This window comes from Lepidochelys kempii, chromosome 1, assembly GCF_965140265.1.
Source record: "Lepidochelys kempii isolate rLepKem1 chromosome 1, rLepKem1.hap2, whole genome shotgun sequence".
Taxonomy (NCBI): Eukaryota; Metazoa; Chordata; order Testudines; family Cheloniidae; genus Lepidochelys; species Lepidochelys kempii.
The window spans coordinates 261,802,556-262,090,913 of record NC_133256.1 but is presented as its reverse complement, the minus strand read 5'-3'; the positions used below and the strand labels follow the sequence as shown (position 1 = coordinate 262,090,913).

The window sequence follows — 288,358 nt, the reverse complement described above, 5'->3', positions numbered from 1 at the left end:
TTCCCTGGTCCTTCTCGCATGAACAGAGAGCAACAATACCCAAAGTCCAAAGGTGCAAACAATTTGATGTTTATTGGGGTGAACTTCCAGCAAGCATGATTCCAGTTTCCTTCCTTAGTATCCTCCTTCCCAGCTCTGACACCACAGAGCCTTACACCTGTGCCCCTGTTCCCATTCCTGCCCTTAGCCAAACATTATTCCAACTTCCTTACTTCCATTCCCTGTTCCCATTTCCCCCTTTAGCAAAACATGATTCCAATTTTCTTACCCCCATTCCCTGTTCCCATCTCCCACACCCACCCACTCCCTCCCACCCACACCCACTCACTTCCTCATTGACTACAGATTATATAGTAAAACTTGAGTTCTGCTTAGCTATACCTTAACCAATCATTTTCCTGAAATTTAACTAACTAATCCTAATATATTGTAACATGATTATTTAACCAATTATATCCCACCACCTTAATTAGTTTACACCCAGCAAAATTAATTATACAGCAGACAGGAACAATCACAGAACCAGACAGAGATTATACAGACAAACAATAGCAAAGTGGGAACTATAATGACAAGACAATACAGAAGTGAGGATTTCACATCCCAGCTATTGATAAGTGAGTTCTTGCCAGACAGGATGCTATCAAACTAAGTTTCCTTTTACATTTTCTAGGCACTTCCCTTTCTCTGGAGGTGATAGGAATACAATCCTGTCCTGATAGTGCCTAACAGCCCAATAGCACCTTATTTCAATGTGACTAGTTTGGAATGTGAGGATGTGACTGTTCGCTTCCTAGCTTATGGCTGCCTCTGCTGCTTAGCCAAAGGCCTTATCCTAAGAACAGGGCCTCAGACTGTCACAGTAAGAGAAGGCCCTTACACCAGCAGACAGTGATTTTGAGTCTTTCTTTTATACCTCTAGAACTAGCCAAGTGATAAGAATACACCTAAATTCTTAAAGTACAGGCCTTTGCAGACAGGCCTGAATATCTTTATCCTAACACAGGTGCCCCATCACACACAAATTTTCTTTTTGTCTTCTAAGCAAAATTATGTAACTTTGAGAAATATTTTGCCATCTTTGTCTGGAAAAGGAAAAGACTAAAGTAAAATAAAACTTCCCAGCAAAAGAGAATGGGGGAATATAGTGCTGCCTGATATTATGGCTGTGTGATTTAAGAAATCTATATTAAAAATATTAAGAGGAAATTCATGTTTAAGCATTCAAAAGTCAGAAAATGCTAAAGCTAAAATTATGCACAATCTTAATTCTGCCCTTTGTGCATGTATATTGGAATATAAATTTTAATTATGTGATCTTGTGCTATTCATTCAATAATCCAACATGATAGAATACGTTTTCTAATGTTTTATGCGCATATTCAGCATCTTAAGTAACTTTTAATACATCCGTTTTATTGCCATAGTAATTTAATATGTCATTGGTCTTTTATATTAATAGAAAAGTGAAATGTGACTGGATCACAACCTCAAACAGTGATCCCCAAACTGTGGGGCACAACCCTGTAGGGAAGCAGGGAGGAACATTGGGGGGGCACACTGGGGCCAGGGCCAGCCCCCATGGGGGGCGGGGGGGGCAGGGAGGGAATACCAAACAGTCCCACTCTGTCCCCAAACCAGCTCCAGCTCCCAGCCGCAATTCCACTCCACCCCCAGCCCAGCTCCGCCTCTAGCCCCAGTGCATCCCCTATTCCTAGTTCTGCCCCCCAGCTCCGCCTTCAGCCTGAGCTGCTCTGCTGAGGAAGCCTTGGCTGTGTAGTAATGGAGGAGGGCACAGACAGATTCCATTACTGGTAAGGGGAGGCATGACAGGAAAAGTCTGGGCACCACTGACCTAGAAGTACCTACATGGATAGATTATTTCTGATCAGAGGGCTCTTTAGTCTAGCAGACAAAAGACATAACAAGATCTGATGACTGGAAGATGAAACTAGACAAATTCAAACTGGAAACAAAATACTAGAAGTCATGGGTGGCAGGTGAACCGCTGCTTTGGGGAGGCTAGCCTGCTGGCCCCACTCCTTCTGCCCAAAGCCCCAGCCCCCACAGGCTGGAGCCCTTAAGCTCCCCGTAAAAGGAAAATCCCTAGGGGCCCCCCGACCGGAGAAGCCCCGGCCCTCCCGCCCCAGCCACATTGGGGCAAGCCACTGCCATCGGCCCCCCGATTCACACTGCCCCACAGCACCAGACCGAGCCGCCAGCCCTTCCCGAGCGCCGGTCCAGCCACAGCGCAGGGCCCCCCCCCCCCAATCCCCCCCCAGATTCAGGCTGGGCTGAGCCACCGGCAGCCTCCCTGAATGTCAGCTTCTCCCGCCTCTGAAGACCCCGCTCCCCACGCCGAGGTGCCAGCCCCAGCACCACCCAACCGAGCCTCCTCAGTCCACCAGCTGCTGGCTCTCTGCGTCACTCCTCGCTCCCCCGTCCCGAGGAGGAGGGACGCAGAAGGCAGGGGGGACCTTCAGTGGTGGGGGGGTGGAATGGAGGAGGCAGTGAGGATCTCGGGGAAAGGAAAGGGTGCCACCCCGGCCCAGTTGTCCAGCGGCAGGTCAGCCACTATGCCCTTCCCTGGCCTATTATACCTGCTGCCCATGCTAACAGTGCTGGTAATTAATCACTGGAACAACTTACCTAGGCACATGGTAAAATCTCCTTCAGTTGAAGTCTTCAACTTCAGTTGATGACTTTTTGAAATACATGGTCTACTTCAATCAAAAGTTGTTTGCCTTGATACAGAAATTACCGTGTGAAAGTCTATGGCCTGTGTTATACAGAAGGTCAGACTACATGATCACAGTGTTCTGGCCTTAAAAATCTATCAGTATAAATACTATTCTCTGAATTGTGTATGTTAATTTCTTAATTTAATAATTCTATCAGTACACATGTATTTTGCTTTTTTTTTTTTTTTTTTTGCAATCAGGAGCACAGCCTTCTTTACTTGCAATTTAGGGAATGAAGCAGTTAACTGTTAAGCTAATTTAGCTGCATATATAGATAGTGAGAATTTGCTGGGGTATGTAGGCTATTACACTGTTATATAGAATGGCTAAATTTTCAGAAGTTTTGTGGCACTAATTTCTGCAATAATACGTACAAGTGGCATTTAAATGTAATGAGCATTTTTCAAAAGTGCACAATTAGCGCTTAAGTGTGTTGTGCCAAGCCAAAATTGCACCAAGCAGGAGAACACCTGGCCTGGAAAATACACCTGCTGTGATATTTCCGAAGGGGATTATGGGTGCATCAGATGCACCTGCAGCCCCAACAGTTTGTGTTAATCAGTAATCCTTCCTACACAAGCTGCCCTTCTTTGACTTATAAGACCAATTACATTACATGAAGTGTAGCTGCTGTTGGACCTATTGAGGGGCTTCTGCATTGTAGGATATCTACTTATGCAGGAATTTACTGACTATTTGGCTGGCCTGCCTGCTGCTTCTTGAGACACTTATTTCTCCTCTCAGCTGTTGAGCACAGAATAGAGGCATTTTCCTTCTCTCTCTTTCCCAGAGCACCCCATATCTTGCACTGTACTCAGACTCATTGACATTTCCCTCCTTCCTTTTCATTGTGAAAAGAATTGCTCCTTGTTCAATCCAAGTATAGCCCAGCGCTCCATATTAGGTTAAGGTGGGGAGCCTCCTATACCTTCCTGGCCTTTCTTCTCTATATTAGAGTCCCTAATATTACATGCTTTACACAATCTCATTTTCCCGGGGGTGTTTTTGAAAATGACACTGCTGCCATCAGATGTGCATGGAAGAAACAGCTGCACAGTCCTCACTACCTTAGCTTTTGTACCTACCCGTGTTTTCAGAAGGGCACAACTCCTTATTTGCAAATATTTGCAACTTTATTTTTAATTATGGGGATGCTCATGCACAAGCAGAATCTAGTCTCTGTACATGACTAAATAAACTCTTATGTTTTCCCTCATGTTCCAGATGCAAAAGTGAACCTTAGCCCTTGTGCTCCTTATTGGCTTTACCCTTGATTATATGGGCAAAAGGAATTTTAAAAGATGTGCTATGAAACAATAAGGTATAAAGTGGCCATATTGGGGGGTCAGAATGTGACCCTAGGTCTGCTGGCCACAGACACATTATTCTTCCTGAGTCTGTTTCAAAAGAAAGTTGGGAACCAACTTTTCAACAAACTTTATTCCCTTTGGATGCTCAAATCTTGAATCCTGATGATTCTATTATACTGTATTGCCAACCCCAACTCTTCAAAAATCATAATTCAGGCCCCAAAACAATAATCATAATGGCTAAAAAAATGGATTTTTTTAAAATTAATGTTTGATTCTCTTTCTTTGCCTTCTGCTTCCTGAGCTGTAGGGTGAACTCACTTCACATTTTCAAGCTTTTTCTCTGTAACAATGAGGGCTCAAAACTTACTTTTTTTAAATGAAAATTGAAATTCTCCTGCAATCTCTCTATTCTGACAGCTGAAACACCAAATATCATGAGACTTGTGATAAAATCTCAGGAATCAGCAACACTAATTACACCATCAGCTATTGTTCTTTACATTTTGTAGTTAATCTTTCAGGAATAACAACCTCCTTTCTATATCATGTATTTCTTCTAATTTTTAGTTTTTATGAATTGATCATATTACTGACAAGTACAATGGACCTTATTCACCATCTGTGACTCCAGTTTTATTTTGATGTAACTCTGTTGGAATCAGTGGAGTTACAGAAGCATAAAACTGGAGTAATGCAGTAATGAATCAGACCCTATACATATACTAAACACACATGATTCTCAGAGACAAAGAATACATTCCATAACAGACATCTGTTAACAGTACACTAGTTGGTTTAATTTCTTTAAATGATTTCATAAGAAAAACAAGTTTTATATTGTATGTTCCATGAATACACTCTATCTGCTGGATAATAAACATGGGCAAGGAGCAAATGAGGAAATAGCAATATAAAGACTGTATATTAGCCCCAAAATTATATTTTAATGTAACATTTATCTAGCCCTAGCTGTGCACAGGGTGCGGCCAGCAAAGACACTTCACTGCACCAAGCAGTTTAAAGTCTAGGTAGATATTTGTTCATACATACAAGAGAAGGAATGGAAAAATGACACAATCAAGAGACTTAACTAGTGATATTTCTTTACTAACCCTTGTATCGGAGTTCCTACACACATCTTGTTTCCCTGGTGTGTTTTGCTTAATTATCTTGGAGGGAAGGGTGAGTGCTTATAGACCTCATTGAAGAAGTATGTGTTGAGGAGCAATTTAAAGAAGAGCAGGGTAGCGATACCGAAAAGTGGCAGGAAGCGAGGCTTCAGGAGTAGGATGGCTGCATAGAAGAAGGTGTGAGAAGGAAAAACTATATAATGTTCATACTTCTCATCAAAAATGGGGAGCGGGAGGAATCCATCTTGCTTCATTGTGTCATTCAGATCAGCATAACCAAATATTAAGCTACCAAAAGGAAGGACGGTAGAGTTCACCACGACAGAAGGAAGGATGGTGTAGAAGCTTGCGTGCTAGTGGCGCGGTTGAGCACTCTGGGTTCAGTTCCCTGCTCCACCACAACTCTGTGAGTTGGGCAAATCAATTAGTCCCTCAGTTCCATCTGTAAAATGGAAATACCACCTACCTCACAGGGTTGTTATGAGAATAGATATACTAAAGATTGTGAGGCTCTCAGATGCTATGTGGAAGGGGGGACCATTTGACTGAGATACCTTCTTTGAGAGCTAGAATGAATGAACACAAGAATTTTGAAAAGATTGTCTTTCTTCTAGAGCTGTAAAATAACCGCAGTTAACTCAAGTGATTAATGCAAACTAACTAGATTAAAAAAAATTAGTTGTGAATGGTGATCGAAGCATGCATATGAATGTTTAGCATATCTGGCACATAAATACCTTGCAACGCCAGCTACAATAGTGCCATGCGAACATCTGTTCTCACTTTCAGGTGACATTGTAAATAAGAAGAGGGCAGTATTATCTTCTGTAAATGTAAACAAACGTGTTTGTCTTAGGGATTGGCTGAACAAAAAGTAGGACTGAGTGGACTTGTAAGCTCTAAAGTTTTACAGTGTTTTATTTTTGAGTGCAGTTATGTAAAAAAAATAATTCTACATTTGTAAGTTGCACCTTCATGATAAAGAGATTGCACTACAGTAGTTGCATAGGTGAATTGAAAAATACTATTTATTTTGTTTATCCTTTTTACAATGCAAATATTTGTAATCAAATATAATAACATAAAGTGAGCACTGTACACTTCTGTGTTATAATTGAAATCAATATATTTGTAAATGTAGAAAACATTCAAAATATTTAAATAAGTAGTATTCTATTATTGTTTAAACAGTTAAATTAAAACTGTTATTAATCATAATTAATTTTTTATTCGTTTGACAGCCCTTCTTTCCTTCTGTGTAGATCAGTCACTCATTGCTGTAGTGTGTCTTTTCCAGAAGTTATTGTATGTGATTTTTGCACCAGGTGGTGCTAATGCATCCAGCTTTCCCTTTTGAAAGAAGATGAATGTGTAAAGCACAAGCATGCATCTCGGCTGCTTGTCATTCTTCTCTAGGAATTGAAGGAATGGGAAAGTGACAAGATCACTTGAGAATTGTGGAATCAACAAGACATCCTTAGGTATTCAGGTACCATGATGAGGGGCACATTAGAGGAACATCACTGCTAAACCTTTTGATCCTGGCACTTTTCCATTCCTTCTCTTCCTACAGAACAGTGACAGCCCTGCACAGTTGTACCTTCCACATACATTTCTTGTGTTGACTACACTAGCAGAATAAAGCAGCAGAATAATAAGTTCAGTCACACTTCAGTTGAATTTTTGGAAGACCTGTTTTTGTGTAATGTTCTGGGGAAACGTTCTCAGTTTGCCTCCCACCAGTACCAATGAAAAAGGGATAGCACTACACTGAAACTCAGGTCTGCAGCCTTCTTCAGGACCTGCTTGAGAATTCATGGACTCTCTCTTCCTCTTAATAGTGGCTGGCAGAATAGAGGGTGCAAGATGGGAGAATCCATTTTCAATATAAATATTTTGATTGGCATGAAAAGGCAGGCAGGTTTTATACAAAATATCATGGACACTTTATCTATCAGGGATATGAGTGTCTTTAAAACACAATTTTTTACAGAAAACTGAAAACAGAAACCATTTTTTGACCTTGAGATACATTCTGGTATATTGACAAGCATCTATATTGTTGTATCTTGCCTACAAAAGACAGCCCCCCAGTTAATGGCAGGCAAAAGAAACTGAAAAAACCCCTCAAGTTTATAATAACAAAGCACCATGAGATTAAATCCCACACGAGAATTTTTTTTCCACTTTTGCTTTGGAGGCTAAGAACCCATACAAACAGGAAACAGTATCTGTCCTGTGAATTAAAACACTGAATACAAGTATTGTAATACAAGTAGAACTTCATTATACAGAAAAACTGTTGTCACAATTTAAAAATACTGCAGTTACTCTGCACCAAATTGAGACTTGGCTAAGCAGGTGTAATTCCACTGACATGAATAACACAAGTAGGTGCAACAGCAGGGGCTTAGTTCTTAGCTGCATCAAGCTCATGAAAAGGAGTCAAAAATTAAAGCAAAGATGGCTGTAAAGCACCTTCTATGCTTCCCAGGATCCTAGGTTGGCCTGGGGGGCTGAACTGGTCCCCAACACAAGTTAGAACAGCCACAGGGCAATGGAAATTGGTAGGGTTTCCCTTGACTTCTCTAGTCACAGAGTACACAGTAGAGCTCTCTCCACCCCAGTCCACTGTTAGGCCATCGCCAGCTTGGTTGCTTTGTTCTCCTCCCTGACATTCTGCTGATAGTCTTGCTGATACACTCGCTACAAATTGCTAAGAACAGCTAGTCTGACTTTTACTGTAGATTTTATTATTTTAGTATTACAAACCTCAGCATTTGAAAAGCATATATCAGACACCACCCCTTCCCCATCCCCATCCATAAGATTGACTTAAAGATCAGGAGATGCTTTTAAACTCAGTCGGTAGTCTGCCTGCTGATATTTCAGCCTTGAGCAGGAAGTGCCCAGCACTACCGTGTGATATCATTTAACGTTCGCATTGAACCTTAAACACACAAAGATGGTGGCTTCCTCTTGGCTGCTCTAAAGAGAACTTTGTTTACTCTCTCCTAGCCCCTGGGGTGCAGTGATTCCATTCTCTCCCTCTTCACTTTTCACTCCCTCCTGCTGCTCCTCATACGCTGTTGCCCCACTGTTCTTCAGTGCTCACTATAGCTCTTTGTTACACACCTTTCTCCTTACATTCACCTGCTCTCTGTATCTTCTCTTCCTTTCCCCCTCAGTCCCTTTTTCTGCTGCCACTCCTGCACTCCTACATTTCCCTGCCCCCCAGCCTGTCTTCTGGATCCTGAATATTCTGCTTCGTGATAAGGGCCACAGATGGGTCACAATGGGTTATTGCAGCTTGAGGGCAGAACTAGCCCTGTCAGTCACTGGCTGCAGGGCAATGCCCAATCCCCTGAAGTTCCCTTCAGTTTGACATGCCCCCCTGCCCGCTGGTGGCTGGCAGCTGAGACAGGCCTCCCGGCTGCAGGGCTTTTTGCAGGGAAATTCCAAACAGTCCCTAACCATGGGGATCAATAATGTGTCCATCTGATTCCCAACCATGTCCCAGTGCTGTGTTTGCCCTTGGGGGAGCTTGTCGCCTCAGCTCCACTTCTCCTTCTGAGGCATTTGCGGCAGCTGGTGCCCCTGCAGGCTTCAGGGAGTGAGCGAGATTGAGAAAGCTGAGGCACAAAGAAGGTCCTCAAAAAGAAAAGGAGGACTTGTGGCACCTTAGAGACTAACCAATTTATTTGAGCATAAGCTTTCATGAGCTACAGCTCACTTCATCGGGTCCTGTGTTTCCTGCTTCCGTGCCTTATCGAGCAGAGTGCAGTTCTCCCCATCACAGCCCAGGCTGGGTGGTGTTTTCTCCACTCCCTCTCCCAGCATGCACCAGGCAGAATAGGAAAAAAATGGCTCCAGGAAAGCAGCTCCCTCTCCCTCATCTCTACGAGGGGAGTGACCCCAGAAGGGCAGCGCTCCAGATAGATCACACCTAGTCCCTGTAGCCTGCATCAGTTTCTGACAGCAGAGCTCAGCTTCGTCCTCTGCCTCCACCTCCCCTCAGACCACAGATGGAGGTTACTGGGCAAAGCAAAGACACTGCCAGTGATGGAAAATGTGGTAAGGGGCCTCTGAGCACTGCTCTCTCCCCCTGCTGCCACCTTTGTGGAATCATAGAAATGTAGGGCTAGAAAGGATCTCAAGAGGTCATCCAGTCCAGCGCCCTGTGCTGAGGCAGAACCAACTACACCTAGACTACCCCTGACAGGTGTCTGTCCAACCTGTTCTTAAAAGCCTCCAAAGATGGGGATTTCTCAACATCCCTTGGAAGCCTGTTCCAGTGCTTAACTACCCTTAGAGTTAGAAAGCTTTTCCTAATATTTAACATAAATCTCCCTTGCTGCAGACTAAGACTGTTACTTCTTGTCCTTCCTTCAGTGGACACAGAGAACAACTGATCACTGTCCTCTTTATGGCAGCCCTTAACATATTGGAAGACTGTTAGAGCCCCCCCCCCCCCCCGCCACCAGTCTTCTTTCCTCAAGGCTAAACATGCCCAGTTTAAAAAAAAAAAAAGATAACAACTCACTCTCCCATCCCAGAATCTTTACTCAGCTCCCAGGCGGAGACCTCCAGAGGAAGAACAAATCACGCAACAGAAAGAAGTAGAGCTTCTACTGAGCCCATTCTTGAGCCCCCAGCTAGCTCCTTCCTTGAGAGACCTAGAAGGGGCCCACAAGGGGGAGGGGAGACAAGTAATCCCAGTCTCTCTGAGGATAGGGCAGTGTGTACTTGAAAATAATTTGCATCAAGCTCTGAGATCAATTTTGCATCTTCCTCCTTCCCTCCCCCAAAGCAGAATTAGGGGGAGAAACTGCCAAAGGGGAAATAAATGAATAAATAAAATCAGCACTGTTTCCCCTGCTCACTTTCACAGAGTGCAGCAGGGCAGTTCAATTTGGAAAAGGTCAAACCACATACGTGCTAATTCCTATAGGCATTCATGCACCTGCGCACACACAAAGGGAATTCTTCCTCTTAGGGGAGGAAGGCTACCTGTCTAAATTAAGAGTTAGAGGATCAAATAGTAAGCTATGCCAAAAAGATAAAAACAAGTAAAACCCAGGAGGATAAACTCTTTCAGGCAGCGTGCAATAGTGTATTGTAAAACTATGCTTAGGAAGTTTGCAGCTGCCCTAGATAAGATACAGCTATATATCCCCCCTGTGCACCCTGATAAAATGTAATAAAGGAATGGAGATTTCCTGCCACTCCTAAAAGGCGGGGACAGTATCAGGCTGTCATCACCGGCAGTCACCAAGACCTACCTATTGGGCTGTCATTTTTCCCAGCTGCTGCTGGGGTCACCACACCCTAATGCCCAGGTTATTGTTCCCAGCTTCTGTTGCAGATTGCTATGCCTCACCACCACCTCTTTCCTCCAGCAGATACCTATAAAGTGATGAGAAGAGCAGCAACCCAGATGTGGAAGAACGGACAGACAGTAATGGGCCTCTTGGCCCACCATTTTTTCATTCTAGCCCCTCCGCGCAATTCCCTACCTCCATATTCCAAGGCCATAAGATTCCTCAGCATGCACCAATGCAAATTCAGCCTAGTGTCACTACCAAAGGTAGATATAGCTATTTCCCTTGTGGTCAGAGATTCAGTTTTTCTAACTGGGAAATATTTTTTGCGTGAAAGAGTGGCCTCACTATACAGGCCCTTCACAAGCAGCCAAATCCACTCAACAATCACCTCAGCAAATAATTGTACATGAAAACTTTCAGGTGGCATTAGGCCAACAAAAATAAATAAATATGGAGTATCATATGTATCCCAAGCGTCTTTGTATGACATCATAAACAATGCTAATATAGTTGAACAGTATGGCAGGTATAGTCCGTCTTAACCTAAAATTCTGATAGCCTAAGGGCTTCTCCCTGAAAAATATACAGGGATACAAATCTCTTTCATGCAGGTATATGGAGTTTTGGTCCTTGAGATCAGATGCTCAAAGAAATCAGTTCCCAGCTATGCTAGTGATACCAGAAGAAACTTGATGGGAAGCTGAAGCTAGTCAGAGTCACTGAAAAAGTCGACTTGTAAACCTGGCTCCTGTCAGGCACTAAAGGAAGAAAAGAGGTCATATGGCAAGTTGAAGAAGTTTGTACGAGCAGAAAACCCCTCCTTCCAAGTAGGAGCTAGAACAAGGGCAGGGTACTGAGACAAGCTCAAAAGCTGCCCCCTATCACCTCAGATCTAGACTCCCAACCAGCCCTAGCTGGAGCCCTGGCTCTTCCCTTTTGGTAGCAAAAGGGCTACTTACAGCTTTGATCAAATTAGGTCACTGGACATTGTCCAGAGGGGATACCCTATGGAGCTGTGAAAGAATTACATAAACAGCTCTGTCTGATTCCTAGTCTCAGCAACTTGTGGAAATACCACAACATAAATGAAATAATCCATCTATTTCAGACTAGAGTACTACAACCCATTCCCCAACCTATTTCTAGCCTCATAAATCTGGGACAAACAGAGCAGGACCCTGTCTGAAACCTCTAACTAAATAGGTTCCTTAAGGAGACTTGTCTTCAAAGCATTCCATTTTACTATCCTTAGACAATGTATTTAAGTTCTGCAGATGGTTGACAGCCTCTCTTTTTACAACTTTGATAATTACAATTTGATTTGCGTGTGCTCCCCAGGTCTCTCTCTCTCTCTCTCTCGGATCCTGGTAGCAATAATATTGGCTTTGGAAAACAGGGAAATTACTTTTTTATATCTTTGCAGGCTATTTTTCTGATGGGGGTAAGAGAGAAAGCTGAAGCAAACATAGAGTGATATGGGTTCCTAAAGAATCTTGGCCTGAGCTGAGGATGAATGCTATTAGGTACAAGGTCTCATCTCACAAGTATATTAATGGAAGATGAAGATGGTCATGATAGAAAAATCATGTCACTGGGGAATTCTGATCTCCTACAGAGGCATGCTTCAATGTTACAGAATTCATAGGATACTGATCCAGGAATTCCACATATTCCCTCCATATCTCGCCCTATCTCATCCATCATCAGAGATCTAACTTCAGTTGTATATTCTTTGCTCCCATAGCTAATGAATGGAGAGAATCCGATCTGTTGATTTATTTATTTGGTTGGTTGGTTTTCTTTATTGAAGGGGTCTTTCTGATTCAATTCAGGGAATGGTTATCAGAAAGAGAAAGCACAGCATCCATCAGCTGGAACACAATGATTCACTGAGGTCTCAGAGCACTGTTCCATCCATTGATGATAGACCTAGTCTGGCCATGACAACTAATGTCTGATGGGGTTTTCATAAATAACTAGAAATAACATGATCATCCCCACAACAGAGAGAAATTCTGCTGTCATAGGCAGAGCAAAGTTTTCTATATCTGTAGGCACTGCCCATTATGGGAGAGATGAACACCAAGACTGACATGGCAAAAGTCGGATTAACAGAGTGGCTCCTGCACCCAGAAATATACCCTCCTTCATCATAAGTCAGTTTGGTGATCTGGTGATCGACCTCTTTGCACCTGGAGACAGTAGATATGGTTCCCCCTGGCCTCTCCATGTATCAAGACTCAGAATGTGAGGAGGTAAATTGCTGGCAAAGCTGCACAATGTCATAGATTTTAAGGTCAGAAGGGTCCATCATGATCATCTAGTCTGACCTTCTGCACATTGCAGGCCACAGAACCTCGCCCACCCACTCCTTTAATAGACCCCTAACCTCTGGCTGAGTTACTGAAGTCTTTAAATCATGATTTAAAGACTTCAGCTTACAGAGAATCCATCATTTACACTAGTTTAAACTTGCAAGTGATCCATGCCCCATGCTGCTGAGGAAGGCAAAAACCCCCCAGGGTCTTTGTCAATCTGACCCTGAGGGAAATTCCTTCCCAACCCCAAATATGGTGATCAGTTAGACAATGAGAATGTGGGCAAGACCCGCCAGCCAGACACCTGGGAAAGAATTCTCTGTAGTAACGAAGAGCCCTCCCTATCTAGTGTCTTATCACCAATCATTGGAGGTATTTGCTGGTAGCAAATACTTGTTATATGTCTTCCCACCTTTTCCACTCCTCCCCAAGACAATCCAAAATATAGGAAGAAGAGATCAGCAATGAAATGAAATCAGAAATGATGTAAAGCAGTGATACTGTATATGCCTTTCTGGTCAAAGAGATTGTGGCTCTCAGGCTTAATTAATCTAGCATTGGATTTTTGCATATCTGTATCCCACTTCTCACTACTGCAAAACCAGTCCTCCATACCACACCAGACAGGTTTTAAAAGAATAGTTGGAAGAAGTAATTGTTGCTCTCAGACCCTAAAAAAAATAAGTCTACAAATAGAACAAAAGTCAACAAGTGGTACAAAGTTTATAGTCTAACTCAGGGGTTCTCAAACTTCATTGCACTGTGACCCCCTTCTGACAATACACGACCCTAGGAGGGGGGAACTGTGACAGGTTCGGTCACAGAGACCCCCTTGGGACTGTCACCTGATGTGCTGAAATTACCTATGAGCTAGTTTTCCCTGCCAGGTTGGGACTCCAGAACCCTACCATTTTGAGCCAGACACACTAGCCTGCTGCAACACAGACTCAGGGTCTGGGCCATGCCCCCAAAGCTGAAGACTTTAACCAAAAACAGCTCAGTAGGTTACCTCTCCAGCACCCAGACACCCAGTTCCCAATGGGATCCAAACCCCAAATAAATCCGTTTTATTCTGTATAAAGCTTATACAGGGTAAACTCATAAATTGTTTGCTCTCTATAACACTGATAGAGAGATATGCACAGCAATTTGCTCCCCCAGGTATTAATCACTTACTCTGGGTTTATTAATAAACAAAAGTGATTTTATTAAGTATAAAAAGTAGGGTTTAAGTGGTTTCAAGTAATAACAGACAGAACAAAGTAAGTCACAAAGCAAAATAAAACAAAAACATGCAAGTCTAAGCCTAATACATTAAGAAAATGATTACAGGTAAAATCTCTACCTCAGAGATGTTCCAATAAGCTTTTTTCACAGACTAGACTCCTTCCTAGTCTGAGCCCAATCCTTTCCCCTGATACAGTCCTTGTTAGTTCCAGCAGACATCTCACATGATAAGCAGGGGCTTTCTCATGACTGGCAGCCTCTTTTATCCTGCTCCAGCCCCTTTTATAGCTTTGGCACAAGGCGGGAGTCTTTTGTCTCTCTGGGTCCCCACCCCTCCTTCTAAATGTAAAAGTACCAGATTTAAGATGAATTTCATTTTCAGGTGACATGGTCACATGTCGCTGTAAGACCCCTAGTCTCCATTCCCCATGGGCTGGCCCACATATACACAGGAAGGCTTTCAAGTAACTAAGGCCATTTACAACTGATTGTTTCTGGAGCACCCTTAATGGCCTCCACTTAATATGTTTACATCAGTGATACAAGTTTATATCTTATTTTCCTAACTCCACATATAGAAATAATACATGCAAACAAACAGGATGAACACACTTAGTAGATTACAAGCTTTCTAATGACACCATACGAGGGGTATTTAGCGTAAAGCATATCCCAGTTATGTCATATTCATAAGCATATTTCCATAAAGCATATGGAGTGCAATGTCACCGGAATGAACTCTGAGCCCGCCTGATTACTGCAGCCCCGGGGGGGTGGGGGGGAAGGCAAAGCCCGAGCCCCACCACCTCAGGCAGGGGGACCAAAGCCAAAGCCCAAGGGCTTCAGCCCCAGGAAGGGGGCCTCTAATCTGAGTCCTGACACCCAGGGCTGAAGCCCTTGGGCTTCAGCTTTGGCCCCAGGTGACGGGGCTCAGGCTTCAGCTTCAGCCCTGGGCCCCAGCAAGTTTAAGCCAGCCCTGGTAATCCCATTAAAATGAGGTAGCAACCGACTTTGGGATCCCGACCCACAGTTTAAGAACCACTAACCCTATGTTAAACAAGTGAAACATAGCCCATGAGTTCTTCCATGTGGGCTTTATTGTGGGTGTATGACTGTCCAAGCAAAAAGGTCAAGTCTTTGTAGTATATTGTTCTCAATATGTTCAAGAAAAGGAAGTTTTGTACAAATCCCACAATTAAATGCTTACTTAAGGCTTTGACCTTGTTCCAACCCTGCAGGGTCATAGATCACAACTTTGGAACTTCATTCTGGTCCTTATAACTCTACCCTCATTGAACCCCTGGAGGAGTTGTACAATCATTAGAGTAAACCCCCTGATGGGTACTTTATCCAATCAGAGGAGCATCTTATTTGACGTTTGGAGCTTTCCCTAATGAGACCCAGCATTATACTTCTAAGTCAGACCGGTAGTCCTCACAACTCTCATAGCATTCATTTCCTAAGTAAATTCAATAAATATTCCTCCTTTGGTTAAGCATTAAAGCCCAGTCCTTTAAAAACAGTCTCAGGGATGAGAAGTCATGTCCCCTGTACTGAGGTGTCTTAGACAGCCACATGGCAATCAACACACAAACTCAACTAAATTCTATATAGTGGTCATCCAATCTTAGCCAACCCCCACTTTTTTTTCCAGAAGTCTTCTCTATATCTTAGTGCCCACCAAAAGGTGGAAGATATGTGTGATGGGTTGGGACGAGCCCCCCCACCACCACCATCCGGGATGCCACCTGATACGCTGGGGATCCCACTGCATCCACCTGTTCCACCAGCCTGGGTTTCCTCACCCTGTTCCACTGTGCCAGGCCCTCGAGACTTCTCCAGCACACACACACACAGGTAGGGACACACCCAGCTGCCAATGGACACAGAGACACTGAGATCCACTCCGTGTGGGAGGAATAAGCTCGGAGACTGCCCAGCACTCATGTGCACACCTCCTTTGGGGTATAAACCCAAAATAATATTGTCTTGCACTGTATAGAAAGATCTGCACAGCGCAAGCTCATAAAAATTCACCCTTTCCCTCAATGTGGAGACAGATATGCATAGCTTCTCCCCCCCCACTCCTTGCTCCCCACATTCCCTTAGCCTCCTCTCTGCCTCCACACATTCCCCTGTCCTTCCTAATCCGTCTCTTGACCTCCCACATTGTCCTGCTGCTTCCCAGGTCCCCTTATTGCAGCCCACATTCCCCTGTCCTCTCACGGTTTCCAGTTTCCCAGAGCCCAACAAGTGCCCATCTTCCTTAGGAGCACACTGGTTTTAGTCCAGTGGAAATAGTGACCATTTACATTTGGTGAGACTCACTTCCACCTGCAAGGGCTGTAGGGGAAGGCTGTCATTATACTCAAGGACAGCTTGGTTTCAGTTTTACTGAGACAAATGGCAGAGGGTGGCCATTTCATTTAAAGGCAAAAGTCCATAAGAATTCTGCCAGACATGAGGAAATAATAAAAAGCAGTTAAGAATATAACTATGTACAATTCATGATGATACCACCTGTGATTTTCAAGGTGGTTCTCAGCAGTAGATAGCTAATCCTATTGACAAGCTCATACAAAAATCTTGTGTTGATTTGTGACCCACACGTCATCAGTGGATTCCTGTATGAATGTCTTGTATGCTTTATAATCTTGTTGGGTCCTCTCTGATACCTACTTTATCTCTCCTGAAATATAACTATATGATGCAGGATCAAGGAGCCTTCATCTCTGTGTGAATCCAATCAAGATTCAAGTGCCATTCCTCGTGGTTTCTTCCCTGCAAATGGGAGTTCACTGGATTGTCTGTGTCTTCTCCCATGCTGCTAACCTTAAAAGGTGGCAGAGTAGGCAGCAACAAGAGGGAAATCCCTTCGGAATTAGGACTGCACACAGCAGCAAGAAAAAGAGCAATTACCCATCTATCCAGACCATCTCTCAGGCCTTTTCTACACTAAAGGACTTTTCTCAGAACACAATATATTATGTTTCAGTTGGTGCAAGACAAGCACTTGTGTCTCCACTAATCATATTACATCATTCTAAGAACATGTGCCTTTTTACCTTGAGCCCACAGATGTACTCTCCTAAATTGACTGAGCTGCAATGCGCACTGGGTATGTATCCCACAGTTCCTAGAACAGCTCTCCAGCCTACTACACTCTGAAAGGTTTTCAGTGAGCATTGCATGATACCTCCAGAAGCCCAGGCAAATTGTGGGAGAAAGGGGTTCAAACTCATACTGTCCCCCGCCCAAACACCTGATATTCCCTTGTGGATTTATCCCAGAATCCCTTTGGTACAGTCTTTCTCAAACCTCCAAAAGGTGTGTGTGGAACTCCCTGTCCTCCTTACACAGGTTCATTTCACAGAGCCGTAACTAGGCATTTTAGCAGCTGGGGCGACCAAGAATATTTGCGCCCCTCTACCTTTTTTTTTCATCATTTTTCTGCCCTATTTTTCCATCCCTGCAGCTTTGCACCTGAGCGGCTGCTCCCCACCCCAGTTACGGCCCTGTCATTTAATGCAGCATGTCATTTGCCATATGGACTGCTTGTCCTCTTGCCTATAACTTTCCTTCCTCTCTTTGGTCTTTTATTTCTGTAACCTCCACTTGGATTTTGCTAGATCCTGGAACTCTGGGCTGAGCCACTTGGGGGTCCTACCCAAGCAACTACAACAATAATAGCTACCAGAGGTTGGGGTGGAGAGAGAATGGACTAGAAATTCCTGATGAGGCTCATACGGAGGCTTTTGCATGTGGGTGATATGGAGAAGCAGTTTGTTGGATCAGTGATGAGCCAGGGCTGCTCCGCCCCCTCAGTGTGCAGGGAAAGCTCACTAAGAGACTGGTTTTAGTTTCCATTTTGAGGTTTGGGAGCTGTGGGAAGAGAATCAGAACAGCTCAGGGAGTCTCTGATTAACTCCCAATCCCCACAAAGGGAATCTATGAGCAGCTGTGGGATCTAGTGCATGGGTCAGACACTTCCATCCCTGTGGAGAGCAGCATAGCAGGGATCTGACACAGCACCAGCTACCAAGAGCCAACTGAGCCCTACACTGGACTCCAGACCAGGGAGCCAGAAGAGGACGCTGCCCCACCCCGGGGTGAAGAAGACATTATAAGAGGACTCTTTCTTTTGTTTAAGCTTCCTGACATTCACATCACTGCAGTGTTTGTCTCTGGACTCATCCTTAGGGTACCACCTGCCTGGGAAGGTGCCAGAAAAGGCCCTGAGGGCTGAGAAGAGTGAGTGTTGGGAGGTGAAAATTGTGTTGATTTGTTTATATGTTAGTACTTACTAGTTAACCCAAACCCAAGCCTTCCCTAGATCCTATTTTCCTGTTCCTAGTAAAGTCCACCTTTGTTATATTGTGCATCACTCTTTTGATGGGGTTTGTATTGATGTACTTTATTGTTTGTTGTGTACCGGGTTTTATACATTTTCCCAAGGGACAGCACCCCTTGTGTCTCAGGCACAGTGAGGAGTCACCTTGGGTGGAGGCACCAGGTGTCACAGAAAAGAACCCAGGACCCATCTTATGTGAGAAGAGGAAAGAAGCCCCTCCAAGTAGCAAGCACCAAGGAGGAGGCTTGAGCCAAACCGTGAAAGAGGAGCTACATTTCTTCTTGAATCTATAGGCTCTCTCAGATTCTTCTTTGGATCATCCTTGCTCTTTTTCTGTTTGGTCTGTATGTTGAGCAACATATTTACTAGTAACGTGGACCTTTGTCACCTGCTTGCATGCCTTCTTTTGGAAGGAGATGATGCAGCTAGATGTCATAGTGCAGACACACCCCAGGCTAAGCAAAGCAAAAGGATTTGTTAAAAGTATCAATTTTCATATTTTGAATTCTACAGCTGCTATTATAGCCTTTTGTCCAGAGTGATATATTAGACACAGTGACTTTTGGTACTCTGCAGGGGGCTGCTGCTCAGCGTTTGTCCATTTCAGGGAACCAAAGGGTAGAGAGCTGCTTGGAAATATTTTGATGAAACAGAGTTTTGTCAGAAAATGCCAGCTTTGTTGTACCTGAAATGTCTCACAAAAGCAAGCCAGGTTTGATGAACTTTCATTGAATCACAGGCATGGTTCTAATGGCACACAGGTCCCATGCTAGCCCTGCAGCAATCTCACCATGCAGACTGTCCTGGGTCAGCTGACTCAACATGGTCCCAATTCCCAAACCAGCCTAAGAGTCTGGAAGCCCTGGTGTGTGTCCCTGGCCCTGGGGCCCAGATAGTGAGACTGCCCCAGAATCACTGACCCTGGGAGCCCCAGAGCCTAATACTGACTAATACACCCTAGCATAATCAGAACAAATTTAGGGCACATCTACACTACAAAATTAAGTCAACCTAAGTTAAGTTGACGTACAACCACTGCAGTGATTGAATCAGTTTTACAATTATACATCCCGGGCTCCTTGTGTTGGCAGTGTGCATCCTCACAAGGAGCGCTTGCACTGATTTAACTGCCAGTGTGGGGCATTATGGGATGGTTTCTGAAAGGCAGCAACAATTGACATAAGCAACGCAGCGTCGACACAGACAATGTGTCGACTTAAATACATCAATTTAACTACTATGCGTCTCACAGAGTAGAGTTATTAAGTCAGTGTAGTGGGCAAGTTATATCAGTGGGAACTATATTTTAGTGTAGATGCTTACAGTGTTAAGGTTGACGTAAGACGTGGATTTAACTCTGTAGTGTAGACCAGGCCTAATATGAGGAGTCCGACTTTTTGAATATTAAATCTTGCAGAATATCCCTTTCAGGGAGAGAAAGGAATTGTTCCAGGGTGGCAAACCTGCAAAATATCCTGTAACATTTTTTTCCGAAGTGGTTGCCTTGGACCTGCTCAGCAATTTGAAGGACTTTATTTGTTGGCTACCATTGGGGTTGTGAGAAATATGATTTGCAGGAGAAGTTAATAGAAATAATAGAGAATGATGATTTTTGTGAAATTGTTTGTTCACAATTGGGCTAAACTCGTTAAAAAAATAAACATTGTGCTAGGCACCTTGCTGAGCTGCCATTCCATCAGGTTGTCACAACTCCAACCGTTAAACTTATAAATGAATTGCCTTGCAGGGGCTTGCATGCTGTTTGAAATGCATGGCATAGAAACTTTAACTCACACTCATGCTGCTGTTATCTTGCATTAAAACGAAAGACATATTATATTATGCAGTGATTGCCTTTGCATGTTTTGTAGATGCTGCTAGACAGCACCAGGGCCAGCACTTGTAATATAACAGTAAGTTTGGACATGGTTCATATATGCCAGTGGTTCATATTTTATTTTAAAATTCTCCTATTTGTTTAAAATGGACTGTGGTGGGGCGGTGCCAGATTGGGCTACAGCAGGTCAGAGCGGCTGCGCAGACAGGCAGCCAATCAGAGAGGGCCTGCAGGGAGCTAGTCAGGGCTGAGCAAGAGGCAGCCAATCAGGGCCAGGCTAGGCCCTATATAAAGGCTGCCCAGGTGAGAGGCAGTCAGTCTCTCTCAGGCCTTCAGAGGGTGAAAGTCTGTCTGTTGTGTGAGGAGACGGGCAGGGCAGGGCAGGGCAGGGCAGGGCAGGGCAGGGCAGGGCAGGGGGAGCCCTGGGGGAGCAGAAGGGAACTCCAGCCCAGTACCTGACAGGCTGCAGGCCCTGAGGAAAGGGCCTAGCCAGTGCAAAGGGGAAATGGTCCAGGGAGAGAGATGGACAAAGGGAGAGAAGGAGGGCAGGCAGGAAGGCTGCCACCAAAGGGTCCCTGGTTTGGGACCCAGAGTAGAGGGAGGGCTTGGTATTTACACCTGGCTGTTAGGCATGGCCATCACGACCAGACCCCTGCCAGACCCCTGCACCAGACCCCTGCCAAAAGGGGTTAGACTTTGGGGTGTGGTTGGTCATTGCAGCTGGGGCAAAGAGAAGAACTGCTGATCACACACACACACACCTGAAGAGGATGAGGACAGACTAAAGGGCACTGCTGGAGGGCAGTGACCAGAAGTGGACGTTGCCGAGCAGGGAGCAACACGGGTCCGGACGCCAACAGATAGCTAGAGACGGACGGGACACCACTGGCAGAGGGCACTCTGCAACAGACAGCTAATTCCCAGATGTGCCAGCAGGAGGCACAATGGTGGTGAGTCCCAACCCCGTCACATGGACCCACTCTTTTTGTTTATAAAACTTTGTTACATTTTTCTCCAGTTTTTTTCCAGAACATAATTGAACACTTTATTCAAATTTTGTTGCCCAAAAAAAGTTATGCAAATGAAAAGTTTTGATAACCATTTTTCAATAATCAATTTATTTTCAATACAAATACCTTAAGGCACAATTTTTTGCAAAAATAATTAATTAATTTTTTTACAATGTCAACTTTTTTTTGCAAAGAAATTAATTGTTGAAAAAAGGCCATTTTTAATCTTTTTTTTTTAATTCAAAATGTATTGACTAGCTCTGTGTGTGATGTCTACAATATCCTTCCTCACACTACTCTTGGTTTGGGTCAAGTTATATGATGATGCTGTGCATGCCAAGACATTCTCTTCTGCCTTGACTGGGAACAGGGGCCCATGAATTAAATGCTCAGAGGAAAGGTAGGGAGAAGGGGAGTAGGAATAATTGGGAAACTGAAATGCGGTAGTTTGCAGAGCTATAGTATTACATTTGCCACAGAGCTGTAGGAAGGGAGATGGTAGGGTGAAGGTGGCTGGCAATGGTAAACCAGGAAGAGAAGTGGACACTTTTGCTTTCATATGAAGCTACATCTGCCCTTTATAAGCACTAATGGTGGTAGCCTACACCGTGAGAATCTGGAAGTCTCTTCCCCAAACCTGTAAAAAGTGCTACAATAGCTACATTTTGCAATAAAAAGGGAAGTGGTTCCACAGTCCCCCAGATCTTACCATATGCCTTGGCCATTATTGTCGCTGATGTCTCTGCACTCAAGATTGGCCCAAACAGGTTTTCCAAACCTGCAGGTACCCAGCATGTATCCTTCCCCTGATCCTCATGATTGGAAGAGTCCACTTTCGCCTTCACCCACCCACTTTTGCCTTCATCCAGCAGTAGTCTGGTTTGGAGAGATCTTATGAAAAGAAAGATTTGATTTGCAGAGCACATTTTAAGAGATTCAGCGGGTGATGAATGTTTAGACACTGGAAGGGAAAAGTTGATGGCAGAAGAATACAACACAGAAAAAAGATGATCTTGGTTGAAAGATGTTGTATCCTGGGAGGACCAAAAGGATCCACAAAGATTAGCAGAGGATTGTACAGAATAGGCTACCCTGGTTGCAAATCTCCAATAATGGAGATGCCACGTAAGAAGAAGACTGAATAATCATTCAATATCTTGTCTACTCATCATAAAATAAACAGTTGTGCACACCAGATCCAAATATATTGTTAGCCTTTCTAGTCAGTTTGGGGCTATGTCGGTTGTTCCAGTTGGGAAAAGAAGTTGAAGATGTAGTTTGGTACCATTTATGCAGGCTTGTTTATTTACAAAGATAGTATAAAATCCTGTTTTCCTGAACACAGGAGGAACCAAACAATAAGAGAGTTTACTTGCTTACAGCCCCAAACCTCTTTAACCAGTTTGTCCACATCCAGAAGACTCCTTTCTTGGCTTCTCCCACAGTCGGAACCTCACACCATGCTTGTCCAAGCTATATCTGTCTCTGTGCTCTCTTGCTCTCTTCTGTGTGCATACAAGTGTAATCTTTGGATGGGCTAGAGTTCACTTCATTGCCCTTGTCCATTGCCTAAATAAACCCCAACTCCCACAGAAAAGCAATTGGAAACCCAGAATTCAGTCTCTAAGGATTTTCAGTAAGGATTGCACAGTGTCAACCTCACCACATCAAGTCCCAAAAGGAATTAATGTAATAAAGTAACAACTTTATAAAATCTTATGCTAAAGAAACAAATAATAATTTAACTTTTACAACATAACATGGCTATTTTATAATCCACATACATTATCTTCACAGTTATACATAAACCTAAATAAAGAACACAAATGAAATCTAAACAGGTCAGTCGTTACAGAAACACAGTGAGAAAACTGAGTTCCCAAAAGCTTAGCTTCAGTTCACCTGAGTCTCAGTTAGTCTTTGATCACCATATTTATACAGTCTGCTGAATCAAAACCAGCTTTCCTCCACTTTCTCCGCTGAAATCACTGTTAGCCAGTCAGCTACAGATTAACAGTCAGATTACAGTCAGCTACAGATTAGTCAGATTATCCAACCATTCAGATAAGTATTTAGATTTTTTTTAAATATGTTACAAGAAAATACAAAGCTGAGAATAGCAAAATATATGACTCTTTCCCCATTATCACATTTAAAGAAAAGTTGGTGAATTACACTAGATGAGACAGTTTAACTAAAACAGCTTGGCTAAAATCAAACAGCATTAAAAGTATACAATTACAATAGAAGAAATTATTTTTCCCTCCCAATTTCCCCTTGCTATAATTAGCATTGCTCATGCTTCCCTGCTGGAAAGTTAACAATACTACTAACCTGCGGCAAAATGCTTCAGTGAGGGAAAAGCAGCCTACTTTCTGCTCCTGGCCTAGGGTGATCCAGTGTCCAGTTTTTGACTGGAACACATGGTCAAAAAGGGACCTTGACAGCTCTGGTCAGCACTGCTGACCAGGCTGTTAAAAGTCCGATAGGTGGTGCTGTGGCGCTAAGACAAGCTAGTCCCCACCTGTCCTGGCACCACACTGCACCCAGAAGCAGCCAGCAGGTCCAGCTCCTAGGCGGGGAGGCCACAAGGCTCTGTGTGCTGCCCCCGCCCTGAGCATCAGAGTCGGAATAGGGGCAGGGAGGGGGCAGAGTTGGGGCAGGGACTTTGGGGAAGGGGTTGGAATGGGGGCAGGGGGAAGAGTGGGGTCGAGCACCCACCAGCACCAGTAGAAGTCAGCGCCTATGGGTAAGGGAACAGGCAAAAGACGGGAGCTGGGTAGTACAGTGGGCTATTTAACTGTTAAACTTTGAAATAGACAACAGATACAAATTCTTGCCTAGGTCATAAGTCAAATGAGCTTGGAATGTCTTTCTTCTAGTCCTCATTAATAATTTTCACCTTAAAAACCATCTCATAATTTGGCAAAACTAGCAGCATTTGTCCATGAAAAGTACATGGCTGGAATATCAAGATCATGGATGTCAGGACTGTGGTGCGCTGACAGAGCTCTGTAGAACTCCGGCCTTGAATAGCAAGTGTTCCCCAGATAACAGCTGAGGTACTGTACTGAGAGCTGGGTAGGGCTGCCCAGGAATGGAATACCATCGCGCTCTACAGGTTATGAGTGCAGTGCACAGCTAAGGATGGGCAGAAACCAGAAATAAAATAGCAGGGGGTGCTGCAGGTCAGGAAGTGGGACTGAGCTGAATTGCCAGAATTGGAGTAAGTGGGAAGAATTGGAATAGTAGGAGATACTGCAGGTCAGGAATAAAGGGCAGTGTCAGAGCTGGGCTAGGAATCTCTCAAACTATCTGCCCAGCCAGGGTGGAAGGGAGCCTCTCTGGGGACACAGCCTCTCTCATACATGAGCACTAAATTCATTCTGAAATTATTAAAAACGTATGTATTATTTATACGACTCACTAAAGCATAAAGTAAAAGTTGGCAGTTCTGCAGCATCTTATGTCACATGGTGGGTGATCACTCTCCTGGGTAGCTCAATACCAAGTTTGCCAAACTGGCTCTACATGACTTTATCCAGTATTCCCCCAACCGACTCTCAGCCTCTTAAAACAATGAATATATCCACCTCTCGCCTCTGCTATATCTGGCATCACTCCAGTGTGTTGTGCTTGACTGAAACAGAACACTCCAGTTACAATTTTCCCCTGGCTGGTTTTCTGAGGTATGGTAAGTTTTATGTTTCTAGTTCAGGATTCCGGAAGGGAATTTTAAATAGTTAATATTTAATTAACCTGTGGCATGCACAGACAACACACGCACATATGGAAACACAAACAGACAAATTTACATATGCTCAGGAACATATACAGAGCTACATGTGCACAGACACCGATACAAAACTCAGCGAGATGCGCCCACATGTACACACAAAAGTCCATAAACCATTTTTGTTTGCGGAGAAAATAGCTGCTTTTGACCAGCAGAGGGAGACAAATGAAAATATCAAAGACCTAGACGGGTCGTGCTTCGCCCTAACTGCAGCACAATGTTTCATATTCTTCATGCAGGATCTTTTCAGGCCCTTTTCAGATCACTCAGACAGGAGATGCCAGATACAAAGCAATGTGTATCCAGTTGCAACATAACATGTTCTTCTAATTCCCCACATTTCTGAGGTTTTTGTTTCTTTCCCTACTCCCTGTAGTTACAAGCAAATATCCCAGTCCTTCCCTAGTTTATATCAGAGGAGATCTGACCACAGAGTGAGAAAGATTTTCTGTCTACACTACAGTTTATATCAGCATAATTTATGTCACGACATAAATTACACCCACATAAGCATTGGTGTGGACAGCACTATGTTGGCGGGAGAGCTTCTCCCGCTGACATAGCTACTGTCATTTGCAGGGCCTGGAGTGGTTAAGCTGATGGGAAAGCCCTCTCCCGTCAGCTTAGACCAGCTACGTTAGAGAGCTTACAGCAGTGCAGTGGTACCTCTGTAAACTCTCTAATGTAGCTGTGTCCTTAGAGATTGGGCTCTAAGTAGGGTGACCATCTGTCCCGTTTTTAAAGGGACAGTACCATTTTTTGGGACTTTTTCTTATATAGGCGCCTGTTACCCCCCACCCCCGTCCCATTTTTTCACAGTTGCTATCTGGTAACCCTAGCTCTAAGAATCTGAGCCAGACCAGCCAATATTTTGAAAGCTATAAATAGGAAAGTGGTGAGACTGTGAAAATGGGAGAAATTAGAGACACACTTTTTTAACTCCACTGAAAAACATTAGAGTGGGAAAACTTTATGCTGGGGGAAGGGAAATATTTTGACTAAAAAGGGACTGTCCCCCGCAGAGACAGTTGGCTTATATAAGCCCTGTTGTGAAGTTAAAGTGACACATTTCTCCTTATCTTACTAAATCATCTCTGTTTAAGGGTTGAGCCAGACCTATCTAGTTTGCAGAGGAGCACTGTACTCCTCCCATTTTATAAAATGGCTCTAACATACTCCTAAAACAGATGCTAGTAAAATTAGTTTGATTCCCTCTCCCCACAATTAAATAAAACTGTCTAAGTCCATAACTTTGTTCAACTGAATTCATGCATTCAAGGCCAAATTTTGCCTTTGTACATGTCCACTGCTCCCCTGTGGTTGGTGGGAGTGAAATCTGCACATGAATTCACTAGACTTCATGAATTCACAGAAGTTTTCTGACCGAAGTTTGGTCAGAAAATGCTGGTCTGTCAAAACTGAAATGTCTCACAAAAACAGTTTGGATTTGACAAACTTTTGTCAAATCACAAGCAGGGTCCACAGTTCTGGAGCAACCCCACCATGCAGACTACCAAGTCCAGAGCAGCCCTGCCATGCCAATTTCCTGGGTCTGCAAATCCAGAGTTCTAGGGTCTATGGGTCCAGATGGTCCCAGCATGCTAGGGCTTCCACACTGCCTGCCTTGGAGCTGGAAGTCTAAAAGGCCTCTGTGCCCTGACTCTGTGGCAGGGAGCCTGGAAGCCCTGAGAATCCCTGCTGTGGAGCTAAAAGAAACTGAAAAAATTGTTTTTGTTCCAATTCAAAACAAAAACAAAATTTGAAATATCAAAACATCCTGCAAAGCAGAAACTGTGTTTTGGCTAGCTCTAGTATTCACACTCTGAGGTCAGGGGGACTAGCTCATGCATGCCCATTCACACCCCTGAGGCTGGTGGGAGTGGCACACGCAAGTTTACTCGCACCTCTTTCCCTGCTAAGATCAGGGGAGTGCTGCACCTACATGTATTTACCACGGTCAGTGGGGGTGGTCCATGTTCTCACACCCTTCTCCCACTCAGAGGATGTGAGAGTGCCATGCACACACACATGCTCCATTTTTAAGATCTGTGGACGTCAGATATGGGTGCATATTCCCCTGAAGTTGGTAATTGTGACACACAAGCCTCCCGCTAAAGTTAGTGGAAATAGTATAGCTTCATTGAGGACTAAGGCATATTTAGCGCCACACCCCACCACAGCCACAGTAACTCTGTCTTGGCAGCTAGCCATAATCCCAACAATCTGGCAGCCCACAGGGTCCCACTGGGCTAGTTGCAGTGTTTCCTCTTTTCTCTGGATGCTGCTGCTGCAGGAGCAGGTCTGCAGAGTGAAGTCCATCCTCCAACCTCCCCAAAGCAGCAGTTTCTGTGGGGCTGCAGCCCCCCAAATATATACTCCCCATCCCCATCTCCCCACTCAGTACACTAAGCTCTCTGCAGGTGCTTTCCCCATATATCTCTTTTTTGGCCATGACAAGGGGAGGGCTACAAGAGGGGGGTGCACTGTATCACTTGTGATTGGGGGGGGGTACAGAAAAGATGTGGGGATACAGAGGGGGCAGGATGCACTGTGTCTCTGTGATTATGAGGGTACAGGGTGGGGAAGAATGCACTCTGTGTGATTGGGGAGTACTGGGGTGGGGGGCAGGGTGCAAAGTTTCTGTCATGGGGGAAGGAGGCAGGGTACTGTGATTGGTGAATACTGGGAAGCAGGGTGTGTGCTGTGTGTCTCTATGGTTGGGGGACAGGGGCGCTGTGTGTCCGTGGTTTGAGGTACAAGTGGCAGGGAGTACTGTGTCTGGTTGGGGGGTACAGGGAGCAGAGTACAGTGTATGTCTCTGGTTGCAGAGTGCAGGGGCACAGGGTGCAGTGGGTCTGTGGTTTAGGACAAGGGATGGGGCACTGTGTGCCTCTGTGATAGAGGGCAGGTATGTTGTGTGTCTGTAGTTGAGGGCAGAGTGCAGTGACTGTCTCTGGTTGGGAGGGACAGGGTGCACTGCGTAGTTGGGAAGTATAGAGGGAAGAGGGCGCTGTGTGTCTCTGTGGTGGGGATACAGGGGCGCTGTGTGTCTTGGGGGTACAGGGGTGCTGTCTCTGTAGGGGTGTACAGAGGCACTGTGTGTCTCTGTGGGGGAGTACAGGGGCACCATATGTCTCTGTAGGGGTGTACAGGGGTGCTGTGTGTATCTTGGGGTTCCAGGGGCTCTGTGTGTCTCTGTGGGGGAGTACAGGGGCACCATATGTCTCTGTAGGGGTGTACAGGGGTGCTGTGTGTATCTTGGGGTTCCAGGGGCTCTGTGTGTCTCTGTAGGGGTACAGGGGTGCTGTGTGTGTATCTGGGGGGTAGAGGGGTGCTGTGTATTGGGGCTACAGGGGTGCTGTGTGTGTATCTGGGGAGGGGTACAGGGGTGCTGTGTATTGGGGCTACAGGGGTGCTGTGTGTGTATCTGGGGAGGGGTACAGGGGTGCTGTGTATCGGGGTTACAGGGGCGCTGTGTGTGTATCTGGGGAGGGGTACGGGGTGCTGTGTATCAGGGGTGCTGTGTGTGTATCTGGGGAGGGGTACAGGGGTGCTGTGTATCGGGGTTACGGGGCGCTGTGTGTGTACCTGGGGAGGGGTACGGGGTGCTGTGTATCGGGGTTACGGGGCGCTGTGTGTGTACCTGGGGAGGGGTACAGGGTTGCTGTGTATCGGGGTTACGGGGCGCTGTGTGTGTACCTGGGGAGGGGTACGGGGTGCTGTGTATCGGGGTTACAGGGGCGCTGTGTGTGTACCTGGGGAGGGGTACGGGGTGCTGTGTATCGGGGTTACAGGGGCGCTGTGTGTGTACCTGGGGAGGGGTACGGGGTGCTGTGTATCGGGGTTACAGGGGCGCTGTGTGTGTACCTGGGGAGGGGTACGGGGTGCTGTGTATCGGGGTTACAGGGGCGCTGTGAGTGTACCTGGGGAGGGGTACGGGGTGCTGTGTATCGGGGTTACAGGGGCGCTGTGTGTGTACCTGGGGAGGGGTACGGGGTGCTGTGTATCGGGGTTACAGGGGCGCTGTGTGTGTACCTGGGGAGGGGTACGGGGTGCTGTGTATCGGGGTTACAGGGGCGCTGTGTGTGTACCTGGGGAGGGGTACGGGGTGCTGTGTATCGGGGTTACAGGGGCGCTGTGTGTGTACCTGGGGAGGGGTACGGGGTGCTGTGTATCGGGGTTACAGGGGCGCTGTGTGTGTACCTGGGGAGGGGTACAGGGGTGCTGTGTATCGGGGTTACAGGGGCGCTGTGTGTGTACCTGGGGAGGGGTACAGGGGTGCTGTGTATCGGGGTTACAGGGGCGCTGTGTGTGTACCTGGGGAGGGGTACGGGGTGCTGTGTATCGGGGTTACAGGGGCGCTGTGTGTGTACCTGGGGAGGGGTACGGGGTGCTGTGTATCGGGGTTACAGGGGCGCTGTGTGTGTACCTGGGGAGGGGTACGGGGTGCTGTGTATCGGGGTTACAGGGGCGCTGTGTGTGTACCTGGGGAGGGGTACGGGGTGCTGTGTATCGGGGTTACAGGGGCGCTGTGTGTGTACCTGGGGAGGGGTACGGGGTGCTGTGTATCGGGGTTACAGGGGCGCTGTGAGTGTACCTGGGGAGGGGTACGGGGTGCTGTGTATCGGGGTTACAGGGGCGCTGTGAGTGTACCTGGGGAGGGGTACGGGGTGCTGTGTATCGGGGTTACAGGGGCGCTGTGAGTGTACCTGGGGAGGGGTACGGGGTGCTGTGTATCGGGGTTACAGGGGCGCTGTGAGTGTACCTGGGGAGGGGTACGGGGTGCTGTGTATCGGGGTTACAGGGGCGCTGTGAGTGTACCTGGGGAGGGGTACGGGGTGCTGTGTATCGGGGTTACAGGGGCGCTGTGAGTGTACCTGGGGAGGGGTACAGGGGTGCTGTGTATCGGGGTTACAGGGGCGCTGTGAGTGTACCTGGGGAGGGGTACAGGGTGCTGTGTATCGGGGTTACAGGGGCGCTGTGAGTGTATCTGGGGAGGGGTACGGGGTGCTGTGTATCGGGGTTACAGGGGCGCTGTGAGTGTATCTGGGGAGGGGTACGGGGTGCTGTGTATCGGGGTTACAGGGGCGCTGTGTGTGTATCTGGGGAGGGGTACGGGGTGCTGTGTATCAGGGGTGCTGTGTGTGTACCTGGGGAGGGGTACAGGGGTGCTGTGTATCGGGGTTACAGGGGTGCTGTGAGTGTATCTGGGGAGGGGTACAGGGGTGCTGTGTATTGGGGTTACAGGGGCGCTGTGTGTGTATCTGGGGAGGGGTACGGGGTGCTGTGTATCAGGGGTGCTGTGAGTGTATCTGGGGAGGGGTACGGGGTGCTGTGTATCGGGGTTACAGGGGCGCTGTGTGTGTATCTGGGGAGGGGTACGGGGTGCTGTGTATCAGGGGTGCTGTGTGTGTACCTGGGGAGGGGTACAGGGGTGCTGTGTATCGGGGTTACAGGGGTGCTGTGAGTGTATCTGGGGAGGGGTACAGGGGTGCTGTGTATTGGGGTTACAGGGGCGCTGTGTGTGTATCTGGGGAGGGGTACGGGGTGCTGTGTATCAGGGGTGCTGTGTGTGTACCTGGGGAGGGGTACAGGGGTGCTGTGTATCGGGGTTACAGGGGTGCTGTGAGTGTATCTGGGGAGGGGTACAGGGGTGCTGTGTATTGGGGTTACAGGGGCGCTGTGTGTGTATCTGGGGAGGGGTACGGGGTGCTGTGTATCAGGGGTGCTGTGAGTGTATCTGGGGAGGGGTACGGGGTGCTGTGTATCGGGGTTACAGGGGCGCTGTGAGTGTATCTGGGGAGGGGTACGGGGTGCTGTGTATCGGGGTTACAGGGGTGCTGTGAGTGTATCTGGGGAAGGGTACGGGGTGCTGTGTATCGGGGTTACAGGGGCGCTGTGAGTGTACCTGGGGAGGGGTACGGGGTGCTGTGTATCGGGGTTACAGGGGCGCTGTGAGTGTATCTGGGGAGGGGTACGGGGTGCTGTGTATCGGGGTTACAGGGGCGCTGTGAGTGTATCTGGGGAGGGGTACGGGGTGCTGTGTATCGGGGTTACAGGGGCGCTGTGAGTGTATCTGGGGAGGGGTACGGGGTGCTGTGTATCGGGGTTACAGGGGCGCTGTGTGTGTATCTGGGGAGGGGTACGGGGTGCTGTGTATCGGGGTTACAGGGGCGCTGTGTGTGTATCTGGGGAGGGGTACGGGGTGCTGTGTATCGGGGTTACAGGGGCGCTGTGAGTGTACCTGGGGAGGGGTACGGGGTGCTGTGTATCGGGGTTACAGGGGCGCTGTGAGTGTATCTGGGGAGGGGTACGGGGTGCTGTGTATCGGGGTTACAGGGGCGCTGTGAGTGTATCTGGGGAGGGGTACGGGGTGCTGTGTATCGGGGTTACAGGGGCGCTGTGAGTGTACCTGGGGAGGGGTACGGGGTGCTGTTTATCGGGGTTACAGGGGCGCTGTGAGTGTATCTGGGGAGGGGTACGGGGTGCTGTGTATCGGGGTTACAGGGGCGCTGTGAGTGTACCTGGGGAGGGGTACGGGGTGCTGTGTATCGGGGTTACAGGGGTGCTGTGAGTGTATCTGGGGAGGGGTACGGGGTGCTGTGTATCGGGGTTACAGGGGCGCTGTGAGTGTATCTGGGGAAGGGTACGGGGTGCTGTGTATCGGGGTTACAGGGGCGCTGTGAGTGTACCTGGGGAGGGGTACGGGGTGCTGTGTATCGGGGTTACAGGGGCGCTGTGAGTGTATCTGGGGAGGGGTACGGGGTGCTGTGTATCGGGGTTACAGGGGCGCTGTGAGTGTATCTGGGGAGGGGTACGGGGTGCTGTGTATCGGGGTTACAGGGGCGCTGTGAGTGTACCTGGGGAGGGGTACGGGGTGCTGTTTATCGGGGTTACAGGGGCGCTGTGAGTGTATCTGGGGAGGGGTACGGGGTGCTGTGTATCGGGGTTACAGGGGCGCTGTGAGTGTACCTGGGGAGGGGTACGGGGTGCTGTGTATCGGGGTTACAGGGGCGCTGTGAGTGTACCTGGGGAGGGGTACGGGGTGCTGTGTATCTGGGGAGGGGTACGGGGTGCTGTGTATCGGGGTTACAGGGGCGCTGTGAGTGTATCTGGGGAAGGGTACGGGGTGCTGTGTATCGGGGTTACAGGGGCTCTGTGTATCTGGAGGGGCACAGGAGGTTCAGGGGCTGCTGTTTGGGGGGGACGGGACGAGGCTCTATCATGAGGTGAGAGGGGACAGCCTGGGACTCCTGGGAGGCGGGGGCGGGGCTGGCTCCTCGGCCCATGAATCCGGCCTGGGCCAGCCTGAGCCGGTCTGGACTGGTTTGTTGAGCTGGCTGAGACAGCAGCTGCTGCTGAGGTGGCGACTGCCGCACCGGGGCTGGCTGGAAGCGCCGCACTGGATTCCAAGCAGAGGTCCTGGACCTGGAGCCTGCCTGCGTTTTGGCAGCCGAGGCAAAACCCGGAGCCGCGGTCAATCGCCGCAGAGCAGCATGGAATCTGCGAAGCCGGCCGCTCCCTGGAGCGGGGCGGTAGATCCGCCTTCAGTCAGAAATCCGGTCCGGGTGTTGTGTCCCGCCGCCTCCTACTGGAACTGGTTTGGGGAAAGGAGGCCTCAGGCGTCGCGTTTCAGGGAGAGCAGCTGGTGTTCTGCTGCAGTGTGGGGGGAGGGGAGTCCCGTTCCCGCCCCCCCCCATGGGTGTGGGGGGGAGGGCAGGCAGGGAGGCCTGGCCTCTGGCTCTGCACATGATAGCATCATGCAGGAACACCATAAACACAGCTGTGTACATACTCCGCCCTTTGCAGCCCTTACACGGTGCACACGGCACTGATGACAGCCATCTATACCACGTGCAGTCAGGACGTGCTACCCCATGGGTGTAGTTACATGCCACACATGCAAACCCCACACAATGTACAAAGCCTCGTGTGCACACGCGATACACGCACATATGCTGCGCACAATACCCTGCTCAGCGAGCAATGTGCACTTGCCAGTATATTTCAACAGCTGGAAGCTATTAAGTTTAAAGACATTGGGAGGTGTATGCCTCTGTCTGTGTGGTGTAACAGGGTGGAAATGTTACTGTTCATTCACTAAGCAAAGAGATTTGTTCTTTTCTGTAATCTTTTGTGTGTATGTTTGTTTTTTGTCTTACATTGCACGTTAGAAAAGTGATTATAATTAGAGTCTATTAGCCACACTTCTGTTTTCTTTGCACTATGAAAGATTATTGTAAATGTAAACATTAAATTTGATGTATCATAGAATAATATAAAATAAGAAGAGAAAAGTCATCTGAATCCATTCCTCTAAGAAATGCAAGTGTCTTCACTGAAATAAAGGCTCTGGTTTTGGTGATGGTTTGTTTTTTGGTTTGCTTTTGTGTTTTGTTGAGATGCCAATATAATCTCTCTTCCAAAGTGCCTGGCACTATCATCTAGGAATTAAAATAAATGACGTGTGCGTTAATGCTCCTCTTATTCTCCTTTGCAGAGGATTCCATATGCTGATAGACCTCATCAGTTAGTAAATGTTTCCTGATTCATTGCATTACTTTTGTTATATTTTCTGGACAAACCCAGAACTGACTATAACCTGGAAAAATAATACAATTTTAGCAGTTAGTATATTTGTTTGCCTATATATTATTTGCATGGAGATCAATAATATCTTTGCAACATTACAGTCATATATTTACACTAAAGTCTTGGATTCTGACCGAACAAAAATGATATTGCCAATGATGTACAACAAAGCCTGCATCACAGAAAAGTCTAGGAAACTGAACAGTTCTAGATATGCAGAAATTGTAGTATACAATATCTGTACGTACACAATATCTGTGATCTGTACATATACTTTCTCCGGGTTTGAATGTTTGAAGTAATCAATGTGATAAATTAACTCCTTGCTTAACGTTGTAGTTATATACCTGAAAAATGCTACTTTAAGCAAAACGATGTTCAGTGAATCCAATTTCCCCATGAGAATTAATGTAAATGGGCGGGGTTAAGTTCTAGGGAAATTTTTTTCACAAAGACATTATATAAATATACACTAAGTTTTAAATAATTTTAAACAATACTGTACTCACCAATGATGATTTTTAAGCTTAGGTGAGGCAGGATCAGGGTGTAGGGGCTTGCCCTGCTCCACCTGGCCCTCCTGCCAGAATTAGGATGTAAGGGCTTGCCCCACTCCATCCGCCTGGTACTCCTGCCGGGGAGTAGGGTCAGGGTGCGGCGGCTGAAGCAATAGGCCAAGCACCCGCACCCTGACCCCACTTCCCGGCAGGAGTGCCAGGCAGGCAGAGTGGGGGAGCCAAACAACCTTATAATGGAACATTGCACAACTTTAAACGAGTATGGTCTCTAATAGATCAGCAACCTAATAACGAAACAATGTTAACCGGGACAACTTTAAGTGAGGAGTTACCGTATTATGTGCAATTATGAGGGGGTAGCCATGTTAGTCTATATCCATAAAAACAACAAGGAGTCTGGTGGCACCTTAAGACTAACAGATTTATTTGGGCATAAGTTTTCGTGGTTAAAAACCACTTCTTCAGATGCATGCTTGCATGCTTTGGTGGTTTTTAACCACAAAAGCTTATGCCCAAACAAATCTGTTAGTCTTTAAGGTGCCACCGGACTCCTTGTTGTTTGTATTATGTGCCTTAATCTCATTTACATCGATGCATCCGATGAAGTGAGCTGTAGCTCATGAAAGCTTATGCTCAAATAAATTTGTTAGTCTCTAAGGTGCCACAAGTACTCCTTTTCTTTTTGCGGATACAGACTAACATGGCTGCTGCTCTGAAATTTACATCAAGGTCATTTATACCCTCTGAAAGTATAAAGGTGTCTCAGAGTGATGTAAAGTGACCCTTGGTGTAAATGAGAATAAAGCCTGACATCTTTTTATACATTGTTCCATATTTTTTTTCCATTTTTGTTTCTGAGCAGATGTGACTTCTGTTACTGATGTTCTTTTGTTCCTCTTATTGTATCAGGCTGGAAAAGGAACATAAACTCCCCAGCAACATTTCAGCCTGATAGCTAATTCACTCATCTCATAGTAATGCTGAGCTGCAGGAGAACAGTCTTTCTTTCTCTTTATTATGTTATCTGTCCCCTTTTTTCCTTTAATCTCTCCATCTGTCTTTGATCTCTTCCAGCCTGTCTTTAATCTCTGTTTCTTTCATTTCATTACCTCCCCTCCCCCCTGATAACACAGATAGGCTGAGGACACACCCCATCAATCACTCAATGGCTTGGTTATTTTGTTCCCCTACCCTCTAGGGGGTATGAGTGTGCCTATAGAAGGTTGTTTTGGGAAATTTCAAACCATCCTACTACCACCAGTGCAGCTCAATGAGTGGGAGCAGTGGTGAGTGCTAGTTGAGGCAGGGCATTTTGTTGCTGTGTTGTCTAATGGTATGTCTGGATCCTGTGCCACTATAGCCTCCTAATGTAGATGCAACCTACACAGAAAGGAGGAGTGTTTTTGTTGGTGTAGGAATACCACCTTTCCAAACATTAGTTATGTTGACAGAAGCCCTCTTCTGTCAACATAGCTGCATTTACATTGGGCGTTTTATTGGCGTAACTGTGTCTGTCAGGAGAGTGTTTTTTTCCTCACCCCTGACTAGGGTTTCCAAATCTATTTGGACGAATTCCTGGAGATTTCATCACATGACATAATCTTTAAGTAAAAGATTAATCTTTAATTCCTGGAGATTCCTGGACAATCCTGGAGGGTTGGCAACCCTACTAGCTATGCCAACATAACTTTTATGTGTAGACCAAGTCTAATCCTGCATAGAGCAGGTCCCAACAGAACAGTGATTAAAAATTCCAGAGACTGTCTGAAACATGTCTACAATAGTGCTACCATAGGTGGAACATCCCTAGTAATAGTACAATGGTGGACATTTCTTTCTTTTTTATCTAGTGTAGACAAGCCCTAGGGAAGGGAACACAATCAGTGCATATACTGTCTTGTTCTCCACAAATTCAAGGAACCAGACATTCCTGGGCATGAAAAAATAGACTTTTGTAGTCATCAAAACTAGATGAAGGCTGTTGGAGGTCCTAAGCACACCATGACATGGGGTCCCCTGTGTTTTTCATCACACACACACAGACACATACTATTATGGCCATGCTTGCCACTTGGAATGGCAGTGGTGGTCAACAATGGCACAGGGCCCACTTCATTCCCCAGAGTAGGTGCAAAGCCCCCTATCCCTCCCTAGCAGCATGGATGGCCACTTCCTCCCTCCCCCAAGAGACAAGGAGGCTCCTTAGTACTCCAGCATCTGGGGTACATTTGCTTGGTTATGTGGGCCAGTTTTGCTGTACTCTTCTGCTGTACTCTGTCTTCTGATGGGTGGTGCTGACAGGGAATGAGAACAGTGAATCTTGGCACTAACACCTCATTGAGATCCATAGGACAGTTCAGCCTTCCCCGAGCTATTATTTCAAGCTCTCTGCAGACTCATGCAGACAACTCTGCAGCAGTTACACTTGGTTAATGTTTTGAAGCTTTTCTTTACAGCCATGAAGGCTAGGAACTTACAGTTTGTCTACATGGCAAGTTACTATGTGGCAAGCCAGGGTTTGAAGCTACAGCAAACCATCTGGCCGTGCAATAAAGTCTTCACTCTAGGGCTTTTAGTGGGCTGTAGCAGTGTCCACACAGAACATTACTGTGCAGCAAGTTGATGTGTGGCAGAGTCACACCCTGGCTTGCAGCACAGTAACTTGCCATTTTAACAAGCCTTTTGCTTTCATTTGTTTTCTAAATGTTAGATTCTGGTGTAATCACCTGACTCCAGGAACCAGGGCCCTAAGCGTGAGCATGCAGCACTTATGCCTTCATCTTGTCCTGGTAGTTATATAGTTTGGAAAGCTTGTGAGGAACACAGATGAATTAGATCCATGAAAGCCTCTAGTCCTGAATCAAGAGCCCCAGTTTCCCTGGTGCAAGGCAGAGTTTCCAGAGCTGAGGCTCACACCACACAGCTCTAAGAAATCAGTAAACATAAAATGGAAAGAGTTAGGAAGATCAAGAAATTTACTTGGGAATAAACAGAAGTTATAAGACTTACCAGAAAAAATGTATTAAATGGTGTGGTTCTGCCCAATTTGTTACGGGAGGGGGAGGACCATCTCTGCCTCCTTTATCTTATGATTATGATGCCTTGATGAAATATTTATTATAACTGATAAAGTCAACATTCCTGGTAGATATGACCAATGTACAAGAACTGGATATGGAGAGAATTCTGTGGATACAGAGAGAATTCTACTATGCACAAGCACCTCAAGGGATTTAGATAACCTTCTGGTAAAGCATGGGTCATTCAAAGCCCGGGGTGTGTGTGTGTGTGTGTACACTGCTTCAATCATAGTTTACTTCGTCTTGGATTTGTTAGATTTGAAGGAGATCACCACATTTTTACAAGAAAAACAAGTTCTTAAAATCAAAACTAGCATCTCCCTCTTGCCTTGAGCCTCTTCTTCCACACACCCCTTTCCAGAATGTATTTTTTGTAATATTTGGGGGGGAGGGGGAAGGGGAGGAAAGTTGGTGATGTTGTTGTGTTTTTGTTGAGAACAGATATAAATAGCTCAATTTTCACACATACTGTGGAAAAAATAGTATCTTGTGGGTATTGCCACAGCTGTAAACTATAAGCCTTTGATATCATAAATGTGAGATGACTTGTTTTTATTAGCATGAGAACAGGCGGTTAACTGACTTGCTGAAGGTCACATTGTAAGTCATTGCCATTCTTAGTCAGGAGGAGAACACTGATCGCTTGACTCCTAACCACCAGACCATGGTGCTTTTCTAAGATTACAATATATTTTGCATTTTAAGATCAAACTAAAAGTCCATTCTTTTTTCACTTATCTGCAAAGACTAAAGAGTTTAGGATTTCATATCTCCCTAGCCAGAATTGAGAATACTACAAGCACCTGAATCAATGACTCAGTCAAATATTCTGACTGTGCCTCTAGTGTTATCAGCTGTTACCTAGGAAACAAAGAGCCTTGAATCTGGGTCCTGACAGGTAAATGAAAGAGCAGTATTGTCCTTTTAACATGCACATGTATTTGTAATTTTCAAGTATGTGTAAACATTCTGTAAATGACAGGTTTCAGAGTAACAGCCCTGTTAGTCTGTATTCGCAAAAAGAAAAGGAGTACTTGTGGCACCTTAGAGACTAACCAATTTATTTGAGCATAAGCTGTCGTGAGCTACAGCTCACTTCATCGGATGCATACGGTGGAAAGTGTAGAAGATCTTATTATATACACATAAAGCATGAAAAAATACCTCCTCCTACCCCACTCTCCTGCTGGTAATAGCTTATCTAAAGTGACCACTCTCCTTACAATGTGTATGATAATCAAGGTGGGCCATTTCCAGCACAAATCCAGGTTTTCTCACCACCACCCCACACACAAACTCACTCTCCTGCTGGAGTGAGAGGAGGAGGAGAGGAGAGTGAGTTTGTGGTGTGGGGTGGTGGTGGTGAGAAAACCTGGATTTGTGCTGGAAATGGCCCACCTTGAGAGGCTCGTTCGCCTGCACATCCACCAATGTGATATATGCCATCATGTGCCAGCAATGCCCCTCTGCCATTTACAGTGGTCAAACTGGACAGTCTCTGCGTAAAAGAATAAATGGACACAAATCAGATGTCAAGAATTATAACATTCATAAACCAGTCAGAGAACACTTCAATCTCTCTGGTCACGCAATCACAGACATGAAGGTCGCTATCTTACAACAAAAAAACTTCAAATCCAGACTCCAGCAAGAAACTGCTGAATTGGAATTCATTTACAAATTGGATACTATTAATTTAGGCTTAAATAGAGACTGGGAGTGGCTAAGTCATTATGCAAGGTAGCCTATTTCCCCTTGTTTTTTCCTACCCCCCGCAGACGTTCTGGTTAAACTTGGATTTAAACTTGGAGAGTGGTCAGTTTGGATGAGCTATGGCCAGCAGGAGAGTGAGTTTGTGTGTGTGTGTGTGTGTGTGTTCCGGGGGGGGAGGGGTGAGAAAGCCTGGATTTGTGCTGGAAATGGCCCACCTTGATTACCATGCACATTGTAGGGAGAGTGGTCACTTTGGATGAGCTATTACCAGCAGGAGAGTGAGTTTGTGTGTGTATGGGGGTGAGGGGGTGAGAGAACCTGGATTTGTGCAGGAAATGGCCCACCTTGATTATCATACACATTGTGAAGAGAGTGGTCACTTTGGATGGGCTATTACCAGCAGGAGAGTGAGTTGGGGGGGGGGAGGGTGAGAAAACCTGGATTTGTGCTGGAAATGGCCCATCTTGATTATCATACACATTGTAAGGAGAGTGGTCACTTTAGATAAGCTATTACCAGCAGGACAGTGGGGTGGGAGGAGGTATTGTTTCATGGTCTCTGTGTGTATATAATGTCTTCTGCAGTTTCCACGGTATGCATCCGATGAAGTGAGCTGTAGCTCACGAAAGCTCATGCTCAAATAAATTGGTTAGTCTCTAAGGTGCCACAAGTACTCTTTTTCTTTTTGCGAATACAGACTAACATGGCTGTTACTCTGAAACCTGTCATTGTAAGGAGAGTGGTCACTTTAGATAAGCTATTACCAGCAGGAGAGTGAGTTTGTGTGGGGGGGGGGGAGAAAACCTGGATTTGTGCTGGAAATGGCCCAACTTGATTATCATCCACATTGTAAGGACAGTGATCACTTTAGATAAGCTATTACCAGCAGGAGAGTGGGGTGGGAGGAGGTATTTTTTCATGCTTTATGTGAAAATAATAAGATCTTCTACACTTTCCACAGTATGCATCCGATGAAGTGAGCTGTAGCTCACGACAGCTTATGCTCAAATAAATTGGTTAGTCTCTAAGGTGCCACAAGTACTCCTTTTCTTTATTCTGTAAATGATTTATTTAGGGTCTTTAACACCCACAAAGGAGCTTGCCACCACATTTAATATCCTCAAGTCATTTCATGTTTTTGAGATATAAAACTGAGGCCCTACCAACTCATTGATTGTTAAACATTTTTTGCGGCATTCCCTCTTCCCCCGGAAAGAATAGGGGTGTAAACCTAGTGTCTTGGCCAGAATCTTATTTGGGCAATAATATTTGGTTAACCTCAGATTCCTTCTGCCTAAACTAATATGTCCTAAACTGTTTTGTAGTGTTACCATGCAGAACTAAACAGTTTGTATTCTGCCCCAGAAGTGGCTGCATTATAATGGTGCATGAATAGACTCAGCTGGATACAAGAGAGTGACCCGTCCTCTCCCCCAAAATTCAGATAGTAGGGCTAGCTGTAGGATTTGTGGGGTTTTGTGCAAAGTAATGTGCAGATTTCCATTCATTTCCCTCCATGGAAGAATTTCCTCCCTCAGTTGCCTCCCATTTGCCTTCTTTGCAAAACTTTGGTGACCATCTCTCCACCATGCCAGATTATCTGGGAATTCAAAAGGTACTCAGCTCCTGAACCTGACAAAGTGTTCATTCTGACAGGAAGACTTTCAAAAATGCCAGTTTCTCTTTAAGTTTAGGGCCAAGGACAAATGATCCTGTTGTCCTGCCTGTGGGGACAACCTGTCTGATATGTCTGTCTGATATGGGCCTGGAGTTTTTCTCCCAACCATGCTGTTTGTAAGGGCTGGATTTCACTTGTACTTCGATGTTGACCAAAGAGCTCCCCAGAGATTCAGGTGAATATATAGGGCAGAGATTCATTTACAAGCCACACACCTACCTCACTCCGTGACTCCTTCACATCTGGCTCAAAATGCACCCTAATGATAAAGAAAAGTTTCGGATTATGGTATAACATAACAAAAAGTGTTCCATATGTAAAACACAGCATGTGATGGGATATCAAACTGTGACACTGGGGAATCTGTAGAATTTATGAATTTGCATTGATAATGTGAAGTTGTCATTAAACTGCTGTATCATCCAATGCCCCTATGGCTGTGTATCCACCTTGGGCTGACAGGAGCTGTATCACCTACAGACCAGACTAAGAACAATGGAGAGCACTTAATGTTAAAGACTGCACTCTGGCCAATCAATAGAGATGCAGAGAAGATTGGCTTTAGCTGGGCTGGAGCTGGGAAAAGTCACTTGCTCCAGCTTGTCTATAGGGAGCTGTGGGTTTCCAGAGTGGAACGTTAGCAGCGGCAGAACAAAGACACCAAGATGGTGGTGCCAGCCTTTAAAAAGGGCTCACAGCAAAGACTGGGGGGAGACACATACAAAGTTTTGGGCAGGAGAGAAGAAGAGTCCAAGAAGGTAGCTGGGATGAGAAGGCGCCATATGTCAGAACACAAGTCAGGCACTGCTGCAGAAGAACCCTGACCCCAGCCTAAACAATGCTCTGGAGTGGTGAGGAAACAGGGGCAGGGAAATGCATGTAGGGGTTTTTTTTTGTTTGTTTATTTTTTTTATACATCTATGTGGTTCTCCTGAAATTAAGGGCTAGTCTACACTGGCAATACTAAACCACCTCCACAAAGGGCGTAGCTCCCAGTGCTGGGGGCGCAGCTGGTGTACTGTCTACACCGGCACTGTACAGTGCTGAAACTTGCTGCGCTCAGGGGGGTGGTTTTTCACACCCCTGAGCAAGAAAGTTGCAGCACTGTAAATTGCCAGTGTAGACAAGCCCTAAGTAAAGACCAATGGTTGTAGAATTCTATGCAGTCCGTCTGTGTTATGTGTTACCTCTTCAAGGGGCACCTGAATAGTGTAAAATGTGGACTCTATGGTTGGAATTCTGGGAGCGCATGTGGTTAAGCTACAGTGGGAGTCTGAGGAGTCACCACAGGCTCTAGGGGCTGGGTAGTGGGCCATGGGGTCACAGTTGCCAGGATGGGGTGCTAGATAAAGTGTCTGCACCTCACAGTCCTAGAAAGGCCAAGACAGCAGCAGTGCCTGGACATTATTCAGACTCTGGAGGTGTAAAACACATGGGATCTAGTGGCTGGCTCCCCTCACAGCAGTCTGGGGAGTGGCTGAGAGGGTGCATTCAACTGAATCTGTGATCTTTTTTCTTTTTTTTTTTTTTTCTGACTTGTGTGTGTGGGGAGGGGGTGTTAATAGGTTGCTGTGGGCCCCTTCGTGTGGCCCGTGAAGAAGGTGTCAGGCTTCAAGGGAGGTGTAGTTGTGAAGCTCTGCAAGCTGCCAGGAACAGAGGCCTACCAGTCTTGTGGAAAGGTAGGCCTGGCAGGAAATGATGGCTTTGTTTGGCTTCCAATGACTGACTTAGGCTTGCATGAGCCCAAGTATGGCAGAGAAGTGTTTGCTTTCTTGGTACACTGCAGAGCCCAAGAGGGGTGAAGAGTCTGCTGAGGACTGAGCCCGGAAGGACAGAGAGTTTGTTTCTTTGTGTTTGTTTTGGACTTTGCATGCCCCAGGAGGGGTGGAACTTTTCAATGACCTAGCCAGAGGGCTAAGTCAGTGATTCTCAACCGGGGTACATATACCTCTTGGGGTACACAGAGGTGTTCCAGTGGATACACCAACTCATCTAGATATTTGCCTAGTTTTACAACAGGCTACATAAAAAGCACTAGTGTAGTCAGTACAAACTACAATTTCATGCAGACGATGACTTTATACTGCTCTATAGACTATATACTGAAATGTAAGTACAATGTTTATATTCCAATCTATTTTATAATTCTATGGTAAAAATGAGAAAGTCAGCAACTTTTCAGGAGTAGTGTGGCTGTGGCACTTTTGTATTTTTATGCCTGATCTTGTAAGCAAGTAGTTTTTTAAGTGAGGTGAAACTTGGGGTACGCAAGACAAATCAGACTCCTGAAAGGGATACAATAGTTTGGAAAGCCACTGGGCTAAGTCACCTCCTCCTGGAAGGTGTTGCAGCCTGGGTTGATCAGTTAAAGATGAGAAGGGAAATAGAGGCAGAGCCATTGCCACACTGTGCCATGTCATAAGGAAATGACCAGGGAGTGCCTGGTTAGAAGGTACAGTCGAGGTCATTATAATAATTTTGGAACCAGGGGTCAGCTGTCTGTATATTAACACACACACAATTGTGAAGCAGCTAGGGCATACCTACCCCAAATCCTCAAAAGCAAGAAAATAAGTTAAGCCACCAAATGGTACATATATACCCAGCATTCCACCACAGGCACACATCTTACCATTACCTCAGCTATTATGCACCTGAACCATGACCCTGTTCCTTTTTCACCCTTGTGCACACACCTGTTTACCAATGTATTCTCCCCCACCCCCCAAAAAACCCTTAATAGTTATTGTGGATGTTTTGGTATAGGGGTGGGCTATGTTCAGAGAGGGTTGTGTGCAGAAGGGTGGTTAAATGGGGTAATGAAAGAGAGGAGAAGCAATACAGTCTTCAGACTTTCAAGGTAAAAAGTCCCTTTTGGGCTGAGACACTTAAGCTGTGAATGATTTTTTGCGAAAGTTACAAAACAATGAAAACTAAAAGTTTCAACTGAATGCATCTGTCAAAAACTGCAGCTCCACTCTACAGTCTGTAGAGCACTTAAGGAACCTTTGGGGGTGAAAGGAGCTTCATAAATATAAGATATTATATATTCTGAAGAACTGGCGTTATAAATTCAGCAACACAAATAAATTATAGATGGAACTAGTAGCACCACTTATTTGTAAGGTTGCCTGAAACGTCTCATGATAAGACCCTATTTTCTGTTGTTTATAATGGCCAAATTTTAAACATTTGGACTTAAATTTTTCATGCCAAGTGTCTGCCTCATGCTGAATTTTTTGGAAAACTTCAGCCAAAACCATTAAGCCATTTCTGAGAAAGAGGCCAGGCAAAAATACGTTTTGTTCATGTTAAAAAATCCTGGCAGCTTTTTCTTTGTGAAGTGTCAGCACCCTCGTGGTCTGGAGCCACGACTTGACATTTTGCAGGGGAAGTGGCCTTTGTATCAGGTATATGCCTTTTGCCATCCCTGTGAAAATCTGTTAAAGTTGCTCAATAGAAATTTGCTAGAGCTTTGCAGCTAAAAATTCTGAAGATTCTGTCCACATGCTGTTCAGCCTGGGGCTGAACAACAGACATGCCAAACCTGTGGAAAAAAACCACAGAAATTGGGCTTGTGTTTGGCTTAATTGGCTTGTGAGTTGCTTGTTGGCTAGTTTTTGGCTTGTAGCTTGTTTGGCTTGTAGCTTGTTGCTTCTTTCTTTGATTGGCTCCCGGCAAGGGGGGAGAGAGTCAGGGGTGCACAGCGGGCCCACCACAGTCCTAGACTGCACCCTGGGGGGATCTAGCCACATAGAGTGTTGGGATTCTTAGGGATTGGCTTGTTTTGGCCTTGTTTTGAAATAGGATTAGCTTGATTTTTGGCTTATTGTGAAAGTTGGGGTGCTTATTTACCACGTGAAAGTTGGCAACTGTGCTGAGCAGAACTTTCCCTGCAATTGCAGCTCTGGGCTGGGCCAGGGCCAGGCACCAAATCTGAAACCTGGGAGGCTGTCTCTCCTGTTCTTTCAAAGACCCTCCCCACTAGCACTGAGAGCACGTAGGAGGAACCTGCTGATTCAGATGCAGAGGGGACAGGATCTGGACGTAGGGGTGAGCGAACACAGTACTGGAAGTGGGAAGAAGAGGGGGACTGGGAGTTGGTGTGCAGGAACTTGGAACTGGCTAGATATGGAGACTGGGTCTCTAGGAAGGAAAATGGGGTGGAGAGAATTTGGAAGTGGCTGGGCAAGGATACTCGGAGTGGGGGGTATGGATGAGGAGGGGTCAAGATTGGAGGGAACAGGCAGAAGAGTCTGTGCCCACTAGAGAATGCTCCGTTCCAGAGCCTGGAATGGAACCCATGATATCTGAGTCTCAACCATTTCTCTGCGGTCAACAAATATCTGTGAAATCCACTGGTGAAGTAGTGCTGGTCTACAAAGAGGATGACAACCTACTATTGTCAGTAAGAGTACAATTTAGTCTTGGGTGTTTTTGGTAAAAGTCATGGACAGGTCACGGGCAATAAACCAAAATTCACAGCCTGTGACTTGTCTGTAACTTTTACTATATACCCCTGACTAAATCTTAGCTTGGGAGGGCGGTGGGGGGACACTGCTCTCTGGGCAAGGCCGGGGGGATGCTGCTCTGGGGTGGAGGGGAGGCTGGGGGCTAGTAGCACGAGCTGCTGGGAGCCACTGAGCAGCAGGTGCTCCTGGGACCGCCCACCAGCTGCTGCAACCCACCTGCCGCTGCTCCGGCCACTGCCAGGACTGCTGCTCAGGTGGTCCTGGGGCCAACCGCACAGGCGGTTGCTTGGGCAGTCCCTGGGACTGCTTCTTGAGCAGTCCTTGGAGCCATCTGCCCAGGGCTGCCCGAGCAGCGACTGGTGCGGCTGGCCCTGGGGCTGCTCCAGCAGCACCTGTGCACCTGGCTGTGAGGCCGCCCAGCGTCTGGCTACAGAGCCGCTCCAGCAGCAGCTGGTGTGGCTGTCCATGGTGCCAGCTGCTTGGGCAGCCCTGGGTTCAGCCACACCGGTCGCTGCAGAAGTCATGTAGGTTGTGGAAAGCCACGGAGTCCGTGACTTCCACAACCTCCGTGACAGACACGGAGCCGTAATTATCATGTATTCCTTTAGCTCAAGTGGCAGAGATCTGTGCAGTAGATCTAATGATCCAACCCTGATGACTTATGTGGATGTCAACATGATGCTGGAGGATTTCATGAGTAAGGCAGTTGAATGCTGCCCTGGAGAACTGGATTCTATCCCTGCCTCTATCACAGAGTTCCTGTGTGATAGTGGACAAGTCACTTAAACACAATTTGTGACTACCTCTGAAAAATTTTATGTTCCCATTTCTGAATGCCTGACTTGAGAATCTGGGGTTTTATTTGTAGAAATAATGAGTACTCCCAGTTACATTTAAAGTCAACGGGAGCTGTGCTTTGAACATATAAAGGGATATATAATGCTAAATATGCTAAAACGTCCAAGGTGTCCGAAATTGGTCCAACCTAGAATTAGTGGAGGGATACTCTTCCCTTTAATTTCGCTCTACCTCAGCTCCTCATCAGTAAAATGGGGATAACATCCCTTTCATCTCACAGGGGGTTTGTGAAGATAAAAGAACTAATGGCTGTGAAGCACTCAGACACTATAGTGATGAGTGCCATAGAACAGACCATTAAGTAACTAATAAATCTGTCTGCAGAGTAGAGTTTGAATAGTGTGCAGTAAATAAGGGCTGGAGCCACACATTGAGAACAATGAGAATAAAAGGAAATATTGAATAGCTGCTCATTAAGTGAGCGCTGTCCATTCTGGGCAGTGAATGTGGCAGGGGTACTGCAGGATGTGATCATGTAATTACTGTACCATAACGGAAAAGCCCAAAGGGGCCAAATTAAGGTTGCACAGGCAACCTTCATTCTGGCACTTCCTAACTTATAAGTTTTTGGCTCTGTGACTTTATCATTATTGATGTAGTTTTTCTTGTGTAATAGTTATATTAGTGTGCCTGGACATCTTCAGTTACTCAAAATATAATACAAGAACAGACATGACACCATGAATTAGCCAGTTGTGTTTTTCTTTCTGTTGCATGTGTCTGCAGAGCTGCCATTAAATCCATAGGAGTTGCATGTATGGAAATGACAGTCTGGTTAGACCTCTGAAAACCCATAAGTTTCATGAAACATTCTAGCTTTAAAGGCCACATGCCACTTGTGACCGCTTTTCACACAGCTGCTGCAGAGGTAAAAAGGAACTCTTGCCCACCTTCCATGAGGAACTCTGGCCTTGGGCCCTGGGAAAAGAAGCTGGAATCCAACCCTTGAACCTTGCTCACTCCTTTCCAAGATTGCTTGCTTCACTTTCTCCCAGGCTAAAATGCAGTCAATTGAAGAGTTAACACAGTCCTTTGGGTTCTCCCACTTGGGATGTGTCCTTAGTTGACCTTCTAACCAAACAAAATCATCCCTCCTTTGAGGTGCTATCTAAATAAACACAAAATCCCCAAATAAACAAACTTTCCCTTCCCAGGATTTATTCTTTCCAGTTGTCTGGATCCATGCAGGTCCTGTAAACTGCCTTAAATCCACTCTGTTACCCCACCTTTTATTTACCTGATTTGATAGGTACTTGTTGGGTATATGTCTGATTACTGCTGGTCTTGTAATACTACTGATTAAATCAGATCTGGTGTTGAAAGGGATAGCCTTTCCTATCTAGATTCAGTTACCTACGGAAACTGAGAATTCTTTTAACTTTGAAATCCATGTTCTAAGTGACAAACTGTGCTGAGTCTTGAGTTACATGCTGGAAGCATGTCATTATAGTTGGAGGATCTTTCCCTTTATCTCTGTTTACACCGCTGGGATTTTTTTTCAGATTCTTTATTAATCTGAGCTGTTTCTGTCGGCTTGTGTGATAATTGATTATGAACAAGTCTTCTGAATAACTTTGTTAGTGTTTGGTCCAGCTTGTGAATTTAGGGTTAATCATAGAATATTAGGGTTGGAAGAGACCTCAGGAGGTCATCTAGTCCAATCCCCTGCTCAAAGCAGGACCAACACCAACTGAATCATCCCAGCCAAAGCTTTGTCAAGCTGGGCCTTAAAAATCTCTAAGGACGGAGATTCCACCACCTCCCTAGGTAACCCATTCCAGTGCTTCACCACCCTTCTAGTGAAATAGTGTTTGCTAATATCCAACCTAGACCTCCCCCTCTGCAATTTGAGACCATTGCTTCTTGTTCTGTTATCTGCCACCACTGAGAACAGCCTAGCTCCATCCTCTTTGGAACCCCCTTCAGATAGTTGAAGGCAGGTATCAAATCCCCCCTCACCTCTCTTCTGCAAACTAAATAAGCCTAGTTCCCTCAGCCTCTCCTCATAAGTCATGTGCCCCAGCCCCCTAATCATTTTGGTTGCCCTCTGCTGCACTCTTTCCAATTTGTCCACATCCTTTCTGTAGTGGGGGGCCCAAAACTGGACATAGTACTCTAGATGTGGCCTCACCAGTGCCAAATAGAGGGGAGTGATCACTTCTCTCGAACTGCTGGCAATGCTCCTACTAATACAGCCCAATATGCCTTTGGCCTTCTTGGCAACGAGGACACACTGCTGACACATATCCAGCTTCTCGTCCACTGTAATCCCCAGGTCCTTTTCTGCAGAACTGCTGCTTAGCCAGTCGGTCCCCAGCCTTTAGCAGTGTCTGGGATTCTTCCGTACTAGGTGCAGGACTCTGCACTAGTCCTTGTTGAACCTCATCAGATTTCTTTTGGCCCAATCCTCTAATTTGTCTAGGTCACTCTGGACCCTATCCCTACCCTCCCGGGTATCTACCTCTCCTCCAGCTTAGTGTCATCTGCGAACTTGCTGAGGATGCAATCCATCCCATCATCCAGATCATTAATGAAGATATAGAACAAAACCGGCCTCAGGACCGACCCCTGGGACACTCCGCTTGATACCGACTGCCAACTAGACATCAAGCCATTGCTCACTACCTGTTGAGCCCGACAATCTAGTCAGCTTTCTGTCCGCCTTATAGTCCATTCATCCAATCCATACTTTTTTAACTTGCTGGCAAAAAATGCAAAGGAATGTGTGTCCTTTCATTTATTTTGCTTGTCATGTACACAATATATAGTTGTCCTCAATTAGGACACTGCAGCCCAGCTGCTAGCTGTTCACCACTTGCTCAGAATAATTTCTCCCACTCTTCCACTTCCTTTTTTAATCTTTTAGAAGCGTCAGGAAACCTCCTCAGTTCTCCTGTGCACAAAACTCTGACAGTTTCTTTGTTACTAGGATTTAGAAAATGTTTTGTGAAGTCTTCCCTTGGCTTTTTAGTCTTCAGGAGTAGCAGTCCAGCAGGCCTGGTATCTTTAGAGAAGGAAAAATGACTTACCTGTAATTCTGCATTTGATTGGGTTTCTACTCCACTCCCTGCGCAGCTGGGTGGTGGAAATTTCTCATTGATTTATTTTATTTTATGGGCAATGTATCATGTACATATATAATATCTTCAGGGAACTCTACTTCCCACTTATTGGGAATGGAAGGATAATGTTATAGAGCAGTGGTTCTCAAACTTCATTGCACCATGGCCCCCTTCTGACAACAAAAATTCCTACATGACCTCAGGAGGGGGGACTGAAGCCTGAGCAGAGGCAGGGGGCCCAAAGCTGAAGCCCAAGGGCTTTAGCCTCGGGTAGGGGGCCTGTAACCTGAGCGCCCCCACCTAGGGCTGAAGCCAAATCCAGAGCCCTGCAGCTCCAGTTGGGCTTGGGCTTCAGCCCCACGCCCTCGCAAGTTTAACGCCAGCCCTGGCGACTGACCCCATTAAAATGGGGTTGCAACCCACTTTGGGTCCCACCCACAGTTTGAGAACCGCTGTTCTAGAGGGCCTTAAAGCCCAGGGCTTGGTCTGCTCACAAGACAAAATTACTAGTGCTCCAAAGAGTCCAAAACCTTTGAGAGTGAGTGAGATTGTTGCCTGTTTTGTATTCCTGAGCTACTTGCACCACAGCAAAAATCCAGTCAAATAATATCCTAGGAAAAGTAAACCTAGTACTACTGAAAATGCTTCCCCTCCCCTGGTAGCAAAATTATTTCCTGCTTTTTAGTTTAAACCTTACCAAAAAAAAAAAAAATCCTCCAGCTGAGACTAAACAGGGGAAATGTCAGCCAACAGGCAAATGTTTGAGGACGTTATGTCTGTTAAAACATAACTATAATTGAAATTGTTTTGCAATCTAACTACTAGGCATTCCCAAGTATGGGCTATAATACCGATAATCATTGTTTGTCAGAGCTGGGAAGGGGGACACTAAGGAAGGAAACTGGAATCATGCTTGCTGGAAGTTCACCCCAATAAACATCGAATTGTTTGCACCTTTGGACTTCGGGTATTGTTGCTCTCTGTTCATGTGAGAAGGACCAGGGAAGTAAGTGGGTGAAGGAATAAGCCCCCTAACATCTTGGTGCCGGTGACTCGGATGCATCGCATTGGATAGGTGAGTGGCAGCCTGTAAGTCCCCCTCCCCAACAGTCCGCGCAGCTGCTTGGAGGGGGTATCACGAACTCTCGTGATGGTAGTTGCGGGTTCTGGCAAGCCAGGGTAAAGGATTTTTTGGATAAATGGATAAGGGAGGACCAGGGCCCATACCAGGTACAGGGATCAACCTGGGATAAGATTAAAAAGGAAATGGAGGAAGTGTTAGGGGACCCAGAGGTATGGGGGGTGGCTGAGGAGCCCACCCTCCTTGGTATATGGGTAGGGGAAGAAGGTCCCTGCCCATGGGGACTGAATGCCTCCCAGGGAAAAGAGGCACTTCAGTCTGCTTGAGAGGTTTGAAGTAAGGGCAGCATTATGGGAAGCTGCCAGTAATCTTTCAAGTTTGGTGCTGCTTCAGCAAGGGCTGCTGAAGGGTTGTAAATTAGTTAGGGGTAGTGAAAGATGATTTGGCACAAAAGGGTTTAAGGTCAAAAGCAGAGTTAACAGACCACCTTTAGAGACTGGATCTGAGACTTGGTCCTGGGGGAGTGGAGGAAAAAAAAAAAAAAGTTTCAAAGTGCAACCTGCCTTTCCACACTCTTTTGTTTTTCTGAAGTTTTAATGGAGGGTACTTTGGATACTTATGTGAGATGTCAAGAAGGAAGTTTTTGTTTAATGATAAAACCCAGTTATATACATGTAACTGTATGTGCAACTCTGTGCAGTCACATTGGATGGAAGCTTGGTAATTAAATTATCCAAGTGGGTCAGGTAGAGTGGCTACTACCACCACTACGCTTCTGTCCCCAGAAGCCTTTATAGCTATTCTGAGGGAAAATGGGCCCTTTTCCCACAGAAATGGTCTATAAGGGACTGCTGCAGGCAGCAGGCAGAGAGAGAATCCGAGCAAAATTATTTGACTATTGGGTAATGTAATCAAAATCACTAAAGGATGGAAGAGGTTTCTTTTGGAACTTAACTTGGCTGCCCCTAGTTGTGTCTAGTTGTACAAGATGGAAGTGTAATCGGGGTACAGTTGTGTAAAAAAGAGTAATCACAGTGCAAGGGATGTTAGGCAAAACAGAATTTTGTGTGTGTGTGCACAGGTAAAAGAAAAGGAAAAGGGGAGGAATGATGGGAACACTGAGCCTTGGGATGGCTCTGGGGGATCAGATTGTTGCTTTGGTGGGTTCTGCATGAAAACTCTGTAGACATGGGGGAGGCAGTTATACCTTGTGTAAAATTAATTTGGCTAATATGATGTTATGGAGGTTAAACTATATGGAAGGAATTTGCATTTTCCCAGGACATGTGCAGTGTATATTGGAAAAGGAGTAAAAGAAATGCAAATAAAACATGGTACTTCATTAAAATCCTAATAGGGCTCCAAAAGGAGCCACAATAGGTTGTGCTTTCTTTTTCAGATCGCTGTGTTTTGGAGCAGGAGATGAAAGTGGAAAGTGATCAGAACTCTGGTGGAAGTAAAATGCTTCCCTTTAAGACAGTGTCTGAGCTGCTAACAGCTTTGGATCCAAAAGCAAGCTAGTAAGCCTCTGTGTGTAAATGCAAATTACCTAGCTGATGGGCACGAAGGAGCTGCAAATAATGAATACATCCAGTCAGCAAACAAGCTACTAGAAGACTCAGATTATGGCCCTTCAGGAAAGGGAGGTGAAAAAAACAAGTCAAGCCTGAAAATAAGGGGGACAGGTTAACCTTAAGGGGTTTGTGTGTGTGTGTGTGTACAGTGCTAAAATCTGAAGCTGTGTCTCAGCTATTACCTGAGAATAAACTTAAAGCTTGGTACAGCAGAGAAACTATTGCAAACTTGGTCTGTTGTACAAGAGGGGAAACTGAGGTACACCATCTCATGAATTTCATAAATGACCAGTGAGTGAGGTAATTCACTAGCCTGACTATAGAACAAAATAAGGACAGTCTGGAGGTAATTCTTCTGTTTTTCCTGCAAGTAGCAAGGACATTTGTAAAAGAAAGTGGTATTATTATTAAGCAATAATCTGTCCCCACCATGGGGAAGGAAATTGTTTCTTTTATTTTTCAGACACTCTACAAGCAAGCTGGCGCCAGCGGGAAAAATAACCCAGAATACCATGGATCTATGTTTTGTGTTGTTTGTCTGTGGTGTTTGTCTTGTTGCTAGCATTGTTGTGTTTTAATGAACAGAAAACCTCATGATGTGGGTGGGGGATGGCTTCCAAAGGCTGGCCTTGGGGGGGAAGATGTGTATGGGAATGCAAATTCTCAACTAGGAGGCCAGCACCTGTGTAATAGCTACCGTGGTACCTGGAAATGGAATGGCAACTAAGGTGGCCCCCACAAGCCCTATGGAAATAATGAAAAGGGGAGGAGCTCACTGGGAATTAATGGAGGTGTGTGTAAAATAGTGTAAATCAATAGAAGATGTTTGGATGTGCCCCTCTCCTATGACTATAGAGGAGCAGGATCAATGGCCTATGCAAGGGGTGGACAATTGGATGTACTGTGTATAAGGTGTTTTGCTGGGAATGTACATATTACTGGGGGCACAATTACACCAGCCCATAACCAAACTACACCCATCTACATGCTGCTATATGGACTTTGGTGCACAAATGGATCTGTGAATCTTATTGCTGTGAATAAGCCAGGGCTTACTGCCTGATTCCATACCAAGTGGTCAAGCTGGTTTGGACAATATCCCATTTCTCTGTGAACATTCAATGGACTTGTGATATGGACAAAAACATACAAAACTTGAAGGAGCAGCTTGTTGCAACTGCCAGCAACTGGACACAAGATCGTGACCCCATCGAAGGAGGAGAGGCAGTATTTTGGGGGTGTCTCGGATGTTGGACCATACTGCAGTGGTCAGGACTCGGTGTTGCTGTGGATTTTGTATTGTTAACTGTACTTGTGTTACGTTGCATAGGGAGATAACCTATTAGGAATGTAATAAGCCCTCCAAACCCTGCAGTGTACTAGACAACCCGGACCCAACCTTCTCAGGCCCACTCTAATGGGAAGTCTGGAACACTAATTGGAATAGGTGTGGTATGCCCGTATGAGAGAAGGTGCAGGGCACTATACTACACAAGGGGCAGTGGGACAAATGGAATATCGACACCTTCCACCTTGATGCCTGGCCCTATCAGGAAATGTGTCGCCATATGTCCTATGCTTTTCCAGGGATACCTGGGCAGGAGGATCCCAAAAGAAAAAGAAAAAAAAGGGGTGGAGTGTTAGGATATAGATATTCAGGCCTGTCTGCAAAGGCCTGTACTCTAAGAATTTAGGTGTATTCTTATCACTTGGCTAGTGATAGAGGTATAAAAGAAAGAATCAAAATCACTGTCTGCTGGTGTAAGGGCCTTCTCTTACTGTGATAGTCTGAGGCCCTGTTCTTAGGCTAAGGCCTTTGGCTAAGCAGCAGAGGCAGCCATAAGCTGGGAAGCGAACGGTCACATCCTCACATTCCAAACTAGTCACATTGAAATAAGGTGCTATTGGGCTGTTAGGCACTATCAGGACAGGATTGTATTCCTATCACCTCCAGAGAAAGGGAAGTGCCTAGAAAATGTAAAAGGAAACTTAGTTTGATAGCATCCTGTCTGGCAAGAACTCACTTATCAATAGCTGGGATGTGAAATCCTCACTTCTGTATTGTTTTGTCATTATAGTTCCCACTTTGCTGTTGTTTGTCTGTATAATCTCTGTCTGGTTCTGTGATTGTTCCTGTCTGCTGTATAATTAATTTTGCTAGGTGTAAACTAATTGAGGTGGTGGGATATAATTGGTTACATAATCATGTTACAATATGTTAGGATTGGTTAGTTAAATTTCAGGAAAATGATTGGTTAAGGTATAGCTAAGCAGAACTCAAGTTTTACTATATAATCTGTAGTCAATGAGGAAGTGATGGGGGTGTGGGTGGGTGTGTGAGATGGGAACAGGGAAGGGGGGTAAGAAAATTGGAATCATGTTTTGCTAAAGGGGGAGATGGGAACAGGGAATGGGGGTAAGAAAATTGGAATCATGTTTTGCTAAAGGGGGAAATGGGAACAGGGAATGGGAGTAAGGAAGTTGGAATCATGCTTGGCTAAGGGCAGGAATCGGAACAGGGACACAGGTGTAAGGCTCTGTGGTGTCAGAGCTGGGAAGGAGGATACTAAGGAAGGAAACTGGAATCATGCTTGCTGGAAGTTCACCCCAATAAACATCGAATTGTTTGCACCTTTGGACTTCGGGTATTGTTGCTCTCTGTTCATGTGAGAAGGACCAGGGAAGTAAGTGGGTGAAGGAATAAGCCCCCTAACAATCATAATTTATAAATAAAGGGGCTTTCCAGAAAGCATATGGACTAAGGGTGTGGCTTCTTCAGAAGCCCTGAGCAACCAAAACTCCCATTCACTTCAATTGGAGTTGTGGTCACTCCTTATCTTTGAAAATTGGGAATTAAGGAACTGTGAGGAAGTGACTTATGAGGAAGAACTAAACATATGCGACCTGAAGAAGGTCGCAGTTCAACAAGGTACTTAAGCACTTGCATAATTTTAAACATATGAGTAATCCCATTGGTTTCAATGGGACTTTCAATTGCCTGCAATTATGCACAGGTTTAAGTACTTTGCTGAACTGGAGCCTAACTAGCAAGTATGATATGATGACAATCTACAAATATTTCAACTACCTTTAAGGTCCTGGAAGGGGAGAAGAGAGCAGAAAAATAGAAATGCTCACCCCTTTTAGAGAACAAGGAGGCAGTTACAGGAGTCAGGGAGCCATGAGGGTGAGGCATTGTAGGGGTCTGACAGGTAAGGGAGCAGAGATGGGAGGAAGCAGATGTGGAGGAAACAGAAAGAAAGGAAGAGAATGGAGTAGTAGTGGAAAGCCTGAGAGGAAAGGGGATGGGAGCAGAGATGAGGGTGAGAAACAGAGTGACTAAGGTTGATGGATGGAGAAGAAGAAGAAAAAGGGGGAAGGAGAATGGATGGAGGGCATGAGAGGAAGAAGGGGAATGAATAGGCAGAGAGACTTGGGGGGGAAGGAGGAAAAGAGATGTTAATCTAAAGAAATATGAATTGAGAGGCTGAGAAAAAGAGATGGGCAGACACTAAACTCTTTGAATGAAAGAAGAGAGGGCAAATCACAAATCTGGATGATACAGAGTAAGCTGAACTTTTAGGGTCTGATCCTGCAAAGATTTACTTACATGCTTAATTTTAAATACTTGAGTGGTCCCAATGAGCTAAATTGGACTGCTCATGCACATCAAGTTAATCATATATGTTAGTGTTTACAGGACTGGGCCGTATGCTGTTCTATAAAATTCACAATAACATACAACATGTTTTTTATATATTATATAATCAGTATATATAGGGAACATTATTAGGTATCCTATACATCCCAACTGTAATGTCGATACATCTATCACTCACTCCAAGATTCCAAAAATCCCTCAGAGACCAGTGCAATTCAGTGGAGTTAAAAGGTGTATTTCTATTTTTGTCCTCAAATTTCCTTATCAATTAATATCAATTGTTACTTGGTACAGTCATGAACAGGAGCTGGGCAGGGTAGCTCAGAATTCACATGTGGATGAAAAAATAATGTGCTTTAGTGTGTTATATTTTTGCAACGTGAGTTATTGAGTAAGATATTAAAATTTATACGTACAGTTTTGAGAGAAAGCTATGTGACAAATGAATCATGTGGCTCACTTAGACTCTGTAAGTTACTGTTTTCACTACAGGGGCAGAGTTAAGGTTGGTTGCGTGATGTTCATGGAGAATTTTTCTGATTAATGGTGTGCATATGCTGGGCTGTTAGGGTTGGTGTTGGTATTGTTTTTGTAACTTTAGCTTGTGATTTCCATAATTTTTAATGTTCAGGTTTTTTCCCCAGATGTGTTCAGGTACATCTCTTGAATTGCACTAAGAAACCTTCAACATAACTTTAAAAAGTTTTTCCGTTTGGCCTCTCTAACTTATTCCTGGCAACTGGCCCTGCACAGAGGTGCCTTTATGCCAACTTTCCAGCCCACAGTCCCACAATTTGTGCTGTATGCTCCTTGGGCAGTAAGTGGAGTACATATGTCTTTAAAAGCCATCCATTTACTAAGACCTGGTCTACACTAGGCAATTAGGTCAGTATAATTAGGTTACTCAGGGATTTGAAAAATCCACACCCTGAGCAAGGCAGTTAAACCAACCTAGACCCTGGTGTAGACAGTGCTAGGTCAATGGGAGAATTCTCCCATCAGCCTAACTACCACCTCTCGGGAAGGTGGGTTACATACGCTGACAGGAGAACTCCTCCTGTCAGTGTAAGATAGCATCTTCACTGAAGCATTTTAAGTGTAGACCGGCCCTAAGCCTGGTTATTTCTTATTTCTCTCTTAAAAAAACAAAACAAAAACCCCACTGGCTTTACAAAGTACCCTGTGTAGACCAGACTATTCCAGTGTCAATATAGGTATTTAAAAGCGTGTCTTATGTTGAGAAAACAAATGCTGAAAAATCATGAGACGCTGCAGCAGAATTTTAAATCTTGCTAATTTCTGATTAATGTGTGTGTGGAATTGTAACATACCCTAAAGCGGGGGGTTCTCAGACTTCATTGCACTGTGACCCCCTTCTGACAACAACAACAATTACTACATGACCCCAGGAGGGGGGATGGAAACCTGAGCCCACCCAAGCCCCATTGCCCCTAGCGGGAGGGCCAAATCCAAAGCCGCTAGGGCCAAAACTGAAGCCCAAGGGCATCTGCCCCCGGTGGGGGGGCCTGTAACCTGAGCACCACCACCCAGGGCTGAAGCCCTTGGGCTTTGGCTTTGGCCCTGGGCAGTGAGGGTTGGGCTTTGGTCTCAGCCCCCAGCAAGTCTAATTCCAGCCACAGCGACCCCATTAAAACAGGGCTATGACCCACTTTGGGGTCACAACCCCCAGTTTGAGAACCGCTGTCTTAGAGTTTTGAAGTTACAACATTTTCAGGAAAAAGTCTCCTAATTTACACTGCACACAGAAATTTTCAAACAAACTGTACACTTACTTCAGAAGTTAAAGAAGCAGGAGGGGTCAAAAGCCTTACAAGGGAACTCTCAATGCAGCATTTACTATGAAGTCACTATCTTACACCTCCAAAATATGTGTGTATTTCCATTTACACTTACATTTTGCTTTTGCAAAAAATTAATTCCCTCTAGTAATCATCCCTGGAACTCACATTTTTGAATAGCTTACTTTTGCACAACAATAGGGCTCTAAGGATGTTCCAGGCTGTCTCTAACATGAAAATCCTGCCACTGGCCCCTTCCAATGCTGACTACCCTTCCCCTCCCCCCACAGCTCATATTTTTCTTGCAGGCTGTAATCTGTTAAAAGTGCATTATTAGCTGAGAGGAAAGTGGAGACATAGCTACTAACTGCCCAGGAGCCCCAGGGTTGAACTATGTTTCATTCTAATGGCAAAATAAGCTTGCTAGAGTCTAACTGCAATATGGATACAGTAACTCTCAAGTGAAAACATCACATGCGTGTGCACAAATACATTTCTGAATCTAACCTTTTGATCTTTGATTTCCAAGCGGCTGCATGTCCATTGTCAGAAAGCTGAATAAGTCTGTCACAGCAATTTATCTATTGCAGCGGCTCTCAAACTGTGGGTCGGGACCCCAAAGTGCGTCATGACCCCGTTTTAATGGGGTCGCCAGGGCTGGTGTTAGACTTGCTGGGGCCTGGGGCTGAAGCAAAGTCCAAGCTCCACCGCCCAGGGTGGAAGCTGAAACCAGAGGCTCAGACTTCAGCTTCAGCCCTGGGCAGTGGGGCTCAGGTTACAGCCCCACTGCCTAAGGCTAATGCCCTCAAGATTTGCCCCTTCGTCCACAGGGTGGTGGGGCTCAGGCTTCAGCCCCGCTGCCCGGCATGGTGGGGCTCAGGCTTCAGTCCCCCTTCCCAGGGTCGTGCAGTAATTTTTGCTGTCAGAAGGGGGTTGCGCTGCAATGAAGTTTGAGAAACCCTGATCTATTGCCATGTGTTCATGTGACCTAGTCATCGGGCCAAATTCAGCTTGTTTTACTCCTATGACTTAAAAAGAACTACTCAGGTGTGGTAGGCAAGCAGTACTGGACCAATAAGAACAAGGTTTGTAAGAGGATAGTGAGGTTACACCACCTTTCTTTGTGCACAGTCAGTAACTTTTGTGTCAGGCCTTGTTGTCTACAGTAGAAAAGGTTTGCCAGTATGGCTACACTGGCAAACTCTAGAGTGGAGATGCAGCTTATACCATCAAAACAGTGCTTTTGCTTGTAGAGCTTATACCTCAACAAAATGAGCTGTACCCAAAAGCACTTTTTTGCCAGTTTAACTGCATCTGCATTAGGGCTTTTGTGATGTGGAAACTTCCTTCTAGGAAAATACCCACCTGCTCACTTCGTACAGGCCACCCAAAAGCTACCAACGAGATGGGAATGACTTCCAATCTGTTCTCAGACTAGTAGTGACTGAAACTGCTGGATGAAGGGCTCCATATACCATTCCTTCTGTCTTATTTTTCTAATGTAAATGTGTGTCTTGCATCTAGAGCCCTAGCTCCTTCCCCTCCGTTTTTCAAGCAGAGTATGGAAACCCACGGTCTCACTTCTGTTGTCCATACTTTTCATCCTGTTTGGTGAGTTGGTTTCCTCCTCCCGCCATATGCTCTCTCTTCACTGTTCCTCACTCCCCACTTCCTAACTGCTGTACTTCCTTCCACTTTCTCCCCTCTGCTTGCTGCTACAATGATAGCATTAAACAAACAAACAAACAAAAACTGAGCAAATTTGACAACAGTTACAACTGTCACACGAGGGACCTCTTGATGCCAACTGGCAGAGGGCACAGGGGATGCATAGGGTTTTACAGCGATCCTCTGTGTCAGGTGTATGCATATTAGTTCTTCAAAGGGTGGCATGTAGCCCGCTGGTTGGTCATTATAATAATAATGTATGTTCAAGTACTATTTAAGGAGCTATGTATTTATACTGGAAATTATGATCTTAAAGCCTTTGGAACTGAGGTAAGTAACCAGAAGGTGATATGCCAGGCAGGTTACTTTCACACAGGGGGTAACAGACTCTTACATATATATCCCTGTCTGGGTATTGTGCATTGTCCACTTCACAATGTGGGTCTATTTGCATTCTGAGCCACAAGCTAATCAAGAGAGCAAAATCGACAAGAAATGGCAAAATCTACAGGAAGGAACAAACAGCAGGAGAGCGTCCAGTTTTGACTAAAGATCAAAGAACTGTTTCGATATATCTGGGATTGCAAAAGAACGCCCAGGATGCTTTTACTTAGGAGACCACCTGGCAGCGTGTTTTGTCTCATGAAGGAGGGATCACAGCCAGGCCTAGATGTAAAATGCTGTAAAGATCTTTGGATGAGCAATACTTAGATTTGGGGGTACCTTGTTAATTAAGTCTAGGCTCTAGAATGACTGTTACGATTTTATTTTCTATGAAACCATTTGTTTCCAGTACTTCCATTTGAATCTCTTTGTTAAGCAAACTTTTGCTTGTTTTCACTATAAACATATCTAAGTGCTGTGTGTTGAACTGCATGGTGATCTGAGGTGGAACTTTTAAGCTGGTGTGAACTGCTGCTTTGGGAGCAGTGAATCCGTGAATACGGTGACTGTCCAGTGAACCCAGGGCTGGATGCTCCAGGGAGACACTCAGAGGACTCATGGATTGCAGTGTGCTTATTGCTAACTCACAGAGGGAGAGCAGCATCTGCGTAAGCTGAGAAGAGAGTGCTTGTGTTGCTTGTGGCCATAGCTACGTGATGTCAACCACCTGCAGTTAGCCTTGCCTAGCTCCATCATAGTGAAAACTACAGAGTTTTGTGTCTGCTAGCATTGAACAGTGAGATAGCTAATGAAAGAAAAGGAACTGCGGTTGTGTTTGGGAAAAGCTGTGTGTGTCACTGACAGGCTGCTACTTGCTGTTCCTGGGATCTGTTTTTTTTTTCTCTTCTTAAACATCATTCTTGGATGATGAATCAGGGTTGAAAACAAAGCTGCCCTTTCTGTCTGTCCCTGCACATATTTTTTTTTTCCCCCTTGTGCAGGAGCCAGAAAGCACAGGGGTCTGGGTTGGGTCAGGTGGGAAACAAGCAGATCCTCTTGGGCTTGGTGCAGGTTGGGTCTGCTCCTTCTGTAGCGGCAGCTGGGTGCCCCGCTCCTGCTGGCTGCTGCCTCCTCGCTGCACTCTGTGTGTGCTGCGGCATAAGGGTGCTGAGGAATCACAGTGCCCGTACACGGTGCAGCAGGGGTCAGCGGACGGCAGGAGCAGGCCACTGGCGTGGATGGTCGCTGCACTGACCCATGGGTAGGAGGAAGTAGTGACTCAGGTTCAGGGAAAGAATCAGGGTCGGGTCAGAAAACAACTTGACGCTCTCAGGCTCAGTCCAGGTCAGGCCTAAAAATTAGGCCTGAGCAGACCTCTAGTGGGGGAGAGTCACATAAACAAGGGAAACAGTTAAAATCATGGGCGTCAGGTACCATAGGCTGTGCCTCCTCAAACAGCCAGGCGTGGCCCTGCCCACACTCCGCCCCCAGACCTCCCCCTCCTGCTTCCTGCCCACTCTGCGTGCAGCAGTGTGGCTCCAGTCCTCCTGTGCGGTGGCCCTGGCACAGATTGGGGCTGCGTGCCACCCATCCTCCTGGCACTCTGGAGCTGGGGAGGCTGTGACCGGACTGCCCCCCCTCCCAGCACTCCAGAGCCGGTGGGGGGCTAGCCTGGGGCAGGGGGCGGTGGCTGCGGCAGGAGGAGCTCCGGCAAGGGTGGTGCACAGAAGGGGTGGGGCTGAGGCCTAGCCTCCCCCAGCCTGCACTTATGCGCCGTCCATGGTTAAAATGACTGTACACAAAATATAGATAAATTCACAAATATCAAATATTGGCTTTCCCCCCTCTACTCTTTCTGATTTATTACTTGTAACGCCTAATTGTGGTGACTTCCTGCCTAATCTTAGTGGCTCCTTGGACCTTCCTACATCAGGGGAATATTCAAAAAATGTCCCACTCTTGCTAACCGTGATTCAGCTCCACTGGTGTTAGCAACTATATCTGCAGTAGGCCGGCAGCCAAAGTGGTCCATCTTCACCAGAAATACCAGCACTGATTGAGATGAATCAGCACTAACAACGGTGGGAAATTTTTGAAAACTCTCCCGGGTGCTCATAGGGACATAACCTCATTCCCTCCGCGCGCATGCACCCCACCTCAACCAAAACATAAAATCCTCCCCGAAGTAGTATGGAAATATTACCTCTCCACAATTAACCGCATGGAAGTGGGATGTTTAAGGTGAAAGTGTCATTTTTCACTCTGGAGAGTCTATGGCTCCATCCCCCCTGCAGTCGGAAGTGTGACTGCAGCTCAGGTAGGCTGCCAGCTAGCGCAGTTAAAAATGGTAGTGAAGAGACGGCACCACAGGCTTCAGCACAGACTATAGGAGCCTGCCCAGGACCCTGGTTCTATTCTCATGTTCCTAGCCCACATGGGGGTCCATCCCATTGTGTGTTCACTGCTATTTTTGGCTGCGCTAGCTAGATTAAAGCTAGCATGGTATGCCTTCCCAAGCTGCAATCACACCTTCTGTGGCGGTGTAGGCATAGCCTAGGTCTCTGTCACATTTTCAGCAGGCTGTGTGTGTGGAAAAGAAGGCAGTGAGGCTGAGAGGAAGAGCAAATGAGAGACTCTCCTCCTGCTACTTCCTGAACTGAAGTTACTATTTTGCACTTGTGATGTCATAACCTGTTCCGAAATGCAAACTTGCAACTTAATTGTAAGAGCCAGCAGGACGTAAAGACTAAACTGTTGGGAGGAGAGCAAGTCTTAGGTTTAAATCTGCTATTTTAGCATTTATAATTTTGCCACAAAGAATGTGAAGGGGTAGGAAAAGGGGGATGATGACAGAGATGAATGGATGTAGATTCCCGTGTGATATGAACAGTATGTTTTCCTTTCTTTTTCCAGTATTAAAAGTTCATCTCCGTTAAAAATACCAGAGTTATCAATAGCACATGATTGTCCCAAGGGAGCCTGAGTCACGTCCAGAGGTTAGGGACTGTCCCTTCTAATACAGTTGCAGATTTTGCCTCTCCCCCATGTGGGATAGGATTGTTTGCTGTGGGTTGTGGGAATGGAAGGGACAGGAGTCTGAAGGGGGGAAATATAGAAAACACAGGCGGAATGAGCTCTGCACTGCAGAGAGATGGCTCCAGCTTCAGGGGAACTTTGAGGAACGTTGTCAAGCTGAGCTCTTTTGAGCCATGGCCAATTTGGTTCCCTCCTGTCAGTCAGCCCTGCCAACCAGAGTGTCAGCCTCTGAGTTCCCTCCTTCTCTTCCCTTTCCCCACTCCCTGCCCCTAGGGTTGAGCTGCACAGGAAGAGCAGTCTGAAGGGGAACAGCTTGCATTCCATTGTTGTGCAGGGAAGGGTTTCCTTCTGGTTCTTGCACAATACAATTTAACATTCTACTTAATTACTTTAACACAGTCCTTAAAGAAGTGGATTATACACAACTGTGTGATAGCTCTGAACCAGTGGCGTATTAACGCCTAGGCCAACAAATTTGCAGGGCGGCAAATTTATAATAGCAGCCAGAAGCTGCTTCCCCCGGTGCCAGTTCACGCCCTCCACCCCAACTCCAGCCCTTCCCCATTCCCATTCCCCGCCCCCTCCCTGCCCCTATTGGTCCCCTTCCCCAAATCCCTGCCCCAGCCCCGCCTCCTCTCCTGAGCACGCCGCGTTCCCCCCTGCTTCACGAAGCTGTTTCGCGCACAAGCACTGGCAGGGAGCGGGGAGAAGCAGGACCCGGCGGCGTGCTAAGGGGAGGAGGCGGAGCGGAGGTGAGCTGGGGGGGGCAATTATTTCAGGGCCTAGGGGCAGCAAAATCATTAATCCGCCACTGCTCTGAACTGCTCGACACTGTTTCTCCCTTTAGGTTTTTGACACCGAGGCTGGCTCACACAAGTGCTGCTGAATTTCCAGCAGAAGGGGGGTCTCAAACTCAGGAGGGAGTGGAGCATGTTGAAATTCTAGTCTGATGTTTACTTCTCTTGCTCCCGTGCTGCAACAAGATGAGCGGCTTTCTCCTGACTAAAGAGCTCTGTGTGATAACTTGAGCCTCCCAGGGAATCTTTCCTTTTACCCTAGACCTGGCTGGAGTTGTTTCCCCTTTGATTTGACAAGAAACCTCTATCCACTACTCCTATAGCTCCCTTCACAAATATAATCACCAGTCCCGGTGTGTAAACACTCCCTATCCTCCAAACTGAATTACGACTGAATTTCCCCCATCCAGTTCCCTGCAGCAGGCACAGAAAAACAGTTTGGGGCGGATGAAGATCAGAAGGCTTGCCCATTGAAGCTTGAAGTATGCATTGGGGAATCAATTGACTGGCTTTTCCAAAGGCTCCAGGTTTGCTTAGCGTAGCCAGTGTAATTCCATCATAAACACAAGGCATAAAACAAATGATCTATCCTGAAAATCTGCCAACCAAGATCTTGGATCCTAGGAGTTATTTTTTGAAAATATTTTAAGATGACTGGATGGCTTTGTGACAGAGGCAACGCATGGGGGAGGGGGGATGCAGGGTCATGTGCCCCCCAGATTTGCTGCTTGGCTTGCACTGAGCATGCTCACACAGACTGAGCATGCTCAGTAACACCGCTGAAGCCGGCTGCCCTCACTCTGCCCTCCCCCCCCTTATCGGCAGGCACAGGTAGTCTCTGATTTGTGGGTGGTGTGAATGAGATATAGAGCCTTTTATATCTAGGGGCATGTCTACACTTGCAAAGTTACAGCGCCGGCAGTTACCGCGCCGCTCAGGGAGCGCAGAAGGGAAACCGCTGTTGTGTGTTCACACTGACAGCTGCCTGCGCAATAGCGTGTTCACACTTGCAGCACTTTCAGAGCTATTCAGAGCGGTGCACTCTGGGCAGCTATCTGACAGAGCACCTCTTTCACTTTTGCCGCTAAGGCTGTGGGAAGGCGGGGGGGCATCCTGCGTCCAGTCCCAATGCCCCGTGATGCATTGCTTCGCATCCCAGCAATCCCTGTGTTTCCGTCCACATTTGGCGCCATCTTTCAACAGCTTGTGTACTGTGCATCCTGCCTCTTTCTGGCTGCAGGAACGGATCCCGAGCTGCTGACCAGTATGCTGCTCGCTCTGACCAACACGTCACGAGTGGCAGTAGAGTTATTCCTTAAACTACAAAGGCAAGAGGAGTGCGACATTGATCTCGCCACGTAGTAGCTACGACACGAGATTGCCTGTGGCATTCACGGAGGTGCTGACCACAGTGGAACACCACTTTTGGGCTCGGGAAACAAGTACTGAGTGATGGGATCACATCGTCATGCACATCTGGGATAACAAGCAGTGGCTGCAGAACTTTCTCATGAAGAAAGCCACATTCATGGGATTGTGTGGTGAGCTCGCCCCAGCCCTATGCCGCAAGGACACAAGAATGAGAGCTGCCCTTTCACTGGAGAAGCGCGTGACGATTGCACTGTGGAAGCTGGCTACTCCAGACTACCGATCGCTAACCAGTCGCTAACCACTTCAGAGTGGGAAAGTCGACCGTTGGAGTCCTGTTGATGGAAGTGCGCAGGGCCATTAATCGCATCCTGCTCTGAAAGACTGTGACTCTGGGCAACGTGCATGACATTGTGGATGGCTTTGCACAAATGGGCTTCCCTAACTGCGGAGGGGAGATTGTCTTTATTGAATTTAATCCTGTTGATTTCAGAACAATTCTCTGATTTGTCAAGGTCATTTTGAATTTTAATCCTTGCCTCCAAACTACTTGCAACCCTCCCAGCTTGGTGTCCTCTGCAAATTTTATAAGAATACTCTCCACTCCATTATCCAAGTCATTAATGACATTATTGAATAGTACCAGATCCAGGATTGATGCCTGAGGGGCCCTAGTAGATATGCCCTCCCAGTTTGACATGAAATCATTGGAAACTACCCTTTGAATAAGGTATTTCAACCAGTTGTGCACCCACTTTATAGTAATGTCATCTAGATCACATTTCCCTATTTTGCTTATATATAACTTAGGCTTGAATAGAGACTGGGAGTGGTTAAGTCATTATGCAAGGTAACCTATTTCCCCTTGTTTTTTCCTACCCCCCCCCCCCACTGTTCCTCAGACGTTCTTGTTAAACCCTGGATTTGTGCTGGAAATGGCCCAACTTGATCATCATACACATTGTAAGGAGAGTGATCACTTTAGATAAGCTATTACCAGCAGGAAAGTGGGGTGGGGGGAGAGAAAACCTTTTGAAGTGATAAACACCCATTTTTTCATGGTCTGTGTGTATGAAACATCCTCACTGCATTTTCCACTTTATGCATCCGATGAAGTGAGCTGTAGCTCACGAAAGCTTATGCTCAAATAAATTGGTTAGTCTCTAAGGTGCCACAAGTACTCCTTTTCTAGTTTGCTTATGACACTGTCATGTGGGACTGTGTCAAAAGGCATACTAAAATCAAGATATATCATGTTTACTGCTTTCCCCCCCTATTTACTAGGCTAATAATCCTGTCAAAGAAGAAAATTAGGTTTCTCATGATTTGTTCTTCACAAATCCATGCTGGCTATTCCTTATAACCTTCAAGATCTCATGAATTTTGCACAAGGGTAGAGGTGTTAAACTCTGTGTCCCAGCCAAATTTCAATTACAGTATTTACATTCTGTCTACCTCTATCTAAAATCCCCCGTCCTTTCAACTGAATACATTTTTTATTATTTGCCCTATATTTTTGTATGATTGCTGTGCACTATTCAAGTACTGTTTCTCCTCAGAAATGGCTCGATTTCATAACCGGTATTCCCTTTATATAGACTATATGTCTTCAAGTACTTTGTCTTTCAGGTGCGAAATGTGTTATAGAAATGTCATACACTATCAGAGGAGTAGAATAATGGCTAAGGGAACATATTGGCTTTTGGGGGAGTGGGCAGTAGGTCTCCCATACAAGTGTCAACCTAGCCTTCTGCTGCTTAATTTGATGTCACCCCATCTCCTGAAAATAATATGGATACAGGTGTGAAGAATACACCATACTCTTCTTCTGAGATCTTGGTAACCCAGCTCATAGAAGTCATCTTCCAAACTTTTAGATGCCCCTGAAAACAGCAACACTGTTTGTCTCTATATCGTGAGGGCAGTTTATCTGAAGGACAGGCAACTTCTGTCCTTTGTGAAGCATCTAGGTTCCACAAGCCAGTCTCCTTTCAGTTTCTGGTTTTTTGTTCATGCATGGCTTGTGGCTTTTTTAAATGACAAGTAAAGGGAGGTAGTGTGGTCTAGTGGCTTGAGTAAAGGATTTTGCTGGATGGCGAGACTCCTGCATTCTGTTCCTGATTCTGTAAATGATTTGCTGTATGACCTTGGACAAGCCACTTCATCTCTTTTTATCACTGACCTATGTGTAAGATTAGTATAATACTTACCTGCTGCAGCGGCATATTGCATAGTATAATGTCTATAAAATGAAGTGGGTTTTTTACGCACGAAAGCTTATGCCCAAATAAATCTGTTAGTCTTTAAGGTGCCACCGGACTCCTTGTTGTTTTTGTGGATACAGACTAACACGGCTACCCCCATTATAAAATGCTTTGAGGTCTTTGGATGAGAGGTGCTATTATAAGTTCAAAGTGCTCATATTATAGATTCGTGTATACAGTAATGAATCAGGCCCTCCCATGTAATAATGATCATAATATATTACATGCATATGACATCTTTCATTCAGAAGGGAGAAAAGTACTATACAAAAATGTGTGTGCGTGGGGGTACGGGGTACAGTTTTAAGGTTGAAAGTTTACATACACAAGTCATTAAATTAAAAAAGTTAAGATTTCCACAGCAATGTAAACTCAATTATATTGCATCTAATGAAGCCATTAATACACGCATATAATAATAGTACAGTAAATCAGAAATACTGCTACGCCCTACTGTGCTCCGATACCTCACTGATGGGTGCGTTTGTAGATGGATTAACATGGCTGCATTGCATGTAGCTCATATCAACACCAGCGCATGCACTGGGAAGTTGGTGACCTGACCGTGCCCCTTAGTCTATAGGTCAATTCATCTTGAGGCAATGTCTGCACAGTAACTGGTGAACCCCTCCCTATGCTCTTGCACAGTAGGTTGATGTCCCACCATGCTCTTGTTTGGAAATGCTAGTGGGAAAAGAACCTTTTATACTACCATCTTCCCCACAAATGCAACAGTGTAATACAGGGCAGTATTTAGCCATCAGTTTTTGCATTAATATTTTCCATTTAAAGAAAGAGAAAGTAGGGGGAACATGATGTTAATTCATTCTGTGCTGGCAGATGGGATTTGCACACAAGCAGAATTGTAGTTGTAAACACATCCTCAATGGGAAATGCACATCCTGACTCCTTTAACGGTACATTTCTATTTTTATCCTAAAGTTGTGCAGAAGCAGAACTGCAGTTAAATAATTGTTTTTTCTTTGTCTATTTATTTTCAGTTCCACTTTAGCATTGCAATCGGGCAAAATCACTATCCCGCACCACCCGTGTCCCCGGAGATGAGACTCTTTCCTCTTCCCAGGCCCCCACAATCCTCCATTGCCTCCAAAGCTATGTTGGCTAGGGGAAGGGATGGGTAAACATTGTTCAAGGCAGAGTCAGCCACAGATTGAAGCAGGCAGGATGCAGGAGCAGCTGTAGAAGTAGTTTCAACATGGACACTGATGACATCATCAGACTTTTTACTCTGAACATTCTCTCCTCTTCTGTGCTGATTGGCTGCTTGCTCTTCCCCCTCTGTCTTCTCACGTCAGTCTTGCTCCACCTGTCCTTCATGCTCCGGTCCATTCTTTCCTCTTCCATCCCCCTTACCTCTCTTCCTTTGATTTTCATGTCACTAATCCCTTCCTGTCTTCCTGTCTGTCATGCCCTTGCCCTATAATGCATGTAATATATATATAATGTAAAAGTAAAAAAACACACCCAAAATTTTAAAAACAAAGGGAGAGCTAAAGTGTGGAATTACTCTACTTCTGCTTGCATGTTATGTCCTTTCCCTTCCAACTTTGTGTATATCTTGTTTATTTAGGCTATGTCTACACCAGCATGCAAGCTTGGTTACTAGACAGTGTACATGCTCACATATGTTCCACTTATGTTGCCTTTGACACATGTATAACACTGTGTACACGTGTATACCCATGTCCACGCTGCTGCTGCTGCTGTTATATGAGGTTAGCTCTACCCTCTCAGAGGCAGTATCCCAGGGTTCTGTGCATCACAGGGAGACATTCTAGGAATTACTTTTGTGTGTGTCGTCGGTACTCTGACAATGGCAGTTCCTGCTCATGTCTCCTTCTTGCTTAGCTGGGTGGAACAAGCGGAGCAACTGGATGATAATGTGGTTCTGCTTCTGCTTATTACAGGACAAATGTTTATGCAATGGAGTAAGCAATTGGTGAGATGCAGGATGGAATTTGGGCAGAACTTTCTGACACGCCAAAGACAGCTGACCTTGAGGAGGAATGACAATCCATTTGGGTCCCCTGGAACAGATATGGTGAATATTGATATTGCCACAGTATGCCCTCGCGTGGACTGTCACTTCTGGTTCAGGAAAACCAGATGTGGTGGGATCACATAATTTTGGAAATATGGGATGACCAGCAATGGCTTCAGAACTTCCAAGTGAGGAAACAGACTTCCTTGGAGCCATGTGACGAGCTTGTGCCCCCAGCACCAGAACACTTGATTCAGGGAAGCCATACCAGTGGAGAAGTGGGTGGCTATTGCTCTGTGAAAGTTGGCAACACCAAACTGTTATAGGTTAATTGCAAACTACTTTGAGGTTGGAAAGTCCATTGTTGGGGTCAATGTTGTGCAGGTTTGTGAGGCACTGTGATCTACCCCAGGGATGGTTACTGTAAACAAAGTTCTGGAAATAAAAGCTCGATTTCAGAGGATGGAGTTTCTGAACTGTGCAGGGGCCGTTGACGGCACACACATCCCAATACTTTGCCATCCAAAAGGGGTGAGTGAATATGTGAGCTGAAAAGGTTCACTGGTTCTTCAAGGTTTGGTGGACCACAGGGGCAGATTCCTAAATACCAATGTGGGAAACACTGGAAAGGTTTGTGATGCCAGGGTGCTGAGGAGAACAGGATTGTATTTGAAGGGGGAAGAAGGAACTTTATTCTCTAGAACTGATATGGTTCTCTTTGGTTTGGCTGTGCCAACTTTTATTTTATACTTGTTCCTAACTTGGAAACCATACCCTGACATCAGTGACCCTGGAAAAAGGGAATCCAATCACAAACTCAGAAACTGCAGAATGTGGAGTACATGTTTGTTGAAATCTTGTTGGTGTTGCCTGTGCACCCATCTGGATGCCAATGTGGCCAATGCCATGTGCATAATAATCTGCTGCACACGCCGTAACTTTTGTGAATGTAATGGGGAGTGCTTCCAACTCCAGTGGGCACAGGACAAGTCTGATTGCAGTATGCATCCGATGAAGTAAGCTGTAGCTCACGAAAGCTTATGCTCAAATAAATTGGTTAGTCTCTAAGGTGCCACAAGTACTCCTTTTCTTTTTGCGAATACAGACTAACACGGCTGTTACTGTGAAACAAGTCTGATTTACAAACTCTGTACAGGCAGCTGTATTGCACCCACATGTGCACTGGTCCTGGTTCCCAGTGGGAAAGGGAAATCAGGGATGCCAGGTGTGCACACATGTTGGCACAGCAGGGGAACAAAGGTGACATCTACCTATGCTGAGGGACAACGTCACACCCTGCACAGCTGCTAGAAAAGCATGCAAGGGAATATTGGCACATACTTGTGGGGCTGCATAGTTTTTTGGAGTGCTTTCCCCCCTGTAGCCAGTCATTAGCCTTTAATTCCTGTGACTATTCACCCATTACAGGCAATTGTAACAGGGCATCTCCACTGGGTTATCACATTTGGGTTGGTTTTCTGCTGTGGAGGGTGGGGGCTGAGTTGTAATGCAGTCATTGTGGGATGCTTTTGTCTTAAATGTTAACAGGTTTTTAAACAAACCTTTACTGGGAGCACTCAATCTGTCTTAATTACCTTATCAACATTGTTGTTGTTCTTTGTTTCATCTATTCTTTTTCCCCCCACTGTTCATTGTTGGCAGTCCTAACTACACTTAGCAGTTGTTATGGAGCGGTAATCTCTAATAAGGTTGAAACCCGTCAAGATTTGGAGGGGACATTCAATCAGTGGTTTGTGACAGAGGCCTGTATTGTTCCTTTAATTGTGCTACATTTTTCTGTATGTAAACTAAACCATAAAAACACTTATCTGCCCATTTTCTGTGTTGTGAGGTTGGTGCTTTTAGAACTACCAGTGCTTTCTGTAAGCTCCTAACAGTACTTTCCCCAACCTTCCCATGCATCCTTGGGACTTCAGATGTTTCTTAACCTGCAAGACTCTGTGTGTGTGTGGTGGTGGGGGGGGGGGGGGGGGAAGGAATGGACAGAAAAGTGTTTGAAACATAGTGGCACCAGACAATTATACCATTGCAGTTTATGTGCTGTGAATTATGGGGCCCAATTCTGAACCTGAAAACATCAGACCTTCATCATACTTAGGAAAGAGGGTCCACACACAAGTCAAGGAAACTATAAAATGTATTAAAAGTATTGGAACAAATACCTGAAATATTTTTAAAAGGAAATATAAACCAACAGAACATAATGGCACTAAATCTATGAATAATGGCCAAATGTTAATGTCTGAACCCATCCCCTTGCCCTCCCCTTCCTCCCAACAAGGGGGGGAATGATGGGAGGGAATTGTTCTTGGGGACAAACAGGGATGTTTCCTGTGCGGGGTTTGGGAGGCAGACACTTGGTGGGCTTCATGGATTCCCCCAGGATCAACATTTCCCTCCTGGATGTTCGTGGATGTTCCCCGGTGAGGAGTTTTGGGTTCCTGTGGAAGATGTGGTCCCAGGAATCCTGCAGGCTCCTCATGGTCACTTGGCATGTTGGGTCGTCCCCTTCTGCAGCATCCTGGAAGGGGAGGTGGTAGCCATTCATAGTTATGCAGTAGCCACAGCAGCAGGGGGACCCTGAACTTGTTCTGTCACTAGTTTTGTGTGCCTCTCCATTATGGCATGCTCCTGTACCCTGTGGTGTGCTTCCAGCTCCATAAACCAATTCATCAGTTTCTCTTCCTGCTGAAGAGCCAGCTCCTTCTGTGCCCTGAGGAACGCAAATTGCTCCTGGTTCCTCCTGTCCATCCCTTTTGAGCAGCTCTTCCAGGGTCCTTCACCACCAGCTTCTACTGTCTCTGGGATGCTACTCCTGCCCTCCTGGTGGAATGTTTTCCCTCTTGGGAGCTGAAAGTCTTGCCAATTCAAAGACTATAGTAGAATTATATATTTTTTCCTTTGGAAGAAGCCAAGAAATCCACCCACATAACATAATTTTGCTGTAGAAGGCCACAGTATTGATACTTCTCAGCATTCCAGGAATGTGATTGTATAACTGTCTTTGCTCCTCAGACAACTTTTGCAGCCCCTGAGGAAAGAGCAGAGGCCACTAATGGTAAGATACATGTACTAATGTTTTCTAAAATTAACATGTTCATAGTGTCTCGGGAGTTGTGGGTGGCAGTTTCTTCCAGGGACTGTTACCATTTGCAATTTTTTCTTTAAAGATAGGAGAACATCACAGTTTTCAAGGTACCAGAATGAAAAAGAGAAGTGGCTTTCTAGTCCGGTGGCAGAGATCTAGCAATGTATGCCAACAGGGTTGCCAGATGTCTGGTTTTCAACCAGAATGCCTGATTGAAAAGGGACCCCGGCTGCTCCAGTCAGCACAGCTGACCGGGCCGCTAAAAGTCTGGTGGGCTGCAGCGACCAGCTCTGCACAGCTCCCAGAAGCAGCCAGGGGGGCTCTGCACACTGCCTCCACCCAAAGCGCCGGCTCTGCAGCTCCCATTGGCCAAAAACTGCAGCCAGTGGGAGCTGCAGGGGCAGCACCTGCGGACAGGGCCAAGCTGCTGCCTAGGAGCCACACCTCATTTTGAACCTCTGACCACAACTCCCAACCCTGTTTTTCGTTAGCTATCCCCCCTATTCATTTGGTTCCTGGGTCCAGTGGTCCCTCCTGATAGACTGGGGGAGGGGCCTTTAGAAGTGGGCAGACTTGCGCCCGCCCACCTCCCAGGATTTCCAATAAGGCCTAGGAGCCAGAGGGACAAGCTGGCCACTTCCCGAGAAGTAAGGGCTACTTGGAGCCTGCACCCCTCACCTCCTCCTGCGCCCCAACCCCCTGCCCCAGCCCTGAGCCCCCTCCTGCACTCCGAACCCCTCGAGCCCAGTCCAGAGTCCCCTCCTGCACCCCAAACCCCTCATCCCCGGCCGCACCCTAGCGCCTGCACCCCCAGCTGGAGCCCACACCCCCTAACGCTCTGGGCTGGGGCAGTGGCTCCTCCCACACCCTGAACCCCTCATTACTGGCCCCACCCCAGGCCACACCCTCAGCCCAGAGCCCATACCCCCTCCCACATCCAAACCCCCTGCCACAGGCTGGAGCCCCCTCCCACAGTCTGAACCCTTCGGCCCCAGCCCGGAGTCCCCTCCTGCCCCCCAATTCCCTGCCCCAGCCCAGTGAAAATGAGCGAGTGAACGAGGGTGGGGGAGAGCGAGCGACAGAGTGGGGGAGGGGATGGAGTGAGTCGGGGGTGGGGCCTCGGGGAAGGGACAGGGCAGGGGTGGGGTAAGGGTGTTCAGTTTTCTGCAGTCAGAAAGTTGGCAACCCTATATACCAGAGAGATGCTTCTGCTAATGGTCCCCCTTCTGCATATTGTTGAATGGAGGGGTTTGGTCAGCCATGAAAAAGCAGATTTGTACTACCGTTGAACCTCAAGACCCAGCTGGACTTTCTACTACACCAGAAATTTACTGAAATATGCTTACAGGACTTGGAGATTTGACTATATTCTCAGCTAGCATACTGAGTTTCCATGCAATGGGAGATGCAAACCACAAAAACTGTACACACACACACGCCCCCACCTCTCCCGCCTCCCCCAAACACAAATGGCATCACCAGAAAATCCTGCCCCTGTGGCTGCCTAACAATGAAGAAACAGACAGGGAAAGAAAGAGACAAACCACAACTTGATTTTGTTCTCTGAAGTTTCAGATCAGCACCACAAGCGCCTGGCCTCACTACTACAAAGGGACATTGCACTGTGTTTATGGAACCGCCAGACCAGATCCTTCTCCCATCCCTGTTTCCCCTAACGTGCAGTATGCCTCAGTGTGGGAACAGGCCAGACAACAGGGTCAGGAACTGTAACAATTGTGTAAGCTTCCAAGGGAGAAAGGAGATTGTCATGACTAACTTTTCCTCAGCCAACCAAAGTGTTCCCTTCCCCTTCTCAGACGTAACCTCCCCTGCACCTCAACCCCTCCTCTCTCCTTCCATACAGTTCCCATTGTAAGGAGGCAGTAGGAATGGGGCAAGTGGGAGAAACATTGAAACAGTGAAATCTTCCAAAGAACAAAAGACATCTACTATTACTAACTTTAGACAATCAACTATAAGTTTTCTAAAATTGTCCCATCCTCAGCCAGGACCTTCCTAAACCTGGCCACATCATTCCTCTGCTGCATATAGCCCTGGAACCATTGCTGCCTGTTTGCTGGCCAAGAAATGCACAGACACAGGAGCATAATGATTGTTCCTTAATAATCTGTTTTATAGTTTCTGACAAATGCATAAGAGTGGTTCATGGGAAATCAATTAAACCACTGATTTATAGCCATGTCTTGCTTGGGGACCATTTTAGGGTGGAGTGGAGGCTGGACTTAAAATCAGGAATGTAGCATCAGAACAAGATGGGATATTGGCAGGAAGGGTGGGAATCCATTGCAACTTACCAGCTTGGTTCTGGTTCTTGCCGTGACTCGGTTTCTTCCTCAGGTTTGTTGTTGTGGGATAGGGGAATCTTCCTCAACTGGAGTCCCCAGATAGTGGTGCAGAATCACATGATCCTCATCCTCTGGATCTTCTGGGCCATCCTCCATGGTCTCTGCTGTCTCCTCAGTCTGGCCCTCAATGTCATTGCCATGATGGACAATAAGGCCGGCAGGGTTGAGGAGGGGGTCACGAGCCATTTCAGGCTCTGTACTGGGAGCCATTGAGACCACCTGCTCCAGCGTGTCGTCAAATGGGCATGTGCAACACACCCTCCCAGTGTGGCTGTTCAAGTCCTTTGTCCTTCTGTACAGGAGCCTCAAGTGCTTGATGCATTTCTGGCACTGGGACAGAGTCTGCTCAGTGCCCACCTGCTCCAATCTGTGATATTTCCTGGTAGAAGCTGATGTTCCTGGCGACCCGGGCGAAGTCATGGAGGACAGTGTACTCTGACCACACGTTGATCAGCACCTGATTGTGGTCAGTGGGCCAAGCAGCTACTCTCAGAGCAGGATGTATGTTCTCTTGTACTGATCAAAGGAATGGAGTGGAAGACTGATGTGGTCACTGCAGCTCACTACTACTGGTGGCAACGGGCTGGGGACAGGGACCTTTATAGATCGGGTAAGGGTCAGACAGAAAAGGGTTCAGTGCATTGTGGGAATGGGGGAGGAGGACTATTGAAATTCAAGACCTGGTACTTGCCCCTTGCCTCCATCCCCATTGCACACTGGCAGGGGTACAGGGCCATGCCACAGCCTGAGGCATGTACTTACCTATAGCTCTTAGGAACTCTAGCTTACTTGCCCTATACTTATCTTCAGACACATACTGCTGGGGTTTAGAGGGGGACAGTAAGGGAGTTTGGCACAACCACATGTGAGGACATGTGTAGAGTCACTAGTGTAGATGTGCCCTTAAACCAGGGGTTCTCAAACTGGGGGTCATGAGGTTCTTACATGGGGGGTCACAACCTGTCATCCTCTGCCCCAAACCCCACTTTGTCTCCAGCATTTATAGTGGTGTTAAATATATAAACAAGTGTTTTTAATTTATAAGGGGGTCACACTCAGAGGCTTGCTATGTGAAAGGGGTCACCAGTACAATAGTTTGAGAACCACTGCCTTAGACTGTGTGCAGTGTGGGGTAGGGACTGTCTTTAACTCTGTTGGTTCACTCCCTAGCACAATGGGACACCAATCTTAGTGGGGACCTTTTGGGAACTGCCATCATACAAAAAATAATCACAATAATAGATTTGTTGAAATAACATATTGAATATTTACCAATGAGAAACATTAACCTTTTTTTTTTTAAACTAGTTGCAAGCAACTGAAAATAGAGGCTAGAATGAAGCTGCCGTCTGAATCTTCAAGGGTGTCATGCAAAGAGGAAAAAAAGCTTGTACCCTTTTTTGTACATAAAAAACTTCTAACAGTGCTTCTCATTTTAAGTATAGAGAATATCAGTTGATGTCTTAATACAATGACTAATCACAGTGTAGTTTCTACAATGACTAATCACAGTGTAGTTTCATTCCAGTTACAGTGTAATTACACTGTGGTTGTGCTTTCTGATACTTAATTGCCAATAATTCATGTATCCAGAAGATGAACGAATTACATGGTTGAATTCATTATTACCCATCTGGAACTATTAGAATTCAGGTATATTTACTACATTGAATTTACACTGTAATTATTCCCATTCACATAGTGAACCTTCTGATCATCTGAATTAGTGGTAATTAAGGTATCAAAAAGCATAACAGTGTAACTATACTGTAATTACATAAAATTAGTCAGTTTAGAAAGTTTTTAACCAAATATCAAACCAGTAGCATCTTTGTAAGTGCAACCAATGTATAAAAAAGACTTGAGAGTTAGGGTGTTTGGATTTTTTAATTTTTGTTCCCCTCCTTATTGCCTTTTATTCCACCTCCCAGCTTGTTTATTTATATTAGAAGTCAGGTTTTGTATAGCCTGCATTTTCCTAGAGGATGTTTGTGGCCAACTGAATAACTTGTACACCTGACAAACACTGAGGAGAAAAGATCTTCTTGTGAAAAATTAATCTGCCCCTTCAGATGGAGGGTTGAGAAGGATGAAATTCTAGTCCTCTAGTGTCCAAGGACAATTTCAGTAGAAACTGGGAAAACAAACCTTTTTATTTCGGATGCTATAAAAAAGAGGGAGGGAAAAACACCTTTTTCTGAGAGGATAACAGTATTTTCAGGACTTTTTTATATCTTTATAAAAGAGCACAAATTGTATTTTTTTCCTTTACAGTTCACTTTTACTAACTGCTATTCTTATATTAATCATGTCACTCATCACTGAAATGCAGTTAACTCTAGAGTGGAATGTGACAGCTGTTTAACAGTATACCACAATACTTCATGACAGTTAAGACCAGGAAGTGTACTGTACCCAACTGAAGTCGCAAGAGGAATGTAAGTAGGAAGAATGTAATTTATTTATATTGGAATTTGGCCAGGAGACTGAGGCCAACACTTCGGATCTTGCAAAAATTGCAATGGAATCTTTAGTGGTCATAAGTGGTAAGGAGTTTAATGTTACTTCTCATGTAAAAGACAGTGGGTGTAATTTAGTTCTACATCTTACAGATGCACACCACAAATCTCACAGTCCAATGGCAAAGTAGCTTTAAGTTCCTAAACTACAGCAACCCAAGACGAGGTGCAGTAGTGCCATACAGAATCACCATAGTGCATACATTGTGGCCCTGGCCCCTTTTCCTCTAGACAACAGCAGACCCTATGCACCAGGATTCCATTGCTTGTTTCAATTTTTTCAGCTTTTTTTTAATGTTACTATAAGTATCAGCTAAAACTAGAGATGTATGGGCCTGGTTCTCCACTGTCTTTCACTTCATGCAGTCATTTAGCTACCTTTGGGTATTATACACTAACAAATCAGAATAGTCGTGCCTTACTTCCACTTTGCGCACATAAGCAAGCCCATGTGCATAGTTGTTTAGTACAGTAGACCCTCAGAGTTACAAACCTCAGAGTTACGCACTGACCGGTCAACCACAAACCTAATTTGAAATCAGAAGTATAGAATCAGGCAGCAGCACACACACACAGGCAAATACAGTACTGTGTTAAACATAAACTATCAAAAAATAAAGGGAAAGTTTTTAAAAAAATGTTTTTGACAAGGTAAGGAAACTGTTTGACTTGTTTCATTTAAATTGGTTAAAAGCAGCATTTTTCTTCTGCATAGTAAAGTTTCAAGCAGTATTAAGTCAATGTTCAGTTGTAAACTTTTGAAAGAACCATAATGTTTCGTTCAGAGTTATGAACAACCTCTATTCCTGAGGTGTTTGTAACACTGAGGTTCTACTAGATTACTACATGGCAACAGAGGACACATGCACAAGCTGTATATATTGAATACAATATGGTGCTTAAATAAATGATTTTTTACATATGACTGATTAGTATTATTAAATGCAGAACTGCAACATTTTATAAGCATGTTTTCAATTTAAACTAGAAGATAACTTCTAAAAACATCAACTGCTTACAGATGGGATTATGCTTTTCCATATATTATATAAGAAATAGCATACATTTTGTTGTACCATACCAGAACATAATTTGATCAAGGAGTGCTGGTGATTCTGATTTTCAGTCTCATTTATCAAGGAAGTTTATCATGTCACTAGACATTAGAAATAAAATTATATACTTCATAAATGCTATGAAATGTGTCCACGCATCATAAAAGGTATTTATGACACCAGTGATTTGTAATAATGTTCTTTGCAGTAAAATTCTGACATCTGAAGAGTTTGGGAAAGGATTGGATTTTACTTTTTGGAGTAAGAGAAACCTATTTTTGCAAGGATCTTCTCTGTCTGGAACTGGCTACTGCTCTCCTTGGCTCCACTGAAGGTAATTCCACACCCGCTACTGGTAGGGGATTGTCTACACTTACAGTGCTGTAGCAGCACCACTGTAGTGCTTAGTGATGATGCTACCTATGCTGATGGGTAGAGGCAGTAGCTATGTTAATGGGAGAAGTGTTGACATAGCAGCGTCTGAGGGGTTTGGTTGTTATAACTACATTGCTCAGATGTGTGGATTTTCCATAGTTATACTGACATAAGTTTCAAGTGTAGACCAAACCAAGGAAACTTACAGCAGCCTCTCTTGCTGCAGCACTGATGTTGCTAGATATTGTGTGACTAATCACTTTGGTCGGTAAAACTTACATTGCTCAGGGGTGTGAAAAAAAACCACATCCCTGACCAACATAAGTTACACCGACAGAAGCCCTAGTGTGGACAGTGCTATGTTGGCGGGAGACGCTCTCCTCCTGACATAGCCACTGCTGCTCATTGGGAGTGGTTTAATTTGGTCAACGGGAGAGCTCTCTCCCGTCAGCATAGAGCGGCCACATGGGAGATCTTACAGCAGCGCAGCTGCATGGGTACAGCTGTGATGCTGTAAGGCCTCAAGTGTAGACATCACTGTAAACTGAATATTAAAATGGCAGTGGTAGTACCTCCCATATGGCAAACCTTGTGCCTGTGGAGTAGGCTAGTTCCAGGAGTCCAGTTTGCCATTTGGGACCATAAGCAGGGATTCCCCTTGCATCACACACTTTCATGGTAATGAAAATACAAACCTCAAACTTGGCTTGTTTTTTACCAATAATTGAGAATTACCTCAAGAGATGCATGAAGTAGCATTAAATTTAAGAAGTTTTAAAGTTGGTATGTTCTCACCAAAGTTCACAAACAAGGACATTTTCTACTGCACATATAATAGTGCATTTCAAGTGTTCATAAGTTGGTTAACCAAACACATTTTTTAAACATATTTTTCAGATAAATGTGGTATGCTATGCCATTATACTTACATTCACATTCATCCTCAAGACCCACTTATGTTCTGATTGCTATAAGGAATGAGTCAGAGCCATTTAATCATTCTAGTTATAATAAACTTTCTTTGCTTCACCATGCAATGGTAACTATGTAGTTTCATAGCATTCTCCTTGTCCATTTTCCTCTTCCCTCTGTTGTTGTATCAAGTCTGAAAATAGGCTCTGGTCTTGCCATCTTACCTATGCAGACAGATCTTGTGCCTATGCAGAGCCATATTGCCTTAAATGGGACTTTGTATGGGCATATGGGTCTCCCCATCCAGTGAAAACTGCAGATCAAGGTTTTAGATTTTAACTTTTCAAGGCATACTATGCCTTCTAATTTATCCTGTGAGATACACAGAACATTTTTGATGCTATAAAATATTTATTGAGGGGCTGGTCACAACTCCATAGTTAATGTTGGTTCTGTTTTGCAATTAAATAATGATTAGAGCAGTACACACACATTTGGAACTATTCACTTGAAACGTTTAATATTTTGAAATTTAGTTGTCAATCTCCAGCTTTCCTCTGATCAGAATGTACAATAAACCTTTGCTTTGTCAATAGGCAATTTGGATTTACCACAAACAGAAGAGTCCTCTAATCTGGAGACTGAAAGATTGTTTATCCAGGCTATGAAACACTGACACATGAGGCTTCTCTCTTGTAAATATAGGTTTCAGAGTAACAGCCGTGTTAGTCTGTATTCGCAAAAAGAAAAGAAGTACTTGTGGCACCTTAGAGACTAACCAATTTATTTGAGCATAAGCTTTCGTGAGCCACAGCTCACTTCATTGCCGATGAAGTGAGCTGTGGCTCACGAAAGCTTATGCTCAAATAAATTGGTTAGTCTCTAAGGTGCCACAAGTACTCCTTTTCTCTTGTAAATATGTTATCCTATGCATCTGTGAATATATTCTTTCTATCCACATAAAAGTCAAATCCTTTTTTTAAAAAATCCTCCTAAGCTCTTGGCCTTAATGATGTCTTGTAGCAATGAAATTTACAGGTTAGTTATGTATTATGTAAAGGCTGTATGTTTTTAAATATGATGCCTTTCAGTTTTCACTGATTGTGCCTTTGTTGTTGTTGTATAACAAGGGTAAATAGGAGCAGTCAATTTACCTTCTCTGTTCAGTTCAGGTTTTTTTAACTGTTTTTATATTTCCTGGTTTCAGAGTAGCAGCTGTGTTAGTCTGTATTCACAAAAAGAAAAGGAGTATTTGTGGTACCTTAGAGACTAACAAATTTATTTGAGCATAAGCTTTCGTGAGCTACAGCTCACTTCATTGGATGCATCCGATGAAGTGAGCTGTAGCTTACAAAAGCTTATGCTCAAATAAATTTGTTAGTCTTTAAGGTGCCACAAGTACTCCTTTTCTTTTTATATTCCCTGTAACTCATCTTCCCTCTGAACTAAACAGTCCCAGATCTTTCATTCTCTCCTCATATGGAAACCTATCCGGGCCTCTAACCAACTTCACCACCCAGCTCTGGATTCCTATTTGTGATACTGGTATATCTTTTTGAGACAGGATGACCAGATTTGAGCACCGTATTTCATTTGAGGGCATATCATTGATATAGAGGCATTATATTATTGTCAGTATTATTTCTTATTCCATTTTTATATATATGAGCATTATGTTTTTTGCTTTTTTTTGACGGCTGTTGCACACTGAGTAGAGACTTACATTCACCTGTCCATAATGATACCCAAGTCTTTTTCCTGAGTGATTAGTTAATTTAGAATCCATCAGTGCGTACACGTAATTCTAGTCATTCCTTCCACTGTGCACTGCCTTGCATTTAACAATGAATTTCATCTGCCATCATGTTACCCATTTGCCTACCTTTGTTAGATCCTTCTGAAATTTCTCACAGTCACCTAAAGTCAAAAGGTTGTGCCCAGATTTACACATGGGTCTCCCTGACTTTGTTAAATATAGACCACCTGCTTTAGTGAAATAATTTTTGTCTTGTGCTATTTAAAAGAGAACATAATGCCCCAATAATTTAATGTAGGTAAGTAACTGTGAGCAAATTATGATCATGGTGCAATGATCCTCTCTCCCTAGCCCCTCTCCCCAAATATCTTTTTCTGGGGGGAAAAGATTTTCTGTAACCTCTTTCCACAACATCATGCTCTGACCAAGTCTCTTAAAACAGGCCTTTATGAAAAATTCACTGTATAATTGAAATGCTCTGATAACCTTCTCGAAAGAGCCATCACCCCACTGCATTATGTGAATGTTACATACGAGTGCTTGCTTTCCTGTTATTTACTTATGGAATCTCATTTCTTCTCTCCATCCTCAGCTTATCTTTCATTCTTCCCTTCAGGCCCTTCAAACCTTTGTCTCTTCTTTCTCCATTCCAATCACACACTCTCTATCCCTCCCCATCTTTCTACTCTCTCCTCTCCCCTCCCCCAACTTCTCCAACTGTTGTTTTCCAAACTCTCTACAGAATTCTCCTGCCTGAAGCCTCAGTTGCTAGGCAACGTCTCTCACCTCACCATGTGAGCTTGTTGCCATAGTGACATCTCCCACTTCCCTTCCCTGGGCAGCTTGCTGTCATAGCACCCCCTGTCAGGGTAACCGTCAGTGGCAGAACACAGGCAAAATCTGTCGGAAATCTACTGAGTTTTCTGTTCCCATTAATTAGTCATAACAAGTCAATTGCACCCATCACAAAACTCTTTTGCTTGCAACACCATCAAGGAGTTCAGCAGGATTAAAGGTCCTTACCTCAGTCTTTTGGTTTAAAACTCAGGATTTAGTCAGAATTCTCAGGGCTGCCTATAAAATTTTTATTGTTGTATGCAGTGTTGGTGTAGCCATGTCAGTGCCAGGATATTAGAACGACAAGGTGGGTGAGGTAATATCTTTTATTGGACCAACATAGTAACTAATCTATTCAGAACAGGGACAATATATAACTCATTACCAAAAACAGAGTAAGACAATTTATATGTTATATAAACAAGGTGTCACAGAATGAAGTACTATGAAATTGCTATTTGTTAAGGAACCCACATAACTCATTTTGACTGCCACTCCTGAATAATTTGGTCATCCCAAACTTGCAACAATAAAATTTTCAATAGTGTCCTGCAGCAATTCTTTGATGTATATGAAGTTGGGATATCTTGGATTTGGACTCATTCTGACCTATGATTAGTTGAAGATTGCAGTGCACTGTATAGTAACAGAGATTGTAGCGTATTACAAATCCATCTTTCACTCCTGGAGTCACCTGTCAAATCAAGCACAAGTTGGTAGTTAGGAAAAATTGCTTCTAACTGATGGCTGTTGGCGACTTGTGTGAAATGGGCTAGGATCCAAGTTCAGTTCCTAGTGGGTGGAGCTTAGTTTTCAGGCAACATTTGAAAGAGTACCACTGCTATTTTTCGTGCCTCCCCCATCCCTCTCCTGCCCCAATGGCAGCAGTAGTGGGTTGGGGCACAAATTACACCCTCACACGGATGGCCATTTCATTCCTGACTAATCACCACCTTGGAACCTTTCACTCACTATAGAGTTGAGCGGAAATGAACATTCCTCACAGGAAATAAGCAAATCCCAAAAATTAGTAACCCAAGAAGGTACCAGTTAATACATATAGAAGGTAGAGAAAACCATCACTCCCAAAAGGATTCTCCTCAAAACCCTAAAGAGAGGTGCGTGAATGATAATCCTCCCAGGGATAGTATCTTCAGATAAAGAATCTTTATACTAAGATTCCAGCTAGTTACAAAATAAATTTCCTCTAAAAATACTCTCCAGGAGTGAGAATCCTGCCCAGAGAGTAAATATCTTGAAGATGTTCCAAAACAAAAGGGGTAACATTAATACTGAATCTGGCAGCATAACCTAGGCCAATGCCAACAATATATATTAAATAGGGAAAGGATAAATCCAAAAGAATCATGCTTAACACTTCAACAGACTGAAGGTTCTTCCTGAAAAAAAGTGACTTCAAACATTTTCCAATTCAAATAAGAGACATCTCAAAAGAAACAAACGAACTAGAGGTTAGAAGGGTTTGGGCTCCTCTGATTCAGAAACAGGTTCTGCAGGAACCAAAATAGGATCCTTCCCTAGATGCAGACTCCAAACCAGTAATGCTTTGAAAACTTGTTGAGTTGCGACTAACATTGGTTGAGTCTGTTAATCAAGAAGTTGGATTAAAAGAAATCAAGAAGTTGGATTAAAATAAAATGGCTTTATGACAAAAAAAAAAAGTTTTCACAAGACTTCCATAGTTGTCTTTTTTTTCTTTAAGACAATTTCTAAACAAGAGATTTCAAAACTTGTTTTTCTTTGGTGGGAAATAAATCTCTCTCCCCCTTTTAATTCTCCCATCCTTTTGCTCCCCCCCACTAAAAAGACTTTGTGCTCTGCATGTGTTTCTGCCTCAGGCCTCTCTCTCAATCTCTCTCTTTTGTATTTTGGATTCTCTCTCATGTCTAGTGTCTGAGCACTGTCCATCCTCTCTAAACTTTATTCTGGACTGGGTGACTTCCTTTGCCTGGCAAATTGTTATTGCTTTGTCAAGGATTAGTTCTGGGTCTTCCAGTAGTCCGAGTTTTTTCTTCCAGATGCCAATCAAAATATGCAAAAAGGAGTACTTGTGGCACCTTAGAGACTAACCAATTTATTTGAGCATAAGCTTTCGTGAGCTACAGCTCACTTCATCGGATGCATACTGTGGAAACTGCAGAAGACATTATATACACAGAGACCATGAAACAATACCTCCTCCCACCCCACTCTCCTGCTGGTAATAGCTTATCTAAAGTGATCACTCTCCTTACAATGTGTATGATAATCAAGTTGGGCCATTTCCAGCACAAATCCAGGTTCTCTCCCCCCCCCCCCCCCAAACTCACTCTCCTGCTGGTAATAGCCCATCCAAAGTGGCCACTCTCCCTACAATGTGCATGATAATCAAGGTGGGCCATTTCCAGCACAAATCCAGGTTTTCTCACCCCCCACCCCCATACACACACAAACTCACTCTCCTGCTGGTAATAGTTCATCCAAAGTGACCACTCTCCCTATCGTTCACCTGCACATCCACCAATGTGATATATGCCATCATGTGCCAGCAATGCCCCTCTGCCATGTACATTGGTCAAACTGGACAGTCTCTACGTAAAAGAATAAATGGACACAAATCAGGTGTCAAGAATTATAACATTCATAAACCAGTCGGAGAACACTTCAATCTCTCTGGTCACGCAATTACAGACATGAAGGTCGCTATCTTAAAACAAAAAAACTTCAAATCCAGACTCCAGCGAGAAACTGCTGAATTGGAATTCATTTGCAAATTGGATACTATTAATTTAGGCTTAAATAGAGACTGGGAGTGGCTAAGTCATTATGCAAGGTAGCCTATTTCCCCTTGTTTTTTCCTATCCCCCCCCCCCCAGACATTCTGGTTAAACTTGGATTTATGCTGGAAATGGCCCACCTTGATTATCATACACATTGTAAGGAGAGTGGTCAGTTTGGATGAACTATTACCAGCAGGAGAGTGAGTTTGTGTGTGTGTGTTTTGAGGGGGGGGTGTGAGAAAACCTGGATTTGTCTTGGAAATGGCCCACCTTGATTTTCATACACATTGTAAGGAGAGTGGTCACTTTGGATAAGCTATTACCAGCAGGAGAGTGAGTTTGTGTGTGTGGTTTTTGGAAAAAAGGGGGGGGGGGTGAGAAAACCTGGATTTGTGCTGGAAATGGTCCACCTTGATTATCATACACATTGTAAAGAGAGTGGTCACTTTGGATGGGCTATTACCAGCAGGAGAGTGAGTTTGTGTGTGTGGGGGGGCGGAGGGTGAGAAAACCTGGATTTGTGCTGGAAATGGCCCAACTTTATTATCATACACATTGTAAGGAGAGTGGTCACTTTGGATGGGCTATTACCAGCAGGAGAGTGAGTTTGTGTGGGGGGGGGGGCGGAGGGTGAGAAAACCTGGATTTGTGCTGGAAATGGTCCACCTTGATTATCATACACATTGTAAAGAGAGTGGTCACTTTGGATGGGCTATTACCAGCAGGAGAGTGAGTTTGTGTGTGGGGGGGGGGCGGAGGGTGAGAAAACCTGGATTTGTGCTGGAAATGGCCCAACTTTATTATCATACACATTGTAAGGAGAGTGATCACTTTAGATAAGCTATTACCAGCAGGAGAGTGGGGTGGGAGGAGGTATTGTTTCATGGTCTCTGTGTATATAATGTCTTCTGCAGTTTCCACAGTATGCATCTGATGAAGTGAGCTGTAGCTCACGAAAGCTTATGCTCAAATAAATTGGTTAGTCTCTAAGGTGCCATAAGTACTCCTTTTCTTTTTGCGAATATGGATTAACACGGCTGTTACTCTGAAACCAATCAAAATATGGTCTCTTAGCAGGGACTTAGACCCCCAAAATTGCAAGATTGGCTTTTCAGCCTTAAATCAGTCACAAATTCTGTGGTTTCACATTTTTGTACTCTGAAAAACATCTTTCATATGTTTTATTTTTACGTGGAGTGCAGTGCTTATTTCTGTAATAGTTTCATAACTAGCCTCTTGTGCCTGAGTTAACTGAATACTGTTAAACACATTAAGTCCTTCAGAACCAGCTATTGTCAGAAATAAGTCTACCTACTGACTGCCTTCCTTTCTTTGGCACCCATTGCTTACAGATACTGAATGAAGTGCTCTTTAAGCCTTCTCCCATTGTTTTCCATATTTCCATATTTCCAAAGTACTCCAAGTACTATGCGGTGTTCAGTGATTGCTCAACGTATGTCTACACTGCAATTAAACACCCTGGCTTATGTCAGCTGACTTTGGACTTGGGATGGAGCCCAAACTCCGGAACCCCATGAAGGGGAGGATCTCAGGGCCTGGGCTTCAGCCTGAACATCTACACCACAGTTTTACAGCCTGAGCCAGCTGACACGGGCCAGCTGTGGGTGTTAACTGCAGTGTAGACATACCCTCGGGTGCTTAAGGTGCCTGTAAGAGATCTGCCTTTATTCTGTGTTCGATTCTAAATGGTTGTGTATAACAAGAGCTTCACAGCATGCCACCCACACTCTCTGGGCAGTGCATAAGTGAATACAAGACTAGATATTCCTGTGTTCGTAAGGCCCCCAAAAAAACACAGCATGAAGAAAATCTGAGAGAAGTTTTCAGTCCTAATTATATATGTGCTTACCTGTACCCCTGAAGCAGCTAAACCTGCCATAATCTAATTTATTTTGCAAGTCATCTTTAAGGTAGTCTTCTGTTTTTTCATTTGCAATTTCCTGCAGGCCCACAATGTAGTCAACCTATGAGATACTTATACAACGGTTACCATTTGAATGTACAGCACTATTAGTTTTACATCTTTTGTAAGCCTCTAAAGCAGGTTTCAGAGTAGCAGCTGTGTTAGTCTGTATTTGCAAAAAGAAAAGGAGTACTTGTGGCATCTTAGAGACTAACCAATTTATTTGAGCATAAGCTTTCGTGAGCTACAGCTCACTTCATCGGATGCATTCAGTGGAAAATACAGTGAGGAGATTTATATACACAAAGAACATGAAAAAAATGGGTGTTATCATACACACTATAAGGAGAGTGATCACTTAAGATGAAGGTAGCATGTTGAAAAATTGAGAATAGTTGCAAAGAGGAAGTTGAGACATAGTGTTTATCCTGACCAAAAAGTAAATCTTTTTAGATACTATAGAATGCTTGCTACGCAACACCAAAAGGAGTTTCAATTTCTAAATATTAGAGGTCCAAAACACTTTTCACCTCTTTCAACTGTCAAGAATGGAATCAACAAGTAATTGCACAAGCCTGTATCCAGAATCTCCACTCATCATACTTCTTTCAGTTAAGTGCATGCTTCATTCAGTTCAGACTATGTATACATATTCAGTACATTATTCTGAAATGCTCACACCTATGTTCTCTTCAAAACAAATTTCTTTCAACAAGTCAAAACATATTCCCAAATGTACCGGTGTTCATATATATGTCAAAACATTTCTTAACAAGTTAAGAGTTTTCACTTTTAGATAAAGTTAAGAGTGATTGAACAAATTTTCCTGAAGTTTTCCTAAAGCATGTAATTCAGAGGCCAAACAGATTTCGTCTCTAGATGTAGTTTTAGATAGAGTTGAGCAGCTAAAAGTAGAGGTTTGAAAGAGGGCTCTCTCAATTTTAATGATTATTTATATCATTACCACAATACTGTTATGCATTTCTGTTCTCTCCCCCAACCTTCTCTCAGCCCAAGTTATTTCCAGAGCAACTAGCAAAAGACAATTGCAGGCAAGCAATAAGCAGCTCAGCTGATATGCAGTTTAGAAGCAGAGTTCCTGCCCCATATGCAAACACTTCCATAATACAAAGTAAGATATAGTTCTGTAAATTCCACGGGCAAGTTAATGATAGAAAGGCAAGAGAGGTGTCATTTGATTAGTTAAAATCAACAGAATCATAATTTCAATGGTGTCCTCCTCTGTAGCATGGCAAGGGGGACTCGTTGCCAGTCCTTCTGTTGGTGGACATTTTGATAATATAGTGTCATCAAACATGGGTCAAGTTGGGTATCATTTGAAAGCCCTTTCTCTCTCAAACACACTGGAACCAAAATGACAGATCTAGAGCAACTATGCAGATAGATACATATTCAAGAAAATGTTTAAACTTTTTAAAATTAGACTTTAGCACAGACGTGTCAAATATGCAGCCTCACAAAGTTAAATTGTGGTCCTTGACTAACAGTACTGTGTTATTGGCTAATGATACCTGATTCATTTTTTTAAGTTATAGATTACTATTGTCACGTTGTCTGGAGTGGCTCACTACTGAGTGCCAACCTTAGGGCAGACTGTCAAAAAGTCAGGCAGAAATCCCAAACTGGCTGTATGTTCCATGATTAGATTTCACCAACCCGGTAACAAGTGTGAACTCCTCAAGCACTATAATAGTCTTACCATGGAGTCAGAAACTGTCCCCTTGGGCATTCCAGTCTATCTTGCAACTCAGGCAAGCTGGACTATATGACAGATGGTCACTTTACACCAAAAGTCACAATATTCCTAAAAGACCAGTCACAAACCCAAGGTCAGTTGTATTTAGATCTCAAATCAAAGACAACACCTGTAGCCAATCCTGTAATAAACTAACTAAAGATTTATTAACTAAGAAAAGAAATGAGTTATTTACAAGGTTAAAACAGGAAACATACACACACACACGAGTTACAGTCTTAGATTTGAAAAGGTAATGTAAGCTTCTATAATAACCAGCTCTATATGTTCTTTAGGGCTGACCCATGCCAAGCAGCATGGGGATCTCTTACTTATGTTTGGGAATCTTTGCCCCTCAAAGTCCAGACAGCATAAAGATCCTGGTTTCTCCTTATCAGAGGTTTTTATCCCCTTCACCCCAGAATCTAAGCTCATGTGTGGAGTTCATGCACAGGTCTCTCCTTCCTGGTGGGAGCAAGGAATGCAGTCAACAAGGTCTCTGTCCTTTGGTCCTACACAATGCCTCATTTGCCCTCAACAGATTGAGACTTTACTTTATTAATGCCTCTTTTCCTGTTTAGTAAGTTACACAATTACAAAGGTTTACAATGCAAACATTCAATATAACTTTATAATCTGGGCTACAGAAGTTATAAATTAGATCTGCACATGCAGCATCCTACACTATTCATAAGGTCTAGACACCAACATATTCTTACAACTCTAATATTTATCTTAACAATACTAACACACAGGTGAGCCAGACTGGTTTCCAGCTATGTATCTGTCAGTGTTCAGTGAGGCTTGGGGCCTTGCTATGAGCTGGCACCTGGTCTGCCAGTGTCACAACTATAAATGGAAGGAGCGCTAAAAGTTGATTTGCTATCATCGGCAAAAAAAGAAGTTGTCCAGTGATAACTGATTATCAGCTTTGTTTATTTTGCCAAAAGAGTTGTAATAAGGTAGTGGTTAAGATATCAGAAATCAGTTGTTACAGTACTGTGAACGAAATACTTAAAGAAAAAAGTTGTGATGTGCTACCCTGACGTCATCTTTGAAAAGCATACTGATGTGTTTGAAGTCATTTCCCAAGGGTTACTGGACTCGTATGACCAGTTTCACACATTCACTGTACATTCTGCTTTCTGTTTCACATAATGGAGAGCTGCAACATTACAAAACAGGTCAAGTAATTCAGTGAGGTTGAATCAATGACAAAGCCAACTTTTGGGATGGTGTGGTGATACATAAAGGTGGTTGAATCTTTGCTGTTCTGTATTCTATCTGTCAGGACTGTTAATTGGAATTTGTACCTTGCAGCACTGAAAGACAGTGTGAAATACTTTTTTGATTTAGATTTGACTAACTATTTTGCAAATCTGAAATAAGAGGTGTAGAAAATTTTGACCCTGACAGATAGGAGGAAGTTTGAAAAGGAAATTGGGTTATTAAAGGGTCACCAGTTCTCTTCTGCACTTGGTTCAAATGAAGCTCTGGAGCATGAAAACAGAGCAGTGATAGGCATTAGGGGTATGGTGGGCATAACACCCTGTGTTTTTTCCTGACCAACCCCAGAACTCCATTGAATTTCGAACAAAAGTTAAGCATGGCTGGGATGACTCCCTCAAAAGTAACCAAGCACCACCTAGACTCATTAGGTGCTTTTAAATGCCAAGAGTTAATTTTAAAGCTACAAGATAAGCTTTCTCACACTGGTAATCCATTCATGTTTGACGGACCACAGCTCATTTATATCATGACAAGAGCAGTCTTCAGTAACGAGATAACTAACGATGTCAGTCAAATGGATACTTTGGGTCATGACACACATGAAGCCTTCAAAACCCCCAAAATTAAGACCATAAGAATGGGTCATACTGGGTTAGACCAATGGTCCACCTAGCCCAGTATCCTGTTGTCTGACAATGGCCAATGCCAGGTGCTTCAGAGGGGATGAACAGAACAGGTAATCATCAAGTGATCCATCCTGTGTTGCCCATTCCCAGATTCTGACAAGCAGAGGCTAGGGACACTTCAGATCATGGTTTTGAATCCTTGCGATCCTGGCTAATAGCCATTGATCCACCATAAATTATCTAGTTCTTTTTTTAACCCTGTATAGTCTTGGCCTTCACAACATCCTCTGGCAAAGAATTCCAGAGCTTGATTGTGCGTTGTATGAAGTAATACTTCCTTTTGTTTGTTCTAAACCTGCTGCCTATTAATTTCATTTGGTGACCCCTAATTCTTGTGTTATGAAAAGGAGTAAATAACACTTCCTCATTTACTTTCTCCACACCAGTCATGATCTTGTAGACCTCTATCATATCCCCCCTTAATCGTCTCTTTTCAAAGCTGAAAAGTCCCAAAATCTCTTATTAATCTGTCCTCTCACTGAAGCTGTTCCACACCCCTAATCATTTTTGTTGCTCTTTTCTGTACCTTTTACAATTCCAGTATATATATATTTTTGAGATGGAGTGACCACATCTGCACGCAGTATTCAAGATGTGGGCATACAATGGTTTATATAGAGGCAATATGATATTTTCTGTATCATCTATCCCTTTCCTAATGATTCCCAGTATTCTGTTGGCTTTCTTGACAGCCACTGCACATTGAGTGGATGTTTTCAGAGAACTATCCACAATGACTCCAAGATCTTTCTTGAGCGATAACAACTCATTTAAACCCCATCATTTAATTCAGCTGAGACATCACTGATGAGGTCATAAATGCACTGGAGGTGATCATATGCTGCGTTTACCAGTTGAAGACCAACATTATGACACTTGCAGAACTACATTGGTGGATGTTTTCCACTAACCAGACAAATGTAGAAAAATTGCCACTGACAAGGGGTGCATTTATACCTGCTAACAACAAGAGCACAAATTATCAAGCAATGGAATGACTCTGGGATGATTGAGTGCATCCAAAACTACCCTCCCCTATCGGGCATGGATGGGTCTTGGAGGATGGACTGATCACACAGGTTACATGTGAAATACCATGCACTCTCAAATCAATTCTTCAGCTAATCAAACACTTGTGTGCAAAGCCCATATGCTCACCACGCTGCAAATATTTGGCCAGCAGCCTGCCTTGTATGGAGATGCATGAGTGCTGTGCAGATGAGAATCAGTGTGACAACGCGTCTAGCAGTGGTGTCTTAGATGGAGACAACACTGATGATGACTTTGATGAATAAATATTTTCAGTCCCAAATGTCCAGGCTAACTTTCCTAGAATTACTAAAGATCAATGTCTCTTTTATGTAAGCAATGTATCCCTGTGTTTAAAGTATAATTTTAAAAAATGTTGATTTTAAAATAAATATAAATCTACACAATTGCTCTACGTTTGTCATGTTTGGTACCACTGTGTTCATGGGACAAAGGGCTTTCAAATGATACCCAAACTGACCCATTCTGATGATGCTGTATTATCAAAATTTATACCAACTGGGAGGGAGCTGGGACGGAGCAGTGAGTCCTCTCTGCCACATTGCAGAGAGTGACACCATTGAAATTATGATTCTGTAAATTTTTACTAACCAAAGGACACCTCCCTTACCTTTCTATTGGTAACTTTACCATGGAATGAGATTTTACTACATTACGCTCCCAGACCAGTACGACAAATGAGATAAAAGCAGAATGGTTTGCATAGCATTGAGGCTCTCAAGGATGTTAGCTGCTTGATTAGGCCATACTAACTTGGTCATATCAAAGAATGAAAGGGATAAAATGATCTGTTTTTTTATTAAAGAGCCTCTCTTTTTAGCTAGTAAAGTTTTGTTTGCTGTTTGGAATGGACTTATAACTTCAGTCTCTTTTTTGAAGACAAGTCACATTAATAGATTTGTTGGCTAATAAGTCACACAGCTGTTACAATTAATTTTTCTTTCAAAGTTTGAACATCTTAGACTCTTCAGTGAAAGATTATGAACAAGCATTCTGAGTGAAAAAATATGCCTACCAATATCTCAAGTATCTAAAGTACTAGGGTACTTTAATGTTGTAAATACGATCAAGGCTACAGGTTTTAAAACAGTACTTTTGTAACAAGTTGTGGAAAACTGTTGTCTTCAGCCCTGAATTTCCCAAACCGCACAGCATCATCTGTATCCTACTCCTTACAGTACAAAACTCCTGTACCATTACATGTCTTTCCTTGTTAATCAAAAAATAGAATTAGGTCTAATTAACTGATATAACAAAATGAGGTCTGAAGCAGAATTCAAAGGGTAGCAAAGCTGGTAGGGTGCTTAATGAACCAAAACATTTCTGCTCAGTGAACGTGCAGAGGTAGCAGTAAGACAACACCTAGGCTACGTGCGCTGCTCCCACCCCAAGCACCCCTGCAGCCACTAGGAAGCTGTGGGGGCAGTGCCTGGGGGTAGCAGTGTGCAGAAGCCCCCGGCCCGCCCTCCCTAGGAGCTCCAGGTAAGCACCACACCTCCCTACCCCCAAACTCCCTCCCAGAGCCTGCACCTCCTCCCCCTTCCCACACACCCCCTCTGGCTCCTCCCCCAAACTCCCTCCCAGAGCCTGCACCCTCTCCCTCCACACCTCCTCCCTCTCCCTCCACACCTCCTCCCATCCCCAAACTCTGTCCCAGAACCTGTACTCAAACTGTCCCAGAGCCTGCACCCCTCAACCCCTCCTCCTGCACCCCTGCCCCAGCTTGGAGCCTGCACCCCTCACCCCCTTCTGCACCCCCAGCTTGGAGCCTGCACCCCTCACCCCCTCCTGCACCCCTACCCCCTGCCTGGAGCCAGCACCCAAACTCCATCCCAGAGCCCGTACCTCAGACCCCCACCCAAACTCCCAGAGCCTGCACCCCAATTCCAGCCCAGGGCCTGCACCCCAGACCTCCCACCCCAAAACTCCCTCCCAGAGCCTTAGGCAGGTGTTAACCATTAGCATCATTAAACATACACTTAGGGCAAAACTTCCCAACACCTCATATTTTTGAAATGCCCTTTCCTCATTGCCCACCTTGGTAAGCACACTTAGCATCTCTCCCTTGTTACGTATAACTGCCCAACCAACCATGTCGGCTCCCCACACTAGACACACTCCTGCTGGAGTGGACAGGAGGTACTGGATCCTCTGGGCTTGTGAGGACAAGAGACTGTGCAAGCATAGCTGTGGACCAGTCCCAGAAATGTGGACATTATGGAGAGATTACACAGAGGATGCAGGAAAAGGGGTATGACCGACATGAATAGCAGTGCCATGGGAAAGTGAAGGAACTACACCAGGCATACTTACAAGGGTGGCAATCCATCTGTGCTGAGCTGTAGACCCCACCAGTACCTCACAAACTACCAAGGATACCGCGGAGGAGCCCAAGACAGAGACCCCGGACATGAGCGAGGAGGAGGAGGGAGATGTGACAGGGGGTAGTCCAGCCATGCTGTGAGCCCATATCTGTTTGAGACTCCATCACAAACTGGCAGGACTGGCTAGATGAGCATCAACAAGCACAATGAAGGGGAGGAGACTTGTGTAAGTGCATGTGCACATTTTTCCTTAGTGTTTACATTTAAAAGGTGGTGCCTAGCCCATCCTCAAGTATCAACTTTTCATTGTTTTACATGTATCAGAAGTGGTAGCAGTACAACAAAGAGGCAGAGTTAGTATCTGCTTTTCATTCCTCTCTTGGTGGGAGGGAGAGGTGCATGTATAACAGTTTATATACATAGGTATGTCCCTTGTATCCTTCTCAGAGAGCTCACTGAAACTTTCATGGAGATACTCCGCAATCCTCTCCTGGAGGTTTCTAGGGCTGGTTGCCATATTTCTTCCTTCACAGTAGGATTGTTTCCCATGCTACTCCATGATGAGTTCAGCTGGCACTATTGTAGTAAACAGGTTAATGGCATAGGGGTTCAGGGAACTTCGGGATGCCAGTGGCAGATGTGCTCTCTGTCACTTTGTTACTCTCAGGAGTGAGATATCAGCTAAAAACATCACTGCCTGTGGAAAATGATGCGAATATTCAGTGCCATTACACTATACTCATACCCTTGGAATAGGGACCAAAACTTTATTTTTCATGCAACCAAAGTTCCTTACCTCCAACTCATTGCACCCCGGTGGGCCATAGGCACCGTGGATGGAGCTGGAGAGCAGTGCTGTGCAGATGCACTCCACAGCTGAAGTGTCAATAAGCATGTCTTATAAGGGAAGGTTGTCTTGAAACGTATTTTTCTTTCCATTGTGACTGTAAATCCAATGATATATTAGTTTTTATCAGCTGCTATTGCTGCAGTCTTGAATGATGCCACCTCCACAGAATGCCTGATCCTGATGAGGAAAAGAAGTAGGGAGGAAATGTTCAGTGAGATCCTGCAAGTCAGTTGCTGCATCAGACCATGAACAAAGGGCCTGGATAGCCAACATGGCAGATAGCTTGAAGAAGGAAAAAGTAGACAGGAGAAAGGCCCAGGAAATCCAGAAGGAAAAGGTGAAGAAGATGCTGCTTTTCCAATATTAAAGTTCTATTCCATTATTATTAAACATTTATATTGCATTACCTGTTTTTTGCACTATTTTTGGCAATCAAATTTCTATTTTTGGAGAATATCTTTATTAGTTCACGACACACTGCAGAATGCATAGTGGTACTCAAAGCCCACAGTACTTGTAAACGTATAGCAGCATCACATAATTCATAACTTCAGTAAAACACAAAATCTAATATTTATAAATGTATAGCAAGCACTACACAATTGCTAACAGCACCTAAGGCCCCATGCACAAAGAATGGGCCAGCACAGCAGTACAGGGTGTGCCCATTAAGGTGCTCTTTGAAAGTCTCCCTGAACCACATAGCTGCTGGTTGAACTCTTATAATGGCCTTATGTTTGGCTGTTCAAAGTCAACAAACATGTGCTCCACCTCCAGCCTAGCAGCAGCTTTTCCCCCTTCACTTCACACACATTATGCATGACAGGTAGTTATAACTATCAGGATATTTTTCTTCACAGAGATCCAATCTAATGAGTAAACATCGCCAGCATCCCTTTAGTCTACCAAAAGCATATTCAACAATTATTCTGCACCTACTGAGCTGGTAGTTAAATCTTCCCTTGGTGCTATTGAGGTGGCCAGTGTATGGCTTAATGAGTGTTCACTCCACAGTTTAAGCTGGGTGATTGGCCCTCAGGTCGGAACATGCTAGCTCAGGTGCAAACATTCCTATAGCAAAGCCCCTACCCATGTTACAGCTTCCTTGCTGTCTCTGCACTTTTCCATGTGTGGCTGAGGGCATATTCCATGGTTCTTTGTGCTGACATATTCTAGGATTCTTTTCCAATAAATTATAGGGGAAATCATGGCAATGGAAGATGATCATTCAAGTGATTTTGCTGCATCCTTACTGCAAACAGGTAAATTCTAGCCCAAATTAAAGCAGAGCTCAGGCTCTAATCCTTCCTCTCCGAGTTAAGTAAGATATCCTGGGTTTAAATCACCTTCAAATCCAGGTCCTTCTGGGTGATAGTAGTGGTGGGGAGGGTTGGGCAAGAGCCCACATGAACTGTGCAGTGAATAGAAAAGGAGTACTTGTGGCACCTTAGAGACTAACCAATTTATCTGAGCATAAGCACAGTGAATGAAGACATACCCAAAGAGAAAATATGGTATAATTCCTTAGTAGACATTTAGTACACACAAAACGTAAGTTGTATTTGAAATACTATTATGAAATTTTAAGCAGCTCTATTAAGTAGTAAAACTATTAGTACCTATGCTAACTCCACCCCTTCGTTACTGTTAGATAGATTTAAATGCAAGATTTCAACATAACATTTACAATTCTATACTTTACTACCCATATTCCTTTCTGATCTTCTTTCAGAGGTGTCTCTGTAGTGTAGCCATAACATGAAGTCTATGTCATCTGGATTTTTCAGAGCTTTTCAGTCACCCGCAAAGCACGACTTAGGTCGAGGTGTCCACTGTGCTCTCAACTGCCAGATCAGAATCTGTCAGCAGCAATTTCATGGCGCAATGAGTGGTCTGCAAAAGACTTATGGAATGGTTTCCTTGCTACTGATCCAATCATTCTACTACCAGAATTTGACATGCCATGTTACCTTTGGACTCAGTTGAACAGGTTCCAAACTGGCCAAGGAATGTGTGTAGCCAACCTCTTACACATGGGATCTGAGCTGTACTGGGTGGCTCAGCAAGCATTAAGAGGGGCTTGGAAAAGAACTGGGAGGCTGTCACTTTTCCCAATGCTTAAAAGCCTTGTCAGCAAACAAAAGTCTGGGGATCCTCACAGCTAGCAGCAATTCAGTCTTTGGGCTAATAATTGACCGCTCTCTTCAGATGCTGATTAAATAAAGATCTATAGCCTGTATTCAAAGTGGCACAGGTGTTTGTGTGTGGGGAGGGGGGGTGGAGGGTGAGAAAACCTGGATTTGTGCTGGAAATGGCCCAACTTGATGATCACTTTAGATAAGCTATTACCAGCAGGACAGTGGGGTGGGAGGAGGTATTGTTTTATGATCTCTGTGTGTATATAAGTCTGCTGCAGTTTCCACGGTATGCAACCGATGAAGTGAGCTGTAGCTCACGAAAGCTCATGCTCAAATAAATTGGTTAGTCTCTAAGGTGCCACAAGTACTCCTTTTCTTTTTGCGAATACAGACCAACACGGCTGTTACTCTGAAAAATGCATACAAGATATCCATTGCCTAGATGTCTATAAGGCTCTCTTCAGGGCACTATCCTTTCCCCATGGACAAGAATTTACAAGCCTTTTCTTCACGGAGGTCAGCCCTGTTTTCACTTTAACTGGGACAAAATTTAAAGGCTGTTAACAAAACACTTCTCACAGCAGATTTACTCATCCCCAGCAAGGCTTGGGACAAAGTAAACCCTGGATGGGGAGGGGGATAGGGAGGCAGGGGGAGCCTGGTGGGGAGGCTAGTGAACCTGGGGGTTGAAGTCTGAAGCCCCGTGCCCAGGGGCCGGAGCCCAAATCCCCACAGCTGGAGCCTGCTGCCTGCCACCCCGGGACTGAAGTCTGACCCAACTGCCTCTAGGAAGGTGGGGAACTCACTGGCTGCCTGCTCCTCCAGTATTTGTGTTTCCAGAGGAGTGCAAGGCACAACCCCTGCTGGGAGCACTGGGGTAGAGGCTACTGCTTTGTTTCCCTCGCCCCCAATCACTGCTGAGTAGGCTGTGGCCACAAGAGAAGCCCCTGGTGGCCCACTTTAAAGCCATTAGAATAGTTCTGTAGGCTGGGTAACCTCTAGGGGTGACATGCTCCCTCCCAGCTCTCCCTCTATGTCTATAAACCACAGTGGGCCACACAAGGTAGTACAGGTATGGGGATCCAGCTGTCACAGCAGATTCCTTGCTTAGTCTTGTCTCACTCAGCCACTGAATCCATCTTTAACTCCTAGATTTAATTGAAAAACCTCCCTCGAACTTCTTCCCCCAGAGCTCTGATTGTCTCAGCTCTCAAATGTGAATGTGTGGAAACTGAAATAATGCTTTCCCTAAATGAAAACTTATTACACAGCTTCAGAAACTGCCATGCCCTATTTATGGCTATTTTTAGACCTCTATACATGTACAAAGCCAGCTGGTTCAACTAAAATCCACGTCCTCCCCATGGCTTCTCTCCCTTTTGGAGGTGTGTGCAAAAAAAAAAAAAAAATTAAAATGCAATGCTACAGTATAAAGCATGTGGGTTATATAAACATATAGATGTTGCTGCCCTGCCAAGAACAGAATTTTGGTCAGTATATTCTGTATTTGATTGAGGACACGGGTGTTAGTACTGTGTTTATAGCATAACTACTCATTTAAATATCATTTCCACTCAAACTGGAACAGGAACTTACTTTCTCTTACCTATAGTAAAACAGGACACATTTCTTAATTGGTCCGGTATTGTATGTATTTGATAAGAAAAAAGAGGTATTAACAAAACCAGAAAACTTTAGTATTTCAAAACATACTTTAGTTCACCATAATAATGCTCAGCATACGTACAATGCTTTACATTTCAAAAATCTGCAGTAGGTACTGTTTTTTGTTTGAGGGTAAGATAACTTCAGACTTCTAGTCATATAAGTCAGGAAGGATCCCTAGTATGGCCAGAATGTGTAACAGGCATCAAGATGGGGGGGAGGGGATGTGTTGGGGTAGGATAAATACAGGAACTCCAGACTGTGGTTTCTGCTTCTCGCTGCCAGTGATTTGCTGTGTGACTTTGCATAAATCATTTGCTGCTGTTTGTTATGCAGTAACAATGTGCTCAGTGCTGTACAAGGCAGTAACTACAGACAGCTCCTGCCCTGAAGAGGCTAGAGTACATTTTCTGCTCTGTAAAATAGGATCAATAACTTACCTAGTCCCTGAGAAGGTAGCTAGGAGGGCTACTATACTGTCTGTTGAGCACACTGCATGCTTCAGGAGGAAAGGGACAAACAACTCTTTGGGGGCCGTTACTACTATAAGTTGGGAGATACAGAACTAATGCTTCCTGCTCATGCTGGCGAAGCTGCTCTGCTCCCCTACCCAACACCCCCCTCGCCTCTGCCAGGCACAGCCCTGCTGCCCACCCCAACTCTGTGCCCCTCCCCCCCATCTCTAGCCCCCTTCCTCTGCCCACCCCCAGCCTGACTCTGTACCCCTCCCCCCAACTCTAGTCCCTTCCTCTACCCTGACTGCACCCCTCCCCCACCCACTCTCACCCCAAGTCTGCACCCCTTTCCCTGCCCACCACAACTGTAGCCCCCTGCCCCCGCTCCAAGTATGCACCTGCCTCTTCCACCAGGGACACGTCCCACCCCCCAGCAGGGGCACCTGCAGCTTCGGGGCTGCAGTATGGAGCCCCTTTGCCAGGCCAGACCTATCACTCTAGTGAGCAACCACCCTCGACTCACAGCGCATGCTGCCGCGTTCCACCTTAAATCCCGGCCAGTGCTTGCACTTCACCACCAGTAACCTTCCGCGGCCACCCGAGAAGGGGCGGAGCCACACGCTCATTTAAATAGAACAGCGGCTGATTTGCATGCCTCCAAGATGGCCGACGTTCGGATTGGCCAGCGATGAAACAGCCCCCACGGCCGCTCCCCGATCCCACAGAGGGGCGTGGCCAGTGATCAGAGGGCGGGATGTGGGCCTCATTTGCATAACGGTCCGGCGCGTGCAGCTGGGGGAAGGCGGCTGTACGGGGTTCTGTTTTTGAATCTGCGGCGGAAGCGGCGAGAGACAGGAGCGCGAGCGCTAAGGCTGCGGTGGGATTCACGGACACAGGTACAGCACGGGCTGCAACACCGGGCTTGTTTTGTCCCGACAGCGGCCGCACTTTAGCGCGAATCCTGCGCCGCGGTACCTGCGTAGCGCGCATGCGTCGGAGCCGCAGCGATGCAACCGGTTGCACTGCATGGGAGCACGTGACTGGGCTCCAGTGCAGCCTCCTCCGCGCATGCGCATTGCTCTTTCCTGTGCTGAGGTTGCTGCAGGTGGAGAGTGGGTAACAGGGACGCCTCTTTCTTCCCCTGCGGTGCGGGAGCTTATCTGCAGGGGCTGTCGCGGAGCACAGGTAGGTGCTAAATGGGCGCGGCGTAGCTGGGGCTCTGCACTGACTCCCTGAGGCCACCATCCTTCAGAAAACAACAAGCAGATGCCTCTGGCTCCTGCTGGGTGCAAGGGACTAGAAGCTGCAGCCAAAGACTCCTGCTCCTGCCCTTTTGCATGGGACCTGAGAAGGAGTTTTCTTGCACCTTGTGCTAAGCAGGGGACTTGTGGGGAGTAACCTGGGGGGAGGGCACCAATTAGTGAAGGTGGCTGTGGGAGGTCAGTCATGGGTCAAGACGTGCTGGTCTCAAAAAGGTCTCAAAAGCAAGTGTTTCCAGGCTTATTTCTGATCTGGTAATATTATTATGCATGCAGGTGTTGGGTTCATTTATAAATGCCTTAGATGCTGTCCTCGGTGTCTTACTGATCTGTGGAAGTTTCCAGGAGAAAACCATTCCTATTAAACTTCTTAATACCTCAATATGAGTTACCATGAATATGGCTTTTGAAAAGATTTTCGTGGCAGAGGTTAACTTACTAAAAATGAGGGCATTTCCACACTGAAATGGGAAAGATGGGAAAGTTGGCATAGCTATGCATTATTTAAGTTGCATCATTGGTATTGTACAGTAGTCTAGGTGAACTAAACAAAGACCAGAATCCCTGCCTCAAGTTGCAGTGAGGCCCACATAGAACAAATGTGACGCAAAACAAACTGCTGGGCAGTAAAATTAAGCCATAGCTTTCATACATAAAGCACAGGGTTCCAAGTTTTAGAATTAGTCTTTTAACTCATATATATTCAAAAATATGTTGTAATTTTGTACTTAGTGCATTTCGTTGAGACGTGGCAAGCATGTTATAAGTATTGCAGTTGTCTTCATTCTTTATTTCTCCTAGTTGGTACATTTCTTCCCGATTACATTTTTAGTGCCTGTCAGATATTCTAGTAATGATATTGCCATGGCCTCTGGTATTGCATAATATTTCATCCCATTATACTGCCCATGTGGCTTGTTCGATAACATTCTTCAGGTGTAGAGATGTTGGTTAAAATGGAGGAGGGGAACATAAGCACTGCACACTACAATGGTGGGGGAGAGGCTGTCAAGCTTAAAATTGCTACCTTCAAGCAGCCCCAGAAAAACAATGCTTGCATGTCTAGACATCTTAATTAAATCTGTCTATAATTGTCAGTACTCGGACAATACATTAAAAGTAAATATATTATTGGTCAATTTCCTCAAGTAAATGTAAGTAAACATAACATTTTTATGAACCGTATACTTTCAACTGAAATTACTGCATGGAAGAATAGTACAGTACAACTTCGCTTTGTTGACAAGATATTTTGAATTATTCCATAAGTTCAAATACATCTGTGGTATCATATAAAATAACCTAACTATTCCAATTAAAGCTTTTACGGAAGTTAATAGTTCATAGATATTTAGATTCTGCTAGGGAAGGTTTGAGAACGTAGTTAATAATACTTGCTTAAATTTCTCTGGTCTCAGTAAGATATAGTGCCAGCTAAATAAATAAATTTTAAAATATAGAATTGATCAGAATGTAAGAAATAACCATTACTTTGTCTAATCCAAGAATTTCTATTGTGTGGTCCTTTTGTGTATATAAAAAGAGCATCAGACTGAGGATCAGGAATTCTCTAGTTCTAAATTCAGTTCTGCTACTTGCTGTGTGATCTTGGATATGTAACATAACTTCTGTCAGTTTTCCCATCTGTAAAATGGGAATGATAATAGTTTACATTGTAAGGATTTGTTTGTTAATATTTGCACAGTGCTTTATACAAGTATTTAATTGCTAAGTTTCACAATTTTAAAAAACATCTTGCTGGTCACGGCAATATTTTTCACATTTGAAAACCTTATGATTCTTATACATGCTGTAAATATCAAATGACTTTTTTATGTACTCATGGATCAGGAAAAATGGTATCCGATGCTACTCATTTGGAATTGCAACTAGTTTGTCATACACACACGCAGACTAATATTATTACTATATACAGTAACCTCATTTTGTGTGTGTTGGTACAGTCATTACAAATAAGTCAGTTTTGTTTCGTTTTATAAAGTTGGGAGACCTTGAAGCTCAGACCAAATTGTGCTTACCTGTATTTTGTGCAAAGAAGTATTACCGCTTTAATAGAAACTCATTTGCTTTAAACAGTGTAACAAATATGTTGTTTAAAGGGGCTCGGCTAGAGATACTGAAGAAGTCCCTATTATGATATTTTGGACTGTTTCATGTGTTCCTGTGCACACTAATTTGACGTTGGTCTCTTGAATGGTAAAGGAGGATGATTTTCAAACTTTTTTCATTCCACAGACTACAGGTTGACAACCACTGTTTTGTGGGAACGACAACCTTTTGCAGCCCCCTTAGCTATAGTCTGTGGACCCCCAGGGATCAGCAGACAACAGGTTGAAAACTACTGCTATGGGGAAAAAAACTCATGAGAAGTTATGCTATTGTGGACCTCTTAATTTCTAATATCTGAGCCATCTAAATGGTTTTCACTGAAATATTAGTCCTATAGACTTGCACACATCCAATCATTTGTGGCTGCCACATTTAATCTTCAGTGTTCGCCAGTTCCTTCTACTATTAAGTTGTGTCCGTTTCACATACTTGGAAGTTAAACATCAGCTGCAGTGCATTAATTTCCCTGTTGGAAGGCCCTCTTTGTAATGTTTCGAGCCACCAAAAGCTTGGAAGCACTCACTCACACTGAAATGTCTGTTTCCCATTTGGTATGGGATGATGCTACTAGCCAAGTGTTCAGGCTGGCTGTTTTCATTTTTAGGATTGAAAATTGTTGAAGAAACTATTTTTTTAAATTTTATTTCTTAGTTCACCAAAGCTGCTGTAAATTAAACATGTAAAACAAAAACAAACTTTGAAAATGTTTTATTCACTAGTAATTGTATTTGAGAAAAAAGATTTAAAAAAATTGAATAGTCTTTTCAATGTGGTATATTTTCTTTAAAAATGTTAAGAAGTATAGACTAATCTAAAATAAAGAAAGAACAGTTGTTATATAACATGCTAAATCTGTTCTCTTTTTTTTTTTTAAAGTATCCTTAACCATTTCCGGAGGCCAGTTTTTCTATATGAAAAATTAATTAGGTTTACTACTGTGCTTACTAATCAATAGGAATTGCTATGCCAAAAGTCTTAAGGATATTTACATTGTGAAACTTAATAAGGAATATATGTACAAAAAAGCACCATACCAGTAAATCACTATTATTGATATAGTTTGTAGTTTTAATACGTTTTCTGCATTTGTCACTCCCCTAATAATTCTGTTTAGTCCTCCAGTCTTGTGTTTATAAAATCATTTTGTTGCTGTTAAAGTTACTATGATGTCACAAATTCAACATTACAACTTCCCTAAAGGATCTAGGAAGAGAAAATGAGCTGTGAGATGTATTTAAATTTAAAAATAATTGGTGGAAGTGGCCAGGGGAAAATATTTGTAAAAGGTATTGTTGGATCTAACATTTTGAAAGATTTTGCTGGTAATAAAGCTTTTATGTGCTCATTTTAACAGCTACCACCGCCTGTGTCAGAGGGGGTTGTAGTGCATTGATGAGGAAAGTTTCTACCTTAGCCTTTTTTTATTTGTAGTCTATAGAAGGTGAATGTGTTGTAAATATCCAAGTATATGTAATTATGGCTCTCTGTGTGACAATGGATTTTCCATGCCTCTTTGAACTTGGTATCCTCTTGTGAGGCTGCCTACCAGCTTTTCTCAATTTACACAGCAATTGATAGTACTTTAAGTATTTAGCACAAGTGAAATTATTATTTATGTATATTGCAGTAATACCTAAGAACTCCATAAGAATGGTTTTACTGGGGATAGGACAATGGTCCATCTTGCCCAGTATGCTGTCTTCTGACAGTGGCCAATGCCAATGAACAGAACAGGCAATCGTCAAGTGATCCAGCCTGTCATCTACCCTCAGCTTCTGGCAAGCAGAGGCTAGGGGAACACTCAGAGCATGGTGTTGCGTCCCTGCCTATCCTAGCTAATAGCTATTGGTGGACCTATCCTCTGTGAACTTATCTAGTTCTTTTTTAAACTCTGTTATAGTTTTGGCCTTCACAGCATCCCCTGTTCTACAGGTTGATTGCACGTTGTATGAAGAAATTTTTCCTTTTGTTTGTTTTAAATCTGTTGCCTATTAATTTCATTGGGTGACCCCTATTTCTTGTGTTACGTGAAAAAATAAATAACATTTCCTTACTCACTTTCTCCCCACAAGCGGAGATTTTTATAGAGCTCTATCATATCTCCCTTTAGTCATCTCTTTTCCAAGCTGAAAAGTCAGTCTTTTTAATCTCTCCTCATATGGGAGCTGTTCTGTACCCCAGTCATTTTTGTTGCTCTTCTCTGTACCTTTTTTCCAATATATCCTTTTTGAGATGGAGGGACCAGATCTGCACGCAGTCTTCAAGATGTGGGCATACCATGAATTTAGATAGAGGTATTATATTTTCTTTCTTGTTATCTATCCCATTCCTAACATTCTGTTAGCTTTTTTGACTGCCACTGCACATTGAGTGGATGTTTTCAGAGAACTATCCATGACTCCAGAGTCTCTTTCTAGAATGCTAACAGCTAATTTAGAACACATCATTTTGTATGTATAGTTGGAATTGCGTTTTGAAATGTACATTACTTTGCATTTGTCAGCATTGAATTTCATCTGCCATTTTGTTGCCCAGTCATCCATCTTCAGTCTTGGACATTGTGCTAAGCGCTGTACAAACATGCAACAAAAAGTCTATCCCTACCCTAGAAAGTTTACAATCTGAGTATAAGAAATGGTGTCCACTCTGTAGCAGGAGTATATCTTCCAAAGCAATGGTCCAAAACATTTCTGCTTTGTGAAAGCCACCTTGCCTGAAACCGTATTTAAAACCCCCTGTAGCTCATAGTTTTCGTTGGCACCATTAAAGAGAAGTGTGGGCTGAAGTTTGCATGTAGGCCTTGTTGGGCAACTAATGGAGTGTTTTATCTTTTAAATAACTGGTCAGATTTGAATTGACTTGACACTTCATGACTGAAATTTTTGCTAGTTCAATTTTCCTGTGATTATTGAGGCATGGTAGTTCACCCACATGGAGACCGTGGGCCTCGGTTATTTTTCAGTTAGAAAGAGTTAGTGTTTGTGCACAGCCAAGTTCATGTGTCTATTTGATAAACTTATGCAATGTGCTATCATCCCAATATGCAGGTGGATGTATTGAACTTTCTTGCAAGCCTTGATGTGACCTGGTTTGAATGTCTGCAAATGTCTTAGTTTTTCTTTTTCTGACGATGGAAGCAGGGAAATTTAAAAGTTTGGCCTTAAATAAAATCTCTTACTTTCTGGAAGCACTAGAACATTGTTTTATATTTTCTAGAACTGGTCCTCATAAACTGATCATGAAATGATGCACTTATATAAAGATGTGTTGCAGATTTTTAAAAAGCAAAAATAGAACTGGACCAAGAAGCATGACAGAGGCAATTCAGTAGCTTTCTAGAGTGCAAGTGTGACTGTAATATTATTGAGAGGACCTCAAAACCCTAACACCAGTATGGCTTGTACTTCAAAACGTAAGCTCATGAACATCTCTAATGTGTTACAAAGTCCCCTCCTCACCAAAAAAATGTACAGTCTTCCTTCAACTAATTACTATATACATCATCAAAAATTCAGCTTGGTATACTGCAGAAACATGGATCTGTCCCTAACCTTTTGGAAAGGCTTGTACTTGATTTACACCCTGTTCTTCCCTGTCAGTGTTTTGTTTTCTATCTCAAAAAATACTAGGTTTAGGATAGTTTATCTTGGTTCTTTTTTAGTGTAGTGGTTTGGTTGTAGCACCCTAAACAGAAATTAAGAGGAACAGCTCAGGCACTTCAGCAATGCACTATTTTAGTCTCCTAAACTCATAATCTGTACAAGCATATCATTTTATGAGGTTAAAAAAGTATCACATATGATGATCAAGAGTTAATGAGCAGGATGCTTGTAATTAGTAAAACTATTTGTAAGTATTTTGTTTTCTAAATATTCAAAGTATTTGCTTCTAGCAATTGAAAGACAAAGTGCAAAACTAGTGTGTGACAAATACAATTGATATCCTATTTGAAAATTGTGCTACTGTACCTAGAGAATATAACTTTAAAAAGATGCTTTATTCTGTTGCACACACTCTTGCTTTGTCACTTGTTCAGCACCGCTGAGGTGCTGATGCATATATTTTTTTAAGCGGGTTGTGTTTTAAAATTATAATTATGTATGTGAAAGCCATTGACTCGGTTTTTTTAAATACAGATTACTTTGATCTTCTGTCTGGACCGCATGTATTTGTTAGCATTAAACACCAATATTAGGTGTTAAATGTGGAATTATGGAAAAATCCAGAAACTGTTATTTTCTTGGTGCATATTAGTGTAATTCTCCTTTACACTAATTTATGTTTAATGAGAGAGATTTCTAAAAATCTATCAGTGTCCTGTCCAGCTGTGAAATGTTTTATTTTGAGTCATACATTCTGTAAATGAACAGAAAGGTGCCAATGAGTTACATTGACTATCGTGTCTTCCAGGAACAAATATGTAAGGTCAGATGAAAGTTTAGTAAATTATTTGGCTAAATAATACATTCCTTCTCAGAATGTGTTGGGTTTTTTTTGTACTCAGGCCAATTTGATATAATTATCTTTTGTTAACATTGAGAACTGAACATAGCTAACCTGCTGTAAGTGGACTAGGATTTGAAAAAGGAGAAACCATTTCTCAAAATGGATCTAAAAAGGATTTTAATAAATAGATACTTCATTTTTATTAAAGGAGGTACAGATTTTACAACTGTAGTCATTCTGGACTGTTTCGGTTAACTGTTCAAGGAGACTGTATAATGCAAAGCTAAGTCATTTTGTCAGTAGGGTGGCCATTTTGTGCTTTTCTCCTCCATTACACAACACTGCAAGGAGCCATTTTATGCTACAGCAATCTAGAATTTTTATAAAATGTATATACTTACACAGACGTGTACATTCAACTTGAGACCATACACAGAAAAGTTGGTTAAAGCTGAAATTGTATCTTTAGCTATTTTAATTAAGTATTGAAGTACAGTTTAATAATAATAATGCCTCCACTTATCCTTCACAGATATTAATGGATTAAGTATTGCAACACGTATGCATTCTCACCATATCAAAAAACATAAACTACCTTCCTTGTTCCCAGTTAAAATTGTGTGATCTGCAGTGCTTAGGTGCGTCAGGGTGATATAATAGGACGCAAACACAGATCAAACACTGACTTTTGTGGGTTTAAGAGAGCCATTTTCATCTTGGATTATTTTGCATTAGTTTTCCCATGTGTGTTTTGCCTGTAAATTCTCATTTTATGATATGAGAATTCAGGCATGTTGTTTTTACTTAGATTTAATGGATTGCATGGCTTTTGTAGACCTGTATTAACATTTTTTTTTATTCTTACTTGATAGACTGAGTCAATAGAAACTCCTAAGTCTGATTATCCAGATGCATAGTTGAGTCAAAAATCTTTGAGAGATTCACATTTTTAAGGTTTCAAGTGTGCAACAACTAATTTTGAAACTAAATAACTGGGTATCTTTTAAAATTTGTGTCAATTTGCGGCCACTGGGAGCTGCAAGCGGCTGTATCTGCGGACGCTCAGGTAAATAAAGCATCTTGCGGCCCGCCTGGGGCTTAGCCTAAACAAGCCGCAGACCAAGTTTGGGAACCCCGGAACTAGAGGGATGTGGGTGTGTAGGAGAATGTGGGGCACAGGAAGGAGAAACTAGGGTCTGTGTTTTGGCTGCTTTGTACTGCGCTGGTGATGCAAAACAACTGTTAACCCAATTTAACTGGCCAATATTCTCTGGATATGTTTTGCTGCTCCAGAATCGCATAAATCAGACAGAGCATAGCAGAGAATCTTCCCCTAAAAGTTAACATTTCTAAAATGACATAAGGCTTATACTACTTATCTTCAAATCATTAGAAGTGGTAGCATTCACCTTGACCTTCATACTTGCTGTTCATGGGGCAGAGGGAGAAAATACATCTTTAAAAGTCAATGTAATGTGATCTGTGACCACAAATGCTAAAATACAGTAATCCTAGAATTTCAGGGTTGGAGGGGACTTCAGGAGGTCATCTAGTCCAACCCCCTGCTCAAAGCAGGACCAATCCCCAATTTTTGCCCTGATCCCTAAATGGCCCCCTCAAGGATTGAACTCACAACCCTGGGTTTATCAGGCCAATGTTCAAACCAGTGAGCTATCCCTCCCCCCAAATAATCATATGATTATTGCCTGGGTCACAACCGTAACTCTGTCCGGTAATTTGGGTGCCTTAACTGTATATTTTTGTAACTTAACATGTTTGGACTTACATTTAACTTTTAACTCTGAATTTCCTGGGTTTGTAATGTTTCAGTTTTGGGAAAATGGCAACGTGCCTGTATTCTTCTTTACCCTAAACTACTGATAGGGACTCTCAGCTGTAACTCCATCTTAATATAGTTTTTGTCTGCGAATATGAAAATGAAATGTTCTCACTTTGGCCATGTCCACACTAGGAAAATGAGTGATGTTTAAAGGCAATTAATGTGTATGTCTTTACCATTTTTAATCACCATTTTTTGCACTTACTCTGGACAAAGCCATGTTTAAAAGGGTGTGTAAGGATCCAGGAATTAGAACCCAGGTCTGGAGAGCCTGGGACAGCTGTATTCCAACAGTGCCACTGGGTGGCCATGCAAAGGCAAAGCCAGGGAGCACTATGAAGAGCAGGCGCCTCAGGAAGTACAACCCAAGAAACCCAGAGTGACAGTGCTCTGTCGCCCTCTGATTGGCCAAGCACCTTGTTAACTTAAGGGGTTGCCCCAGGAAGTTGTCTGGACAACCATAGAGACTTTGGCCTGCTTGCAATGCCAGATTTTGTTTGATGTCATGATCTCCAGTCTCTGACTCCTGCCTCTCGATCCTAGCTCTGATCTCTGGTTTCTGACCCCAGCCTGACTCTGACCTTGACTCTTGCTTGTGGAAACTGGCTCTTGCAATTCCTTCAACTCCTGCCTGGTGACTACTGACCTTGATGGGCAGACCTCATCCCAGCTGTGACTGCTAGCCCAGACCACCTATGCAAAGTGTTAGCTAAGTTAACATGCTTTGAAGTACTACTCATTTTCTTAATGACATGGCCTGTGTCTGTTTAGCTGGATTTATTGACTTCTGTGACTTAAATATCTTGCTGAATTCTGGTCTAATCATGTACATAACTTTAGGTACATGAATAGGCAATTTGACTTTATTGTGATGAGACATGATTAATGTTGTTCATGTTCTTTGAATCGGGGCCTTTGTATATTTATATAATATTTTAATCATGTTAGCCGTATTAGTTCTGCTGTGCTAACAGAGTGAGATGGATTATATTTTTTCTTCTGCATCAACAGAATTATTTCTTGAGTTGTAGTTACAGAGCCAAACAAACCTGTTGAACCCATTAAGGTTTCATAGATTTCATTGAGTGGACATAATTTAAAGACCTTGGTATTGCTTAGGTGAAATGTCATAATTTTGAACCTTTAATGCTGGTGACTGAGTGAGAAGGAAGCAACCTAGCTTGACTCCCTTACAAATTTAGTTTGGAATCTGGATTATGTTTAGAAAAGATATACAATTAATAAAAAGAGCACATTTGATCTTGAAATCTTTCAGAACACAATAAACATGGAACCCTATTTCAGATTGTTTTACAGCAGAAGTGCATACTTGAAGGGTGTGTTTAATCTGAATAAAATAAAATGATAATGTTGGGGTCTGAAATTTCTGTCACTGCTCTGTGTCTGTAAACAGAAAAAGTTCATTACAAATGTTGACACTTGGCTACGATAGGATTGGATATGAATAGCCAATCATTCAAAATGCTGGTTGTTTCCTATTGTAATGTTGGTTAGAATTGCAGGTGACTGTTAGTGGGGAGAAGGTTTGAGTGCTTGCATGGAATTAATTCAGTCTCTCCTGTTTTGGGCAAGTTTGTTTTCCAAGATTCTTGTTTTCTGTTAGGTACAGAGTTACAAACATATTTCTGGTTATCCTCTAATCATTTACAATCCAATCAAAGCTTCTAATTGAGCTAAGTTGACTCAGTTATTTATATTGCAAGCCATGCCACTGTGCATTTTCCTTTTTCTCTTGTTTTAACCATATAGCCTGGTTCAATATTCTGGGTCAGTACCAAATACTAATTTTGGTGCTGATGAGCACAGCAGGCATCTGTTGCTGGAATGATTAACTAATTCTGAGGTCACCAGCTATCACGGGCAACAGAAACATCCAGAATGTGTCATACATGGTATAATTTTGGAAAGGTTTGGAAAAGAGATAGTGAGCTTCATGATCTTCCAAAAAGAAGGCCAGCATGTATTATTTGTGGTGGATATTCGATTTTTTTTCTTTTCCTCAAGATGAAACCCCATAATGAAAACTGCTAATAATGGCCATACTATTTGTATGGCTGTTGTTGCAGGTGTTTGCATAATGGAGTGAAGTTATTAGGGAGGAACTCTTGTAGCAACTGAGACTTTACTGTCTCGTAGGCCAAGTGATTGTGGTTTGTAAGTGGCCTTTAACATGGTACAGGTTCTCCTTTAATTCTAGTTCAGTTGAAATACTTTATAAATATTCTCTTTTTTAAGTGTACATCACTGTAGTTTGTCCCCTTCAAGAGCTGCTTCATATGGAGGGGAGCCTACTGCAAATCACTCCACCTGAAAAGGTGTTAACCCTTTATATCCTATTTTTGACATCACAAAAAAAATGGCTGGTTTTATATATTAGTTTGGTACTTAATTTTTTGCAAAGACTTTAGGTGCCTGATGTCTGGAGTTTTTGAAAAGTGCTCTTCTGATTAAATTTTTGGTGTACAAAATGAACTTCCAGTTTCAAATGTGGTAACTGTTGAACCGTGTAGCTGGTCTTCCCAAATATTTCTGTAATGTTGTGATGGTGATGATGATATGGAAAAAAGCTATAATGGCCTGGAGCAGATTTCCATTTTTTTAAGGACTGAAATGAGGCTCCTTTTGAAGAGTATTTTCTAAAGTCTGTCAGCTCTGTGCATGATTTGGCTCTATTTTTGTAGCTTTTAATATGTGGCATGGAGTTAGAGCTGTCTGGAATCAAGAAGGATTTGGAGTATGTAATATGTATCCTGAGCCACAGACTGGTTCACAGACATAACAAGACTGTCTTCATGCCTCACATGTTTTCTTCTTTATATCACTTGTACTCTGAGAAGCTGTAGTTGTTTTGCAGTATGTGCGTTAACCATTTTCTCCCCCTGTGTCTGTATTATTTCTTCCCATGTGGTAAAGAGGGAGGTGCTTTGCTACATAAACATTTTATCCACTGCTGAGTTGTCTCTGTGTGGCTTATCTTGAGTGCAGCCATTTTAAACACATTTTCAGTTCCACTGAGACAGTACAGTCTCAAAATGGCTGACTAAGTATTCTTCTTTGCAGCCGTTTAGTCTGACTCTATGCAAATGAGCAAGTCTGCCGGAGTCACATGCTTCAGCTTTAGAGGTAAGAAACAGTTCTGCTTTTCTGAGAAACAATTTCAAGATATATTTACAACTTTGATGTTTTGGGGGGAACTAATTCTGAGTTGTGTAGGTGTATTTTTTTTCCCTTACCCCGCTTATTTTCTTTGAGCAGGAAATCAATGCACACTTCAAGAGTTAGGTTAAATACAAATAGTATTTCACAAGCATTGTGGGGGTGGGACCGGTGAGGTCACAGGTCATATCACTGCAGATGTATTAAAATAATTGTTTCGCACCACCCTGAGTTGTCCCATTTCAGCTTAGTTTGTTGCCAGGCCAAATCTCCCATGTTTTTGCTGGCCTTCCCTGGTGAACTTGCTACATAATTTTGTATATATGTATAAAAAACCAAATAAAAATAACTCCATGGAAATTTTGTGAAATCAGGATATTAGATCAGCAGTGCATTTAGTAACCATATTATTTCCAATATGTGTTTTGTTTTGTTTTGTTTTTTCTTTTCCTGAAACACTCAAGAAATTCAAATTTTAAAATGGTCGCATAATACGCGGATAGCAGCATGTTTTTAAACAGTGAATATTTTTTTTGGTAGTAACTATTTGTAATTCCAAGACAGTAACATACAGTATGAAACCAGAAGAACGACACTGGAAATGAAAGTTAAAGATATACATTCCTTTTTTTGTTTGGCATATTTTCATTCAACTCTGAATTTAGAAAGGTTAATAGTTTCACATGGCCTAGCATTCTCTTTCTGTTAGATTCATTACTCTATATGTAGTCAAAGTGTCCTGGGGCAAGGAGGTAAGGGATAAGTGGCTATACATATACACAAGTAGAGCACTACTTTTTTTGTTGTTTTTAAAAAGACATTTTTCCACTTCACAGGCATCCTCCTCCCCTTAGATTTTCTGGCACTGGCAAGTACTGACCCTAGCTATATTAAATTCTCCATGCATTTATTTTTTTAATAAAAAGCATTTGGTAATAGGAATAGCATCTTGATATCCTCAAGCAGTACATCAGGACCTCCTTTCCACTACCAACCCACCCTCTGAAAAAGGGTAACTGATCAGGACAGTCACCATACAATTTCCTAATCTGAAGAAGATACTTCATTAATTATTTTTTGTGTGAAGTCTTTTAAAAAATATTAAAATCCTGGGAAGGGACTCGATTCTTTGTCTATTAATTTAATTTTGTCTACCAGCACATCTCCTATAACTAATAAATGAAATATGTCCTGTGTGGTTTTAAAAAAAAAATCTATAAATGCTTTTACATACTGATTTCTAATGGTTCTTTTGGCGCTAATGAGAGAGGTTCAGAATAGTGAGGAGGGTTGGCCTCCTAAAAATTAGGTGTGCATCTTTATTATGTGTTTACGATAAAGGTAGATAGAAGTTTGAATAAAATATGAGAATTTGAATGCAATATGGTTACTTTTTTGTGTTGAATAAATCTTTTCATAATTAAATATATGCATTGTAAACAGTGTGTGTGTGGGGGGGGGGGGGACTTTCATAGAAATAAGGGTCTATCATGTGGGGAGACCGTTCCTATATTTAGGAAATGGAACCGAAGCAGTTAATATTCCTGGTACTGTATTATTTGATTGATTAATACTGCCTTAGTTTTGTTCATTGGCCTTGATTGTTTCCTTTTTTTCCAGTGGTATTTATTGGTTGACTAGCCAGAATAGTTAAGGTATTAAAAGTTTTGGAATTCTTTCCAGAATTCTTACTCATAAATGTCTGATTTTTTTCCATCACCCCATTTATTTCCACAAAAATATTTAATTTTTTTTGTATATTCACCAAATTTAGTATTTGATTACCTTCCCTCTTGCCATAAGCCAGTGGGATTCCTTCTTTCCCATCCTCCACACAGGTGCATTTCTTGTTTTCTTCAAAATGTGCAGATCACAGTCCTTCTGACCCCAGCAGAATCTTTTAAAAAGTCTCCTGAGGTTTCTGTGATTTTTAAAGCAGTGTAATTGCATTACTGATTAATCCAAATGCTAATGCCTGATATTGTCCAAATCAAAGGGAGAAAATTTTATCATATCTCTCGGCATATCTTTAAATTGAAATAATACCCTATTTTGCAATAATTGGGGGAGATGAGATTTTTGTACCTAAAATCATCTCTAGCAGCTGCCAGCTAGTGCAGACAGAAAGGGGAGGAGTTCTGAAGGTTTTTATTTTGTAAAATTCTCAGATAATTTTAATTTGTCAAGTCTGCTGTACCTGTTCTATTTCTTATTGATGTTAACCCTTGCTGTGCTATGTTCCATTGTGAGTGCAGACAGTGGATGAGGAGAGTAGCGCCTTTCTACAGATATACAGAGGTGGGTGGTTCTGTGCGCTCTGTCTCTCTGTTGTTCATAATAATAGTGTGCACTTACACTGTGCCTTTCATATGAGGATTTTGATGCCCCTTCGAAGAGCTTAATTTAGCCCCACAACTTCCTTGTGGGGCAGGTAAATTATACCCATTTTACAGATGAACATGAGGCACAGAGAAGTTGCCCAGGGCCAGGAAATCTCTTGGCTTCCCATTCTTTGCCTTAACCATTTAAGCTATCTTTTCTCCTCCTCCTCTTCTGTCCTTTTCTCCCTTCTTCATTGGTGTTTATACGTTGCTTTGTTTTGGGTTGCTTTGCCCTCCTACAAGGCCATTTCAGAAGCAATATCTTTCTTCCAAGTGCTGCAGGAAATGACTTGCTCTTCAGGGAGCCTGAGACAGATGGTTTTTGTGGCTTTTTTTTTAAGTGGTTTTTGGAATGTTTAAAATGTTTGTTACAGCTTGTCCTGAGCGTTGGAGTTGTTAGGTGTTAATACTGCTGGCTAGTGGCCCCACAACTAGCTTTTCATTAACCATGTTTTTTTAGTAGGGGGGGGAGGAAGCAAAAATAATTGGTTCATATACATGGGGATAAAGCAGTTAAATACTTAATTGGGATGAAAGTACGTTCTTTTGGTTCATTTTAGAATTAATTGTGTTTATAGTTTTACATGAATCACTAATGGTAATGTTAAAGATATAGAAGTTTCTGACAGGTTCATACCAATTTTTCTAACTGAATGATTGCTATAAATTTTAAATATGAGGTTATCAGTGGGGCTTTGTTAGTCTCTGCTGATCGTTCTTGCACTTAGTTCTGGTGTTGCATCATTTTTTCCATTTGAGCCTTATGGCGTTCTAGAGGATTGACTTTGGTGCTGACACAAAGTAAATCTGGAAGATAGACTCCTGAGACTGCGCTCTTGCTAGTAATAAATATGAATTTCTGGGAAGAGTGCCAAACAGTCATTGGCAAAGAACTCATTTACATTTCTGAAGTTGCTTTCCAAAGAATTTTACTAACAGAAAAAATTATAATCTGTATTTACATGGAAACTTTATGCTGATATTTGGATTCATTCATTTCTAAACCTTACTCTCACTTGGAACTGTTTTAACATGTCTTGTTTGTTTTTTATTTTCCTCTTAAAGCCCAGAATTGTTTCAGTTGCCACAGCTGCATCTTCTCATTTTCAGTAGATGTTTTGGGAGTAAATAATCTCAGGGTGGATTCACACTGAATTGGAATGGACTCTTAATGCTGCAGTCTCTAACATAAATCACTCACTTTCAAGCTGCTCACTTCCTGGGTACTTCAAGGAGTAGCAACAACTGGTTGCAAAGCACGCAGAACTGATTTGAAATTCGAATATTTAATCTCTTTATGATTATGTGATTTCAAAGTTAAATTGACCCATTAGAATTTATAATTGATGAAATTTTGTTAGGATTTCTCAAGAATTCCATGTCTTAGAGAGAGTTATGAGTTTGTCAAGTATTAGTTTTTCAACATCATCTTTATTACCAGGATTAGGTGCAAATGTAAATTGTAACGGAGTGAAACAAAGATGCTTCTGTAAAACTGGTGAGGGAGCACAGTAAAACCGAGAATTGCTCTTTAAGGAGAAGGTGAGGGAGCACAATATAAATTATAACTCTTGAGTCACAGGCTAGCAGCACTTTATCCAGTAATAGCTGACTTTCACCTCTCCTACAGGAGGAAGCTGGCTATTGCCTACCTTCCTTCTGAAGGTACAGCCCTATGTTGTGAAATAAACCACACAGGACCAAAGAAGTATATGCTTTTATAGACTGTTTCCACATTGTAGAGATCAGTAGTTTTCTTTGCCTTTCTAAAACCAGAAAGAGGAAGTATGGGGGAAATGCCAGTCTTTTGGCCATGTGATGTGTGAATAATTGCTATTTGGTGTTGTAAAGAGGAAGTTAAGTGAAAGTCTGATTTTTAGAACACCAGTGCAACAATTTTTCCTCTGAGCTTTTTAGAATAAAATTTAAGCCACTAGAATCAACCTACCTGTGTCAGGGTCTATTTTTAGATGTTTTTTGTTTTTTTAAATCAAGACATATTTACTGAATAAATATGTTTTAAACTAAAATTGCGACAAAACCCCAAAGTAAATTATTTCTAATTCTTTTCTTAATAAGCAGAATGTCCTGCATCTTTCTTCTGAATGTACACACGATAGCAGCATTTGCTTTTCATGGGTATCCTGTCTGTCCAGTTCACACTTTCTGCTGGTAAGACTAAAGAAGTTATTTATTGTTTTTAACAAAACCTATCCTTCTTTTTCTGAATGCAATTTTTCTGCTGGTTTCTGGGTCATCCTGTTTTTAGATTAGGAAAGTGTGTGTGTTTTAGTAGGAGAGTTCCAAGTTTAACCTGCATTAAGAATGCAAGTGTAATAAAAGCTTTTCAGGTGTGTGTGCTAAGCAGTATGCCCTAAATGGGGAGATGAGGAGGGAAAATATTTGGGCTGTTTTACTAATAGAATCCCTGGGGGATTTATGAACGAATAATCTACTTTTTAACTTACAGTACATGAACTCTAAGTTGTACTCGTCTCATACAAAATTAAATTTTGGAAGCAACTACAAAAACTGCCTAGTTTAGTTTAGCTCTTTTCAATATTGGTTACTCTGCTTTTTGTGAGAAACACAGATGTTGCCACAGCGATGTGGGAATTTAACAAGCCCTCTAGCTGTTCCAGTTTTACCCTTTTCATAGAAGCAGTTTATAATGCCTTTTAAAACTTAGTTGGTATGTTTCTGAATGCTCAACCAGCTGTTTCTGCTTTCCTTAACCACACTATGTATCTGAAAACCTACTTAATCCCAACTAGTTGAGCACTTAACTAGATGCAGCAAGGAGTAGAAAACAACTTAAAACCAAGGGAGTGCCCTTGACTTTGTTCTGAATGTTCTGGAATCAGGGTGGTGCCTTTTTAAACACAACAGATGGATCTTTTGGGCTGTCTACAATCTCTGGCACTGAATTTCATTAGAGGAATGGAGCTAAGATTCTTAATACAAACCAGCTAGAAAACACTGGTGGCCTTGCTTTCTAATAGCTGTTTTTTGCCATGTGCTGGGAACCTTACTAGGATGTTACTGTCTGTACATCTGATTGTAGTGCAATTTACTGTATGTGGGAAATGCAAGTTTATATTTTTAGCAGCATTTGGTGCCCTTTATCTAACAGGAATATGAATCACTAGGAGGCTGTGTATCTGATTTGCTCTGCAAATGACAAGAACCACTGAAAGAAGTATACCATACAGTATTTGGAAGTGCTAATAAATACAGATTTTGGCTGAAATAGAATATGAATTCCAGGATTTTCTGAGGTCAAGGCAAGCTATTACCAGGACTGTCGTGTGGTTCATTGGTTAATGGGAGTGATTTAGTCTGGCATTCCTCCTGGACAGAGAAAATTTCTTGCCTTATACATCACTGCAGGCTCTGATACCACAGTGGAGGTGCAATCTCTAAGCACCAAAATAGACTAACGGATTACTAGAAGTTATCAGATAGTTAAACTACATTGTGCTGACGTGAGGAATAAAAAACTTGTATAATGCTGAACTAACTACCTAGAACCAAATCTAAAACAAAATACTCTTACAGTGGAAAGAGACTATAAAACAAATTTTGCATTTCTGTAGTGCCTATAACCTAGGGACATTAAAAAAGAAATAAGAAACTGGAGAGAACAAAGGGAGATAAGTGGAGCAAAGCAGACTTTCCTGCTCTGGAATGAGCCTGACTTTGTCTGCCTGGAACTGATGAGCAACACTCCTGTTTGCTCATTTGTATTTCTTTTCCCACAGATGTGCCACTAACTGGTGCCACATTGCTATAACACACTCTTGCTAAATATGAAGTCTGTTAACATTACTGTGGTTTTGCTTTTCATTTTTAGCTACTGTAAGCACTAAAATTGGATGTGAGAGTGAGTCTTCTCATTTAAAGAAAAGGAGTACTTGTGGCACCTACTCCTGTTCTTTTTGTGGATACAGACTGACATGGCTGCTACTCTGAAACTTCTCATTTAAAGAGGCTTACATCAAATGGACAGGAGGGCATGAAGATCTGTTTCATCCCTTTCCCAAACAGACACCATTTATGAAAGCAAAACATGACTTGTGTGTGTTCAGAAAGTACAGCAACTATATAGAAGTGTTCTTAAGATACATATATAATTGAATTATTAATACCTCTGGGCTTTGATTGGAAGGAGGGAGAAATGTATTGCATTAACCATTTGGAGTTGGAGCGATGGTGAAATACCTATTTCTATATCTACCGGTAGCTGTTCTGTTTGAAAAACTGGAAAAGAGAGAGCCCACAGTTATATCTGCTTGACGAAGGAGAAGTAAATGGGGGGAGGGGCCATCTAAATTAAACCAACTGGCCAGACTGGTTACTTGTCAACAGCAGATGAAAATTTTCATCAGTTGTACTGTGAAACTGGTGGCTGATCAGTTACTATTCAGAGGCTCTGAGGTATTGGGAATAGGAGCTGAGGGGTTTAAAAGACAAGCAGTAGTAATACACAGCTTGAGTAAATCCATTTCTTTCAAATATTATTTGGATTACCACTACATCCTTACTAAAAGCAAACTGAACTATGGAATGTTAGTTCTGTGCCCTCCTTCATAGGAATAAATTAAAAAATAAAATTGATTCATAAAAACATTGCCTAGAAAAGACTTTTCTGTCACAGCTCTATTAAGCTAATTGTTAATCTTATTGTTGGGACTTGGATCTGGACAACTGGTAAACAAATAACTAGACCGTACATTCTAGAACCAGTAGTTTTCTGACTGGAAAAAAGGAAGGCTTTACTCAGCAATATCCTGCTGCAGTTTAGTCATGAAATGAGGCCCCCTTTATGTAAATTTTTACTGGCGCCAGCTAGCTGTAACTGCAGTCAGGCTCAGCTTTGGCAGCAAATAACATCTGTCATGGACTTTCTGTTGCCTGGAATGTACAGACATTCTAATTTCTGGACTGAAAGAACAGGGTTGATGGATCTGAAAAGGTATAGAAAAGGCACCTAAACATAGGTAGGCTTTGAATGTGTGGAAATATTGAGGAGTTTTAGCTGGTTGCTTTTTTAGTGTTCTGCCTTGTGCTGGAACAAATTTATGCCTGTTGGTACTACTGTGTGGTATGTGGGAGGTACTTCACTGCACATAGTTGCTGCAGTGCTAATAGTTGGCAGCACAGAGAGCAGTACAAAGAATTCTGATTCTAGACACTTTCAGTTGCAACATTCATTTCGAGGCTGTAGTGTGCTTGTTTAGTGATCTTCAGTGATACCATCTCTTGATGTATTCACATGACTAAGTGGGAGATATGAGTACACTTTACTGAACAGACATGGATCACTAACTGAAAGGTAGTGCAATAGCCCACGCGCTGGCTAACCTACAGTATTCCTGCTTATGTGTAAATGAAACAAGATTTTATTCTCAAGATGGCCGACCTGGAAGTCTACTTGTAGCTTTGATATTTATGCAAATGAGCTAAATGCCTGTGGCTTATATAGAGGAGGAAGTTCATTTCACACATGTCAAGCGTTCTCCAGGTAAGAGAAGCAACTCCTTCTTTGCCCTGATCTTTCAGAGGCCTGTCAACTTCCTTTTTTCACTTAAGTTCTTTTATTTTATTTTTATTTTTTGGCAAAATGCCAGGGACATTAGGCATAGTTTTGAGAATTACATGTAACAAATGTTTTTTTGGGAGTCTGGAAGTCAAGCTTCTTTTATTTTAATATAGTTTTTTATGTTTGGCTTATTTTTGCTGCAAGGAGAGTAGTTTGCAGTTGCCATAAAATGCTTTCATTGTGGAGTTGAACTGAAGGCTTTAAAATATCCCAGAAAACACCCAGATGTCACTTTTACTCCTTTGTGTGTGCTTCAAGAGTGTGTGTGTGTGTGTATATATATATTTTTAATTATTTTGTTAGCACTTTGCTTTCTCTCTACAGTGACACCAACTGATGCATGTGGAGGCATGACATTGTTGCGAACTTTCTCCCCTTTATAGGGAGTAGAATTCAGAAACTTAAATCTGCTAGTGATGTTTTTTAACTTGCTGGATGTTAGGATGGTACAATTATATCTCTTATCTTTAAAAACAAACTGCTTCTGGTTTAAATTCTCTTCTATAGGTGCTGGCAAACTGATGTTTAAAATATTGTACTCTAAACTGTCATCTGTGAATGTCATGTACACATGTGAGTTTGTATCAGTCCCAAATGAAAGCACTGTATGTGTATTTGGAAATAGGCAAAGTAAACAAATTATAATAGGATGTTTGCTTTCTATCTTTCTCCCCATCAGTGGTGTTGACAAAAGAAACTAGCTGCTATACACCAAACATGTTTTAACGGTCAGAAATATTGTTAATTGCAATTTATACTGTGTATGGATGCACCTATAGAAGTCTTAGCATCTCTCTACTGTGTATGTAAGAGCTGTATTTGGCAGATATGTGCCAGTTCTGTGTGTGAATACGCTCATGTTGCCTCTTGCCTAATGAGACGGTAGTGCTGAAGAAGGTTTCAAGCTGTGCCAGAGATAGGGAGGGTAGGGAGTATGACCAAGGAACATGAACAGGGCTAGGAAAAAGAGGTGAGAAGGAATTGAGGACACTAAGGGATGTGAACAGGGCCAAAGAAAACAAGGGAAGGGGTTGCTTAAAGGAATAGACCAGCAATTGAAAAAGAGACCGGGAAGAATGGAACTGGTCAAGGGAGCTGATCAGGACTAAGAAAGAAAGTCAGGGGGAGCTCAGTTAAACTGAATGAAATTGGAGGGAGTTGGGAGAAGGCTTACCAGCTGCATTCCGCAAGTAACAGGATGGAGTAGAATGAAGAAAATTGGAGGGCAGTGACTAGATATGACAGGACAGTTCTGAAGTACGGTGTTAGTAGAGACCAGGAAAGAAGATACAGTCATGCTAGAAGGGTGCATTAGAGCTGGATAACAACAAGGAGGGGAAAATTAGCTCAGAGAAATTAATAAAACTGAGAACTTGAAAGTGGGGGAAGATGAATAATGAAATATACTCCTGGGGGGACAGGAGAAGGAAGAAAGTTCTGAACATCAACATTTTGGACTAATTGTAGATTGTATTTTATATACTTCACCACCAAAATCTGCACCAATTTTTCCTACTAAAAAGAAAAGATTTTATTATGGGCCATAGGTTTGCTTGCCTTCTGTTATTTCAAAAACTTCTCAGTTTGTAATTGTTAGGATAAAAATGTATTAGAATAGTAGAATGACTCCATAATCTCAACGTTGGGAGTTCTTAAGTTTAATTGAACAAAGAGGCACAGTTGAGAAAAGAGCACAACTTTGGCTGACAGCACTTTCTGGTTCATTGGTAAAGTGAAGGGAGCAATTTAGAAATAATAAAGCACTATATAACAAATGGATTGGGCGGTGGGGGGGGCAGGAAGGAAAGTATATATGAACCAATATGAATTAAAAGTTATGAAGTGTAGAAAATTGATAAGGGAAGTTAGACATCAGGGAGAAATTCATGGCTGGCAGGGCTAAGTATATTAGGAACAAAATAAATCCTAGCAATGGTTTAGACCTGTTACTAGATGAAGATGGTAAATGATGCAGAAAGTTCAGTAGTGTTCAATAAATATTTCTGTTCTGTATGTGGACAGAAACTTAGTGACGTATTCATATCACATATGTTGAAGTGCTTTGCAGTCCATTAGTCACTGAGGATGTTAAACAGCATCTAACAGAGATTTTTAAAGGCATGAGGAACTTGCACTCAAGAGTTCTTGAGAGTTGGCTGAGGAGATCTTTGGCCCACTGAGAACTTTCAGTGCATCTTGGAATACCAGAGGAAGACTGGAAGAGTGTTGTGGCAATATTCAAAAAGGGCATGCAAGCTGACATAGTAACTGTATGCCAGTTAGCCTGACAGTCCCAGGCAAAATAATGGAGAAGCTGATACGGGATTCGGTAGATAAAGAATTAAATGATAGCAATATAATTAATGTTAAGTCAACATAGTTTTATGGAAAATAGGTCTTGTCAAACAAACCTGATTGTGTTCTTTGAAATTACAAATTTGGTTGATATAGGTCACTGCCTAGATGTAATAGACTTATGTGAGGTGTTTAACTTAGTACTGCATGATTAAAACATTAATATGATATCCTATAAATACTTCACACATTTAAGTAGAGTAGGAGAGCTGAAAAAATAGTAGTCAATAGGAAATTATAATTGAATGGGTGTGTTTCTAGTGAGATTCCTCAGGGATTGGTTTTAAGGCATGTCTCCAACATTTTCAGCAATGATCTGGAAGTAAATGTAAAAAAATCACTGCTGATTTAAAATTTGCAGATAACACAAAGATTAATGGAGTGATAAATAATGAGGAGGACAGGGCAGTCATACAGATTGAATTTGGCTGTACTGACATGCATTTTGTTTGAGCGGGCCCAGTTTATCAAGCAGAGGTATACATCTAGGAACAAGGAATGCAGGTCATACATATGGAGTGCGACGGCACTGTATCCTGGAAAGCAATGACTTCAGAAAGGATTTGGGATTCATAGTGGACAGACAATTCAGCATGAGCTCCCAGTATGAAGCTGTGGCAAAAAAGGCTAATGAGATCCTTGAATGTATAAATAAGGGACTAGAGAAGTGATTTTACCTCTGAATATAGCATGGGTAAGACTGATGCTGTAATATTGTGTCCAGTTTTGGAGTCCACATTTGAAAAAGGATGTTGGAAAAATTGGAGAGGGTGCAGAAAAGAGCTACAAAAATGATTCAAGATTAGAGAAAATGCCTTACAGATTGATCCCTTTTATGAAAAAGAAGATTGAGATGTGACTTGATTAGCATTTAAGTGCCTTCCCAAGGAGAAAATACCAGGTGTGAAAGGAGTCTTTTAATATATCTGAGAAAGATATAACAAAAACCAATGGCTGGAAGCTGAAGCCAGGCTAATTCAGTTTAGAAATAAAACATAAATTCGATGAGGGTGATTAACCATTGGGGCGAATTGCCAGGGGAAGCAGTAGATTCTGTCTCTCTTGGTTTGAAGACATCAAGACTGGATGCCTTTCTGGAAAGTATGTTTGTGACAGACAAGTTATTGGGCTCAATAAAAGGCTAACTGGGTGAAATTCCGTGGTCTGTGTTATGCAGGAGTTCCGTCTAGATCAGTGGTTCTCAACCCGTGGCCCAGTCAGCATACAGCTGTGGCCCATGTGCCATCCTCAGCGCCATTCAGGTAGTATAGCTATTGTGTGGATGCGGCCCACGTAACATGTAGAGAGCTGCATATGTGGCCCACAATAGGTTGAGAACGACTGGTCTAGATGATCTAATGGTCTGTTTTAGCCTTAAACTCTATGAATCTATAAATAAGTAGTTTATTTAATTCTGACAAGAATTAACATTATTCCTTTTCTGCATGGAGGCAGACAATTCTGTTAAAATCTCAGCATTTTTTATCTGCAAAGTAACATGAAAATTCTTTGAAAAAATCTGAACTCTGTAGCTGGTTGGAGGCAGCACAGATTCACCAAACTGCCAGTGAGTTAGCTGTGAGTGAGTTAATGTTAATTCACCATTGCATTTGCTATGGTAGAGAAGAAGAAACTTCATCTCCCAAACAGCCACAGCAAATGACTGTACAAATTCTATATGGTGCATTTGATTAAAGTCAGCTCAAGACTTCCACTTAGCGCTCTAGCCATTTGCTCTCTTGTTTTACTTGTCACAGGTCACCTGTAAACAGTGCTTACCTGTGAGGAAGTTTAGGCATCACCATATCCATGGGGAAGACAACAAACTGTTAGAGCATATTATTGACACTTTAAGATTTTACTGTCAGCTGAATAATGTTGTTCCTCAGAACCATCTGTAAATTCTCAAGTTCCTCTGGTGTCCAATGATGTCCCATTAGAACAGGTCCTTCACTCCTGTTAGAAGGGCATCCTAACTTTACCTACCTCCAGTCTATTCCGATACTAAATCCAGAGTGTGACCAGTTATGTGAGTGGGCCAGAAGCCACTTTGGACAGTCCTATGATTGTCATGAGAGCCATGGGATCCTGAGCTGATCAAGAAAAAATGTACTCTGCATAGGCATTCTAGTCACTGAAAACATATTCAGCCTCTGAATCTACAATACCAACATGCTGAAGAATTCAGTTAGCACCTTGGAACTTTAGTGCATTACACCATTACACCATTACATTCATTGGTGTAATGAAGTCAAGTCATTACACCAATATTAACTCTCTCTTAATTCCACTCTAAAACTCCAAAGGAAAAAAGACACATTGAGATCTAATCTTAGGGATAGGAGTTGTCCAATACCTTGAGATCAAATGCACATAAGAGGCACCTGCTGCCCAAACCCCTCTTCCTCATGTGGCACCATATATCTAGCTGGTGACAGCTGTACCACCCACTCTTTTGGTCTCCAAAGAGCTCCAAGTTTGTTCGCTAAATATTTGGTAGTGGTGTTAACATAAGTAAGTTATCAAGGTATCCACATGGACACTTGCCTGGATTGCTGGCTTGTAGAAGCAGTCTGGACAAGAGATCAAGTTGATTGTTTAGTCAGGGTGTACTCTATTTCATTCTCTTGATCTGAGAGTAAACCACAAGAAATGTAATCTACTCAAATGGTGGAAAATTCATGGGGCCTGATCCAGACTTTAAATCTCTACCTGCTTACTTACCAAAAGACAGTTCTTAGGAAATTCAGAGGTAAATTGCTTCTGTAGGAATTCAGGGATTCATGACTTGTCATATGTATTAAGGTTTAGCAGATTCTTGGTAAGATTCCAGAAAGGTTGGTTTAAAAATTATATATTAGGCAAAACTAGTCAAAAGGCTCCTTAACTGTGACCATGCTTCAGAAAATCTTGGAAGCTGTTGGGTGGCCAATACCCCCAGAATATTTGCAAGAGTGTCCTTTACTTCTCAACTATTGGCTATGATTGTGACACATGCTTCTGGCATTGGCTGAAGAGCTTTCTTTGATCATTATGCAGTTCAAGTCCTTAGGAATTGTAAGGTGACAAGGCTTTATATAAGTGATGTAAGGTTGAGGGCAATTTGTGTCTGACTTTCCGTGCTTTCCTCCCACAAATCGAGCAGATCTGTACGAGTTCTGACAAAAAAAATCTATGACATGAATTTTATAAAAACTGACAAAGACAAGCTCATTCTCTGCTACTTTATTGAGCAGTGTTCAGGTTTTTTTGAATCATGCATCCTGCATCAAATCATTTCTCTGGAGGTTCATCTCCCCAACAAAAACAAAGTCTTAGCTGATGATCTGATTTGAAATACAGTATTCCATGTGAATGGTTTAAGGTCACTGCTTCCATCTTCGGGTGGTCAGGTGGCTCCTAAATTAGACCTTTTTGCCACAAGAGGCAGCATGATGTTCTTTCAATTCTGTTCTGAAGTTATCTGAGATCCTGACTCCTTCATGGATACAGTCCTCTGGGATTTGAGCCAAGAATTTTTGTACGTCTTTGTTCTTCTACCTCTTTTGTTAAGTATCATCCCAAAAATGAGCAAGAACAAACAGAGGTGAAATAGGTTAAGCTTGTTGGGCATGTCATTGCTGGTTTAGATGTCCTAATGTTTGTCTTCAGAGCCTCCATTTCTGTTACTGGGTCTTCTGACACAATAGTGTTGCTACAAGTTTCTGCCAAAAGAAGATAATGCATCGTGCACAGCAGCAAATTCAGAGGAAATACTTTTTCACACAACACATAATTAGACTGTGGAATTCATTGCCACCAGATGTCATAGGGGCCAAGATCTTAGCAAGATTAAAAGAGGGGTAGGACACTTATGTGGATAATAAGAATTTTCAAAGTTATGATATGTAATTCTAAAAAGAGTTGTGGAATGGATATAAAACCTCATGTTGTTGGGTTTAAGCCGATCTATTATTATTTGTTAGGATGAGACTTTCATAAGGGTCAGATTATTTTACACTGGTTTTCTGTGGTATTTCTTGAACCTTTCTTTGAAGCATCTGGTGCTGACTATTGTTAGAATACTGCACTAGGTGTACTACATTTTTGACAATTCCTGCATCTGAAGAGGTGGGGTTTTTTTACCCACGAAAGCTTATGCCCAAATAAATCTGTTTAGTCTTTAAGGTGACACCGAACTACTCATTGTTCCTATAATCCTAAACAACCATGTAAATGATTGGAGCAGTTCACATGACTCAGAGTTCTCATTTTGTGCTGTGTCCAGATTCAGAAATATCACATTACATCCATTTACACATTTAATATTTCAAGTGCTATAAATATTATGTTAATATATTAAAATATTAAATATATACAATTTATAAAATCTCATACAATATTCATGAAAGGTTATACTGATCACACAAAAATATTCATATATCCTGTTGCTCACTCTCATTCTGTATACTGTAACATTCATAGTGGTGACTAACCTTCACAAATCTTTCCTTACAGAAAGTGATTCTAAAACACATATGAGTAGCTTAAATCTATCCATTCTGAAAGTTTGAGCCAGGAAAGTATGGATGAAAAATAAATTTGATAACTAAGGAACATTTGCCTTTTGAGTGATTGCCTTAGTATCCTTCTTTCTTTCTTTCAGTGTTTACTGTGATACAGCATGGCCAGAGGGCAGCAGGAGAGTTTTAGAAGGGAGCCTTATTCCCTGTAGATTGAAGAAAGTTTGCTATAAATTAATTAAAGCATCTGAAGCCAGTCACATGATAAAAAACCCCCCTGCTTCAATCAGACAAGAGGAGGAGTTGAAGCAGAGTGGATTTGTGTTTGGAGCAGAGAGCAGTTTGGAGGGAAGCAGAGGAGAGTCTGGAGAAGTGTTGCCATGGGCTAAGAAGGCCAAGACCCTACGTAAAGGGACACCTGGTTTGTGCAGAGGGAGGGCAGGAAGTCCCACAAGCTGAAGGGCAGGAAAGGGAAGTAGCCCAGGGGAAGAAACCACTAGTTCTAGTGGTTTACCGCTATCCCTAGGGCCCCTGGGCTGGGACCCAGAGTAGAGGGCGGGCCTGGGTCCCTCCCTCTCCACTCCCCTCCTCTGGGACATTAGTGGGGCAGTTAATACCCCATCTCAGGGGCAAGAAACAGAGCCCTGAAACAATACCCCCCCTCTCCCCCCCCAAGAAGAGAGAGCACGAGACCCATCATAGCGGTGCCAGCAATTTGCCACATTACATAAACGACAATTTGTTCTTAAACAATTAGAAAAAATTGATCTAGAATGGTAATTTTAAGTACAGTAGCTCTGCATCAAGTTCAGCTTTACTCTCATGCAACAAATGACATGAAATAAAAATTAAGGTAGTGAGACAAGATAAAGAAGGACACTCCATTCAGAGTGAAATGTTCCATATGTTCTGAAACCTAAATTTGATACATGCTAAGGATTTATCCTGTAGAGCATTACTGTTGATAAAAATAGGCTGACTTACCTATAACTCAATTTTCTCGGTTAAATGTTTGTATAAAGGTTCATACCTTGTAATGCCCTTTTTCTTTACTGTTTTAGAATTTTCTTTCTTCTAACAGTAAATTAGTTTACACTTAAATGGCCAGAAGGCTCAAACACATTGTTAACCATAAAGTCTTCCTAAGCAGTGGTATTAATAGAAAAATGACTGTTGTTTACTGAATGGGCTATTATACCATGGTCACGGATGTCCACAATGCCAATAACTACTCCTAAAAACACGGAAGTGAAAGTGGTGTTACTTAGGGTAGCCTGAAGAGTATGTTATGTACCTAAAATGTGTGGGCACAAGATCAAACTGTATGATTTTTATTTCATTTTACCATCTGTGGCTTCCAATTTCTTACATTTTTACATGTTTCACAGAATTTTTGAGGAATTAATTATTAATATTTTAATATTTAATGTTAATATTAATATTAAATATTAATTAAATATTATTATTTTTTGAGGAATTGTTAAAAATTTGTTCTATATTTCTAAGGTATTTCAAGTTCTCTTTTTTTAAGATTCCATTCACTTTGAAGCAAACAGTTTTGATTCCTTCACTAAGTCTCACCATAACTTGTGGTTCTGATCCTGGAGAAAGTGGGGCACGTTGTGAATTTTCCTTTCAAGTCAAGACTTCTAGTACTTTTAAGAGTATCAGAGTCTTAGGTGACAACACAGAGTCAGCTCTGAAAAAGGTTTCTGAGAAGGTTTTGTTGGAGCAAGATTCGTTTATCTAATCACAAATCCAGGTATAAAAAATGTTCCTCTTGCAGGGAGGACTTGAAGACTTTGCAAAGGCAAAAGAAATCAATTCACATTCTTCACTTAAGGATCTGGAAAAATGGTCCATAATTATCTCAGACAATTGGGTCATTTTACTTGTGGTGGGGAGGTAGTTCAGAGAATTTCATTCTCTACCCTGACCTCTCCAAATCACATCCTTGATCATCAGAAGAAACTGTGTTACCATGCTAACCCATCTGATCATCATTGGTGCCATTTCCTGCATTCACCCAAAACATTACCTCAAAGAGGTAGTGATAATGGATTGCGGTGTCCAAGATATTTCATAATTCTCAAATCAGGAGAATTCAGGCTCATCCTGGACTTGAAGTGGATGAATTATTTCATGTAATGAAAAGAAAGTTAAGATAAAATTCTTCTTTTCAGTCCTACCAGCAGTATACAAACATAATTGATTTGCCTCAGTTGATATCAAGGACTCTTACTTAGGTTACCACTGCTGAGTCTTATCCGTGGTGCCTTTTGAATAACTAAAATGGAGGTGGAATCTCGATGCAATTCCCTTCTGCTTGGGAGCGGTTATCCGTTCTTGGAACCGGCCAAGAAATAACCACAAAAAAAGTCGAAATAGAGCAGCACTGTGGGTTGATTTATTGGCACCCCTTACTTGTGCAATTATACTCCCACACACACAATACGTTCATGCTGGCAGGCTGCAGACGCAGATGCTGATTTCGATTTCATAGGTGGCTGAGGGTGATCTGGCGACAGCTGCCCGGATATCGGATGCTAGGCGACAAGAGTCCCCGAAGTCCCTTCAGATCCGCGGGAGGGCTCTACTGCTTCTGGTCTGGTCCTGAGTTTAGCGTGCTGTTACATTTCCTTGTTCATGACCTACCTGGCCGCCAATCTCGAGATTTATACTCTCACCAAGATAATACCATGGTTCCATAAAAGGCGATATTTGCCTCTTTGTTTTGCCATTGACTGTCACTCACTCACACTATCTCACTCATTCCTTACATTAATTGATTACATATTCATAAGCATGAATACAATTGATCATTGAGCAATGCAGCTTTAAGCAAGTATCTAACATCATTGAGTAGCTTCCGCTGCTTGTGGCTTTGTAACAGCATAACAGGAAACAGTGCAGACTGCATTCGAAAGAGCGAATGGGGGCGGAGGAGAGTCTGGCTGCAGGAATCATCAAGATAATGGTAAATGCTGAGGGGAAAAGATGTCGTCCCATACTTGGGGGGGGGGGGGGAATGGCTGACTCAGAAAAACAAATTGAATTTGAAGGTGTTCTTATTCATTATGAGATACAGGAGTTGGGTCTCCCTCTCCTAGTGTTTTAGACTTGAACAGCCCTTATTGGAATCCTAATTTCTCAATAGTGTGTCTTTCTGGGAATCCAGTTCATCTTCAGAACTTGCCAGTTCTGGGCTTGCTGTCCTCAGAAGAAAAGCTTGACAACCTTTGGTAAAATGTTTTGTGAAGCATTAACACCATGTCTCCTTATTGACAGCTGTGGCCATTGCACAGCATGTGCTCGGAAATTCCTTCTCCAACAGCCCTTGAGCTTCCATATGGGGGGAGATAGACAAACTGATTTTTGTCCTTCTATTTTTTTTTCCTTTAACCCAGCTTTCTATTTCCTTTATACTGAGGATTCTTTCACCCTTGGTAGATGTAATTGCTGGTTAAGCCATCCCACTATACCAGTGGCAGCCACATCATGCAAATCTTCCCTACCTGTTTCCTGTGATATGGAAAAAACAATACACTCTGCCAGCGTACTTTGAAGATATTTTGACAGGTATTAAAAGAACTTCTTGGCTGGGTAGATTATCGACTTGCATTTGAGCTTGAATAGTTCTCAACTGGGAGCTGCAAGAGAAGTTGTCAGAAGGATCAGTAGGCATGAAAAGTAGTGTCTGGATCGGCTGCAGTTACCTAACGGAAAGACCAGAGGAAATAACCTACTGTGTGTAATGATTTTGCCAAATCCCAGGAAAAGATTAGTAAGTAAAGAAGTATTTTTCAAGTGTCCATAAATATTGGCTCACCACACTTACCTCCACAGATCTAGCAACCACCGCAGGCACACCAAGAAGTCTGTTATCTACAGCCAGGCAGTCAAATACCACAGAATGTGATCCAAAGGAAAAGTCCAGGATACACACCTTAACACACACAGTGTCCTTTTTTAGCAAAGGCAGTTTTATCAGAGAAGTGGATTGCATCAGGAATTCGGGCCACCCAAATACCCTGAGAGAATCTGCTTCAATATAGAAAAAAGAAAACAACCCACTGACCCTCTAGCTGTCACCTGTCAACCCACACTCAAAGCCATATGGGGTGGTATCAAACAATTACCACCCATACTTGATGGGGACCACATTCTGAAAGAACCCCCCCTCTTTTGGTCTTCAAACAACCTCTCAACCTCACCAAACTCCTCATCAGAAGTAAGCTCCCCACAGACCAGGACACACCAACTCAGAGCAGCACCAGACCCTGCCAGAACAACAGATGCAAAACCTACAGACATATATTCAATACTATGATGATCAATATCCCCCACAACAGCTTTCAAGATCGATGGATCCTACACATGCCTATCGCATGTGGTGTTCCTCATCCAGTGCATCAAATGCCCCAACAACAAGAATTATATGGGTGAAACCAGACAATTCCTACACAATCAAATGAACTCGCACACAAAAATGGACATCTTATCACCATGGTGAACACTTTTCACAAAGTAATCACTCCATATCTGACCTCTGTCCTCATTTTCAAAAGAAACCTGCACAACACCTTCAAAAGATGAACCTGGGAACTTAAATTCATAACTCTGCTGGATACTTAAAAACCATAGACTTAATAGAAACACTGTTTTTATGGACCATTACAAAAGTCTGTAACACACCCTGCTGCCTACTAACCTTCCATTGTCCTATAGTTGCAGAGGTGTTAATTGCCCACTTCATTTTAAAAGTGGTCTCCTACTGCAGCCTCCTGACCTGTAAACTCCTTATGCTTAACAATCTGTCCCACTTGTATTTAGCTTAGGCTATGTCTCCACTACAAAGTTGAGTACACTTAAGTTATGTCAATGTTCATCCACTGTTGTAATTGAATCACTTTTGCATGTCCATACAACACTACTTGTGATGGTGGAGCGTGTCCACAGTTGATGCTTTTGCATCGACAGAGAGAGCGGTGCACTGTGGGTAGCTCTCCCACTGTGCAACTCACCACCATCTGCTGCTGGGTTTTCTGGGAAGGGATCACAGCGCCTAATGGGGGCGGGCTCAGCATCCCATGATGCAGTTTTCTTTGTCCCATCATTCCACGGGCTTCCAACTATGTTTTTCACTGCTTTTCAACAGCCCTTGTAAACTGCACGTCCACCATCTGTCTGAAAGCATAGATCCTGTTCTTGTCTCCAGTATTGTGATGAGTGTTATGAACACAACCCTGGTGATCCTGTACTACTTCATGAGCTGTGAATCTGATAATGAAACCATGGTGGCTACTCTGCTGTGTGCCATGGACAGACACAATTCAAGATTGCTTTTGGCATTCACAGAGTAGCTGCGCATGGTGGTCTGGGTCTGTCACATCTGGGCACAGGAAGCAAGTTCTGAGTGGTGGGATCACATTGTTGTGCAGGTATGGGATGACGAGCAGTAACAGCAGAACTTTCAGATATGCAAAGCCACCTTCCTGGAACTGTGTGTGGTGCTTTCCCCTGCCTTTTGGCGCAAGGACACCAAAATGAGAACTGCTTTAATGGTGAAGCGAGTGGTGATTACTGTGTGGAAGCTGGCAACTCCAGATAGCTACCGGTCAGTTGCAAATCAGTTTGGAGTGGGGAAGTCCACCGCTGGGGTTGCAGTCATACAAGTGTGCAGGACCATTAATCACCTCCTCCTATGAAGGACTGTGACTCTGGGCAATGTGCGTGAAATAGTGGATGCTTTTGCGGCAGTGGGATTCCCTGAAGGTGATAGGTGGCGCACACATCTCTATTTTGGTCTCAGACCAACTTGTGACAGAGTACCTAAACAAAAAAGGCTACTTTTCTATGGTATTGCAAGCTCTGATTGATTACTGGGGTTGTTTCACCGACATCAGTGAAGGGTGGTCAGGGTAGGTGCATAATGCATGCATCTTCAGGAACACTGGCCTGTACAGAAAGCTACAAGAAGAGACTTTCTTTCCAGACCAGAAGATTCCAGTTGGGGATGTTGAAATGCCAATAGTGGTCCTTGGGGTCCCACGCTACTATCCCTTGCTCTTGTGGGTCATGAAGCCTTACACTGGCAACCTTGACTGCACAAGGAGTGCTTCAACAACAGGCTCATCAGGTGCAGAATGACTGTTGAATGCATCTTTGGCCGCATAAAATGTTGCTGGTGCTGCCGTTTTGGCAGGTTAGACCTCAGTGAGGAAAATGTTTCCATGTCATAGCAACTTGCTGTACTCTGCATAACATTTGTGAAGCTAAGGGAGAGAAAATTCTGCAGTGGTGGAGCGTTCAGGTGTATCGGCTGGCTGCTGCTTTTGAGTAGCCAGATACCAGGGCTGTTAGAGTGGCTCAACAGGGAGCTATTCGAATCACGGAGGCTTTAGAGGAGCATTTTTACAATGAGCCCCAGTGATCTGGGTTTATGTAATGCATTTAACCAGGCATTGTTTTCTTGCACCATAATATGAACCTTGTAATGATTGCTATGTGTGCCTTAATTTTACAGTGCAAATGTGCCAGTTACCACTGTGTATGCATTTCAGTAGCAACCATCAGACGTAGGAGACAAATGATTCCTTCTCTTTCTATAAACACACTTTTATTCAACACCTACGAAGAGATTTCTGTGTTCTGCAAGGATCATGAAAATCAAGAGTTTATTTTCAAATGAGGCTCTCATGGTTGGATTTATGTCCAGCTGTCATTGTGAAACATGCCCCTTAGAGTGGAGTACATGGGGTACTGCAACGGCCTGGGAACATGGGAGGAATGACTGTGGGGAGTGTAGGGAGGGCATGGAAGGCAGCTCTGTATGGGCTGTAAGGGGAGGTGAGCATGGATGTGTTCTGCCAGCAGTCCAGTCAGGGCCTCAGCTTGTCTGTTTGGTTCTGGAGCAGCTGTATCATCTGCACCTGCCCGTTTCCTCTTCTGGCCATCTATTCACAGTTTCTTATTGGTAGATTCTCTGCATGGTCCCTGTTCGCAATCCAAAGCAACAGAGGATTGCAGCACATCCCGGAACATGTCTTATTCCTGCTGTTCGTTTCTCCTTATCAGATGGAGCCACTCAGCCGATGAGACTCTCAAGGGCACATCTGCAGTAGCTAAAGAAACAGACAGAGGCACTATTGTGAGTGCACTCGCAGCCTTGATCCAAACAAATTAGAAACATCTCTTTCTCACTTTCCCATGGCAGGCACACAGCACAGTGAGAGCCCTAGTCATGGTGATTTTGGCCTGGGGGGAAGGGGCAAGGTGGGACAAAGGGTGAGGCGGGAGGGTTCAGAGCAGTATCACTACAAGCGCCTAGGGCCACTATTCTGGATACTGGCACCATTTTCCACAGGCTGGGGTGATAGCAGCTGATATCTCACTCTGAGGGTAACCAAGGATGCATGTGTGCAGCTGCAGACCAGGTCTGTATGCTGCTTGCCTATGTGCTGCTTTGGTGCATGCTGAAGTGCAGGGGAAAGTTTCCTACTGTGGGGAAAGAAACAAGGTAGCCCTCTCAAGAAATCTTCAGCAGAGGATTGCAAAGTACCTCCAGGAAAGTTTCCTAGAGAGCTCTTTGGAGGATTCCCAGGACATCCAGGTATGCATAAACAAACTTTTCTGCAGGGCCTCCTCTGCGTAGCTGCCCAGGGGAATGAGAAGCAGATACAAACTGTGCCTGTGTTGGTGGTTATAATCTCTCTTCTACCCTGATTAAAAAAAGCAGAGCACTATCTCACATCTACCTTTGGTATCAAAGCACAATGAGTACTTACTAGAGCTTCCCTCTCCTGCATCAGGTGTGCCAGAGCCGGAGTGCTGGGACTGGCAAGACCAGTGGTTCTCAAACTTTTGTTCTAGTGACCCCTTTCACATAGCTGAGTGCGACCCCCCCCCCCATAAATTAAAAATACTTTTTCATACATTTAACACCATTATAAATGCTGGAAGCCAAGTAGGGTTTGGAGTGGAGGCTGACAGCTCATGACCCCCCATGTAATAATCTCGGGGCCCCCTGAGGGGTCCTGACTCCCAGTTGAGAATCCCTGGGCTAGACCCCTCCAGAGTTTAAAAAAAAAAAAAGATTCTGGCTCGCCACGCCACTGGACTTGCCTGACGTCTGTCCCGCATCCTCCTCCAACTCCACTTCCTTGTCCACCACATTGTCCTTGGGGTTCACTCTGCTGGCCGCTGTCTCCAGACCCCCTGGGCTCTCGGCAGTGATGGTGGGGTCTCTGTGGAGGATGGTGTGCAGCTCCCTGTAGAAACGTCATGTCTTTGACAAAGCGCCAGACCGACGATTGGCCTACCTTGCCTTTTGGTACGCCTGCCTCAGATCTTAGATCTTTGCACAGCACTGCTGCGTGTCCCTATCGTGCCCCTTCTCCTCCATGCCACAAACAATCTGCTCATAACTCTGTTCAAGCCACATGAACTTTGATACCTGTGACTGCACAGCCCCCTCTCCCCCCAGACTCAACAGATCCACCAACTCTGGTGTACTCCAGGTAGGAGCACGTTTGCTGCTGGGAGCCGAAATGGTCAGCTTGATAGATGCTATGTGAGCTGTGCATGCCAAGCAAACAGGAAGAAGAATTCCAAAAATTCCCAGGGCTTTAAAGGGGGAGAGGTGCATGCCTGTGTACCTGACTGCAGGGCAGTGGAGTTCAAACTGGTGACCAGAGCAGTCACAATAAGCATTGTGGGACTCCTTCTGGAGGCCACTTAGGGCGACACAACCAGCACAGTGTCTACACTAACACTTTGTTGCTCTAATTATGTCTCCCTAAACACTACATATCTCCTTGAGGTGGGTTTTTTATGTTGGCGTAGCAGGAGAGTTATATCTCCGGGAGGAGTGTTGTAGTGTGTTCACCTCCACAGGTAGGTCGACATAAGCTGCCTTATGTCAACTTAAGTGTGTGGTGTAGATATGGCCTAAGATGCTCTGATTGGAAGGAGCATTGCTCTGGAGACGAGACGTAGATCTCCTTCTCTGGGACCTCAGACTGGAGACACACGAATTGACATTTTAGATTCCTCTCAAATTCTGTATCCACAGCCCTAAGATGGGACCTCAGTAGTGGCTTTGAAAAGAGTGCTTGCAGTGCTGGCTAAAGACGCTGACTACCTTCTCTCCAGCACTGACTCTCTGACATTCTTGGTACGCACAGTATCCAGCAATTAGTTAACATCACTTTCAATGCTTATAACCTTTTGGGCACCAAGTGACCTGTCCATGGGCCTGATACTGGAGTCCCCGTTGCTGACTCATATAACATCAGCAGTACTAACTAGGTCTTAAGCCACCAAAATTATGGTACATTTGAGAGGTTGATACTGTCTGCTTTCCTAACTTGGTAGGAAAGATGCATGAGCATCGGAGCATACCAAGAAGTATAGCCCCACCACTGAAAGAGGTATGTTCTTTTAATCTTTTCCATCAAGATATAGTAGAGACTTATCTCCTGCTCATCAGTCTCCTCCTCCATGGGCACCACACTGACAGTCAGGGAGGGATTCCAGAGACTATTCTTTGAGCACGGGAGGCCATGGATCTCACAGGAAATAGGACCCCTGTTTTTCTTCTGTGTACACCTATCCAGTATCCCTATGCTTAGTGGTCTTTGGGTATGCAGCTATATTCCCACAAGCCAGTGCTGTGCTGCTCCCCCTGCCTCTGGCCACATTTTCTTGTCCTAAGAATGAAGAGGATCAATGGGCAGAGATGGAAGAACAATTGATCCTGATGGCATTTTCATCATCCACTCCTAATGAGGCAGTCAGTCCTCCTATCCTCAGCTTTTAAGGTATTCCAAGATCTGATGGAAACACATGGCCAAGATCCGAGACATCCCACTGTAAAGTAGTGCAAGAGAAGTCACACAAGCTGCTCCGCAATCTTCATTCTTCCATGCCTGGTAAACTTGTCGTGTCTATTAATGAGGTATTGTTAAAGCCTGCATTGGATTTGTGGTGGACTTTAACATCAATGCCTGCCACTTCTGAGAGGCAGACAGACTGTATGGAGTTCCTCCCAAGGGCTTTGAGTCCTTTTAATTAACATCTGGTGCCAGGCTCATTTTGTTATAGCAGCTATCCAGGAACAATCCAGGCCCAGGCAGTAAGGGCCTCCTAAAACAACACTGAGAGAAAAAGACTCTGAGACTGGATCTGTTTGGCAGAAAAATCTATTCTTCTGCTAGTCTCCAGATGTGTATTGCAAACCACTCTTTGTTTTGCCAGAAGCATCGGTTTGCACTGGGATAAATTGTCTCAGTTTATGGAACGACTCCCACAGGATCACAGGGAAGAACTCAAATACAGCAGACTAGAGGAACAGCTGATAGCTAGAACCTCCCTCTAGGCTACTTTATATGCATCTGATACTATACAAAGATTAGGTTTGTTTGGCCAATTGTGTAAGCTGGAGCCATGCCTCCACCTCAGATGTCCTTGCAGGGTCCCTTCACCTGAGGCATAATGGGCAGAATGAGCCTAACCATTCCTTATTTCCTTCACTAATACAAAATCCTATAGGAGTAGGACTCCTTAGTCACAGGGAAAGTATGTGTGGCATAGAATCCATGTGTACAATACATCTTAAAGAACCACAGTTACTGTAAAGTAACTGTTCTTTGTACAGTGCTGTTTCTTCCTACCACACTGTAATGTCACCAGAACCCACGAAGATTAGGGTTCTTGTTATGTGGAAAAATCATGTACAGGTAAATATCTAGAAAAATTTAGGAGTGGATGGGATGTTACGTGCAGGGTACAATCTGGACCGATGAATAGCTTTCTCCTCGGTTCTCCACGTTGGGGTGTCTTTTGCAGTGCTTTTCTGTGAGAGCTACCACTCTTGGTCTGCTCACACACAGCATCCAGCATGTAAATTACTCCCAGTTATATTGTATGAGTGCTATGGCCAGCTACTCATGAATTACATTGCAGACAATTTCCAGTTCTAATTTTTCCCCAGAAATGTATGTCTTGTACTGCCCAGCTCTCTGTTGGACAATACAAGCTCATATAAAGTCCATCATTTTATTAATAGAAAATGATATGCACAAATCCTGTTATCCCAAATGGAGTTTCCCAAATGCCTCAATTCAAACACACTGGTTTAACAGTAAAACAAATTCATTAATTACAGCAAGATAGATTATAAGTGACTACAAGTATTGAGGCATAAAAGTCAGAATTGGTTACAACAAAATAAAAGTAAAACACAACCAATGCCTAACTTAGCTTATTAAGTGAATTCAAAGCAAAGATTTCTTTCACTACATTTCAGCAGCCTTATTGGATGAATCTTCAGTCAGGATCCTTCCTCCAGTCCAATGCAGCTTGTTTTGTTGTTCAGGTGTTTGTGGATGCTGGAGGCAGAGAGAAAGGGGAAGAGATAATTTGGGATGACTGCTCTCCCTGTAGTTCTTTTTCTTTGTTGAGAATCATCCCCAGCTGAGGTTCAGGAAACAAAGTCTTTGTGATGGGAACTCCCAGCTATTTCTTTGTCAAGATGTAGTTTTTTTGCCCCCACCCTCTTTCCTGCTAAAGAATAGCCACTTAACCAGGTGATGGTCCATTTGATTTTGTTGACACCTGGCTGAGGTGTTGGCTAGCCTTTTGTCTCTGGGAAACTGGTTTGTCACTGCTCCTCAGACTTGGAACATGTCTTAATAATATCATATAGTAGAACCATGTAACTTTACATACAATGTTGCCATACATATTTTACCAGGACAATAATGAACAGCAAACTGAGTTTTCAAATGTTACCTCACAAGACACATTTTGTTCAAAATTTATCGTAGTCCTGTAAAAAAGGGGACAGACTGTCACAGTGGAAAAATAAATACTCCCTGCAATTTTTTAACAATTGCATTTTTCCTTGCAACCTTTTGCTTGCCCTCACATGAGGTCTTAATGTGCTTTACAAAAACGGCAACAAAACAAATCTTCATGGCTGAAATTTAGTAGTGATCAAAATAGAAAAATGAATTTGATTTTGAAATGAATGAATGGTATAAGCTGATTGCTTGTTTATTTTTAAATTTTCTCTTGACGGGTCTATGGCCTGCTTGATCAGACTTTGTGAAACAGTTGTGAAGAGTTCATTTGCAGTTGGTATTGCATTTAGTAATGCATTGCCTCTGGGTTTTTTTTATGTGCAAGTGCGAGGTTCATTTAAGTATTCCCAAGTGGCAGAAAGCTGGTATTGAGATGGCCCAAGAAGAGTTGCTTAGCAACTGTGTGTGCTGTCTCTTGGCCACAGATGATTATAGCTAGCGTTAGCAGCAGTGCAGCTAACAGGGAAAGGCGCACGCTCTCTTGCGTGCGTGTGCGCTCTGTGTCTCTCTCTCTCTCTCTGCCATCTCCTCTTCTCCACCCCACCCCCCAACCAAATTTGAATAAGTTTCAATTCAGGCAGTGTTGAGTCTTCAAAATACCTGTCTGATGATAGATAGGGGCATAATAATCAAGAGTTGTGTTTTGGTTTTTTTAGGTTGTTTAAAACTATGTCTAATTTAAATTTGTGCGATATTTCAGAGACGACTACTTAAGGTCTGATTGTCATATCCTTCTCCCCCCAGCTTTCTTTCTTCTGAATTCACCCCACTTGATTAACCCCAATTTAAAAATACACATCACAGGTTTTGATAGTTTAAATTTCTAGCAGGCTGCTCAAGCTTTGAGACTTCTGAAAGCCAAATACCCAATGGTGGGAGGAACGTATTAAGCCTAGTAGCATAACATCAGAGGAAACTAATAATGAAAACTCATTTATTTAAAATCATTATTGTCTAAACTATTAATTGTGGAAATGTAGTGCTGAGGAAAAAAAGCATATGGGTGCCAAAATATGCTTTTGTTTTTCATTACTGCCAGTCTGTCCGTGACATAGTAAAACATTCTGTCTACTGTGCATCTAAAATCTGTAGTTAATAACATAGGCTTTCAAAATGTCTTTAATTTGCGGGAGAAAGTGACTTTGTAGCTTCATAACTAAATTAGGGTAGTGTGGGTGCCTCTCTTTTGTTAAATACTATATCTGTACATATGGTACATTTCAACTTCCCATTGTCCAAATGTGAGACATTAACAAAAAGGGAAAGGTATGATTTCTTGGTTTGAACAGAGAACTGGGAGTCAAATGCTTGAATTCTAATCCTGGCTCTGACATAGTCCCCCTTTGGCTTTGGCCAAGTAATTTACAGATTAACTTTCAAAGCAATCTCTCATTTTGGATGCTTTAGTTATTGGTCACCTGGTTATTGGTTATTTAACTATCTAAGGACCTGATATTTTAGAAATGAGGCACACCCAGGGCTCCAGTTGAAGCTTAGTACTTCTGAAAATCTGGCCCTATAGGCTTCTTACTGAACCCCCAAAGAGACAGCTTTTGAATGTGTGACCTTAACTCTGCATGTGTGCGTGCATGCGCCCCATCTCTAAAATGTTATAATTCACTTAAAAAAGAGTTTTGAGGCTCAATTTGCTAATGTTTGTGGATTGCTTTGAAGATGAAAGATGCTGTAAAGCTTTGTTAGATCAGTTTACTTTAAATGATTTGGTATGGTTGATGTCATATTGTCTGTAGCCTCACTTTATGATTTGGCATTTCATGTCTATAATTTAAAATAAAATAGTGAAACTTCGGGTTTGCATGGGAGAGGCAAATTTGGATCTAAAATCCTCATGGAAGACCACGTTATTATGGCTCGCAAGTGTTGACCTAGGTTTTGGAACTTCAAATTTGCACGCGCTCTCTCTCTCTCTCTTTGTGTGTATTCATTGAGCAGCACTCTTTTTTTTTTAAAGAACTGAAGTTAATTTGTCTGTTGATTCCACTCTGCTCCCCTCCTGCAAACAGATGTCTTATCCAGACTTCATAGAGGAGAATCTTGTTCACAACCACTTAGAAATGCAGATAATTAAATCTAGTTTGAAGTCCAACTATAGCCATTTTTGAGTCTAAAAGATGGGAAGCTAGTTCATCTTTAGAGAGAGAAACCTCCTCAGTTTTCTTTTGCAATTTCAGACATACATGTTTTCCCTGTTTCTTTATAAAAAGAACAATGAACAAATTAAACAGTGGATTAGCTTGTTGGCAAGAGAAGTCTAGCAGAAAAATCAGTTATCTTGAAAACTGCTTTCTCACTCACCTTATATCGTTGTTCCCTCTCTGAGAGCACTTTTTTTTTGTGCTTTTTAGATCTAAGTCCCTCTTTAATGGTTATTTTTAAACCTCTCTCAGAGCTAATACCATGTTATGCTCATGTATCGTCCTGAGGGGTCCCAAAGTGCTTCGTAAACTACAGTGGAACTGGAAATATTTCCTGGGAGTTTATTTTAATTAACTTTATATATTAAAAAAAAAAAAAGTTCCGGACTTCTTCCCCATAGCTACTTTAATACTCATTTTGCGTTGTCCTGCAATGGCAGTGGGCAATAGCAGCTGTACTCACTTCGTCACCTTGTTTTCGAGCCACTGCTCATACTTGTGCTGCCAGTGTCATGGCACTTTACTTACTGTCAGTTTTACTTCAGACTTTCCACAACCACTGTCTTATTCCTCGGGAACAGGCAGTGCTGTCCCCATCCCCTAGAAGATATTGTTCCACTATGGAAATTAAACAAGTCTGAATATTCAGCAGCTTCACTTTTAGAAAATGTAACGGACACAAAAGACATCAGTTCTGTATTACTTGATATGCATACAGCACCACTGAAATATGATCACCTTCAGGGTGAAGGGTGACAGCTCATAGTCAACAAATGTGTGTTGCACAATAAATGAATCAGTGTATCCATATGTTTGAACGTTGGGTGTTCAGTGACTTTTGCATGTCCTTTGGCAGTTGCTATGTATCTTGCAACAGGTTTCACTGCTTGGGAAATGTAAAAGTGTTAAGTCTTGTTGTTGAATAAACTGACTATATATTCTTGACATCTTTCTCCAGAAGGTTGCATTGTTTTCTTATATCAGATGTCCTGCTTGACAATTTTACAGCAGAAACAAAAATGTGAAACAGAGGTAGTCAAAACTAAACGTTGTTTATTAATTTTTCTTCAGCAGCTTCTGTTTTCCTGTAGAAGAGCATGAAGCCATTATTATTTATTTATTTATTTATTTATTAAGGTAGCATCTAGGGACCCCAGCTGAGATCAGGATCCCGTTATGCTAGGCATTTTTTCAAACAAGGAGAATGTCCCTGCAGTGAAGAGTTTACAACCTTAAATAGTAAAAACAGACCTCTGAGGGAGGGAATATAACATTCAAGAAGAGTGAACAATGTGATAGCCTGCAAATGTCATGTTAGTCTCATAATTTTTTGCTGGTTTCTTTTTTTAAAAAAAAATTGGGTGGGGGTTTTGTTGAGAAGGAAGTAGAGTAAGAAGAGGAAGGGGACATTGAAGGGTGGGAATTAAGAAGATAGAGGAAAGGGTAGCATGGAGGGTAGTTGAAGTGAGACTTAAGTGAAGAGACTGAGGGTAGGGAGTTGGAGGAAACAGTCAAAAGACATACAGGAAAAATTGTCCAGAGTAAAAACTGGAGGATGTGACGCTTTCCTGTGGGTACCCAGAATTGAGGCACCTCATAAAGCACCTGCCCTTAGGATGAGGAAACCTTGTTTGTGTCTGCTGGGTCTCAGCTCCCCAACTCCACCGGCCACCTGCAACACAACTACTCCCCTTTAGTTCTGCTTAGGCCTCGCTGTCTCTCCAGGTTAGTGAAAGGCAAACTGCAACCGCTCTGAGCGTCTCTCTGGAGTGTCCAGCCCCTCGTTCACTGGACACACGCTATTCACAAATCCACTGATTCCAAAGAAACTGTACATCCCAGCTTACCAGTTCCACCTCTGATCACTGCTCCGCTTCACATGTCACTTAGAAATGTTTATAGTGAAATCAAGAATAGGTTTATTTAACAAAGCATAGAGATTCAAAGTAATAGCAATGGAATTATGAAACAAATGGTTACATATAAAATAAAATCATAACACTCATTTTAGAGTCTAAACTTAATTAACAAGATACTCTCATGTCCAATAGTGTTGCACACCAGTGCTTTACAGCCAGGCAGACTGTTACCCTCTTTTCATATGACAAACAAATGCTGTCAGCTTGTCTCCGTGGTGAAGGATCCAGGGTGTCTCTTGGAACTCCTAGATATATCAGAACAATTATTTGTTCTTATTCATAAACAGGACACCCGCTGCTGTTGGTGAAATCAACAAGCGAGGAAAGCCATAGGAAAAAACAATCTCTTGATTAGCATCAGGTTCGGTATGCAAAAGGACCTCCATTGTGAAGCGGACAATACACATATGACCAGACAGAGAGATAAGCGTCTGTTACCTCCTACCTGAAAGGAACCTGTCGGAGTCATGTCATCCCCTGGTCACCTGTATTACCAAGACCTTAAGAACATAATTTTCAATGTAGTTACATAACTTCTAACATGTTATCTTTACATACATTTTGCAATGATTAGGGTGACAAGTGGGCTACTGGCTCTCTCTAGAAACCTCACATATAAGCCCAAGAGATTCCCATAAAACCCTGTTCCCTCTGCCAGTTGGCATCAAGGGGTCCCTGGCTCATGGAAAAATCACGTATTGATGTCATCACTGTCTGAAGGTCCCTTCTGTAGTTGCTTATCTCTGCTGGCTGAGTTCTGGCTGTCCCTTCCCAGCAGTTTTTCTTCCCTGAACTCATGTGGCAGGCAGGAGGGATTGGGCTGCATGGGCCCTGGTGTGCCTGAACGGGGCCTCTCCCCTGCATAGTTCTGGGTCTGGAGTTGCTGCGGGGGGGAGATAAGTCCAGCTGGGTCTCAAAGATGAATTCTCCTATTTCATGGAGTTAGAACAGCGTGGATTCTTCACTGTTTGTGTATTTAACCTTTTGTTGTTGTCTTGATTAATAAATGCAGTATAATTCAGTCGTCTTTAATTTTCTGTGAATACGATGTCCATTTTTAGAATGCAAAGCTAGGACACTTGTCACTTTGGAAGGCAGCTCAGGAATACGTGGGTGTGCAAGGGTGAGAAACAGGCCAATTAGTCCCTCCACCCCCCCTTCTAGCTTTCTGTCATCCCTCTCTCCTCCCACTCACTCCTGGTGGTAGTGTGGCTACTGTACTAGCTTCTACAGTCACCCACTGCTCCTGCTGTCTGGCCTAGATGTTTCTGAGCTGAGCCCATGTGCTGTGTTGTTGTTTTCATGTGGTATGGCCAACCCGAACCTTTGAAAATCATGAGATGTTAAAAAAAAATTTTTGGAGGGGGAGGTGTGTCTTTTTATATATGTAATGGGCAGCACTATGAGAACCATTGGGCATTGTGAGGCTAACACATTTGTGCCTTACAACTTTGGGTGGACAGGGAGAAAGTATCCGGTCACCAAGCTGTTTTTGTAAAACTAGAACAAAACCTTGGTTTCTTTAAAACAGGAAGGGATATTAGCACTGTCTTTCAAAATCAAGATAATGCTGGTAGACTGAGTGTTTGGACACCATCTCTGTGAGTTAACACAGTGTATGTGAAAGATCATCCTAATTCTCCAAGATCAACCACTCTGGGCAGACTTTTTTTTTTTTTTTTTTTGCTGCGAGCCTTTTGCTTATATCATATGCAGCTGTGACCTTGCAAGTGTGAACAAATCCACAAACTTCATATGATGACTGTTGAAAAAGGCAACTCTTCAGATTGACTATACTTTCTGTATATTTTTAAGTAACTGTATGAAATGCTTTTGTTTCATTATAATTGGAAAAATGAACCAAAATAGTCGGCAATTGACAGTAGGCTCTTACCTTTAATTATAGGCAGTAGCAAATAGACATGCATTTCATTCTTTAATTTGTTTCTTGCTGTAGATTATGGCTAGTTTCCTTTACTTGAAAGTCACCTAATGTAATACAGATTAGTTATACAGGGGGTCCCCAGGATATGTCTCCCTCTTATCTGTTGTTTTGCTTATCCGTTGCTCATCAATAGGGAAACATGTTCCGATCTGTGTCTTTCCGCATATCTGTCGTTGGCTACCAGTGCCCTTCCTCACACCACCCCCAGCGCCTCCTGCTCACCACGATCAACTGTTCCGTGGCGTGCAGGAGGCTCGGGGGGAGGGGGGGAAGGGGGAGGAAGGAACAGGGATGAAGTATACTCAGAGGAGGGGGCGGAACTGGGTGGGAAGAAAGGGGGGGCAGGAGGAGGCAGAGTGGGGGTGGAAGGTATCCTTTCCCAGTATCCATCATTTCGTTATCCTTTGCCCTTTTCAAGAGCACAACCCCAATGTATACCAGGGACTGCCTGTAGAACATTCTAGAACTGTGTGAATCATATTGGAGGAAGTCTAACCTTGCAGGCATTTGCTGTTAAAATGAGGCATTAATTAAATAAGAGGAAGGATGGTCCTTGAAAGATGCAGGTTCAGTTCCCTGCTTTGTCCAAGACTTCCTGTGTGATCTTAGTCTCTCTGTGCCTCAGTTCTCGATCTCTAAGATAGGGCTGATAGTACTTACCTACTTCACAGGGGTGTGGCAGGGATAAATGCATTCAAGGTTGTGAGGTGCTCAGATAATTACAGTAATGAGGAGGTCGGGGGGGGGCAGATAAGTAGCTACGGTAGATAAAGAAAATGTAACTGCAGGAAGGACACAGTTACACAGAGAAAGTGCATAGAATTCCAAAGAGATGATCCCCTTCCTCTCCCGCAACCATGAATGTTTTTAATCTTCCAGGCTTAACACTTTTACTCTTTACGCTCAAAGAAAGCTGTCTCTTCAGATACAAATGGTCAGAAAAAAAGATTTGAATCTAAGATTGACCTGGGTAAAAAAATTTCACTGGCATTTTGTATAAACCAAAATGTTTCTTTGCCTTCAGAGCTCCCATCAGTGCCACCTTCTAATTTGCTGTGCGAATGCCTAGTTATATCTGATATAGAATTTGGTGCCCTATGTACCAGGTTCTGTGTGTCAGTGATATCAAAGAGCAGATGGAATTGGTGAGATCAAAAGGGATGATGCTGAGACTTTGGTCTTCACATGATTTAATTTAAAGAAACCTGACAAAATTTTAGTAGAGCTGTTCAAAGTCTGTATAAGTTCTTGCTTTATGGCTAAAATTGTGGCTCTGGTCACCAGGAAAAAGTGAAGGTAATCTAATTTATGCTACTACAGTAATATAGAGGTTTGGAGTACTGCACCCAAAGGATCTTTGACCTCCAGTCCTGCTGTTTGAGAGAGATGTCCCCGGTGTGATCAAATGTGAAATTAGTTACCAGTTTCTGTGGGGCATTTTTTTTTTCAGAAAATTTGTGTGTTATCATCGTTATTGTCAAGCCTTTTTAGTGGACTTCAGACAGGATTAGTCTGGCCTCCTCCATATGCCAGGCTTGAATTTGGTTCTTCATTGTCACCTACGTTTTCACATCTTGGGGCTTTAACTCACATATTATATTTATTTTCAGAAGTAGATTTAATCTCTGAATCAAGGAATTAAATGTTGACATGGTATATAGGAATTTTTTAGCATGGACATATATCTTAGATGTGTAAATAAATAAAGACAGCAAATTATTGCTCCATGACTGCATTTAAGCCTTTCCAAATGGGCCACAGTTGAAGGGAAATGCTGCGCTCTTGAGTATACACCATACAAGCTATTTGTTTTTTGTGGCCCAAGTCCCTTTTGCTAATACACTTGTGGTTTCTTTCATTTAATTATAACTGCTTCTCTTGTTTCTTCTCAGGACTGAACAGAGTCAATAAAATCATCTGTTTATGTAGCAATAAGGATTGAAAAAACAGTTTTAAAAATATACTGTAGTTGTAAGCCTGTATTAAAGTTGTAAAGGTGTTTTGTTTCTAGATAGTATAACTCCTAAAGGGGTTACTACATACTGTTAGTCCTCATTATGATGGACTATATTTGATCAAGAGCAAACAGACACATGAATTCTGAGAATCATGTCTGTACAAGACTTAATTAGCCCTAGGCTAAGGTATTTCAGGCTTCAATACCTATGTTCCCTTTAGGATACTCTGGCAAACTAGACATTGATTTTTTCAGTAGTCTCTGCCCTTTTAATGGCTGCAATACTGACTTTCTGTGATGGATATTTTGACAGAAACTCCATGTTTTGTTTGGGGTAGTTGGATGTCAGGTGGAATCATCCAGCACAGCTATGGGCTATAGTAAATCATTCTTCTCCCTCAACACTTTTCCTTGTGTATTTAAAATAGAACTCAAGCTGGTTTTATTATTAGCAGTCCAGATAAATTTTGAGAATCTTATTTAAGAAAGGTTATTATGTTCGAATTAAAATCAGGATGTCTCTGGCTTTGAGAGGGAGAGTTTGTGGGTGTTATGGAGTAAAACTTAACCCCAAATTTAAATGAGCTATTTTTAATTAAAACACAAATATATTTGCATTAATTTAAATACATTAATTTTAATAAAAGCTTAATAGATGTGTATCCATATAAACCAAAAAAATCTTCCTACTTTATAGAGGATAAAAATGTAGGTGCAGTATTGCAGGAATCCCTTCACTAAGATCTCTCTAAAAGAAGGTGGTATAAAGTAACTATTTACCTTTTGTGGTAGTAAATACTAATTTTAATAGGATTCAGTAATTTTAAGTGTGAGTAACATATGCAACTATGTGAATTGGAACAAAAAGATACAAAGGAAATGAGGATTTTTTGTTGTAAGTTGATTGCTCATGGGACTTGGGCAGCATTTACCTGCCTACCCCCTGCCCTGTCATGTGAAAGTATTGTTCATATTGGGGTCTTCCACCTATCGCTGAAGAATCTGATTGATATAGTCAACAGACAAAATCAGGTTACTAAATTTGATAATCAGCGATCTGCTTCTTGACAGCAACTCCTCTCAGTGCTTTCAAGCAACAAGAACTGTGTTACCATTTCACAGCTGGAACCAGCACTATGCAGTTCTTCTCTTCTAATGTTTGATCAATGAGATGTGTTTAGTTTTTAAGAGTTTCCAGTTGAAGAGATCAAATATGCCTCTGCCTTGTTTTTATGTGAGTCTGTTGGCCTCTGGAAAGCTTCATCTGTTCATTCAGATGGACTCGTGTAGATCATATGTGGCACCTACACCATAATTCTGCTCAGGGCGGTCCCCACATCCCTTACAGTGGGTCTTCAGCTTACTCATGGCTCTGGAGACAGAACTTGGATCTCTCAGTCTAGGTGAGGAGAAACCATTGACCCTGAAGACTTTGATAGTACCTATTTTTTCAGTTTTTCCTGCTGTGATGTCAAATATTTATTTTAAATGAATAAAAATAATAATTTAAATTGTCCAGAAAATGCAGAAATGTAAGTATTGGATGTCATGTGAGGCGTATCCATATTACTAGTAGTCATTTCATTACATGAAAAATGTAAATAATAGGAAAATGCTTGATATTTGATTTCATATGTGTATAACTGTCAAATTAAAACCAGTTTGCTTGTAGACGAGACAGGGTACTGCTCCTCAGTGAGAGCTGCTCCCTTGCAGCATTTTAGCTTTCAACCTCATGAAGTTTTGGCAGTAGGGCTGTACAAAGAAAGGCCACCATTTTCTTTATAATGGGGTGGTTGTAATTTTGTCATTCTCATACTCAAAAACTGAATAATTATTGTGATTAAACTTTTAAAAAATAAAAAAAAATCTTCATGTACAAATAATAGGCATGGAAGTTTTCTACTCAGAACTGAAAGCCTCCTGAAAGTGTTTGCTCAATGCACAGCAATGGTCAAAATGCAAACAAAACATTAGCATTTATAAAAATGAGCTAGAAAATAATACTTGTACGCCATCAGTTCTGCTGGGAACCTCAAGCTTGGCTTTTCCTTGCTGAGGCGTGTATGGCTCGTGGACTACTTGAGTTTGGCAGCACCCTGATGGGGATGAGCATCAGATACTCTGTTGGGCTCTACCAGGCTTCTTTGGGTTGACTCCTTCTTGGTTTGGAGGAGAGAGAGGGATTGGTGGTAGTCTCCCAAAACTACTTGCTTAAGGTGCCAAAAGAACTATCACTGTGGATTATACAAATCTTCATATGTTCTTCTCTCTCCTTTCTTACATACTCTGGCAAGCAATGAAATTTGGTAACAATGAAGTATTATCATTGGTCATTTTTAGTTAGCACCCATTGAAATAGACAAGGCATGTCACACTTCTTAGTTATTGTTTCAGGTTTTGCAATCGTAGGCATGTCACTGGATCAGTTACAGTTGGTTTGAAGCAATCTTGGTAACCTATGAGCTAAAGACTTTTTTTAAATGAAAGGTTAGGGAACAAGAAGACAGCATAAAAGATGCTGGTACACAGTACTGCCGATCAGTACCCTATTTTTGATCTCAAGGAAGCATTCTGGCAAAGGGGAATTGCCAGAGCACAGCGGAGTAGAGAGAGCACTGTGTTGTCAAACCCCTCAGAAAGCTGGTTAAGTTTATAGCTCCTTTTCAATGCCGAAGCAACATAAAAGAGCCATATTTTTTGGTGTGATATATTTACTCACTTCCTGTTTCCCATTGTGAGCTCCTCCTCAGTCAGCCTGAGTAATGATTCATTTGTTAAGCTTTGACAGTCTTTTTACTTGTTCTGACTGTAGAATTTGCTTTGTGGCACAGTTAGGCTGAAGAAGTGGCTGGGCTGTAAAAGCTTATGATTGAAGTTGACAAATTGAAATGCAGTGTGGAAATGCTCTTTGAAAAATTTCTTGAATCTTTTTCTTTGAGTGCATAGTTTTATATTTTTGAGTTGACTTGAATGACACACAATTTCCTGGCAGCAAAGATAAAATAATAACTGGCTGACTGTTGACCTTAGAGAATTAAATCTACTATCATACATTACTAGTTGAAATACATCTTACTCAACTCTGTGCTTGAGATTGTTGATTTCTTACTGTCATCGATGTTTGTTAGAAAGTGATTGTTCAGCATTATAGAAACATGCGGTATCTGTCATTATCCAGGGCCATTGTTCATACTAATAAATTGAAGAGCTGGCATTGGGTGTTTCTCTTCCCTTTGCCATTAGTAGTAAAAAGAAAACAACATTGGTTAGCTATACCTGACAGCAGTTGATACTTACTGAAAATATTTAGTCTGTAAATATTAGTCAAACAGCTGCTTTATGGGTAAAGGACCACACCAACCAATAAAAATACAAAATAATTGAGTACCATTTTTCAACAGAAAGTGACCTAGTAAATTTTTATGACTATAGATATGGTTGATAAAACTACTACTTATAGAAACCTGTTTCATGAAAAAGTGACGCTTCTTCCTTCCAACATTTATTCTTTAAAAGTTTCCTAATGTTCACATTTCTTTTGTCTTCCTTTTTGGTGGAACTGAATACTTCATTTATGTCGTGTATTCATGATTCTGCTCTGTTGAAGGATCCCAAACTATTAACTGCTCTGTCTATGTTCTGCATGCTAGCAGCCATCTCTGGTTACAAAAATAAAATAAAATAAATAAATAAAATAAAAATCCTGACTTAATTTGTACAACCTAGAGGACAATGTTTGTGTGAGTGTGTGCACATGTGTGTACATATATGCAATAATTTGGCGGTGAAGTTGGTGAAAATTGGACTGCTGAAGTTGATTATCTCGGGGGATGAGAGGAGGTCTCTAGTAAAACTTCGTGGATACTGATCTTTGCCCTACTTAGAGTAATTTCAGAAATATATTTGCGAAAACTTTAAAAATTGCTGTATGCTTACCCCCCACCCCACCCCACCCCATGCTGGATTCTATTTTATTACCAAGAGACTTTGTGTGTAAATGGAAGCTTTCTTTTCTATGTACAGGCTGCTCACCATGCTAAATTCCTTATGAGAAGAGTCCTGTAGTCTGGAATCTCTGCTATTGCTCCTCATTGTGTATCTTGTGGGCTAATGGTCTCCTCAGCAGAAAGATGATTTACAAGGCAGGAGTAAAATCTCAATTTGAGGGATGCCACAGTCCAATATGAATGATGGTCACAATCACTTCCATTTTAGTGGATAGTATTGTCAAATGTTTGGTTGTAACATCACCAAATTAAACTGGCAGAGATAATAGGTCTAGCATAACAGTTTGTGTTCACACCCATTTGCATACTCACACCCGTTAATTATGGAAAATAATGAGAAAGGAAGTATAAAAATGTATATGACAGATTATAACTATGAAAATGTCACTAATTTTTTTTTGTTTGCTTGAGTGTAATGGGGGGCTTTAATAAAATGCTTAATGAAAATGACTATCCTAGCTTGGCTTTTTAAAACTAATTTTTCCTTTCTTAAAAAAGCACAAACTTTAGAAAAATGTATTATACAATATTTAACACCTTTGCCTTCAGTGCAGTATTTGAAGACTGTGTGACGCTTCCATTTCTTGTATTTGCAGAGAAGTTGCTTATCTGTCTCTGCTACATAGCTATGCAGTTTCAGGTGTAAATATTTTTTGGAAGGACATATATATTGTACTTACATATATGTAAATTTTACAAATTGAGGGAGGCATCATGGATTGGCTTGAAGTCGGCTCCCATTTTCACACCCATTCGAGGTCTCAGCCCAATGTACTGATTCTATTTTTAGCTTGTTGCCAGGCAGATTTTTATATGCCTCCTTCTGGTTGTTCAGTCTCCAGCTACTGATAGGTGTATGCAAACTAATCTTCAGCAGCCAACCAGAGGGGCTATGCAAATCTCCGCTCAGTCCTGTGACATCAGACTAGTCAAGTATAGTTTCTGTTGCTGGGAGAGCTGATAAGGTGGCAACATGGCTGCAGGGGGCTCTTTTTTGGGTATGTTTTTTACATTTACAAAAGATTTTATCATTATTTAATGTAAAAGTAAACAAATGCCCCCCTCCCCCCCGAAAAAAAAAGTAATCAGTATTCTAACCAAATTTTAATTACAGGAAATAAAACGTCAACAAGTTTTGAAGGTACAAGAAGTCTTGCCTCCTTGAATTATATTTGATGGATTTGGTGTGTTTAGTAGTGGCAGTGCATAGGTGACTAGGTGTAGTAAGTAAGAAAGCAAACAAACCAAACAAGCCCCAGCAGGTGTACATCATCTCTCTGCAGAAAGCAAATCTTCCCTAGAGAAAAACAAGCCTAGTATATTAACAGCATGTTAAGGTTCACATTTTTGAGAAATTGAAATGCTCTTTTACGTAGATTTTCAAATAGCCATTTTTGGTTACCAAAAGAAAAGAGTTAAAAATATTAATGTTTGTATGACACATAGTAAGTTTAACACAATTTCTTAATGCTACTGCTTATTTTACAGTTTTTTGCCATTTCCTCTTCACTCTCTTCTTTCATTATGTCTGACAAGTGACCTCAGAGGGCTGCTGTTAATGACATCAGATTCTTCTGAGATGAGCTGTCTGATGCCACAGTTGCAAAGGCTAAGAGGTCAGAATTGCATCACTGCAGTTAGATGCACGTAGTACCTGGACTAATTTAGAAGAAAGCTATTCTAAATGTAAGTGTAAATGCCTTACTTTCTTCATTAAAGTGCATACTGAGTTGGCTCTAACAGAACCTTTTATACTTACGGTGAAGAGGCCTAACTTGGAATAGTGAATTATATGTCTGTTAATGTTCTCTTGTAGCTTTAGTCGTCATGTGTTTTGTGTAAGTATTCACTGTACATTTCTTCCGTAATATAGGTGTGGTTTAGGTGATATTCTTGTAATGTGTAGAAAAACTTCAAAACAAAAGCGGAATTGATTTTTTTTAAAAACAATTTTCAAGTTTTTTTCTTCGTGTAGAAGCTGTAATCTTTTTTTACCCTTTGCATAAGAATGATTAGTTCAAGTGTGCAATCGGTATTTTTTGGTACATGTTGTATAATTTCATGTCACTTGGGGATTTCAGAAGTAGCTATAGTCTTCAGTTTTACAAGGGATGTGACATTATGTAACAACTTCCTTTGCATAATTAACTCCGCTTGATATTGTTTAATTATGTTACCAAATGGGGGGTGGTAGTAATGAATCCTGTGTTTATGTCAAAAGTGCAAATAAGACATATACAACACCACAGATGTGTTTAAAATGTACTAACTCATCTTAAAACTGTGTTAACTCAAATTGTATTTATAAACAAACGTATTTGGATGGCTGTAAATGTCACCGTGTTAGAACATTCACTTCTGCTGTTTTACAAATGTGTGGTAGTAGCAATATTTATACGTAAGGCTTTGAGGTGTTGCAATTCATGGAAAGCTGAGGTTTTGCATTCTCTGTAAAGATTAAACCCTATAATAGTCCTAGGAAGAAAAAAAAAAAATAGACTAGCGACTCTTGTTGATATGGCTAAATTCCCTTCAAGAAATACTGCTACTTTTTATAATCCAAATAAGCATTGTAATGTAATTCTAAGAACAAGTTGAGGCTCTTGTCTATATTTTATTACAAAGGAGCGTGTGTGTGAGAGACAGAGAGAGAGAGGATCTGATTTAACAAGTTAACAAACTGATTGCTTTTAAGCTCCTGAATTGTTTTTGTGGTGCTTACTAGAATGTGCATTTTTAATGAAAATACCAAGTTATTGGGAGAGATGCTCTGCACCCACCACTCTCCTCCTCTTTAAAAACAAATATATATTTTGGGAATGAATGTTGTTTCTACTTCTTATAGCATCTGTCAAGACAAATAGTAGTGGACAAAGTTAGGTTCAACTCTGTGGAATTGCTTGGGTAAAGCCAAAAGATTTAATTTGAGTAAATGCACCTATACAGAGCAGCTGCCCTGTAATGTAGGAAGAGTTCTAAAATTAATGTCATAGTTACAGGTTCATTAAGCCACTTAGCTTATCTAGGAGACGCAAGACACACAAAATTAGGAAAAATCTGAGCTGTTACTTCGGTGGGGGTGGAGGAACTGTTCCTCAAATAGAAATGGTATTGAAAAGGTGAAAATTATTTTGAACTCAGGTTCTGTTTGCGAAGGCCCAGCTTCAGCAAACCACTTAAGCACATACTTTTAAGTGCATGCTTAAGTGCCGCACCGAGGCCATGTCTACACTAGCAAGCTTACTGTGGCACAACTGTGTTGATACTGCTGTGCCATTGTAAGATAGCTTGTGTAGTCACTCTGTGCCTACAGGAGAGAGGTCTCCTGTCAGCATAATAAAACCACCTAAACTAGCAGCATTAACTATGTTGGTAGGAGATGCTGTGCACATGAGTGCATATGCTGGCGAAATGTACATTGCTCAGGGGGTGGTTTTTTCACACCTCTGAGTGACAAGTTTTGCCAACATGAGGTAATGTAGACATGGCCTGCATAGGAATGGACATAAACATGTGCTTTGCTGAATTGTGGCCTGAGAGAAGATCTCATGTATTAAAAAATGATTATCTCCATTGTCTCAATTTGGTTTTAGTCTCACAAGAGGAGCAGAGCTTGAATTGTCTGTTGGAATAGTGGGAAGAATGTGTGCATTATGAAATATTCTAAGGGAGAAAGGGTTAACCACTGCAGTATTTAAACTCAGCTTTTTTCTTTTCTTTTTTTTTTTTTTTTACCATTTTTAAAAACTAATATCTACATTAGTGAAAGTTTGTAGTCTTAGGATATGTCATACTCCAATTTAGCCTACAAGGACCTGTAGGTGTAAAATGCAGTATCTTTATTGAGACTGTAAATATCCTGTTCGCTACAGTCATCATCAAGTTCTGTTGTGAAGCTTCAGTTGTTTCATTCGGACCAGAAAAAGGGCTTCTGCTTAGATGGTTTAACACTTATTTGGGAATCTGTTTATATTGGTTAAAATGACATTCCTATGTACAATAGTTCAGCCTTATTTGTTTTCACGCCCTGTCTGGATTCTTGGTAGTAACCTCATGTGCTTCCCTTGTTGCTGGGCAGGATTTGAGGAGCTGATATCTGATTGGGTGTCAGGCAACTGCTGATTTGAGCCAATCAGATAAGGTATTTGAATTCTTTCCCAGTACAATAACAATGAAGCAACTGCTGATTTATTTTTCCTATGGGGAGATTATGTAAACTAAGAGCATTGCTGCACCAGGCTCCCTCTTGGGTATGTTTGAAAAATTACAAGGCTTCTCTGTGCTAAAAGGGGAAAGGCTTTTGTTTATGAACTTGTTTACTACTTAACCATTTCACTGAAATGTCAATATGATAAATAGCAAAAAGTCTATTAAAAATAGTGTAGTAAGTTTACAATGGTCCCATATTTAATCTGTTAATATGCTTATTAGAAAATAGAGCAAACTGATATAAATGCTGTAAAAATTCTCACCCTAAAATTGATGTACAAGTTTAATTGATATCGTTCAGCTAACACTCTCATAATTTTAGCTTTAAAGGGGAGAACTCAAAAACTTCTGTAACATGTAGCAGAGATAAATTGTATTTGTGGCTGCCAGTCTATTATATGACAATCCTGTTCGTTACATTTTAAAAGTAGATATAATTGTGAAAGACTCCAGATAGGTGGTGGTTTGTATATTGGGCACTTTGCGATTTGAACTGCAATCAGATAAGGTAGACTTAAGAAAATACCTGTTAGCGGTATCCAAACATATCACTGGTGCAGAACATCTTAGCATCTGTCCTCTTTTGCAGATTGATTCACATGGAAACAGTGTTGTTTTTTCTTTTGTGTATAAGGATATAATTGTTTTCTGTGAATTTTAAAATTATTGCCAGGTTATTTTAACTTGTTACTGCAGTTCATTCCAGCTTGAAAACTGAGTTTTTAAGAACCATTTTTTTAGAAATGCAGGTTCCATGCAGTTTTCTCATTCTGTACTTTGGAATCTTGGACTCTGCACCTAGAACAAAGTGCCCTGATCAATTGCTCTTCTTATTTTTTTGACTATGCCAAATGCTAACTAGATTTGCATATCTAGATAACTCTGAACGACGTTGATTTACATGATCATAGAGAAAACCATCTTTATTTCCTCCACATAGTTCTTGCTCTTTGGCAAGTGTTTTTACGTGGTTATGGCTAATACACATGTTGGGAATTTTATAGTGAACACCATTCTAGATTGACTATCTTTATGAAAAGAACCATTGTGCACTGTTGTTTGGATCCCAACTTGTTTCACTGCTTTCCATAACCTTCTCTTTGTCTGTCTCCTGTTACCAGGCAGGATTCAGAAAGCTGGCTGCTGATTGGCTAACTTTTTGAGCAGCTCTTGAGTTGCTCATATGAGCAGACGATTATAGGCTAATCCATAGCAGCTATGCTAATGCCTGCCTTTGTTGCTTCACAGCAGTGATCTCTGCTGCAAAAGACTTGAGGGAGGGAAAGGGAAAACTCTCTAATTGGCTGAAGGAGGGGTCCTTCATGTATTGTTAAAAATACATTGGCACATTTTTGGTTTTACCATATAGCCACTGGCCGTTTGAATGTTGGTCCTTTGCCTTTCAGTAGGGAGAAAAATCTGCAGGTATTATTGGAGAGATATTCTTGGTGGTGTTTGTCTGTTTGGCACAGAACTATATATGATTTTCAAGCTTAATATGAAAGAGAAGGCTAAGGGAATTGTCGTAAGTGAATTTAAATAGATATATACAATATTTGTGTGTGTTGATGTTTCATAATTATTATTGCCATCTATGCAAACTTTTAAAAAAGTTTATAGAATTCAACCCCTTGCACATTTTCCATTTATATACAGGAATAATTTTGTGCACCACTGTACAAATGCCTTTTTTTGAGATAAGAGATGCCTGATTTATAAAAGTTACCTTTTGCTTGGTTGGGCACCTGTGGCAATACTTACTTTGTTGCGAATCGGTCATGTGATTATTAAGAATTGTGGAAGTACTCAAACACCATTTGAAGAGTCTTAAGCAAAGCATTAATACTTAAATGGACACGTTAGGATATTTAATTATGTACATTGAAAATACCAATCGTTTTAGATATTTTGCTCAGGCAACTCCTTCATAAGTGTAGCCTTTTTCTAGAATTATTCTTTGAAACGTGGCCTCCTTACCCCTTTAGTCAGGGAAGGCAAATAGATATGTGAAAGAAGACTGCTGATTGGCTTGCACGGATGTGACCAAACCTGTATGAACCGGTCTGTTGAATGCTACTTCCTTATTGCTTTGGCTGTTTCTTGTCACACTCAGCACCTACAAGAGATCTGTTACATGGCTGCAGTGTGCTCCCTTGTGGGTATGGCTGGAAGTTATACTCTAAGTCTTGTGTGCAGTGATATATTATATTTAATTAATGAACCAAATGTAGTTTTCGTTTTAACTTTTCAGAGTTTGTGCTAGCTTTTATTTAATGTTCTCTTGCTACAATAGTTAATCTGTAGAAGACCTGCATGTCAGTTAAAATAACCATCTAATGATGGATTTTTATTTAAAAAACAAAACAAAACTTTTTTCCTCTGGAATAATTTTAAAATTATATTTAAAGTTTTGGTTTGAGGAAGTTTTTTAGACCATATATTTTTGGACACAAAGAAAACTGTTTGAATAAAACCTGTTCTCATAATGCAAAAAAAAAGGTATTGGAAGATGTATCTTTATTTTAGAAAAAGAGGAGAAAAAATAATTTACATTCTACTGTGGCTGGTTGCCAAAGTGCAGTAGCCTTGTAAAAAAGCAAAATAGTGAAGTACCTTTCCTTTTTGTGCATAATATAGTAAATACATATTATATTAATAAAAATTAAATACTTTTCACGTTAATTATTTAGACAACTAAGGAATATGTAAGAAAACAAATTGGTAATATTTCTGATTTTACATGCTTTGCTTTTCAGTTGTACGTTTATCATTACAAAAGGCATCTGAAAACAGAGATCTACCGTTTTCCTGTATACACTGTAGTTGAAATTTCGTGTATCTATTGAGATGTATTTACCTTAGTTTGTAAATTACTGTATGTGGTTGCAAACTTCATTCTGATTAAAGGTTCACACAAGAAGAATTCATTGTATAATCCTATTGCATTGTGGTCCTGGAGATTATAAATTTAAATTACTTCGTTTCTCTTATTAGTTCATATGTAAAGGACCCTTACAATCTACACATTACAAGTTGGTAGGAAGGTCTTCTGTTATCTTCTCAAACTCTCTTAATTCCTTAGACAGATTAGCCAAACCTAGAATTATTCCATTATTTAAATTAAAACAATAAAGCACATTTTTATTCCAAGACACATCTCCTTGTTAAAATTTTTATTGCAGAACAGCTATAAGCACAATAAATAATGAAATTTATATTCTACATTATACAAGTAGGATGAGATGAACATCTCCAGTGGTGCAAAATTACTTGCCTTGAACTCATTTGAAGCTGTTGTGGCCAGGGGAAGGAGGAGATGTGTGCTCGTTTATAAAGCATATGCTTTTAAAGTGTTTTAAATATTTTCATGTGCATCTATTAATTTACATATTAAAAATACTTGTGTAAAATGTATTTTAGGGGATTTTGCAACCTACCTGTAGATAACTTGATACTAACAAGTCATTTGGACTTGACATTTGATCTATCTTTAAATAGTTATAATCTGATGAGGGAGACACTTTGTTTAAAAAAAAAAATTTCAAAGCAACTGTTTTATGGGTATCATAAAAATGTGGATGCTTGCTCCCTCTGCTGGTGGTGCAGCAGCAGTTAATCATATACAGATGTTGTCCTTTGACATACTGATCCTGGTGTAAATATGGGATGCAGGTTTAAGAGGTTAAACAAAACATGTATTTGTTTTGCCTATCAGAGTGCTGTCTAAGCAATAATGGTCACTCAAATCTGAGGACTAATGTTTAGCAGGTAGAAAAGAATAAAGAAAAGAAGTGTGATAATGAATAATGTAAGTGTGAATGGAAAACAGTTGGGAGGAAAAAACATTCTCTTTATTGTACAGTAGAACCTCAGAGTTATGAACACTAGAATTATGAACTGATCAGTCAACCAGACACCTCACTTGGAACTGAAAGTATGCAACTAGGCAGCAGCAGAGACAAACAAACCAAAAAAACCCCACCAAAACCAGTACAGTACTGTGTTAAACATAAACTACTTAAAAAAAAAAAAAAGCAGCATTTTTCTTCTGCATAGTAAAGTTTCAAAGCTGTATTAAGTCAATGTCCGGTTGTAAACTTTTTGTTCAGAATTACGAACATTTCCCAAGATGTTTGTACTCTGAGGTCCCACTGTATCTTTTTTTCAGGAAGTTTCCTTGTATTATCAATTACAGAATACAATATTTAGTGGCTGTAGGCTTGGAACCTACCTTGATGTTTACTGAGAAAATCCAGTTTGGTTAAATTACAAGGTGTTGCATTCCAGGCAGGCAGCACAGCAGCTTTAAATGGGTTAATGAGAAAAGCTCACTTATTTCCGTAGGCAGTTTCCAGTTACAGTACCACTTTTTTTTTTCCTTCTTCTTTTTCTTCCAAGCATGCCTGAAGTCTTGAATCATAACAGATCCCTTGAGTGTTTTTGAGCAGAATGTTTTTAAATCATGATTTAAAAACAATCTATTTTTTAAAACCATTTAAATTTTATTTACATGTTAGTTCTTTACTTCCCATTTTATAGTCATTAATTGCTAAAGTAAATGTTTTATGCTTCTTCAGTTAATTTCCTAGTTAGCAGAACTTCAGATTTACATAGATTTTTTTTTTTTTACTAAGAAATTTCACACTTAGAATGCTCATTTAAGCTGAAAAAAGACCAGTCCAGAGTCTCATTAACATTATTCTGTGAGAGCAACACAAACTCACACCCTAAATAAGCAAGTAGCCCTTCTGACCAACGCTACCTTCCCGTCTATTGAACCTTCACAAGTCAAGAAAGCTGAAATGCTTGTGTTCCTACATCATTTAGAAAAAGATGCCTTGGACTTGGGAAAATTCTTGCTCTGCCACAGACTTCTTTGACCTTGGGCAAGTCATTTTGCATCTTTGTGCCTTAAAATCCCTGTCAATAATAATCCCTGCCTCTGAATGTTAAATACATTAAAAAAGATTGAGGTGCTTGGATACTATGATAATGGGACCATATATGTTTATATATAATTAGATAAGGAACTTAGGTACTTTCGAAAACTTAGTTAAGGTATTGAAATATATGTAACTTTTCATTGTTAACGATGCAGTAGTATTGTTTTGAAGTGACAGATTTTTACGCTCTGGGAATTTTTTAATAGAAATGCTGTTTGAGCCCCGGATGCTGCAAACACAAATGCAGCTGGTTAACTTTAAGCACATGGAACAGAAGTACTTGTGGCACCTTAGAGACTAACAAATTTATTAGAGCATAAGCTTTCGTGGGCTACAGCCCACTTCATCGGATGCATAGAATAGAACATATAGTAAGAAATATATATACATACAGATAAGTTGGAAGTTGCCATACAAACTGAGAGAGGCTAATTAGTTAAGATGAGCTGTTATCAGCAGGAGAAAAAAACTTGTGTAGTGATAATCAAGATGGCCCATTTAGACAGTTGACAAGAAGGTGTGAGGATACTTAACTTTAGGGAAATAGATTCAATATGTGTAATGATCCAGCCACTCCTAGTCTCTATTGAAACCCAAGTTAATGGTATCTAGTTTGCATATTAATTCAAGCTCAGCAGTTTGTCGTTGGGGTCTGTTTTTGAGGCTTTTCTGTAGCAAAATTAAGCACATGAGTAGTCTCATTATTGGCAGTGTATTCATGAGAGTAAAGTTTTATATACCTTCCATAAAAGTTTTTCGGATTTGTTGTCTTCCTCCCCGCCCCCTTTTCTTTTTCTTTTAATCTGTGGTACCCAGGTATGCCCTGTTCACCAGGTTTCAAGCCATGCGCTTCTTGTTCCAGGTCTCTGCTACAGAGCGATCCATAAAATAGCTATTCGAAGGGCTGGGGGAAAGTATATGTGGAGGACTGGTGCTGGATTTGTGGGGAGTTCAAGCCTAGGATAAAGAAGGGTAGGGAAGCTAGGCTGAAATTCCTGCTGATGGAAGTGGTGCTTAGGCTACTGTCAGTTAACTCGTCTGACACGGTACTGAGTGCTGCAGTGTCAATGAGAAGCGCTCCTCCAGCTTTAGCAGAATCTCAGCATCGTTTTCCCTCACCCTTATCAAGGAAGAAATGCAAAGCTTCTTCAGAGGCACCAACCAGGGAAAGGTCTCCATTCTCTAAGGCTTTGTCTACACTGCCACTGTTGTTGGTTAGGGTTGTGGGGAAAAAAGCACCGACAAAAGTGCTGGTGTGGACAGAACTATGCTAATGTCAGGAACATAGCTAATGCTGTTTGTTGGGGTGGTTTAATTATGCTGGCAGCAGAGCTCTCTCCTGCCGGCAAATAGTGGCTACATGGGAGACCTTACAATGGCATAGCCGTGTAGCGGTATAGCTGTGCTGCTAGAAGGTCCTTAGAATAGACATAGCCTAAGTCTCAGAAATGGTCAGGCAGGAGTCAAGTAGAGTGCACCTGAAACCTAAACATTCCTCCAGCGCCTATGTTGCAACAGTCCACTCTGGCTCCACAAGGGGCACCGTCGGCTTTTTCAGCACCACAACAAGATACTGTCTTTGTGCCAACCACCCTGGAGCAAGAAACCTGCTCTGCCTCTCGGTGCTGGTGTCTCCTTCCTTCCAGGAGTCTGGTCCTTTGGCGCTGCTGCCGCTTCCGCCAGCAGCTCAGCCTCTGGTACTGCATCTGCCTGCTTCCAGGACAGGTTGCGCCTCGAAACTGTCCAAAGGGAAGCCTGCTATGAGGCATTGCTCCCTCCATCACCAGTCTCTTGGCATTGGTTCCCAACACCAACTGGATCTAGCCCGCCATGGTCTAGGAAAAGGGAACTCATTGTCAGACTAGGAGGTGGGATCTTAGTATTGCAGCCCCAAAGTAGGACATGCCAGTCTGCACAAATTCTCTCTTCCAACCTACCACCTTGACCCTTCAACGGAACCTGCCATGGGAATGTGGCTGGGACAGCTGTGGCCAAGATCCATATCAGTGGCCATTTTGGAACCTCTGGGGGCTTCCCCCAGCTTCAGATCTTTCCCACAGCATGCATACTCAGTGTCCTCATCTAGAAAGGATGAGTCTGCACACAGGGCAGCCCAGTTCCAGCACTGGGCCTGGTAGAGAGAATCAAAAGGAGGTTCCAGACCCGGAGCAACAGCTGATTCTGCCTCCTCCAATCTTGGCTTCCTCTTCATCCTCTCCAGACAAGGCCATTTTGTCCAGCAGGACTTCACCTCCTCCTGATGATTTCAGAGTTTTTATTAGGAGTTAAAATTTGAGAGTAGATGCAGACTTAGAGGTCAGACCAAAGAGGTCAGCGAATAGTCACATCTCCTGGTTTACATGCTGTCATCAGTGGGCCCCTCCATTGTAGCTCTGCCAATGAATGAGGTGATACTAGAGCCAATAAAGGCTTTATTTATGGCAGACTCCATTTTCCTTTCCTCCCACCTTTAAAAGGGCAGAAAGAAAGTATTGTGTACTCTCCCAAGGGTTTGAGTACCTTTAAACTTATTCACCTCCGGGCTTATTAGTTGTCACAGCGACTAATGAAAGAGAATGATGGAGGCACCTGCCTGTGGGGGGGCCCCCCCATCAAAAGATATGAAGAGACTATGCATATTTGGCAAAAAGATTTATTCTGCAGGAGTTTTGAAGCAGCATATTGCTAACCAGTAGTTTCTTTTGGGACAATACAATCTTAATTTTTGGGATTCCATGGAAAAATTTCAAGAAGCTGCTTCCAGAGAATACTAGGCAGGTCTTCTCTTGCGTGATCAGTGAGGGAAGACCAGTTACAAGAATGTCACTGTGTGTGGGGCTGGACACTGTAGACCTGGCAGCTAGAACCATGACCTCCACAGTGACCATGTAGAGATCATCCTGGCTCCAGTATTCGGTCTTTCCTATGAAGCCCGGAGTACTATTCAGGATATGGCATTCAAGCATCTTTCTTTATTCTTGGACCAGACGAACAGTGAGTTCCATGGACTTAGGAACTCTAGAGCCACTCTGAAGTCCTTAGGTCTGTACACACCTGCCCCAATCAAGAAGCACTATTGGATGCAGCGCAGACGCCAGTATTTTGCTCCTCCTTGTCAGCAGGGCCTATCAAAAAGAGGTCTGGGGTTATAGGCATAAGCTTCCCCCTCCTGCTGCTTTAGCTCCGACTCCAGCCCCGTCAAAACACCTGGGAACTGCAAATCAGGCATTTTGATACGACAGTTGAGGTTGACATATCAGTCTCCATGTCTCCAGACCCAAACCCCCTCACTGTTGCAAACTGTTTGTCCCACTTCCGCAGTTCTTGGTCCCAGATTACTTAGAAACAGTGGGTCTTGAGCACTGTGGAAGTGGGATGTGCGCTCCAGTTTACTTATACCCCTCCCTCCCTGTCTGTTATCAGGGACCACTCAAACTCCTTATTCTGGAAGTTCAATCACTCTTTCACTTAGGAATCATAGAGGAGGTTCCATGTGACCTCAGAGGGAAGGGGCTTTATTCCCAATATTTCCTAATCCCAAAAGTGGAAGAAGATCTCAGACCAATTTTAGACCTGCATTATCTCAACAGATGCTTAAAAAGGATTAAGTTTTGCATGGTCACCCAGGCTTCAGATATCCTTTCCCTTGAACCTGGGGACTGGTATACCGCCCTCAAGTTAAGATGCATACTTCCATGTGGCAATCAGTCAAGATCACAGGAAGTATGTCCAATTTCTGGTGATGATTTTGATTTACCAGTTCACTGTGCTGCCTTTCGACCTGTCAGCAGCTCCCAGGGTCTTTACAAAGGTTATGGCAATAGTAGCTTTATTCCTCTTAAGATGGAGAGTGCTGGTTTACCCCTGCCTAGACAACTGTCTTGTCAAAGGCCAGTCCAAACCATAGAATCATAGAGTATCAGGGTTGGAAGGGACCTCAGGAGGTCATCTAGTTCAACCCCCTGCTCAAAAGCAGGACCCATACCCAATTAAATCATCCCAGCCAGGGCTTTGTCAAGCCTGACCTTAAAAACTTCTAAGGAAGGAGATTCCACCACCTCCCTAGGCAACGCATTCCAGTGTTTCACCACCCTCCTAGTGAAAAAGTTTTTCCTAATATCCAACCTAAACCTCCCCCACTGCAACTTGAGACCATTACTCCTTGTCCTGTCCTCTTCCACCACTGAGAATAGTCTAGAACCATCCTCTCTGGAACTACCTCTCAGGTAGTTGAAAGCAGCTATCAAATCCCCCCTCATTCTTCTCTTCTGCAGACTAAACAATCCCAGTTCCCTCAGCCTCTCCTCATAACTCATGTGTTCCAGACCCCTAACCATTTTTGTTGCCCTTCGCTGGACTCTCTCCAATTTATCCACATCCTTCTTGTAGTGCGGGGCCCAAAACTGGACACAGTACTCCAGATGAGGCCTCACCAATGTTGAATAGAGGGGGACGATCACGTCCCTCGATCTGCTCGCTATGCCCCTACTTATACATCCCAAAATGCCATTGGCCGCCTTGGCAACAAGGGCACACTGCTGGCTCATATCCAGCTTCTCGTCCACTGTCACCCCTAGGTCCTTTTCCGCAGATGCAGAGCAGTGTTATCCTGATCCAGAGAAAGTTCAGTGCTCTAGGACTGTTAATCAACACAGAAAAATTTCCCCTCTCTCCGGTCCAGAAGATAGAGTTCATAGGGGCTGTACAGGATCCATCTCAATCCAGGGCCTTTCTTCTGCAGTACAGGTTCTAGGCAATTTGATCAGTTCTTCTTTGAGTGCTTGCTCATGTCTGTTCTACATTAGGTTTAGGGTGTGCATGCCACGTGCACCATTGCCTGAGATTTTTCATTCAGTGGTATCCGTCGGGCTGGCTTTAGCACCCTCTGGTGCTGTGTGCTCATGTGCCAGTGTAAGGGGCGCTGCCAGCCATGCACCCTCTCAGTTCCTTGTAATTGCCTGGGGCAGTTGCTAGAACGACCCCTCTTGCTTCAGGAAGGCACCTTCTCAGTGTTTTTTGGGGGGGATGGGATTGTTTCATAATTTGTTAGTTTAACAACTGGTACTGTTCATCATTCCCTGTGCCGAGGAAGAAGCAGAAAAAGCAGCACGCTGACAGTAGGCACTCACCAGTGCAGAAGAAGCATAAGCATGGGGAAGGCAGCGGAGTGCAACCCATGTCAGGCCACTCCTCCACACTCAATCCTACGATGGCACCATCAACTCTGCCGAGAGCGCTGAGTCCGGAGTGGGATTCTCTAACACTCAGAAGCCACTGTGGCACCAGCGGTCTAATGGTTCCATTGACCCTGGAGGCCTTTGCGCTGGCCAGGGATTTACTTTCACTTCTGGTTCCCCCCCACCCAACTCTGATGGAACAGCCTGTGGCTCCAGTGTCTGTGAGCAGGAAGGAGAATGGTGCTAAGAGCTCCTTCCCAGGACCTTCTGGGGCAAGCAGACCATGATACTGTTGCAGCCATCTCTGGTCCACTGCTGGTCCCCGGCCTCCGGGCACTGAATGGAGAGTGATACTGCTCCACCATGGTCACTGAGGGAGGACCCTTAATATGAGTCCAAAGGGGTACTATACGTTCAGCCTAAGGACCACCACCAGTACCCAACCTATGAACTGTTGGACCTTGGTGCAGGTCCCCTGCCGGCACCAGGCCAATGGGTCAATGGCCACTGGAACCCCATGGGTTTTCCACCAGTACCATGTCTTCCCTCCCATTGATCATATTTGGTGGTTTCCTAGATGCAGGCTACCGCCCCTTCCTGCTCAGCGCCAGACACCGACTCCGGTACCAACCCCAATACTGATGTTCAGGATGTGGCTTCCGTGGATGTTATTGAGGCTGAGGAAGAGGAAGGAGCCCCTTCTCCAGTGCAGGCCTCCTCCTCCTCCCCAGATGAGGCCATCTCTGGACAAAGTACCTCCCTTCTGTAGGATGACTTCAGGGTCCATCAGGATGTTTTGCAGCGGGTAGCAACTCACCTGGGACTAGAGATTGAGGATCTTAAGGAATCATCCAACAGCATTATTGACATTCTGGCTGCAGTAAATCTTGCAAGACCATGGCCAATTGTCAGCCAAACCTTGCCTGCCTTAACCTAACTGTGTGGATGTTACATGGTTTGAAACCAGAGGAGCAGGCCTGTTCGGACCAAGTTAAACATGTCTTGCTAGGTAGCAGGAAGCCATCCACTAGGAGTATCTACCTGGCCAAATGGAAGCGCTTCTCGATATGGCGTCGCATTGAGGCCTTCCTCTGACCCAGTCTTCCCTTCAGGCTATTTTGCTCCATTGAAAAATAGTTGCTATTAGTTCAGTAGTAGTTCAGATGGTTGTTCCATCTGAATCAATGAGGTCTGGCCCATGCATCTATCAAAGTGTACTTGGATGCAATCTCAGCCTTCCATCTGCCTGTGAACAGCAAGTCTATACAGTTCTCTCACAAGATGACAGTCCAGTTTCTCCAAGGCCTGGAGAGACACTATCCTCAGATCCGTGAGCCTATCCCTCCATGGGACTTTAACCTACTTTTGTCAAGGCTCACGGGGCCCCCCCTTTGAACTGCTAGTGTCATGCCCTCTACTTTTCTACTGGAAAGTCGCCTTCCTGGTAGCAATCATCTCAGCTAGAAGGGTTTCTAAAATCAGGGCCTTAACATCAAAACCACCATACACAGTATTCTTCAAGGACAAGGTCCAACTGTGCCCCCACCCAACTTTCCTGCAAAAGGTGTTTTCACAATTCTGTAGCAACCAGACTATTTTCTTGCTGTCTGCTTCCTGAAGCCTCACAAGAACTCTGAGGAGTGGTGACTGTACTCACTGGAGGTTAGGCGTGCCCTTGCCTTCTATATTGAGAGGACTAAACCCTTTTGCAAATCAACGCAGCTCTTTGTAGCAGTAGCAGAAAGGATGAAAGGGCTTCCAGTATCAGCCCAGAGGATCTCGTCCTGGATAATCTCCTGTATTTAGGATTGCTTCAAGCAGGTGAACGTCACACCTCTGGCTATTCTAATCACTGACTCCGTGAGATCTCATGCCTCTTCAGAGGCTTTCCCTGCTCAAGTCCCAGTCCAAGACATCGCCGGGCATCAACTTGGTCTTTGGTGCATACCTTAGCATCCCACTGCGCCATCACCCAACAAACTTGAGATGACACCAGGTTCAGAAGAGCAGTGTTGCAGTCAGCCTGTCTGTGAACTCCGAGCCCAGCTCCTAAGGTACTGCTTATGAGTCACCTAACATGGAATGGACATGAGCAAGCACTCGAAGAAAAAACAGTTACTAACCTTCCGTAACTGTTGTTCTTCGAGATGTGTTGCTCATGTCCATTCCCCAGTACTCCCTCCTATTCCTCTGTCAGAGTTGACCGGCAGTAAGGAACTGAGAGGGTGAGTGGCTGGCAATGCCCCTTATACCGGTGCATGAGTGCACATCACCAGAGGGTGCTAGAGCCGGCCCAATGAGTACCATGGAGGGAAAAATCTCCGGCAAAGGTGTACACAGCATGCACACACCTAACCTAACGTGGGATGGACGTGAACAACACATCTTGAAGAGCAACAGTTTAGGAAGGTTAATAACCGTTTTTTATAGATCTGAAGGCTTGCCCAGTCACAACAGCAGGAAACTGTTTGAGGCTTCTGGTTCACATGGCTTCTTGCACCTATATGGTTCAATGTGCCAGAAAGCAACTCTGATCTCTGTGGGGCTGGCAGATATCAGTCTACTTACCAAGCCTCCATCAGTTAGACTTGGTGGTAAGAGTCCACCCATGCCCTTACCTCCCTAGATTGGTGGACAGATCCAGCCAACGTATCTGTAGATGTTCTCTTTGCCTGCTTACAGCCAACTCTCATGCTAGTGACAGAGTCCACCTGGGTTCTCTACAAACACAGGGTCTATGGTCCTTTACACATCAATGTCAGAGAGCTGAAAGTTGTCAGACTGATATGCCAGGTATTTCTATTGCAGATCAGGGAAGCAGCCTTTTAGTCCTTACAAACAACCTCAACAAGCAGGAGGGAGCTAGCTCTTTGCCACTCTGTCAAGAAATGACTTTATTCTGAGAGCTCTGTATTGCCATCTTAGTAGATCTAGAAGCATCTTAGCTGCCAGATGTACAGAATGACCTAGCAGATAAATATGAGTCACCATGACTGGTCTCTTTGCCCAGATGTGACCAGATACATCTTCTGTCTCTGGGGGTTTCCCCAAATGGACCTATTTGCAACAAAAGCCAACAGAAAGTGTCAGCAGTTCTGCTCCCTTAAGGATCACAACCCAGGTTCCATAAGATGCCTTTTTAATGACATGGTCAGGCAGGCTTCTCTATGCTTTTTGATCAGTCCCACTCATTCACAGGATATTGTCAAAAATAAGACAGGACCAGGCCAGAGTCATACCTATAGTGCCAGCATGGGCCCGTCAGCACTGGTTCTCCACTCTTGTGGTGCTGTCAGTGAAATCTCAAATTTCACTGCCACTAGACTAACCTAATCTCCAAGATCACGGTTGCCCACTCCACCCAAACGTACAATCACTTAACTGCATGGATCCTCCTGACTAGACACTAGAGAGCAGACTTGCTCGAAAGATGTTCAGGAGGTCCACATTCTACAAGAGATACTTACCTTGCTAAATGGAGGCATTTCTCTACCTTGTTTCACCAGAACGGGGTATCACTGACCAGTGCTTCACTTCAACATATTCTGGACTACTACTTATTCTTGAAACTCAAAGGTTTGGTGGTTAGTTCCATCAAAGTATATGTGGCTGCTATTTCACGTGTTCCATCCTAAAGTGGACAATCACTCTATTTTCTCCAGTGACATGTCCATAAGACTTTTAAAGGGTTTAGTCAAATTATACCCGCAAGTACAAGACCCCGTTCCCCTGTGGGATCTAAACTTAGTGTAGTCAAGACTTAAGGGTCCCCCATTTGAACCATTCACTACCTGTTTGCTGCTGCATCTGTCAATGAAGGTGTCATTTTTGGTAGTCATTACCTCGGCCAAAAGAGTAGGAGAGCTGAGGGCAGTAATGTAGGGACCTCCATATACAATCTTCTTTAAGGAGAAAGTTTACCTACCTCCTCATTCAAAGTTTGTCCCAAAGATAGTTTCCTCTTCCCTCATCAAACAGCCAATTTATATGCCTGTATTCTACTCAAAACCATTGTACAACCAGGGAGGAAGAGTGCTTGCATACCTTGGGTGTTGAAAAGCCTTGGTGTTTTGCCTGGTCAGAACCAGACACTTTCATAAATCCTCCCAGCTGTTCATAGTAGTAGCAAACAGAGTAAGAGGTCCATCAGTCTTCACCCAGAGAATTTTTTCCTGGATTGCATACTTCATATTAGCATGCTATGACTTGGTTAATGTCATTGCATTCTTAAAGTCACAGCTCATTCGACAAGGTCACAGTCAGCCTCAGCAGCCTTTCTGCCACAAGGCCCAACTGCAGACATTTGTAGAAAGGCAACGTGAACCTTGGTCCACACATTTGCCTTCTGCAGTGCTGGGGCTCAAGATTCCAGAGATGCTACAGTGGGGCAAATTGTTCTCCAATATTTATTGAAATATACTCCGATCCCACTTCCTGTCTTACAGCTTGTGAATCACGAAGAGTGGAATGCACATGTGCAATAACTTGAAGAAAAAATGGTTACTAACCTGTTCCATAACTGTTGTTCTTTGAGATGTGTTGAACGTGTCCATTCCACAACCTGGTCTTCTACCTCTCTTTATTGAAGGAAGAGAAGAAAGAAGGAATGGAGGAGGACTGGGGTGGCTCTGCCCTTTATACCTGTATGCAATGGCATGCAGCAGCAGAGCTTCGCCCAATGGGTGCTGCTGAAGGAAAATGTTTCCGACGGCTGTGCACAGGGCTCACTGACACCAAGAGCAGAATGAACACGTGCAATACATTTTGAAGAACAACAGTTTCAGAACAGGTTAGTATTGCTTTTTGGTGAGGAGGGGAGAGAATCAGGTTCTTGTTTTTGTTTCTGAAACTCTGTAAAACTGAGTAAACTTTTTGTATGAAACAAAGTAAGAGTAAAATCTTTAGATGTCTAGTATCTTTGAAATAAGAATGTTTAATTTTCAACCAAGGAACTGTTTGCATCTCTCTCACATGAGTTGTTTGGTTGGATCTTAGGTTAGCACAAGCTAATTTAAGAGTTGTCTTTTTTCACTTTTAAATGTCAATAAGTTGATCAAGTGTAGTAATATAGGACATTGTGAATCTTGTGAACTGAATTAGTAGACCTTTAGCACACAATTATCTATAATTGTTGCATTTCAGAGGGCTGGGTGTGGAGGAAAATGTGAATGAGAAATGACATTAAAGTTATATAATGCTGTGTTGCTTTCATGAATGTGATGAAATCGATTTGCTTTAAAATGTTCTAAATGCAACTTTTTACACTTACTTTCTTGGAGTACCTGCATTAACTACTTACAATACTGTATAGCACACATGTATTGGGAGGGGCTAGTTAGCAGTTTTACTAAACAATATTTTATTTTAATTCCTTGCTATCCTTTTATTTTATTTTTATATTTTAAGGGTCAAGATGGACAGCACAGAAGAACCTCAGAAAAAAGTCTTTAAGGCCCGAAAAACAATGAGAGTAAGCGATCGGCAACAACTTGAGGCTGTCTATAAGGTCAAAGAGGAGCTGTTGAAGACCACTGAAATTAAACTGTTAAATGGCAAACATGAAAATGGAGATTCTGATCTAAATTCCCCTTTAAGCAACACAGACTGCATGGAGGACAAAAAGGAGTTTAATGGTTTAGTGGATATATGTCTTGACCCTGAAGAAGGGAGAACTGAAAGTGAGGAAATCTCTGATGTCAAAAGTCCTGCTGTCAGGGCAGAGAACAAAGATGGTGACCTAGATTGCAAACCTGAAACATTGTCTCCAGAGAATGTTATCTCTGAACAAGAGCAGGAGGATCTTATCATTGCTTCAGTCTCTGAGGGTGGAAATCAGGTACTTGATAACAAAAAAGATGATGACCTTCACGAAGAACACAGAATAAAACATAGTTTGGACCAAAGAGAGACAGAGAGCCCATCTGAAGGTGAAAGCAAAGTAAGCTGTGATGTTAATGACTCTTCAGAAGAGAAAGCAGAAACAAATGAATTAGCTGTTAGTTCTGATCTACCTGTTGAAGAAGAAAAAAGTGCTGAAGAAGAGGTTGTTGATGAAGATACTGTTGGAGAAGAGGCTATATCTAGCAGTATGGAAACTGACCAGGAACCAAAGGATGAAGGAGACCAATCTGCATATCTTCCAGAAACCACCATTGAAAAGTCAGTAGAAGAACCAAGCGAGAACATCTTGGAAAACACAGACTCTATGGAGACGGATGAAATAATTCCAATTTTGGAAAAGCTGGCCCCAGCTGAAGATGAACTATGTTGTTTTTCTAAAACTTCCCTGCTTCCAGTGGATGACACAAGCCCAGATTTGGAAGATAAAATGGAGAACTCTTTGGGTTCACCATCCAAACACGAAATCAGTGAAAGTTTGCCTAAAGAAGCTTTCTTAGTACTCTCTGATGAAGAGGAGCCGTGTGGTGAGAAAGAGGAGGATGCTGAAGTGGTACTACCAAACAAGACAAGTCCTCCAGGTTAGACACTGTTTTTGTTGTAGTTGTGGTCCAAATATGAGATTTTCATTCACCTATTTGATAAAATAGATTGATGTCTTGGTATACTGATTAATGACATGGACAGAATTTCAGCTTTCAGTTGTATATTTTGGGAGATTTTTCAGTTTATTCCATATTTGTAAGAACTTATTTGAATTAAGTCTTTTAAGAGAGCATCAAATTCAGAACAATTTTTGTTGTGATAATTCATGGGGTAAGGCCATTGTTAATAAAGTAATGAGCTTTGCAGAAGAAAAATGATGAACTTTGCCAATTTTGAGTTTCTTCTTAAAATATGAATAGCTGATTTAAGCAGAGCAATTAATTGAGCAGCCAGCAGAAGAACAAGTTGAAAGTACTAATAAATGTCTTGACTAGGTTCAAGCTCTGCTTAGGTACAGTGGAAAGGTTTGGCTGAAATGTCAGGCAGCCTTTGCATGGCCCTGGCAGAAGTTAAAGGTGCAAGGGTCATGCTTTAATTAATACCATTGATGTAAGGCCTGGCTTCAGTGCTCCCCTTTCTTGCAACGTGCACGATATACCCCTTCCCTCACATTACAGTGGGGAGGAGATCCGGAAGGAGGCAGTGGAGTTGACACAGTCACCTCCACCTGCTGTATCCCAGTTAGGGATTCTCCAGGGACAATTTGATTGCCTCAGGTTTATTTTGTCATGCTTAATTTATCATACAAATATTGAAATACAGCAGAAATATTTTTTTTAAAATATATGCATCGTTCTACTGCTGCTCCTCCACTTGCATGCCCAAAATGGAGGACAAAGGTATAAACTGAAAAACTGAGATTACCCCAGCACAGGTAATTGAAAAATTTAACAGCACTCCAAAACCGGAATGATCTCTCTCAAAAATGATGGTGGGTTGAGATTTAAACCTTTAGTTACAGTGCTTAAGATGAAGTTTTGTTGCTGTTTTAAAAAAAAAAAAGAAGAAGAAAGGAAAAAAAAACACTCCAGAGATGCATAATTAAAGATGGATCTAAGTTGGAGAAAAATATACGTAATGTATGGGATTGATAGAACCAGGTTTTTGGGAATATGGTTTGCAGCTCTGCCTTTCTTGTTAAAGTGGATGTTACAAATATTAGAGACAATGCAGTGACTGAGAACCCCAAAAATATGGGAACTAGAAAATCCTGGCTAATGAAAATAATTAGAGAGGCAGTGAACCAAAGTTATTTCTACTTGAGATCAATGGGGCGTTGCCAGAAATGACTTCAATGAATAAGGAACCATATACCACTTTTAGAAGATGATAGTCTAGAGACTCTACCAGGCTAGTCATAATTTACTATTTCTATAGTACCTAAAACAGTATGAGATGTTCCAGAGATGTAGGAAAACAGATGGTTGTCTCAAATAAGTTGCAGTCTAAATGGAAAACTTACTGATCAGAGCTGGAAGGCAACAAAAAAACTATTATATTAATGTCAAATAAAAGAACAAAAGAGCACACATTTAAGGGAATTAAGGGCCAAAAATGTAAGCCATTTAAGTAAATATCTTTACAAAGACTGTAGTTAACAATTGGAGTAAACTACCCTGTGTGGAGATAATCTGATTACAAATAAAAAATTTTTTGATAAAAGCATAACATTACTACTATTGTCCTAGAGCAGTGAATAGCACAACATTTAACAAAGCATAGGCATGAAGGACGATGCAAGGGGATGTGGAAGGTGTTAACAGCTTACTAATCTTACGATATGCAACATATGGCAGCATTGAAGGGGAGCTCAGTTTTCTGGAGTTTGGGAAACACTGAAATAATTAGAATAAAGAGTGTTAAAAAATATGTTGGATATTTGAAGGAAAGAAGAAAATAACTAAACATGCTAAGGCAACAGGCAGTATTGGCATGTTAATATCCTGGTCTTTTCCTCTTCTGGAATGCATATACTCCTATTTTACTTATTCTTCTCAGGTCTCATGTATCTTGAGAATGCTTGTGGTCTGTAGTATTTTATGGATTAGCACATTTTGTGCTGTCTAGAAGACTCTGGAAAAGCTGTTCAAAGCAGTGTTCACAGAAAGGAAGGGATACGTGTTATCATATAATATTTAAACATTAGTTAGTTTCATTCTTCTAAAATAATGGAGGATTTAGCTCTCATTGACCATCTATCTTGAGAAATAGCTAACTTTCTAAAGTTTCCACTTTGCCAGTATGCATCAATGCATCAAGATGTTTAAAACTGTGAGCTGCCCAAGGCAGAGACTTGCCATTTTTATCTGTCTATAAGCTGCCATGTGCACCTGTGGTGTTATATAAATAATTCATGGGAAACTTCAGTGTCAACATACATGTGCCAAGGCTCTATTATGGGTTAGCCATTAATTGTCACTCATGTGAAGCTCTGAATAGTGCTTCATGGTGTGATTTACAGCACAGTTATTCTATGCAGCTATTTCTTTTGTACAATTGAGTTGACTTTTCTTGATCATTGAGGGAGGATTTAACTGATGTTGGGCCTAATACATTCCAACAGGAATTTTTAAGTGTTGAGTATGCTAAGATCGTGTTGACTACGTGGATAAACTCTCTAATTATTTTGTTGATGTTGCAGACTCATGGTCTCTCTACCATGCACTGTGCTTATGCTGCGTGGAATTATACCATGTAGAAGCATACACAAATAACTGGTTTCCCCTATGAACTATATAAGAACCACCATGTTTAAGGGCAAACTTAAAAAGACATCAGAAATCTCAGTGAAATGGTCAGGTTCCCACTAAATCTTTAAGACATCTGAAGAGGGGTAAGTGGGGTGTCCTTTCCGATGATATAACTTTCCCTGGTAATTTAAACTGCCTTTGCAGTCCCTTTTGAATTTGAAAGGAAAAGTTTTTGAATGGCAGTTCCCTCCTCCTTCTTGCCTACCCAGAATAGAGGAAATTCACCCAACCCTAGACTAAAAAGTAATGGGGGCTTATCTGCATTACTGTCTAGTTTGTGGTGAGAGGGGGTACTGACATAAGGAAAGAGGAGGAGGTCATTTGGCTCATGTTCACTTGGAGATGCTTTTTGGGAGTGGAATATCTCACTAATTCAGTGCAAGTTCTGGACAAAGAAGGAATAATTTTGGATGGGGAAAGCTGGGAATCCCAGATCCCCTCTCATATACACTATAAACATACTGCTGCATCCACAGGTAAAGCAGGAGGTGAAGCCTTAAAAACTATCCAGCTTCATTCCCTGCTCATGTTGTGGTCCCTAATATATAGAATTGCAGAAGCAAGTTCACGTATGTAAGACTTCAGGCTCATGCAGCAACTCGTCAACCCAAGATTCTTTCCGCACGCTCTCATAAGCCTCTTTGTTCATGCTGCTAAAGGCTTACAGTGTATGGTTTTCCTGTGACTGTGGGAATGGAATCTCAACCCCAGGAGACAAGGGGCAATAGTGGGGTGGAGAAGAGTTGGGTTAAGAAAAAAAAAGTTAAAACGAAAAAAGACAAGAAGGAAAAAGAGAGGAACAGGGCAGGGGGTGGGGGAAGAGAACCCAGCAATTGTCAGGCATGGCATAAAAGGAACTTGGGGGGAGGGGAGAAGAGATGTCCATTTGTCAACCTTTCCTGAAGGTTGGGGGGAGGATAGCTCAGTGGTTTGAGCATTGGCCTGCTAAACCCAGGGTTGTGAGTTCAGTCCTTGGGGGGGGGCCATTTAGGGATCTGGGGCAAAAATTGGGGATTGGTCCTGCTTTGAGCAGGGGGTTGGACTAGATGACCTCCTGACGTCCCTTCCAACCCTGGTATCCTATGATTCTAAGGGGGAGGGTTTCAACAAAGAGTTGAACTCCTTTTAACCTTCAGATAGCAATCTATTAACAAAGAAAAACTTTTGGTACCTAGCTCCCAGGGGGTGATTCTGATTTTCCCCAAAATTGAGAAAACCTCAAAGGTTTTGTGACATGAAACTCAAAACGCTTAGTGAATGTCACTTCTTTTATAAGCATATTTATTCCTCAGACATAAAAGGCACAGTTGTCAAATTAAATGCTTGCAACTTTGTAAATAAAACACAATGCACTAATCAAGTCTGCGGATTAATTAGTTAATTACTACTGGCATTGGTGCAACTAGAATTCATTTCTTACTGATATGCTGCACTCACGGGAGGGACACAAAGGGGGAGCACCAGCTAAAGATGGGGGGCACGTGACTCCTCACGTGACTTCTTCCTAGCCCAGGGCCATGCACTCTCCCCGTCCCTCCCTATGATCCATCCCACGTTACCTGTGGGGTGCTCTGACCTCGCGCTGCGCCAGAGACTTCTGAACCACAGGGCTCTCTGGAACTGCAGCAGTGAAAGGAACAGAACGTGGGGCTACTGGGTGCAGCTGTACCGCCCCCAGCCCTGTTCTCCAGCGGGGCTGCTGTTCAGACCCCAGTCAGGACTTGAGACGCAGCTGCATGGAAGGGCTGGGGGCGGGGATGGGGCGGTACAGCCGCGCTGGAGGAGCTGCTGGTGTAGGGCCACTGTTCTGCTTCTCCTGTATCTTTCCGGTATAGAGTACCGGCTATAAATATCTTACCGGTACAGCGGACCGGATCGCCATACTTGCACTATTGACTACAGTATTGGTCTTTTGTAGCTTCACTTAAATACAGATACACTTTCACCAAATTATTTTGATTTTCAGTACATGGCCTACTATCAAATCTTAACCAAACCAATCCAAATGTGCTAACATGTCCAGTCAGTACTTTGCTGGATGGACAGGAGCACTTGTCTCTTAAGATACCACTATAGTCCAATAAAAAAAATTGTGGCGTTCAATGTCAGAGCCCTGGTCAGATGACTCAGTCGCAGGGGATTCAGGCTTCAGGGCTAAAAATTGCAGTGTAGATATTCGGGCTCAAACTGGAGCCATGGCTTTGAGTCCCACTCCTCACAGGGTTTCAAAGCCTGAGCTCAGCCTGATCACAAACATCTACACTGTAATTTTTAGCCCTGCAGCCTGAGTCCCACGAGCCTGGGCCAGCTGCGGCCATGCTGTGAGTCTTTTGTTCTGATGTATACATACCCTTAAATTTACAGAATTCCGAAGTCACTGTACTGTCTTCAGTGATTTAACTATCATAATTTATCACCATTTTGATGCAATGAACTGTGAAACAGCCTCTTTCAGAAACATAGATTTGGAGTGGAATGCTGCATCTTCAATTTTAAATGATTGGAAATGAAGGAGGACTCTCAGGCTATATCTACACTACCACTTATGTTGGTATAACTTATGTTGCTCAAGGGTGTGAGTAAGCCACCTTCCTGAGCAACATAAGTTACACTGATACAGCGCTATGAACATACCTACTGCCACCCTGCTGCCAATTAAGCCAACGGGAGAGCTCTTCTGTAGGCTTAGAGTGGCTACAGTAGAGAGCTTACAGTGGTGCCGTAGCCTCAGAATTATGTCCTATCAGCCACATTTCAGCCTCTTTTCTGTTCTGGGCGCTACATACGACTTTTCTATTTGTGATCACTCATATTGACTAAATCATGGAAAGGTTCTGTGGTTTCTCTGGATATTTCTGGACTTTGCCTTGTATGGTTCTAGTTCTTTGTGATTAATTACATCAAGCTGGAGTTCCACTGAGACCACAACAGTGGTTTTGTGTTCTGTAATCTTTCCAGGCCTTCAGAAACCATCTTAGTTGCTGTTTTAAACTTAATGTGGATTACCTTTAAATCAAAGATCCAGGGTCCCACTGCAAATTGCAGACTGTTTCTGATGATTGGATGTAAATATAGAAAAAAAATTTTCCTGAGAATATTGGGATACTGGGACCTCAGTCCTTTTATTTATTTTATTTATTTTTCAGTCAGTCAATCAATCAAGCAGCTGATTATGATTACAGAAGAATAATTTAGCTTCCACAATATGATTTAAAACTGTTTTAAGTATGACTTCTGTTTCAGTGAGCTTTAAATAATGTGCTGAACACCCATTAACCAGAAGTTTAGAAAGATATCTAATCTTTTCCATTTTATTTCTGTTTTCTGTGCAGTTGCCAGAGACCACCATATAATACTTTTCTCTGTATTCTTGGGTGGCATCTTCATCTATTTGGACACAACATTTTGCATTTTGCAGCTTTTTTTTCTTTTTCTTTTTCTTTTCAGATAAAAAAACAGTAGTACAAAGTAAAAACACTCCATTTGCTGAAAGGGTGCTGTAGCCATTATTGGGTCATTTCTCATGCTTGACCAGCAATCTTGCATCAGGGTCAGTGTTTCTTTAATTTTTCCTTTCTACTCACTTGCCACATATCTAGTAGTCAACCCGTGAGTTTGAATATGTCTGAGAAGTATATTCAGAACGAAGTGCTTCAACCACTTTATTGCTTTTTTGCACTGTATTGAAGGTGGTGGTGATGTAAAAGTATGCTGCAATTCACTTACCAAGTTAAGACTTCACCTTTTCAGCTGATTTTTATGGCACAATCGGAGCATGCCATGGGTGTTGAAGATGAACAGAGGCTGCTCCTGAATGACGCTGGAGTTGAAGAGCTGCTGAAAGCACAGGAACAAGGATTTAAACTATCATTGGTGGCTGTTTCAATTATGATACTGACACAGAACATGTATGACTTGCAGGATCATCAAACTCAGTATTTTGCTCTTTGATTTCTGTGGGAAGAGTTCTGTTCATTGGTTCATTTGGTCTTAAAAATCTGAAGAAACATATTTTCTCTACAATTTGAGATGGGAATAAATGCTTTCTGTTTTTCTGAATAGCAATTCTTTAAACGGTTTACGTTTCATTTTTTGACAAATTATCTATTTTTTGTAACTTTGGTCCATTTAGTAGTCTGTTTGCTACCACTTCTTTCTACATAAATTCATACATTGATGTTAGTTAATCACTGAACACGAATTACCCATTTGCAGTATTGATCAGCAGCTTTCACATACGTTACAGTTAGAAAGGAAACAACCACTTAGTGAATTAAATACTGTAAAAACCATAGTCTGAAAATTGTGTTATCAGAAGCTCTGTCCACCTTCTAGAAGCTTTTAGATTCTTGCAAACCATGTCTCCTTAGCAGATTATAGCTCTACCCACTTTCCTCTTTTTCTGCTTCCAGTAACCATTGACTCCTCTCTTTAGATGTCAATGACTCTGTCCATTCCCTGTTCCTTTAGGCTTCTAGATCCTGCAAACACTTTTATACATGCTTAACTTTTGCTAAAAGTTAATCCCTTGTAGTCAATGAAACCCTTCATGCTAGTGTAAAATTACATACCTGCTTAAGTGTTTGCAGGATCAGGGCCATAGTTTTCAATATATGCCTATAATAGTTTTGTAAAATTCAAGTACCAATACTGGTAGTGGCATTAAAAAAACTCCTCATTTTACATTTTAGTTCATTGTACATTGTATCTAAAGTTTCAGTACCACAAATTTTCAAACCTGTTTTTCGAAACAGGCTATGATTCTCTCCTTGGATGTACAAACACTGTATCAAGTAGGAGTAAATATTGGAGCCTTCTACTTCATTCTCCTGTACCTGGAATTTTCTCAGGACTTCTTCGAGACCATGTATGGCCTTACAGCCTTTGCCCTGAAGCCATTTGAAATCACAGGTTGGGTGTCCTGTGGATCCGACATCTGGGATGTTAGGTTTTTCCATGTGATGGTAGGAAAGTGTGAGGTGTAGGGCCTTGCCCCACTTCCTCCTCTTCCTGATCCTAAAATCTTCTCTTTATGTTCTCTCCCACCGTCCATCTCCACGCTTGATCCGTTTTTGTTGAATTACTTGGATCAGTACTTAGAGCTCTCCGATAAATTCCTCTGTTAAGTGTCCCTTGCTTCACTTTGTAAATTGAGTTCAAGTATAGTCTCTATGGGTGTTCCACCTCAGGATACATGCCCGCCTGTGCACTCTTGATCAGAGATTTTAGTTAGGAGTGTCCATGGATCCATGCATGCACACAGTACACCCTCATGGTCTGATATGAGGCTTTGTAGGGAGGGGCAGACCTGCCACGCCACTCCAGTACCTTCTCAACCACGTTTGACTTGAGATGGAATGTTGTGGTGTCTGCTGTTCACCTTACAGCTGCTGCCTTATCCTTTATAGCCTTTATATTTTTCTTTATTTTTTCTCAGTATTCTGTTTAATTTTTGTTTTTGTTTAAGTACAGATTTGTGCTTTTGGGGCAGTATCTCCACAACTCTACTGCCTCCCCTCCCTCCACACACTTTTTTTTTTTCCTGGCCAGGTCATTCTTCACCCTTCTCCTTTTTGTTTGTTTGTGGACTCCCTGCTTGGGTTATGCCAAAGACCCTGGTTTACAAACTTTGTCAGACCTTCCACAGGCCTTTCCCCCTTAGTGACGGACATCTCAACTGCCTCTAAGAGTATTTATGTCCCATCAAAGTGCCTGGTCTGCTCTGGGTTTAGGGGCAGCTCTTGGAAGTTGAAAGAAGATAGATTGAAGCACCTCCTGATGGAGCATTGTTGAAACTTGCAGGGTTCCCTTCCCCCCTGTACATTGGCCTCTACTGTTCAGACTACTCCAGTGACTTCATCCTCAGTAAGCAGAGAGCATGGGGAGCTTTGGAAATGAAGCATTCCTAGAGGAAGAAAATCATTCCCCATACAGAGAATTCAAAAGAAGGGGAAAGTCATCTCTGAGGCCAAGGAGACCTCACATCCAGGTATGGGTACTGCTGAGGCTTCTGTGGGCCCCAGTACCTAGATGCTGGCACCCACCAAAAAGTCTTCTGGTACATTCCACACTGAGAAGTCTTCTAGCAAACCACACCAAAGAGCACCATCAGATATCTCCACACAGGACTCTTCTAGGAGCACAGACTGTTCTCAAAAGCCTTCAATGTATGCTCCTGTACCATCCTCTGCACTGTCTCTGGTACCATTTGAGGTCCTGGTGGAGCACTATCCAGCCTGTTTGGTAACAGCCAAGTTCTTCTTCCAGGAAGATCTTCTAGTTGCTGAAGAACCTGGATCTTCCCTCTAAAAGGGGTACTGAAGAGGGATCCCTCATTGATCTCTGTTTTTCAGTCATTGCTAGTGTACCCCAATACAAAGATTTGGCCACCAGAATCAACATGATTGCTAGCCCCTCAATCTCTTGTACTGTTCTGGCTCTCAACACCAATGCCAGGGGCTCCTCCGCTGGACACAGGTAGATACCTCTTTTGATTCAGAGATTTCTATGCAGGACTCTATTTCTTTCCCATTTCAATCTTCCTCTCTGGATGTATTTCCCATAGAGAAGACCCCCAGGAACCAGCAGTTCATGCCAGCCTCAGCAGGAACAACTTTGGGCTCCTGCTCTTTTTCACTATGCAACACTACAGTGGGCTCTCTGGAACCCATGGGCTCCTTATGGTGACCTTCTGCAAAAGGCCCCATCCAGACCAACAGTCACTGGTACAGCAGGACACCCGTTGTCGTCGTGTCATCCCCCGCCCCCCCGAAGAAGACCTCTAAAGGAGAAGGAGCTAATGGTAGACGAGGAGACAATACTGGCGAACAAGGTGTCCTCCCCCTGATTCTGCCCTACCACCATCTTATGTAGATGATATCTGGGCCTTTCCAGACCTGGGTAAAAGAATAGCAGAGGCACTTCAGGTACCCTTGGAGGAAATCCAGAAGAGACAACACTGCATTCTGTCCCCCATGCAAGGTTGCCTTACCCATTAATGAGCATTATAGTCACCAGCCCACACTGTCTGGCAGATATCTGTGACCATCTCACCCACTTGCAAGTGGGTCGACCAAAAATATTGCCAAGGGTCTGGAGTACTTTTTTCTTCTGTCCCACCTCCAATTTCTTGTAGTGGATGCTGTCAATGAGAGAACAGACAAGCTTCTGGACCTTTTAGGCCATAACAGCTACTCATCAGCTGCTCTCCAACTTAGGATTGTGAACTGTCAGGCCCTGATGTCAAAATGTGATTTCACAATATATGGTAAATTTTCAAGTTTTATTGATAATTTGCCCTAACACCAAAGAAAACTGTTTAAAGTCCTCATCTCAGAAAGCCAGATGATTGCAAAAACTTCCATACGAGCTTTCCTTGGCGCTGCTGGCACAGCCTTGTGTTCAATGGCTACCACCACTGTCATGCATCCAGGCTCCTGGCTGCAAGCTTACAGCTTTCCCAGGGTAGTACAGAAAAGTGTGGAGGAACCTTCTCTTTGAAATGCCTAAACTCTTCAGTCGTGGCAGCAGTGGCTCTATCCAATCTCAAAGATTCTGTGGCTACTCTGCAATCCCTCAGGATCTAAACTTGATGCTCTCAACTAGTACAGTGCCAGACCTACACCAGACCTGCAGTTCCCTGCAGAAAGAGGTCTAGATTTCAAAAAAGGGGCCCTCTTTAATGGTGAACTCCCAGTCGGTGACCTTCTCCAAGTGGCTATTTTGACTAGTTGGTCAAGGGTCAAAATCCATTCCCTACTCCAGTTCTCTCACTGCACAAAACCACCCTTCCTCCACCATTTGGGAACAATCTCCTATTTTCTATCTTTCTGGGAGCTCATCACATCAGAGAGTGGGACTACAGGTGGATTTCAGTGGAATATTCCATCCAATTCAACCCATCCCTCCTTCCCATCCTCCATCCCCGTCCCTCTTCAGAGGCACTTCTCATGAGGGACTCCTAAGGCAGGAGGTTCAATCTCTCCTACTTCTTGGAGTGATTATTCATCTCTCCCCAGATTCATTGATAGAGGGTTCTATTCTAGGTAATTCTTGGTTCCCAAGAAAAAAGGCTGATGGAGACCAGTCCTTGACTGCAGGACTCTGAACATATTTATCATTTTGCAGCACTTCAGAGTTGTAATTCTAACAATAATAATTCTGGAAACTAGTTCACCACTCTTGACCTCCAGGATGTACACCCATCGCCTACAGTTTGTCATTGGGCAAGGATTGTTACCAATACAGTGTTCTCCCATTTGGCTTTTCAATCACCCCAAGAGCCTTTACAAAGATCCACTGTGGTCAGCCTCATCTACTGACTTCAGCTGATACCACAATCTTGCCTGCAGCTATTCGGCCAGATGTTAGCCTGTACATTTGTGACACCCTATAAGAGACTGCACTTCCAGCTCCTTCAGGCCTGGCTCAAGACTGGCCCAGCAGGCGCAGTCTTTCCAAGTAGGCACCTTACCACCAGTAGTTCTCAGCTCCCTTCAGTCACGGAAGGATCATTACAGAGATTGTGTGGGAATCCCCTTTTCATGTCCACCCCATCAAGGGTCATCACTATACCTTACAACTGGAATAAGGTGTCCATCTTCAGGACTTCACAGCACAGGGGAAATGGAGTCACCAGGAAGTATTCCTCGCCACATCAGTAATCTTAGACTCCGGGCAATTCTCTATGCTTGCCATCATTTCCTACTTAACACCAGGAGCCACTGTATCAGAGTATGCCACTCTGTTGTCCAGCAGAGTTGTACTTCAGGGCATTGTGGTTGAGAAGGAACTGGAGTGGCAGCAGGTCTGCTTCTCCCTATATACCTTCATGCCGGAGCATGAGGATATGTAGGGGGCAAGCATGGACCTACAGAGGCTGCTAACTAATATCTCTGGTCAAGAGTGCATGGGTTCACGCACATCCTAATGTGGAGCACCCATAGGGACAAATGCCTTGAAGAATTCAAGTTACTGTGCAGGTAAGTAACCACTGTTTGTGGCCCTTTTCAGTAATATACATACCTAGGACTTTATAACAATACGTTGTTCTTCAAAACTGAGTGCCCAGTTCCATCATGAGAAGTCAATTAGTCTCCCTTCCTTCTGCCCTTTATCCCTCCTACCCAAAGAAAAGAGGTGGTGGTCCTTTTAGGACCATAAAATTCTGATTCCACCAACTCAGGATGTTAGACTGTTTTGAATCCTTCTTTGTGCTCTAGTACGGCCCAAAAAGAGGCAAAAGCCCTCTAGATCTGACTTGACTTAAAATGGATTTGACTTTGTATGAAAAGTTTTTGAATGCTGAGGGATTCTCTTGTCCCCTAGGGGTCAAAATCTTTTAAACTAAGATGATGTTAAACTTTTGGGTGGGGCGGGAGTCTGCCTCTGCCAAATAGATTTGTCAGGTAGCATTCTGACCCTTTGTTCACAGTTGTACGCATCGCTAGGGTACAGCCATGGGTACTTGCTTGGTCTCAGCGTTGGTGCATTTTTGAGTGTTACTGTCTGAAGCCATAGATCCTAGTTCTTTTCCGTACTGTGTGGATACTAGGTATTGACAGACAAAGCCCATTGATCATATTGGTGGATTATCCAAAGAAAAAAACACATTTTTTCTTTCTTCCTGTAAACTGAATTTTTAAAACTTTTTGTTCATTTTTGGTTGCATTTCTTTGCGGGCGTTGGATATGGTGGAATTTGGACTAGTATGATGAGCCATAACTGCTGCCGGAAGGGTTAGACTTAAAATCTTTTAGAAAATGTAAAAAGAAAGACAAGGTGCTTATGGATGCATCTGTAAGTGTTTCACACAAATAGTAATACCACCTAACTCTCATAGTGCTTTTCATCAGTAAATCTGAAAGGAAGCTGTAGCTGAAAAGGAGGTACAAAAATTCTTTCTCTTTTCTCTCTGCCTCCTGCAATTAACATTTTCAGATCATAGGTGAGATCGTCAAGTGCTGTGGCTCCAGTGCAATCAATGGGCAGATGACGACAAGCTCTAGGTCCTTCTAATCAGGAGAAGCTGATGCTATCTTCCAGCTGCTTCATCCAAGAAATACATTTCTGGAAGAACAAAATGGGTTCAAGCTCTACCTAAATGAAATGGAGGTGATACTAATAGGAAAGTGGAACTAACTGGCAGAAACCCTGGAAGCACTTTACTGAGAGCATCTGCCCCTCCATTTGTCAGGATGATATCTTCTTCAAGTCCTACTGAACATACTGCTTGCTCCTAGACACGCACATAGTGGTAGTGGCCAGAAATACGTTGCAACCCTTCCTCTCCGATACGGTCCTAGCCATGGTCATGTCTAGGGCGGACTTCTACAGTGCTCTCTAAGGAGGAAAGTGTCACACAGACACACAGACTTCCAACTAGCACAACACACACAACCTGTCACCTAGGACAAGCAAGTCAATGAGAGCATATCACACCAATGGGCTACTGGCTCCCCGTCTGGATCACTTTCAAGAGCCTGACCTTCAAAACATGCAGGGTATTAGGAGCAGCTAATTTCTGCTATCCTACAAGAGCACATTTATCACTAGGGTCAATACAATTTACAGTTCCTAGTGCAGAATAAAAGGGGCATTCTCATTGGTGGGTCCCTAGTTATGGAATTCCCTATTCTTGGAGATCAAGCTGAGCTGGAATGTTGACATGTTTTAGAGAACAATCCAAGCTGTGTTTTTACTCAAGCCTTCCTTCACTAAAGAAGGGTTCTAAATCATCCAGCGACATTTCCTTCATAATATATCATTCAAAAAATTTCAGAAATTTAATATGTTCTAAGGAGGGGCACAGAGTATTGTGCTAATCAGACTGTAATAATGCTGGATTCATTGTATTATAGTGCCTAGATATAGTGATTGGCACATTAAAATTTCTTTAGAGATGCATGTTCAGTTCTTGCTCCTGGGCTTTCTCTCTCATCTCTCTGGCCACAATATTTGTAAAATATATCTATTGACTTTTTACATCAAATATGGAGACTCCTATTCAGGCAGTTATTTTAAACAAGCCCCCAGGTAGTGTAGTGTATATTGATCTAAATTCTGTGGCAAGGCTCTCCAGTTTACTAGTAAGAGCTGCACTGAATGCTAGTATAATGTTAATATATTCAATCATAACATAAGAATGGCCATACTGGGTCAGACCAAAGGTCCAGTTTAGCCCAGTATCCTGTCTTCTGAAAGTGGCAATGCCAGGTGCCCTAGAGGGAATGAAGAGAACAGGTAATCCTCAAGTGGTCCATTCCCTGTAGCCCATTCCCAGCTTCTGTCAAACAGAAGTTAGGGACACCACCCCTGCCCATCCTGGCTAATAGCCATTGTTGGACAATTTAATAACCTGCAGTTTTATTTTAAATAATTCTAAAATATACACTACAAAGCTAAAATCAATGCACCACTCCTGAACAGTTTTCAGCCCCGAATGGCAGCCTCCTTGCTCCATATGTATTGGATCTCTGTCATGGCCTAACCTAATCCTCCTGCTTGACCTCATTTTCTTAGGGACGTCTCAGTAATTGTGGGCATAGGAGAAAAGGAGTAAGAAGCCATGTAAGTTTCCACCTACCTTCTGGAATCCTCAAAACACAACCCTTTTTCTGCTATCTTTACCATGCTCAACCAACATTTCACCTGCCGCTCCTGAGTGTCTGTGTATTATTCACAGCTTTCCCTACAAGGGGGGAGTTCATTTGTTTGTACTTCTGCAACTACTGCTGCTCTAAAAGGACAACAAGAGGGAGATTCTTTTGGTTTAAGAACACAGGCACTGAACCTCCACAACGAGTGTCCATACAGAACTCCTTCCAGAAGTTTTTGGGTGTGTTTTTTATTTCACTTGACCAGCATAATGAGAAGAATGCAGGCATTTTTTAAGCTGAATTTAAGCAGGAATTTTTAATTTTCAACACACTGTGCCTAGTAGTCAATCTTGTTGAACAAGTGTCACTGACCCCCTGCATTCACCACCTAAGATGGCTGTAACAAATGCCTTCCCTTCTTGGAGATCTTCAAGATCAAGTCCTCAAATGCTCATTACAAGAGGAGTTACCCCTGCTCGGCCTCCATGCAAAGGGGTTAATGCTGTTTCTCCATCAAGGAGTACCACTTCCTGAAAATCTGGAACATCTGCCCTTAATCTTCCTCAGCCAATTCTACACTTACTAACCTGGTGGGTAAAACCGGAATCTTTATGAGGAACATATAGCTCTCACATCCAGATGGAATAGTCCTCACAATATATTTCAGTTTGATGGGCTTTGGGTTTCACTTTGTCTCTTACTTAGTTCACAGTATGGACGAGTTTGGGAGCACAGCTACTCTTTTTTTATATGTGAAATATGAGTAGTAAGGAGAGTCTTGCCTGATATAAAATACTTAGCTTGGTGTAGGACTGGGCGGGGAAGTAATTCTGACCAAATCAGACAACTCAATTAGGGTAGTCCTCCTCAGCAATCAGCATGATAACATAACATGATACATCTATTGCATAGTTCTGGGCAGAACACATCCATGGAATCTAACACCATTTCATATCACTGGATGAAGTATGGGACAAACATCTGGTGGAAAACCTAAGCGGGTAAAACAATCACACAGAAAATTTGGCCTTTCATTCAGAAACCTTGTAAATGTTGAGCAACCATTGAGGAATACCAGATGAATACTAGAATTCACCTACACCTCTAGTACACCCCCAGAATTTTCCAAACTTGAGTCTAAAGGTAGAACCCTAATGCCTTATTTAGGCACCTAAATAAGAGGCCAGATTTTCCAAAGGGTTGAACACCTGCAGCTAAATATTAACATAGGTACTAGGCCTGTCAAGCGATTAATCAATAATAGAATACCATTTATTTAAATATTTTTGGATGTTTTCTACATTTTCAAATATATTTATTTCAATTACAGCACAGAATACAAAGTGTACAGTGCTCACTTTATATTTATTTTTGATTAGAAGTATTTGCACTGTAAAAAGACAAAAGAAATAGTATTTTTCAGTTCACGTAATACAAGTACTGTAATGCAATCTCTTTATCATGAAAGTTGAAATGTAGAATTATGTACAAAAATACTGCATTCAAAAATAAAACGATGTAAAATTTTAGAGCTTGCAAGTCCACTCAGTCCTACCTTTTGTTCAACCAATCGCTCAAACAAGTTTATTTACATTTACAGGAGATAATGCTGCCTGCTTCTTGTTTACAATGTCCCCTGAAAGTGAGAGCAGGTGTTCTCATGGCACTGTTATAGCCAGCGTCACAAGAGATTTACGTGCCAGATGTGCATGCTTCAACCACCATTCCAGGGGACATGCATCCATGTTGATGACAGGTTCTGCTCGAAAACCATCCAAACCAGTGCGGACCGATATATGTTCTTTTTTGTTATCTGAGTCAGAAGCCACCAGCAGAAAGTTGATTTTTCTTTTTTGGTGGTTCAGGTTCTGTAGTTTCCGCATCAGAGTGTTGCTCTTTTAAGACTTCTGAAAGCATGCTCCCTACCTCGTCCCTCTCAGATTTTGGAAGGCACTTCAGATTCTTAAATCTTGAGTCAAGTGCTGTAACTATCTTAAGAAATCTCACATTGGTACCTTCTTTGCGTTTTGTGAAATCTGCAGTGAAAGTGTTCTTAAAATTAACATGTGCTGGATGATCATCCGAGACTGCTATAACATGAAATATATGGCAGAATGTGGGTAAAACAGAGCAGGGGACGTACAATTCTCCCCCAAGGATTTCAGTCACAAATTTAATTAACACATTATTTTTTTAACAAGCGTCATCAGCATGAAAGCATGTCCTCTGGAATGGTGGCTGAAGCATGAAGGGGGATACGAATGTTTAGCATATCTGGCACGTAAATACCTTGCAATGCTGGCTACAAAAGTGCCATGCAAATGCTTGTTCTTACTTTCTGGTGACACTGTAAATAAGAAGAGGGCACATTATCTCCTGTAAATGTAAACAAACTTGTTTTTCTTAGCGATTGGCTGAACAAGAAGTAGGACTGAGTGGACTTGTAGCCTCTGAAGTTTTACATTGTTTTGTTTTTGAGTGCAGTTATGTAACACCAAAAACTCTACATTTGTAAATTGCACTTTCAGGACAAAGATTGCACTACAGTACTTGTATGAGGTGAATTGAAAAATACTATTTCTTCTGTTTATCGTTTTTGCAGTGCAAATATTTGTAATCAAAATATACACTTTGATTTCAATTACAACACAGAATACAAGATATATATGAAAATGTAGAAAAAATCCAAAATATTTAATAAATTTCAATTGGTAGTCTCTTGTTTAACAGCGCAATTAAAACTGCGATTAATTGCGGTTAACTTTTTTGAATTAATTGCATGATGTAACTGAGATTGATTGACAGCCCTAGTAGGTACCTAATTTTTAAGCATCCAAATTGGAAAGTTTGGGCAAGAGTGCTGCAACTGTTTAATTTAGAGGCCATATATGTGGATGTGAATTAGCCATCATGGTTATGCCTTCCCTCTGGTACCTTCCTAATTCTCATGGTTGTTAGGAAAACAAGGAAAGACAATGCTCAGATCATCTTGGTGGCAGAAGATTGAAACTACAGGGCCTGGTACACCACACTGGTTTGGTACTTTTAGATTGTAGTAGAGAGTCACCTTAGAAATGGATGGATGATTTTTGGGATAGGCATTCCTTCCTAAAACGTTAAAACTTTTATCCCTGGGTTAAATTTTTCATCCAGACTTACAATGTTCTCTAAATCAATGGTTGTTGAACAGAGAGAGAGAGAGTTGACGCTGCTAGCAATGGAGATCAATGGGGAAACCTTCCACAAGGTGTGCCTCCTCACCATACTACAGAATCTGGTCAAAACTGGTACAAAATAAATGGATCAGATTAATCAAATCTACAATGGCTAACATATTTGATTTCCTCCAGAAAGGATTGCACAAGTGTCTTGCCCTGTTGTCTGCAGTTCAGGGAAAGACTAGTGGATTATTCTAGTTTCCTTGAGACAGGATTTCCTTGTTTCCAGATTTCACAAATCCGTGCTTCTTCAGAAGCTAACTTGGAAATCCATCACTCCTCCCTAGAGTCTTTTTATCCCTTTTAATGTACTGTGCTCAGCTTTCCTAAGAGACTTCTTATCCTTGAAGTAGCGTACTGGGGGCCATAATCTGTGGCCATGCTGTAATAAGCCAGGCTTGATTTTAAATAACAAAATGTCTCTGAATAGCTCCCTTTTCTTTCAAAGGTATTCGTCTCTGACTACCTTAAACTGGAAGGATTTCCCATTTTTTGCCCCAACCTCAAAGGCCCAACAGAAAGAAGATGGCACACTCTTGGCATACGTATACCTGTAAAATTTATTAGTTCAGGACAACAAAGTGAAAAGACTCTTTCCAAAAAGGATAAACCACTTTTAAAATGAACTGTTCCTACGTGGATTAGATCTTGTATCACCACAGTCTATTATGTAGCCAGAGATCCTTGTCTTGATGGTATTTAAACCCGCTTTTGAAGAGAGTGGCTAATTTCTTGAAAGAAACCTATACTATCTTCTCCTTGCATGTTCTTTCCAGCCTTCAAACTGGACTCTTACCTTCTTGGATGAAAATTTGGTAGCTGTGTTCTGAGGCACATCATTTAATAGTTCTTCCATGGAACCTGCTACAGTGTGGCCCAGTACCACTCTGTTTGGTCATCTGTCACCAGTCTGTTGCAAGTGGACCCAATTGCTGGATCCCACATGCTTCCAGATCAGCTGAATAGAGTCCAGTCACTGTTTCTAGCTATGGGGTTTTAGGAAGGACTCCTGGGCTCAGACCTCTTGTCCAAGTCCCTTTTTTGGGATATGTGGTGCCGCTGTCCTAGACCCATGAAAACAGTATCTGAGACATTTTGAGACACACACCCCCCCCAGTTGCTTACACATGCTCTTGCAGAGCTCCACTTAGATTATGAGCACCCTGAGCATCTAGTTTAACCCCTTTAAGAACAGTGAGGCAAGAAGTGCACAAAATGCCCCAGTAACAACTATGTGGGTGAAACAAAACAATCTCTGCACTCAAACTCTCTCAAAAAAAAATGATAAAAGACAAACACACTATATGAACTGTGGGTGAATACTTTTCACAAAGTGATCACTCTATATCTGACCTCAGCCCTCATCCTCAAAGGAAACCTTCACTACACCTTCAAAAGATGAGCCTGTGAGCTTAAATTCACAACTTTGCTAGACACTAAAAATCATGGACTGAAAAGAGACTTACGACTTATTACAACAATCTATAAATTGCTAATCCCAGCCCCGCACTTTTTTTAAATATTTTCATTTTCACACTGATTACATTTCCCAGATCTGAAGAAGAGTTCTGCGTAAGCTCAAAAGCTTGTCTCTATCACCAATAGAAGTTGGTCTGATAAAAGATATTACCTCAACCACCTTGTTTCTCTTATTAGTTTAGGAATATTAAAGGTGGGGAAAAAAACTTCTCCACCTTATGGCTTCCAACAAAATCTAAATATAGATTTATTTACAAAAAGAAATATAAAAATATGAATACTTTGTTAGTGAAGAACTAAAGCTTTTGTGTACCTCTTTCATGCACATGAAAAATGCAAAGTGACATTTGGTAGGCAGCCATTTGAACATCACTTTAACTGAAACACTTTTTATTTCTTCAGTAGTATAAAGACAACTTTCAGAAAGTCAAGTGATTTTCAAGCTGTTTAAACAGAGAAGTTACTTTGTAAAGGCTTTTACTGCTTTGTACTATAGTTATTTTGACACACACACCCCACCCCATGCACACCTCTTTTCCTTTTTCAAATGGCTTTGTGCAAGTGTGCATAGGAATCCAAAGGCTCATCAGCCAAAACAAGACTGATTGGAAAGAGATTGTGGAATTATTTTATTAATGAATGTAAAGAAATAAAATTTGGTCATCTTTTGTGTTTGCAGAAGAGGTGGAAGAGGAGGAAAAAGAAAGGAAGGAACAGGATAAAGAGAGAGAAAAGGAAGAGCACAAAGAAGAAGACAGACATCCAGAGAGAAGTATGTACAGTAGAGGTGTTCGGTCTTATTGACAGGAAGAATGAAAGAATATCAGTGTAGTGTTGCTCTAGAATTAAGTTCTCAGGTTCAGCCTTTGTTTCAGTACTTTAATTTGAGACAGATGTGTTATCTAATTGAGAAATTTTTACATAATATATTTTTAAAAGTTGCAGGTTGAAGTGCATGCATGCTATTGAAGTACTGTTAACCGCATGAATGTTCCTAGTAAACTACTGTCTATGATAGTCCAGGGACAGTGCTCATTCCACTCAGAGGTTTTCTTTTGAGTTAGATTTCTACCAAACTTGCAGATACTTTCTGATGGGCACCTCAGAGATGGAACTTTTAGCATGACTGAAAATTCACAGGGAGAAAATTTGAAAGTTGACACTCTCCAGTAATCAATATCTCCTTTAAAAATACTCTTTATTCTGTAGGTACTTGCACTATAATAGTATGTTAAATTAAAAGAATCAAGCTTTTCTAAACATAGGTAAATAGTTTAGGTGGTAATGCAAATTTTAAAAAATTTAAAAAGTTAGCTGTACAGTAGTTGAAAACCATGAATGTACAGATATCTGCAAGATTTGAGTTAGAGCTCATAGCATGTATGCAATAAAGTAGAGATGGAATAGAACTGTCAGGTAGACAAGTCCATCTCTCTAAACCAATATTAAACTTAATTTTTAATTTGTTTAATTTTACCCCCTTACTCCCAGTTTTCTCCTTTTGTACCAAGCTCCCTTTTTCTCTCTGTGTTTATGCTTACAATAGTCTCCATTCATTGAAGCTTAGTCAAGCTATGGTATATATACCTAGGTCTCTATAGCATGCTGTGCCGGGAGAGGGAGAGGGGCTGGCTGGGGAATCCTGCCCCGCCCCATCTCTCAGTACAGGGAATTACTGCCCTGTATATCTCTATCGGGTACAAAGGTGAGGGAAGGCCCATTTTAAAGAAGGTAAGTGAGAAGGAAAGAATATCACTAGAATTGTCATGCATTTTGGGGCAGCAGTTTGGCAGGCTTTGTGTGCCCGAGATGGCCATGCACATTTTCATTACCTCATTTAAATTTACACAGTATGTCTCTTTAAAGTGCGATAGGTTAAATGTGTGGTGGTGGTTCTTTGGTGCATTGAATCAAAGTTCCATATTGAAGTCCACAGTGTAGAGGGTTTCTGGTTTATGAAAAAAGATAAATTTAATATCTGAGATTTTCCCCAAGATTCTGTCATCCTTTGAATGAGTGACTGGACTTGAAAGAAAGGAAGCTACTGATAGCTGTAGGATTCCTTTGGTTGCTGCTGCTGTTAAAAGATTCCTCAGCAGTCCCTGTGCCATGTGCTTCTAGGTGAAGTGTCAAGAAGGAAGCGTTCCAAATCAGAGGATATGGACAATGTACATTCTAAACGTCGTCGGTACATGGGAGAAGAGTATGAAGCAGAACTCCAAGTAAAAATTACAGCCAGAGGGGATATTAACCAGAAGCTGCAAAAGGTATACTAGATCTTGCTGCAGAATGGAGGTGTCAGAAATGTTTTTAGATGGAACCCACAGCTCTTCTATTGTAGATCTTTCACTTTGAGTTCTAATGTCTCTCTTCTTTGGACATAATTTCCATATTAACCTGCAAATCACAAAAATCAGTCCACTGACTGTATTTTCATTTTAAATTGCATAAACTCCTGCTTTTATTATTAGATGTTTTGTGGACATCCAAAATACTTGGATGAATGAGAAAAGAAACTCTTGTGCAGGAGGAATCCTTTATTTTAGTGTAATAGTAAATGATCATATTTCACTTATGGGAGGTCATGACCTAAATTGCAAGGGAAGATATACTGTATTGGGAATCAGGAGATCATGAATTCTAGACTCACTGTGTTTTCCAGCTAGCTTTAATAATTCTGTGCCCTTCACAGTCCTTATTATTGATCAAGACCTCCCAGGTTACTTAAACTGGGAATAGAACATAAATTTCTATTATGGCAAAGCTAAGTTTCAGCTACAGTGTCACACTGCCACTGAGTCTGCCAGATGTTTGTGCTTGTCTGTGTTGTCTGAAAAATGGGTCTACTTCTGCATATATAAACCACTGTTATAGTGTGTTATGCTTCATCCTCTCACATGGCTGGTCCACTGAGGATAGTGGCTGCCTGGTGGTATTAGCTCATGTAGGTTGGTCTTTTAGCTTAAGTATTAAAAGCCTGTGCTGAAGATTTGGGGATTAAATCCTGCTGCTGCTGCATAATGGAGGGAGGGGGCAGGGTTGTTGCAGTTCCACATCATAGAACTTACTGTTTACCTAAAGTTCCTCTGCTGCTTTGGGCAATCTTATATTTCCTCAAAGTACAGCATATGCTGATCCTTCCCCAGCAGAACTTGTCAAGCCTGCGAGTATATGCTTGGAAAATTTCTTATGGATTCCACTGCAGGGCTCCAGTCTGACTCAGGCTGAACAGTCCCCTAAACAGTTGGCAGGGGCACCAAGGAGCATGCCTCCAAGCATGGTGACCTCCAGTTCCAGGACTGATAGAAGTAGAACTGAAGACTCCTCCACTGAGTAACATCAGGAGGATAGCAAACATCTTCATAAGAAATGAGAGAAATCCCCCTCCAGGTCTACTTCCAAGAAGATGACCTCTTCCCTGAAATTATCTAAGTCAAGTGAGACTTCATATCCTGGTTCAGGAGGCTCAGGAGCACATAAGGGACACAACCTCCCGTCTCTGAAGAGCAAGAGTGGTCCAAGACCAGCATCATTTGCAGGAGCAGTACCATCTGTGGTACCAACAAAAGAGAAAGCACCAAGTGCTTCCTACCAGGGGAACTGTTGCACTCCGAAGACTGATCGACTGGCACCAAAGACTCTGACCAGAAAGACTCCACCTATGCAGGACGGGAGTCCTCCACACCTCTCCACATCCGGGGGGAGAGAGATTAACCCTGAGGATATAGTCATCATTCTTGGAGTCCCCAATACACTCAGGTCTAATCCTCACAAGAGAGACCCTAACGCCACCAGTGCAGGGATGGCATGAAAGAGGGAGTAGTTTTCTGGTACCTTCCACCAGCTGTGGCATCACCAGAGCCACAGTACCATGCATGGAATTGAAACTACCTTTTCCTCTTCAGATGAATGGGGCCTGAGTGAGTGAGCATCATCACCCCCCCACCAAAGTGGGAGATTAGCCCAGACAGAGGATCCAAAATCTCCTGGGCTCCTTTATATTGTTAAGTTAGTGTACCCAACGTGGGACCACCATGGGCACACTATGTCTTTGGGCCTCAATCATCATTGTACCGCTCTTATTACGACCATGGGACCTGTACATGTGCTATTGTGAATTGGTGGTATTATTACATCAGGAATCATGACATCCCTCTCCTTACAGAGAGGAACTGGAACCCTTCAGGAACTAATGAAGAAGAAGGAAGATCCAGAACAGACAGCTCTGAGGAGACTGTCACCATCATCCCCTAATGATTAGAGGCATTTCCTAGACCTATTAATAGTGCCCTACCAAATTCATGGTCATGAAAAACGCATCACAGACCATGAAATCTGGTCTCCCCCTGTGGAATCTGGTCTTTTGCATGCTTTTACCCTACACTATACAGATTTCACAGGGAAGATTAGCATTTCTTATATTGGGGGTCCTGATCCAAAAGGGAGTTGCAAGAGGGGTCACAAGGCTATTTTAGGGGCTTTGCAGTATTGACACCCTTAATTCTCTGCTGCCTTCAGAGTTGGGCAGATGGAGAGCAGCGTCTGTTTGCCGGCCACCCAGCTCTGAAGGCAGCGCCCCGCCAACAGCAGCGCAGAAGTAAGGGTGGCAATACGGTACCATACCATCCTTTCTTCTGTGCTGCTGCCTTCAGAGCTGGGCAACCAGAGAGTGGCTGCTGCTGACTGAGGGCCTAGCTCTGTAGGCAGCAGCGGAGAAGTAAGGGTGGTCATACCATACCATGCCATCCTTCCTTCTGTGCTGCTGCTGATGGCGGCTCTGCCTTTAGAGCTGGGCTCCTGGTGAGCAGCTGCTGCTCTCCAGCTGTCCAGCTCTGAAGGCAATGCCGCTGCCATCAGCAGTGCAGAAGTAAGAGTAACAGTACCACAACCCCCCCTACAATGACCTTGCAACCCCCCACAACTCCTTTTGGAATCAGGACCCCTACAATTACATCACAGTGAAATTTCAGTTTTAAATTTACGATTTTTAAAATCCTATGACCGTGAAATTGACCAAAATGGACCATGAATTTGGTAGGGCCCTACCTATTAAGTAGGGTCTCTGACACATTCCAAATCCCTGTGGAGGAAGTGCAAGAGACATCTCACAAACTCCTCAACATTCTACAAAGTGCATGGCCTGGCAATGTGGTACTCCCCATTAATGAAGCCATCTTAAAACACACCAACGTGGTCTGGCATGCCCCAGACACATGCTCTCTTTCCACTCCAAAAAGGACAGAAAAGATGTACTTTGTACCAGCCAAGGGAGCAATTTTTATTTACACAGCTTGCCCTGAACTCCTTAGTGGTCCAAACAGTCACTGAAAGAAGCAGGTAACATCAACCAAAATCCTCCACCTCTGATAATGCAGCTAAACATTTGGACCTGTTAGAAAAGAAAGCTTTGTTTGTTTGTTTACGCTTTAGTCAGCCTGCAGTTCTGTAAAATGTCAAAATATGATTGTGCCAATTATTCCAAGTTGGTGGAATTTACTAATAAGCTCTCACAAAAGGACAGAATACAGTTCCATGCACTCATGAAAGAAAGCAAATTGATTGCCAGTTGAGCCCACTAAGCTTTAGTCAATGTAGCAGACACAGCCTCCTTATTGATGATGCTTTATGCATGGCAACAGTAGTCACCATGTCTTCAGTCCTCTGGGTTTCCCAGGAAAGTAGAGGATTTGCCCTACAGGGAACAACCTGTTCAGTGAGAAGACAGATGATTCATTGCACTCGTTGAGGAGCTCAAGGGCACCCCCTCCCGCCCCTTACGGGGGATCTACACTCCAGTGCCAAGGAGGAAATTCCACAGGCAGCAACTGTATAGGCAACAACTGGCATGTCACCCTTTTTATCATCAGAGAGGCTATGAACCACCGAGAAACAGAGGGTGCAGCGGAGCAAGCACAAAGTTCTTCTGCCTACCAACCCCAACCTCCCACTAAGAAACATTTTTGATGGGATCTTCAAAAGCAGCAAATTACTCCAGATATCATGTTCTTCTGCCCAATGTAGTGGCCATCTAGCTCGTTTTTCCCAAGTTTGGCAGAGAACAAGAGGCAAATGGGTCCTCAACATCATTCATACCAGCTACAACAGAGTTTCTTTCCCTTCCACCACCAAAACCCCCTTCCCTTCCCTCCTTCAGGAACCTCTCTCACTCTTGGTTGTTGTTTCAAGAACTAAATTCCATCCTTCATCAAGGAACCATAAAACTGGTGCCCCCTCAAAACTGGGGAAAGGGTTTTTACTTGAAAAAAATTTTTCAAGCATGAAGGCCCATCTTAGATTTCAAACAACTCAGTATCTTCATCTGTGGATTGAGGTTCAGCATGGTCGCCCTGGTTTCAATAATGAACACTTTCTCAGAACAAATATGACTGGTTTGCAGCTTGTGTTACAAAAGTTGCCTACATCCACCCCTCACACAGAAGACCCTTGAGGTTTCGCAGTTGGTCTGAACCACTGTCAGTACAGGGGTGCCCCCCTTCAAGCCTGCAGCAGTGCTAAGGGTATCTACAAAGGTACAGTAAGTTGTGGCAGCTCACTCCTGGTGCCATAAATCATCAGTTTTCTTCTACCTCAGCGACTGGTTACTGATGACAAAATCTCATCAGGAGGTATGGACAGCAACCTCATGCTTGTCAATCTTCTATGTTCGTTGGGAATCTATGTAAACACAGAATAGTCCATTTTAGTTCCCATGCAGCCTGTAGAGTTCATCGTAGCAACACTGGACTCAGTGCCAAACCATACCTTCCACAGGACAGGTTCCAGTCCATAAAGGAGGGTGGCCTCTTCATTCTTCCTCGCCCGCCCCCCCCGAAGACTTTAATCATGGGGGTGTCATTGTTAGGGTGGGGCATCTGTCTAGAATTCTATACAGTGTAAGGGATGTTGACTCCCCCAGAGTTTAGAATGCACAGGAGCCTCCTAAAATAGCGTGCAGTTTGGGAGACCTGTAAGAGATTCGTATGAACCCTGCATGTTCTACTGATGTCTAACAACATGACAACAGTGTTCTACATCAACAACCTCCCAGTGTATAGAAGCTGTCAATCTTTGGAACTGGTGTATTCATCACCAGATCACTCTGCCGGCAGTGCAGCTCATCGGGATACATAACTCCCTGGCAGCCTCAGCAGACATTTCCGAAAGACCACAAATGGGAGCTATACCATTCTGTGGTACAGTGCATATTTTGTCAATCTAAGTCTCTGTCTTGGGATCTCTGCATCTTAAGAGAACAGAAAATACACAATCTACACAGGGGTCCAGAAGAGATGCGCTTTTATTTCCTTCGTCAGGATAGCTGATATGCCCATTCCCTTTTTACCTTCAGTTCTGAGGAAGATCAAGCAAGACAGAGTGGTAAGCATCGTGATTGCTCCCAGATGGCCTAGACAGTTTGGGGTCTCCAGCATTCTTCAGGAGTCAGAATGCCCATATATCAATATCCAGTCTTTCCCAGACCTGTTGACCCAGGATAGAGGCAAGGTCAAGAATCCCAATCCATCTTCCCTCCACCTGACAGCCCCACACCATCTATTTGGATGGGTATTGAACCTAGAAAGGACATGTTCGGAAGTAGTACAGGCTATCCTTAACAATAATAGGAAGGAGTGCATGAGAGAGTGCTACACAGTCAAATGGAAAAGATTCTCCATCTGGTCTCAGTATCACCAGATAATATGGTGGGGATGTCAGAGTTCTTTGGGATTAAGTATCTTCTTTCCTTAGAGACATCAGGTCTTTTCCTTAGCTTCCTGCAGGTACGCTTAGCAGCTATTAACTCTTGTCATCCTCCAACTTCTGTGATGAAGCCCACTCTGTCATAGGACCTCAGTCTGGTCCTCTCAGCACTAACAAGGCCTCCATTCGAACCTCTGGCCTCATACTCTTTGTCCCACCTATCTAATGTATGAAGGGTGCCTTCCTGGTTGCAATCATCTCAACTAGAAGAATAGGTGAACTGGGCACCCTTATGGCTGATCTATCATACACAGTCTTCCATAAGGACAAAGTTTCTCTAAGACTTCATCCTAAATATACCCCCATAGTAATCTCAGAATTCCATCTGAATCAGACAGTTCACATACCTGTCTTCTTCCCTAAACTACACATCACTAGTGAGGACAAAATATTTCCTTCTCTGTATGTCTGTGAAGCTTTGGCATTCTACCTAAAGAACAAAGTCTTTTAGGAAACTGCCTAAATTCTTTATATTCTCTGCTGAGCAGATGAGAGGGGAAGTTATCTCTTCCCAGAGACTTAAAAATGGATTTCAAGCTGCATTTTGCTGTGTCACAAATTGAGAAACACCTCTTCTCCATGAGGGGTGAGGGCCCATTCGAGTAGGGCCAAGGCCACACTGGTACCCTCACTTTGAGAATTTTCATCTCCTCAAAATATGTAAAGCAGTGTGATACAGCACGGCCAGAGGGCAGCAGGAGAGTGTTAGAAGAGAGCCTTATTCCCTGTAGAGGGAAGAAAGTTTGCTATAGATTAATTGGAGCACCTGAAGCCAGTCACCTGATAAAACCCCCCTGCTTCAATAAGACAAGAGAAGGAGTTGAAGCAGAGTGGATTGGTGTTGGAGCAGAGAGCAGTTTGGAGGGAAGCAGAGGAGAGTTTGGAGAAGTGCTGCGGTGGACTAAGAAGACCAAGACCCTAGATAAAGGGACACCTGGTTTGTGCAGAGGGAGGGCAGGAAGTCCCACAAGTTGAAGGGCAGGCGAGGGAAGTAGCACAGGGGAAGGAACCGCTAGTTCAAGCGGTTTACTGCTATCCCTAGGGCCCCTGGGCTAGGACCCAGAGTAGAGGGTGGGCCCGGGTCCCTTTCCTCTCCCCTCCTCTAGGACACTAGTGGGGCAGTTAATACCCCAGTTCAGGGATGAGAAACGGTGCCCTGAACCCTCCCCAAGAAGAGAGAGCGCGAAACCTATCAAAGTAGTGCCGGCAATTTGCCACAGCAGCAAAATGGGGCTCACTCCATAGCTTCCTGAATCAGTACGCTCTCGTACTAGTTTATTCACCCAACGCAGCTTTCAACACAGCAGTCCTCCAGTCATAGACACCACAGAGGTCCTTGCACCCTCCTCCTCCTTAATGAATATTGCTAGTCAGTCACCTACCATGGAATAAACATAGTGTATACACTTGAAGAGGAATACACTCAAAGAAGAAAGATGAATTACTTACCTGGTACAGTAACTGGCGTTTTTTGAGATGTGGGCACTATCTGTATTCCACTCCTTCCCCTCTGTTTCAGATCTTTATGTGTGATTCGTGATAGAGAAGAAATTGGAGAGGTGGTCAGTCTACCCCTTATGCCCTCAGTTTGGAGTATGTGGAGAAGGGTGCAGGCATGGACCAATGGACACTGCTTGCAAAAATTTTCCAGTTTCATGTGCATGGGTCCATGTGCACACACAGTGAAATACAGATAAGGGCCACACATCTCACTTTAGTTACTGTACAACTTCTCTTTCCACAGATGGGAGCATGGGGCAGTTGTGTTGGAGGGAAAACTGTGTCTGGAAGAAATGTGTTAGGCATGTTCCTTCCACTGAATTTCTTGAATTCCGGTTTTAAAATGTCAGCATCTATGGTGACAGAAATACGGTCAGGGAAAGGTCCATTTACACAAAACTTTACCACAGTGCCTTTCACACCATTGTTAAGGATCTTATAAAAACTGCTTTGGTAGGATTATACATATTTATCATACCATAGAGAAATGGATTTGTTCAGCGACTGGCAGAGAGTCCATCTACATCTATTAAAACTCAAGATGAGGAATTCTTTTTTCTAACTCTGCATCTACAAAAATACTTAAATATCATGGTACTGATGATCAGATGGTTATTTGATCGACAGAATGACAACATCAGTCTTTGTATGTGACAAGATGCTGAATGTGTGCTGTGCATAAAAACATTGGCAGCCTCCCAAGTACTGGTAATATGTTTGCATATTTTTCTAGGTCGTCCAGAGGTTGTTAGAGGAGAAACTCAGTGCCCTGCAGTGTGCTGTATTTGACAAGACTTTGGCAGATCTGAAAACACGAGTAGAGAAGATAGAATGTAGCAAGAGGCATAAAACTGTGCTTACTGAACTACAGGTACTTATGTGTTTTACATGGCACAGTATGGCGTTGTTTAAAAACTAGCTTCTCTCTAGCAATAGACCCCATCTGGCTGCTACTAATGGAAGTCAATTGATTCCTTAAACAAAAAACAACAATCCATTATTTTTGCTGTCGGAGAAGGTGGAATACTCCTGGAAGCAAGTCACTGGTCAGATGGTAGGAGCAAGCAATTCACTATGAAGAAAATAAACCCGTCCTTTTGATAAGTTAATGATTTAGCCATTAGTAAATCACTTTTCTACTCTGCTCTGCCATTTTTTTAGATATTCTTCAAATAAACAACCTGCATGGAAATATGTCTCATTTGTGGTCGCTTAGAGTAGAAATGAACCTATTTTAAAAAGGGGGAGGGGGGGAGAAGGAAGGCTGCTGTTGGAAGAATATTTAAATGAAGAAACACCAGTAGACACTAGTTCATGTCCGGTTCCCAGGCAGACTGAAGAATTCTACTGTGATAGGGATATGAATGCTTCCTGTATTAAACAAAGGTGTGGTGTTGCTGTGCTCATTTTTTTTTTGAGCTGCCCCAGTCTTCTTGCAGAAAGTGTGGAATTTTCCAAACTTGAGGCTACCGAACACATGTTCATTAGAGCGCTTGACATGAGCCTTGCACAGACTGATCGATCTATGGTACCTAGGGCATTTTCAGTACACCCATCATCACAGTATTGAGGCACCAACCTATGTAGTATAGCTGTCAAATAAATTGAAAATGCATGTGACCTGTGAATTTTTTTTGATGTTACCATACTTACATTTTAAGTTCATAAGGGCAAGGACAATCTCTTTGTGTGTTTGTAAAAAGCCTAGCACAATAGAAATCTAATCCATGATTGAGGCCCTTAGGTGCTTCTACAGCACATATAATTAATATATGTCATACAGATTGCAGCCTTTCTTGTCACCTTGTAAAAGTAGGTAAAAGGTGGGGAGTTTGAGTGAGCCAGGTTTTTTAGATCAGAGTTTCCCAAATCATTGTCTGTGAAGCTCACTGTCTATGGAGAACCAGCAGGTCTCATGGGGATGGCTCCTTGCTTCCAGTTCTTCATACAGCTGTTTCATTGCAAAGAAGAGCCTGGGTGTCTCTAAAATAAACTGGAAATGAGGAGGAGGCAGTCCAGCTGCCTATACAAAGGTCTACTGCTTTGTAGGAAGAGAGGAGCATTACTGGTGCCACCAGAAGTAGCCAGTTATGGAAACTACTATCTGGAGAGGATCAGGATCTATCAATGAATGAAGAAAAGCAAAGGGAATGGGTTCTAGGCAAAATGTCCAGAGTAGGAATAAGAGATGTCTCGAAAGTATTCCAGAAGATAAAAGAACCTGGCATCTGGACAGTATATGCAGGGGGGAAAAAGGATCAGGTGCCAAAGAAACTCAGCTAGAGGATAAGTGAGAGAGGGCAGAATAGATAGGAAAAGGAGATGAAGTGAAGAGCAGAAAGAGAGAGTATGATTAATTTTTTCCCAAATGATAATCCATGAGACATTAAAATAGTTATAAATATTTTCTTAATGTTACTTTTCCAGGTAAGTAGTTGCTGCAGGGATATTGCCTGATCACCACTGGGAAGGGAGGGTGGCATGTGTAATTTCTAGACAGAAGATGGTCCAGACTATCTCTTTAAAAAGTTTGAGACTCCCTCCCTCTCTTGAACTCACATTCTCTCACACACACACTTGCTTCCCTTGCTGTAGAGTAGTAGTTGCAGGTTGTACCACGTTTCATGGGAAAGACTATTTTGTCTAAAATTGCATTTAACTTATCTCAATGTGTATCTTCAATTGGTCTAATTTTTGTGTGTGTGTCCTGTTCCTATTCCTTCCCCTCCCCCCCAGGCTAAAATTGCTAGATTGACGAAACGTTTTGGAGCAGCCAAAGAGGACCTGAAGAAAAAACAGGAAGTAAGGACGAAAATTGTAGATTCTTTGTTAGTTTTTGCTCAAAACTAGTCTGAGTAATAACCTGTGGAAATACACCTTTCAGTATGAAAAGAACGCAGTAGAAATACAGTTAAACAGTTTCCCCTGTTATGGAGAAAATGTCTACCCTCTGCTAAATGCAGAAAGTGCAAGCGGGTGTTGCCTTAGTTAGTTTGGTCTGATGCTCGGTATGAGACAAATAATTTCAGAAGAGTTGGTTAGCAGGTGGTAATGTTAGAGACTACAATAAGCCTAGTTTCAGAGTAGCAGCTGTGTTAGTCTGTATTCGCAAAAAGAAAAGGAGTAATTGTGGCACCTTAGAGACTAACCAATTTATTTGAGCATAAGCTTTCGTGAGCTACAGCTCACTTCATCGGATGCATTCAGTGGAAAATACAGTGAGGAGATTTATATACACACAGAACATGAAACAATGGGTATTTTCATACACGCTGCAAGGAGAGTGATCACTTAAGATGAGCTACTACCAGCGGGGGGGGAGAGAAACCTCATCTAAGTGATCACTCTCCTTATAGTGTCTATGTTAATACCCATTTTTTCATGTTCTTTGTGTATATAAATCTCCTCCACTGAATGCATCCGATGAAGTGAGCTGTAGCTCACAAAAGCTTATGCTCAAATAAATTGGTTAGTCGCTAAGGTGCCACAAGTACTCCTTTTCAATAAGCCTAGTGTTTCCATCTTTTCATGAAAGTTCAAGGACTTTATTCCAATTTTCATTAAGGCCTCTTTACACACTCTAACAGCATAAAGGTGCATTGAAATGAGTGTAATTGGTCTATAGGGTGTGGCAATGTGCACTAGAGGGGTTTAAATTATAAAGAGTTTAGCATGCACAAAGGAACTTTTAGTATCCACTAGCAGCAGTATCTATGTAGGACAGTTAGTGCGCAACATAGTGGTGTGCTTTAAAATTCACAACCCTCTAGTGTGCATTGCCACACTGCATAGACAAGTCTTAAGTGTAATTTAGAACAGTGTAAAGGGACCTTGTTGTAAATGAGAATCAAGTTTGAAGTTCCTACATAAAAATTAAGAAATTAGATGCAGTTCTCTCAGATCGTAGGACAGGCTCGCCTTCAGAGGCTCTGGATCCAGCCTTCCTCTTTAACCTTGGAACAGAGTTTGAAGGACTCTGGAGGGAGCCATGCCCACCTTCCTCCGCAAGACAGATAGATGGCCATGATACAGGGCTTCGGTGGGGAAAGCAAGTGAGTAGATCCAGACGAATATCTCCTTTCTCGTCACGTTTTGGGGGAAAATTTAAAGAAATTAAGAGTAAACAGGGAAGAACTATTTCCTTGAGTCCAGAAAATGTATTTGTAATAAGTTACCAAGGAAAAAGATGGAAGCTAAAAGTCCAAATGAGTTCAAGAGACCTTGATTTCCCCCTACTGAACAGCTGGAAGCTGGGATTAAGATATGCCAAATAGGAGGGGACAGTATTCTCCATTGAATGAGCTCTTGGAGCTCCTAAAACATCTCAAGTTCTTATGTCCTGAGTCTATGGCAGTAGAAAGTGCATGTTGGACAAAAATGAAAAAATACAGGGTTTAATATAAAGCGGTAGATTTCAAGTTGATTTATTTCTTTGTAGAATCCTCCAAACCCACCTCTGTCTCCAGGGAAAGCAGTGAGTGATACAGGCAGCATCAGCAACCTAACCTATAGGTGAGGACTAAGAATGCAGCTGTGTGTCATTTTCAAGTTTACTGGAGTAGGAATTTATAATTTGAATACTGAGTTGTGCTTAGAACAAGTCCAGTAAGAGATTTTGCTGCATATAATTCAGTGAATATCCTGAGTTTGTGCTAGTTTAATATTCTTGCATTTTACCCATTTATAATGCCCTTTCATTTCTTTCTTTGCTGTTCAGCTGTGAACGCATGCCTGTTCTTTTCATGTTACGAAAATCATATATTTACTACAGGAAATGTAAACTTTGTTAAGGTAGTGCCAAATATTGAGTAGCTAGTAGTAATACTTTTTTAAAAAGGAGTTAAAATTACCTTTTAAAAAAACGTTAGATATTTTTATCGGGAAAGGTAGATTGTGTACAAGTGCATTAAAAGTACTGAATGAAGTTGGCAGTACTGTGGTAGAGATGACATCATGGATTAATTTACAGGAAAAAAGTATTTAGTAATAGGTGGATATTGAAAATGACATAAGTACAAATAGTTTAGATAATTTTTTTTAAAACTACTGCTTTCTCTAGACTCCTGTACTGCTTGTTGGTACACCTCAGAAGCACTCACTGGGAGATGCTAACATAAACCTTTATTCCATAGAAATGCCAGCACAGTGAGACAGATGCTGGAGTCCAAGAGAAACATAGGAGAGAGTACATCAACACCTTTTCAACCCCCCATGAATGCAGGTAAGAAGCTTCGCCTGGTCTTCAAAAATGCACTTTACATTTGACACTTTGTTGAAACAAAGACTGCATTCCTGAAAATTGTGAACATCAAGTCTTTTTTCTACAGAATCATTTTCTACTAACAAGTGTTGGCCAGATTAACTACATACTTACTATATAGGCAGTTGCCTAACTTTGGCCCTGATCCAGCAGTTTTGTTGCACGTAGTCAGATGTCATCCCCTTTGACCTCAGGAGGACTGTATATATCTGCAGGGGTCTGCCTGTGCATAGCAAGTTATAGAACTGGGGCCTTGGTCTCTTATAATTGTGCCTTTGTAATTTCTCAATAACAGGTTGTAGTATTGTTTCCATAAACTGAATTTTTACAATTCTTACTGCATTTTATCTTTGCAGTGTTTTAAGTGATGGATAAAACTTGCCTACTAACACTTTCTTGAAAATATGAGTTCAAGATTATAACACTTCCCTGCATCAATCATGTATGTGTATAATTTTGACACTAAAAAATGCCATCTATTTATTTCTTCAGGGTAGAGGTTATATCTTCCTATATATTTGTACAGCACCTAACACAATGGGGATCATATACTGATTGGAGCTTTGGGCATGATTGTAATAGAAAATATAAATAATATTTTTTTAAAAGTTACATACTGTCTGGCTCCCCTGGTGAAATTATTAATCTAATATTGTGTTTTCCCATTTTTATGCTGTTGTATTGATGTGAAATTGCTCATTTGGTACATAAACTTAGAAATATTTTTGTCCTTTCTGTAGTGTCTACTCCAAGTCTTGCTGCTCCTCAGACAGTGGTCAGTGGACATCCCAAACCTCAGACTCCTGTGACTTCCAGCTCCTTGACAACATCAGTTCTCCCTACAGCCAACACAGCTACAGTAGTTGGCACCACACAGATGCCCAGTAGCAACACTCAGCCCATGTCTGTCTCACTACAGTCTTTGCCAGTAATTTTGCATGTTCCAGTTGCAGTATCCTCCCAGCCTCAGCTCCTGCAAGGCCACACAGGGACTTTGGTCACCAACCAGCAGTCAGGCAATGTTGAATTTATATCAGTACAAAGCCCTTCTACTGTTGGTAGCCTTGCCAAAACTCCAGTGTCTCTGGCGTCTACTAACCCAGCTAAACCAAATAACAGCCCTTCTGTGTCCAGCCCTGGTATTCAGAGGAACTCTCCGGCCAGTGCTGGGTCAATAGGGACAACACTGGCAGTACAGGCTGTTTCTACAGCACATCCTGTTGCCCCAGCCACAAGGACTACTTTGACCACAGTGGCTACTTCAGGACTGTATAATCCTACCAGCAATCGGGGTCCCATACAGATGAAGATCCCACTCTCTGCATTCAGCAGTCCAGCTCCCACCGAACCAAGCACCGTCACAGCACCTCGAGTTGGTAAGCTATGCTTGAAAATTAATTTTGGGAGTGGAAGAGAGAATAGATGTGCAAGGGGAACATGAAGCTTTTTAACAGGCTAGAAGTGGAGTTTATTCATATAGGAATTTTATTTGCTAAGAATGGTTTACTGAGACAACTTCTCTAGACTAAAACCTGTCAAAACTGCTTAGACCAAAAAAGTGTCTGGTTTTTAGGTTTCTGTTGGACATTTCTGAATTTCTTCTAACAATAAATGACACACGCACTTTTGCCTGCTAAAGTTTTCTTTGTTTAGAATTGGGTTTAAACCACTTGATGCCAGAAACTCCCAGTCTACTATTAGTTATGTATTTATTTTTAATGCAGCCTTCCAAAATGACTGCATTACCGCAGGGATTCTCAAACTTTTTTTTCTGGGCTTTCCATTTGAAAATATTTCAGGCTGTGATTGCTATCCCCCAAAAGTGATAGCAATTACAGTACACGCTCGTAGGAGCATACTTATGGTATTGCCATCCTTACTTCTGCACTGCTGCTGGCGGCAGCGCTGCCTTTAGAGCTGGGTGGCTGGAGAGTAGCGGCTGCTGTACTCTCCTTCCGCTCCTGCTCCCCCACCCCTTGGCAGTATTTTTTTGGGATCTTGTGACCCCATACAATAGCCTTGCGATTCCCTTTTGGGTTGGGATCCCCAGTTTAAGAAATACTGCTTTACAGAGTAAAGGCACATTACAAGGAAAGTAAATACTATACCGGTGGCATTACAATATTGTTGCACACATTTCACAATACAGCAGAATAAACATAAACAACCAAATAAGCAAAGTGAACAAATGAATGCTAAACTAGTGTCAAAGCAAAATGTATCAATTTTGTTAAAGCAGAGCCTTCAAGCGCAATGAATGTTTAAAAATGATACTACGGTAAGCAATTGAAGTGCTTTCCTACCATCTTCAGCCATTTGGTAATGCTGCTGCTGCTTCTCTGTATTTCTAGATTCAGTTGCCATATGTCAGGTGGAGCAGTCTTGAGTATTTTTGGGACTAGTCCTCAGTGTTTCAGGCTGAATGGGTATCCCAGTGACAGAGAAGCAGTACTGCATATTCATAGATTCTAAGGCCAGAAGGGGACTACTGTGATCATGTATGAACCCTCCTGTATAACACAGGCCATACAACTTCCCCAGAATAATTCCCGTTTGAACTAGAACATGTCATTTAGCAAAGCATCCAATCTTAATTTAAAAATTGCCAGGGATGAAGAATCTACCACAACCCTTGGTGATTTGTTCCAATACTTAACTGCCCTCCCTGTTAAAAATGTATGCCATATTTCCAGTCTGAATTTGTCTACTTTCAGCTTCCAGCCATTGATTGGATCTTGTTATACCTTTGTCTGCTTGACTGAAAAGCTCATTATCAAATATTTGCTCCCCATATAGGTACTTGATATAGCCATCTATTTAATAGCTAAAATCAACTATAAAAAAATTATACCATTGCATGGTAAGGTAAATGCAAGCAGAGCTTGGCACCAGAACTGGTTTTATTTCACCTTTTTGTCTGAAATTACACATTCAAACTGCTTTACTCATCAAGCTGACACTTGTTTATACCGTATTCAACTTTTAGATCAGAACCCATAACTAACTGTAATCTTGCTTTGCTTAGCACTTCGGAGTAGGAGTTTTCCCACTCTAACGAGCAAGGACCACTGGGAGTTTGCATTGTGTGTCAGGAATATATTCCCCAACCCCTTTAACATGTATAAAATGAAGCCTCCAGGATCTCCCTAGTAAAGATGCAGTGTCTGTTCAGAGAGCAGTCCTTTCAAACTAAACGTTTCTGTGCATAGTCATTGTATCTGTGTTCAGAGTCAGTTTGCACTAAAAAATGTGAATACATATCTTTATTTTTTACTTTGTCTGTCTGTGTAAATACAGAATAAAGAAGGATTTGGGGGATTTTTGTCGTGGAGATTGCTAATGAGGTATTCCAAATATACATTTAGAACACTGAGACCTCTGAGAAAGAAAATGTGTAGCATTATTAATGGACTGGAAAGTACCTATGATTTTATATCTGCCATCCCATCTACATTTTGTAAAGCACTTTGAGAGCTACATCTGAAAAATGCTGTTACAGGGTAGAGCATAATTACTGTGGACTAGTTTAAGTCAGTAATTCAGAGTTGCTGGGTATAAAGCTTTTAATTTTGAATCATTAACATTTCCACCAAGTGTATTTTTTATCATTGTATGTGTGACACTGATTAGATATTGCAAATGAACAATTTCTTGACCCCCCCAGAGAGCCAGACAAACAGACCACCAACTGATGCTTCAACAAATAAGAGACCAACTGAGAGCACAGCACAGGTAGGTTGTGGTTTATGCTTGTAACATTCTGAAGTTATAATCCACAGGAGCATAGTTCTTCACCTGTCTCTCCCATCCTGCAACCAAACAACTTAAATTCCTTGTTTCTTTCCTTTCTGGTTTTCCTTTGTAGCATTCAATCCTTGGTTTTGTTTTGTTTTGTTCGTTTGTTTGTTTGTTTTTTCTTCTGACCCATAGTGTTACTGGAAACATGAACTCTTGGTAATATTTGCAAAGATTCCCAGTATAATTAGGACCAACAACTTTATGTAAATAGACGAGTTAATTCCTTTCTTTCAAAGAACACTAAAAACATGTTTGATACAAAAGAACACAACCCAGGTTTGTCTACAGCTTCTGAACTTTATTTGAAAGTCGCAAACCTGTGAAATTACTGCAAACTTCTCCTTGCCTCACTATGCCAAAGGACTGTCAGATGGGAATATATGAACTGGGTATCGAATATTTCAGTTCTGTGTACCACACCACAAAGTCCCTCTTGTAGAAATGCCCACTAGACGATAAAGAAGAATCTGCTGTTCTCCCAACTCCTCATGTCTTGGGACCTCTTTTGAACTTGCATTGAAGTGAAATGGTAAAATTAAATCATTTAAAAATTAAATATTGTATTTTAAAATTAAAACCCCTCCCACAAAGTATGGTATTAATGAGAAGTAATTCTACTGAAGTCAGTGGAGTTTAACTAGTATATAAACTGTGAGAGGAAAATGAGGACAGTAACTTTTATTGTGTGACTTGCCCCTGTTTAATGGTATTTCAAGATAGTGTTCAATCTGTAGGTCAGGAGAAAAACCTTCTGGGCTGGTGTTTTCCCCCCAAACATAATAGCAGTAGTGATTTGGCATAGCTGACAAATATTTTAGAATGACCAATCACTGCCATCTGTAAATGATGTATTGACATTGAGTTTCTAAAAATGGTAGCTTGGTACTTAATTTTTCTTAGATACCTGTGGATTATAGCTACAAAAATGTGATTCATACTTGATAGGTATATATATATTTAATCTCTGGAATACAGAAAAAATTGACAGGTTTATGGATTCAAATCTCAGTTGTTAATGTCATCTTAAGATATATATTTAAGAATATTTGATGTTTGGCAAAATCTGAAAGCCGGCAAAGATTTTGCAGAAACAACCCCTGTTGGTGGTGATAGTGGTCCATCTAAATGGTGGGTGTGTAGCACAAAAGGAAAAGGCGCTACGCTTTTCCGGTTTTCAGCTTTTTGTTACATTATATGTTTCAAGGGCTGCTTTCAGTGAAATGAATTAAAGCATGTGTAATGCCATGGTTACTAATGATCTAAAAATTTTAAAAAATTTGGCTAGAGAGGTATGATCTTAAGACATGCCATGTCATTTTAAAAAAATCCAGTTAATGCCACCTGCTTTTTGTTATGTAAAATCCAAAATATTATGTATTACTCCGCACTTCACAGCTCTCAGAACAAAAAGTAGTTCGCAGTGTGCCGTATACCTGTGGCATATTTGATGGTACAACTTTGATCAATTGTTTCGAAAACCAGTTGAAACAGGAAGAGACTTCATCAGACAGTAAAGAGCCAGTAGAAGCAACACAGACGAATTTTAACTTCCCTGAGGATGTCCTGTTTGGCTTGGAGGAGGAGGAAGAGGATGCTAAGAGCATCAAAAACACCCACAAGCAGACTGGCTGGGCTGCTAATCTACTAAAGCAGTGGCTGGCTAAAAATGGCAAGGATCCTAGCTTTGAATTGGTGCCAGTAACTGAACTCAATGATATTTTAAGAGAGTTTTATTACACAATAAGGAACCATGATGGAAATACCTACAGTGTGGCAAGTTATAAGTCCATGCGTGCTGGCTTGAACCGGCATCTCAAAATGCTACCCTATAATCGTCAGATTTGCCTAATGAAGGACAAAGAGTTTTCCAGTGCTAACATGGTGTTTGTGAGTGTGTTGAAGATGCTGCGCATGCAGGGGAAGGATGAAACTCACCACCACCCTCCCATAGCAGCTGAAGACTTACGTAAGATTAAGCTGTCTGGGGTGCTGGGGTTACATAGTCCTCTGGCACTGGTCAACAAGGTGTGGTTTGATTTGCAATTGCATTTTTCCAAACGAGGGAGGGAAATCTTAAGAGACTTGGCTCCAGATGCCTTTGTTGTTGAGAAGGACAAGAATGGGCGACGTTATGCTATGTTTAGATATCCTGGCAAAGGGAGAAATGCAGAAGACCCCCATAAAATGGGTAAAATGTACGATATGCCAGGAGACCCAAACTGTCCTGTTTTTTCCTTGGAGCTTTATTTGTCTAAGTTGCCACCTGAACCCCCTGCGTTTTACTTGCATCCGTTAAAACTAACGACAGAGCAGATGCGAGAGCAGCCTGTCTGGTACAAACGAGAACCTATGGGAGTGAACTACTTGGGTACAATGATGCCCAGGATAAGTGTGGCAGCCAGGCTGTCCCAACGATATACCAATCACTCTCTCAGAACTACCACCATCCAATTACTATGTGAAGCAGGATTGGGGCCCAGAGAGATCATGGCAGTGACAGGCCATCGCTCTGAGTCTGCTATTAGACATTACTGGGGAGCTGCAGAAATTCGCTACAGGGCCTGGTCGGATATAATGGAGAGTAACACTCCCAATTATCTCTATAACACTATTCCAAATGAAGTGGTAAAAGAACCAGTATCTGATGCTTCCACTTCTTCCATAAAACATGTCATTTTAGAACAAAACAAAATGTCATTACTTCCTAATAAATCTATTGTACCTGCCAGCAACCATGTGACACCTAGCAATAATGTGACTTTAATCCCTGGGGGACACATGGCTCTGAGTTCTAAAAGTCACATGATGTTGAAACACAGCTCTTCCAAGGTGCTTCTTCCCAAGGACATAACCAGTGTGACTACCAGTGCTCTTCAAGGATGCTATAGTGAACCTGTGTTTATAAGCCGTGTGATAAAACAAGAACCAATGACTTGACACATCTATAAAAGGAATCAATTGAGATTCATTGCTAAGGTAGAAAAAGGAAATGTTCTCCTGTTGATTGAATTTTTTTTGCACTTGGGGCATTAAGGAAATTTCTTACTGCTTAGTTCAGCAAGAAGTATCCTGCCTGTGCCCCCTGAAGTGAGCTGTGAACAGAAATTTTGAAAGAGCGAGGCTTGGAGTCTGCATGACCTTTTACAGCAGCTGGGACTATAGTTGGTCAAGCAGAGCCTTTAAATAATGCCATCTTCAGTAAGTGTTGCTTTATATCTTACACTTACGGAGAGTGTGTGTTTGTTGTCATACCATCATGGGCCTGCTGGCGATGATGTAGCCTTTTACAAAGAGGAGAATACTGATAATTCAGAGGAGTAGGCACAAATACACTACAGGTATTTATACATGCACTATCACCCAAGCAATTATTTGATCACCTTCTCTCTTTCTGTCCAAATTGACTGCATCCTTATTAGGACAAGAACTGGGATTGTGCTGGTTTTAGCATACTTCTAAATTGACTGTCATATACTTGTACTGATCTGGAGAGTTTGGGGTTTATTTCTTATTTTGCACTTTTGCAAGTCTCCTCCTTCCCCTTTCATAGTGCTAGGTAAGGGAAAAGTTCTTAAACATTCTGGTCCCCAAAGTCACTTCATGATAACTGATATAAAAATGCATAGCCTGCTACTGGTACATGGGAAAAATATTATTATAGCAACTGCAAAGGAAATAGAATGGCCCCATGAAAGGCAAATAGGTACAGCTGACATGCTGTTTGTTTGCATGTGTGCGCGTGTCTTAAATATTTGTATATCTCTCCTGTACTGGATTTCCATCACATTTCACATTATTCCTGGCCTTGGCACTTGGCAGGAGTCATGAACATTTGAGTCTGTTTTTTCCCGTCCTTTCCAGAACTGAATGTACCATTTGGTCGGCATATGCAAATTAAGATAAAATTGTTAATATACATGTATCAGTGCAGTGTAATCTTCCATCAGATTCCTTCACCAAGAGGAAGTGTGTCAGGAAGTCTTGTTCTCTCCCAACCCATCTTAGAAATTACTTAGTTCGCCCTATGGACTTAGTATATTAGTCACTGCCTGATTGCGGCAAGTTGATCCTATCATCACATTTCACAAAAAAGGGATTTCTTACAGGCTACAAATTTAGCACCTGTCAGTGAATGTGTTAGAAATAAGTTCTAAATGCTGCTTCAGCAGTGAAGAACAGTAGGAATTGAAAGGAGTAGGAGGAGTTAATTTTAAATGAGCCATCCTAGAGAATTTAGCCCAATGATTTTAGTACCTCTCGTTGCCCTTTTCCGTGAATTTTCTTAAAAGGACACTGGCAAAGTAAAGATCGTATTTGATTTTTTTTTTTTTTTTTTTTTTACCTATTGTAACATGTAATACTTAAGATTATGATAAATGAAAGCTAAGAGAAAATATTTTTCATGCTACTGATTGGGCCACAGGTTAAGAACCACTGCATTAGTGACTCCTGTAGAAACACAGTAGACCCTGTATTATCATTTTACTGTAGGATGAAGCAAATCAAGCTGGGGTGTGAAGGAGAACAACTGTTTCTAATATCTAGAAAATGGAGAGACAACCTAAATTCTCATAATATAGGGGAGCCATGTAATATCCTACTCCAAGGCATAGGAATGCTAAAGAATTTGAGTAAATTAAGGTCCTAAATTAGGGATTCATTTAAAAAAAAAAATCATGGTTCTGCTGGACTAGCAAGTTGAATCGCTTCTTCTAAAAAGCGCTTTGTCCAGGTTTACACATAATGAAAATAAATGCATAGCACTTTCCAGACTACCCTTTATATAGAAAAAGAAAAGAAACTTTCTCATCCTTATAATCTTAGGTAGTTCTGTGCTGTGACTTATCTATAGTTAAAGAGAACAACTGTTTACTTTCAACTTGAACAATATCCAACAGAAACAGTGCTGTTGATAGAAAAAAAAAATCTTCCTCTTTGTCCCCTTTGCTGCTTATTGTGGTCATACTTACCCACATGCCCTGTTCTGGTCTTACTGCGTTTTGTGTGACTTACTGTAAAGGCATACTGCAAGGCTAATGGTTTCAGTCTTTGGGACAAGGCTAGTTGGTGATTATATATAATATAAATTTTAATTGGACTTCTATTGCAACCACTTCTGTGGGGAAGATTTTTTAGTAGCTTTTAATTGGCCAATTTCTGAAATTCAGTTTGGGATTTTTTGTCATTAACTACGTGTGCCATATTGTCAGCATTAATTTGACTCCTGCTAGTTTGAAACTGTTGATTTGCAGTATGACTAGATTTTTCTTTTCCTGTGTGGGGAAAAATTTCAGAAGTGGAAAAAAGCTGTTTCTGGTTGGAACAGGAGTATGTGCCTTCTTTGAAAGTGGGTTATTGCTAAAAATTGGTATACATTTTAATTTATTTCAAACCTTTCTTAGCTGAAACAGCCCTCTGTGCCATTAGAAATTAAATGGGTACCACCAAAGTTCTGTTTTAAGTTCAATAAAGCTGAGGTAGGGGAGCAGGATGATGGCTCATGATATGTAATAGGATATATAGAGCATTTTATTTCTGTTGAAAATTCAGATATGACCATGGTCAGGAATAAGCAAAATTATTTATTATATGAGAGCTATTTGGTTTCAGTCCAGTTCTTTGCTAGCTTCTGTGATGCAGACACATATATCAACATTTATGCTAATTGGCCTCCTTATTAGCAGTGTCAGCAGAGAGATGAGGAAAAAGGACATGAAAACTGAACTTACCTATTCCCCCTCTGTTTAGTCCGCAAAAGAGAAAACAGAGGGGAGATAAGTTTAAGTACATAAAAGGTTTTTACAAGGAGGAGGGAGAAAAATTGTTTTTCTTAACCTCTGAGGCTAGGACAAGAAGCAATGAGCTTAAATTGCAGCAAGGGAGGTTTAGGTTGGACATTAGGAAAAACGTCCTAACTGTCAGGGTGGTTAAACACTGGGATAAATTGCCTCAGAAGGCTGTGGAATCTCCATAGCTGGAGATCCTTAAGAGCAGGTTAGACAAACACCTGTCCGGAATGGTCTAGATCAGCATTTCTCAAATGTGGCCTCATGGGCCACCAGGATTTTTTCTTGCGGCCACAGCTGCCTGGGTGGTGACTGGGGGGGCAGAGCAGCGGCTCCTACCCTGGGGTCACCCCCTGCCTCCTTCTGGAGCCACAGACACTGTAGGAGCAGGCAATCAATATTAGTTCCCCACCTTCCTGGGGGCGGTGGGGCTTGGGCTTTGGCTTCAGCCTGGGGTGGTGGGCACCAGGCTCTGTCCCCCAGCCATACGGCTTCAGGCTCTGGCCCCGGGCTCACTCCTTCATGTCACCACTGGCCCCTGATGCCTCCAGGCCCCACCCGTGCAGTAGTACCCTAGACTCCAGCCCCGGACTCACCCCCATCACCCTGACGCCTGCTGCCTCCTCCATGCTCCCATCCAGTCCCCCATTGCCCTGGCCCTCCTGCCTCCTTACTCACCTCCCCATCCAGGTTTTAATTTGTCCTCCAGCTTGCCAAGGATGAGTAAGTCTGCTGTGCAAAGTGATATTAACAAATATACAAATATCACTTTTCACAATAGCAGACTTACTAGCTAGCAAGTCTTCAAAAAAAAAATCAAACAAAAAAAGCAAAACATGCAAAGCACCTTATTTGTTTTTCTAATCTCTTTAGGCCCAGTAAAGAATAGGGACAACTGTACATTATTTTTATTATTGAGTCTGCAAAAAACCCTACATAAATAAATTACAATGATTTGGACATGTATATGTGCATATTTATTTGTTTTTCCTAAAATTAATTCAGTATTTTAAGAAAAATTGTCATAGCAGCCACCAGCAAGAGTTGGTGGCCGCCCTCTGAGGCCACCCAAAAATTTGTTTTGAGAACCCCTGGAGATAATACTTAGTCCTGCTGTGAGTGCAGGGGACTGAACTAGATGACCTCTCAAGGTCCCTTCCAGTCCTGTGATTCTATATGGTCTCTCTCTTCCTTAGTCATGGGCAAGATACATTTGAGGGCAGCGTTTATGTGCAACTTGTACTGCCCCTACCTGTAATTTACCTGTTATAAAAACAGAATTTCAGTCTCCAGACCTGTCAGTCTGGCACTCTTATTAGCAATTAAAATTAATTGAAAACTATCTAAATATGACAAATGCATTTTAAAAGAATTTGCTACTACTCCTCTAATTTCTGTAATTGGACTTACTCCTGAGAAGCTGAAAAGTGTCATACTAGTTGCAAAATGTGTAGCCCTTACTTGCCATATGGAGCTTAGTTTTTGGAAGGGTGTCTGCCATTTTTAGGAACTAGCTTCCATTTCTCAAGGCAGAGTTGATTGTCATCAGGGGCTCCCAAGCACTGTGGCAAATGACTGTGTCCTCTTTCTGATACACCCAGAAACTTCAGTTTTAAATCCCCTTTTCATGCTAAAACCTTGGTGCCAGGAATCATGGAGGCCTTTGTCAGAAAGAAGTCCCATGTTTTGTCCTTTCTGCAAATAGTGTTGGGAAATTTCTGCTGCCAGCCTGAAGGGAGAGCCATAAATTCCAGTTGTGCTTATAAAGTCAGCCCAGCTCCTCAGAACATGCTGAGATTTTTTTTTATGCTTTTCACTGCTATGAAAAGAATTAATTCTGACCTAAGCTACAGTATGTGAGATCTAGAAAATCAATTTTCCTCATTGCATGGACTTTCTCTGTTACACACACCATCACCCCAGGAACCTTAATTGTCCAAAATGTCAGAGAGACAGGGTTGAAATCATCTTAGTGTTACTCTCTTTTTAATCTGTCATGTCTGTTTTACCCTGAAGGGTTGCACACTGGTAATTAATTCAGCATAGACAGATCTACCATTAAGCAGCAATTGATCAATGGACCTTCAGTTTGCAGCTAACCTGGTTCTCCTTTTTCTATCCTCCCACCCTACCTCCCCAAAAGAAAACATAGGGAGAGGAGAGGAAAGCTTATTGCACTTACATTTTATAGTCTCCTTTTAACTTATCTTAAACTTTCTCTTGTTCTTACTATCCAGTCACTGCCCCTTTGATCATGATCCTCCCAGTGCCTCAGGATCTGGAAGTATAATTTTGAAAACATGGCAGGCACTTAATATAAACCTTAATATATAAATGGTTCTATGGAAACAGATGTGATTTCAATTATATTTAAAATCTTTGTTATAATTTTTGAAGTATTTTTATTATCCTAATTTTGATACCTGATTTATACATTATATGCAATATATACTATGTATAAACACAGGACTGTGACATAAAGAGAGAATATACTGTCTTTTAATATATTGATGAAAGACATATGTTGGAGGTATTAAAAATGGCTGGGTTGAAATCTTTACCTGTTCAGTGATGGGTACAAACTGTTGTTAAATCCTTGTATCAGTTAAACAGTGGCTTCTCCTCCCTTCCCCTAATCAGGGGTGCACTTTATCCTTTCACAGAACAAATAAAATCCTTTTGAGTTTATGCCTTATCTGTGCATTTTATCTTTTCAGCTAACATGGTTAGTGACCCATTTCCCATTGTTTCCAAAACTCCCTGACTTGTTTGGTTATTAATAGAGCTTCTTTGAGGGCACTTTGTTGACAATTCTAAATTCACTTGGTAAGGTGTTGATAAATAAAATACACTTACAATTTTCTTCTCCCCTCCCCTGCAATATGTGATAAACTTAATGAATGCAGAGTCTGTTGGGAAACAGTGTGATCAGAGTGGACATGTCAGCTTTAAAGATTTATAAGCAGCTAGTAATATACATTTCATATTTTTGAAACATCACTGATTAAAATGTTTCCTTGTGTTTCATATTTTTTTCACTGAAAATAAACATGTATATATTATGTATGTAAAACAAGACACTGTTTTTTATGTCTCTGACATTGAAGGTATATTTGTGCTGCTAAGGTTCAGTTATTTCTAATCTGTAAGGTGGAATCTTTACTTGAGACTAATTCTAAGTCCAAGACTTGGGCTTTGTCTACACTACCACTTTTGTTAGTAAAATTTTGGTAATGAGGGATGTGAAAAAAACACTCTGCTGACTGATATAAATTTCACCAGCAAAAGTGCTGGTGTGGACAGCACTTTTTGTTGTCAAGAGAGGCTCTCCTGCCAACATAGCTCTCTCTTGCTGGCAAAGAGCAGTTACCCAGGAGACCTTACAGCTGCACAGCTGTAGCGGTACAGCTGTACTGCTGTAAGGTCCATAGTATAGACATAGCCTTAGATTTTAGGGCAGTACAGAAACTGTACTAATGTGGATTAACATCCCATCACTATTTGAGCGCTGCCCAATTCAACAACATGCAGTGCTTCTGGATAAAGCAGTGCTCCTCCAAAACCTCCCAACTTTTAAAATGATACATCTTTTCCCTGAGACCCTGACTATGCTAGGAAAACTCTCCCAGTCACTAACAGCTATCTTCTACAACAAGCAAAATTTACTAGTGTTTACAGAGCTGGGTTGGGACTAGAAAATTCAGCCAAGTGTTAAAATATCTAGATCAACTTCTTTGTGCCATTATGTTAGCCACAGATAGCTTAATACAGTTCATTGTATCTACTGCTTTAAACCTTGATTTTTTTTAAAAAATGTATTTTTTCTCACCAATTGTAGTATTGGGATCTTCCCTAGTTCATGCTCGCCTGTCTGTGATGCTTACCATTTTTAGGTGGGCAGTGGGTTTTGAGGAAGTGAAGTAAATGTATCGCCTTACAAAAACAATGAAGAGTAGAGATGTTTGTGTGTGTGTGCGTGCACACGCATGTGTTTGTTATATACCCTTTTAGTTACATGACTTAAAAATGCAAAGCCACAGCAACAGAGTAAGAAATGTATGAAGTGCTATCTCAGTTGCTTATTCCTTAAGAAATTGCTGTTAGAATAGAATTGGCTGTGCTAAGGATCCTAATTTTATCCACTAATAATTTTTATGTTTATGGGAGAATAGATGAGGCTTAATTAAAAATCCCTATGGAAATAGAGCCAATTTACATTATTTGAAGAAATAAAGAAATGAAAGGGTATATGATAAATAGGGGTATATTAAAACTGGTTACTCTGCTGATCCCTTTTTTTGTTCAGACTTGCTTTGTTCGTTTGAAGAAAGTAATGAGCAGTTCTGAATGGGGGTAAGGGGAACACTATGGTCCCATCCCAAAGATACTACAGAAAATGTCTGTTGGCAGTACTTCCGCACCCACACAATGTTAAAATGAATATTTCAGCCATGTGAAACTCTGCTTGTTTGGAGTAAAAGGCGAGTAAACTTAGCTTTTTCGTTATTGTCATTTTCATCATCTTGGTAAGAGAGGGCAAATAGATATAGTGCCTGGGTTGGTAAATTTTCATGACAGTTTTGCAAGGCTGGAATATTTAATACACTTTGTAGGAAGGAAAGAGCATAATTGCTTTGGAGGTCATAACTATTAAGTGGCCATATACATCTGATTCTGAAGTAATCTGTGGGGCTAAAATATGTTGAAAAATGCTGAACTTGTTACTTTACAACCAATTCTTAGTGTGTGGTCAAAATTTGTAGTTTCATATCCAGATGAAAAAAGAGACAGTGCCAGGCCCCAAAACACCCTAGATAAGCAGAGTACTCCCAGTTTTAACTCCCCCCTCAAAATTTTAAGTGTGATTTTGCTATTATATAACGCCTTGGTGCGTCTTGTATGATTGTAATGTGATGCTGCACAGTTTTGTCTGTTTTAGAGCACTCCAAATTTTTTTTTCTGTTTTGTTACTGTAGAAACTGTTCTAATATTAATAAAAAATGGTCTGTATTCTGTGGACCTACCACAGATACCCTTCAGAATCTGTATCTTTACTAGGCTGGAATGAATTTTCAGTTTTGCATTTTCAATTTTTTTAAAGTTTTCTTTTCTTTTCTTTTCTTTTTTAATTAAATGTTTCTTTATATAAAGCAGGTGGCATTACATAAATAACCATGCGTTGTTATTTCTACGTGATCAGCTGAACCATGGCGTTATATGATACCAAAACAGCTTTTACAATTATATATAGTGTCTGATTTATAAATAAAATAGTGGAAAACACCTGTTAACTTTCTCCCAAATGTTTTCCATGCAGTAAAAATCAAGGTTTTACAGTGATAAAGAAAGGTCTACACATATATTTCTGTGTTTAGCTGCAGTACCCAAAAGGTTCTTTCCCAGAGTTCCATTCATTAGTGTACTAATAATTGGTGTATATTGCCTGATATGGCAGCCACTACCTCTCCTTAAGACGATTCTCACAATTGTAGCTGTCTTGATCAGACCATTAGCCTCCTTAACCTTTTTTGGTCTTAAATTTCTCCTATCTCATTCCCTGTATTTTAAGATTTCTCATAGAAATGAAATTCCTGCTCGTTAAATTGTAAACTGGTATCAGCCTTGTATATGGCAGAGGATGTCTTAAAGGCTTTCTGGTGCCAAGCTCACATGTTGTACCTTTCTCTGCAGTGTGCTTTACAGGCCGCATGAAAAACAAAATGTTTCAAGTCTGTGAAAAGTTTTAGCTGTGGAATGTAATGTGATAACTCAGCCCAATATCTCCAAACTCCAAGTAGTGAGAGGGGGAATGACTTCAGAATCAGTAAAGCACCATGTCATTACTATAAAGAACCTAAGGCTTCTTTTCATTATACTGTGGGATGACTACTTGGACATAGTTACATGCTTTCAAAGAACTTTTACCCATTTTTGTACTATTAATAGTATGCACCTAGATTTTATTGCAAATCTACATGGTGACATCCTCCCAAATGAAGGCATCTTCTTGCAGTTACATGTTATGGTGATCCTATTTACTAGTACTGTAGACTTTAACTAGTTGGTCAAAGCAGATACTTTGGTTTCAGCCATTTTACTTTCACCAATAGTTGTTCATTCTTAGAGTGTGTGGTATATTTCTTTGTCTGTGAGAATTTGTGTTGTGCCAGTTATAGGAAGGCTCCATTTATATCTCCTTATTCCTACATCACCTGCCTTCAGGCACAGAAAAGTGCTTTATCCCTGCTTTGCTCCTGACATACACCTTCTAAGGCGTGTCTCACTGGTTAGTGTGACTGCTTGTCAGATTATGCAGTGCTGCAGTTCTTTCTTTCTTTTTAGAAAGAATTGCTAGGTAGAATTGGGGGAAGCAGATGATATGTTATCACATTATATCTGAAGGTGTGTAAAATTTGGAATCTAGACCTCTTGAGTTGATCCTATTAGTTGACATTTGAAGTTAGGATTATTTCATTACAATTATCTGTATAGATTCTCATGATGAAAGACAAACATATTTCCAGATGCATTTCATACAGACTTAGTCAAGCCAGCGTGTCAGATCACTTTTCAGTAAGATGGCTGCAACCAGTAGAAGACTCAGGAATGCCAAGTTTAAATATAAACACCTCCTTACCCCTCCCCCCCCCCAAATTAAAATACATTTTAGAAATAATTTTCATTATGTGGTTTTCTAAACACTGCAGTAATATATGTTCAAACTATTTTTGAAATTAGGATTTGAATTAAACCCCACAAAAAATAGAATTGCACAGTCTCAGTCACTGGTTTGAAGGAGATTTATACTTTGTCACCTGCTTTGCTTCCCCTCCTCCAGTCCTGCACAGGTCTTTCCTCTTTCACATCCCTGAACTTGCTAGTAGTGTAGAAGAGCTGTTTATTGCCAATACACTCTTCTCCCTCACTATTTTGATCTACTTGCTACTCATGGCAAGCAAATTGAGAAGAAGAGCCGTGGTAGAGATTATTTTTACAGTGTTGTGGTTGTGCCTACCAGCTTACCGATATAAGAAGGTACTGGAGTCTTGATTAACTTTTTACTGCTTAAGAAATGAGTTTTTTAGGAGAGACTTGGATCAGAGATGAAAGCAGTGCCTATTGGCCATGTATTTCAGGTAGAATAAACAACACTAAATGAGACGTGAAGTGACGTTGTCAAGCACTTGCATATTGCTTCCAGGATTGGTGGAGATGACTGCACCCTGTTCTGGTCTATTGCCTCTTTTTTCTCTCTTGTTGGTTGTTCTTCCTCCTTTATTTTCCCCCTCTTACCCATCTGTTGCCTGTTTATTCTTCCCTCACCCTTCACTCTTCCTTGTCTCTTCTGTCCTCTCTCTCTTGTTTACTGACACTCCTCTTGTGCCTGTGTTGTTAATCTTGTTGGGCTGGCTGCACAGCAGACTTCAAAGTGAAATTTGCTAGTCTGGAAAGCTTCACTTTGCCATGAAATGGCTTACTTGGAAAGTGAAATTTACCAGACCAATTTGAAAAACAAACATGAACACATTAATAGGAGCACAAAAAGGTAGTTTATAAACCATACAGAAACCATAAATTAATTTCTTATTACAATCCTGTAATTGTATTAATATTCAAGATGTAGCCTTTGACATAAAGTTTCAGAACAGAGTACTTTTTTACAGTTAAGCTTGTAAATTACTGGGAAAGGATTCCTTTTAAAAAGAAACTCTGGCATAAGCTTTAATGGTGTTGGTATGAAAACAACCACAATAATAAACAAAAATGAAGTTAATTTTATTTCACCCTCTACAGAAGAGGCACTGTTGCATAAATAAATATAAAATATGACCACTAGAAGTTAAACATACAAAATTCTCATGATGTGGAATTACCAGTTTAACCATACAAAAACAAACGTAAAAAATATGCCAAATAAAGAGAATATTAAGGAATATTGTAGCAAATGGAATTTTTAGTAGTAAAATTTCTGCTTTTTTGATATAAAGGTTTATAAACATCAGTGCTGCTTTTACAGAAGGATTCAGGAGATAGGATCTAGCAGAGTCTTGTGACCAGTTGCTGTTTAAACATGACCTCCAAGGTTTTCTAAAGTTTGTTCGCTTTTTTGCCTGAGAGACTCAATGATCCATAGTCACCCATATCTGTTTTATTTATCTGTCTCAAAGTCCTTATTTTAATGATTTTTAAAATTCAGAAATAGTGGCTATAAACCCCTCATCATAAAAACCCAAGAGAGACTTAAGCTTTATTTTCTGACAGCACTGCTCTTTGTGTGCCAAGCACATGTAAGTAAGAGTCCCTTCTCTGTTGCATTCATCACTTAAACATTTCTACAGTGTCTTGGTGAAAGTTAATTGTTTAGGTTAAAACTGTTGTGACAGGGTCGGGCTAGATGGCTACAGGAGAGTAATAGAAGGCAGATATATTAGCCCCAGGCTAAGTAGGTCCCTTTTCCCTGGGTAAGGTGACAGGGAAGGTTCCAAAACAATCAGGAACCTTCTGGAGACGGTTAAGACAAGCTGATTAGAACACTTGCAGCCAATCAAGAAGCTGCTAGAATCAATTAAGGCAGGCTAATCAGGTCACCTGGGTTTTAAAAAGGAGATCACTTCAGTTTGTGGTGTGTGTGTGAGGAGCTGGGAGCAAGAGGCACTAGGAGCTGAGAGTGAGAACGCGGACTGTTGGAGGAATGAGGTGTTCAAGCATTATCAGACACCAGGAGAAAGGTCCTATGGTGAGGATAAAAAAAGTGTTGGGAGGATGCCATGGGGAAGTAGCCCAGGGAGTTGTAGCTGTCGTACAGCTGTTCCAGGAGGCACTCTAGACAGCTGCATTCCACAGGGCCCTGGGCTGGAACCCGGAGTAGAGGGGCGGGCCCGGGTTCCCCCCAAATCCTCCCAACTCCTGGTCAGACACAGGAGTCATTGACCTGGACTGTGAATTCAGAAAAACGGCCAAGCTGAGGGCTGCTGTGAAGCTCCAAGGCGAGCAAATCCGCCAATGAGCTCAAGACCCACCAAGGTAGAGCAGGAACTTTGTCACACTGTTTAATTGCAGCCTTCTAGCATGTGGGAGGAGAAAAGACTCTTGCATTAGGAAGAGCTCAGATTAGTCCGTGGTTAACATGCCCATAGGGTTTGTGATGTCATTGTTTCATAAAACACAGAGTTACACGGGCTACAAAGGGCAAACTTCTAGAAGAAACAAAAGACAGAAGCAAGTTGTTTTTTTTTAAAGTATATACATTAACATAGCAGCTAGGAAAATTTAAAAAGCTTTGCTGTCCACCCTTAAGGCAGCTATCAATCTCATCCCCCACTATTACAGACAACCAAACCTCCACTGAGTTAGGGCGAGCTTTATGTTGCAGCTGAAAAGTGAGAGCCTGGTTCTGAGAGGGAATAGAAACAAGCAGATCTATTGCATGTTCTTAGGTACAGAATGATCTCTAGAATCATATACCTTTTAAAAAAATTAAGCATTTTGTTTTTGCTCCTGTTCACTTGGAAGACTGGACCATAGATTTCCTTCTATTGTTCAGATTTGCTAGGCAAAATGAGGACTAATCTCGAGTTTCCAAGAGTGCTTTTCTCCTTACCCAGCTCCATTACCTCGACACACCATCTACTGTTCTTTATTCTGTTCATGTCAGCTTCCATTTCAGGCTGCTGCTTTTGGCTTCTGGTGGAGCATTCAGCCAGGCCAACAGGCAAAAATCCTACACTGTGGCTGTGACTTGCCACATATCACAGTGAGCTGTTTCCTTTCCCACACTACTTACAGAAGGAGTAGCAGAGGCTATTCCTCTCAGTCCCTTTTCAAAGCATAGTCTTCAGTTGAAATGGGTGGAACTGGATTTTCAAATAGTAGGGAACAGGTAGTAAGAAATATTTCTCTCAGGAAACTCAGATAAGATCTTCCCTTCCCCAAGAACTTAGATTCCTTAGATATGCTCTAGGAATTATTTTGAGGAAATTTGGTGGCCTGTGTTATACAGAAGGTCAGACTAGATGATCACAGTGGACCTTTCCAGCCTTGGAATCTATGAATTTATGTAACTTGATCGTGATAGGCAGAGGTCTGATGTAATCAGAGTTCTTATGTCTTCTAGCCCATAGGTCTATGGCAAGCTCTACGGTCTCCCTCACCCTCTCCAACACCGGGAACAAGTGACCACTCTTTCCAAGGATTGGCTAGGGAGCCACTCAATCTGTGAAAAATACCCTCTTTTCATTAGAGATTATTTCTCCCTTGGACCGTGGGGACAAAACATTTCAATCTACCTTCAGAAAACAGTATGAATTGATACTTAAATGTCTGATTCCCAGGGCTTCCTGTTACTGTGTTCTCTTCTCTAGATTCAAGAGCTCAGTGCCACATTTGTAGGAAGTTAAGCTGGATCTCATTCTGCTTGCCAATTAATTTGTATGTAATTCTTGAAAGACTCAGTTAAAGCCCTGGCAATGGCAGGCACCATTGAGTTCATCACTAGTTCTGGTTAAGGACAAGCAGTCTTGCATCTACACTCTGCCGTATAGGCCTTTCCTTTTGGGGAGATTGCCTGTACAAGACCTTGGAAGACATGGCTGATCCTAAGGCATTGTTCCCTTCTTACAAGCAAAAAAAAACCTGAGACTTCACTGGCTAATTCATTTAGGACTTGCTTGTCCTTTTTGTGAGTCCCCAGTTAGATTTTTTTTTCCCAGATTTTGACCTTCTAGATTTCCTAAAGTCAACTTCCAAGCTAAATAGAACTTGCAGCCCTGTTAACTGACTGACACAAGTCAGGCAGGCCTCAAAGACCACTTCTGAGTTAAGTTTCTCTCCTCCCTCTGGAGGTTCCTCTGCGGAAACTGTATTTCCTTGTGGCAGAAGGAGTGGAAGGAAATCACTTCAGACTGAGTCTGAAAACTAAAAAATGGCTCAGCATTAGATTTTTCTTCCTCCTCCTCCTCCTCACTGAGTCTCTTCTTTTTTTTCTTCTTCCCAGAAAAGAAATGCTATCACAGAAATCATACATTATCTTGTAGACAAAGCCACCTACCCATTTCCTCAGCATGAAAAAGGAAATCTTCTGTCTGCTTAATCCTAACCATGCAGTCAGAGGGAAATTACCTTGTCTAAGATCTCAACTTGCCTAATCAATTCATCCAGTACAGAAAATTCAAGATGGAAACTATTCTGTCTAGCATAGTTATAAGAGAGCAAGAGAATTTCTTGTATCAAATTGGAAAGAATCATACTAAATCTAGAATCATATCAGAGTTATCTCATTTTGCCCTCAAATAGAGCCTTTTTCAATAAAACCTCCCTCAACTTTGGTCTTGCCTCATGTAAGATATTCATAAAGATCCTTAGCACTGGCAACAGCAGCCATCAGGGACAGCAAAACCCAAGTGATTTCCCTGTTTGGATGACTTACTGAAGAGATCACCAATATCAGCCACTCTAGATTCAAATGTCCCAGTGTTTGGTGACTCCATCACTTGTGATTAATAATACACAGAAAAACTGCTCTGACACCATCCTTTTCCCCCTCAGTGTCTCAGTGGAAGGGATGGTTTGCCCAACTGAGAATTCATAGAGGTAACTTCTAAGGTCATGGCTCTTCAGATCCACAGTCATTTGACAGCACCACACATCTTTCATTTTGTAGGACTGATATTGGCATTTGAACTGGCCCATGGATGAGACCCTATTCCATACCATTTCTTCACATTTATTCTTCCCTGGGATCAATTGTTACATTTACTCTTAGCCCATTTTTTTTTATCCCAGGGAGTTTGGGAGTCACTAAAGTTGCTGAATCTGCAGCCAGTGGTGGACTCTAGCAATACATCTGTTCACCACCCACACCAACAAGAAAGTTCCCAAATTTTGCAGCAGGATTAAGAAACCAGGAGTTCACATCATGGATACTTTCTCCAGAGAATGTGTGCAGAGACCCTGGAATATACATTCTTCCCTTCCCCCTCATCCCTTTCTTATCTCAAGAAAGTGCATGGGTGGAGGGTAGACTGCCTAGCAAGTCTGAATAGCTGAAAGAATAACATGGAACCAGATTTTGTTGAATGCTTCTTAGCAGAAACTCAGTTTACTTCTAAGGAAAATCTCTCTGGCTCGTAATGTTTTAGTTTGTTACAACATTGAGTCCTCATGAAGATGTAAACGCTGCCTTTGTTCATCAGCTTCAAAAGAGTGCTTCCAAATGGCTTAATCTGTGTGTTATTTCAACATAACCTATGGCTATAATTACATTAATGAAATGGCTTCAGAAGGCTGGACACAACTGGAAATTTTTAATTGTCAGTGTTGATATGCCCAGTAAATATATAGGTGCCCAAGTGGTTTTTGCGTTTACTTTTTCGGTATGAAGTCAGTTTCATAATTGGCATATAGTCGGGACTGTTAATTTCAAGGTGGCTAAAGCATTTCTCTAGTGGCCACTCTGCTGCTGCTTTTGTTTCCTTGTAGCAACACTGATGTTTCATAGAATGACTGAGGAAAACACAGCCTGCTGTGTATTTTGGCTTATAACATTGAGATTTTTGAATGGAAGGTGGCTTATAATAATTAATAATAATTTATTTATAAAATACAAGTACTCTACAATATCTCTTACTACATCTTACAAAATTATAAAATATTGGTGTTGCATACCATTCATTCTGTTTTCAGCTCCTTCTCAACCACTGTGAATATCCTCTCAAATTTTCTCCTTCCCCTAATATTACCAGTGCCTCTCCAGTCACCATGCTTCAGCTCTGAGCCCCTTTTTACTCAGTTTTCAGTCAAGACCTCTTTATCTGCTGTGTTCCATGGAGTTGCCTTTGCAAAATGCAGGAGTTTTGTCTTTCAGAGTGGGAAGGTCACAGGCAGTGATTCAGGAGGTGTCATTGATCTCACCCTGGATGATGAAGATGATGGCTCTTCCCAAGGTAAGTCAGAAGAGATCCATTTAGCTGTGAGGAAAACTGGGCTAGCATTAGTATTTCATCCTACCAATTTGAGAAGGATGATCCAAAGAAACAATTATATTTTCACAGGTTTCCAAAGGAACAATGGGAATTTCTAATTGATAAGTGAATTTAAAGTTTTTGCATTACCTTCCTACCTACTGTAAACCAGATACTTAAGCAAGTTAGAATTATCCTTTTAACTAATTTTAGCCTTACAATTCCAGTGTATTGCATTGTTCCCTTAAATCTAGTCCCTGAAAAGTCTCAAGATAGTCTGTGGTATTAAGTGCTGTACCAAAGAAGTTCCACAGAAATACTGAATGCATCCGATGAAGTGAGCTGTAGCTCACAAAAGCTTATGCTTAAATAAATGTTAGTCTCTAAAGTGCCACAAGTACTCCTTTTCTTTTTGACAGATACTCATGATGCCTTCACCTGATCTGAATATTAATTTTCTTCCCCATTTGTCGAAGGTCTTGCAACAATATAGTAGCCTTTACTTCAGTAAAATAGCAGTGTAATGTTACAAAAAAACCAAGAACTCCCCTTCCCTCCCCTACTCAACTGGTAGGATAGTACAGGAGACATAACTAAGAAGGTCATGCAACCTCAGCTCTTTGTCTGTGTCTACACTAGAAAACGTCATATCTATAATTCATCACCAATGTTAGGAGCAGTAAAACATGTAACATAGGCACTCAGGTCTTTTTACCACTGTCATCTAATCTTAATGTTGGTCTTCAGTTGACAAGTTAAATTTATTTTACAATGTTTGTATTCAAAGGTGCTACCCAGTGAGATTAATAAATTGTAAAAGGAACCAGAGGGAACAAATAGAGATTTATGTGATATTGTCCTAAAGTGGATCCACGTTACTGTGGCCTGTGCCAACAGATCTTTTCTGCCAGTAAAAGATGGACTTTGTTCACAGCTCCTTTCAGTCTGACAACTCAGCTTCACAATATAATCTCATCATTTTGTCAGGGCCCACTTAATTGGGGCTGCTAGAGGAATTTCAGTGATCCTCAAAGAAAAAACGTGGCGTCTTCAAGTCCAATTATAAACTATGCTCTGTTTGTAAATTACTTATACTTTCAAAAGCTTTAGTGTCTATTTTCAGAGTAGCAGCCGTGTTAGTCTGCATTCGCAAAAAGAAAAGGAGTACTTGTGGCACCTTAGAGACTAACCAATTTATTTGAGCATAAGCTTTCGTGAGCTACAGCTCACTTCATCGGATGCACTGTAGCTGTCTGGAGAATCCTCTAGCTCTGATTTTAGCCATTTATGATTTGTCTACAGAATTATTATTAGATTATTTTACATAGGTTCTTGGTGCTCTGGTGAGTTTTCTCCAATTGTGCAGGTTTGTGTTTTGTTCTGTGGTGGTGTTATTCTGTCTCCCCTTCCTTTCTACCAAATCCCCTGAGAGAACATTTTATACAATTCCTGACTGAACACTTACACTGTTAGGGAAGCAAAGGTTCCTTCTGATAGCTCACGCTTTTCCAACAGGAACCTCCCTCTGAAAAACAAAGGTTAAAATGTTGTATAGCATTCACTCTCAGTGCACAGGCCTGCTAGTCAGTCACTCCAGCTTCTGTGTTGGAACTAAAATTTAGCATGGTGAGGTGGATTTCAAACATATTTCTCTACTTGTCTTCCCCTTTGTCCTTCATCTTCCTCACGGAGCCTTTACGTGCTCCAAGAACTGCAATTAAAATACAACATGTTCCCATACAAAATATCCTGTATGTAGACTGTAAGTCATTCACGTATTTTAAATGGAAATTGAATTTCCAGTCATTTTTGTTCTCTGTTGGGACATCATCTGCAAATAAAGAATGCAGTGAAACTGGCAGCAGTAAGGGATTAAGGGGAACTCCAATAATTTAAAAAAAGTGACTGTTTTCAGAAAAATGGCCTTGTGAGACTAGCCTCTCTGCATTTTCATATTTCTTTTCTGTTAGTCTCTTCCATGTGTAATTGCATCAGTTCATATGTGGAAAACAAGCTACACCAGCATTTAATTTAGCTAAGACTGGTATCTGAAAATCAACTGCTGTTTTTTCAACTTCATATATAATTTCCAACAATGAACATTCTGGAATTTGATTGAGCTCTTGATTTTTGTCAGTGATACATGAGGCTGTTTAGGATACAGCACGCTCTGCTTCAGTTATGTTATGTCATGCCAAGGCTAAACGTTTTTCTACTTCAGTGAATTTGACACACATGCTGGAATCAGAAAAGTACTGTAACAGTTGTTTTTGAATTTGAGCCTTTTCTTTAAAAATGGTTGTAAACTATTTAACTCAATGCACTGCAGCCACAAAATCCACCAGTTTTTAATATTTTAAATTGAATTTTAATATTTTAATTTTAATATTTTAACTCCAGTGCACAGTAACTATTTTTGTCCATAAACACGGTAATTTAATTCTACTGCACCCAGCTCTGCCTGAATATTGAAAGGGATTTTTTTGTAGATTGATATTGCAGCTACAACTTTTACAAATCAGTGTAAATTTGTCCAGATGAATCTATCCAGTAACCCCGGGAAATCTTTTTTCGAATTATAATGAAGTGAGACTGAAAAAATCTGTAAGAGTTTTTTGGGTTTTTTTAAAATAAATAAATTTTTAAAATCCTACGATTCCGGTGGCGCACTAGGTCTCCAGGAATTGTTCTTGCTAGGTAAGACTATCTTAAAATGATTTTGATTCTTAGTAAAGGGATCTGAAGCCTTTCATCTCTAGGTTACTAATTTGAATGCATTCACGTCATTCAAATTCATTACCTCTGAATGGCTGTTCACTGCCCTGAAAATAAAAGCTGTTGGTAGGTTTGTATCATTTTCATAGTGAACAGGTATACGCATTACAATTGGTACTCTCTGGAGAGAGGCAAATGGCTTTTTGAATTAGAAGAAAGTTTATTTGCCGGCACAAAATAATAAAGATAGGAATTATTCACAAGTTCTCTCCTAGTTAATAAAGACAGGATGAAACCTCTCCTATTTTGAAAATTCTTCTATATTCATGCTATGTAACTTTTTATGTCTTTATCAAGTGGCTTCAATTAAATACAGCAGCTAGTCTGATTGTAGGAAAACGACAATGCCTCGGAAGACTTAAAACCATTTGTTAATGGTGTTACAGTGTCAAGACCAGAATGTGATTTTTTTTTTTAAAGGGTGTGATGCTGATAGACCAGGTGCCAGCTCATGCCAAAGCCCATAGGCCTCACTCAACACTGACAGATGCATAGCTGGAAACCAGTCTCTCACCTGTGTATTAGTATTGTTAAAATAAGTATTAGATTTAGAGAGATGTGTTTAGTATTTGAACTTTATGAAATTCTTGTCAGTTTCTGCCTGCATTAATTTCACATATTATGTCCTGTATCCCATATTATAAGGTAATATTTAAGTGTTTTCTCTGTAACTGTAAAAGTGTTTGTTATGAAAGTGGACATCCCAAAAGTCAGGAGAGAAGCATTACCAAGTGAAATACTAGTTTACCACAAGAGGTGTCCTCTCTTGCCCAACAAAAGAAGACCTGTAGACACCAGAGAACCCATTGTGGAACATCAGTGGACAAAAGACTTGATTGATTTCCCCACACTCATGAGAAAGGGGATGTGCACAAATTCTTGTCCCATCGCAGCTTGAACTCTGGGGGAAGGGAATAAAAATCCCTGTCAAGAAATTGTCATCACTATGCTGCTTGGAATTTAGAGAGGACAATATTTCTAAGTATAAGCAAGGTATCTCCAAGCTTCTTAGTTTAGCTAGAGTTAGCCTTAAATGAAAGAGCTTGCACATTGCAGCAGTTTCTATTACTTTTTGGACCCCAAGACTGTAACTCATTTGTGTTTGTGTGTTTACCTGCTTTAACCTTAAAGGAGTACCTGTGGCACCTTAGAGACTAAATAACTGTTCCTTTTCTTAATTAATCTTTTGTTAGTTTGTTACAGGATTGGCTACAAGTGTTGTCTTTGGTGTGTGATCTGAGGTGCAATTGACCTGGGATAAGTGACTGGTCATTTGGGAGCCTGAATATGGTTGTGATTTTTGGTGTAAAGGACCATCTATCAGAAAGGCAGACCCTCCTGGGTGGCAAGATAGACAGGAGTTCCAAGGGGACGGTCTATGACTCCACTTTAAGGCTGTTATATAGTGCTTGAGGAGCTCACACTTGATACTTGGTTGGTGAAATTTAATTATAGAACACACAACTAATTTGGGGTTTGTTCCCTGGTTTGTAACAGTCTGCCCTGAGGTTGGCACCCACCTTCATGAGCCACTCCAGACAGCTTGACACTGGTGTAATCTTGCCAGGATACATAATCCACAGGTCAATTGGATTTGTAGATCATAACCTAGCACTGTTAAAGGTTTAAATTTGATATTGAGAGTTTTAAAGGTTGAAGATTAGTCACAGTGAGTGAACTACAGACAGACAATCTTGTGACAAAAGACCTTGAACATCTACACAGCTGGACAAAGGGTTTTTGGGGGTTTTTTTCCTACTGTCAGATTAGCTGTCAAGTATGATTGAAGCCATTTGATAAAGACCTAAAAGTTGCACTGAGTGAACAGTGGAAACATTTTCACCAGAAGGGAGGTTTTGTGCTGTCTTCATCAAGCCTGAAGTGTGGAACAAACTCTTCTTAGTGCCTTTTAATAGAGTTAGTGAAGCCCACTGTGGTTTTCAAAAATATATTCTGCTTTCATATCACCACTGCATACTGGCACTTTATCAGGAGCCTAGTACTGATTTTTGTTTTCCGCTACTTAATATCTTCAAACGGATTCTCTGTGTGCTGTTGAACTGAATTATTGGCTGCTAGGAGTCCACTTGTGTCATCCCAGGTCTTTTGAGTGAGCCCCATCGAGACTTTCCTCAGTGTGGCTTTTTATCTCTACTGATTCTGCTTTTTTGTTTTCCTGGTGTTTTTTCCCTTTACAGCATCTGAAGCATCTAGGTAGAGATGTCTTGCCACTTCCTTGTTAACCTGCTTGTGGACAAAGGAATGCAGTAGAAATGTGATTAATCTTGCTTTTCATAAAGCACTTAAGAGTATTTCTCAGCCTAACTTGAAAATAATTTCAAGTTCTCACAAGCCATTGCTAAGGCTGCATATACAGATCCACCTGTCAATGCAGTAGAGCAAAATAAGCAGCTTCTCAGTGCAAAAAAAATCATTCTGATAACCAAATTGGATGGAATTCAGAGAAGAGCAACAGCAATTAATTGTGGGCTGGAGGAGTTGACTTACAAACAGAAAACAAAACTAAGGCCTGGTCTACACTTAAAAATTAGATTGACCTACCTACGTCATTCACGACTGTGAAAAATGTTGTGCCCTGAGTGCTGTAGGTCAGTACCACTGACCTACGGCCATAGCTGTGCCACTGTACTGTAGATATACCCTAAGTGCTGAGTAAGTTGGGGAGAGAACATACGTGTCTGCAAATATTAGGTGCAAACATCAAAGAAGAACAAGAATTACATAAGGAGGTGCGCAGCATTATTCCTATGGATAAAGGGATGAAATTAAGGAAAACAATGCCTATACTAAACATAAAAAATAAGGCCTAATAATCATTGTTAGTTCATGGAATAGTCTTTAAAGGAAGTAGTTGAAGGCTTGTAGTTTGAGCCATTTAAAACTAGAAGAGATACGGCTTTAGCGCAGTGTTTCATGAACTTTGGTCCCTGAATCACAGTGGTCTGCCCAGTCTTTCCTGAGAATGGCAGAATGAAATGTAAAAAAACAGAGAGATTGGGCTGATGGAAGATGGGTCCTTTAGAGCATCTTTTATATGTTGGTTTGTAGAATGAAAAGGTGGAAGAACCACAACACTAGCAAGCATGCTATGGGACAACATTGGTTTGGGAGTGGCAGGGGAAGGGACTGGATGACCCAACAGGCCTTTTCAATCCCTATTTTCTATTGTCTACAATTTCGTTCTGTTTTTGAAGCAGATGCCAAGAAGCAGAATCAGTCGGGCGTGTCTGGAATAGGTCTATCCTCCCAGCCCTTGGCTCGCCCACTGCAGCCTTTACAGGCGACTTCTCTGCAGCAGACAGGTGTGCCAACAAGTGGGCCTTCCCAGACCACCATACACGTACTACCTACAGGTAACTTCATTTTATATAGTTCTGTGAATGTGGTGAGTAGCTTCTGAAACCCTGTGTTGTTTGGTCTCTTTGTGTTAACTTTTTGAGATGAATATACTGACCCTGTTTTTCAGCAGGTTTTTTATCTTTTTAGTGCCAGCCATAGAATCATAGAATATCAGGGTTGGAAGGGACCTCAGCAGGTCATCTAGTCCAACCCCCTGCTCAAAGCAGGGCCGATCCCCAATTAAATCATCCCAGCCAGGGCTTTGTCAAGCCTGACCTTAAAAATTTCTAAGGAAAGAGATTCCACCACCTCCCTAGGTAACGCATTCCAGTGTTTCACCATCCTCCTAGTGAAAATGTTTTTCCTAATATCCAACCTAAATCTCCCACACTGCAACTTGAGACCATTACTCCTTGTTCTGTCATCTGCTAACACTGGGAACAGTCTAGAGCCATCCTCTTTGGAACCCCCTTTCAGGTAGTTGAAAGCAGCTATCAAATCCCCCCTCATTCTTCTCTTCCGTAGACTAAACATCCCTAGTTCCCTCAGCCTCTCCTCATAATTCATGTGTTCCAATCCCCTAATCATTTTTGTTGCCCTCCGCTGGACTCTTTCCAATTTTTCCACATTCTCCTTGTAGTGTGGGGCCCAAAACTGGACACCGTACTCCAGATGAGGCCTCACCAGTGTCTAATAGAGGGGAACGATCATGTCCCTCGATCTGCTGGCAATGCCCCTACTTATACATCCCAAAATGCCATTGGCCTTCTTGGCAACAAGGGCACACTGTTGACTCCTATCCAGCTTCTCGTCCACTGTAACCCCTAGGTCCTTTTCTGCAGAACTGCTGCCGAGCCATTTGGTCCCTAGTCTGTAGCGGTGCATTGGATTCTTCCGTCCTAAGTGCAGGGCTCTGCAATTGTCCTTGTTGAACCTCATCAGATTTCTTTTGGCCCAATCCTCCAATTTGTCTAGGTCCCTCTGTATCCTATCCCTACATTCCAGCGTATCTACCTCTCCTCCCAGTTTAGTGTCATCTGCAAACTTGCTGAGGGTGCAATCCACACCATCCTCCAGATCATTTATGAAGATATTAAACAAAACCGGCCCCAGGACCGACCCTTGGGGCACTCCACTTGATACCGGCTGCCAACTAGGCATGGAGCCATTGATCACTACCCGTTGAGCCCGACAATCTAGCCAGCTTTCTATCCACCTTATAGTCCATTCATCCAGCCCATACTTCTTTAAATTGCTGGCAAGAATACTGTGGCAGACAGTGTCAAAAACTTTGCTAAAGTCAAGGAACAACACGTCCACTGCTTTCCCTTCGTCCACAGAGCCAGTTATCTCGTCATAGAAGGCAATTAGATTAGTCAGGCATGACTTGCCCTTGGTGAATCTATGCTGTCTGTTCCTGATCACTTTCCTCTCCTCTAAGCGCTTCAGAATTGATTGCTTGAGGACCTGCTCCAAGATTTTTCCAGGGACTGAGGTGAGGCTGACTGGCCTGTAGTTCCCAGGATCCTCCTCCTTCCCTTCCTAACCTCTTTGGGTTCTTCCAAGGCTGTAGAAATTGAAATGTTTTAAGCAGAGAAAGGTGGATGAGTCCTTGTGGAAGGGGCTAGATGGCAGAATAAGCTGTTGTCCTATAAGCTGCATCCTTCTGGGAATCATAGACTAGACAGAGAAGTCCTACTGGATGATCTAGTCTGTCCCTCAGCTGGGACAAGATTGGTCCTCTCAATCCAATAAAGAAACATGGTCCACTGGATAGGACACTTCTAGAAATTATTTGCAATGTTGTTGGCTGTCCAAGGAGAGCTGTAGGGGCCATTGAGGTGCCAGCTGCCCAAGGGAGGGGGGGTTGTTCAGGCACTGGGAATCTGCACCAGCTGTGTGGTTTGAATTCCTGAAGGGATTGCAATAGCACAGCCACTCACCTCTAGTACCTCGCTAGTCCTTGGGCAGCTCTGGTAGCTAAGCTGCTGTGGAGGTCCCTCCATCCCAGCTTGAACTTTCTTCTGTTAGCAGCATGACTTCAAAAATTAAAAAGGTATAAGGGAAACATAGGTCTCTCTTCCCCCCACCCTGATAGGTGAGTGACTAAAGACCAATTAGACCTGATGTTATCCAATCATGAGAGCTCTCTAATGAGATCTGCACTGTTGCTCACTCTTCACTAATAATGCCGAAGCACACTTACCACCCAGGCTTTTCTATATTATTCCTTACAGTTAGGATACTATTTAGTTTTGGCAGAGGAGACTTAGTAATAGTAAAATGTGTGGGTTTTTTGGGCATTTGAACCATGTTAAGTAAGAATTTACTATTTAACCGTGAACTGTATCTCTTGGATATTATATATTTGTCTTCTCTGATTATCTAAAATTTTTATATATTTTATATAATATAGAAATGTCAAAATATAACACACACACTTCAGTTTTGCTCAGACCACATTCCTCAGTATCCTCCTTAACCCCTTAAAAGTAGATGCACTTAATGTAACGTTTCATAAAGACTGCTTTTATTTTCCATGGCTCACATGGATCAGTTGTCGAAGATGCCTGCATTCTGGAATGGGGGTTTCAGTTTTAATCCTTTTGACTTCAATTTGTGATCCTTTTTGTTTTTCCAGCTCAGACAACAGTGAATGTAACACATCGTCCAGTGACTCAGGGTGCTGCTAGGCTCCCCATACCTAGAGCTCCTGCTAACCACCAAGTGGTCTATACTACCCTTCCTGCACCACCAGCTCAGAATCCAGTGAGAGGTGCCATCATGCAGAGCCCTGGTTTAAGGCAGGTCAGCCCACAGAGTGCAGGTAAGAGGTCCTTTTTCATGTATATCCTAGTACTGTGGAGATTGATAATATCAGGGTACTCATTTGATGCCCAGATGCCTCTCACAATATTATGCAGAGTTGTGGGGTGAATTCTCAGCTTATGAAGACATGAGAAAATCACAAGTCAATAAGATCATGGGTCTTTGAAAACATTCCTCACTCAGGCATGTGATGAGGTAAGGCTGGATAGGCATCTCCTCAGACAATGACACTAGTAGCCATGCACTTCTGGGTGATTTGTCCAAACTATGAATGAGTTTATAAGGTAACTGAACATCTGACATGCCCCAGTCTTGTAAAAGTGCGGTACCAGGGAAGTGGGGAGACTGTATTTTATTCTTATGCAGTAAAATTCTTAAACCCATATACAGTGGAGTTGCATCGTATGCGCATTTAACTTACGTGAATTCAACTATATGCACTCGGCAGAAAAAAAAAAGAAAAATAACAATTTAAATAGTGCGGCGATTCCACCCACCATTCCACTCAAAGAGCGTATGCCCCAGAGTGAGCGTGCGATGGGAGATGTGGCTCTGCTGTTCCCTCAGTCTTTCTCAGTTCCCACGTGCCTCTCATAGTGTGAGTATCTCGCTGCACTGAGTGTGATTCTCGCATTTAAAGATATGTATTTTTTGTACAACATGGCCCCTAAACGCAAGCCAACTACTTCATCTGGTTCTCAACTGAAGAAATAGCAATCTGTTCCAACGCTGGAGGAAAAACTGGCTGTGTTGGTCTTATTGACCGACAGTATGTCGGTCTCCATCGTGGCATGTAAATATGGCGCAACGAATCTGGCATCCGTGCCATCAAGATTCGAGAGAGAGAAATTCGTCAAGCCGGGGCATCAAGTGCTCCAATAAATGCTAAGGTGACGAGCCAGGTGCGTGATAAGACTTTAGTGAAGACTGAAAAGGCATTAAACTTATGGCTGGAAGACATGAACCGTAAACGTGTGCCTATTGATGGCAACATATTGCGAGAAAAGGCTATTGGCCTCTATGCACTGTTCAAACCTCCCACCGAAGAGGGACAGTCTTCTGATGAAAAGAAATTCAAAGTCAGCCAAGGTTGGCTTAACAGTTTTAGGAACCGCTTCAACCTCAAAAACGTGCAGACTACTGGTGAAGCTGTATCTGCCAATAAAGAGGCAGCAAAAGCCTACCCCGAACAAAGAAAATCATAGAAGAAAAGGACCATCTTCTGGAACAAGTTTTTAATGCTGACGAGACTGGGCCCTTCTGGAAAAAAATGCCCAACTACACTTACACTTCGAAATCAGAAACACAAGCTCCTGGCTTCAAAGCAGCTAAAGACCATGTGACTGTGTTGTTTTGTGGCAATGCGGCTGGGCATTTAATAAAGCCAGGCTTGCTTTACAGGGCTGCAAATCCCCGTGCCCTAAAAGGCAAGAACAAAAATCTCCTGCCTGTGTTCTAGCAATCAAATAAAAAGGCTTGGGTGACAGCAGCGGCAGCGTTTCTGGATTGGTTCTACAAGTGTTTCATTCCGGAGGTCAAGAGGTACCTCGAAGAGAAACAACTTGACTTTAAAGTGTTGCTGATCGTAGACAAGGCTCCTGGCCACCTTGAGACACACACACCCTGGTTTGCGCCTAACGACGTTGAAGTAGTCTTTCTCCCCCCCCCCAATAACTCCTCCAACCTCTCAACCAAGGTGTGATTCGCTGCTTCAAGGCCACGTACACGAGGTTTATGTTCTCATGAATACATAGCGCTATGGATGCTGATCCCAGTCTTAATGTGAGGGAATGCTGGAAGTCCTTCAACATTGCCGATTGCATCACTTATATTAAACAGGGAATGGATGCAATCAAGCCTGAAACAGTCAATGCATGTTGGTGAAACCTATGGAAAGAATGTGTGAATGATTTTAAGGGTTTCCCGACCACTGACAAAGAAATGAAACGCATTGTTCAGGTGGCCAGGCAAGTAGGTGGTGATGGCTTCGTCAACATCCTTGAGGAAGAAATTGAAGAATTAATTGAGGGCCATAGAGAAACATTGACAAATGAAGAGTTAGAGGAACTGATAAAATCGTCTACAGAAGATGATGATGACGAACAGGAAGAGCCAGCAAGTTGGAATCTTCATAAATTTGTTTAAGTGTTCCAAGCAGCGAAACACTTGAATGATTTAATTTCTGAATACGATCCCTCTATGGAACGAAGCCTCAAAAGCACACGTAGTATTATGGACGATTTGAGACCATATCAAGTAATGTATGAGCAGCTCAAGAGACAACAGCGACAGTTGCTGAGCATCATGTTTTTCAAGAAAAAACAACCAGCAGCAGATGAGCCTACGCAATCAACTTCTCGAGCTGAACCAGAGCCAACCACTTGGTCTACGACATGCTCTCTGTCACTCAAGCTCTCCATCATCTCCGTCTCCTGGATCGACGACAAGCCCTGACGACCATCCAGCAGCGTTGTCAGGGGAAGAGGAAGACTAATCATCGGAGTGTGTTCAGTGCCTATCTTCATTGTCTCATCGTTCATCAAACGGGCGCTGTACTAATCATCGTCATCATTCATCGTCGTCATCATTCATCTGTCATAGTTGTCGTCGTATCACCATTATCGTCATCGTAGACTAGCGAGAATATCCAGGATGAATGGTGAGTGGTTAAGTTTACTGTTTTCCTTTTTTATTCTTTCATTCTTCTGTTTCTCTTTTATGTAATTAAAAATACTGTAAAATTATATTTTGCATATGTACTTTTTATTATATACTGTACATTACTGTATACATTATACATTTATACATATTACTGTACAGGGTTGCACAATATACACAAAACCATGTGCAGTATACTGTACTTTATAGGCGATTTAAGGGATTTTCAAGGGTAATTTTGACTATATGCGATTTTCATCTTACGCACTGACTTTAGAACCTAACCCCCGAGTAAGATGCGCCTCCACTGTAGTAAATCAGACATGGCTTACCATCAGAATGCTCAGTTTCAGTATAATTCCATAACAATGTGTAGTGTCCCATGCTATGTTTTTGGACCCTGTTCCAGTGAGATTTACCTTTGGTTTTATTTACCCCTGTATATCTCCAGGGAGCTGAGATTTCCCAGCAGTCACAGCATGAGCTATGATGCATGCTGGTTGTAGATGTCAGCAGGCTCAACTCAGTACTGTGAGAACTTGATTCATATTTCCCCCAGCAGAAAATTATTTTCTTGTCATGAATGGCGCACGTCAAGCATAAAGTGCCTAAACTCATGCAACAATTAAGTGCAGATTTTTAATTGCTATTTTTAGTTCCTCTTTTATCATCTCCCTCCCTTCCTCTGCTATGGATGGTTTCTACACTGACAAGCATAAATGACCATATTCACTAGTTGTCCTGAGAATGAGAATAGACTCATACCTCTGCAAGGCGACTGGTTCCATAGCCCCTGTTATATACTGCCTCAGAATGCTGTGTACTTGAATAGTATGTGACTGCACACCATGCCTTTGTGCTAAGTTAATTGATCCACTGCCCTAGTTTTAAAATTAGGCTTTTTGGCAGATAGAATACCAGAAAAGACTGTATATTTCTCTTGCAAAAAAGCATAAACAATGTGTGTGTAATAAATGACTTGTGGCTGTATTGCCTCAGGCAGTCAGCATATCAGATTGCACTGGCTAAGCAGGTCTGGTCAGTGCTTGGGAGCTCTCCACAGAAAGCATCTTCAGGAAATAGTGTTCTTCAAATGTTTCTCTATAGATATTCCACAGTTGGTGCACATGTACCCAGTACTCTCAAGTTTGAATTCTTTCGGCCATTAGTGTCCATTGGGGGCCATGTTTGCACCTGAGTGTCTTCATGCTTCAAGCCAAGGCATGAAGACCCCAGCCACCCTCACTTCCTTCTCACTGCCCATGGCTCTGAGTCAGAACTTGCAGCATCCAAGACACTCTGCTCACTGTGTAGTCTACCCATTCTTTTGTAAATAATTGTAAATAGATAGGTACTTACTCAATGTTAGTTTAGAGTTTTTTTTATAATGTTTCTCTTAATATGTGACATAAAGAAAACCTATTTGTTTTTGACTGGGGGTCTGTCTACATAGCAACTAGACATCTGCAGCAAGCCCTTGCCCACCAATTTGGGCTCACAGGGCTTGGGCTGCGGAGGTGTTTCATTGCTGTGTAGACTTCCGGGCTCTGGCACACTCCCACTTCACAAGGTTCTAGAGCCCAGACTCCAGCCTGAGCCCAAACATCTACACAGCAGTGAAACAGCCCTGCAGCCCAAGTCCCACAAGCCCAAGTCGGGGACCAGCAGCAGTTGTCTAGTTGTTGTGTAGACATACCCGGAGAATCTGTCCCCATACCTAAACCAGTCATTATGACTGAACACGAATCTCCAAGATTTCCTTTTATATGCCCACTAATGATGGGCACACCAGATGCTTATTGTGTCTGGGGGAGGGGCATGTAACGGACAGATGTGCCACTTGTAAATCTTTTTCTAAGAGAACCCCAAGAACTTGAGAATTCATCTGAAGATGCTCCTGTTGGAGAGGTTGATATATCCCTCTTCAAATTCCTGAGCACTTAGTTTCAAAAAGTGCTCCTCCCAGCTCTTTTGCTCACAAATGTGAGATAACCACTTCAAAAGCTTCATCCCTCGTTAACTGGGGAACCAAAGGGAATGGGGAAAAAGAGCACCAATCCCACAAAGGGAAGAGATGTAGGTCTCTTTCATCAGATCCTTCCTCAAGACGCCACAAATCACCTCAAAAATGATAGCTCAAGGCACCAGAATGGCCACGCTGGCACTCATTCTGGCACTGGTCCCTGTGCCTCTTGACCCCCTTTCTTGGTATCACAGAAGTCACCTGGAACCAACCTCTCAACCCCAAGGTTCCTGGTATTGATATCTCTGATACTGACTGTCCTGCTGCTGATGCCATCCACTCACCTGACTACAATAGTACCAACTAACTATATCACAATTCTACACGTTGTCAAAGGACCTCATGGTCTGTTTGGTACTGGACTTCTCTTGGTGAGTGGTAGTGAAGGAACCTCTTCCAGCACCAACTGCTGTTCTTACACAGGTACTGAACAGAGCACAGTGTGAGGGTATTCCCAGCACTCCAGCTGGAACAGCTTCTCATACCCTGGAGGACTCTTATTGTCATCCCCAGGTTCTGCTGATAGTAGGGAGGAGACACCAGTTTGTTCTCTGGATATTCTGGCTAGTACACGCCACAAATGGGTCGATGGCTGATTTTTATTACCCCAGACATAAGACCTCAAAGAGGGATGTTACCTCTGGAATCCACTCCCATGACCATCCGCTCAATATGCCTATCCTTGGCCTTAATGGACACTATGGGGACTTCATCAGGTTAGAATACTAGTGTCAGCATCCCAGTACAGAGCTAGATCCCCTCACCCACAACCTTACAAGGGGTTATTAAAGGCAACTCAATGCACACTCCTGCCAACCAAGCAGACTGGTCATGGCTCTGATGAGGAGTTACAGATGTAGGACCACCCCATCCTGGCACCCATCACATTGTCATCTGCCAATGAGGCTGTTGTACCCATACCACAAGCCCAGATGACCACAAGATGTTCCAGGACTTGTAGGATGGCTCAGACTGAAGTATCCAGTGGAACTGCTCGCGGACAAATCACACAAGCTCCTGGAAATCCTTCACACCTCTGAACCTGGACGACTTGCAGTCCCCATCAATGAGGGGCTTTTAGCACCACCTAAGTTGCTTTGGTAGGTGCCCACTTCTTTGGTACCAACATCAAAAAAAGCAGATCATTCCTACCAAATGCTTTCCCAAGGTTTTTAGCAATTTTACACTCACACCTGGGTCATTGGTTGTTGCACCACCTAACAAAAGGTGTAGCCAAAGACGACAGAAAGCAACATCTGGAAACAAGAAGTCCCAGGAACTAGATTTATTTGGACAGAAAAATTATTAAACATCTGGTGTTCAAATGCAAATCACCAGTTACTAGAGCTTCTTGGTGAAGTACAGTTATTTAAATTGGGACTCCATCACTAAATTCATCAATAGGCTTCCTCAAGATAGCAGAAATAAGTTTGTGCCTCTGATTGCTGAAGGTCAGCTTGTGGCACTTATATCGCTCTGAGTCGCCCTTGATACTGCTGACATAGCATGTAGATCCATGGCTACCTCAGTTGCCATGAGGAGACTCTCTTGGCTCCAATCGTCAGGAATCCCTGAGGTACGAGTTACAATTGAGAATCTTCTGTTTGAGGGATGTGGACTTTTTAATGTAAAGACTCATGAAATTTTACACTGAAGGACATGAGTGATGCTGAGGTCCCTAGAAGTCTATAGAGGGCTACTCACTGGTATGGTTATGAAGTGTAGGAGTCTTGGGTTTACTCTTCAGGATTCCCTGGAGAGGTGTTGAACTCCATAGAGGATTTACAGATTGACAAGTCAAACTTTTTCAGTGAGAAAACTGATGAGCCTCTACACGTGTTGAAAAACTGTAGATGTACCCTTCACTCCCTGGGAATTTACGCCCTGGCCCCAAAAAGGGAACACCACAGGCAAGTATATAGGTCAAGCCTGCTCCCTCCACAAATATTCCATCACCAGTGCCCAGCTGAACCTCTGCACAAGAGTTAAGAGACCTTGATTTTCATCCCCCTCTACTGCCACGACCTTCACCCATTCTCACCCATGTGCTAAGGGCTACTTTTGATGCCTCAGTCAAAAAGTGCTTACCTTTATTGATGCCAGCCACTTCTGTCTCTCCACCCCTAATCTTTGGGGGCCTTCTCATACTTTTTGCCTACAATTGGGACTATATCACAACGGGCAAGTAGGTTCTAGAAACCATCCACCATGCTTACTCCATCAAATTTCTCTCCCTTACCCCCACAAACCTCCTTCCCAGCCCCTCTCCATGGACTGCTCTCACAAGGAGATTCTCTGGCAAGAGGCAGTGTCTCTTCTCTAATGAAGGGCAATAGAGCAAGTACCATCTTAATATCAAGAGAGAGGATTCTATTCCTATATGTCTTAGTTCCAAAAAGTGATTGGTGGAGACCCAGTGAGGACCTTCAACAACTGAACATCTTTATTTGAAAGCCAAAATTCAGGATGGTTACACTAGCATCAATAATCCCCTCCCTAAAGGAGGGAATGTGATACATGGCTCTCAGTATGAAGGAGGATGCCCTGTTTTCATGTAGATATTCATCCTCCCAACAAAAAAATTTCTTCATTTCCTGGTAGGTCGGGAACACTACCAGTTCAGAGTCCTTCACTTTGGACTAGTAACAGGTCCCAGAGTATTCATGAAGGTTTTCTGTGTGATGGCAGTCCAGACAAGATGTCCTGGCTACTCAGGCTTCCGATAGTTGGATGACTGGCTCCTAACAAGTAGTTCCAACCACCGGGTTAAGTCAGCAACTTTGTTCCTGCTTCATCTTCTAGCAGCCATGTCTGCATGAACAAAGAAAAGTCCATTTTGCGCCCCCCCCCCCATATGGACGATAAACTTTATTGGAGTGATAGTGGTCTCCATTTCAGCAAGAGCTTTTCTCCTCACAGAAAGATTTCAATCGAGCAATCTGATAATACAGATTACTTGCAAACCAAAAACTACAAGGCCAGGCTGCACATCAGTCTGCTCAAAATGAGAGCTGTCTGCCTGGCCTGCGAAGCCTTTCTCCCACTCATACATTCACACCATATCCAAATAGTGTCAGCCAACATCATCAAAGTATTTTATGTAAAACAAGCAGAGTGGAGCAAGATCCCTTCCCCTCTGCCTGGAATTGGTGCATCAGAAATCACATCACTATTCTAGCCACATACTATTAGGTGTTCAGAGTTCTCTAGCAGACAAACTCAGCAGGAACTTCTCTGCAGACCAGAATGGAAATACACAACTCTGTCCTGAGCAAGATATTTATTCAGTGGGGGACACCCCAATGGGATCTCTTCACATTGCAAACAGCAAACTTCTCCTGTACTACTCCAGGACAGCTAGGGGTCACGACTCCCAGAGCAACGCTCTCCTGTTATACAGACCAACTCAGATGTCTTTCCTCCCATCCCTCTGCTACCACAGGCCCAGACCCTTTTGGTTACTGGAACTTCTGAGACTGTCAACCCATTCTCCTATCAGGATCTGTCCCTTCCCAGATTTTGTAACTCAGGAAGACTGCAAAATCAGATACTCCAGTCCAGACCTACTTCACCACCATGCCTGGTTTTTGGATGGGCATCAGAACTAGAACAATCATGCTTGGGAGCTGTCCAAGCCACTCTTACTCAGAGTAGGAAAGATTCACCCAGGAACTGTTATCTAGCTAAATGGAGATGCTTCTCTGCCTGGGCACAGCACAATCACTCTTTCTCAGAATCTGCAGATAGCCCAGTCATTTTAGATTATGTCCTGTCATTGAAGAACTCGGGTCTTTCTATTAGCTCACAGCAGGTTCATCTTGCAGCGATCGTTGCCTGCCTTCCTTCACTGAACAGGTGTTCAGTTTTCACTTGCCCAGCAACAGTTAGATTCCTTGTCAGGACCTTTCTGCCAATGATCAAGCCTACACCTCAATAGGACCTCAGTCTCATCCTTTCAATACTTACCAGACCACCATTTGAACCTTTGGCCACATGCACTATGTCCCACCTTTTCCCTGAAGATTGCATTTTTAGTTGCTATTATACCAGAAGGGTGAGCAAGGTGGGAGCACTCTTGGTTGATCCACCATATATACCATTTTTCACAAAGAGAACGTCTCCCTTCATCCTAAATTCCTCTGTAAAATAATTTCTGAATTTCATGTCAACTAACCTATCTGCTTACCTCTTTTCTTCCCCAAACTCCATGCTTCTGTTGATGAGAAAAGATCTAATTTTCCAGATGTCAGATGTGCCCTGGCATTCTGCCTGCAAAGGACCAAACTAATTAGAAAATCACTAAGACTGTTTGTCACTATAGCAGAAAGGTCACGAGGACAAACAAGAGAACCTCTAAGTATATTTCTGGTTGCATTATCATGCACTACTACTAAGTGTGTGTATGTGCCCCGTAAGGGGTTAGGGCACACTCCATAAGAGTACAAGATACTTCCACAGCATTTTTACAGGAGGTACTGATAGTGGACATTTGTAGAATGACTCCCTAGAGTTCGAGTCACACATTCATAAAACATTGCACCCTAGTTCAGCCTCCACTGCAGATCTAGCTGTGGGGACTGAAGTTCTTTGAGCATCTTTGCTGACTGCATCCTTGCATTGCCCCCCTCTGGTCTGAATATTGCTTATCAGTCATTCACATGTGGAATACACACAGGGACCAGCACTCAAGAAATGGAGGTTACTTACCTGGTAACTGGAAGTCTTTCAAGATGTGTGGTCCCGATCTGTATTCAACTGCCTTTCCCCTCTGCTTCAGATCTGATTGGATTTGTGGTAAAAGAAATCATTGGAGAGGCAGGCATTGGTCCGCATGCCCTTATGCCCTCGATCTGGAGCATGAGGATTTCAACTGCACATGTGTGGGTCAGTGGGCACTGCTTATTAAAAATCTCCAGACTCTGGTCCAGAGCATGCATGCACACCTCCACGTGGAAAACAGGTAGAGACCATATGTCTCCAAGAACTTCCCATTACAGGTAAGTAACCTTCATTTCTGTACAAATGCGAAAAAACTTTAAGTGTGAACCACAGCAAAGACAATAGTTTTATACCCCGTAAAAACAACCTGAACCACCCAAGAGGTGCCAGAAGTTTCAGAGGAGGAAATCATCTACTGTCTTCTTACCAGCTTCAGCATCATCAAGGCAGAATGTTTGACTCTTTGTCAGAAATAGAGTACAACTTCTGTTGCATTTTTTTATATCCCCTCCATATGAGAAGTTTATTTCATTTTTGTGGGGTCTGCAACACCATCACTAAGGTCCTGTAAATCAGAGGTGGGCTATTCTATCCAATTCCAGTCTCCCCAACGCGCACACACCTTCCTCACCCCTTTTAAGGGACCCCTCTTCCAAGAGCATGCTACATCAGAGGTGCAATCACTTCTAAATCTGGAAGCAGTAGAAGAAGTACCTCAATAATATAGGGGAGGGAGAGAGGTTTTACTCCCATTACTTTGATTTCCAAAAGGGAAGGGGACTGGTGCCCTATTTTGGTCCTGAGACAATTGAACACCTTCATGCACAAGCTCAGGTTCTTTGAGTATCATCCCTGTGGGAGCTTCACTTCTGGTGTACATGCACCCTGTGTGTCTTTGGTTAGAGATTTTTCAGTAGCAATGTCCGTTAGGCTTGTGCATGCACTCTGCCCTATACCACCTCATGCCCTGTGCTAAGGCTATATAGGGCCAACCAGGTGAACTGCCTTCAGTTCTGTCTCAACCACCTTGGCTTGAAACAGAGCAACTAGCCAAGCCAGCTTAGCTGTTCATTAAGCTTGCTTTCTAGTATAGTTTAGCCCTTATCAGTGTCTAGTTTTATTTTTCATTTGGAGGGTTTTTATTTTATTCACTCATTTTTGCCCTTCCTACTCTCTGAGGAGGAGGTCCCTTTCCTCCATTACAAAGGTAAGCCAGGATTCAAGCATTGTCTCACTTGCCAGGACATTATCCCTGTCAGTGATGGACATTCCCATTGTATTCACTGTCTGGGGGACAAGCACATCCGTTAGTGTAATTTCTATGAAGCCCTCAAGAACAATGCTAGAAAAAATTGAGAGATCAGACTCAAACAACTCATGATGGTGTGCTCTTTCTCTTGCCTCTAATCCAGGTCAAGGGGCCCTCTGCCCCATCTACCCCGGCATCACATTCACCCAGACCTTCGAAGGAGAAATCATCAGAAGTTACTGGGGAGGCCTCTAAGAAAAAGAGTTCCAGCTCGCCTCACAGAGAGCCTGCCCCAAAAAGATCTTGGTCTCCGTTTAGACTAACTGTTTCTAAACCCTCCGACACGAAGTTGGATACTCTTGAGGCTTCAGGCTCCTTCAGTATCAATTGTGGCTCTGAGGCCCTGAGTTCTTCCAAGAGCCACAGTTGCAAACATGCTTCATTGCCTGAACAATCTTTGGTACCATTTTAGTCTGACCAGTGCAACAAGGAGAAGCTGTCTGCTACTAGCAGGGCAATACCGACTGATTTTCCTATGCAACCTTCGGTGCCTAGCTGCATGACCACTTCAGTACCCCAGAAGGCTAAGTGGCCTTATGCTTCACACTCTTCGAGGTGCTCAGTATCATTGGTACTGACTTCTTGTACAAGGCACTAATTGAAGTAGATCCCTCTTCCAGGTAAGATAATGGAGACGATACCACGGGACTTTAGGTAATCCAGGGATCTGCATGTCTCTGATGAGCCAGAGTCTTCTCTCTTAATGGGTACCGAGCTGATTGGTACCAAGGATATCAGTCACTGGATTTACAGCTCTTTCCAGTACCGCTGGATTTTCTGCCACTTTCGGAGCTCCCCCACACCCGCTTTGGACATGGAGAAAGATCGCTCATCAGACTCCCATATCTCTATCCAGGATTCCTCTACCTACCATTACTGGGCCTCCCTCCCTGATAATTACAGGGAGAGAGACTATTTACATGAGGGACATGTTCCTGCTCCTTCTCCGTGGTATGAACATCAATTAGTGCCAGCCCAGTGCCTTATGGTCCCCCACAGTGGCCATAATGGGACCTTTTGGCTATTCATTGTCAACAGTTTCTATGAGACCCTACCCTCTGTCATTAGGACATGCAATCTCCTAATCCTTCTGTTCTTCCTCAATTGCAAGAGGAAACATTTGAAGAACAACAGGCCAGAGCAAATATAGAAACTACTCCACAAAACAACATCTTTTCATCTTCCCCGAATGAGGCCCTGGATTATCCTTTCAGAAAATTCTAGGACCTGGTGAAACAGATTGTAGACTCATTGTAGATCCCACTAGAGGAGGTCTGGGAATCCCAAAATAAACTCTTGGGACATTCTGCAAATGTGACCTTCTGTGAGAGTGGCTTTACCCATGAATTAAGCCCTCTTAGATCCTATCAAAACTATCTCACACACTCCAGCAACCCACCCACGTGCAAGAGAAATGATAAAAAGTACTGTGTCCCAGTGAAAGACTCCAAATTTTTGTTTTCACACCCCACAACCAACTCTTTGGTCAAAGTTGCAAATGAAAGTGACATACAACCCCACTTTAAATCAACCCTGTATGATAAGGACCAAAAGCTCCTTGACCTTTTTGGCCATAAACCTATTTATCCTCAACCCTGCAATTTAGGACAACAAATTACCATGTATTAGTGGCAAAGTACAATCACTCCAGTTATTCAAAATTTACTTTTTATTGAACATCTTCTAGCAGAACAGTGGGAGCAGTTTCAGGATATCATAACCGAAGGTCAGATATTGGCTAGAACTTTGTTACAAGCTTTCCTAGATGTGGCTGATAGCAGATAGATAGACTTATGTGTAGTGCTGAGGAGAAGCTGGTGGTCATGGTACATGTAGGTACTGGTGACATAAGGAAGAATAGGAGAGAAGTCCTGGAGGCCAAATTTAGGCTGCTAGGTAAGAGATTGAAGTCCAGGACCTCCATGGTAGCATTCTCTGAAATGCTTCCAGTTCCACGCACAGGGCCAATTAGACAAGCAGAACTGCAGGGTCTCAATACGTGGATGAGACAATGGTGTAGGGAGGAGGGGTGTAGCTTTATTAGGAACTGGGGAAAGGAGGAGCCTATACAGGAAGGATGGGCTCCACCAAAACCAAAATGGAACCAGATTGCTGGCACTTACAATTAAAAAGGTTGTAGGGCAGTTTTTAAACTAAGGGCTGGGAAAGCACACAGGTGCGAAGAGCACATGGTTCGGACAGAGACATCCCTTAGGGGAGGATCTGTTAATGGAGATTCTCTATGTCCTAGTAAGGATGAGAGGATGGAAGATGATAAAATACAAATAGGATCTGATGAGAAACAGTCAAATGAAAAAGAATCCCATTCAATTACATCATGTAATGGTAGACATCTAAAAAGTGACAAGTTTTTAAAGTGCTTATGTACAAATGCTAGAAGTCTAAATAATAAGATAGGTGAACTAGAGTACCTCATATTAAATGAGGATATTGATATAATAGGCATCACAGAAACTTGATGAAATGAGGATAATCAATGATCAGTAAAAAATCAGTAATACCAGGGTACAAAATATATTGTAATGACAGAGCAGGTCGTGCTGGTGGGGAAGTGGCATTATATGTGAAAGAGCATAGAATCAAATGAAGTAAAAATCTTAAATGAACTAAACTGTACCATAGAATCTCTGTGGATAGTGATTCCATGCTTTAATAATAAGAATATAGTAGTAGGGATATATTAACGACCACCTGACCAGGATGGTGGTAGTGACTGTAAAATGCTCAGGGAAATTAGAGAGGCTATAAAAATAAAAACTCAATAATAATGGGAGATTTCAACTATCCCCATATTGACTGCGTACATGTCACCTCAGGACGGGATACCGAGATAAAGTTTCTTGGCACCTTAAATGACTGCTTCTTGGAGCAACTAGTCCTAGAACCCACCAGAGCATAGGCAATTCTTGATTTAGTCCTAAGTGGAGCACAGAATCTGGTCTAAGAGATGAATATAGCTAGACCTCTTGGTAATAGTGACCATAATATAATTAAATTTAACATCCGTATGGGGGGGGGAAACACCACAGCAGCGCAACACTATAGCATTTAATTTCAGAAGGGGGAACCACACAAAAAGGAGGAACTTAAATAGAAATTAAAAGGGACAGCACCAAAAGTGAAATCCCTGCAAGCTGCATGGAAACTTTTAGAAGACAATGTAATAGTGGCTTAACTTACATTAAAAAACATAGTAAAGGAACCAGAAACGTGCCACTGTGGCTAAACAACAAAATAAAAGAAGCAGTGAGAGACAAAAAGGCATCCTTTAAAAACTGGAAGTTAAATCCTAGTGAGGAAAATAGAAAGGAGCATAAACTCTGGCAAATGAAGTGTAAAAATATAATTTGGAATCTACTAGAATTCTTTGAGGGGTCAACAAGCATGTGGACAAGGAGGATCCAGTGGATATAGTGTACTTAAATTTTCAGAAAGCTTTTGACAAAGTCCCTCACCAAAGGCTTTTAAGTGTAAAGTAAGTTGTCATGGGATAAGAGGGAAGGTCGTCTGGATTGGTAACTGATTAAAAGATAGGAAACAGAGGGTAGGAATAAATGGTCAGTTTTCAGAATGGAGAGAGGTAAATAGTGGTGTCCCCCAGGGATCTGTACTTGGACCAGACCTATTTAACATATTCATAAATGATCTGGAAAAAGGGGTAAACAGTGAGGTGGCAAAATTTGTAGATGATCCAAAACTACTCAAGATAGTGAAGTCCCAAGCAGACTGCGAAGAGCTACAAAGGATCTCACAAAACTGGGTGACAGGGCAACAAAATGGCAGCTGAAATTCAGTGTTGATAAATGCAAAATAATGCGCACTGGAAAACATAATCCCAACTATCCATATAAAATGATGGAGTCTAAATTAGCTGTTACTACTCAAGAAAGAATGTGGTGTTTTCCCCCCCATACGGATGTTAAATTGGAGTCCTCATGGATAGTTCTCTGAAAACATCCACTCAGTGTGCAGCGGCCGTCAAAAAAGCGAACAGAATGTTGGGAATTATTAAAAAAGAGAGAGATAATAAATCAGAAAATATCATATTGCCTCAATATAAATCCATTGTATGCCCACATCTTGAATACTGCGTGCAGATATGGTCGCCCCATCTCAAAAAAGATATATTGGAATTGGAAAAGGTTCAGAAAAGGGTAACCAAAAATGTGATTAGGGGTCTGGAACAACTTCCGTATGAGGAGAGATTAATAAGACAGTGATTTTTAAGCTTGGAAAGAGACAACTAAGGGGGGATATGATAGAGGTCTATAAAATCATGACTGGTGTGGAGAAAGTAAATAAGGAAGTGTTATTTACTTGTCATAACACAAGAACAGGGGGCCACCAAATGAAATTAATAGGTAGCAGGTTTAAAACAAACAAAAGGAAGTATTTTTCACACAACGTACAGTCAACCTGTGGAACTCCTTGCCAGAGGATGTTGTGAAGGCCCAGATGCTCCCATTCAGTCTTTCCTCAGCCCTGAGATTATTTTTGATGGTTCTGGCAGTGGTTGCTGCCTGTCTTCATCAGAAGGCAATAATAGTTTTTTCCATACCTCTACAGTTGGCTGATCAAGGGCCAGTCTTACAGCAAGGTTCTTTCCACCATACAGACAGCCTTGTCACTGTTCCTCGGGCTAGGTATCCAGACATTGATCCCTGTACATAGACTAGAATTCATAGGGGCATTCTTAGACATGGTAACAGCCAGAGCCTGCCTTCCTACAGACAGTTTCTCAATTCTGTCAGACCTTATCACAAGGATTCAAATAAGCCTGCAGATTTCAGCAAGAAATTGTCTCCAACTTTTGGGACATATGGCAGCTTGTTCCTTTGTAATACATTATACAAGGTTACACCTTTGCTGTTTCCAGGGGTGGTTCAGAATGTTTACTCGGCAAATAAACACAGTCTAGACAGACCAATATCAGACCTTTATCAAGTAGACGCCCTCTATTGGTGGAGGACCCTCACAGTGTCTGTGCAGATATCCGCTTTATCCAACCATCTGCAACTGTCACCATAACAACAAATGCATTTTGTTGGCCTGGGGAGCACATCTTAGTGCCAGATACCATTCTGGGGCATGTACCTTAGAAGCTTGTTTGCACATTAACTTTCCACAGCTGAGGGCACTCAGGAGTCCCTGTCTTCACTTTCTCCCATTAATCAGAAACAAATCTATCACACAATATAGCTTGCGTGGTTTACGTTAATCGAATAAGGGGAACGGGATCCCCTTCTCTTTGTGGTGAAGCAATAAAGCTATGGCACTGATGTAAAGCCAATCGCATTATCATTTCAGCAGTGAAACATCCAAGCATATAAAACACTATGCCCAACGTATTCAGCAGATGCTTCTCCCAAGATTGAGTGGGAGTTGGACTCTCAATCACATATTTCTGACCGGGGAGTTTCCAGAAGTGAATCTTTTCACCACCATCACCAACAAGAAGAGAAGACAGTTTTGTGTGAGGGGGGGGTTGAGCCTTCACTTTCCTCATTCCCTGGAAAAAGGGACTTCTGTATGCATTTCCCTGACATCTCTAATACTAAATAGTGAACAAGATCAAACAAAACAAAGCCAAGGTCATACTAATAGTTCTAACACAGCCACAGCAGGCCTGGTATCCTTACCTGGTTCACCTGGCCATTTGTCAGGCAATGAGCCTTCCATCCATTCCTCATCTCTTCTCTCAAGATGCTGATTGGACTCCGTGTCCCAGTCTGGGAATTCTTCACCTCAAGGCTTGGCTCCTTGATGGTTTGCGGGAATAGAGACTTCCTGTACTGTGGAGGAACAACAGAAGTTTCTGAACAGTAGGAAGGAATCCACACAAGGTATTACCTTCCAAAGGGGAAGAGATTCAACCACTGGTATAACCAGTGGTGTCTTCCATCCATTCATTCTTCCCTCTTGGCTATGCTGGACTACCTTCTGAAACTGAAAAAGACAGGATTATGTGTGAGTTCTAACAGAGTCCACTTGGTGACAGTAACAACCTTTCATTCTCCAGTTGAGGGTTTCTCAGTGTTTGCTCATCCCTCAATAGTGAGGTTTATCAGGGGCTGAGAAACCTTTTTGCTAAGTTTAAAGAGCCTGCTCCTCTTTGGGATCTGAACTCAGTACTCATATGTCTTTTGAGACCTTCCTTTGAGCTGATGGTTACCTGTTCCCTAATTAACCTATCCATGAAGCCTGCCTTTTTGGTGGCTATTGCCCAAAGGGTTGAAGAAATGGGGGATATTGAACACCCCCATTTACAATTTGTTTTAAGGACAAGGTTTTATTATGTCCATATTCTAAATTCGTACCGAAGGTGTCATCTGAGTTACATACCAAGTTATCCATCTCCCAGTTTTTTCCCTAAACAACATCAGTCCAGGGAGGATACTGCTTACAAACATTGGACGTTAGCAGGGCATTAGCCTTATATCAGGACATAATCAAACCAGTTGTCCAGACTGTTTTTATCAATTGCTGATAGGTCTGCAATTCCAAAGGGTCCACAATTTCCACCCAGAAGCTCTCCAGGTGGATTTCTGGCTCTATTATGTCTTGCTATAAATCTGCCAATACACAGCCTTCTTCTTTGATGTTAGCCCATTCCATGAGATGTCTCCCTCTCTGTGGCGTGACTTAGACATGTTCCTGTTATGGAGATTTGCAAGGTTGCAACTGGGACTTCCATACATACCTTTTCCAAACATTATGCAGTGGTCTAGGCTTCTAGGTTAAATGTTTCCGTTAGGTATGCACTCCTGTTTTCAGTCTTGCACACAGCTCTAAAGCTCCCCACTCCAGCTGAGGGTACTGCTCAATAGTCACCTGAAGTGGAGGACCCAGAGGGACACTATTCAGGATGGAGAGGTTACTCACCTTGTGCAGTAATTGGAGTTCATCAAGATGTGTGAAGGGTGATCCTCTGCCCAACCTCCTCCCCTCTGTTTCAGAGTTTCCTCTGTGGGACTTTGCAGCGGAGAAAGAATCGAGGGTGATTTGCTTGCATGGCCCTGTGTAGCCTTGGTGTGGGGCAAAAGGATGTGCAGGGTGCATGCCCTCGCCAAACAGGCACAGCTCCAAAACTCTCTGATCAAAGCACATGGGGGTGCACAAGCTTCTGAAGTGGAGCACCCATTGTTATACCAATAAAATAAAAACCAGCAGGATCTTATTAAAGAGGAAAAGGCAAAATACCACATTTATTGTGAATACAGAAATAATCATAGTAAGCAGTTAGTTATAGCTATAACATTCCATTCAGTCTCATATTTATTCACACATTCATTATACAGACACACACACACAGGTTCTGCACGGTTGTTATCATAGTTACCAGCCTTAGAGTTGCTCATGCCAAGCCACTGGCCAGGTGGCTTGGACATGAGGAGGGAGCAGGGCCTTGTCAGATGCTCATCTGATGCTCCTGGAAGTTGGGTTGCAGAATCAGACCCCAAAGTTCTCACTTTCTAGAGTCCATTTTTATAGGAATTTCTTCCTATGCCAGTCTATGGGAATTGCTTCATCATGCTGTTGCTGAATTAATCAGCAGATAGCACATTCCTGACGGCTCCGTGCTGCTAGATGTTATCTTGTTCTTTGGTTCTCCCATTCTTGAGGCTGTTGGGTGGATTCCAGTCTGCCCTCCTGGGGTCCTCTGGTTATTTCCACATGACGCCTTCTTCAGCCGATGGACACTGGATTCTTAGGCTGGCACCTCCCTGATCATTCAGTTGTTATCCACACCAAGCATCCATCCACAAACATCCTCTATCTCTATTTTAATCATAATTGTTAATACAACAAAAGGGCCGGGAGTCTCTGGGTGCTGTTTCTGTTGTTACAGAGTATTGCTTTGAGTCTCTCTCTGTGTGAATTGCTTTGAGAACAGACTCTGTCTTAGAATGTACTAACGCAATTAGCAGCTTGCAAGTTTCACACATAGAGGGAGAGAAACTACCAAAAACCAAGAGACCTCTTAATTAGTAATACCCTGGAATTTAAACTATGGGAAATCAAACTCATTTGTGATTTTAATACAGAACTTCTTTAATATGATCCAACACCATAGGGTCACACATCTCGAAGAACTCCAGTTACTGCACAAGGTAAGTAACCTCTCCTTCAAGGTGCTAACTCTGGCCTTGCTAATTCCAACCTTAGATCCACATGACTAGTATTCAGCTCTCAACCTCCAGGACACTTATTTTCAGATAGTTATTAATCCTGTCCACAGAAAATACCTTGGGTTTCAGGTGTGCAATTTATGCTACCAGTACAGAGGGTTAGCATTTAAGTCTATTGATAGTGCCAAAGGTATTCACAAAATGCCGTCTGTAGTGGCAGCTTATCTCAGAAGACAAGGAATCCAGGGTTGTCTGTACTTAGATGATGAGTTCACTTACAGAAAGCTTCCAAGCCATAGTCAATCTGACAAATCAACTTCAAGTTCATCTGAAGACATTTGTAAGAACTTGTCTCAGGCTTCCAGAGCACATAGATTCCTGCGTGTATGTATATATGTAGACTTGAGCTGTTTCATATAGCAAAGGTGAAGTCTGTATATCAGTGAGGCATGCTCACTTTGATATGAAAATCCGCATGCCCCCAGAAATCCTGTCGTCATTAAACAGGTGGAAAGACCCTCTAAAAATGTGCAAGGGAGAACCTGTCTCTCCATCATCCCCATCAAAGACACTGACAGACGCCTTCACACCGGAATGGAGTGCCCACTTAGACAGGGCATGTGGATTTCTCAAGCCTAGCTTCACGTAAATGTTTTGGAGCCGAGGGCCATTTGTTGGTTGTGCACAGTTTCCCTCCCAGTTCTGAGTTAGATCATGATGGGAAACACCACAGGCATATATAGACAAACAAAGAGGAGCAAGATCTACACCTCTGCCAGGAAGCTGTACGCCCATGGAACTACTGTGTCCATCACACAACTACTCCGACAGTAGTACACTTACCAGCTTTGCAGAATGTGATGGTGAATCACTTCAGCAGACAGCTTACAAATGACCTTGGGTGGTCAGTAAAGAATACTACTGTCCAAGACTTATTTCTCAGGTGGGATCATCCGACCATAGAACTTGTTGCCTAGAGAAAAACAAGAAATGTCAAAAGCTCTTTTCCAGAGGATAGCACAGTTGGGTATCTCTGTCCAATACATTTCTGATTTTCTAGTCCCCGGCCAAATGTACACTTATTCTCCAATTCCACTGATCCCAAGAGTACTCGTGTAGCTCAGGCAGAATTCAGCCAAGGTGATCATGGTAGCTCCAGCATGGCTGGGGCTGTTCTGGTTCTCAGACTAGAAGAATCCTCCAGCATATGATTGCCTTTTCAGCCAGATGTGATTCATAGATTCATAGATACTAAGGTCAGAAGGGACCATTATGATCATCTAGTCTGACCTCCTGCACAACACAGGCCACAGAATCTGACCCACCCACTCCTGCGAAAAGCCTCACCTATGTCTGAGTTATATATCTCAGAGACTGACAGATTCTCCATCCAGATTTACATTCCCTATACCTCACAACATGGATGCTGCCTGGTTAACAGCACTAGAGAGGACTTGCTCAGATGAAGTACAGAACATTCTCATCCCCACTAGAAAGGACTCCACTAGGCTTGCTTACTCTACCAAGTGGAATGTTCTCTATTTAGGAGCAGCACCACCAGTTACCTCAATTTCAAACTCAGCTACAGATATACTTGATTGCCTGCAATCAGTCAAAAACTCTGGGCTCCCTGAAAGTCATTTCAGCTTTTTACTCTTCAGTTCAGGCGTATTTCACATTTTCACACTCTACAGTAGTTAGGTCCTTGAAAGGCCTTGTCAAGCTGTCCTGCAGTGACTCAAGAGCATGAGTACCAACCTCAGGGCAGACTGTTAGGAACCAGTTCACAAATCCCAAATTGGCTATGCATTCTTTACTTAGATTTCACCAACCAATTATCAGATGTAAACTCCTCAGGTACACTGTAACAGCCTAATCATGGAGTCACAGACAGTCCCCTTGGGTACTCCAATTTATATTGTCATCTAAGCAAGCCTACCTTTGTGGTAGATGGTCTCTTACACCACATATCACAACAATATTCATGTTACTTCCAGACACAAAGGACCAGTCACTTACCCCAGGTCAGTTGCACCTTAAATCTCACACCAAAGACGCATGTAGCGAATCCTATAATAAACTATATACAGATTTATTATTAGTAAAAGGAAATAAGAGTAATTTACAAGATTAAACCAGATAAACATACATACACAAATGAGTTACAATCTTAAGCGTCAAAAGATAATAGAAGCTTCTAAAATAAGCAAGCTGTGTATGTCCTTTAGGGCTAAGCAGCTGGGGATCCCGTGATTATGCCTATAAACCTTGCCCCCAGAATCCAATCACCACCGAGATACAGTTCCTCCTTGTTGGGGGTTTTTATTCCCTTCCCACTGTCTGCTCTAAGCTGCAAACTCAGCTAATGGGAGGAGTTCACTTGTTAGACTTACCTTCTTGGTAGGGTGAGAGTAGACAACAAAGCCTTTTGTCCTCTTTAATGTTCCACTCTAGTCCATTGGTGTCGATGGGTCTTCCTTGTTGGGCAGGACATAACATCTTCCGTTGGAGATGAGCATTTCACATTAGTTAACGTCTGTCAAGGTTCCTCCCCCACTCTGAACTCTAGGGTACAGATGTGGGGACCTGCATGAAAAACCTCCTAAGCTTATCTTTACCAGCTTAGGTCAAAACTTCCCCAAGGTACAAAATATTACACCTTGGACTGGCCGCTACCACCACCAAACTAATACTGGTTACTGGGGAAGAGCTGTTTGGACGCGTCCTTCCCCCCAAAATACTTCCCAAAACCTTGCACCCCACTTCCTGGACAAGGTTTGGAAAAAGCCTCACCAATTTGCTTAGGTGACTACAGATCCAGACCCTTGGATCTTAAGAACACTGAACAATCCTCCCAACACTTGCACCCCCCTTTTCCTGGGAAATGTTGGATAAAAAGCCTCACCAATTTGCATAGGTGACCACAGACCCAAACCCTTGGATCTGAGAACAATGAAAAAGCATTCAGTGTTTTACAAGAAGACTTTTAATAAAAAATAGAAGTAAATAGAAATAAAGAAATCCCCCCTGTAAAATCAGGATGGTAGATATCTTACAGGGTAATTAGATTCAAAAACATAGAGAACCCCTCTAGGCAAAACCTTAAGTTACAAAAAAGATACACAGACAGAAATAGTTATTCTATTCAGCACAATTCTTTTCTCAGCCATTTAAAGAAATCATAATCTAACACATACCTAGCTAGATTACTTACTAAAAGTTCTAGGACTCCATTCCTGTTCTGTCCCTGGCCAAGACGACTACAGACAGACACAGACCCTTTGTTTCTCTCCCTCCTCCCAGCTTTTGAAAGTATCTTGTCTCCTCATTGGTCATTTTGGTCAGGTGCCAGCGAGGTTACCTTTAGCTTCTTAACCCTTTACAGGTGAGAGGAGCTTTCCCCTGGCCAGGAGGGATTTCAAAGGGGTTTACCCTTCCCTTTATATTTATGACAACGTCTCTCTTCTGTCTGGTGTTTTACACAGTTACAAAGGCTTACCATACAAATGCTTAAATATTACCATACAATATGGGATACAGAAATGAGATTAGTGCATGCATCAACTCACAAGCATTCAATAAATCTAAATACTACACACATTCTTAGAATTCTAATACCTATTTTAAGAATACTAACACAAAAGTGAGCCAGACTGATTCCAGCTATGTATTTGTCAATATTCAGTTGAGTCTTGGCATGAGTTAGCACCTGGTTTGCCAGCATCTCCGGTGTTATGAGAGTATATCTCCAGTCAGAGAATCTCCCCCTCCATGTTATCTCAACATTGTACTGATGGGTTTAATGGATCCATAATTGAGCTACGTGTTCCCTGCTCCAGGTTTACATTAAAACAGCCTTTTTAGTAGAAATAACATCTGGCAGAAGCATAGGAGAAATACAAGCTCTAATGGCAGGACCTCTATTCACTGTTTCTCTGAGGCATAGAGTAACCTTGAGACCTCCCCCCAAGTTGTTGCTGAAGGTAGTCTCTGATTTCTATCTCAACCAAGTAATATGCCTACTTATTTTCTTTCCAAAGTCACATTCCAATCAAGGGAAACTAAACTTTACACCCCAGGGTGCCTTCTTTCTTTCTGAATAGAACTAAGCCATTTACGGTATTCCCTGAGATTATTTGTAGTTTATGTGGATAGGGTGAAAGGTCAAATTGTATCAACATGTCTGATTGTATTTCCATATGTTGCGTTGGGCTATGAAATAGCAAACTTAGATCCACCACTGAGAGTGAGAGCTCCCTCAACGAGAGAAGTTCAAGTAGCTGCTGAAGATTCTTTAAGAAATGTTCCAGTGCTAGAGATATAGGGCAGTTATTTGGGGTTCAGTGCCTACATTTACCCAGCATTGGTCTATTGTAGACGCATCAAGATCTGATGCTCGTTTTGGTACGGCGGTTTAACAATTGTTCAGGTAGATTCCTGGCACCCGCCTCCTGTGATCTAGGTCACTACTGGTGAGTCACCAACAGTGGACTATAGATAGATAGAAGAAAATGTCACTGACCTCACAGTAACTGTGGTTCCTCAAGGTGTGTTATCTACATATATGTATTCCCTGACCTGCCCTCCTTCGCTGCTGTTGTGGAGTACCTGGATTCTGTATTGGTGAGGAACTGAGAGGTGAATGAGGACACACCACCCATTGTGTCTTTGGCTGGAGGCACAAGGCAGCCCCCAATAGATAGTTCTGGCCAAAAGAATCTGCACTTGAGTGTATGGGGTGCATGCGCATCAAGAGTGGAATATACAGGGGCAACACACCTTGAACCACAGTTACTGTAAGGTAAGTAACAGTCCCTTGGTAATTATCAAAAGTCCAAGGCACTACGTGTAAGGTCATCTAGTCCATCCCTAGTCAGGGTTCTCTATAGTGCCTCATTTAATGCCAGTTCATGTGGATAAGTGTTCATAAAAACCATTCATGGCCTTCTGTGGATAAACACTTCTCAAATGGGATGAAACCCAGTTCTCTTTGCCATCCACAGTGCAGCTTTTTGGCACTGGTACATTGGGTAAACATTACTTTGCTGCAGTGGTTTTCTGCTTTTTTTCCCCTCCTTGGGCCCCAAATTAGTCTGCTTTTTCTCTCATGATCTCTGTGGTCTAGAATCCTTTGCATCACTTCTTGTGGTGCTACTAAGGATTCTTGCCTCCTGGGATGGACATTCAAGCATTGCTCTTCTGCCCCCTCCCAACATGCGCATCTGCCTTACTCTCGCTCCCTGATGGTTGCAGGAGAGAAGCAGCTCTGTTTGTGTCTCCTTCCCCTTTTAGGGCCCATCCCATCTAGCCTTTTTCCAGCTGTCTGAGGAGGAGTTTCATAAAAAATACTTACTTAGCTTTCATAAAGGGTCAGTCCTCTGGCATTCTGATTGGCTGGCCCAAGGTATTGACTACTCAGGGTCCTGATTCTATCTCTTCTCTCCCCCTGGTTTCTTTGTAGGTTTGACCATGCGAATGCCTCAGACAACTGCGTATGTTGTGAACAACGGGCTAACCCTTGGATCTGGAGGCCCTCAACTCACAGTGCATCACCGGCCACCACAAGTGCACGCTGTAAGTACAGTTATCCATTGCTTCAAAGTGCCACCACATTTGTGTCTCTGTTCACAGGTTTGTCTCAACATAGATGGTTTTCAAAGTATTTCATAGTGTGGACCACATTAGTCGAGGCCTTGTGGGCTCCTCCCATCTCATTCACAAAGCTGCCACAACTAGAGCAATTGCTTACATGGAAAAGAAATCCTAGGATTTCCTGTGATTTAGCAGCATGGAACGGGGAGAGTTAGACCCACGTGACCTGCCAGCTCACCATCAGCAAGTGCGCCACAAAGCCCCAGTGGCCTACATAGCAGTTTGAGAATTGCTGCACTTTAATACTAGATGTGTGCCAGGGCCCTCCTGGGATCAGGGTGTGCTGAGAAAACGTGCTCGGTCAAAGAGCTCAAGTCTTCAAGGGATTAAGGACTACGGCCTGTGATCTCAGCTGCAAACAGGGATAGCTACAATGGAAATCATGGACACTTTCTCAAAATAATAAACATTCCTCTGCACTGTTCTACCTGCGAGTCATTTCTTGTGCCAGAGATTATCATGGGGGGATGAGAAGGCTCTGGCTCCTGCAGTTTCTCAGCACAATTATTAGTGGTGTTTGTGTCTCGGTGCAGGATGCTAAGTGAGGATTGTTCTTATCTTAGGGTTACGCTGTTGGTGGTGGTTGTAAAGGGACACAACGTGATCCGCTCCTTACTCAGGGTTGTGCTGAAAATAACGGTCAACAGCAGGTTTTGGTTTTCCATTTTTTGTAATGCTGAATTTAACCCCTTCTTAGTGATTTGTCTTTTCCATTATAGCTGACACTGGGTCAGATTGACTGCTTGGGATAAGTTGGGGGCAGCTCCATTAAAATCAATGGAACTGTGTCAGTTTGCACCAGCAGAGAGCCTGGGTCACTGGGTTTATTTTTTATCATTCTATTTTTTAGTAGAGTTGGAATCAAAAATGTCTTGATTACTGTCTTGTTAGATATCAGCATCAACTCTGTCCATGGAGTTCTGGGAATAGGAGCTGTTGGGAACTCGAGTTGCCTTGAGTGAGACCATTAAACTCACCCATCGTACCCCGGGGAGAAAGTCACTAGTTTGAATTTCAAATACAGCTCCATTGGTAAGAGAGGGCCTTGTGTTCAGATCCTCCCAGGCCTTACCTGCCTTGAAACACGAGACCTTCAAGCTCTTCTGTTTGATAATTATTAGCTGATCTGGTGCCTGATGAAGTCAATAGGTGCCTTTCGATTGACTTCAGTTAGTGTGTTGGGTCAGGCCTTCAGAATTCATCCATGTTGGAAACAGTGATGTGTGCATCCTTCTGCCCTCATTACAGACTGTGACCTTTTCTCTTATCCCTTGTATGTCCCTTAGGAGCCGCCACGTCCTGTGCACCCAGCACCACTGCCAGAGGCCCCACAACCACCACGCCTGCCCCCTGAAGCTGCCAGCACCTCCCTGCCTCAGAAGCCACAGCTGAAGCTGGCACGAGTGCAGAGCCAGAATGGTATTGTGCTGTCATGGAGCGTCATGGAAGTGGACCGGAGCTGTGCCAGTGTGGACAGTTACCATCTGTATGCCTACCATGAGGACCCGAGTGCCACCATGCCTTCCCAGTGGAAGAAGATTGGGGAGGTAAAGGCCCTCCCGTTGCCTATGGCATGCACTCTCACACAGTTTGTATCTGGCAGCAAATATTACTTTGCAGTTCGGGCTAAGGATATTTATGGACGCTTTGGACCTTTCTGTGACCCCCAGTCCACAGATGTGATCTCTTCCCAGAGCAGTTAAACCAGAGACCTTTGGAGCCATTAAAACTTTCCCACTATCAAGAGTGACTCCAGTTTGGGATTTTAATCCCATACACAAAATTCACTGTTCAGTTCACTCTCTTTAGGATTATGTTGGACAGCCCTGTGTGATACACTACATCTATTGAGAACCCAAAGCAAAATTTAATTCTCAGCCTGCAGCAAGAGACCTTATTTTCTGGACAGCTCAAGCCTTGGGAATTTGAAATCTAAATGTTCCTCTTCCCCCATGGCTGCTCCTTTCAGAGATACCTACCCTTTATCCAAGGGGATTCTGGACAACTGGGATTCTGCTTCAGACTGGGAACAAGATCATAAATTGCACAGTTTGCCCGAAGCAAACACAACACGTCTGTGACGTGCTGAACAGTTAAAATGGCGCTAACACGAGGACAGAAACAGACTCACTTGCTCCCTACAACTCAGTAAGAAGGTTGTGAGGGGAAAGGATTCTGGGTCTGATTTCTTTTGAACTGGAAGACTGAGTAGTTTGGTTTCATCTTACAAACACATCCACTCTCCAGAGGGAAAGAAATCTTGAGTCTGTCCAATGCAGGAGGGGTGTGTGTATAAATCTGGAGGTGGTGCAAGAAAACCCCCACTACTCTCCACTCCACACCTCCCGGTTAGAATCTGGGAGTATTATCAAATCAGGTCTGAAACTGGTTTGTAGAGACTTCATTCACATTTTCTCTTTGTAGCTCAGATAATTCTCTGCCCCCTTCTCATACTTCCAGCCCTGTTTTTTTAAATTTATTTTGTGCCTTAAAGAGTAATTTCAGAAATAAATGTAGCCAGATCTCTATTGTGTTGGTTAGGTGTGCTATTTTTTTTCTTCCCCTTTCTAGCCTCCTGTTGCTGCTGCTCCTCTTCCTGGCCCCCCTACAATTGCTCTCTTCTGACAGACCCCAGAAAGTGTAGCATTGGCATCTCTGGGTTCATTTGCACCTGTGATATCATTCAATGCAACAGACGGTTCTTGAGTGGCTGGTTTAATCCCATGAAGATGGTTAGTAGGTTATACAGACAGTATTCTGCATCAGCACCCTTCCCTATGCTCCTGGGAAGGCGGCATGCTAGATTGGCCAAAGGAAATCTGTGTGGCACTGAAAGTCTTCCATTTCATCCCACATGCTTTGGATGCTGTATTAATACAAAAAGGTATCAAGATAATGTTGGTTCCCCATTCCCATCTCTTCTCCCAGCCCCTAGTCTGTCTCCACTGGATAAACAACCAAATCCAGAACACAGTTTTGGAAAACTTATTTCACCCATTGGCCCAAAAGTTGTAGAGCAATTGCAAACTTCAATAGGGCCTTTCATGATGCTTATGAATTGAGCCAAAAGGAAAGCTGCTTTTCCACCAGGCATTTGTTATGGCCTGATTTGAACAGAACCACAGATCTACACACACATGTGGCAGGTAAGATTCTACCTTGCCATCTTTCGGAAGAATAGAGCTGGTTTGTCTTCTTTCCTGCCCAGCAGAGTCAAACAACTTCCTGGGCAGGGAAAGGAGCCATCCTTTACCCATTTCACTGCCTTGCCCCAGCCACAGTAGAAGCTTTTTTGCTCTCGTCTCTTGAAACTACTGGATTTTAAACTATGAGGTTGGAAATGAAAAAGTCTAAATGCCAGAACATGTTGATAAAATGTGTTGTAGGAGTATGGCTTCTTTATTTTGTTCCTATAAAGAACTTGTGTCAGTAAAATAACGCTGTATTGTAAAGCCCCCTATAGGGGCTCCCGTCCTCTTGTATGTAACATTTATGCTCTTGCATGCCCATCACTCCTTCCTGTTGCTGGGATTTTCATTCCTTTCAGATGAACAAGACGCATTCTCTCCTGTGGAACTTCTGTTTTATCTTTCGTGTTAGCAGCTGTAGTCAGGAATATCACTGATCTCAGTGAATGAAGGTTTAGGAATTCAAGTATCCCAAGAGACGGTTCACACCTGTTGATTTTTTCCACGGTATTTAACTCTCCACTGAATTAAAAGCCACCTTCATTTCCCCAGTGCGAATAATAATGATTTGACATTTCCTTGATTTTAACCACTGTCCTGTCTGCCACCTTCAAGGATAAGACCTGCTTAATTGTATGTTTTAGGCTGTTTATATAAAGTTGGATCTTAATGCGGCTAACTGTCTTTTTACAGTGACCATCTTAGGACATATTTAGTTCTCCTTGGACTACTTTTAATAAGCTGTCTGGAGCAGTACCAAAGGAAGATGGAGGACATTTCAGTGCAAAGAAAGATTGTAGTTTAAAAGGGGGCAGGAGGGGACCCACACCCTAGGATGGATGTTGCTTGTTTAACATCCTCTCCATTGTGACTCCAGTCCACACCATTCATTCACATGTGAGCATGTCTGTAATATGTGTTTTTCCCTCATTCAGTTCTTGACCGTTATTGGCCCTGTCTTGCTGGAGAGAGGTCCCCTTGGCTGACTTTCCATTCCTTTCATCTGATGGAAATGGTGGTTATCAGGAATGTCCTACCATTGTGGTCGTTGGAGATTTTGTGCAACCTGTCTTTAGCTGGACTGTGTGTTTAAACAAAGGAAGACGGAAATGCAGTCAAGAATAATTCTTTAAATCTCAAGCTGATTTCGTGGCCCTGAAGGGAAGCAGCAGAACTGGGTGAACTGGCTTTATTTACAAAATAGTAAGATGTGGTTCTACTCTGAAAAGTGACTGCAATAAGTGACCTGCTCAGCAGATCTGCTCCCAGTCTGTGGTGGTCTTTGATGTGTTTTAGCCATATGGGCGACTAAAAAGTTTCCGCTTATTCTGTGGAGTCAACACAACTATGGGAGAATGATTCTGCTTTGCCCAAAGAGATAATTGCAACTGCTGAATCTTTAGTTGATGGTGACAATGTGTGAATCAGCAGGAACATAGTTTGACTTTGATACCTGACTATGTTTGGAGGCTTCCAAGTTAGCTGATCTGGAAATCAGAGACCGTAAATAGGAGTCCCCATTATGCCGTTTTACAGTGTCACTTTCAGAATAGAATTGTTCTCTGCAATGGGCATTATCTCTGTTATGTTAACCAATAGGAGCCGTGCTGAGCTCCTCAGCTGGAAGTCACACTGTGGCCCCCTAGATTACCCTGTTGTGGCTACTTCTGTTTTTTTTTGTTTTAGACTTGTTAGCCCATAGAAGCAATAAAACTGTTTTAAAAACTTCAAACTTCTGCTTGTAACAGACATTCTGGAATAACTGGTTATACTGCAAAATACCTTCTTTCAGAGTATTACAAAAAATATTTGTTGGACTGCTTAGTACAGGACTGTAAATGAAGTGCATTTTTAGGATGGAGCTCTCTGTGGAAGTGTTTGTCCCAGTTAGGATTGTTGAAAGCCTCAACACTTGTTTTTAAATGTACTAAAGTATCTAAGTGACATTAAGGGGCAAGGCTGTTTTTAATCTATGTTTTGCACTTTGTCAGAGTTTTCTTCCCCCACCCCATGTTCTCAGTACTATAGTGTGTGGGTGCTCCTTGCTTACAGTTTTTGCTCTTGCCATTGTGTATATAACAATACAAAGATGGAGCGTGTTCTCCAAGTTTTAAGAAATACAGTACTGTATCTTTAGGTCTATTTTTCCCACCTTCATTTTGACATGTTCTTTTCTTTTATGTAGTTCTTGGGATCTGATTTCCAGGTTATGAGTAGTGTAATTTAATTCAGTTTCTGGTTGGGAGAGGAATTAGATTGGTTTCCTTTCTGTACACAAGTGGAGTGCTGTTGGCAAAATGCTGTTAATGTCCATTGAATTTCCCTCTGCCACAGGCCCACTGATCTGCCTGTCCCCCACTTCATTTCTCAGATTATGTTGAGAAAGCTTTATCAAATTCAGGCAACTAAGCCCTAAAAGGTGTTGATTTGTAACCTGCAGGCACAATATGTGTCTGTGCATCATTGTTCCTGCACCAGCAGCCTGCAGAAATTGCAGGTGCAATAGCTGTACAATTCTCTTAATGCCTGGAGTCAAGCATGTGTTAAATATTTAAGTGCTCTGAGTAGCAATTGATATTAAAACTTGCTACACCAAACTATTTACACCCCCATCCATGTCTAGAGATTATCTAGCACTAGCATTGAGACAGTTGCCCATCCTGACTTGAATTTTTAGCATGGGGTGGGAAGGTGGCAAAACCTGTGCTGTCTTCACCTTACACACAAAGGGCCTGATCCTACATCCTTTGAAAACCGTAGCAAAACCTTCATGGGGAGCAAGATTGGGCCCAATAGTTCTAGAATTGCTAGGCTCCAAGCACAGTATCGTACTGTAACAAACCTGGTCAGTTCTCTTATGCTGTTTGCCTAAAGTGTCTAATGAACCAGAAATCATATTACATGAAAGGACAGACCAAAACTACCTAGTTTTGTTCTGGTTCCCTGAAGAGCAGTGTCCCAGTATTAGAGTACTGCAAACACTGTATACAACTAAGCTGTGATTCTGCCTTCTTACAAACTTTGTAGTATTTTCATTTAGTCGACAACAAAAAAATCTATCCAGATTTTTAAAATAAAGGCTTGATATATTAAATATATATTTTTTTAATTTGACTTTTCTTTTTTGGTAGGGGTGGGCACCAAGTACAAAAGTATTGACAGTTCAGAGGGGTTCAAGCTAGCCTGCGAGTCTAACCAGTCCTGCAACCAAGATCAAATTCAACCAGCTTCTGGTGGGGAGCGTGAAACATAGGAGTAGATGGAGAATGCAAATGAATTTTTTTTTTTTTAATTTTTCATCTTCAGATCTAATCAATCTATTAAAACTGATGTTGTTTCTCATTTTATTGTGCAGCCTGAGCATTCTTTCTTTAAAAAATATTTAAAGAGCTGTCTGGATTTAATGGGTTATATCTGTAAATAAGGTAACTGTGTAGGCATTTGGGGGTCTAGTTTGGCTTTAGTAATTTATCAGCCATTAAAAAACACATACGGACAATATCCTTTGTAGGAGACTCACGACATGATTTTTCTTTTGCAGCTGAACATGTAAATAAAGATAATGTAGGACCTATCTAATGCCCAATTTAAACTGGGCAATTGCAAGCTCTCCCCATTTTTTGTATGTACTGTAGATTAGTGTGTGTACAAGTGTTAACTGTCATGGGGTTTTGTCCACAAAGCCTGAAATTTATACTTTGAAATAAACTACTGGGTTTTTAACACTGTGAGTCATCTGTGGTTGGTTCTGCTCATCCCAGGAGAGTTCTGTCTATTCTCAAATGGCAAGGTATGCCTCTTTCCCCACTGAAGATGCTGCTGGCTGGGGGAGAAGGGATAGCTCAGTGGTTTGAGCATTGGCCTGCTAAACCCAGGGTTGTGAGTTCAATCCTTGAGGGGGCCATTTAGGGATCTGGGCCAAAAATTGGGGATTGGTCCTGCTTTGAGCAGGGGGTTGGAGTAGATGACCTCCTGAGGTCCCTTTCAACCCTGATATTCTATGATTCTATGAAGGGGAGATCTGGGGTGAGCTCCAAGAATTCAGATTTTTAAACCCTATTACCACCTTCTTCGAATTGTTGGGTAGCGGAGGTTGTGCTCTGAAATTATTCTGGGACCACTAACAGGGTCGTTCTTACTTTCCCTGCCTTCTCAAAAGGTTTGCTCTAGCATCTTTTGCAGTTCCAGGCACCTACAGCACTTCACAAAAGCAAAGAGAACCCGAGTGGAGAACAGGAGCCAGGACACTGACATTTAATACCTCCCCCCCCACACACACACACCATCACCTTCCCAACACATGTGAATTAGACTCACAAGCTTATTATAAAAAGTAGTTACTACAAGGCACCAGCATGGGGAAATGAGCCTTCCCAGTCTGCTACTGAACAGCTGTGGGACCTTGGGCAAGCCATTTACCTTTTCTTTCAGTTCCCCCAGCTCTAGTTTAAAATAGGAATTATGGACCTGGCTCCCACCTGCAGTGCAAGGATTAATGTTGGATAGAGCGTTTTGAAGATGCACAAACCTAACTGCTAAGTACTGCTATTGTCTCTACAGCAATTGCAGTGAAAGCTGGCTCAAGCCATCAACCAAAGGACCAGCAAAATTTGCAAGCTAAGTATAGACAGTCATTAACTAAAGGCTGAATAAAAGTGTATTTGAAACCACAAAGGGCTTCTTTAAAAATGGTCATTAAAGATGAGAATCTGCTTGTTCCAGATGGCACAGAGCACAGGTTTTACCATGTACTGAAGGGGAGTATGTAGCAGTTGGGGACAGCATGTTACGCTTGAAGCCTAAGCTCCTCAGCTTTCTTCTCCAAGCATAAACGAAGGGATCAGTTCATTCACTGTTGCCTTGCACCTTGTGTTGTCATTTCCCTCGTGCAAAGTGAATGCAAAAGAACCCTGCTGAATGAGCAGCATTTTACATGCATTTTGCACTGGTGTAAATGGAAGGATGAGTTTCAAGTGTGACTCGGGCTTTAGTTGCAGAATACCCTTTATCACACAGTACCCTGGCCTGGAGGGGTGGTATAATTTCATAAGAGCCCCGGGGGGGAATGTTGTTAGGGCCCAGTTAGTAATAAATAAATTTGTTAGTCTCTAAGGGGCCACAAGTCCTTCTTTTCTTTTTATTAGGGCCCAGTTAAGCACTCAAAGTGTGGTCTGGTCCCAGCACACTGAACAGGGATGGGGCTCAACCTTTATTTCTTAATTTGCAGGGGAAAGGGGAGCAGCTCTGGAGAACGCAGTTTCAATTGGTATTCCCCAAATAAGAAAATGTGTTTTCTCGCTAGCAGTCACTTATTTAAATAATAATTTGTATTACAGCGGCACCTAAAGAACAGGAGAAAGGCATTTTTTTTTACTTCCTTTTCTTGGAAAGACCTTTTAGTCCCCCTTTCAACTATATAAAAGAGAGTCCCCTTCTGGCCAAGCCAAAGCCTGGAGAAGTTTGAGGAATTGAAACAGTGGGAACATGGCCAAAACCTCAGTTACAACTGCCACTACCCCGCCAGCTGTAATGCACATTTCTAAAGTCCAATCTACACCTAAAGCGTAAATCAACATAGCTATGGTAATCAGGGGGTGTGAAAAATCCACACATCTGAGCACTGTTGCTGTGCCAACCTACCTCTGGGCATAGACGTAGCTAGGTCAACAAAAGAATGCTTCTGTCAACCTACTGAATATTGCTTGGGGAAGTGGCGTTCCCACAGTGACACAAACCATGGCTGTAGGAACGCTGCCACCCTTAGCAACGGTAGCTAGGGCCCTTTATTCTGCAAATCTAGCTGCATTTACAGTAGGGGTTAGGTCAGCAAAGCTACAGAGCTCAGGGGGGTGGATTTTTCACCTCTAGCTATGTCAAGCTAAGTTTTATGTGTCGGCCAGGCTGTACTATAGAGATGCTCTAAGGCAGTCGTTCTCAAGCTTTCTTTTTCTTTTCTTTTTTTTTTTTTCACGGACCACTTCAAAATTGCTGAGGGTCTTGGCAGTCAGCTTAATGATCTTTCCAAATGTTGTTTGTACTGCTAGCTAAGTATTGTAAAGCGCTTTGAATAAAAGTGCTATATTTAAAAAAAAATTGCTTTTGTTCTACAAATAAAAGCACACACAACTTGTATTTTAATATCAGTAGTCTTACCTTTCTAATGAGATGGATGTGCCCTCTCTCCCCTGCTGCAACAGCCCCCAAACTGGGGCTGAGAGGGAGGGGGATCTCTCACTGGCAGCTGCAGCCCTGAAGCTGGGGAAAGTTGCCTCTTTCTCTGGCTACCACAGCCCTGAACATCCCAAATTCCCCCCACCCTCTCTTCTCACACCACTGCCCCCTCTCACTTACCCCCTGTTCCTCCCGAGACCACCACCTCACCTTAAATGTGCATAATCTCCAGAGTCCAGGCACCAAGTTAGTGAAGCCACACCTGTGCGGCTCCACTAATTCAGTGGGTGGCCCTTCATTCTCTCGTGTGCAGCCACCCAGGCATGCACCTTGGAGGGAATTGTCCATGGACCACCTGGATGGAGCTCCCGGTCCACAGTTTGAGGACCTCTGCCCTAAGATACCAATCAGTAACTAAGTGAATCCTAGTTTAAGAGAGGAGAATGGAGCCCTGCCAGGGGAGATGAATATGGTCTAACTAAATCCACTTCCCAGGCTGAGATTTTACTGACCTGCCCTGAAAATCCAGCACCTGAGAGGCTGGCAAAGACCTAGATGCTCTGGGCGTAGTTCAGTGCAGTCTTTACTCCCTGGGCCTACAAAGCTGTTTTTTTCAAAGGACTTGCAGTCTGAAAACTTTGTCCCTTAAACTCTGACCTTTCATTGGGTGTGGTGAATCTGCCATTCTGGAATGGCAGGGAGATGACCACTTTACCTGGGAAGGCTGGTATTAGCTAGAGCAGAGTTCTCAAACTTCATTGCACCATGCCCCTCTTCTGTCAAACAAAATCACTACACGACCGCAGGAGGGGGGACTGAAGCATGAGCCCACCTGAGCCCTGCCACCCTGGGCAGGGGGGGTCAAAGCCCAAGGGCTTCGGCAAGTCTAATGCCAGCCCTAGCAACCCCATTAAAACAGGGTCACAACTCACTTTGGGGTCTTGACCCACAGTGTGAAAACCACTGGGCTAGCCTGTGCTCTAAGATGTACTGCAGCCAAGAAGTGGAGCAGGTAAAAGAGCTTGCTGAAGAGAGCACATATGCTGGCAGCAGCACATGAGGCCAAGCTGCACAGGAGCCTGCTGACTCTACAGGGCAGGGGTCTTTAAAGGCTGTGGTAAGAGAACCACAATAGCCTAAAAGTGGTTCCTCAGGCTCTGCATTTGCCAGCAGTGTGAATGTTTATTCACACAAAACAAACTTCTTAAAAGTGGAGCAGTTTCACACATCGCTGCTCCTGGTGACAGAAGCAGTGACCTGAGTGCTGAGAGCTACAGCCTGGACTGCAGCTGGAGTTAGTCACATCAGCCTCCAGCCCAGCTGCCTCCAAGATGGATGTGCGCCAGCAGGCTCCCATTTGGTGAATCTCTCCCCGTAAGAAATTCAGTGTGTGGGTAGCAGCAGGGAGCAGTACTGTTCCTACTTCAGTTAAGTTGTCTTAGAGGTGATCAACATTTATATAAGTTCTATACGTTTGATGAGGCAAAGACTATTGTGATCAAATGGCACCAGTTGAAAAGTATGTACGTCTGTAAGCAACCACTGGAGAACTTAATAGTAGTTGATTATTTCAAGCGGCTCTTTTCCCTGATGCAGGATTATTGTGATATTTTAAAACTCTGTTATTTCAAACAAGTTAATGCAAATGCTTTACCTTTTGCTATATAAAATCTGCTAAGCCTTCCCATGCTCTGTTGCTATTACTTTACATATGGCATTGACTTATGTACCGGGAAGAGTATAAGGACACTCTAATAGATATTGGAAATTGGTGTTACGAACTGGGAAGTCAATCATGCTCAACTTCATACGTATATAAAAATAATCTGTATCACATTGCAGGAACTTAGCTCAAACTCTTTGGGGCAAGGACTGAATATTTCTCTTTGGAAAGCACCTGGTTCAAGAGGTGCAATCTAAAGAATGTTTTTGCAGTTTTCTTATCAGGATTCTTTTAAACAGATGCTTCCCCCCTGCCCCCAATTATTTTAATTAAGTTTTAAATAATTGGAAGAAGAGTCGAAAGTAATGTGAAATCAAGTTAGTTTACCGCCAAATGCACCAGTTGTACTAGAGGCCTCAAACTGCTCTGGTTGGCACATGTGCAGATTTTTAAAAAAATCTTTCAACAGGATTGGTTTTATTTTGCAATGAAAGAATGCATCTAGAAGTAAATGAAAAGATGTATCAAAGAGCAAAAGTGACCTGGTACATACAAACAAAGGAGCTGCTGAGACTTAAATGGCAGATTCACAGCTCAAACATGTTAAAGTAGACAGAAGTCTGAATTACTGCTGCTTTCCTAATGGTTAAGAAAAAAGGTAACTGAAAGAAACCGCCTCTTTAAACATTGGTGAACAGAAAAACAACAGGAGATAAATCCAGTGGAGACTAGGGGTATGTTTACACTACGAAATTAGGTTGAATTTATAGAAGTCGGTTTTTTAGAAATCGGTTTTATATATTCGAGTGTGTGTGTCCCCACAGAAAATGCTCTAAGTGCATTAACTCGGCGGAGTGCTTCCACAGTACCGAGGCTAGAGTCGACTTCCGGAGCGTTGCACTGTGGGTAGCTATCCCACAGTTCCCGCAGTCTCCGCTGCCCATTGGAATTCTGGGTTGAGATCCCAATGCCTGATGGGGCTAAAACATTGTCGCGGGTGGTTCTGGGTACATATCGTCAGGCCCCCGTTCCCTCCCTCCCTCCGTGAAAGCAGGGGCAGACAATCGTTTCGTGCCTTTTTTCCTGAGTTACCTGTGCAGACGCCATACCACGGCAAGCATGGAGCCCGCTCAGGTAACCGTCACCCTATGTCTCCTGGGTGCTGGCAGACGTGGTACTGCATTGCTACACAGTAGCAGCAACCTATTGCCTTGTGGCAGCAGACAGTGCAATAGGACTGGTAGCCGTCATCGTCATGTCCGAGGTGCTCCTGGCCATGTCGGCCAGGAGTGCCTGGGCAGACATGGGCGCAAGGACTAAATTTGGAGTGACTTGATTAAGTCATTCTCTTTAGTCCTGCAGTCAGTCCTATTGAACCATCTTCTGCCAGGCAGGCAGGAGATGAGGATGACTAGCAGTCGTATTGTATCATCTTCTGCCAAGCAGCCCTGAGACGTGGATGGCATGCAGTCCTTCTGCACCGTCTGCTACCAGCCAAAGATGTAAAAGATAGATGGAGTGTATCAAAACAAGAAATAGACCAGATTTGTTTTGTACTCATTTGCTTCCCCCTCTCCCCCGTCTAGGGGACTCACTCCTCTAGGTCACACTGCAGTCACTCACAGAGAAGGTGCAGCGAGGTAAATCTAGCCATGTATCAATCAGAGGCCAGACTAACCTCCTTGTTCCAATAAGAACAATAACTTAGGTGCACCATTTCTTATTGGAACCCTCCGTGAAGTCCTGCCTGAAATACTCATTGATGTAAAGCCACCCCCTTGTTGATTTTAGCTCCCTGAAGCCAACCCTGTAACCATGTCGTCAGTCGCCCCTCCCTCCGGCAGACAATCGTTCCGTGCCTTTTTTCTGTGTGGACGCCATACCAAGGCAAGCATGGAGGCCGCTCAGCTCACTTTGGTAATTAGGAGCACATTAAACACCACACGCATTATCTAGCAGTATATGCAGCACCAGAACCTGGCAGAGCGATACCGGGCGAGGAGGCGACGTCAGCGCGGTCACGTGAGTGATCAGGACATGGACACAGATTTCTCTGAAAGCATGGGCCCTGCCAATGCATGCATCATGGTGCTAATGGGGCAGGTTCATGCTGTGGAACGCCGATTCTGGGCTCAGGAAACAAGCACAGACTGGTGGGACCGCATAGTGTTGCAGGTCTGGGATGATTCCCAGTGGCTGCGAAACTTTCGCATGCATAAGGGCACTTTCATGGAACTTTGTGACTTGCTTTCCCCTGCGCTGAAGCACATGAATACCAAGATGAGAGTAGCCCTCACAGTTGAGAAGCGAGTGGCAATAGCCCTGTGGAAGCTTGCAACGCCAGACAGCTACCGGTCAGTTGGGAATCAATTTGGAGTGGGCAGATCTACTGTGGGGGCTGCTGTGATGCAAGTAGCCCACGCAATCAAAGATCTGCTGATATCAAGGGTAGTGACCCTGGGAAATGTGCAGGTCATAGTGGATGGCTTTGCTGCAATGGGATTCCCTAACTGTGGTGGGGCCATAGACGGAACCCATATCCCTATCTTGGCACCGGAGCACCAAGCCGCCAACTACATAAACCGCAAGGGGTACTTTTCGATAGTGCTGCAAGCTCTGGTGGATCACAAGGGACGTTTCACCAACATCAACGTGGGATGGCCGGGAAAGGTACATGACGCTCGCATCTTCAGGAACTCTGGTCTGTTTCAAAAGCTGCAGGAAGGGACTTTATTCCCAGACCAGAAAATAACTGTTGGGGATGTTGAAATGCCTATAGTTATCCTTGGGGACCCAGCCTACCCCTTAATGCCATGGCTCATGAAGCCGTACACAGGCAGCCTGGACAGTAGTCAGGAGCTGTTCAACTACAGGCTGAGCAAGTGCAGAATGGTGGTAGAATGTGCATTTGGACGTTTAAAGGCGCGCTGGCGCAGTTTACTGACTCGCTTAGACCTCAGTGAAACCAATATTCCCACTGTTATTACTGCTTGCTGTGTGCTCCACAATATCTGTGAGAATAAGGGGGAGACGTTTATGGCGGGGTGAGAGGTTGAGGCAAATCGCCTGGCTGCTGGTTATGCGCAGCCAGACATCAGGGCGGTTAGAAGAGCACAGGAGGGTGCAGTGCGCATCAGAGAAGCTTTGAAAACCAGTTTCATGACTGGCCAGGCTACGGTGTGAAAGTTCTCTTTGTTTCTCCTTGATGAAACCCCCCGCCCCTTGGTTCACTCTACTTCCCTGTAAGCTAACCACTCTCCCCTCCTCCCTTTGATCACCGCTTGCAGAGGCAATAAAGTCATTGTTGCTTCACATTTATGCATTCTTTATTCATTCATCACATAAATAGGGGGATGACTACCAAGGTAGCCCAGGAGGGGTGGTGGAGGAGGGAAGGAAAATGCCACACAGCACTTTAAAAGTTTACAACTTGAAAATTTATTGAATGCCAGCCTTCTGGTTTTTGGGCAATCCTCTGTGGTGGAGTGGCTGGTTGGCCGGAGGCCCACACCGCGTTCTTGGGCGTCTGGGTGTGGAGGCTATGGAACTTGGGGAGGAGGGCGGTTTGTTACATAGGGGCTGTAGTGGCAGTCTGTGCTCCAGCTGCCTTTGCTGCAGCTCAACCATACACTGGAGCATACTGGTTTGATCCTCCAGCAGCCTCAGCATTGAATCCTGCCTCCTCTCATCATGCTGCCGCCACATTTGAGCTTCAGCCCTGTCTTCAGCCCGCCACTTGCTCTCTTCAGCCCACCACCTCTCCTCCCGGTCATTTTGTGCTTTCCTGCACTCTGACATTATTTGCCTCCACACATTCATCTGTGCTCTGTCAGTGTGGGAGGATAGCATGAGCTCAGAGAACATTTCATCACAAGTGCGTTTTTTTTTCTTTCTAAGCTTCACTAGTCTCTGGGAAGGAGAAGATCCTGTGATCATTGAAACACATGCAGCTGGTGGAAAAAAAAAAAGGGACAGCGGTATTTAAAAAGACACATTTTATAAAACAGTGGCTACACTCTTTCAGGGTAAACCTTGCTGTTAACATTACATACATAGCACATGTGCTTTCATTACAAGGTCGCATTTTGCCTCCCCCCACCGCGTGGCTATCCCCTCAACCCTCCCCCGTCCCCGTGGCTAACAGCGGGGAACATTTCTGTTCAGCCACAGGCAAACAGCCCAGCAGGAACGGGCTCCTCTCAGTGTCCCCTGAAGAAAAGCACGCTATTTCAACCAGGTGACCATGAATGATATTTCACTCTCCTGAGGATAACACAGAGTGATAAAGAACGGATGTTGTTTGAACGCCAGCAAACATACACTGCAATGCTTTGTTGTACAATGATTCCCGAGTACGTGTTACTGGCCTGGAGTGGTAAAGTGTCCTACCATGAAGGATGCAATAAGGCTGCCTTCTCCAGATAGCTTTTGCAAAGGCTTTGGGAGTACATCCAGGAGAGCCGCGAATGCCAGGGCAAATTAATCCTTTCACATGCTTGCTTTTAAACCATGTATAGTATTTTAAAAGGTACACTCACCGGAGGTCCCTTCTCTGCCTGCCGGGTCCAGGAGGCATCCTTGGGTGGGTTTGGGGGGTACTGGCTCCAGGTCCAGGGTGAGAAACAGTTCCTGGCTGTCGGGAAAACCGGCTTCTCCGCTTGCTTGCTGTGAGCTATCTACAACCTCATCATCTTCTTCTTCTTCATCCCCAAAACCTGCTTCCATGTTGCCTCCATCTCCATTGAAGGAGTCAAACAACACGGCTGGGGTAGTGGTGGCTGAACCCCCTAAAATGGCATGCAGCTCATCATAGAAGCGGCATGTTTGGGGCTCTGACCCGGAGTGGCCGTTTGCCTCTCTGGTTTTCTGGTAGGCTTGCCTCAGCTCCTTAAGTTTCACGCGGCACTGCTTCGGGTCCCTGTTATGGCCTCTGTCCTTCATGCCCTGGAAAATTTTGACAAAGGTTTTGGCATTTTGAAAACTGGAATGGAGTTCTGATAGCAGGGATTCCTCTCCCCATACAGCGATCAGATCCTGTACCTCCCGTTCAGTCCATGCTGGAGCTCTTTTGCGATTCTGGGACTCCATCATGGTCACCTCTGCTGATGAGCTCTGCATGGTCACCTGCAGCTTGCCACGCTGGCCAAACAGGACATGAGATTCAAAAGTTTGTGGTTCTTTTCCTGTCTACCTGGCCAGTGCATCTGAGTTGAGAGTGCTGTCCAGAGCGGTCACAATGGAGCACTCTGGGATAGCTCCCGGAGGCCAATACCATCGAACTGTGCCCAGAGTACCCCAAATTCGACCCGGCAAGGCCGATTTAAGCACTAATCCACTTGGAGTGCTTGGAGTGGAGTAAGGAAATTGATTTTAAGAGCCCTTTAAGTCGAAATAAAGGGCTTCATCGTGTGGACGGGTGCAGGTTTACATCGATTTAACACTGCTAAATTCGACCTAAAGTCCTAGTGTAGACCAGGCCTAGGGGGGATGGTATTGTGAGATGGAAGATCAGCTCACAGTTTCATCACTTTCTCCATTTTCAGTTCCAACAATTCTAGGGTCTGAATCTCAGCAAGGGTCCAGTTCTTAATTTCCTGCAGTCAGATCAGGACATGGTAGCATGTGCTGTTCTAGTTCCCAGCTTCTTGGCGAAGTTCCTTACTTCCCTTTACACACTAGTCTAGACATTTCCAGTTCCTGAACCATGGCAGCTCCTCTCACCAAGCCCTGGAACTTCCTGCCTTTGTTCTGCAAAGTGAGATGCTCAACTGGTGCCCGAGGGGATGCTGAACAGTGCTCTGCTCCCTTCATCCTGTAGTTCTCATTCATTTAACACTGCACAGAAAATACTTAGTTCATTTACTCAGACTTATCAAAGAACCAAACCACACAGTAAGTTCAGAGCTCTGTAATAAAGCACAACACTGGAACCTCACACCACTAATGCCACTAACCCAAAGCAAAAACTTCTCTTTTGGGCCACCTTGTGACAATGGGCTGCCCATTAGAGCAGAGCCTCCACACTGAATGCATCTCATCAGAATTTAACGCTTTTATTAAAGAAATGCTACCAGACCAAGGAGCTAATATTCCAGTAAGCTCTAGCCCAACATACAAAGCTTCAGGACTGTAAACAACCAAAAACTCTTCCTATGCTTGCTAGTTTTCCACAGGCACTGGTGCACGGGCTGCATTCCCCAGCTGATGTCAGACAAGGATCCTGAAAGTCTCCAATGGAGTGGATGGGAAATACTGTATGGCTACAATTGCTCCTCCCTCATTTCTAAAGTAACCTAAGGGAGGATTCTGGCAGTTCCCCTAGACCCCACACCATTGCAGCCAGTCGGACACTTCCAGGGCTGACCGAGTGCTGGGACGTGGCGGGGGAGAGGGGGGTCAGAGCCAGCCCTGAGATATCAAGCAAACTTTCAGCAATTTGACAAAGGTGATGCAGCTCTCAGCCCCATCTGCCTCCCCTTGCCCACCATTCATACTCCGTTCCCCCAGCATGCACACACGGGGGAAAGAGAGGAGGAGCTAGTGCTACAAGACCTGTAGCTGACACCCCTCCCTCCTCAGATGGCAGCGGTATGTCTCTCTCTCTCTCTCTCTCTCCCACTCTCCCCAGGTGGCTGGCAAGAGAGACGGAAGAGATGTGAACTTTAACTTTTCTCCAGGATGGCAACATCCATTGGGGCAGCTTCCCACACATGCAGCAAGGATGTTCGTCCACAGCCATGAAAATAACTTGACTGGGTGATGGCATCTCAATGCCAGGAAATGCAACTTCAAACCCCTGCCACACTCCTGCCGGCACACAGCACTGAAGGCTCCTCACTACTCTGGGATTAACTGCCCTTCTTGGGTCACTAGCTGCACCATTGCTTTCTGCTGCTTGTGCACTGGCTGGAGCAGTTAGAATTACACTGTGCATTGACAGCTCTTTTCATGCTCAAAAGGTTCTATAAACAGTAGCTAGATTCTCTATGCGCCTATGAGAACGATACAGGTTATCCTCATTTAGCCAGGGAGGAACAGGTAAAGTTTACTTTCCCAAGGCCTCACAGGGACTCTGCATGAGCTAGAATTAGACCTCAGTCCAAGGTAAAACAAATCCCAGCCTCGTCTTTAACCCCTTTAAATCTCTCAGAAACTGACAGGCCATTGGGGGCTTGTTGGTTTCTCATTCAACAGACTAGACCCCATATCCCTGCATTTTTGGCTAGTCTGTCTGGAATCATATTTATTAAATACAAAGACTGGGTGTAAAGGCACCGTCATGCGCTGCCTGGAGTGACGGGGCTCCTGCCCTAGCAGAGTGCATGAGTGAGACTGTGCTGCCACCTGCCGGTGTATAATGGGAAGTGTTAGACAAGGACAGAGCCAAATGGTAAGGGGAGGAAAGCTCATTCCCCCCTCCCTCCCCGGCTGCCACACGACTGTACCACTAAATTCCAAGTGGATCAATTCATTAGATACTGGTCCTGTTTTAAAAGACATTTTTATTTATCGGGAAATTAAAAAAGGAATAAAGGCAAGTGGAGTGTTTGACACTTTGTACACATTAAATATAACTGTCCTCTATTCACGCCTACAGAGGAAGCAACAAGTGTAACAGATGTACCTACACATTGCTTTTATGGAACTTAAGTAGTACCAGCCAAATGTAAAAGACATCACTTCCATCAAGGGCAGAGAAGCGATTACTGTATTCAAAACCCCATGCAAAGTGACATAAGGGAGCGGGTGGTGCATCAGTCCAGCTGGGTGCCTCAGCAGGCCCAATAATTACAACTGAAAAGTCCCATTCTCCTGCTGTCTCCATCTATGGTGATGGTGTTCAGGCAGTGAGCCAAAGCCCTCAGTTGGACGTGTTGCAATAGAAATGGCTAATTTATAGTCATATTATTTTGTTACCTTTCATTTATTTCAAGAATTAAATTGTTCTTCAACTGCATGCATCCTTGCCCCCACATTCTCCTTGCGCTAGGCTAACACTCCCCCTCCCCTTACATTTGCAAGTATTTGTTGTACAGGGCCTCCTGGAGAGAGAAACCCTTCCTTTCCATGCCCACAGTGTGTTTAGCCACAATAAAATTTACCCCATGTTACATCTGTGCAACAGCTTGATCCCAATAGGTCAGTTATGTCTTTCCTTGGAGAAGATTGCCCCTTATAGTGAATTAGTCAGACCATATAGGCACAAACTGCTCACCCTTGAGTCAGGAGCTCTAGCACGTTGGCCAATCTGGCATATGGAGCTTTGAGGAAAGACCAAAATAAACCCACTTTTCCCCCTTCATATGAATAAATACTAGGACTTAGAGAAACTTAGGTTGGACAGTAAGCTCTTCAGGGGCAAGGACTGTCTTTTTGTTGGGTGTGTACACAGTGCCCAGGACAATGAAGCCCTTGACCATAAATGGGGGTCTAGGCACTACCATACAAATAATAAACGGAGGTTACTTACCTGGAACTGGAGGTTCTGTATTCTACACAGGCGCGCACACACACACCATGTGCCTCAGCTGGGGAACTCTCGCAAGCCGTGTCCATTGGACTGTGGCTGCACCCTGGAGTTCCCCCATGCTCACCATCGAAGCTGTAAGGGGAGGTGCTGATTGACCACTTCTCCAATTTCTTCTCTAACATGAAGCCAGTCATGATCTGAAGCAGACGGGAAGGAGCAGGGGTAATGGAATACAGATAGGGACCACACCGCTCAAAGAACCTCCAATGACAGGTAAGTAACCGCCATTTCTTCTTCGAGTGCTGGTCCCTGTGTGTATTCCACATGTGGGTGACTGGTAAACAGCAGTCAAATAGGCATGAGATGCAAGGATGCAGGCGATATAGATGTCTATTATACTACTGTTCCATGGGCTGTGTCTCCAGGAGGGCCTTGGACTAAAGCAGAATGCTTTGTGGCAGTGTGGATGGAATGCCAGGTTACTGCCTTACAAGTGACCAGCACAGGACCAGCTCAAAGAGATGCTACTGAGGTTGCCTATACGCTAGTGGAATGGGCCCCCACCCCCATCTGGGGAAGGGAGATGCACTAACTGAGAGTAAAGGAGGCTACAGCCAGAAATCCACCAAAAGTGTCTCAAAGCTGCTATTGCTTGCTCCGTGCTCATCCGCTATAGCAACAAATAGACTAGGCATTTTTCTAATTGGTTTTGTTCTTTGCAAAGCTTGTCTGACGTCAAGAGAGTGAAGCCTCCGCTCTTTGCTGAAGTTATGTGGTTTCAAAAAGAATATTGGTGATCTGATTGATGTATGTGAAATTTGGAAATTACCTTAGGGATGAATTTCGGTTGGAGTCACAGGGAAATCTTTTCTTTATGAAAAGCAATGTTTGGTGGGTCAACCATGAGTACCCCTAGCTCATTCACGCTCCTGGCTGATATGATGGCGACAAGGAAAGTCCTTCATAGACAGGTGGGACATCAAGCACATGGCCAGTAGTTCCAAGGGTGGTGTGTTAAGTATTGAGAGTAGAAGATTGAGGTCCCATTGAGGTGTTGGTTTCACCACTGGTGGGAAGGGCCTAGGAGACCCTTCAGGCATTTGGTTGTTAGGGGGTGCGTAAAAGTAGCACTGCCCTCTGTCTGAGGGTGGAAGGCACTAACTGCTGCTAGGTGGACCCTCAACGAGCCAACAGAAAGGTCCAACTTCCCGAGAGTGAGGAGGTAGTCTAGAAAAGCAGAAATACCTGCTGTCCCTGGAGATAAATGCTTGTGTTGTGTCCAGATAAATGCCTCCATTCAGCTAGATAGCAGAAAAAACTCCACCAGAAAATACTGTGGCTGAGAATAGTTTCAGTAGCCTCTAAACATGAATGCTCTAGGCCTGACACCCACCCAAATACCAGGCCGTGAGGCAAAGAGAGTCCAGGTTAGGGTGTCTGTTCCATGCCATTCTCCTGCGTTAGGAGATCTGGGAAGGGTTGGCTTGACATTCACAGGAACCAGAATTGTCTGGGCTAGCTGTGAGCACTGAGAGTGAGTTGTGTTGGGTCGTGATGAATCTTCAGTAGAACCTGGGTAGCAGAGAAATGGAGGAAAGGCATACCTTGGGTGGGCTGCCCAGGAAAGTAGAAAGAGGGAGGTTACTACTGGAACTCCACATAGATCAGCCTGGGACCAATCTTATTTAACATTTTTATTACTGACCTTGGCACAAAAAGTGGGAATGTGCTAGTAAAATTTGCAATGACACAAAGTTGGGAGTTATTGCCAATACAGAGAAGGACCGGAATATCATACAAGGTAACCTGGACGACCGTGTAAACTGGAATAATAGAAATAGGATGAAATTTAATAGTGCAAAGTGCAAGGTCATGCATTTAAGGGCTAACAACAAGAATTTTTGCTATAAACTGGAGACATATCAGTTGGAAGTGACAGAGGCAGAGAAAGATCTGCTTATATTGGTTAATCACAGGATGAATATGAGCCACCAATGTAATTTGGCTGTGAAAAAGGATAATGCGGTCCTAGGATGCATCAGGCAAAGTATTTCCAGTAGAGACAGGGCAGTGTTAGTACCATTATGAAGGCACTGATGAGACCTCATTTGGAATACTATATGCAGTTTTGGTCTCCCATGTTTAAGAAGGATGAATTCAAACTGAAACAGGTGCAGAGAAGGGCTACTAGGATCATCCAAGAAATGGAAAACCTACCTTATGAGAGGAGATTCAAAGAGCTTGGCATGTTTAGCCTAGCCACAAGAAGGCTGAGGAGAGATATGATTGGTCTCTCTAAATACATCAGAGGGATAAATGCCAGGGAGGGAGAGGAGTTATTTAAGTTTAGCTCCAATGCGGACACAAGAACAAATGGATATAAACTGGCCATCAACAAGTTTAGGCTTGAAATTAGGCAAAGGTTTCTAGCCACCAGAGCAGTGAAGTTCTGGAACAGCCTTTGAAGGGGAGCAGTGGGGGCAAAAAACCTAACTGGCTTCAAGGCTGATCTTGATGATAACGTAAGTGTATGGAGGGGATGGTATATTGAGACTGCCTGCAATGGCATGTAGCCAATCTGCAACTGCTACCAGCAAATATCTCCAATCGCCAGTGATGGGACACTAGATGGGGAGGGCTCTGAGTGACTACAGAGAATTCTTTCCCAGGTGTTTGGCTGGTGGCTGTTGCCCACATGCTCAGGGTCCAACTGATCACTATATTTGGGCTTGGGAAGCAATTTCCCCCAGGATCAGATTGGCAGAGACTCTGGGGGGGTTTCACCTTCTTCTGCAGCATGAGGCAGGTGTTACTTGCAGATTTAAACTAGTGTAAATGGTGGATTCTCTGTAACTTGAAGTTTTTAAATCATGATTTGTGGACTTCAGTAACTCAGCCAGAGGTGAGGGGTCTATGGCCTGCAATGTGCAGAAAGTAAGACTAGATGATCATGATGGTCCCTTCTAACCTTAAAGTCTATGGGTCTGAGTCCTGACCTAGTGCTGCTCTGGAGCAGTATATGCTGAACTTCTTGTTCATCTGGGAGTCAAACAGGTCCCAAGATGGCATTCCCCACTGAGCGAAGATTTCATTTAACACAATTCAGTGTATCTCCCACACATGGTCATGGAGAAGTGCCTCCTGAGATTTGTCCACTGGTGAGTTTTGTGCACTTGGGAAGTATGTTGCTGAGAGCGTGATGTAGTCTGGGTTACACCGGTTCCATAAGTGCACCACTTCTACACAGAGAGGAAGAGATTTCATTCCACCTTGTTTGCTTAAACTGAAGACAGTCGTTATGTCGTCCAACATTATCCGGATATGTCAGGGCCTTTTAAGTAGGAGGTGTGCATTGCAGGCCCATCTGACTGCTCTTAGTTCCAGGAAATTGATATTCATCCACGTAGCTTGTATCGTGTGGTTGCCTATGTGTGCACCTCAGCCTATGAGGGGTGTGTCTGTGATTATGGTTGTGTCAGGCATGGGAGGAAGGGAAAGGACTCCTATGCACACTTGCTCCAGTTTCATCCTCCAGGCAAGGGAAGCCCTGATGTTGGTGGGGACTGTCACTTTTTGGTATTCATGCTGTCCCTGTGAGTATACAGGGTGGAAAACAGCATTACACAAGTACAAGAAGCCATCTGGCCTAGTAGGGAAAGACACACCTTGACTGTAGTTCAAGGTCTGTGAGTGACTTGTCTTATCAGGCTGCTCATGGCCTAGAATCTATCCATAGGCAGGTTTGCCCTTGCTGAGGTTGAGTGTAGGGTTGCTCCCATAAAGTCTATTATCTGTGTGAGAGCCAGAGTAGACTTCTCCATGTTTACACAGATTATCATAGGTGCCAGGAGGCAGAGCGAAGATAAGATTGTCACCTGAACTTCCTGGCTAGATCTGCCTATTAGAAGCCATTTGTCCAAGTATAGGAAAATGGGGTTGCTGTTTTGTCTCATCTGTGCTACTACCACTGAGAAGACCTTTCTGAAGACTCTGGGTGCTGTTGCCAGACAGAACAGGAGTGCTCAGAAATGGAAGTGTCCCTGTGCTACCAGAAACCTGAGGAATCTCCTGTGGGAATGGTGAATATTCACACACAAACACCTTTCCTGAACCATATTTCTTTTTCCAGGGAGGGAATTACTGATACCAATTTAGCCATGGGGAATTTTAATTTGCAAATAGAAGTATTTAGCTGATGCAAGTCAAGAATGGGCAGCCATCCTCCCTTTTTCTTGGGAACTGAGAAATATTGGGAATAGAGTCTTTACCTTGATGCTGCGGTGGCACTCGCTCGATAGCCCCTCATTCGAGCAGGGAGTGCCCCTCTTATTGGAGGATCTCGTGAAAGTGGTTGCTGAAGAGAGGCTGGGAGGAGGGGTTGTGGGGAGGTGGGAAAAGAAACTTGATGGTACAGCCCAAGTGGATAATATCTAGTACCTACTTGTCCATTGTTGTAGCCCTCCAGCTGTGCGTGAAGTATGTTAGATGGCCACCAAAGGTTTGGGAAATAGGTGGGGAGTGATTTGGTTTGCAACTCTCAAATGTCCTTTCAGAAGTAAACTTTAGCTGGTGGATGAGGTTGAATGGCTGACATAGAGATTGATGGGTTTGCATACGTTGGTCTTTGCAACTTCTGATGCTTGCATAGCGCTTTGTATGGTCATTGGCTGCAAAAAACTGTGGAAGAAGCCTGGGTTTATATATCTGTTTATGATGTTTCCTCTTTGGGGCTACGGTATAAATGCCCAGGGAACAGAGGATTGTCCTTGAGTCTTTTAATGAGTGCAAGCCCTCAATGGTGTTCTGAATCTCTCAGAGGAATCCTCAAGAGAGAAGCCACAATTCATGCCACATTACCATTGCAATTGCTATGGTTCTAGATATGGGATCAGCCATGTCAACTGCAGCTTGGAGTGAAGTTTGTGGCATGAATCTACCTTGTCCTCCTGAGTAAGTTTATCTGTATAGTCCAAGAACTTGGAATCATTCATAAAATCATACTTCACTAACAGGGCCTGGTAGTTAGCAACTCTAAACTGGAGGCTGATGGATGCGAACACCTTCCGCCTCAGAATGTCAAAACATTTAGCACCCTTCTCTGCAAGGGTAGTCTTGGGGTGTTGTTGCCTAGATCCTTCCATGGCTGCTCGTACAACTAGAGAGTTAGAGGCAGGACGGGTGAAGAAAAATTCTGACCCTTTCACAGGGACAAAGTATCATCACTCAGCTCTTTTGGGGGTAAAAGAGCATGATGTAGGTGTGCCATCCCAACCTGGTAGGTTCCATGATAGCCTCATTTACTGGGAGACCTACCCGATTGGGTCCCCGGGCTGTACGATGAACAAGAGCTTATGCTGTGTGTCATGAACTTCCTCAAGTGGGATCTGAAGTTCAGTTGGCACCCTCTGCAAGAGTTCTGGGTAGTGCTTGTGGTTTTCCGGCAGGGATAATGAAGATGGGGCAATTGCCTCATTGGGCAAGGAGGATGATTCACCTGTCTGTACCAGTAGATCCAGCTCAACGTCTTCCTCCTCTGTTTACTTCAGAGGCGCCAACTGCTATTGCCTAAGGGAAGAGGACTGGTGAGACTCTCACATGGATCCAGGATACCACATATAGGGATCCCATGGACCCCAATAAGGCCAGTTCAAAGGCTGGTGGGGGGAGGATCCCCAAGGCATTGGGCCAGGGCCAATCATAGGGGGGACCAGGAGGGCCATTTGGCCTGGGCCTCAAGCTCAAAGGGGGCCTCAAATTTAGACATTTCTTATTTTTTTTGGCATTTGATAAGTTTCGCAACTTGTTTTTATGCGCATTCCTATCGGACCAAAATGTGACACTCTCTCTCGGCTTAGAGCTTCAAATTTAAGCAAATAAGAGATGTGATTTGGTAAAAAAAAAACCATTGTTTTGCACAGAAAAAGGCTAGAAAAGCATTTGTTAAATAAAAAAATATTCAAATTATTTCTCACTCTTTTTTTGGTGCCTTATTTTGTTTTCATGTGTCGTCATTTTTTATTTTTATTATGGCTAGGGGCCTCAAAAGCTGGAAGGTGGTACAGGCCTCTCTGGACCTCTGAAAGGGCCTGCTTTGGGCACCAGTGGTCCCTGGGAGGGTAGTCTTGTCTGGTTGGAGGATGGCTCCAGGACAGTCTAGAAGCTCTCTCTGGGCTAACCTCCCTTTGTGGAGGTGATGGTTCCCCCTGGACATCAACTTCAACCCATGTAAAGGTCAGATCCAGTTCCATCACTGGTACTCTGTGCTGATAGATGGAGCAGGGGAGTAGCTCTTTCTCCTTGAAGTGGATTCATTCCTCTTCTGATGTCAGAACAGTCCCACCTGGAGCTTTTGATCAGTGCCAGAAAATGCCAATTCTTCAGCTTACTAGCAGGTACCTGAGTCAGTACCACTGGATCCTTGTCCTTGGCCCCTTGCTCTCATGATCAGGAGGCTTAAGCAGCCCTTAAGTCTGAAGCACCTAAACATAAGGACTCACCTGAGTTGGAAGGAGTCGGGGAGGGATCCTTTCTTTTTGGAGCAGATGTGGAAGGAGATACGTTCTTGTGCCCATGAGGCTGCCCTTACTCCTGTGAGAAGCCTAAGACAACCAGTCTTTGGCTATATCAGATCTGGCCTCCGCTCCAGTGCTCGTGGTTGGAGGGGCACTACTCAAGGGCTGAGGCTGATGTGCAGGGAGGTGTGAAACTGCACCCCATAGTCTTCAGAGTGATATGACATAATTAAAATGAATTTTATGCAAGATAAGTCATGTGAAATGTCACTGGAAAGGTTATGATTTGCTGAATATGATTATCCTATTTGTATGCATGTATCATTTTTGTATCTGAAGTTATGAATATTGACTATGTCTCTGAATTTCAAATGTAGTTACACCTGGGGAATGCCTGCTAGACAAGATGATTTCATTCTAGACAGTGAGTGGGGAATGGGTCATTAGGAAAACAGTAGGCCTTAGGAGAAGCTTATCTCCCACCTGAGGAGCCTTCTTGAGAATGCTACTGACAGCCTCAGAGTAATGCCTGCTAGGACTCTGCAAGGACATGCGATGAGACCACGTGTCTCTAGACTCCATCTTGGGATGTCAGTGTTTTTCCACAGTCCAGTCTGGGAACCAAGAGTTGAAACAAACTGTTCCCACCATATGCAAAAGCTATATAAGGCAGGGAGTGACATCATCTGTTGTTCTTTGTGCCCCACTCAAGAAGATCCTGAAAACACCTGAGGAACAAGGACTGAACTGTGGGAACTGCTGGACCCAGGCTAAAGAGATTTCTAGCTTGTGAATGGAACACTTGGGAATTCCAAGCTGTAAGCAAGTGCAGCTTGCCCCTTAAGAATCTGCAGCCTGCTTGTATCATCTCTTAGGGTGAGAATCTGCTATTCATATCCAATCTATATTAAGTTTAGTTTGTGTTTTTATTTGCTAAGTAATCTGCTTTGATTCGTCTGCTATCACCTATAATCACTTTACCTCTATCTTTTGTGGTTAATAAACTTATTTTTGCTTTATCTAAACCAGTGTGTGGTAATCATATTTCAAGGGCAAAAGGCTGTTGCATATTCCTCTTCACATTGATGGAGGGGGCAAATTTTATGAGCTTAAGCTGTACGGTTCTCTGTGTAGCGCAAGATGGCATAATTTTGGGTTTATACTCCAGAGGGGGTGCTTGCCTGACAACCTGGTAGTTGCCCTAGCTGTAGCCTTCCCATGCAGGGGCTGGTAAAAGAGCCTGCATGTACTGCAGCTGGGTGTGTCCCTACCTGTATGTATGCTGGTGAAAGTACAGGCTGGAGAGGGCTTTGCAGCTTGTCACAGCAGTACAGTGTAAAAGGGAGCCCAGGCTGGTGGGTCGGGGGGGTTCAGTGGTACCCCTGTTCCAGGTGGCACCCTAGAAAGAACCAACATAGGAGGAATATCCCCAGCCTGGATCTGATTGGGGTCTCATGGCTTTCTCCATGAGGTACTTCTTTAGCTGAAGTGCTCATCCCTCTCAGGAGAGGGAAGGAGGAGCAGATCCTGCACCTGCAGAGATATATGCCTCCCCAAGGCAGTAAAGACAGTGGTTGTGGTCATTGCTGACCGAGGAGCAAGAACAGGAGATATGATTCTTAAACCTCAGAAATCTCTGCATAGTCCTTCTCCCAAGGGTGCGGAAAACTAATCTACACTAACTCCTAAAGAGACTATTAAAAACACTAAGAACCATCTACAGTTATAGTTACAGATAAGAAATCTGGTGCTAAGACAGCTTCAGGCTCAGAGGATTTCAACTCAGGCCATGAGGCATTAAGGATGAACTTGGAGAGGTGGACAGTCCGCACTTCCCCTTATACTCTTCGTGTTGACCTAAAGGATCTTCAGGGAGCAGTTGTGGACCAATGGACACTACTTGCAAGGTTTTCCAGTCTCAGGCACATGGGTATCGAAGAAATAATAGCTACAGCACTGCTCCTTCACAGATGTTATAGATTCATAGATACTAAGGTCAGAAGGGACCATTATGATC

General features: G+C 42.7%; 1 protein-coding gene across 11 annotated transcripts; it reads left to right on the top strand.

Annotated features, from left to right (window-relative positions):
* Positions 1–99,083: 99,083 nt before the first annotated feature.
* ATF7IP (activating transcription factor 7 interacting protein) lies at positions 99,084–267,248 on the top strand. 11 transcript variants are annotated; one of them, XM_073327315.1, is made up of 17 exons: positions 99,122–99,337; positions 151,521–151,670; positions 169,720–170,792; positions 190,481–190,573; positions 191,923–192,068; positions 199,793–199,930; positions 201,796–201,861; positions 203,498–203,571; positions 204,192–204,280; positions 205,060–205,695; positions 207,984–208,051; positions 226,766–226,844; positions 232,853–233,011; positions 235,639–235,824; positions 260,147–260,259; positions 261,624–261,884; positions 264,461–267,248. In XM_073327315.1, coding segments are annotated over exons 2-17 (3,234 nt in total). In that variant the 5' UTR covers positions 99,122–99,337; positions 151,521–151,668; the 3' UTR covers positions 264,512–267,248. The 11 variants fall into 11 exon arrangements, with proteins under 11 accessions (XP_073183417.1, XP_073183419.1, XP_073183408.1 ...); XM_073327314.1 differs by having other exon boundaries at positions 262,909–267,248; XM_073327313.1 differs by having other exon boundaries at positions 99,121–99,337; positions 232,856–233,011; positions 261,624–267,248.
* The last annotated feature ends 21,110 nt before the right edge of the window (positions 267,249–288,358 follow it).

Bases quoted from the DNA above. Each gene is read 5' to 3' on its own strand.
- ATF7IP (XM_073327307.1), top strand. The intron at 192,069-199,792 runs GTATACTAGATC...ATATTTTTCTAG, and splicing joins TTAACCAGAAGCTGCAAAAG to GTCGTCCAGAGGTTGTTAGA. The intron at 208,052-209,512 runs GTAGGTTGTGGT...CGCACTTCACAG, and splicing joins CAACTGAGAGCACAGCACAG to CTCTCAGAACAAAAAGTAGT.